This window comes from Primulina tabacum, chromosome 9 (assembly GCF_025594145.1).
Source record: "Primulina tabacum isolate GXHZ01 chromosome 9, ASM2559414v2, whole genome shotgun sequence".
Classification (NCBI taxonomy): Eukaryota; Viridiplantae; Streptophyta; class Magnoliopsida; order Lamiales; family Gesneriaceae; genus Primulina; species Primulina tabacum.
This window is the reverse complement of record NC_134558.1, coordinates 38,631,700-38,902,063: the sequence shown is the minus strand read 5'-3', so window position 1 is coordinate 38,902,063 and position 270,364 is coordinate 38,631,700. Positions and strand designations below refer to the sequence as shown.

The window sequence follows — 270,364 nt, the reverse complement described above, 5'->3', positions numbered from 1 at the left end:
CATGTGGGTTGATGTTATGAAGAAGGTTCGACGGTTAATTTTACATTTTACAAAATGATCAAACATTATTGGATATAGAAGAAAGATTATTTATAAATATTTCGTGAGTATTTTTATATCTATTTTTCTTATAAAAAAATCCAACTAATATTTTTCAAAGCCTTAGTTTATTATTAAAATTTAACAATATATGATTGAATACATACAGTTTATTAATTTTGACTATTTTTCGTTTTTGTAAAGATCAGAAACTATAATAATTACTTATTCGATGATCTTGCAATTGCGAAGATGTATTTTTATAAAGGATGGATATAAAAAATTATAGATTTATGTAATTGAAATGACATATCTTTGAAGGTAAATTTAAAATTATATGAATAAATCTTTACAAAAATTAGTCTTATTGCTCAATATTTCTCCTTGTGAGTTATGATTGATAATAAGAAAGGTCAAATTATATTGTTTTATTTGCTTGTAGATGAAGTGAACAATATTTTTCAAAAATATTAAATTGAATATGATTTGTTTTATTTTGTAAACCTATAATCTTTTGAATGAGTTATATGCAAAGTTTCTCAGAAAAAAAATTAATATATACAAATTTAATACTTCACAATAATATAATATGAATATAAAAAAAATATGTTATCGTAATTTGAATTTTGTATTTAAATAAATTGCATAAATTGTTATATGATTAAGAGTTGACACTTTTTGATAAATATATAAAAATATTAATTAAATATTTTGTCAGTGTCTAGAAGATAGAGTAACCAAAATTCATTGATTTTATTTGCTTGTAGATTAAGTTAAAAATATTACAAAAAAATAAATATAATTTGTAGAATACCGAATACAAAATTCTTTGGTTTTATTTGCTTGATGAAACAAACTTTTTTTTTCTACAAAACACTTAATTTGTGTGGGGATTTGTAGAGGCATCAAATAGAGAAGAATATACATTTCTTCTCATAAGATTTGCTAATGAAAATGGCAAGAATATTGATTTTTCACAGAGAAGAAAAAACTGATGACAAAAAAAATCGTGAAAGTTGAAAATATAAAAGAAGAAAACTTTGACGCAATAATTTAATTTAAGGTTTAGAATATTATTCTATATTATATTTTTATTTTCATAAATCAATAACACGTTGTAAAATAAGTGGTCAACGTTATTATATACTTTATTCTTCTATAAATTTATTTTAATAACTATTGTGATATCAATTTTATATTATGTTTTCTCCAATGTCTAATTTATACAAAATTATAATATTTATTACTACTATGTTTTCAACAATTATTAATTTATTTAGATTGCGCTTGGATAAATTGATTTCAAATTTAGGATTAGAATTATAATTTTTGTTAACAATGAAATAATATATCAAATATTGAATATACATATTATTATATATAAAGTAGAAAATTTCAAATAACATTATTATTGGGTGGACTTGAAAAATATCATAATTAACATGAAATACTACTATATAAACATGAAATGAGTGGATTTGAAGTTTATGATGTTACTTTCTCTAAATGACAAAAATACATTTGAATGTATTGAAATCCATGGATTTGAAATCCTTCCATTCAAGAATAACCTTAGATTTATAACACATAAAATTTTTAAACAATATCTTTTGCACTCATTTTATAATAAATGTAGTACAAAGTATATTACATTGAATTTCCTACGGATAATGCTAACGATACAACCAATATATCGTACTGCGATATTTACAACAAGTTATATAGTGAGATTTTATATTAATTTATCATGAGATGTTGATAAATGAAATTATGTATTGATTTTTTTGAATTATAAGAATTATTGTACAAATTTGGTTGCACATGTAGCATTACTCATTTTCTATCGAACTAATATAGCATAATCATTAATATATATTTTTTGAAATTAATCTCTTTTGATCCCATTTCTTTAACACAATTATTGATAATAGAAATGTCTTTTCACGTGCGTCGCACGTGTCTTTACCTAGTACATATAAAAGTGTGTATAATTGACATTGTTTTCCGATTGTGCAGTGACAAAAAATACCCTTCATGCAAACTGAACAAAATAAACTTATTATTATTGTAATATAAAGATAAAATAATAGGACATAAATGCCTCATCATTACTAATAATTAATTGACTTTTGCAAACTTGAACAAATAAAACTTATTATTATTATAATATAAAGATAAAACTAATAGGGACGTAAATGCCTCATCATTACTAATAATAATTGACTTTAGAACCTAATTGTACTGTATCTATATACCTACAAATCTATATCTATCTACATCTATATACCTATAATCTATATACCTATAAAAGTATAAATGATGAGCAAAGTTTTTACATTGTGATTTTACTACATTGCTAAAAATTATACATTGTTTGTATTAATTGCATGGGCATTGGTGGAAAATCTATATAAAATTTAGGGATAAATTTGGGATATTGAATTTGTAATGTATTGATTATTTATTTAATTGATGCATTTTATTTTTTGAACTCATTAAACACATGAGGATCATAGTGTTTATTTTTTAATAGAAAATTGTAAAATAAGAAATTTTGAAAATAATATTACATAAAAATTGAATAGATATTTGATACTAAAAAATACTTAAAAAATAATATTTTCTTCGTACATATCTCTTACAAAAAATATTAAAAGAATAGATTTTTTAATAAAAAAATATATTTTTCATTAAAATATTAAAAGAAGATTATTTAACTATTATATTTATAAAAGCGTAAAAAAAATACAAAGTTTTTATTGTAAATTTTATATTATTTCTATGAATTGTGTGTTGGTAGATTAATTGCATGAAAATTTTCTACACAATCATTAAATACATGAGTATCATATAGTGTTTATATTTTTTAATAGAAAATTGTAACATAAGAAACTTTGAAAATAATGTTACATAAAATTTGAATAGAATTTGATAATAAAAATATATTAGGAGACAAACACTTTTCTTGCTACATAATTATCAGAAAAAATATTAAAATAATATATTTTTGAACTTTTAATAACAATCTTTAAAATATCAAAATAATATATTTTAACTATTCTATATTTATATAAAAGTGGAAAAGACTAAATAACAAAGTTTATTCATTGTAAATTTTCTACTATCCCCTTGAAATTAGGGTGTTTTAGATTAATTGTAATGAAAATTTTCTACACAATTTATGATAAATCTATTTCAGTACAAATGAATATATGGTTTGATAATAAAAATTCATCTATATACCTACAAAAGTGTAGGATAATTAGCCATGTTTTTCAATTGTCAAAAGATAAAAATGACCTCTTATCAATACAAATCCAAAGATTCAATAAAGATATATTTTGTAAATTTCTATTGTTGTAAGTGTAAAAATTGAAATATCAAAATTTTTATTTATTCTACTAATATATAATTAGTTTAGTAAGCCTAATTATTCCACATATATATATTAAATAATTAATAGTCTAACAAATTATAATGAATTATCACTACAATATACATTGATTGTAATAATTTATATCACTTTAAGATAAAAACGTAATTCCTATATTAATTTTCGTCAAAATAATCCATCTTTACACTAACTTTAAATATTTATCATTTTAATTTCTTTCTACATGTTATTTTATGATTTTAATGCAAGTTTTGTAATTATTTTAGTGTAGTTTCTAATTAAGTAATAAATTATAGCATCACAATAAGATATAAAAAAAAATAATTATATATGCAATAGTACAAAGGTAAAAAAGTTATGTGGGAAGGTTAAATAATATTTTAAATTGAATATTATATGTTATATTTTATTAGCGGTATTATTATTTCATTTTCCTAATATTTGATGAGTAATCACAAATATTTTAATTGATAATTATTTTTCTTAGTGTGCTTCACGTATACTCTTAGCATAAAAGTTAATATTTTTCATGATGACTCAAATAAGAAATTTGACCCACGAAATTGATCTATGACACCGTCTCACAAGAGGTTTTTGTGGTTGATGTAATGAGAATCACCAGTTGGTGCAAATAATATATACAAATTAGATTTTAAATGAGAGGAAGAAAATGATCTATCATTATTTTCTATATTTTATGTTAAAATTCTAAATTTCTTTCTTTGTGATGCCTTTAAATTTTATAGAGGAATAGATAATTTTATCTATTTACAATTGTAAAACAATTAAGTTATGACAATTATATCACTTAAATTAATATGATATAATAAATTTTAAAATATGAAAAAAAAGTTAGACCATTATAAATATGACATCATAATCATTCATCTGACATCTCTAAAATATTTCTTATTATCATGAGTCGCAATTTGACCATCCCAATTAGTAAGTAATAAGAATTGATTATCCATTGTTATTACTATCTCATTATTATTTATTATCTCATGCCTCACCATTTTGTGATGTTAATTTTTACTGTTTTAATTTAACAAAAAAAGAGGAAAAAGTTGAAGAAGTTAGGCACGATATAAATTCTAATTATTGATAATCTTCTAATAATAATCAATTGAATTGGAAAATATATTATACTTAGGTAATTATAATTTATTCTAATTCAAATTATTAACTTTTTAATGTCCATATATATATAATTCATTAGTAGGTACATGATTTTACTTTTCAAACGATAATAAGAAACATATTAAAATATAAATATATAGTGAAAACGAATTCAAATTTTCTGTTAACAGCTTCGAACCTTAGCAAATGTAATTCTAAAAAAATGAGAGGATAATGAATATGATGATACATGATACTGAAGATTAATTTAGAGTTGTGATATTTTTTTCCTCTTTTCTGAGATAGAATATTGATATTTCAATTATTAATTTAAGTAAATGAATCTCCATTTAATAAACATTGTTGGAAATGAAGTTTTCTTAGTTCACTGCTTTAAGCAAATATATATAGGGTAGGTATAGAAGGGGTTAGTGATGACAACTTTCCCTACGGGTTTGGGACCCTGCGAAAAAAAACCCAAAACGGGGATGAGATCCCCGATTTTTTGGTTGAGGTTCGGGATCAGGTATTTTTTAAAATATCCGAAGTAGTTCGGGACGGATATGAGCTTACTATCCCATCTCTGAACTCGCACTGCCCTGCCCTATTGTCATTTTTAGAAGGGGGTGAATGGAGTATTTATTTATTTTATTTTTAATTCTTGTGTTTAAATATATTAATTTTTTTTTCTCAAAATACAATTTGTGTCCATAGATTTTCTGTAGCTAATGTAATGTTTTATTATTTTTTTATATAATTTATTGATTAACAAAATGTAGGTTTGCGAAAGATTTCGAATTTACGATATTGGTTATAGTTTAGAATATAACTTAAAATGAAAAATTGTTGTCACATGTTCTTAATTCCAAAATTATAACTTAATATTTTAACTCCTGCTGTCCTATGCCGGCAGAGAACATGCTTTGCCTTTGCCGACTTATTATCTACTCTCTTTTCCATGTGGAGTGCCAGTTTGGTAATGAAGTCGTTGACATCGAAATTTTATATTATTTATTTGATTGCGATATTTATTATTTGTTAGTATGTAATATTGTTAATATTTTGTTTCAATATCAAGTATTAGTGTTAAAAAAATTGACAGGTTGGACTGCAAATCACTTCAAGATGGAGCTGGTTGAAGTTTTCTCGACCAGTCGAATTTGCGGTCAGTCCTGTCTAGTCCCGTTTGATGGCGGGCCGCAATGGAATGAGCCACCCCGTTTGATAGCTCTGGCTGACGAGATACTATAATCCTTAGCGTCACATTGAAAAAAATTTAAAAAATTATCTAAAAACAAAAATAATTTATTAAAATTGAAATTTGACAAAAACAAAGTATATACAAATTAGAAAACGACAAACATATTTAAAAAAATAAAATAAAATTGACTTGACCTCAACAAATATAATTGTTTTTTTCACAACCATGTCTCATTCTTCGTATTATTATTGGATTGGATAGTGAAACATATGAATCCGCTGCCGGCCCACCTCATGGTTGACTAGACCAAGTCCAACTTTGTTGACAGTAAAGACGGCAATTACAATATTATCTTCATCAACAAAAATTATTTTCGCTCATCTATAAACAAATAAAACCCATGATTTTTTGTATTGCAATATTCTCAATTAATATTTTGCGGAAAAAAATATGTTCAATTCATCTACAAGAAAATAAAAATCAAAGAATTTTGGAGTTTCAATCTTCTTGGCAATTTGATCCTTGCTACGTAGATTGATAATCTTGACATCATCATAATAATTGATTTACAAAAATTTCCTCACCAAATTAAAGTCATAATGAGATCCTACCTATGTGGGCACTACCTCACTTCATTTCAACGGGTAAGATCTTGCCACACATACAATTTCAAAAAAAAAAGTGGGTCCTATATATGCATGGGCAAATCTTGGCCATCCATCCTATCATGGGGCAATGGCTAGGATGAAATAAACCAAATTGAATATAAACTTCTTGCATATAAAAAATCATTCAAAAGATTATAATCTACAAATAAAATAAATCACATTTTAAACAAATATTTTTGTGAAAAACATTTGTTAACTTCATCTACAAATAAATAAAAACCAAATAACTTTGACTTTGTCTATGGAGAAGTAGTGAGTATTGCTAATGAATAAATTTTATAAAATTTATTTATCATAATTTTAAAAATTTACATTCAAAGATATATCTTTTAATGTTACAAAAACTATAACTGATTTGTCAATATATATCTCTTATAAAAATAATCATTCGTTTAATTGCAAGAATCTCTGATAAAATAATTGTTATAGTTTCTAGCCTTTAAAAGAGGAAAATATAGTTAACATTAATACAAATATATTATTCAATCTATATCGTTAAATTTCATAATAACCAAGGCTTTGAACAATATTAGTTGACTTTCTTTTTGACAAAGAAATATAGATAAAATACATATCAATGAAATATTTATTAGGGTTATCTATATTTATATCTGATAATTATTGTATCATTTTGTAAATGTAATTAAATATCGAACCTTGCTCATGACACCAATCTTGTTAAAACAAAAACAAAATTAGTTTAATTATTTGGCTTCATTAGTTTAATTCTTCATTTTAAAATAATTAATCTTAATGAACGTAAAATAAAATATATTTAACATCATACCGTTATATAAACTAAGTTTTTGTGAAAAAAATATTTTCACTTTATTTACAAAAAATAAAACAAAAGAATTTTGTTATTTTAATCTTCTACAAATTAACTTTTTTGTGAAAAAATCTACAAATTAAGTTTTGGTGAAAATTTTTTTTTCACTTCATCTATAAGCAAATAAAACCAATATATTTTGGTATTTCAATCTTTTCAAATTAATATTTTTTGTGAAAAAGTTTGTTCAATTTCATCTACAAGAAAATAAAAATCAAAGAATTTTAACTTGATCATTATCTAACAAAAATGTAGTTTGACAATTTTGTCCTTATCATAATAACTGATTTGACAAAAACATCCTCACTAAATTTTTACTGTGTGTACAAACTAAGGACAAAGTTGACAATACACAATAGAAAAACTTTGACCTTGATTCACACTTTTATAATATGTATAGATAGATAGATTTATCTCTATTTTATCGCACTTATTATGCATCTCTTAATCATTTCATCAATGACATATTTGTATTGTTTTATTCCGACCGTGATTCAAAAATTCTCGTAGGGAAAAAATATAAAGAAATGGAGCTTGGTCAACTCGAATCCAAAACTTGCACTTTTAACAATTTTTTATAGGCTACTTATCGATGGCATTGTTCCAGTACAAGCATTCTACAATCAGTGAAAGCAAGCCAGAAGCCTAAAAAATTTCACACAAAAAAAAAAATCTCAGAAAGCATCCAACTTTTCAAGGAAATAAAGACGCGTCTCTAGCATATAACTCCATACAAGATATCTAAAATTTTGCTATATCTCACGAACACAAAGTAACACGGGTAGCAGCATTTGCTTCAGTCAAACAATGAAAGATCGAGAATCTGAAGTAGCTGCAGAATTGGAAATATAAATAAACAAGAAACTCACCAATCGGGCTCACTGAGACGCCAAATTTTCAGATGTACAGAATCACGTGTATGACTTAAATTCAAAGGTTTTTCTTATTGTGCAGCTTGAAGAGATGAAGATATCCAGTCTGAAGACGCCAAATTTTCAGATGTACAGAATCACGTGTATGACTTAAATTCAAAGGTTTTTCTTATTGTGCAGCTTGTAATTGCCGTCTTTACTGTCAACAAAGTTGGACTTGGTCTAGTCAACCATGAGGTGGGCCGGCAGCGGATTCATATGTTTCACTATCCAATCCAATAATAATACGAAGAATGAGACATGGTTGTGAAAAAACAATTATATTTGTTGAGGTCAAGTCAATTTTATTTATTTTTTTAAATATGTTTGTCGTTTTCTAATTTGTATATACTTTGTTTTTGTCAAATTTCAATTTTAATAAATTATTTTTGTTTTTAGATAATTTTTTAAATTTTTTTTCAATGTGACGCTAAGGATTATAGTATCTCGTCAGCCAGAGCTATCAAACGGGGTGGCTCATTCCATTGCGGCCCGCCATCAAACGGGACTAGACAGGACTGACCGCAAATTCGACTGGTCGAGAAAACTTCAACCAGCTCCATCTTGAAGTGATTTGCAGTCCAACCTGTCAATTTTTTTAACACTAATACTTGATATTTGAAACAAATATTAACAATATTACATACTAACAAATAATAAATATCGCAATCAAATAAATAATATAAAATTTCGATGTCAACGACTTCATTACCAAACTGGCACTCCACATGGAAAAGAGAGTAGATAATAAGTCGGCAAAGGCAAAGCATGTTCTCTGCCGGCATAGGACAGCAGGAGTTAAAATATTAAGTTATAATTTTGAAAGAATTAAGAACATGTGACAACAATTTTTCATTTTAAGTTATATTCTAAACTATAACCAATATCGTAAATTCGAAATCTTTCGCAAACCTACATTTTGTTAATCAATAAATTATATAAAAAAATAATAAACATTACATTAGCTACAGAAAATCTATGGACACAAATTGTATTTTGAGAAAAAAATTAATATATTTAAACACAAGAATTAAAAATAAAATAAATAAATACTCCATTCACCCCTTCTAAAAATGACAATAGGGCAGGGCAGTGCGAGTTCAGAGATGGGATAGTAAGCTCATATCCGTCCCGAATTACTTCGGATATTTTAAAAAATACCTGATCCCGAACCTCAACCAAAAAATCGGGGATCTCATCCCCGTTTTGGGTTTTTTTCGCAGGGTCCCAAACCCGTAGGGAAAGTTGTCATCACTAACCCCTTCTATACCTACCCTATATATATTTGCTTAAAGCAGTGAACTAAGAAAACTTCATTTCCAACAATTTTATTAAATGGAGATTCATTTACTTAAATTAATAATTGAAATATCAATATTCTATCTCAGAAAAGAGAAAAAAATATCACAACTCTAAATTAATCTTCAGTATCATGTATCATCATATTCATTATCCTCTCATTTTTTAGAATTACATTTGCTAAGGTTCGAAGCTGTTAACAGAAAATTTGAATTCGTTTTCACTATATATTTATATTTTAATATGTTTCTTATTATCGTTTGAAAAGTAAAATCATGTACACTACTAATGAATTATATATATATTGGACATTAAAAAGTTAATAAATTTGAATTAGAATAAATTATAATTACCTAAGTATAATAATATTTTCCAATTCAATTGATTATTATTAGAAGATTATCAATAAATTAGATTTATATCGTGCCTAACTTCTTCAACTTTTTCCTCTTTTTTTGTTAAATTAAAACAGTAAAAATTAACATCACAAAATGGTGAGGCATGAGATAATAAATAATAATGAGATAGTAATAACAATGGATAATCAATTCTTATTAATTACTAATTGGGATGGTCAAATTGCGACTCATGATAATAAGAAATATTTTAGAGATGTCAGATGAATGATTATAATGTCATATTTATAATGGTCTAACTTTTTTTTCATATTTTAAAATTTATTATATCATATTAATTTAAGTGATATAATTGTCATAACTTAATTGTTTTACAATTGTAAATAGATAAAATTATATATTCCTCTATACAAATTTAAAGGCATCACAAAGAAAGAAATTTAGAATTTTAACATAAAATATAGAAAATTAATGATAGATTATTTTCTTCCTCTCATTTAAAATCTAATTTGTATATATTATTTGCACAACTGGTGATTCTCATTACATCAACCACAAAAACTCTTGTGAGACGGTGTCATAGATCAATTTCGTGGGTCAAATTTCTTATTTGAGTCATCCATGAAAAATTATTAATTTTTATGCTAAGAGTATAAGTGAAGCACACTAAGAAAAAATAATTATCAATTTAAAATATTTGTGATTAACTCATCAAAATATTATGAAATGAAATAATAATACCGATAATAAAATATAACATATAATATTCAATTTAAATATTATTTAACCTCCCACGTAACTTTTTTACCTTTTGTACTATTGCATATATAATTATTTTTTTCTTATATCTTCTTGTGATGCTATAATTTATTACTTAATTAGAAACTACACTAAAATATAATTACAAATTGCATTAAAATCATAAAATAACATGTAGAAAGAAAATTAAAATGATAAATATTTAAAGTTAGTGTAAAGATGGATTATTTGAGAAAATTAATATAGGAATTACATTTTATTCTTAAAGTGATATAAATTATTACAATCAATGTATATTGTAGTGATAATTCATTATCATTTGTTAGACTATTAATTATTTAATTATATATTATGTGGAATAATTAGGCTACTAACTAATTATATATTAAGTAGAATAAATGAAAAATTTTGATATTTCATTTTTACACTTACAACAATTAGAAATTTACAAATATATCTTTATTGAATCTTTGGATTTGTATTGATAAGGAGGTCATTTTTATCTTTTGACAATTGAAAAACATGGCTAATTATCTACACTTTTGTAGGTATATAGATAATTTTTATTATCAAACATATATTCATTTTTAATGAATAGATTTATCATAAATTGTGTAGAAAATTTTCATACAATTAATCTAACAACACACAATTTAAGGGGATAGTAGAAAATTTACAATGAAAAACTTTGTTATTAGTTTTACACTTTTATAAATATAATAGTTAAATATATATTATTTTGATATTTTTAAAGATTTTTTAAAATTAAAAATATATTATTTTAATATTTTTTCTGATAATTATGTAGCAAGAAAATGTTATTTCTCTAATATATTTTTATTATCAAATATCTATTCAATTTTTATGTAACATTATTTTCAAAGTTTCTTATGTTACAATTTTCTATTAAAAAATAAAAACACTATTATGATCCTCATGTATTTAATGATTGTGTAGAAAATTTTCATGCAATTAATCTAACAACACACAATTCATAGAAATAATAGAAAATTTACAATAAAAAACTTTGTTATTTTTTTTACGCTTTTATAAATATAATAGTTAAATATATATTCTTTTAATATTTCTAATGAAAAATATATTTTTTTATTAAAAAATCTATTCTTTTAATATTTTTTGTAAGAGATATGTACGAAGAAAATATTATTTTTTTAATGTATTTTTTATTATCAAATATATATTCAATTTTTATGTAATATTATTTTCAAAATTTCTTATTTTACAATTTTCTATTAAAAAATAAAACACTATGATCCTCATGTGTTTAATGAGTTCAAAAAAATAAATGCATCAATTAAATAAATAATTAATACATTACAAATTCAATATCCCAAATTTATCCCTAAATTTTATATAGATTTTCCATCAATGCCCATGCAATTAATACAAACAATGTATAATTTTTTAGCAATGTAGTAAAATCACAATGTAAAAACTTTGCTCATTATTTATACTTTTATAGGTATATAGATTATAGGTATATAGATGTAGATAGATATAGATTTTGTAGGTATATAGATACATTACAATTAGGCTCTAAAGTCAATTAATTATTAGTAATGATGAGGCATTTACGTACTATTATTTTTATCTTTATATTATAATAATAATAAGTTTTATTTTGTTCAAGTTTGCAAAAGTCAATTAATTATTAGTAATAATGAGGCATTTATGTCCTATTATTTTTATCTTTATATTACAATAATAATAAGTTTTATTTTGTTCAAGTTTGCATGAAGGGTATTTTTGTCAATGCACAACCGGAAAACAATGTCAATTATACACACTTTTATATGTACTAGGTAAAGACACGTGCGACGCACGTGAAAATACATTTCTATTATCAATAATTGTTGTTAAAGAAATGAGATCAAAAGAGATTAATTTACAAAAAATTATATATTAATGATTATGCTATATTAGTCGATAGAAAATGAGTAATGCTACATGTGCAACCAAATTTGTACAATAATTATTATAATTCAAAAAATCAATATATAAATTTCATTTATCAAAATCTCATGATAAATTAAATATAAAATCTCATTAGATAATAACAAAATCTCACTATATAATTGTTGTAAATATCGCAGTACGATATATTGGTTGTATCTTTAGCATTATCCGTAGGAAATTCAATGTAATATAATTTGTACTACATGTATTATAAAATGAGTGCAAAAGATATTTGTTTAAAAATTTTATGTGTTATAAATCTAAGGTTATTCTTGAATGGAAGGATTTCAAATCCATGGATTTCAATACATTCAAATAGTATTTTTGTCATTTAGAGAAGTAACATCATAAACTTCAAATCCACTCATTTCATGTTTATATAGTAGTATTTCATGTTAATTATGATATTTTTCAAGTCCACCCAATAATAATGTTATTTGAAATTTATTCTACTTTATATAAATAATAATATGTAAATAAGTAATGTGTATATTCAATATTTGATATATTATTTCATTGTTAACAATAAAATTATAATTCTAATCCATAAATTTGAAATCAATTTATCCAAGCGCAATCTAAATAAATTAATAATTGTTGAAAAACATAGTAGTAATAAATATTATAATTTTGTATAAATTAGACATTGGAGAAAACATAATATAAAATTGATATCACAATAGTTATTAAAATTAAATTTGAGTGAAGAATAAAGTATAATACATAACGTTGACCACTTATTTTACAACGTGTTATTGATTTATGAAAAATAAAAATATAATATAGATAATATATTCTAAACCTTAAATTAAATTATTGCGTCAAATGTTTTCTTCTTTTATATTTTCAACTTTCACGATTTTTTTTGTCATCAGTTTTTTCTTCTCTGTGAAAAATCAATATTCTTGCCATTTTCATTAGCAAATCTTATGAGAAGAAATGTATATTCTTCTCTATTTGATGCCTCTACAAATTCCCACACAAATTAAGTGTTTTGTAGAAAAAAAAAGTTTGTTTCATCAAGCAAATAAAACAAAGAATTTTGTTATTTCGTTATTCTACAAATTATATTTATTTTTATTAAATATTTTAACTTAATCTACAAGCAAATAAAATCAATGAATTTTGGTTACTCTATCTTCTAGACAACTGACAAAATATGATTTAATTAATATTTTATTATATTTATCAAAAAGTGTTCACTCTTAATGATATAACATATTTATGCAATATGTTATTTAAATACAAAAATTCAAAATTACGATAACATATATTTTTTTATATTTCATACTATATTATTGGAAGTATTAAATTTGTATATATTAATTTTTTTTTCTGAGAAACTTCTTGCATATATAACTCATTCAAAAGATTATAGGTTTACAAAATAAAACAAATCATATTCAATTTAATATTTTGTGAAAAATATATGTTCACTTCATCTACAAGCAAATAAAAACAAATAAATTGACCTTTCTTATTATCAATCATAACTCACAAGGAGAAATATTGAGCAATAATGACTAATTTTTGTAAAGATTTATTCATAATAATTTTAAAAATTTACCTTCAAAGATATGTCATTTCAGATTACATAAATCTATAATTGGTTTATATCCATCCTTTATAAAAATACATCTTCGTCAATTGCAAGATCATCGAATAAGTAATTATTATAGTTTCTGATCTTTACAAAAACGAAAAATAGTCAAAATTAATAAAACTGTATGTATTCAATCATATATTGTTAAATTTTAATAATAAACTAAGGCTTTGAAAAATATTAGTTGGATTTTTTTATAAAGAAAAATAGATAGAATAAATACTCACGAAATATTTATAAGATAATCTTTCTTCTATATCCAATAATGTTTTGTATCATTTTTGTAAAATGTAATTAACCGTCGAACCTTCTTCATAACACCAACCCACATGATTTAATTATTTGGCTTCATTATTTTAATTCGTCGTTTTAAATTTATTATTCTCGATTAATGCAAAATAGAGGATATTTAATATCATGTCCTTACACAAATTATGTTTTTTTTGGAAAAAAATTCACTATATTTACAATCAAATAAAACAAAAAAATTTTGGTATTTCAATATTGTACAAACTAATTTTTTTGGGAAAAAATTATTTTCGCTTCATCTATAAACAAATAAAACCCATGATTTTTTGCATTTCAATATTCTCAAATTAATATTTTGCGGAAAAAAATATGTTCAATTCATCTACAAGAAAATAAAAATCAAAGAATTTTGGAGTTTCAATCTTCTTGGCAATTTGATCCTTGCTACGTAGATTGATAATCTTGACATCATCATAATAATTGATTTACAAAAATTTCCTCACCAAATTAAAGTCATAATGAGATCCTACCTATGTGGGCACTACCCTCACTTCATTTCAACGGGTAAGATCTTGCCACACATACAATTTCAAAAAAAAAAGTGGGTCCTATATATGCATGGGCAAATCTTGGCCATCCATCCTATCATGGGGGCAATGGCTAGGATGAAATAAACCAAATTGAAGATAAACTTCTTGCATATAAAAAATCATTCAAAAGATTATAAATCTACAAAATAAAATAAATCACATTCAAACAAATATTTTTGTGAAAAACATTTGTTAACTTCATCTACAAATAAATAAAAACCAAATAACTTTGACTTTGTCTATGGAGAAGTAGTGAGTATTGCTAATGAATAAATTTTATAAAAATTTATTTATCATAATTTTAAAAATTTACATTCAAAGATATATCTTTTAATGTTACAAAAACTATAACTGATTTGTCAATATATATCTCTTATAAAAATAATCATTCGTTAATTGCAAGAATCTCTCATAAAATAATTGTTATAGTTTCTAGCTTTTAAAAAGAGGAAAACATAGTTAAAATTAATACAAATATATTATTCAATCTTATATCGTTAAAATTTCATAATAAACCAAGGCTTTGAACAATATTAGCTGACTTTCTTTTTGACAAAGAAATATAGATAAAATAAATATCAATGAAATATTTATTAGGATTATCTATATTTTTATCTGATAATTATTGTATCATTTTGTAAATGTAATTAAATATCGAACCTTGCTCATGACACCAACCTTGTTAAAACAAAAACAAAATTAGTTTAATTATTTGGCTTCATTAGTTTAATTCTTCATTTTAAAATAATTAATCTTAATGAACGTAAAACAAAATATATTTAACATCATATCGTTATATAAACTAAGTTTTTGTGAAAAAAATATTTTCACTTTATTTACAAGAAAATAAAACAAAAGAATTTTGTTATTTTAATCTTTTACAAATTAACTTTTTTGTGAAAAAATCTACAAATTAAGTTTTTTGTGAAAATTTTTTTTCACTTCATCTATAAGCAAATAAAACCAATATATTTTGGTATTTCAATCTTTTCAAATTAATATTTTTTGTGAAAAAAGTTTGTTCAATTCATCTACAAGAAAATAAAAATCAAAGAATTTTAAAGTTTCGGCTTTTTTGGCAACTTGATCATTATCTAACAAAAATGTAGTTTGACAATTTTGTCCTTATCATAATAACTGATTTGACAAAAACATCCTCACTAAATTTTTACTGTGTGTACAAACTAAGGACAAAGTTGACAATACACAATAGAAAAACTTTGACCTTGATTCACACTTTTATAATATGTATAGATAAAAGTATCCTTAAATTCTCAATTTTTTATTAACAGAATCGATTATACTCATGATACATGCATAGAGACATTAATAATAGATTAGATTTTTTATGAGACGGTCTCACGAATCTTTATCTGTGAGACGGATCAATCCTACCGATATTCACAATAAAAAGTAATATTTTTTCATTGATAACTCAAATAAGAGATCCGTCACACAAAATACAACCTGCGAAACCGTCTAACATAACTTTTTGCCTTAATAATATATTCAAAGAAGGTTAATTGAAATTGAAATTGGATACACTAGTTAATCATTTAATTGAATGTAGTAAAATTGTAGTGTCATTAATGGGAAATGACTCAATTCATAAATTTTTCCTTCCATGCAAGTAATTAGATTTCATAATATATTAATTTTAGAATTAAAGAAACAATTAACAATATATTCATGATTTTTTTTAAGGATTCATAATAGTATCAACGATTTTGTTGTCACTAAATTAATAAAATAATAATTTTTTTTGAAGAAATGTGATTTTATTTATCCGTGGAAATAGATTTCTAACATTTTCACGAGTACGGACTTCGTACTGAATTCGGAGAATTGACCCGCGAAACACTGCATTGTTCGGGACTACCACTGGAATAAAACAATAATAAATACCCGATATTGCCCAAATTCAATCTGTCCCCTCTGATCCATCAACTTTCCAACATTCTTCTTCATCTCCCATCCATTGCGATCTCCGCAACTTTTTCCAGCTTGATTGATTTCCATTTTGTCGACATACATGTCTTCTATTTGAAGTTATTAATAGAAGTAAATAGTGTGAATGTTCTGTACCTGTGTTTACATGGATGTTGTGTCCTTTTCAGCACGGGCACGTGAATTGTTGAGAAAGAATGTGGAGTTTTGTTTTATTCGTCTTATGGTGTTGTTTCTCGAATGTTCTTGTGATGCACCGGAACAATTTTAGCTTGCATTGTGGCTATGTAATTGCTGGCTTTCTTTATTCTTTTTAACGATGTTATCGAGATTGTGATGCATTTATGTTTCACTGGCTTGATCGTCTTCAATGTTTGAGAAAGCACTGAGTTTCTTCTTCTTGCCAGAATATGCTTCTACTCCTTTTTGTGGATACTTCTTTTATCTTGAATTTATGGTTTCTTGAGATGGTTTATGCTTTATTGGTGCATCAAATTTGATTTTGTATCTGGGGTTGGTGGGATGAAGATTTTTCGGTTTATCTTGGTCAAAATTGATATGAATATGTTAAATGTTCCGAAATCATACCCTCTTGTCGGTTATTGTAGTGGAAGAATCTTTGGGTTTTGAGCATAAAGATTCCACCACTGACCTGTAATTGATAGTTGTGACATTAGAGTGAATGTTATTATTGTTGCAGCCCATTCTTATTGGTCTTCTGGTCTGCGTTTACAGGCGGTACATGTCTTTCTTTGTTTTTGAGAATAAAGGTGATACATTTCTACCATATCTCAAGTATGGGTTTTAAGGGAAAGGAAATCTGCATTTGGGGATGTCAATTTATTACTGAAGTATAATGGTCACATGAGAAAGCCTTCACTTGTACCGTGAAGGCGAGTTTCAGGGTTTCCTTTTTTTAACTCTCAGTTTGTGGTGAATTTTGTGTTGAAAGCAGAGTTGTTTGAAAAATGGCTCGGGGCAGGATAAGGGCAAAGATCCGTAGGAGCAGTCTATACACTTTTGCTTGCTACCACTCACATCCTTCCGAGGCAGAAGGACCACATGACATTGAAGGACCTGGTTACTCTCGAATGGTTTATTGTAACCAGCCTCATATGCACGTGGACAAACCTCTTAGATACTGCTCAAATTATATTTCTACCACCAAGTATAACGTCCTTACTTTTCTCCCGAAGGCCATATTCGAACAGTTCAGACGTGTTGCCAACTTGTACTTCCTCTTGGCAGCAGTTTTGTCAATTACTCCTATATCACCTTTCTCTGCCGTGAGTATGATCGCACCGTTGGGCTTTGTGGTTGGATTGAGTATGGCTAAAGAAGCTCTTGAAGACTGGCGAAGGTTCATACAGGACATGAAGGTCAATTTGCGTAGAGCCAGTGTCCATAAAAAAGACGGCACATTTGGTCAAAAACCATGGATGAAAATTCAGGTCGGAAATGTAGTGAAAGTGGAAAAGGATCAGTTCTTCCCTGCGGATTTACTTCTCTTATCTTCCAGTTATGAAGATGGTATTTGCTATGTCGAAACTATGAACTTAGACGGGGAGACAAATTTGAAGGTAAAACGATCCTTGGAGGCGACTTTATCTCTTGATGATGATTCAACCTTTAAAGATTTCAGTGCGACCATAAAATGTGAGGATCCCAATCCAAATCTTTACGCTTTTGTTGGTAATTTTGAGTATAATCGCGATGTGTATCCTCTTGATCCGAGCCAGATTCTCCTGAGAGATTCGAAGCTTAGGAACACGGCCTATGTTTATGGGGTTGTGATATTCACCGGACATGATAGCAAAGTTATGCAAAATGCTACTAAATCACCTTCCAAAAGGAGCAGGGTTGAAAAACAAATGGACAAAATAATTTATATCCTTTTCACCCTCCTGGTGTTCATCTCATTCATAAGCTCTTTGGGTTTTATCGTGAAAACTGAATATGATTTGCCAACGTGGTGGTATTTACAGGTCCCTGATGATAGTGGTTATTTTGATCCGCATAAGCCATTGGTGTCGGGGTTTTATCATCTGGTCACTGCTCTTATTTTATATGGATACTTAATACCAATTTCCCTCTATGTGTCAATTGAGGTTGTAAAAGTACTTCAAGCATTGTTCATAAACAAGGATCTTCATATGTATGATGAAGAGACTGGAACTCCTGCTCAAGCACGGACATCAAACTTAAATGAGGAGTTAGGACAGGTTGATACTATCCTCTCCGATAAAACAGGCACCTTGACATGCAATCAAATGAACTTTCTAAAATGCTCCATCGCGGGTATTGCATATGGCACATGTTCCAGCGACGTAGAGCTTGCTGCTGCAAAACAGATGGCCCTGGATGAAGATCGGCAGAGTAAAGCTGGTACACCTCCGTCATGGGGGAAAAGTCGGCAAGGATCTGGGGAATCAGAAATTGAGCTGGAGACCGTCATTACGTCAAAAGATAAAGATAACCATAATAAACCTGCATTTAAGGGGTTTAACTTCGAGGATAGCCGCCTCATGAATGGGAATTGGTTCAAAGAACCTAGTGCAGATGCCATACTATTATTTTTCAGGATACTATCACTTGTCACACTGCAATTCCAGAACAGGATGAAGAGACCGGTGTCTTCACCTATGAAGCAGAATCGCCAGACGAAGGCTCATTTCTTGTTGCTGCCAGAGAATTTGGTTTTGAGTTTTGTAGAAGAACACAGTCAAGCATATTTGTCAGCGAGAGATATCCTTCCTTTCACGAGCCTGTTGAAAGGTGAGACCATGAATAAATACTTGCCATTTCTGCTGTTAATTTTTATTTTTTTTTACCTCGGAGCTAAAATCTTACACATGTTTTCTTTCTTATTCAGGGAATTCAAAGTTCTTAATTTGTTGGATTTCACTAGCAAAAGGAAAAGAATGTCTGTCATCGTTCGTGATGAGAATGGTCAAATCCTTCTTCTGTGCAAAGGAGCTGACAGGTATGTTCAATTTAAGATGCCAACTCCAACTCCTTCCATCCAACAAAAAAAGTAAAAAGGTTCTTTAGCAAAAGGAAAGAAAATAAACTGGCCTCCAGCTATTGTGATCAAGTTTAATCTTTAAATTAATATTTCTGCCAAGACCCCAAATAGTCTAGTGGGGCACTTCGGCTTTCATTAAGAGAAGAGGTCTTACGTTCAAAACTCCCAAATTGTAATAATAAAAAAAGAATAATTTTATAACCAAATAATATTTTTTTAGATTCTCTCTTGTTAATTTTTCCCCGTTACGAATGCTATCTACGCCAATGTGCTCTTGAATTTAATTCATGGTTTACTTTGCAGCATCATATTTGATAGGTTATCCAGGTATGGGAGAACATATGAGGTACCCACCTCAAAACATTTGACCGATTATGGGGAGGTTGGATTACGTACTCTAGCTCTTGCTTATAAGAAACTTGATGAGGCCGAGTATTCTGCCTGGAATGAAGATTTTATGAAAGCAAAGACCTCAATTGGTGGTGATAGGGACTTAATCCTCGAGCGCCTTTCTGACATGATAGAAAGGGATTTGATACTCGTTGGTGCAACTGCTGTGGAGGACAAATTACAGAAAGGGGTTGTGTGACGTGTCTTTTGTTGCTCTGAAGCTATTAATGTTTTCTCTTGTATTCTCCCATTTTAAGCATTTAAAATTATGTGTTTGGTAGGTGCCGCAATGCATAGACAAATTGGCTCAGGCTGGTCTAAAGATCTGGGTTCTGACAGGTGATAAAATGGAAACTGCAATTAACATAGGGTCCGTTTCTTACCATAAGAATGTGGCTTTTAACGATTGCAGATGTAGTAGCTTGATAATCAAAGCATCTGAACTGCTAAATTGAAATATTGTCATCATGATGCAGATTTGCTTGTAGTTTGCTTCGACAAGGCATGAAGCAAATATGTATAACAACTAATGTAGGTGCGTCGGCCCAAAATTCTAAACAGGTATTTTTTATTAGAGAAATGTCCGTTGTTTTTTTGTGAAAAAAAAGTAACTTATTGTTTTCTTTGTTTCTATTGTTCGGCAGACTGTGAAGGAGAACATATTGATGCAAATTAGTGATGGGTCTGAAATGATCAAGTTAGAAAAGGATCCCCATGCAGCATTTGCTTTGATAATTGATGGGAAAACTTTAACATATGCTCTCGAGGATGACATGAAGCATAAATTTTTAAATTTAGCTGTTAGTTGTGCTTCAGTTATATGCTGTCGTGTGTCTCCAAAGCAGAAAGCTCTGGTAAAATATTTTTATTTTCTACTTGAAGAGTTCCATACTCTCTTCTTATGCTATCTGTTTCTTGAGGCTTTTAACCAATTTGTTATTTTGCTGCTAATCTAGAATTACCATTCCCTGCATCCCATGCTCGTGTTATTTGGCAATTAGGTAACAAGATTAGTAAAACAAGGGACGGGAAAAAACCACATTAGCAATTGGTGATGGTGCAAATGATGTTGGTATGATTCAAGAAGCGGATATTGGTGTTGGCATCAGTGGATGTGAAGGAATGCAGGTTTGTAACACATCTGTCCCGTTTCTATTGCTACTTAAATCAAGGAAGTCATCAATTGCTCAGAAAATTACCGTGTTTCTCTTTTGGCTAGAAGTCCTTGCTTGCTGTCATTGTTGCGGGCATTACAGAAGAATTAACTCAATCCAATTATTTATAAACTATAGTGTTATTGGTTGATCACAGAGCTAAACATGTTTCATTTTGTATCATAGAGTTCATAGTTATCTGGTATCAGATATTTATGGTAAGGTAACTCATTGTCATAACAATTAGAAGATTGAAGGTTCCATGAATCTGTTTTGTGGGAACATAAAGTTTCCAGGCGTATGTTCTCAAATAAATAACCATGAAAAATGTAGCTTACTGAGTTCAAGCCACATCGAATATGGAAAATATCTATTTCTTTCGTGTTATCCCAAACAGTTGGACATAATATTAGCAGTTTTGCAGGCTGTCATGGCGAGTGACTTTGCAATTGCTCAGTTTCGGTTTTTGGAGAGGCTTCTTGTCGTACATGGACACTGGTGTTACAAAAGAATTGCTCAGATGGTAATTACTTCACCACGAAATGATATCCCTTCATGCTATCATTTCTAATTCTAATTTAGAACACAATTCTTTGGTTATAGATTTGCTATTTCTTTTACAAGAACATAGCTTTCGGCTTGACAATATTCTACTTTGAGGCATTTGCTGGATTTTCTGGGCAGTCAGTGTATGTTGACTGGTACATGCTTCTTTTCAATGTTGTTCTAACTTCCTTGCCTGTCATTTCGCTTGGAGTGTTTGAACAGGATGTAGATTCAGAAGTGTGCTTGCAGGTTAGTCTTTCCACCACACTTTTCTAACCGTTTCATATGATGTTGGGTTGTAACATTTGTTGGTATTGTTCTGTGTGGCTGTTTATATAAGCCAAAGCTTTTGCTACAATGATGTACATCCTTATGGCCTAACACATGGTACTGAATCAAACTGCTACTCATAATGCAGTTTCCAGCTTTATATCAGCAAGGGCCGAAAAATTTATTTTTCGACTGGTACAGAATATTTGGGTGGATGGCAAATGGTCTATACACATCTCTCATCATTTTTTTCCTGAACATCATCATCTTCCATGACCAAGCTTTTCGGCCTGGAGGCCAGACAGCAGATATGATTGCCGTAGGTACAGTCATGTTTACATGCGTCATTTGGGCTGTTAACTGTCAAATCGCTCTGACAATGAGCCATTTCACTTGGATACAACACTTTCTTGTTTGGGGCAGCATTGCTTCTTGGTACCTTTTCCTTTTAATATACGGTGAACTACAGCTATCGCTCAACGTAAATGCCTTTAGAATCCTCTTTGAAGTCTTGGCTCCCGCCCCTATATATTGGTGTGCCACCCTCTTGGTAACAGTGGCTTGTAATCTTCCATACCTTGCTCACATTTCATTCCAAAGATCATTCAATCCATTGGATCATCACGTGATCCAAGAGATCAAGTACTACAAGAGAGACATCAAGGATCGACATATGTGGAGGAGAGAACGGTCCAAAGCACGACAGACGACCAAGATTGGATTCACTGCAAGAGTTGATGCAAAAATAAGGCAGTTGAGAGGGAGATTGAATAATAAGTATTCATCTCAAAGTAAAAATGTTGTAATGTCCCAACAGACTTGACCATTTAACATGGTTTTCTAATTCTTGATAGGGCGGTTTGTATGTGGCTCCTTTTTTGGCATTTTATTGATTCATTTTTTTTTATTATCAAATTGCGGGGAATGTGTTCGGGGAGAATCGAGGTGGTTGTATTGTATGTACAATATTCAATTTAAATTAATTTGTTCTTTTTTTAAAAATTCTAGTTTAAATATATCCTATATTGTTTCATTTATGTAGATCGCAAGTTTAAAAATAAGACACATAATATATGAATTATTAAGTTTATTAATCATTTTTATCACCCTTACTCGACAAAATTGGAACTCTACATCTAGTTATTTACTTATTTATTTAGCTTTATTATAACTTCTTTGGGTTGAAATTAATTTATATGTATTTTTAAAACCATTAAATTTAAATGAAAATTCAAAATTGCATGATTTGTGATTAGTTTATTCGATTTTTTCAAAAAATTATTGAATAAGTAGTATTTTTTTTTTACAATAATAAGTAAATTTTTACCATAAAAAATAGCATTTTCATATGTTCCCATCATTTCACAGACCCATGACGTCATTATTTTGTAATTCAATACACACACACACTAGTATTAATAAAGACACGAGACAATGTTAAATTATTGCAACCTAAAGGCGAGTTTACTTCCGCGTTGGACGATTAGATCAAAGCGCGATGACAGAGGAAGATACCGATGAATCGTATTTGATTGCGTCATATAAAATATCGCAATACCAGGCCAGTTCCTCTCTCCGGGAACCTGGAAATTTTCAGAATTTAATTTAATTTTTCGAATAGGGTAAATTCTTGTAATTAGGGTTTATTTCGATTTTTGAATTGCAATGGAACCGCGTGTGGGGAATAAATTTCGGCTGGGCCGGAAAATTGGGAGTGGCTCGTTTGGAGAGATCTATTTAGGTATGTCTAGATGTTATTTTTCGTCGTTTGAATTATATGGATTTTTTGCTTTTATTAATTTAATATAATTTATTTTAATCTGTTATGCTTTTCAGGAACTAACATTCAGACCAATGAAGAGGTTGCGATTAAGCTTGTGAGTGATTGGAAGCTTGCTTTATTAGATTATTTTTAATCATTGATATTATTCTTTGAATGGTTATTGTGCTTCGGTTCTTGTCATAAGTATGACATTTGTTTACATGTAATTTGGTGTGTTGGTTTCTCCGAAGTAATTGATCACCGAAGGAAGAATTATGGCTTTCTTTACATACAACGAAGAAATAAAGATATAAAAATCCATTAACCACAAGAGTTCATGTCAAGGAAAAATCGGCCAGTTGTTGAGTGATAGCTATGTTAGAGTTTTTTAAAGTAATGTTTGCTTTATAACTGACAAAACTTATTGTCGGATGAAAATGTTTCCTTACCGTAAAGAGTTAAAAGGCACTATTCCGAGTATTCTGGCTTTATGAAAGGGGATCGAGTCTTGTCTTTTGGTCCTGATGTTCTGTGATACAAGTCCAGATGCTTTGTGACATCGAGCGAAACGAGATATAAGTGCTCATGGATTTATCTTTTTTGGGTATCTTGTCAAACCTAGAGAAAATGCATTTTCAGCTGCATTTTGCAAATTTTGTTTTCTTTGGGCTTTAGTAAAACGTTATCGTTTGCTTTACCATAAAATAAAATCAAGTTTGCTGTCATTTATTTCAGGAAAATGTCAAGACTAAACATCCCCAGTTAATGTATGAGTCAAAGTTGTACAAATTACTTCAAGGAGGAAGTAATGATCCTTTTTATGTTTTAGTTGTTGGAAACTTTTTATTTTTGCATCTTAATATTTTTTATGCACTTGCTGTTGGATTTTAAATTTTGTAGCTGGAATTCCAAATGTCAGATGGTTCGGAGTAGAGGGAGACTATAATGTTCTTGTTATGGATTTATTGGGACCTAGTCTTGAAGACTTGTTTAACTTCTGTAGTAGGAAGCTTTCACTTAAGACAGTGTTGATGCTGGCGGATAAAATGGTATGACATTTTGTTTACTTGCTTTATATTAAGGTTCTTGATGATTTGTGAGTATTGCTTCATTTTCAGATTACTCGTGTTGAGTTTATTCACTCTAAGTCTTTCCTGCATCGGGATATCAAGCCCGACAACTTTTTAATGGGTTTGGGAAAGCGTGCAAATCAGGTGATCCATCACTAAGTTAAATTTTCTTATTTTTGCCGGCTTTTATTGGCTTTCCATGATCTTCCAAAATCCATCACTCCATCAATCACATGCAGGTTTACGCAATTGATTTTGGGCTTGCCAAGAAATATAGGGATTCATCAACACAGCAGCACATTCCGTATAGGTGAGATATTGTATATATGGAAACTCTGTGCTGTCTCTTTTGAAAGATTATTTGTGTAGAATTATTCTTCTTTATATATTTGGTAAGTGCTTATGGTTTCCATTTTGCTTAATCATATGGCATATACATGATGCAGGGAAAATAAAAATTTGACTGGAACAGCCAGATACGCGAGCATGAATACGCATCTTGGCATTGGTATGCACCACTAGTCAAGTTTTTGGTCCCTTTTTGCTGGAAACCTTTTATATTTGAGGGTTTGTGGATGAGCATTAAGTTTATACTTGATTTGTTCTACCGCATTTGCCAATACATAGAACAAAGTCGCAGGGATGATCTGGAATCACTTGGATATGTTTTCATGTACTTCTTAAGGGGAAGGTATACCTCGATCTGAAATGTCCAATTTCTCTTACTTTGAAACTCATCAACATGTTTGTTTGTCTGGGCAATATGCAGTCTTCCTTGGCAGGGGCTGAAGGCCGGAACCAAGAAACAGAAGTACGAGAGAATTTGCGAAAAGAAAGTTTCAACCTCCATTGAGGTAATTGACAATTTGACATTTCTTATCCTCTCTCCTGGTAATCCTCCATGACTTTAAAACACTCTTTTCAGACTTTATGCCGCAGTTATCCTGCTGAGTTTGCGTCTTACTTCCATTATTGCCGTTCTCTTAGATTCGATGATAAACCAGATTATACCTATTTAAAGAGAATTTTCCGTGACCTTTTTATCCGCGAAGGTTTGATTGTGTATCCTTGCACTCCAATATTACCTGCTATTGGAATTCAAGTGTTACCTATTTAGCTTCTTCATCCATCGATGCTTGCTTCTTCCTCCAGGTTTTCAATTTGATTATGTTTATGACTGGACAATTTTGAACTTTCAACAATCCCAGCTCACCAATTCTCCCTTTGGGGCCCTTGTAAGCAACATCGTAGTTTATTATAGTTTTAGATTATCCTCTGTTGCCTCAAATACAAGCTATTTGATTTTTTTTTTGGATAGGACCCCACTGCAGGAACAAGTTCGGGGGTGCGCCACACTAATATTGATAGGCCATCAGGTGATTCTTGTGCATTTTTTTTGTTTTGCCTTGTGATAATTAGCTACTTGGTGTGGAACTAGTAATTTGTTCTGGAGAGAGTTTAGCCTTTTTTCTGTGCCATTGATAATCTAGCTATCTTTTTTACGTGAATATTTGTAATGGTACCGCTAATTTTTGCAGGTGGTGAAGAAGGGAAGACCCTTGGTTGGTCTGCAAATACTACTCGTGGCAGAAACTTTTTGGATTCTGGAAGCTTATCTAGACAGAAAGACCCAGTAACTAGTGACTCAGCCATGGGTAAAGAAGTAAGAACTCTTCTAAGCACCTCCCCCTCACCACTTTCCTCTCTCCCCCTCGTTTGTGAATGAGTTGAGCTTGTGACATATCAAAAACTCAAACTTGACTCAAAAAAAACCTGAATGCAAAGTACCGAACCTCGAAGTCGAGTTTGAGTTTGGGTTCACATGCTCAGCTGACAACTTTCCAGTATGATAATTTGTTTTTCCATGAATATGTTCACTATCTTGAGCCTGAGCTGGCTTCCCCTAAGGTGTATTGGGATTAAAGATTTGAAATGAAAGGATTTGAATTTATTATATAAATCAATCATACTCGTTTGGATGCTTTTTGATTCAATGGATTTGAAATTCCTTCCCTCCCGTTGTAAATTTGTTTATTTATCAATGAAGTGGATCTCAAATTCCCCCAAAATGGAGTAATTTGAAATCCATGCGTCAGATTGCTCCCCCAAATCCAAATTACTCGATCCAAACTCAACTGGACTTCGGAGATTTTTTTCCTGTCCTTTTACTCTCACTTTGCGACGTGACTCTAATATATATATATATATATATATATATATATAATACCATGGCAACTGGCAACTGTGTGATGATGTCCTTGATCGATGAACTTAAATGTTTAAGTATCAGAAGAGTTGATCAGTTATAGGGTGTTGGGAATTTGACTTGAGGTTCCCTTCATTGTTGGTTTGTGCAAGTTTGTGTGTTACGAGTTTTCTATTCTTGTAATGTTTCATTTTTCCTTCTCTTTTTGTAGTCATCTAGCACAAACATTTTCCGACAAAATTCATCTTCAAGACGACTTGCTGTCCCAACCGGTCACAAGCCTGAGATTTCTGGCCAAGATCCTGACCGTTCACGCTCACTCCACAAAAATTCAAGCTTCACACGATTGGATCACAAGCGCTTTTCTTCTTCAAAAGACCCGCCCAACATACAGAGTTATGAATCTGCATTGAAAGGAATGGAGAGCCTGAACTTTGGCAATAACGAAAGGGTGCATTATTAGCTAACTTTTTTTCCTCTTGTTCCCTTTGTAAATATTGAGATGCTACATCTATCAGCACTTCGGGTGCATCTGTTTTTCTTTCCAACGAAGAAAACAAGCACAAAGAAATGTAATTCAAAACACGAAGCCGAGTATTTGAACCTCTCAAAAGTTTGACATCACAAAGTTGCAGCACCTGATTGATGTGAAATCTACATTCGGATCTTGTTTATAGTAGCTGCTTTAAAATTTCTTGGCGCAATAGCGCTTCAGTTCATTTGCTATTTCCTATTTTCAACTGTTGGTGGTGTATTCGGTTTTAGTTTATGCATTTTCTTCTTGTTTTTGTTCAACGCTTGGACAGTTTTATCCACCAATGATTTAACTCCCCACTGTCAAGTATTATCGTTAATTGACCCCCCCCGCTTCCCGGCAACCAAAACATCAATTGAGTTATCGATCAAAACATGATCAAGTATTACCCAAAACATGATTTTTTTAATCTTAAAAAATAGATTTAATATACATTATTAAAATATGTTTTTTGATAAAAAAAAAATATAAATTTATGTAGAATGACACGTCTTAGGCACATCCATCTCACGACCACTGACTGGTATTAATCATTGGTATGAGAAAATTCTCTCTGTCATATTAATTTTTTTTATAATTAATATATTTGTAAATATTATAAATACTTTCTCTAATATTCAAAATATTTATTTTATAATATTTATTCATATTAATTTTCCTTGATTAGAGAAAATTTAATCTTAAAAGATAGATTTAATATATATTATTGAAATATTTTATAATAAAAAATATACAAATTTATAGAGAATGACACATACTAGACACAAGGATCGCACAACTGCTAGTAATAATTATTGGTTTTAGTATATATCACGCGGCTATTGATGAGACAAAATTGAAGCAGAACGTTTTTCAAAGAAAAGACGTTAAAAATTATCAAAAGCGTTGTTTCGCAAACCATTGTAAAAAAATGCTTCCATCGCAGGATTGGCTTCTGCGAACAATCAAAATCCCATCACTTGCGATTTCCGAGTCGAAGTTAACGTTGATACACACTCTCGCAACTTTACTTCAATATTGCTATGTTTTGATCTTTCTGATTCAGATCTTAAACTCCGCGGTCATTCTTCACACTTGAAATATATTTGCGGCATTTCGTGATTGACTGGATTATATGAAATATATTTGCGGCATTTCGTGATTGACTGGATTATATGAAATTCATTCAGCTGCATTTCGCTTCTTGCCATTGATTGCTATATCAAAATAGATTCTATATTTCTGAAAAATCTAGCTTTAATGTGTAAGTGGATGTTCCCAGATTAAGAATTTGTTTTGAGTATCGGTTAACTGGATACAGTTTCATTATCTTGCAGTCACTGGTTGCTTGAACCCCGTGAAAAATAAGTGATGAAGCATTATACAGATATTCTTGTTAACTTTGTTTAATGGTTTTCTGTGTTTTGATCATTGAGTTTGGATTGCGTGCCAGTCTGTGTGATAGTGTGTTCCTGTGTTGAATTAAAAAACTTTGATGTGGCGGGGGGCAGACGTTGTGTTTTTGGGGTGCTAAAATTTGTAATATTAGAACAAATATTTTTTATTAGAGAGAAGTGAAGGTGCTCTGCTACGACCTTCCTAAAACGCGTCATTATGTCTCCATGCGGAGTGCTTCTGGAAAAGCTCTAGCTTCAGTTTGAGCCAATTAAAGTGTAACTATGGTGTGTTCAATATTTATGGCTTTGTGGATTTGTTGTGTTTTGATGAGTTATCTGTGCTCGTTCAACTCCTAGTCTGTTTCCTATCGCTGACGTGCACTTTAAAATATGATGTCTTTCTTTGAGAATTTTTTTATGTTTTTTGTACTCATGTTAGAATTTCTCTCTCATTTTTCTACTTTATTCCGTTCTCTTAAATTGATGATAGATAGTTTCTTGAGAATGGCTGATAACAACACACCGACTGAAAGCCACAATTTTTCTAGCAATAATACCTCATCTTCTGAAAAAGGGAATGAGCATGAAAATGTAGTATCCAATGATTCTTTAGCGTGGAAAGCCCAGAAGTCTCTTTCTCTTGCAAAGAGGCATAAATTTTGGGAAACCCAACCTGTTGGGCAGTTCAAGGATCTTGGAAACACGAGCATCTCTGAAGGTCCAATTGAGCAGCCAACACTCCTTTCAGAAGTCAAACAAGAGCCATATAATCTTCCGACTCCTTATGAGTGGATTACGTGTGATATGGACTCTGAAGAGATGTGCCCTGAGGTGTATAATCTCTTAGCCAGTAACTATGTTGAGGATGACGAGAACATGTTTAGATTTAATTACTCAAAGGAGTTTCTTCAATGGGCATTGCTCGGCGGCGCCCTCCTGGTTATTACAGGAGTTGGCACATTGGAGTAAGGGTAAAGAGTTCAAAAAAATTGGTTCCATTCATTACTGGGATCCCTGCCAAAATCCGTGTTCGCAATGATGTAGTAATGGTGGCTGAGGTTAATTTTGTGTGTGCCACAAGAAGCTTATATCAAAAAGATTGGCTCCAGTTTTGATTAAGGAGGTCACAAGGAGGATTCATTTGGAGAATATTTGGCAAGCTGTTTATACTGCTGGTTTTGTCCTTCCTACACCCATAACGACTTGTCAATATTGGCATAGATCTTTGAATCCAAAGAAGCTTATCGGTGTTGGATTTTCTAGGCTTGTTGCAAGGATGACAAGAGCCGAACGATAAAGCTTTACAAATTACTAGATCAGACCGTGACCCTTGGATTCAGAAAGATGGAACCCCATGATGTTCCTACAGTTACTCGCTTGCTTAGAAACTACCTGAAACAATTCACAGTTGCACCTGATTTTGATGAGTTAGATGTAGAACATTGGCTTCTTCCCAGGGAGAATGTTGTGAACAGTTACTTGGTCTCAAGTCCTGATAATCAAGAAATCACCGATTTCTGTAGTTTTTACACCTTACCCTCTTCGATACTCGGTAACCAAAGCCATTCTAGTCTCAAGGCTGTGTTAGTTGTCCCACGTCGGGAAGATAAAATTCCTGAGAGTTGCATATATGGACTTGGACAATCTTTCCCTCTTGAGCTAGTTTTTGGGGTTGAGTTAGGTCCAAGTTCCAATCGTAACATGTTATCAGAGTCAGGTACCGTTATGTGTTAGATTGCTCATAGCTGGGACACCCGTTCTGCCCATAATTGGGTCATTTGTAACCATAATTGGATCATTTGTAAACTTCACGCTCCAGATGTTCATTCCTGGGCGTAAGGGGGTGTGTTAGTTATCCCACATCGATGAGATAAAATCCCTGAGAGTTGCATATATGTACTTGGACAATCCTCCCCCTCTTGAGCTAGCTTTTGTGGTTGAGTTAGGTTCAAGTTCCAATCTTAACAGGATGCTTAGGAATATAATTTCCTGTTCCGAATTTCATTGGTATTTTGTTTGGTTCATGCATTCTAGTTTAGATTAAAGTTCGTTGTCACCTATGAATTTTATATGGTATTTATGCCGTTGTTGAAATTTATTGATTTGAAATTTAGGTAGTAAATTGGTAGTATTGAATGGTCGAATTCATACTTGAAGCTCTTTTTTGCAAGGTTATAAAAAGCGTGAAGCGCTCCGAAGCGCGGATGTCGAGCTCCAAGCTTTTTAAGCTTAAGCGAGATTAGCACAGGCTTAAGCGTGAAAAAACGTTTTTTATTTTAGTGCAATTATAATTATTTCAAACCAATAAATATATAAAATAATGCATAAATATGATAAATTTAAGTCTGATGCATTAATTCTCATTTTTATAAAAGCATAAAAATCTTAAAATTGCAATCTTTATTTGTTTTTACTACTAGACCACGTTAAAATTTTTTAAATATTTGTCAAATAATTAACAGACATACTTAATCATAATTAAAATTAAAAAATAAACATCTAAATTATAAACTTAATTTATTATTTTAAAATAAAAAAAAAACATACCTTCAAAATAAAAAAAATCTAAAAATAAATAGATGTGATTAATAAGCACACTTAATTAAACATCTTAAATATGCTTAATTCGGTCAAACTACAATTAAACCGTTTTTTTCCGTTTTTATGCGATGCGGAGCGTTTTTGTCGAGATTCAAGCTTAAGCGCTTAAGCGAGCTTTTTAGAACAGTGCTGTTTTGGGATGCGTTGGGTCCTCGAGTGAAACTTGACAAGACCTGGGCCCAGATTTTGTTAATCGCCTATTGAAGAATTCACTCCTCATTCGTCTCTATACTAAAGTACGGGTCCCCATTAATTTACTTGGTTGCTATGTTATGCTCTGCTATATGGCGTCGAATGTACCTTAAGATTTTATGATACACGAGGGAACAGCTTGGGTATCACAAGAAGCATTATTTTTGGTTTCTCCTTTGTGAATATGTTTTATTTATTATTTTTTAGAAAATAGCTGATCGATAAAACAAATTATCATCTGTCATAATTTTGAATTGAATTTCTAAAAATAAAAAAACATTGGAAATGAAGTAATTGAATATACTTTTAAAAAAAATCTTCTTCGAGATAATTTTATAGTATCGTGTACATGTTTGAAAAAAAAAAACCTTAAAAATAAATCTACTCGGCATAATCAATTAGTCGAGAGACAATACGGATCCCCCGTTTTATGGGAACGAAAGCCCTAGAATGTATAGTATTTTGATGCAAAGTTGAGGACTTGAGTTCGGGTCTTAATTCTAATTTTAAAAATATTATTAAAAAATAGAATGAGGCTTGCATGAGTGGGGCTTGTTTGAGGTATTAAAATATTAAATTTCACAGAAGTATTAAAACGAAGAAATAGGGGACTGCTTGTTGTCTGATATCGAGTTATCCAAAAAAAACTTGCTAGTGGAGGAAGACCTGCCAGGGACAGGAGACATACAGCTAGAAAGAGAGGCAAAAAGGATCCTTCGTCTGCTTGTTGTCTGATATTGTGTTAACCATTGAAATTGGAGAGAAAATTGTTGTCCCCTTATAGACTAAGACATACAAAATTTAATTATAATTGGTGAATTCTGTCATATGGAGTTTGCAAAATTGTTAGCCAACTTCTGGTGTCGTATTCGTTAATGTACTTCTGTGCTCTGCATTTTTAAGAACTAATCCAATTTATAATGTCGTGGTTGCGCCGTTGCCACTTTTAGAGATGTGATCTGTCTGTCTGCCAAAATTTGTTCCACTGTCCTGTCTTGAATGTGAACTTTGTAAACTTGGTTTTCATGAATCATCATAAGTAAATATGCCTCCCATATTTGATCCTAGGTCTCTTAGCCGTTCCAGTTCAGGCAAACCGAATCTAATGCTGGGCGGTCCCTCCTCCTCAATTCACAGCACTTTAAAGCTAATTCTGCGAATGACAAAGCCTCCTCCATAGGCCAGTCTTTCACTGTTGGATCTAGTATTTTGTCAAATTGCCTAGTCTCAATTGCGTTTTCGACTTGATGAGTCAAACCCATTGGTGGCTTGGCAGTGATGATTTGCATCAATAATATACCGAGTGAGTATATGTCTGATTTTGTACCTAACATCCCAGTTTGTTGGTACTCCGGATCGATATAACAAAATGTGCCTGCTGCTGATGTCATGCGATACTGTGTTATTGTATCAGAGGTAGGCGGTGGGACCAACCTGGCTAGGCCTACATCACTAATCTTGCTCACATAATGATTGTCCAAGAGAATGTTGGCATGTTTGAGATCACGGTGCACAAGTGGCTCAGGTCTTGTCTGATGAAGAAAGTTCAAAGCAATTGCAATCTCTCAGCAATTCTGAAACGGGCTCTCCACGACAAGGGTGGAGTACCATTTTTACGGTAAAGCCTGTCTTCTAAACTGCCATTGTCCATGTATTCATATACGAGGCAACCATTCTCTGGACAGGCACCCAACAGGATAACCATATGTGGATGCCTAATTCTGCTCAGAACCTCAACCTGCAATAATTGTACACGTGAGAGAAATTTGAAGATTATGCTGATTTTTGACATTTTAATCTTAGAAATGCCATTTTTACGTACATCTTTTGTTGTTGTGAAAGCATGAATTGGACTTTGATCTGATCATGGGTATTACTCCAGAATGGTTTATTGAACATTTTCCGATGGTTTATTGAACATTTTCCGATGGCTTTGAATCCTACTCTACCCGCCGAGGGAAAGGGACATTTGTTGTGTCTTAATTGAAAAGGGTTGAGTTTTATTATGTGGTTTAGTATATTTCTGGGAAAGATTATTTACCAACCTCTCTTTGGAACTGCTGTTGCCCTTCTTAAAAATCTGGCCTCAGAATCTTTATTGCAACAGGTGTGTGATCCAGAAAAGCCTTGTAAACCGGCCCGTACCCACCTTCACCGATTTTATCAGAATCAGAGAAATAATTTGTCGCAGCTTCAATCTCATTGATCGAGTACTGCCTATATTTTATAATATTGCATGCTAATGCATCCATTGCCTTCTGTTTCTCATCAGCCTCGTGCTTGAACTTCATTTCAGCATGCCTTCGTCTCTCTGACTCCAACTCTGCTACGCGTTGAGCCTTAGTTGCTACTAAAACTGCAGCCTTATACTTTTGCTTCTCCCTTTCAACTATGGCGAATGCAGATTCTTGTGCATGCTTTGCGTCTTCTGATTTACGCGTCTCTTCCGTCTTCCATCGGTCTATCTCTCTTACCTGAAATTAAATATCTGTTTATTCAGCTTTGTCTACAAAATGTCCTTTTTTACAGCCATGTTGGAATTGTAAATTGATTGCCTTCTCATTAGCAGTTGCAGCTTCTATACAGGCTGCGTTGTACTTTTCTCTCACGTATTTTAGCTCTAATTTCAATCTCCTCAGTTCGTCCTCCACTTCCTGCGATAGCACTGTGTTAGGAAATGATGTAACCAACATTACCATGTCTAATATTAACCGATTTCATCACCATTTGTGGCAGAAATAGAAACGAAATGTCCAATACGGTTAAACCATGCAGTCTTGCGAGTTGAGAAACTCTACAACTTACAGCTGCTTGTGAGGAACTAGAGCTCTTAGAAGAATGTGATTCCCTGGAATTGTCCAAGAACTCAACGGAAACATCAGAATTGAAGCTGTGCGCTTCAGATTGATCACTTGAGCCAGATGTGAAATTGATCGAGTTATCATAGGTTTGAGTCCTAAGACCATTTTCAGGTCCAGAAATCTTGCCACCAGCTAACTGGTTGATCCCGAACTCGGTGCCATTACTTCCCATTGAAGCAAGAGGCGACACGTTGTTGCTTCCAAAGGGCGTGTAATTATAACTACTGTATGCTGAATTCACCAGAGGAAGATCGCTTTCGTAGTGGCTTTCCCATTGAACCATTTGCTGTAACTCGCTGCTGCTCAATGAGCTTTGAGGGGACGGAGTCTTGCTGGTTAAAAACGGCCTATTCCATGGTGCTGTTTGCTGATATTCCATGAAGTTGTTTGGTGAATTCAGAGGGTATATATTCTTTATAATATCCACTGGTCTTTGCCTATTTAATACATCTAAAGATGATTCTGCTTCTGTTCTGCAATTTCACGCAAACTACTTTTCATGAGCCAAGTTGAGCTACAGTAATGTCATTTTTTAACCGTAAAAAATAACATGATATATCATGATCTGTGAAAATAAAATATAAATATAAATTTGCATCCATGTCTCTTAAAATTTGCACTTTACGCCGTTGATTTTTCAGTTTTCACTACACCTAAAAGCTTGAGGTCTCAGGTGGTGAGCCGCCATTAATTTGTAACTATCGACCTTAATGTCCCCTTGTGTGTAGCTAGATGTTGAGCAGCTAGCAGAGACTCGGGTTTACGTGGCCAAATTCAACTGGGTTCCAATGAGACATTGAGAGAGAGATGCGGGTAAAACCGAGGGTTCAGACGTGGACAGGAAGAATGAAATGCTCATGCACCAGCACTGATGCCAACTTAATATATAACTATGCCAAAAAACTTGACGTACATGTAAGTTGGTCACTAATAGATTTTTACGCTTTCAACGTGCTCAATTATTGTAGAATAGTGTGCATGCCATGTTTGCAAAATCCATGATAAATGCAATTCACGGGAATGTTTTTATTTACCCAAGAAATTCAGGAAATAATGGAGTGCCTGGTTCAATAGCAGACTTGATTTCCAGAGCTTTTCCACCCTTTGGTACTGCGTAAACTGAGCAAGAATCAGGTGCGTACTTCGCTACACAACTTGGAACATCTGCATTTCTAAATGCCCTGCTATTACACAACACCAAAGGCTATGATAAACAGCAAAAAATATATAAGACTAAAAAAAGATAGAAAAGGCTTACATAGAAGACAATCATGCGAGCGTTTCAATATATGGGAGATGAAACTTCCCCTTAACGTTTAAGATAGCTAAAAACATCAGAGAATACCATTACCCCTAGTTGCTGCCACATGTTTATCTATTTCTTTTCCCAAAATGGATGACTATATTCGTAGTGGAAGAGGGAACTCTGCATTTTCTAGGCAGTAAATAGTCCAAGTTCAATACCATTAATTGTAAGACAAGTTAAAAAAGCCATATTGGCTATTGCTATGTCGAGGTCGATCCAATGATTTAGACAACAGGTAATTTATTATATCATGAGGTATAAAAGTATTGTTTTAAGAAACTGTGATGCAAATTGAGTATGTGGATATCATTTATGCACGCATACCTTGAAATCGCGTTTCGTGTTGAGGCACCAAGAATAATGGTGGTGATGGAGTTAGCATCTACGTACTCGCATAGCGTTTTTGCTATGTCATGGCCGTGGAGAATCACTTCTTTTACACGAATCTGAAATCCATAAATGTACAATCAAAAGCCAAAAAACATAGATATCAGTATAGTATTTCATGACCTCGATAGTATAAGCTACCAATTAATTCTCATACCAAAATCCAACTAAATCCGAGTAAGAAATTATTAGACTGCTAGAAAGCCCCCCCGAAACGTGTTTAAATTATGTGTTGATTACCGCTTTTCGAGCACAAAAGCCGCGGTAAGGAAGGAACAATTGCTGCATTTCAGGTTGAGTTGGTCCACGCCCTTCTTTAGGGGTCAATTCCACTGCACAACACATTTAATATGTATTAAGGATTAAAAATTATGCTGAAGATGATAAAGAACCCAGTCGGGTGAAATCCAAATCCAAATCCAAATTCCATATTATGCAATTCTCTCCTATTAAGAATCCAAAATCAAAACTCTTGAATGCCATAAGAGGACTAGCTAGATGGTCGAGGGGAGGTTGCCCCATGATAGGCAAAAGGTTGATTTTTTTAATGAATAGATCTTATAAAAAGAATTAAATCCATACCATCCTCGAAACATATAATATAATTTGATCCACTCTTACTGGTGCCACCCCATATATTATAATTCATTAGAATATGCTAAGAGAAGAAGAACACCCACGTGGGAATAAATATGGTTGAGTACCTAGAACATGTAGGAGGATGATTCGGTTATCTTTCAAATTTAAATTATCGACGGCCCATTTCACAGCATGTTGGCTGTTCTTGTTTCTGTCGATGGCCACGGCTGTGGATATATTCCCTTCATATGCAATATTAATGTTATCATTCGTTGTTGGCTCATGGTCTGCCATGTTGTAGGGCTGCATGGGGGAGGAATGGTGGCGCTGTGCAGCTACTGGTGCCACCAGAGAGGCTGCCGTTGCTGCGTGGCGCTACCAAGCTGCTCAGCCATGAAGCAGGCGATGTTGTGTAGGGAAAAAATTGATGGAAATGTGAAGAATTGAATCGACACCAAGATTATATACTATTTTGTTTTGTAAGCGTAAATTTGGTCTATACACCAAGATTATATACTACACGATTTCACTAAAACCGTCGCTAATTTCCAAAATTTAAAAAAATTTTAAGAAATATTCTTTCCTAAACAATACTAAAATAACTTTATTTCCCAAACAATATTTCATACTATTGAATCAAAAAATTTATTATTGTTTGAGAATCTTAATTGTTTTGGGATTTAGAAGTTGCGGTAACTTTTTTTAACCGTTGCTATTTGCGACGGTTTAACCAAAAACCGTCGTTAATTCCCAAAATTTAATAAAAATTAAGAAATGTTCTTTCCTAAACAATAATAAAATAACGTTATTTCCCAAACAATATTTCATACTATTGAATCAGAGAATTTATTATTGTTTGGGAATCCTAATTATTTTGGGATTTAGAAGTTGCAGTAACTTTTTTTAACATTGTTGTAATTAAACAAATTAAGATTTTCATGTTCCTCTTAAAATATGAAAACAATTATTTATAGCTAGAAAAGAATTTACAATTTTTTTAACATTTTTTAAACATTTCATTGTTAAGTTACGGTAAATTTAAACAATTACATTATTTATACTAATGACAATAATTTAAATATATTTATTTATAGTAATTAAATTTAGATAATAATAGTATTAATTGTGTACTAATTTTTGCATCTATGTTTAAACAAATTTTTAATTCAACATAGAATATAAATATATTATGATATTAATTATTTAACTAATCGTTTATATTGAGATTAATATTTGGAGTATTAGTATAATAAAAATATTTGTAGTTATTCATATTACAAACATTATCAGAAATAATATACAAAAAACAATTCAATATAGAAAGAAAAAACAGGGATTCGAATTAGACTCGGCGCAATTCTCCCAAATTTTGATACTCAACACAATTTTCAAAAATCAAATTTCGAATTACTGAGACTCGGCGCAATTCCCTCAAATTCTGTTATGCAACAGAAAACTATCAAATCAAATTAAGAATTCCGTTAAGCACACGATCGACGCAATTTATAATGAAAGAGAATCACTGAATTTTTATAACAAAAAAAAAAGACACGGACCGAAGAAAAAAAAAACTGCTCAAGAAGAATGCCGAAACCGAAAAGTTGAGCTAAAGGATGGGATGAATTCGCTAAATATTCGGTGCAATTTATAGGCATGAAATTGTGTCACGCATTCAAATGAATATGTGACGCGTACCGAATAGAATGGGAGAAAATCCGTGTCGTAGCGACGGTTTTTTGTTAAACCGTCGCCAATAGCGACGGTTTTTAGGTTTTAAAAACCGTCGCCGATTCCTTTTTTTTAAAAAAAAATTAAAATCAGATTCTTAAAATCCGTGTCATTCTGTCCCGGATTCTAACCGAGACAATGAATCCGGAATTTCAAACTCCGGATAGTCATATTTTCATAATCTTTTAAAATCTGTTATATTTTAATAAATAAGTTTTAAAAATATATTATTTTTATAAAAAACCCCGATTACTCCTGCTACTACCAAACTTGGACACGTGCTCTTCTTGAAGTTTGCCTCATGAAAATTGTTTTTTTTCCCTGCACAAAAGCATTGATTGGAGTTAGATAATTGAATCAACACGTGTCCTATGAAGGAGCAAAGCTTTTCCTCACACTTCTCTTTCTCTATTCCATCAAAGCAAGAAAGGAAATGTGGGAAAATCTACGGAGGGGGGATGATCACCGAGCCTGGTGAAATCCCTTTCACCCCTTTTTTTTGGTGTCTCAATTTAGTCCTTGGTAAGAACCCTCCTTTCTGTCTTTATCTTTCAATATTCGATTTAAATCTCAGTTCTTTGATGCGATTTTGTATTTCCTTTTGCAATGTGGATGTGGCCGTTTTAAACAAATTTTTCGAGGAATGAATCTCGACTGTTCTAGATAGACTCGTTGGAGAAAGAGTTTGTTTGTTGGATAAGAATGAAATTAGCCCTGATTTTCAAGAGGCTGATAAGGGTTCACTCAGATCCATGAAACCCATGTTCCATGTGGCAACAAGTTTGAGTCTTTGAGGGTTTCCTTGTGTATTGGGGGGGTTTGGTTTTGCTTTCTTGAAGGTTCTTTCCTATGGGTTTCTTTTCTTGTACTTTTGTTGAGGGTTTGATCTGTGGTCTTTTTCTCCTTTTCATAACCATTTGAGGGTTGGTGGCGGAGGTGAGATATGGTAATCTTTGGGAATTTAAGGTGTTGAAACTGTTTTCAGCTTTAGGTAGTATATTTTACGACCAGATCTGATTTCCCGAAGCCCGTTATCGCAAATTTGCTTGTTTTCATTCTGGTACTGAATTATAATACGAGATAAAAAGCTGAACACGTGTCCCTGCATCTGCGTGACTAAATTTTCCTAACCTTTCGTTTTTATTGCTGTTGAGAAGACAGATGATGGAAGATATGGCTCCTTCAGTTGCGGTGACACTTAGCTTAGGTGATCATGTTTGCGAAAGTTCAGGGATTTCAAACCAAATGGAAATCAAAAGACTAGAACTAGTGACCGAAACAGCAAGTTTGCTATCAGATCCAGCTATGTATGATGCCACTAGTTCTAGGTGGGTTTCCAGTTACAGTTGTGTTAAACCTGAAACTGATGAGACTTCCTCGCCGTTGCTTGGGCGAAATGGAGCAAAACCTGATATGCCAAAGATGACACCTTTGACTGAAAATGGTTGTTTAATCCACGACGTTCAGGAAAGTGAAGAAGATGAGATTCTCTCAATCGAGGAAGACCCTCGTGTTATCAGTGCGGTTGGGTTGCTGCCTATTGATTGTACTGCCGACATAAGCTTGCCTCTAATCGTTTCAGAGACTAGCTTGCCTATTGCCCTCGAGATAGAGGGCATTGACAATGGTCAAATACTTGCAAAGGTTATTACTTTGGAGGAAAGAAGCATTCGACGGAAAATATCGGGTGAATTTCTTAAACTGAATCCCAAGCCAAATGAAGAATGTTCAGATGGACCTACCATAAAGGCATCCATTGTAGCTCTTCCTTTATCCAGTGAGAATGATCCTGGGAAAGGTGGTGTTAAGAGTGTCTTTGAAGTGGACTGCATTCCGCTTTGGGGTTTTGTGTCTATCCGGGGAAATAGACCGGAGATGGAAGATGCTGTTGTTGCTGTACCTCATTTTATGAAAATTCCTATCAAGATGTTTATTGGTGACCAGATGATAGATGGGATTAGTCAGAGTTTGAGTTACCTGACGTCACATTTTTTTGGGGTGTACGATGGTCATGGTGGATCTCAGGTATGCATTCAATTTTTCATTAAGCACTTATTTGAGTTAGTTTTCGATTGTTGGAGCATGTTTTGGTGTTTTGTAATCAATTGGGTGATTGGATGCTATCTAACCCAATTTATAAGCTGTTTGTGTTTGTATGTGCTGCATGTAAAGCTAGATTTGCGCAATGACTTTGACATTTGTATGGTCATTAATATCCTCTATTTCACTTACCATTGATGGATTTGAGCTTCAAGGATTTGGATCCAGCTATTGAAATCCATCATTTATGTTTGACCACAGGGAAGTTGGAAACACCTTTCTCAATACATTTTCAGACTATTTTGGGACATTTGATTACATTGAGAGGTTCATTTGGGAAAATTTTCAAATAATCTCAATTGCGTTTCCTCGTCGCTTATCACTTGTCTGATCAGATCCATCCACCCAAATGCAACCTAAGGATTTTGGCTTTTTGAAATTGTTTGTTTGGGTAAAGTTTGACTGGGTTTGTAACTATTATACTCGCTGCCAACCACATTACATTCATCTTGTAGGTTGCGAACTATTGCCGTGATAGGATCCATTTGGCTTTACAAGAGGAGTTAAACAATGTTAAAGATGATTTGGTAAGTGGGAGTGTTAGAGACACTAGGGAGGTGCAGTGGAACAAGGTTTTTACAAGCTGCTTTCTAAAGGTTGATGATGAGGTTGGAGGAAGGACTAGCAAAGACTGTCACAGTGGGGATGTTGATGCAACTAATTGCACCTCTGAACCTGTTGCCCCAGAAACTGTGGGGTCAACCGCTGTTGTAGCAGTGGTTTGCTCATCCCACATTATAATTTCCAACAGTGGAGATTCGAGGGCTGTCCTTTATCGTGGTAAAGAAGCAGTCGCATTATCTGTTGATCATAAAGTGAGCAAATTTTGTCTTGATTAGCTTTCCTTCTTCAAAGATTACAATAAAGGTTGGTTTTACTGAACTAATATTTATTACATTTATTTTCCAATTTTATGTTAGCCAAATAGAGAAGATGAATATGCTAGAATTGAAGCATCTGGAGGCAAGGTGATACAGTGGAACGGACACCGAGTGTTCGGTGTTCTTGCAATGTCAAGATCCATTGGTATGCCTTTTATGTGTGACGATTGTATCATCTTGTAATGATAAACATGTCTATTTACGAATGAAATCATTATGACTATGAGTTTTCTTGATACGAGTTCATCATTACTTTTACATACGCAATAGACTGAAAATTCAACTCAAATCTTTTTTGAGGGATAGAACTAGTAGTTTTTGTTAAATGGCCGAAACGTTTTAGTGTCCTTTCGTCCCGAGTCTCCTAATATGGCTCCACTGCAGCGTGTGTCAAGTTTTTTTACTTCATCTTTGCAGGTGACAGATACTTGAAGCCATGGATTATACCCGATCCAGAAGTTTTGTTTATGCCTCGTGCTAGAGACGATGAGTGCCTTATTTTAGCCAGCGACGGGTTGTGGGATGTTTTGACAAACGAGGAAGTATGTGAAGTGGCTAGAAGACGGATCCTAATTTGGCACAAAAAGAATGGAACTCAACCATTAGTTCAGCGGGGGGAGGGAGTCGATCCTGCAGCACAATCTGCCGCAGAATATCTCTCAAATTTGGCCCTTCAGAAAGGTAGCAAGGATGATATTTCTGTAATTGTGGTGGATTTGAAATCCCGAAGGAAATTCAAGAGCAAATCTTGATCTGACTCGCCTTCGACTCGGATATAGCATAACTCTATAAATACAGCTTAAAGTATCTCATTATTACATAACTTGTCCATTCATTTTTCACTTGGGCTTTAAATGTTGATGAGATTAGTGAACAGCGTGTAACGTAGAAAAACAAATTGACTATTAATAATAATTCTCACTGTTAACTTAAGACTGATATTTGTTATGAAGTTTTATATAAAATTCATTTATTATTTTCATAAATTAGGTAGATTCAATGATAAAACCATACAGGGTTAAACATGCTTGACATAGCATTCCTGGTATGCGATCGTGCTTTTGGATGTCACTTAGGTTGCATGTAATATCAATTAAATTATAAAAATTTTAAAAAATTGATTTTCTAAAGAACAATTCGAATAATTTTGTTATTTATTTGGGTTTAATTATATTAAACAATTTATAAGAACTTATATAACTTATATAACTTATTCTCAAAATTGTTTTTCAAATTAAAATTCAAGCAGTTGATTTTATGTTATATAATAAATTGTAACGAATATAATATATAGAACAAAATAAATTGAAACAATTTTTTTAAAAAAATTATATATTCAAACACAATGTATAAAACATAATAACTTAAAAATCAACTAAATTAAAGATTTTATCAATGTATAAATCATAGTCTACAAAAATGAAACATACTTAAAACAAATAATTATTAATTTAAAATCACTGTGACTAACTCATAAAACAATATTAAAACAAATGAAATAGTAAAATATAACTCATAATATTTAATTTAACATCCAAAAGAAATTTTTTTACTTTTTATTTTTACAATTCCATATCATGGATAATAAATTCTATATATCGATCTTTCGTAGACTAACATTGATGACTATTAATTTCTTGTTAAATAAGTTGTAAAATAATAAATAAATCAACATATGTAAAGAAATACACATTCAAATAAGATTATATAGTAAATATCAAATAAACTCATATAATAATTAATAAATATAAATTTTAAACTATTGGTATGATTTTCACCATTAAAATTTGAAATATAATAAAAAAATAAACTTTCATATATATTTTTGTGATATTATAATTTATTACTTAATTAGAAATTACACTAAAAATATTACAAAATTACAATAAAATCATTGGGAAAAAATGTAGATAGAAAATTAAAAGGATAAAACATTTAAACGCAATACAAAGATGAGTTATTTGATAAAATTAATATAGGAGTAACATTCTATTTTTGAAGTGTGTATAGACGGTTAATTTTGTCATTGCACAATTGAAAAACAGCCCTTTATTCATACTTTTATAGATATATAGATAAAAAAATTGGAAAAAAAAGGTAAAGAGAAAATTAAAATGATAAAATATTTAAATGTAATATAATGAGTTATTTAATAAAATTAATATAGGAGTTATATAATATTGTTGAAGTGAACTGAGATGTAGGTACCATCCATGGGCAAAAAATGAAGCATATTGAAGGCAATACGGCAGTTCCTGTCCCGACTCGATGGTGTATGCCAAATCAACGATAAACATCTCCCAGCATACCATAAAAGGGATTTTATGGCAAAAAATACTTGAGGCAAGGCAAAAAGATCAAGAAAAACAGAAAACTTAATGAGAGAAGCGTTGCTGTCCAACAAAATCAGAAGATGACTTAGCCACTATGACAATAAAACGACACTACAACCAAGAATTGAGTCTCCTCCCGTCAAGTACTAATTCGCAATTTGGCACAAAAATTAACAGATGAACAGGAAAGGATCCAACAAACCAAGTAGGCTGAGAGAGTTCTTCACGAGGGTCGAGCTCTCTTGTTGCTGCAAGCGGGGCATTTGTACTGCTTTATGTGCTCGGCTCTAGCAGGGGTAATCTTGACACACTTTCCATGGAACCACCTCTCACATAGGTCGCAGCATATCCAGAATTCATCAGATGCGTAGTTCTCTCCACAAGCACCGCACAGGGCATCCCCGTGCTCATCTTCTTCCTCTTCAAACCCTTCTTCTTCATCTTTTGCCTGAGATATGGGAATTTTCTCTGGAGCTTCAGTTGTTAGCTGCACAAAAATGGGGTTATATTACAACCAAGAAGGAGATTCTTAATTATACTCATGTCAGCTTTGGAAAACATAGCATAGACTGATCTACATAGAAACGATCAAATCTCGTAAAAGTGGCTCTTGATAATATTATAGATTGCAGTTAAATGAAGGAAATATACAGGCAAGTAGTACGATAGTGAATAAAATCTTTTGGTTACAGGTAAAAAAATTCCACTCCCAATGTCTTACTGGTTTAGGTTTTGACTTGGATTTGTTGCTGCTATGATTTGAGACCGCTGATTTCTCTTTCTGTTGCTTCTTTGCAGCACCAGACACCACTTCAAATATGGTCGGAAGTTCATTGATCATGTTAAAAAGTCGCTTCCTGAACCAAGAAGCAGCAATAAGATTATCACATGATTAACTTCACAACTCAAATAAGCAATAAAGCATCCCAAAGATGTAACATGGAATACGATAAATTAATTGAGACTGCGGAGTTGTTTTCTTCAATAAATTGGTCAAATAGCAACCAAGAAACAGTAATCTAACACCATAATTTGTTAATCCACATACAGCCTCAGTTCCCAAGGACTGAATCTACGTTGATTTTTTTATTGCATTATTTTTTAACCATAAAGGATATGCATAAATTCATCCATGCGCATGCTCAAATCAATCAGCTTCTCCAGTGATAAAAGTCGTAGACAAACAAAAACCTTAATCGCACACGACCTTCAAGACAAGTGTAAACAAATAGAAATATAGGAGACGTCGGCTAGGGAAGTATTTGTTACACAATGTTGTATTGATTAGCTAGGTCATCTTACTTAGCTGTCAACTTAGTAAGAGATAGTTGATTAGATACCAACTTTACTCTTTAGTTAAAGTGAGCGGTTATACAAATATACATATACTTGTACAGAAACATTTTGTTACAGTATTTCAATGGAATGAATTTTCCCCTCTCTCTCGAAGCACAGCATCTTTGATTCGTTAATGAATCTTTGTTTATTTGATTGGTGTACAGTTTAACAGTATTTGTTTAGCTGAAAATTTGGCATCATTATTATTGATTTGCTGCCTTAAAAAAATATTCGACAGTTATTTTATAACTATATGATAACGATGACTGCATAAATGAGACCTCGTAAAAGACAAAAATGGGATTGAGGATCCACCTGTCAGCTTTATCGAACCCAAATCTTGCTCCAAAATAGAAGGCAACAGAAAGCAACCAAGAGTCACTGTGGACGGCAACAAGAGATAACCAATCTTTGTCCTGCATTCCATCTCTAGCAAAGTTGATGCCCAGAGCAGGCTCTGGGAGTTCAGGAGGTACTTCTTCAGCAGGTAAATTGACCTCCCACTGTTCACTAGGAAATCCATACAAGCACAAATTCTCCTTCTCTGTAAATAAAAATAATAACTGATTACAAACTGAATTAGAAATATTGCGGAAAAGAAAACCCAACGAACAATTACAAATCATCGTTATATGATTCAAAAATCTAGGAACCAAACCAGAAGAAGATGATGTTAAGAAAATGAAAAACCTAACAATCAGCAGAATACGAAAATAACCTAACAAGAAACCGTAGACTTGAAAGTGCTCAAAATGGATAATGAGGATTGCAGAACCTAAAATATGTATTAACACTTGATGCATGTGCAGCCAAATTATAAATCATCATCGTTTAAAAAATCAAGTTTAATTTAGTTATTAAATTTCACATCCCAAATCCTATCCTATTTCATAATATTCGAAGCCCAATTTGCTCTACTCGGAGCTGTCTATATATTTTTCTTTTAACATTCCAAATATTTATGATTCACTGCAAACACGGCGAACTTTTCAGTTGAATGCAAAAGATAACAAGGATCAATAAAGACTGAAATACACGTTGATTAGCCAGAATTCATCACTTACTTTTGCTCAACAAAAAACAAGAAACAAGAGCATTTTTAAAGAGATAACTAGATAATACGTGAAACAAAAGTACACAAACTCAATAAAATAAATAAATAAAACAAATAATATAAAAACTGAAAAGGAAACCCATTTGGTGTTAAAACCGCTGACCAGGATCACACTGCTGGTAGAATTCTTCAACATCTGAAACACAAAAACGACACAAAACAACCAAACTTTAAAAAAAAAATTATTCAAGCGGCATATACCTAGAAAAAAAAATGCACATAAAAATACAGTTCAAAAGACCACCTGCGGTAAGGGCTTTAATAAGGCCACCTCGACGGCCCTTAAAGTCTCGAAAAACTTCTTCGACAGTACGCGGATTGTATCCTGCGTCCATTTTTCCTTTTCTGTCTTCTTTGTTCAGCTGAAATTCTATAAAATTGGATTAAGAAAAACTATAACATGAAAAAATTCACCAGCGGAAACAACATAGGGAAGGAAAATCGTGAGTTTGCAGCGAAGATGATAAAATAAATAATAGGAAGAGAATGGACAAGGACGAATTAAGTTTGAGAGCTGGGCGGATCTGGATGTGACGAAGGGGTTCAATTCAATTCTATTTGGAGTATTGGGCCCGGTCCATTTTATGTTTGGGCTTTGTGGAGAGAATTCATACCAAAGTACAACTTATGTGAGGCAACTTGATATTTCAAATCGTATTATAATTTGCACAAACAAATTCAGTTTATATGAATTATTACAAATTAAACATACCAAAAATTATAGTAAACAAAATGTAATTAATAAAAAATATTGGATTCATCTATTTAAAAAAAACAATCAACAATAAAATGTTTAATCTTTTATCGTGTTTGAGATTTTTTTTTCCGAAAAACAAAAATGAATATTATATTTTGTCAGTGATTTATTATATTTTGTTTATATATAATGTTTGGTGCATTTAATTTGCAATGCTTCGTGCAAACAAAACTCGTTTGAGCAAAGTATAACATGGTTTAGAATATTAAGTGTAACAGATTATTTCGTCACAGTGACTATGTTGCATACAAAATTTAGTTCATATATAAAAATTAATAAATATTTTTATTTTCAAATTTTTAGTAGTGTAATTAACTAGTGGTAAATTGTTGGCATAATTTTTGGGTTTGACTAACAAAAACATTGTAAAATCAAATTTTAGAGAGTTTATAATTAGGGATTCGTAATATTTTTAAATAATAAATATTATTTTAATAATTTATTTACTACATATCGCGTGTCAAAAATAATTAGTTTAAGATATTTTTATCAAAGGGTGACGAAATAAGATAAAGGGAAACTTCACATGTTGACTCTCCTTTATTAGCTACCGTCTGAAAAGATGTTTTAGGTAGCATATTCAACAACATTTATTGAAAGAATAAACCTATTGATTTGCTAATTTTATATTTTTGCAGTTGATTTTACATGTGATGATTTGTTGCTTTTTTCTTCTTTTTTGTTTTTAATCTTTTACGAGGGTATTGATGCAATTAGTCTTAATTTTTTTCTAATTTTTTGAACAATCTAACGTCATCTTTAATGTACATTAACGGATTCTAACAATCTATTTATGCTACTAAAAAATTCATTAAATACAAAGTAAAATGAAAAAAAAAAAATTATAAAATTAATTTTTTAAATATTTTCCTTAACCTTTGGGAAAACACATGTAAATCTTATATATGGGAGTACGTACAACTAAAGTTGTAAATCTAAATTGGACACGAATAGGTTTCGGATCACAATTATTTTTCAAAGTCAAATGGAATCTAAATCCACTTTGATATTATTATCAAAAGTAAATATATTATGAAATCATCTTGCATATTTATATTCATAACACATATCAAATGGTTATATATTTACAATAAAAAACAATAATTTCAACATAAAAAATAATATATCTTTTTAAAAATTTATTTCACAATATTCACATGAAAAGGATATGATAAAAGTTTTTTTTTATTACCAATTTTCATGTTTTCATGATCAAGTTGCATACACAGTTACACCCATCCTGTATTTCCACATTATGTTTTAAAAAATACCGTATATCAGATACGATAATAAATAATAATGGTGTCCCGTTTTTCTGAATCAGTAACATTGTATGTATTGTATTCACTAACCAATAGTCCAATAGGGATGCATCAAACCCAACAACAGAAATAATCCCGAAAAAGGAGTACAACCCAAGAAAAGTTATATGAAAGACGAAAAGTTCGAAAACACTAAAAAAAAAAAAAAAAAAAACTATTACCACCACGGTGATACATCTAACTTCGACTTCAATTTTAAATCAACAATTTCAACAGCAGGATGAAAAAGTGCAGGGCAGACTAGGCTCCTCAGCCAGAGCCGTCTCGAATATTCACTTTCCACGATATCCACCATATTCTGTTCAACACAAACACCATCTTCCCTTGAAAACCAAGATCTATCGAACTCAGATTTCAGACACACAAGCAGCACGAGTAACTCCAGCGTTGGAGTAAGGAGGTGAGACAAAAAATGATGTCCGGTAGCACTTAAATTACAAACCAAATCTAAACTGTTTTACCACCATAATTCCATTCCTCCGAGGACTAATCCTTGTTGGAACATATTGAAGAGACGTTTAAGAATGGAAAATGCATTGGCTTGCACAATTTTCCAGAAGAACCAAATCTCATATTGGCAAACGATGTCTACACATCCACGAAATTTTTGTCAGCCGCTTGGCTCTTGCAAAAAATGTTTACAAGCAGTCTGTAATCAGAAATTGTTAATCCACCCCCTTTTATCGTCATAAGTCAGCAAACGCTGACGTGGGCTAAAATTCCCTTCCTCTGTATTGAAAATCCTGGGGTGGCAACACCAATGTGGGCTAAAATTCCCTTCCTCTATAAGGAAAATCCTGTTTTGGGTTTTGGGGTGGGGTGAAGATGAATCAAACGAACATGCAAGAAAGTAAGTCACCTTGACAGAGGAGGTTCAAAACTCAAAAGTGAATGACTAAATAAATGAGTCAATAAGAACAATACGAACAGTTCCACATAAATGGTTTTCCAATCTCAGTTTCATTAACTGTTTTAATCTGAATGGCACAAGAAACAATCAACTTTTGTTTTCTTCCTCCACTATAAAGAGCCAATAATACCAAGTACAACAAAAACCATTAAAACACACCAATAAGCTCCAATCGCTGCTTTTGATCATTAGAACAGTAATGATCAAAAGTAGAAGCACATACTGAAACATAGAATAACAGAACAGGAAACGAGAGAAACAATTATCTTACTGTCGGATATAATGGCCTGTACATTACGGGTCGGGGCTGTCCAATTATCATCTGCTGTCCATACTGCACACGAAGAATTTACTTTAACTTGCATGTAGATGGAAAAAAGTGAATATCCAAGAGCAGAGCCATCCGGAATGGGGAAAAAAACCTGGGGTACACTTGGATGGTAATAGGGTTGTGGCATAGGTGCAGCCTGTGGATTAAAAATTACAGGTTGTGGCAGTGCAAAAGAAGGTCCAATCTGCAAAAGAAAATAATTAGCCACCCAAAAAGAAAAAGAAGAATAAGAAGCAAGTGTAGTTGCATCCTTGGTATTTCTTCTTTCTTATATTTTAATAGTACATCAATAACTGGTTCTTAGTGGATGAACACTTGCAATATACTAAAAAGGGCTGACGTCTTGTTAGATAAATAAATGCAGTATTCCAAATGCTACTAGCATCAATTAAGTGGGTCGTCTATGATTAAGCTTTCAGATGACTTAGTCATATAAGAGAAGCCCAGAGCTTGGTATAACTGGAACTAAAACCTATAAGCAACAGTTATATTCATACCCCAACACCTACAGGCATCCCAGGCATGTGTGGAACTGCAGTCATGTTAGCTGGATAGTAGAAGGAACTATCAACAACTGGAGAAGGTGATCTTAGAGTTGTTAGAGATGGAATGAAACTCTTTGCATTTGGATTTAATTTAAATTCCTGTAAAACAATTGAAGAGCAAGACAATTAGCAGAAGGATATATTAGGTGCAGCAGAAAAATGATATGATATGGTAATTATTAAGCATACTTGTCCTTCTTTGCATGTCATCCATTATTGGAGCCGTTTTAATTTATAACAAGGATAAGTGGCTAAATTAGAACTGCCATATAAAAAAAAAACTTTATCAAGCCACCATTCCCACCTTAGCGTGTGGATTCAATGTTGACTTCTCTGAAGAGAATGAACAGACAGATGAACTTGGTGACAATCCTCGGCCAACAGAAGTTGAAGTGGCACCTCCGCCACGATCAGAAGTGGATGATGCGGAACTACTAGGCCTGGCAAGATAAGTTGTGGCCCCTTGTGTTTTGGAAGGTAGAGTACCTTCCAGCGGCACACTAAAAGAGCTGGCCTTTTCCTGAACCTTAGTTGCTGCATGTGATGGATCATATGCAGTAGCATTTGGTGACAATCCAACCTTGTCAGAGTTTTCTATCTTTGTTCTCAAAAGCAAATGTGAATCTGTGAACGTGATACGGTTGATGTCAAATAAATGCAACAATAAACAAAATAGATAAGTTCTACAAAGTATGAACTGACAAATTACTCAAGTAAAAGAGCTGACGAGGCCCAATGAAATGAGAAAAATAGCAATCTATGAATGTACTTCGAAAAATTCCACAAAACCATCAGCTCATAAAATAATCCCAGAGGACTCTATCGAGATCTCGACATTTTGCAACAAAACTAATAAGATAGCAAAAGATTATGGAGTTGTTTCAAAGCTCTCAGCAATAAAATTAAAAAAGTAAAGACAACAGCCAAACATTCATTCTGCAAAGAATTCACCAAAGGTCAAACAAAGTTGAGCAGCCCCACCCCTTCTAACCCCTTCCCTCACCAGCAAAAAGTAATTAAAAAAAGAAGAAGCAAGTCATCCTGCATCATTATGGTACAGTGTCAAATGCTATCAGCAAAGAAAATGCTCACTTACCCTCGACTTTTGATACTTGACTTTGGTCGACTACCTGCAGGAAAAAAAGATTGTCATGCAGTAAAATTTTTAAGACAAGCCAACTTAACAGCAGTCAGAATGCACTCACCTTTAGCTTTTCTTTACTTTCCCCACCCCATCCAATATCCTGGTTATCATTAAGTCTACACGAAAAAATTCCAATTAGATTCTCACATAATTTTTAAAAATGAGAGCTAATATTTGACTTCAAAGACAAATAGCATCATCCCAGAATTCTTTTAGTTATTGACAGAGTAGTGTTTGTGATACTCTTTCCATCAGCATCGTAGTAACTGAAAGAAAGAGAAAACACTAGATATCAGACAATTTTAACCAACCTGCCGGCGTCAGTGATGGAGGAATCTTTGGGAAGCTGTTCAGAATGATCATCAGAATTTGAATGATAAGCATCCCTACTGCTAGATCTCAGAGAAGATTGGTCTTCTCCCTACACCAGGAAAAACAGAATGTAACAGAAATAAATAGATTTATCAACAAGGCCCAGAAATAAAACAAACAAGGTTAACAGACACTGGCATAGAGGAGAATACAAAAGATTGAGATAACGCCATTAAATTTTATTCAAGTCAAAATTTTAAACTGGATTTCCCTTCATTTTTCAGTGATGAATTGGTAACCAAAACTATGCTCCATCAACCATTTGAAGGCATAGGTACCGAAAGAAGAAAAAGGAAACTGAAACTAATATAATCAGTAAACCAGCTGAAGCAGGAAAACAATCCAGAACTTTTATTAAATAAAGTAAAATACTAGAATGAAGATAAAGAAATATTATAGGAGAGACAAGAAATATCATTGATGATGATCTTGACAACACTTGAGGTCCACAACTGGTTCTCCCAGTACTCACATTCATGAGAGGGATTTCAGCGGCAGAATCAGAGACATGCCCAAAGGTTTCATCAATTTTCGAATCCGATAATATGTCCTCAATCTCATCATATCCGCAGTCGACAACTCCCCTATAGACTGATGAGAATCTGGTTTCTTCATCAATTTCAATATTTCCATCAGGTTGAACACCCCTTTCCTACAAAAATAACATTATGGTATTGAATTATATAGCAGCAGACAAAGTGTGAAACAGTCCAAAGACAAAAACCAGCCTATTTTTAGTCTAACCTCTGCCACATGAAGATCAAGTGTTTCCTCGCCCTCGATTTCTCTAGCTATTCGTATAGCTTCTCTTTCCCGTTCTCTCATTTGAGGACCTTTCTCAAGCTTTGTTGTGTAAATTTCCTCATTGAAGGTGCTCTTTACTCCAAACAGACTTTCATTTGCTTCAAACTGATCCCAGCCCCTGATACTCAGATAATAATACTCAGTCAAAACAACGATAAGCAATAAGTTATATGATGACTCCCATTGAAGCTTTGGCCTGACATAACTATCGATTCTTCTACAAATTAAATGACAATCATAAACTTATAATAGGTTTATTGATTCAATTAATATATGGTCACATCTTAAACAATCACTAACGCATTCATATCAAACAATATTTACAGTCAGAGAGATATATTTCAAGTACTTTAATAACGAACAATACATGTAAAGAAAGAACCATTATGTTCTTCCTTCAACATAGATAAAATGAGATTCCCAACCTATTCCAATGGTCATCAAATGTGTTTTCAAGTTCAGGAAAACTGGGATCGCTATCATCCGGGACCCATGGCTGCAATTCTTTTCCCATGTCAACATTCCGGGATTGTGATATGGAGGAATCTGTCAAAATTTCTCGCTTCTTTTCATGTTGCATCTCTTTAGTTAAACCATCCCTGGTAACAGGAACACCCTGTTTCAGTTCAATAACAAAGTTAGTCTATCAGCTAAACTTTCAAACTACAAAATGGTCATTTAAGCATAAACTGTTAGCTTCGTAATCTCAAGCATCATCATAGGGAATATTGCTACAAAAACACCTCCTGGAAAATTGAAACTATAAAGTCTTTTCAATTAATTGCATGTGCACATGTCAACAGCTATTCTAATCTGGCATCACAAAATATTTTACAAGTGTATATGAGAAACATGGCATAGCAAAACCTTTGCTGTTAGTTGCACAAAATCCTTAGCATGTATGATCAAAGTCCTAGAAGGGGGCCTGCTTGGAGAATCTGAAATATTTTTCTGCCCAGAAGAACCATCATTGATTAAGTGAGCCATTTTGAGAACAATTCCTGCACAACAAACATGGCCACTCTTCAAAGAAACACTAAATTCTATTTGCAAAAGCATGGTCTTGAGTAAAGCGTTAGCACCCAAAGATAATATAGTTGTAAACTTCGTGAATTTACTTTTTTATATACCTAGATCCTCGGCATTTGTTGCATGAAATATTCCCGAAAATACAGATCCATCCTGCACCTGGACTTCCACTCGATGTCCAATGAGGCATGTCGTTAAATATACTAGTCGATCACGTGACGGCATTTCAAGCCCACCTCCTTTACCTGACATTACTAGCATTAGGAAAAAGTAATATTGCATTCCCAAAAACCGACAATCCATAGACGCTTACCGAAATCTATCCTGCCATAATTTGTTGTTCCAGTATTGAATTTACTATCGAACCTTGTGGCAGTGCCCTTGTCAGTTCTACGACGGCTGTATCCATTAGAGGAAGACCCGGTCTGCATAACTTGTTGCATATTCATCTTTCACAGATAAACTCAAGTATATCCAGAAAATAAGCCCAGGTTCAGATAACAAACTGCAAAAGGCGACAAATAAATAAAACGTTTTTTTGCACAAGGTATCAATACAGCTTAATCACAAAGATAGTGCAACAAATTAAAGGGATAATGTAATCCAAAGATCTGTAGAACTCTATGTTACAATTTATCAAATTAACTCTTAGCAACCACACCTGAACCCATGGATAGTTGTAGACAAATTGCAAATATTTGAAAATTCCTTCCTATACATGTGACTTCTGGAGTTTTTATTACACTGTATAAATCAAATCATACTAATTTGGAAACATCGAATTCCTATGAATTTTAGGAAGCTTCAACCTTCAATAGGACGACCAAAAAAGCGGGAAAACCCCCATGAGAAGAAGCCACCAGCATGCATAATAAAAAAAAATTCATCGCTGATAAGTACAATAAACACCCACATCATATCAATTTACTCCTGCAATTGTTATAACCCTTAGTAGAACTCACCCTCAAAAGCTAGCTATTGATTGGAAGGTGCCCAAGAGGTTATAAATCGACAAGGCAATATTTTTAAAAGTGATGTGGACGAACCATAACACGTTACAATTCATCCCCTTTCAGAACCGACGTTCACGGCAGTGGTGACTTCGCGGACCCCACATGCATGCGGGTAGCAGCACTCCCCGGTGACTCCACGGACCCCACAGGTATGCGAGTAATATCACTCCCCTACCCACCAGAATGAGGGTCATCCCCAGGAAACGAAAGCTCTGATATCAATGTTACAATGTAGAATTCACCCTCATAAGCTAGCTATCAGGGGAGGGTGACCAAGAGGTTATGATCCCACGAGACACAGGTTACAGAAATTCAATGGTTCAACATCACAACCACCAAATCTATTTTTTTAGAAAAAAACCAGAATAATACAGTCTCCCAGCACCTGTAGTTTCAAGCAACGAGTAATCAAAGCAAAGCAAACAAACAATGACATACACAACACAAACAACTCAATTTCACGATAGATTTCCATTTTACAAGGGAGTAAAATTGCGACAAAACCCTACAATTTTTCTTCATTCACAGACGTCACCGGTTTCGCTTAAAACAACGTAAATATAAATGAATTAAAACTATCCTTAACTAAAACCTCGAAAAACCCTCTCCCGTCAATCGAAAACCCTATGATCCAACACAAAAATCAAGCGCACAACACCTCATAGAGGTTGAAACATCTGCTTACGACGAGTGTGGAGAGAGGAAACCGCCCGATCTGCAGCAAATAAAGAAATAGAAATCGGAATTGAGCGTGATGAATCGGAATCTGCAATAATTTTGAGGAGATTTGTAAGGCTCGGTTCCCCCGACGTAAACGATGCAAGACACGGAGTGATGTATTTAGGAATTGGGTTTGAAATCTTTGTTTTAAATTACGTACTCTTTTTTCTCTTCTTTTCTTTTTAAAAAAAAAAAAAAAAACTTTTTCAGTAACAATCTACTGCTGTTGTAACTTGTAAACTACGAATCATAATGGGAAGATGGAGAATTTGTAAAACTAATAAACTTCATTTTAAAAAATATTTATTCACATCGATCTGTAACAATATATTTTAATACAATTAAAAAATAAATTTTAAGGTTACAAAATTTTAAAATGATAAATTTTATTTAAAATTTCAAATTAAATCAAAACAAATAATAATTTCAAAATATATATTAATTTCATGTAATTTTTACCATGCCAAAAAATTTATATTTTACAAACAACACATGCTCTATATGCTAGTTAATATAAAGGTATACATCAAGAGTAGGTCTTTTGTGAGACGGTCTCACGAATCTTTATATGTGAGACATGTCAACCCTACCGATATTCACAATAAAAAGTAATACTTTTTACATAAAAATTAATATTTTTTTAATTAATTACCCAAATAAGAGATCCGTCTCACAAAATACGATCCGTATTACCGTCTCATACAAGTTTTGTCTTACACCAATTAATTGGTTGGCTCGTCTTACGAATAAAGATTCATGAGATCGTCTCATATGAGACCTACTCTAGAGTAGGTCTCTTGTGAGATGGTCTCACGAATCTTTATCTGTGAGACGGGTCAATCCTACCGATATTCAGAATAAAAAGTAATACTTTTAGCATAAAATGTAATATTTTTCATGGATGACCCAAATAAGAGATTCGTCTCACAAAATACAACTCGTGAGACCGTATCACATAAGTTTTTGTTCATACTCTATTGGTTTGTAGAGATGCTGATATTTTATAAATTCTTTATGAATTGGAAGCGTGTGTCGCGATGCGAAAGATGACGCATTAGTTGATTATATATTTTTGTTGTATCCGATGATTGACTAAAGTTCTACAAATTATTCGATATATCCATATATATCTGTCATATATCATACATCATTCACGAATTCATCTTACGAGCCAAATGGTCTCTAGAGTTGTAATGCCTGAAGTAAATATCACAAGTTGTTGATTTAGTAATATGATATTACTAAATAATTAACGATTTAAAAAAATGAAATATGATATATGTTGGTCATATGAAGTCCAAATGATATGAAATTTGGATATAACGTAGAAAACTCAAAGATATAGAAGTTTCATGTTTTGAGTTTTGAAAATTTTGAGTGTTTGACTGGTCCAAAAGGATATACCAGTATTAAAATGTTAAATATTATATATTATATTATATTAGTTTATTTTATTAATATAATATAATATAATATTAAAAAAAATTAAAATTGGATAAATTTGAGCTTTCTGCAAGCAGGAAAACGACTTCTTTCATTTGTCTAGCATCAGAGACAATCCAATGTTCGTGAGTTTCAACGTTTGGGCAGAAGACATTTTTCACTGTGAGAAAATCAAGAGAAGACGAGGAAATAACATTTTGAGTTTCTTTTCGATCGTGCGACTTATCGGTTTATTCAATCGACGAACCGACTTCATTTTTGGGATCGTTGACACAAGGTCTTCGATTTGAGGTATAAATTTTGTAGTTTTGGTGATGTTTGAAATTCGTCGATTTCTGGAATAAATCCGATATATTGTTAAATCATACTGAAATTGAATATTGTTGAATAGTGTATGATTTTAACGAAGTAAAGAAGATTATAGTGGTGTTATTTTGAATTATTCCTAATTTGTTTTAATTAGGGATTTATAATCGTTGGACTGAGATTGGAAAGTTGTTTGTCAGTTGTTATTAATTCTGATTATATATTCGGAGTCTACGAAATATAGGCTACACGTTGATATAAAGTTTTCGTAAATTGACGGATGTTGTAAAATAGCCTATTATTTGATGTTAATTAATTATGGTGTATTTGATTGTAGTATTGTGAATTAAAAACACCAGAATATTAAATTGTTGAACAATACGAATTTATAATCGAGTTTTATATTTTGTTGAATTAATTGTTGTTGGGCTATTTGATGTTATATATTGAGGCTGTTATAACTGTGTTGATACGGTGACAATGATCTGATATTGTCGTTGAATTATTTAGATACATCACAAGCCTCGGGATAAAAGAAATAGCCAGATTTTATATATACTCGATTATCAGGTACATGTTGACGTACGAGCATATGTTGTTATTGTTTAGTATTGATGAATACTATTGCGTTGAACGATGATAAATCACCGGATTTAGGTGATTTGATATTATATTTATTGTTGTTTATTATTGTTGATATTGTTGACTATCGTTGTTGGGAGACGTTTCGTTGATGTTGTCACGTTGATGTTGTTCGTTCAACGATATTGTTGACTATCGTTGTTGGGAGACGTTTCGTTGATGTTGTCACGTTGATGTTGTTCGTTCAACGATATTGCTGTCGCCGGAGTTGGGGTGCGACTTATCGTTGATGTTATTCGTTCGACGATATTGCTGTCGCCGGTGTTGGGGTGCTACGTATCGTCGATGTTGTTGTTCGTTCGACGATATTGCTGTCGCCGGAGTTGGGGTGCGACGTATCATCGATGTTATTGTTGCATTGTGATGTTGTTGAGGTTGTTGATGGCTTGATTGTCCAGAGACAGTAAAGGGGGTATTTATGTTATCATTCCAGTTATATTTTATATTGTTGATAATATAACTGTTATGTATTTTAATGATGATTGTTGTGTATACTCACCATTTGAGGGCTGTTTCTGTTGGGCAGGTTACAGGACTATGCGTGAAACAGGATAGTGCTGAAGGACTAGGTGTGTCTAGTCAAACAGTCATGTAGTTAATAGTAAATAGAGACAATATGGTTCATTGTCTTATTTGAGTTGTATGCGTGTATTTATTAAACTGTTTCTGCTACACTGACGTAGATAGTGTGGTGATGGCATTATTTTGTCGTATATGCATTATATTATTACGTCGTCGAAAAGAAAATTTTTATGCATATTACGTCACATGTTGTATGATTACGTGGCGAGGTTTGGGGCGCCACAAGAGTGATAGTGTGAGGATTAAGAAAACATACTTATTTGGACAACATAATCCACTTATACATATTTGTTCACAAAATTTTTATGAAATTATCCCACAGGTCAACTTTGTGAGACAGATATCCGAATATTATTTTTATGTCAAAATTAATTTGTCAAGGCAAAAAAATCATTTTTTGGTTATGTTTTGAATAAATAATATGTAATTTATGCTGATCTGAATTTAAATTATTATTTTTTATGCTAAAAATATATTGTGTAATATATACTCATTTGAGTTAAAAATTATTTTTTATGTCAAAACTATAAATTTCATCGTATACATTGATTGTATCGACTCGTCTTACGAATATAGATATATATATAAGACTTGTTATAAATTTATCTACTCATCGTGTACTCACGTTATACAAATAATGTATATAAAATATATGTAGAATCTGTGGGTACGTTAAATACAAAAAAAAATTGTATTATCAATAAATATCTAAATCATATTTATATTATATTAAAAATTAAATGGTTATTGGTTAGATGTTAGAACTGTTTACTCCTGACTCAAGAGGTGGCGGGAAACTATGAAAACTAAACTCCATTGCAGTGTGGGTGGTGTTAGTTTTCACGTATGTTTGTGGCTTTCAGCTCAAAGGACTGGGCCCAGGCCGTGTTAACTATCACTCGATTCGCCTCATTAAGGCCCAAGATAAACTTTGGGCTAATTTTGATCCAATAAATTTTTGTAAATATATCACGTACTAATCATGCAAAGTCAGTCCAAATAACAATTACCGCCCATGCCAGTTGTCACATAGAAAAAGCACTGGCCTTCATATTTTGTCAATATTTTAAATTAAATAGTTTTCATTCATGGAACCTCGAATAAGTTGAAGAATGATAAACCTATCATTCTCTAATTTATATATATATATATATATATATATATAATCCTACAAGCCCAACAAAAAAATGGAAGAGAAATAGGAATAAATCTAGCAAAAATGTCAAGAACATTGTGTACTAAATAAAACAAGCCTTAATTCTCGAGATTGTCATTTGGTCAAAAACCAAATGGTAGTGCCAATTATTAAAAGCAATTCCCCCTAGGCATGGTTCCTAATTTATGGGACTCCATACAAAAATTAATTTTATAAATGCTCGTCTGCCACACTTTATTATGTTTTCTTGTCCATTGGCATTACTATCCACTATTAACTATTCGATACGATAGTTCACGCGTTCTATGAATCTATAACATAATTTATATCGTGTGAGATGAGAGAGGTACCAAAAGGCTTTTTATTTTCTATTCTAAATCCTCTTTTTAAAAAAATAAATATTTTTTAGTCATTATATATTCAAAATCGAGTTAAAAAAAATTTTCAAACAAGTGAAAAATATTACCTGTTAAAAAATTATATGCATAGTTATTTTAAATTGCCAAATCCAAACAAAACATATAGTTGCGGAATTGCTGGCTGGCCATGTGGTTTCAACAATAAAACAAAATATTTAAATGGAACTAATTATTTCACCACCATTGTAGCATATGCTAATGTGATACGAGTTCATGGTGAAGTTATTTTCTATTATATATATAATGACTATGAGTTATTCTGATATTGAATTATATTTGGGATTTTCTCCCATAAACGACTGCTTCTAGGGCATATTCCTTTACGAACTTTCTCATACGCTGTTATTCATAGAATATCTCATCGTTGGAAGTTGATTTTTTTTCGTCTCCCTCAACATTTGAACACGTGATATCAAGACTTTAAGCACCTAATTATAAGAGTGTTGGTATCGATTTAGATACAGAGGTTCTGGATTTGACAGTTGATGGAAGCAAAAGAAATTACTTTACATGAGTGATATTCTATGAGTGATGGCGCATAAGAAAACCCGCCAGGGAAAACGTCCCAGAGAGAGCCAAAAATCGAGATAACACATGATCGTTTAAAAAGATGCTTTTTTTTTTTAACGATCATGATCAATTCGGCAATTCCTATCTTGGGATTTATGGGGTCTTCTCTCGTAAACGAACTCCCTATGAAATTCTCTCTTATGACTTTCTCATACGCTGTCACTCATAGAATATTTCACCATTGAGAAATGGTTTCTTTTGTTTCCCAAACACTCGAATTCATGATTTCTAGACTTAAAATACCTAGATTCATAGAATGCATGTATAGAAAGATTTTAGAGGGAGCCCAAAATCGAAATAATCCATTATAGTTACAACATACATAAAAGTAATCAAATCTTGATAATATTAAAATATTGCAGAGATTTTGCTTCGAAACTATAAAAATTATATTATAAATCATAATTTAAGTCAATAGCTCGAAATTTTTTTCCTACAGAATTGTGTATTTTTCTTTTAACAGTTGAATCTTCAATTCGAAACTTACACAAAATTTCAGGGTAGAATAACTATTTATAATTGATCAATGATCACTTCAAACATGTCACTTAAACGGTGAGAACCTAATTAATCTACTATTTTTATACTTTAATGTCAAGTCTCGAAAATTTCAAAGTTGTACAACTAAGTACTTATTACTGCTACATCAATGCCAATAATAAATAGGATCCTTCAAAATCTAGCTTTTTATTGTTGTTTTTAACGGATATCATTTACAAGAGAATTCGATGTAAATTATAATATGAAATATGTACAAAAATTTGGATACCAAGTTTTACATTTTTTGAAAGTACTCGAAAATTAAATGTTTTTTTTTTGGAAAAAAAAGTATCTACAATGTCTAGTTTGTTTGCATTTTGATTGATATAATTATATCTAATAGCAGCAAAATATGTGCTCACATTATAATGAAATATATTCTATTTTTAATTTACAAAAAGAATATTTAAAAATATATATATTTTTTAAATAAGTCTGAATTTACTCGTTAACCAACATGCTCCTGGTGCGGGAGGAAAAGTCAAATCTAAAACACAATTGATAGTATGCAACAAGAATTAATCAATTCGAGTTATTATTTTGTTATATATTAATTTGTGTCAGAATACAGTATACATACAGTTGGCCATTAAATAATTTATTCCTCCCACATCACACTGGTTTTTTTCTTTCTTTATTTTTTTTATAAAAAAAATAGAGATCATATTTTTGCTGGTGAATTGAATTCAATTCCATTCAATTAAAATGGAATGAATTGTCACGTGAATATAATATGATAGAATGAACCTAAAACATGCATCATTCATGTGGCATTGAATTTGTAGATAAAGCATGCATTATTAGAAGAAACCACCTTTTTTTTTTACCTCTCATTCCTTAATGGCAACAACATGCTTTGCCTTGTGTTGGCTTAGAGACCATATTGGGTGGCTCAAACACACCCTATAACCTAAACCAATACAATTCCCCAATCTTCCTTCCTCCACAACTTTTTTTTTAAAAAAGTTTGGAGGTAATACTACAAAATCTCAATTAATTTTAAATAAATATATGTATATATATGTATGGAATATGTAACGAGATTCATATCGCTGCCAACTCTTTTTCCGTATTGATATCTCATGGATGGGCCCGCTACTCCTGGTCCATCTTTAGCCCAAATGGAAGATGGGCCCATGTATTCTCCTGTAATTACCATGTTTGAGTGTTTAGTTGATTCATTCAATATATTATTTTTCAGCAACACCCTTAACTGCTCCCCTTTATATCACCAGTCTCTGACTTGAGCGTCGGAGGGGTTATGCCGGGACACCCTCCTGGCCCCCTTCTAACGGTCTTTTTCGTGATTTCATGCTCAGGACAAATTCGAAACATGCGTTTGAACTAGTTACACTTGCTGGAATCGGACCCTAAATTTCCCGTATATTAAAAAAAAAAAAAACCAAGTATGTGAGACCGTATAAATTGAATTTCGGTTGATACCAAATTGTTAAGAAAAATAAATGGACATTAATCAAATATTAAATAATTGGCGATTTGACTTTATATATTGTAGATAATATGTCCATAAATAATAACTTTAGGAAGGATTATTGTCAATTGGTGGAGTAATTTAAGCCAAAGGCAGCTCTCTCTGGCCTGCCTGCCTGCCTCGACACCCTGTTCTGCCACCTCTTCCTCTGCTTCGGAAACCCCACAAATCTTAACAGCTTCTCTTCGATCCACCATTTTTTTTTATCTTTCCCTACATCGAAAAACCACTTGTTGTTGTTGTGTGTCTTGTGAGTTGTGCGTGAGAGAGGAGAGGAGAGGAGAGGAGAGGGGAGGAGAGGGGAGCAGAGGCGAGAATCCGCGAGAAAGATTGTTCTTGTTTCTCACTCTTTCCACCCTGTGATCTGTAGTTCGTGAAGAGGAAATATAATAATTTATTACTCTTTATTGTGAAGGAAGGGCCATGTTATTGATTTGATTGAAATTTGAAGCCACCTCTCTCTGAATCAGCGAGAAACACTGTCGAGAATACCACATGTACTTCCACCGTCAACGTCACCTCGGTGAATGTTGATTCCATCGTTGTTCATATGAAATATCATTTCATAAACGAACAGTTTCGTGTTTACCTTTCTTTGGCCCTCAGTTTCTGCGATTTTCTCGGCAATGGAGATGCGTGGATCACTCCCTTTTAATATTATATCTCCTCAGAATGTCATCCCTCTTTCTCTGTTGATATGGACTTAAAACTTTTTTCGTTTATTGCACGTGGCTTGTATATTTCTTCTCACAACTTTCAATAGAATTCGATTTTACGCGTGACACTTTCGGTGTAATCATTTCGCATCTTCCAGATTTTCAGTGACATATTGATTGTAGATTGAGGTCTGTGGAACGAACATGTTGACTTGTATAGCTTGCTCGAAGCAGTTAAATACTGGATCTCTACGCGAGCTCCCGGAGGATGCAGAAACCGCTGCTACTCCCTCCACTAAACAGGCCATCAAAGTCCTTACAGCCCAAGTAAACACCATTTTCTCTTCTGAATTCATCATTCGTTCATTGCAATTACGAAGTAATAGTTGCCCAAAAGGGGCATATTCATTAATTTAAGATATTGGAGTTTCGTTATCTTCAATTCTTGTGTTCTAGATCAAGGACATGGCCGTGAAGGCGTCAGGTGTGTACAAGAGCTGCAAGCCATGTTCCGGCTCTTTTAAGAACGATCAGAGCAAGAGCCGAGCCTATGTAGACTCGGAGGCTGGCTCCATGTCCGAGAGATATTACGGTTCTTACAGAAGAGCTTGCAGCTCAAACTCCACGCCTAGGTCCTGGGGAAAAGAAATGGAAGCAAAATTGAAGGCCCTTTCAAGCGGCTCGTGCACCCCTGCTTCTGTGAGTGGGAGAACCGAGACAGTAGTGTTCATGGAGGAAGATGAACCGAAAGAGTGGGTTGCACAGGTGGAGCCGGGGGTGTTAATTACATTTGTTTCACTGCCTCAGGGTGGAAATGATCTCAAAAGGATTCGATTCAGGTACAGTTACTGTTACAAGCCGTACATGCCTCTAACAAAAAAAAATTAAATTCGACGAATAATTTTTCTAAAAATTTAAGTTTTTTATTTACAAGATTCACTCTGTCGTCTCTCTTGCCTAATTAAATCTGAAGTTTTCGGTTCATATCTTCATAATTTTTTGGTCCTTCCTTGAGTTTGATGGGTTTTTAAATAAAATTTAACATATTTGATTTGACCAACCAATGTGCTTTAGAGACCAATAATGTACTACCAAACATTGCCAGAGGTAAATACCCATTTGAGCTGAAAGTTTTAAATTGTCTGCGAGGTGACATTCATGATGCTCTTATTTTTTTTTGTTTATTTTGGGGGTTTGTGCTTTGAATCATACAATGGCGTGGTCGTATTGAATGGGGCATGTGGAATCCAATTATTTAAACCTCCAAATCAAGTGGTGACAAAGGGTGGTCTTCACTGGCTCATAAAATTTGCTTCATCTTAGTCACTCACTCTCCACACGAAACAAAAATCTTTAAAGAGCTAGCTACTCTATTGCACTATCGTAGATTTTAAATATATACATATTTGATTTGTCAACCGTGAATTTTGGGGATCCTAGATGACCCCATTCTTGTCCTTTTAACAATTTGTGTATGTATTTACCGAGTTTAGCTGCAACAAGTTTTCATGAAGGAATATTGATCATTTTTCACAGCTTGGGTGAAGTGACATAAACTCTTTCACTTTGAGAGGTGTGAGCTCGAACCTACATAAGAGCCAAAACAAGTCCCCCACCTCACCCCACCCCAAGTCGTAATCAGACTTTTTTTTAATAAAAAAATACCTTAAGATTTAGGAAAGAAAATTAGAGTTTTCAGTTGAAGTGGTTAGAAATTGATTGGGTATATTTCATCCTACCCATGTGGTCATTGTCCCATGATAAGATGGATGACCAAAATTTGCCCATGCATATATATGACTTACTTTTTTTTTTGAAATTGTATGTGTGGTAAGATTTTACCCGTTGAAATGAAGTGAAGGTAGTGCTCACATAGGTAGAGGATCTCATTAACCAATTGATTGTCAGAAAAATTGATAGCATATAAATAAAACATTGAAAATGTTAGAACACTGTAGATAGGAAAGAAGATGGTAATATGTCGGTAGTCAATGGGCTCAATACCTTTTAAATTTATCATGAGATGAAAGGAGAACGGGTGGTCACTGAAGTTGTGATGGACCTTGTTCCTACATTTCTTTGGGGTACATCTGTTGCTGAATTACATGCAATTTATTGAATTACCAAGTGACACATCATGTTAAAAATTCAAGCGTCCATATTGATAGTATCAGTGAACGGTTGTTGCATTGCCTGAATGAAATATGAGTAGAATCTAACAAAAAAGTATCCTATTAGGTTGGAGAATCTGTTGAAGTTATGTATCAATCCAAAATTACTTGTGAAAACGTGCGAGTTTGGAATACACTCTTTTACTTGGCATGTTAAAATTTTAGACCAAGCACATATTTGACACGAAATTGGCATCCAGTAGTTGTGTGATTTAGGACCTATTATCCTGAAAGGAACAACATATGAGCTCCCTTTTTTGAAATCCCATGTACAATTTTGCTCAAATACTTCATCATATTACTTCTTCTTTATTGTTTTTATAGTCGAGAGGTTTTTAATAAATGGCAAGCTCAACAATGGTGGGCGGAGAACTACGACAAAGTTATGGAATTATATAATGTCCGGATGTTCAATCGTCAAGGGATACCCGTGCCAACTCTACCACAATCTGAAGACGAGGTGAGTGAGTGTGACTGTGGTCGTATAGGAAATTTTTGTTCTTGTAGAATGCAGTGTGGAAATAGTCTCTTTCTATGGGCTTCGACAAAATAATTGAACTAAGATTCTTATTTTTCTAATCAGAACTCGAAAATTGAATCTGCTGAGAATAGCCCAGTTACACCTCCATTGAGCAAAGAGCGACTACCCCGCAACTTGCATCGCCCGACGGGGGTGGGCTACTCGTCATCAGACTCACTTGAATGCCATCTGATGCATTGTGAACAAGGCCATGATTCCAACATGCTTAATTCGACACCTAAACTCTCGAGCATCAGTGCTGTAAAAACCGAGACATCGTCAGTAGATGCTTCCGCAAGGTCAAGTTATAATTCGAGGGAGGTGGACCACTCTGGAGAGCTTTCATTGAGCAATGCCAGTGATTTAGAGACCGAGTGGGTCGAGCAGGACGAGCCTGGAGTATATATTACCATCCGGGCTTCGCCAGATGGTACTCGCGAGCTTAAAAGAGTGCGGTTTTGGTGAGCCGTTCTACCTTTGTACACGTTCTTGCTTTTATCTTGTGTTCTAGACAGATTATTAAGATCTTACAAATTCAATGCAGCCGAGAAAGGTTTGGAGAAATGCAAGCAAGGTTGTGGTGGGAAGAGAACAGAGCGAGGATTCAACAGCAGTACCTGTGAATGAGCTAGCGAGGTTATCAGTAATAGCCAATAATTTTCTTGAATGTAGTTTTCTTCAACCCCTGTCAGTTCATGTAGCTTGTCTCTGCTTGGAAAATATGTAGTTTTCTTCACCGTTTCTTTGTATTTTCCTCTTTTCTCTATACATTTTTGTGATGTTTTCTTGATCTGGCTGTGGTAAGAGGGGGCAGTAGGGGAATCAGAGATGTTTGATCCGATGAGAATGTGGATTTGTAGCTAGATGCTGTTTCTGGCAAATTTGCATCTTTTTTTTCCCTCTCCTTACATTATCCATCTAATACACCAAATTGTAGTACATTTTTAGACAACCCTTTCGTATTGTATTTGCCAACATGGACTGCCACGAACTTATATTGATGCAATCCGGGTGAAATGGGTGAGCCGGGTCGGATGCTCCACCGGATCAAATCAATAATTTATAGTGTTGTTTAGGAAAATGAGCAAAGTAGATGACTTCGATCGTGACCTGCACACAATGAAAGGAACTCGTGAATGGACGCCGGAGGTGTGTCCGGCGTGGCCACTCCGATGCTTAAGTCAGCAGGTTGAAGATGAGAGAAAATGGCGATATATGTGCGAATATATGTGAGTGCCAATGCTCAGGATTTTTCCCTCCTCTTTAAATGAGAAACATACATGCTATTTATAGGAGGAAATATCATGATTACTTCGACTTGCGTGTACACCTACAACTCATAGCCTTTGATGTTGACTTCCTGTCAAGCCACCCTACCTCTGATAGCTTCTCTGACACGCCAAACCCCTGTAGTTCTGACAGATAAGACTGCCCATACCGATACACTCGAGTGTGGTGCGCTTCTCGAGGTAGCCCGAGTAGAAAGTTCCCGGGAGCTTGCATGAGAGCCCGAGCATCTGGTTGCCCGGGGTGAGTAGAGCCCAGGTATCTCCCTGTCCGGCTGCTGAAGAAGATGACCTCGATTATAGTGCATAGACACTGTTCGGGTCTTGTCATAGGCACTGATTATTATGCTAATGATGCATGGTGACTCATACTGGTCGGATAACCTGAACGCGGGCGAAAGTTCCCCGGTCGGGCTGGAGTACCCTGGTCGGGCTGGAGAACCCTGGTCACCCTGGTCGGGCGGGAGAACCCTGGTCACCCTGGTCGGGCGGGAGAACCCTGGTCGGGCTGGAGAACCCTGGTCAAATTTTACCCATGCTCTACTCTTCCCAGCAATTTGGAATTTGACTCGTGTAATTTCTCTTTCCGCCCGAGTCCAAGAATGACCCGAGCTCTTTCCAGGGTATCATATATTACGTAAGCTTCGATTGTGGGATTTCAGAGATAAACGTTTACAGGAAATTGTTCAATTCAATATCATTTGCTATATCCAGGCACCTACACATGCTTCCCCCAAATTGTAGACAGTCAATGTAGGCACACAAGTCTGATCCATGTATTATTAATTTAATTAATAAAAATAGAATAAAATAAATTTATTTTGACTAATGTGTCACAAAAACCAAAACCGCAAAATCAATCGAATTTAAATTTTTTTGTGGTTCTACATGCACGTTATCAGAAATTTAAGGCCGTGTTTCGATCGAAAAAATACCAATTTTTTTCTATCATCTATCTAAATCCAATTTAAAATTGATGGGATTGATGGATTTGACTTCAAAAAATCAGGGATTCATAAATTTTATTAATGTATATATCACAATTTGGATTTGAGACGGTGTTTGAGGTGATGATTTCATATTGAGATGTATTTATCAATAATTTACCAAATGAACCCGCTTGATTTCTCTCTTGAAACAAAAAACTTAGTAATATTTTGAAACAGTAACTTGAGAAATCAGCAAGCGACTGGGGCTTCCTGTTTCGTTCTGATGTTAGCACTGTTTTATGAATGTTTTGCTCTCCCTTTTATATATTTCTTGATTGATTAAGGAGCAGCATTATTTCGCGTCGTGTTTGCTTTGTGATTCCTGCCAATTGTTTGAGGTGATTTTAAACTCAGCCTCGGGATTAACAAAAGTTGTCTCCTTTATATGTTGTTCTTTACTCTTTTGTACACTCTGTTCTCTACAAATGGCGAGGCAATCGGGAAATAGAAGATAAGATGCCTTGTGATTCTCCGGAGTGGCTTATCCCGTTCTGTCACTATCTTCTTAGTCAGTCATAAGGTCGAGATGGTTGAGCTTATGCCTACACCTGAATTAGCATCTCTTAAATAACTATGTTCAGTTGATCATTTTGTGATCTCGTATATTTTTCTTTTGAATAACCTTGGATCTTGGTCTTTCAGATTTGGACTCATCCATCGTGCTTTTTACAGTGACCATTCCTTTATACATGCATAAAGAGATTGATGGTGCTGATGTGCCTGAGAATTAAAGGTAAGGAACCTGGTTGCAGTTGTATTGTGCGCACTTTAAGATGCATACACACAGCAGTTGTGGCTGATTCAACCTAGGGATTGGCAAAAGCTGCCACTTTCCTGTGAATGTTTCTTGATTCTTATGTCCCCAGGCTGAAGTATTCTTTCTCTGTCTTTTCTTCGTGTTTGTGTGTGTACTACAGTCCCGCTTGGATGATTCGAGTGTAGAAGTTGGTTTGGTTGCATTAATTCATATCCATTTAGAAATTCTACTCTAATTTAAAAAAAAAAAATCAATTTTTTCCCCAAAACATGAAATTCCTTTTGTTTTCAAGGGAAAAAGAGTACTTGGAAAATACCAACGTTATAAAGTATATTCTAAAACTAATTATTATTTCTTTATCCAAATAGTCCCTTAGTCAAAGAAATACAGCTTAATGCATTTTGAAGGGCAAAACCCACTTTGCTAGGGAAAAGAAACTACGCATCAACTTTTTTCCTTCTATAAATTTAAATCCGACCCGATCTTGCTTGTTACAGTAGATTTGGTCCACCAGAGTAATACATTGAGTATTAAAGTTTTAATGTAATGTCAATTTTGATGTGCTTTAACCCTTTTGCTCACTTTGCCTTTTTTCAACAGTAAAAAAATTCGGAAGATGAAAAGCATGTAAATCAGCATAGTGGTGTACCATGTTAACTCAAAATCTTAATCAATTCATCAGTCCAAATCTTCTGCGACTGTAACATTCATATAGATTATATCAAATTTAATGAGTTGTAACTTGTTTTAACTTCTCGTCAATAAATATACGTGATAAATCTTTATCAGTGATATACATATTGTTATTGAAAACATTACATAAGATTTTTCTCAATAGTTTTGTCGTGATTTTTCCACGTCGAATGAACATTGGAGGTTCACGTCTTCATCATTCGTTCATATCGGTTTCTCATTTGAGGGATATCTGTACCTACCCCCATATATACGTACACACGTTGATATATATATGGCCATATGAATGAATGTATTGGATGTAGTTGGGCAAATTGGCCTTTTAGAGACCCTCATGGTTTCAATCATTTTGAAAGGAATGTATACCTATCTATACTTCTCAATTTTGATCTTCTCTCGATTAGCTATCGTATAAGGGATGCAATCCATCTAGCCGATGAACATACTCAATTCTCTCATCTTTCCTATAGAAAAAAAGTTATATGAATGAGTTTTTATTTTTCTAAATAACAGTAGTTTATATTTACTCAACAAAAACATATATTAGGATTGTAAATTCTTTTCTCGGAAAATTGTAGATTTAATATGTATGTTTGTCGTTTCTTTATGATTTCGATCCTTTATATTAACAAATTTTCGTCGTAGTCCGTTATTAATATTAGTTTTTTAAATTTTTTCTTTTTTTTTTTACGTGATTCTGACATGTGTAGTATCACATCAGCACTTTCGATAAAAATGACTAAAATTGCCGAAAATCCGAAGATGATGACTAAAACTGAAATATAATAACACAGATGATTAAAATCGGAAAAAACAAACATGCAAGACTAAAAAACACAATTTCCCCTATTTTTTTTTAAAAAAAATAAAAATAAAAATAAAAGTATGGCCTTACATTCATCATATCGATCGCATTATTTTCTTAGTGTAAACGGTCCTTCATTAAAGTGAAGTCAATAAGTTAGTTAATAATATCAGATCACAAAACATGAACCGAATCAAATCTTCGCTAAATTCTTTCCATTGAATACATTCACACACAAAATAGACCCCACGAGTACTGCAATCACACTCCACTTAGCTTAACACAATCCAGACCTCTAATTATAAATTACTATTCATTTTAAATTTTTTTCTTTATATATATATATATATATATAGCTAACATATATTTTGAGATAGTGAATATTCAATTTATTTTATTGTTTTTATTATTGGAAATAAAATTTTGTTGTGCATCAAATATGGACAAAAGACATAAAATAATAATCAGTTTTTATTATTTCTTTAGTAAGCCAGGATTTTTTTTTAATCAGATAAAGTTAAAAAAGGAGATAAATTTTAATATTTTTGTATTATCTAGTAAGCTTGAATGTTGATCAAATTCTTTATTGAATAAATATATATCATACACTGCCAACCATTCGAGAAAAAGGTTTAGACCCACGAGTGCAAACCACACCTTCATCTCGGTTTGCTTAGATAAAATAAAAAATGAAAGGAATTGTTATTTGCACTTCGTTGCTTACATTTCACTCTCTGTCTGAAACTTATAACAATTCTTTAAAAAAAATAAAAAAGTAGTTTTTCCGTGATTCAAGTTAAATTTATATTTTTCCGAGTCGAGTTAATCTATTCCTTTCTTAGAATTAAAAGTAATAATTTTGAGATCAACATGAATAATTTTTCATGGGTCAATTTTTAACCTGGTCCTTACACACAGACACACAGTAGCCATGGACGAAAAAGCCGAGAATAAACCCATTTTTTCAGTGAATATTAGAATGTGGTTAATTAGCAGATAGGATTATCTAAATAAATATATAGATTATGATCTTTACACTGTTATAGAGCTCGTCTTTTTTGTTTTTTTGAGTTATGTAATAGTGAAAGATTGGATGATAATTGAATTGGGTAATCTCGTAACAAATTGGACTAAAATGCTATAATTGTTGCACGTATATATGCAGCACACTGCCCACACCTAATAAATGAGAGAGCATTGATTTGGACGTATACAATTTGGACACGATCAAGTCTAAGTCTATTTACTTTCCAAAAAATTTATGTGCCGACAGAGGCATTCCACAATTTTTGACGTGCTAATACACAGTACGTTTTCCTTCGTTCGGACATTTAAAATTTCAAGATCAATGGTAATTTCACTTGAACGAAGGTGTTAGATTAATATTTTTATGTATATAAATCCAACGTCACAGTTATCAAAACGTGTAGCTGGTGGTAATTATATACGCAATTATATATAGATAATCATAAAATTATATGTATGTATAATGTATATATAATTTACTTATAAACAGTAGCATCATCGATAGTCCTTTAAAAAGGGGTGGTGTTGGGAAGTAGTGGAGCTGGAGTGGTGTTCTTGGTTCGTCATTACAATTGTCTCAATCTTTGTTTCTTTGCTCCCTTTCCGTTCAATTTTCCTTCTTCTTTACTTCTTTTCCTGCAACTTTTGACTCTTGAAAACCAGACAATAAAGCAACGATACTCTTGCTGTCACCATATATATCATCATGTATGTTTCGAACTGTTCTTCTAATTACCCTTCGTTTTCCTCTACACTTCTTGATTCCATTTACCGCTCCTTTGATATTGGAGAAGAGGGAATGGGGATTTACAGGGAACCCATCAACAAGAGCACCGCTGCTGATGTGTTTCCTAGTGATCAGGAAGAAATGGCAAACTTTCAGCGGGTTTGCATGATCGAGAAATTGATGGAGAAGAGGGTTGGTGATAAAGGTGTTTCGCGGAGGAAGTTGTCGGAGGCCAGAAAGTGGAGGAAAGATGGGGATAGTTTCAGTTTCAGCAGCTCTTCCGATTCGAGCTCCGGCGGAGGCGAAGCTGATGAAATATCTTTTCCCGGAGCTACTTCACGGCGGCCGAAACCGATTAGAACCGGAAGTTCTGGTCATCATCAGAAGGAGAAAAGTCGGGAAAATCGCCAGGATTTTGAAATGAACCGTCGTGAGAGACGAGGTTTAGCTGATCAATCAGAGCCGAATCCGAAGCATGAAAGCGGGTTCCTGAAGACCAAATCAAAAGCACTGAAAATATATGCCGATTTGAAGAAGGTGAAACAGCCGATTTCTCCCGGCCGCAAACTCGCCACGTTCTTAAACTCACTATTCACCACCGCCGCCGGAAGTTCAAAAAAACACAAAGCCAACGCAAATCCTCACCACTCTCTGGCGTCAAAATCCGCCAACACATCCACTTGTTCGTCCGCTTCGTCCTTTTCCAGATCATGTCTCGGAAAACCACCGTCGTCTACTGGAAAATTTTCCAGCGTCGCCAAAAGGTCGGTTAATTTTTTCCCCGGAAGCGTAATTGATGACGAAGATTGTCAACCGTGTGGGCGGAAAGCATTACCTCGAGAAAACAAACCAATCAATGCAGCTCTATATTCCGAGCTCGTAAAGAACAACTTTAATGGCTTCAACAGTATCAAATCCTCCATCGATGAAGAGCTTAAGGTGTATGTGATGGAGTACAATCGCAGAGTGGAGGATGCGGCAATGGATTTCCTGAGAAAAACCCATTTCACGAACCGAGTTTTCGATCAAGAATCTGAGGAAGAAGATGAAGATGACGACATGGAAAGCTGTGCAAGTTCTGATCTGTTTGAATTGGATAATCTTTCCACCATTGGAGTGGAGAGGTATAGGAAAGAATTGCCAGTGTATGAAACCACCAGTGCTGACGCCAAACGAGTCGTTATAAATTAGGGTTGTTCTGTAATTTTTTTGAAATAAAAAAATTGTGGGTTTTGAAATGATCTCTTAGCATTTTTATTAATATTTTTTTACAAAGAAGATTACATATTGCTTATTAATTATCTTTAAAAATTTTAAAAATGTTAGTTGATGAGTGAAAACGAAGATTGTGATGAAGCCAACTCGACGAGGTTCAAAAGGGAAGCAATAACATATTCCAATATTTTAAAGACCGTGTTACAGATAAAGATTCCTGAGACCGTCTCACAAGAAACATATCCAATTAAAAAATAAGCAGGGGAGATGTTTGAACATTTTTTTATTGTTATTGAACTCATAAATTTTCATCGTGTAATATTTATTTTGTGAAGTACTATTTGAATTTTCTAAACAACTGTTTCTTTAATAGAGTAAGACCAACTCCAATCCTAAGACTACAATACTGTCAATCCTATTGTAGCGTTAAAATAATTGGTCCAACGCAACTCTCCAATTTGTGCTGAAATAGAGTTGCGCTATTTTCAACTCCACATGTGACGCAGCTGTGCGCCACATGCATTTTAAATTTTTTTATTTTTTAAAGTTTTTTAGATTATTTTAATTGCTTAATTTTTCAATTAAATAATAAAATTTATAAATTATTATTTTAATAAATATTAAATTAAGTTTATTTAAAATTTTGAAATATTAATTATGAAAATTTTAATATTTTGATTTAAAAATAATTAAGTATAAAACTATAAATTTTAAAAACAACCAAATTAAATTATTAGTGCGTTAAAAATGGTACAAATTACAAACAACGGACAACAAACATTACGAAACAACAAATAACAACGACAACAACTAAGAAACAACAAAATTACGAAACATTAAAAAAATTACGTAAAAAATAGATTTTTAGTAATAAGGTAAACCAAACCCCGATCCTCCAATATCTCCAAAATAAGATCCAAAGTTATCATTATCTTGACGTTCAGCTTCAAGTCTTTTTTGCAAAATTTTTTGTTGTTGAATTCTAGTGTACTCACGCAGAGACTTGAAGCTGAACGTCAAGTGTACTCACGGTGATCAGTGAGTGGTCTCGATTGTATGTATTGGAAATGGAAAAATTGTTCCACTGCTTGGGCTGGACAATATACAGGTCGTAGTGGGTCACCAACAATTATTTCAGAAGCAGTGACCGATTATAAAAGAGAGAGCCTAATTTCTAAGGTTCAGTTCCAATGCAATAGATTGACGCATGCAAACCTATTTGGCACTGAACAAAGCTTCTGTTCATTATTAATTAATACTTGAAACTTAATCATTGGATAAGAAAGTGGACGCATGCACATTAAGTATGAATATAGAAAGTTTAATCGTGATATGCTAGACACGAGACTGGCGAGAGTAGCCATCCTTTTGAAATTAAAGGGAAAATAATTTTTTTTATCTACTTATTTTAGTATTTGGTCTACTCCGTATTCAAATTTTGGTTAATATAAAATAATAAAATGTTGACGCGACACCACAAATTTTTAGTGTTGTGTCCGAAATTGTTGACGTGATCAGCGTTATGTTAGTAATCAGATCAAAATAGTCGAATATTAAAAATTGGTTAACCAACATTTGAATATTTCTGTTAAAATCCAAAATATAATAACTTAGTAGATAAAAAAAATTAATCCTCGTCACAACTCATACGGATAAAAACAATAGAAAAAGTGACAACATTTTACTCGAAAATACTCCATTTCAATTTTTTTGGAGTGGTAATTAATATTAAAAACATTGTACTTTGTGAAAAAGCAGTAGTCATTATGAAAATTATGGCAGTCCTCTTTTTGTCATTTTGTTTTAATGCTTGACGCATGGTAATTTATAGATTAGTTAATAAACTCATTCCCTATGTCAAGTGTACTTAATTGCAATAATTAGAGTCCTGCAATTTTCAAATTAAATACTTAAATTGAGACCACCCCTCTGAATTTCAAGTATTTTTTGATTTTATATATATTATAACTATTTTATCATCTATAACATTACAATTAGACAAGATATATAGGAATTGCAATGCCAAAGGTGTTAGGAGGAGATTATATCTTTTATAAAATTCTCTCTCAAAATTAGAAAAGAAAAAAACGAATTTTTAAGTTAAAACACATTGTCTATTGAATTTTTTGTAGTTTACTGTCCATTTATTTATTTATTTGTGACTTGACGTCCAACCTCGATTGTGTGAAACCACAGCTAGCACGTCTATCAAAGATTTGAATCAACAATTCTTCGTCAGCCACTAATCAACTACAAAAACTATCTTGAGATATAAATTAATTTTGTGCGAGATATCTTCAAGACGATCTAATTTATGAAATTTATTATTTTTTATATCAAAAATATTATTTTTTATTGTATATGTGGACCGGATCGATCAATATAGATCCGTGAGACAATCTCACAAAGAGTTGTTACATGAATGTTTATTGTGGGCAAATCTTGTTAAAAACCAACCATGCAGGATTGAGTGGCAAATCTCTATACAAATCCATTTATGTGGCTAAATTGCTTGGTAGGGCCCGATTTCAAAGAATCAGTTGTCCATGCTTGGGGTGCAAAAGGGGTTCAATCCCATATATATTAATCCATTAATCAAACTATTGTTTTTGGTTGCCTTTTTCTGCTAGGCCACCACTACAGTGTGCTGGATAGACTTAACTGTAATCACTTCTTTTCGTTAAAATGGCATGGTGGGTGGGAGTCGTTCCATTTTAAAACTCGATGATATCTTTTTATCGGCAAAACCTTAGCTTGATTGGGGTCTACTTTAGGAGTAGATATTAAAAATAAACTATCTTGGAATTATATGATGGTGTGTATTCAAGTAGAGTTTAGATCGAGTACCACTTCAGTTACATTAGTTCTCTAACCTCTATTTAAGGCTTGATTGGTGTTGAGTTTTTGCTGCTGTTGATCAAATTTCTACATCGAAATATAATGTATAACACACCCTTTCGGCCTTTATGTATAAATGCGTGTATTTATTGATGGATTTGAAATCTAGATGAATTTGATTTATACGAGTTTTAAATAATTCCCTAACTATTTTAACTCTTTGTTTCCAAGATTATCAGGGCGCCTTCTCTAAATCCAAACCCAAATTGTTTCAAAGGTAGCCCAACAAATTTGGTCCGAGTTGCTCAACGGATGGCACAACGGATTAGATCATAATTTTGGGAAAGTCGAAAGTTTTTTGGCAAATGATTGAATTCACTTCACTACGCAGGGTTTATACAATGAAAAACTTCATACATGGAATATGTTATTTGATCATACACTATCCTGTCCTCATCAATCATCGCCAATTCCTATAACGTCCTCCACACTCCACAGTACATACAACACAAGTAAAACAGAAGAAATCTTACATATACACATGCTACAACTGCAACTGTCTCCAAAATCAACCAAACAGAAAATTAATCCAACCGTGATATCCCCATGGTACCACATATTACACCTGCATTAAGAGAAGTGATTTAACGATTAAAAAACTTGAGCTCCAACACACGGCAACAGATACCAAACTCAATAGGATTGTTGCTCTCACCACAGCCACGGACTAAGAGAGCATGCTGCAGCAGCAAATGCATGATCGGCGTGGAGAAGATCATAAGATCTTGGGTAAGTGCTAAATGATTCACACCAGTCGTGGTAAATTCCAAATAGACCTCTCTCATAAATAATTGGCAGTTTATAAATCTGCAAATAAAGCCATTGATAAGAACAAGCTAGATAGCACGAGACTGGAAAAATGAATAGATCCCAATAATGCTACCATGGGGTAGCGGGTAGCCTATGCTACCAATAATGCTATCCATTTTCTCAGAATCCACTTCAAGGTCAGGGGGCAGACCCAGTTTTCCTGCATCAATTTCTAGGTTCTCATGTTGTAGCAAGCCTAAAAAATAAACAAGGTTCAGCAACTCAAAAAAGGCAGCTGTCAGATAAGATATGATGGGGGAAAACGAAGCATGTGAGCCCTGGTTTCTTTCACAGAAACCAGCAGAGAACGGGAGAAAAAAAGTGCCGATAGTTTATGATCGTCTTGGCATGGGCTGCATGGGTGATAAGAGCTTCACTAATTGACATGAGGTTGCTGAGAAACTAGATAGTTCTAGCCGCTAAAACTTTTAAAGCAATATTGACATAGACCAAACTATACTGCTCGAGTAGTTCTCAAAGCAAATGCCGTATAAGCAAAGCTCGCGAGCCTGGGGGTTTTATAGATGGTGCAAAGGTAAAAGCCATGAAACCTTGTGGCAATCTAAGAGTTGTTAGTAATGCCACAGTGTAACACCTAGTGAGTGTGTGGAAGGCTCTTTTTCAACCAATAAGGTCAAATATCATACTCTCCAACCGATGTCCTTTCTCCTTTCCCATCAGGCCAGCCCAGGGGAAGATGCAATAATGAAAACAGATATGACACTTGTCTGTAAACGCCAATTTGTACATAACTCACAAGTCTCGAACCCTAGAAGCTTAAGCCTTTTGGTCAGCGGACTAAAACAAATTGTGTTGTCCATGAGAGTTCAAGGCACCTATATTGAAGTAATCTCCATCAACAGAGCACAACAAAATGGAATAAACCCATCTTATTACGAGCAAGTAAAATTTTATGCAAATAAGGAGAAAGATATTGCGTGTTTGAGCATAAACGCGGTAAAATGGAAAAAAACTATAAAAATAAACTTGGATACAGAATATTCACACATGAAGATCAATATATTTGGTCTTTGAACTGAATTCACTCCATGAGATATGCACCTCCTGTGCAACAGTAATTATGGTTACAGAGGCCACATAGAAAGCAGGAAGCACAAAAATGAAGAAATGAATCAAAATTTATATTGTTGAACCTTCTGTATTTTAAACTGTTTGTTCAAATCAGATCCAGTGTGTGCACGTTTCAGAATTTGCGCAGTGTTTGAAATTATTCTTCCTTCAATTTTTTCATCATCAAGCAAGTCCTTTACTGTCATAACTTGATAATCTGTGGCAGGAACTAATGTCCCATCTCCAACAACCTAAATAACAGATATTGAGATTATAAATCAATCTTTTTTTTTCCCAACGAAACAGTTCTCCATCAAAATTCTGACTTGAGAGAACAACAAAAGGGAGATAGCACGGAAAATAAGTGGATCAAGTGGCATTTCTAAAATGTGGACTTCTAACCCAAAAAAATGCATTAATGACACTCCCAAGTACCAATCAACTCAAACAGCAACAAAGCCTTGCTATACACACATAACACTAATCAAGAATTGGACTGAACTTGGCAGGTATATTCACCGGGAACACACGCATTAAGTGCAAATCAAGACATCATTGACAAAGAGCTCAAAAAACTCCCAAAATAGGAATTCCCTTACTGTACAATCATCCTTGCAGGACTAATTTCACCGCCAAGATGTAACACAATGTTGATACTCGAATAGGTTAGTTAAAGATCAATTACAACAGTCTTTTCACGCATTGATATATCCCAACAAGGTGGTAAAGGACAGGAACTTCAGTCTTTGGAGGCGGCGATATAGTGGTTCCATTTATCTCGGTGAAGTTATCTTTAACTTTAGCTTCCTCATCGACCACTGTCTCCATTGAAAATAACTCACATGCCGCTTCTGCCAGCAAATTGAGGAAGAAAACACAAAATCTCCTCAATCAAACTCGATTTGAATCTTCAAAACTATATGACGCAGAATCATACAGCTCATGCATGATATAATTCACGAACTGTGCAGAAAACATCATAATACTAGAAGGAATAACAGTAACTGAACTCACCACTCTATCCACAGAATTCAGATAACTACACCGACAATCATCGAAGAATAATATGCAAGGGAATAATCCAGTGCCTGGCGTCAGGAAAGTGAACCGAAATCCAAAGGGGGGATTACGGTTTCCAATTTTGGTTTGAGCAACCTGAGCCGAAGCCAAGAGGCGTGAATTAACTCGATTTGACCGTACATTAACTCGTTAGTGTGGTATCTTAACAAAAACAAGAAAAAAAGTTACTAAATATAGAAATCGAAAAATGAAAGGAAACTTATATAGTTGAGACAAAAAGAGTATGTCGTATTTGAATTAATAGATTTGAAGTTAATGATTTTAAAATCATAATAAGCAATCCACTTATTTTTTTGGATACATCAACTTGACATCGAATTTCGAATTCACAACTATTTATTTTTGTGTTATTACGACCCATTTCAAATCCATTTATATATGAAGTTATAATTTCATATTTTTTCTTGAAATATTCTCTAGAATCCAAATCTCTCGTTCACACGACCTCATAAATATCGTCTTTTCGGAGAATTAACTGTTGAATAATGATTTCACATCTTGAGAGAAATGTCATGGATTTTGGAACAATTAGCCTAATCATACAACAATCAATAATTCAAAAATCAGATTATTATGTAAATGCATTCAAGGACTTCCTATGTTTCGCCATCTTTCCTTTTTATTCCTTTTTATTTTTAAAGTAATCAAATAATATAAATCCTATTTTTACGTTATCATTATAGCATTTTGTTCTATATTATTACAATATTTGTCCTATATTCTCTAACACTTTGAGTTAATATTTCTCACATATCGCATGCATAAAAATCGAATGTGTGAAGCATTTTTTATAATAAAATATTCGACAAAATATTAATTAATCCAGAATATAATAAAACATCGATCCTAAAAGAAATTTTGCATTAGTCAAAGAATAATTATTTTCAAACTAATTTACACTAATTTTTAGAATGCTAAAAATGGTTTAGACTTGAATTTCGAGCATTTAAAATAAAGAGTACGATTTCACGAATTACTTTGTATTGGTCAATCAAAATACAATGTGACGTCATAGAAATCACTTCCCTAGTATAAATACAACATTTCAGTGGCCTTCGTTTTACAAACCACTATATCCACCGTGAGTTCTTTCAGAGTTCTCGCTCAAATCTATTGCGTTATTCTGGAGTTTATCGATCAGCGCATACCGAAAATCGTAGTTGTCTGTTCAAATCCGAATATATTCAGTGCTTTGTCATTTCTTTTTCGTCGTATAATTTTTTTCTTATTTTTTTTTGGTTGCGGCCATTAATTAATAACATGTGACTAAGAGTTCAATGTTACATTTAATTTTTTGCATGTAGAACTAATCAACCGACTAGTGGAAATGGAGATGGCAAATGAAGCTGGGAACATCCCATCGAGTTCCTGCCATGGCTGGATGGTGCGAGAGATTCATGTGTTGCTTGTGGATCATGATACGGAGTCCTTAATGAACACAACAAAAATGCTAGAAATTTGTTCATACAGAGGTAAATAAAAAATTAATTAATTTAACTCGATTTATATAAATTTATAAATCAGAGATGTTGTGTACTAAAAATTTTAAAGTATACATGTTTTTTCATTAGATTTGCGCAAAACAAATGTTCGAGTTTTATATTTATTATTATATAAGTTTGTTTATTTTTCATATAGGTTATTGGAAAAACAAATTTAATTACAAACTTTCTATTATATCTCTATTTAATTCGTATTGTGTGAAAAAATGAAACATTTATCAGAGGTTTCATTAAAAAATTATTTCGAATAATTATATACCATTTTATTCTAGAAAATTATGTTACCTATTTGTCATCATCTATTTCAAGTATAATATATATAGAGAGAGATTGCACCATCATCCATTCCAAAAAATTAAAATTTTAAAAAAAAATCTTATCATTTGAGAATTTTTATAAAAAACATGACATTTTTTAAATTTGTCATAGACTTGTTATCTGTGTTAAAGATGTATTTGTACCATTTCATCTGCTCATGTTACCAGACCGGATAGGACTAAATCGGTTCTCAATTATGGAATGATGGAATCAGTCCGATCTTGTATGGTAGCCGATTAGATTATTTCATATTTATCGGATTGAGAGTGTAACCCGTTTTGAAACCGGAACCGAATTTAACTGGATTGGATGAATTATTCAACCAGACCGAATTAAAATATTTTTAGGTTCGATGGGTTTCTGGATCGAACCGGATTAAATCTCCCCGGATGTGGGTCGATGAGCATCCCTCATTATACTTAGCTTTTTTTTTTTTTTTTTTTTTTGCTTTCAGTAACAGTAGCGGGATTGGCATCTGGTGCTATATCGACGCTGTCGAGTGGGAAGGCCAAGTTTGATATTGTGATGGCGGATGTGAACTCACCCGACCTCCGAGCATTTGAGCTTCTGTATCATGCTGTTAACATTGATTTACCTGTCATATGTGAGTTCTTATTATAAATTCAATATTATATCTCCATTTTTAAAAATAGGGATCCATATTATATCATTTCTCTGATTTTACTTTGCCATTGTTTCCAATTTTAAATTATTTTTACGTGTTAATTCACACCATTCAGTATTCTGGTGTCTTTTCTCCATTTTTTTTTTTTGGAAACAATTTTTGATCGCTTTAATTTTCTTCAAGTAGAAATTTAATAAATGACAAGAATTAATGTTAGTAAAACAAATAATATATTATTCCTTTTTAATGTTGTCATTTAAAGCAGATAGATAGGACATGAATGTTGTATTGGCGTAAAAATTCTACTATTTTAGTGCTAAAATGTTTGTAAATGACACTAAAATAGCATTATGGGTTTTGATGTCCTTACAAGCTATTTACCCCAATCTTTTCCATTATTCTTGCTATTCTTTTGAAACATATATCAATGTACGTATAACAAAGTCTCAATAAAAAAATTGAAATTTATGTAATTGCTCCTTAGTTTAATGTTATTTAAATGCGTATCTATAGAAAAAAAGATTAAATATTCAAAGTTAAGACTTTTGTCATATATACCATTTTTGAACGTTATCTTACGTTCATGCATGATGAAGTCATGTCGGCTGATGATGATACATACCTGGCTATGAGGGCACTCGAGAATGGGGCATTCCTGTTCATCAAGAAACCTGCGACGATGGATATCATACATTGTCTGTGGCAACATGTTTACAGAGAAAAAGAGCGAAACGAGGAAAACGTAGAGAGATTTCAAGAAATAACGGCGAGTAAGTATAGCAGAAGATCCGGGATGGATGATCAGAACCCGAATTATAACCTCGGAGGCAAAGGGCGAGACAAAGAAAAATTTAAGGGCGATGAAGATCAAAGGGACCATAGGGATAATTATAATTTAGTTATAGATGATAATAGCAGCAAGGGGGTCAAGAGGAAAGTTTGCACGGACTGGACGGAAGAGCTTCATGCGAAGTTTGTGGATGCAGTGACACATCTTGGTGAAGGGAGTGAGTTCTTTTCTTTTTCTATCATCATTGTTCGTACATCGTTGTCGTTGATGTTGATGTTGATGTTGATGTTATTTAAAAAGTTTATGTTATTGGGTTACGAAATATATTTGAAATTATAAACTATCGTAAAATCATATTTTTAAAAGAGTTTTTTCAAATAACATGCATGGATAATTTTATAATTTAAAATGCACTTTGTAACTCTTGTAACATTTTTCATTTAAAAAATCATAGTAAGATTTGAGGTTTTCATGTATTTTTAAATGGAGAGCTATTCTTGAATTTTGAGTAACTTGATGTTGCATCTGAATGGATGACTTTGAAATCTAAGAATTTCAGTTATAATTTTATTATTAACAATTAAATAATAGATATAATCTTAAATTCATATCTTACATATACACACACAAAATATAATATATTTCAAATGTTGGTTATATTCGAAATTCATCTAAATTAAGACGCAGCATTATATAAACATATCAGCGGTGAATTTAGAGTTTATGATTCTAATTATCCGAAATTCCATAAATACATTTGAAATCAATCAATCCAAAAACTACCTTAACTTAATACTAAACTAATTTTGTTTTAATTTCTTCATGTGTATATACTTGAAAAATAAGTTTTATATAATTCTGTGTAGGATGTTTCCCAAAGGAGATTCTTGAGCTTATGGATATACCCGGTCTGACAAGAATGCAAGTGGCAAGTCATCTCCAGGTGTGTTCTTTATACTTGCTTATACGATCACATGATAATTGTTTGTTTTTGGTAGTTGTAGGGACTCGATCGTGTTGTGCTTTATATTCAATGAGTAAGTTTTTTGTGAGATGATCTCACGAATCTTTATTTATAAGACGGGTCAACCCTATCGATATTCACAATAAAAAGTAATACCCTTAGCATAAAAAATTAATATTTTTTCATAGATTACTCAAATAAAATATATGTATCACAAAATACGACATGTGAGACCGTTTCATTACAAGTTGTTGTCATACTCTATTGTAATTAGATCAAATCGATGTTTGTTATATATATTATATTAAAAGTATACATAATATGTGATTCTTTTGTGTGATAATTTACCGATTATATAAAATATATTTGTACTTTATTTTGTTGAATAGATGTAGTATGATAATTTGAAAATTATTTTGTTTTAGGGTATGTGAGTAGTATTATCATTTAAAAATATCACACACTAGATATTCGGGGTAATTAATTCTGTATATAATATAGTAAGTATAGATGCCTATATTACTTTGATGCATGTAATACTAATACGCACATAATTTGCACGCAATACATCTATACGCGCACGAACTGCACATGCAAATTGGTTTGATATTAGTATTTGTCAATACTTATTAGATAAAAAGATATTTGTAATAGAGGTATCTTTTATCTGAAATATATATCAGATCAAGTCGTGTCACAGAAGACCAATAATAGGTTGATATCTTCTTCTAAATTTTTGATTTTGAATAGAAATGTCGAAACAATAATTGGCAAACTCCAGAGGAACGAAGATCGGCTCATACGTTTCGCGACATGATTAGTTCACAGTACAAGCCAAGGAAATTCGGGTCAATGCCTCAATTAGATCGAGCTCACGCATATCCTCAATCGGCTCAAATATCCAGAATGCAACCTGGAAACGAGATCCAAAATAGTTTTGGAAACGTAGGATATGTACCATCAACCATGACTAACGATTTCTTCCTTTTTCAAGATCCGGCCTGCCCGATACGCAACTTCTCCATTACTGTGCCACAAGGATCCAGGGCACCTAAGCAAACCTCTATCCCGGTCCCAAGCCCGTGTCTGCGTGATCAAGCTTATCCTGGGCAGGTAAATTATATGTCATTTACAAGAATTTTGAAAATTATATATTAAAAAGGAGAAAATTAATTTTCAACTAGTTGTGTACAGAATTCAGCAGTGGCGAGCGTGGATAGCAGCAGCATGGGCCAGTGGAGTGCTTCAGAGACTTCAAACGTGGAGAGCGATGTCCCCGAGACCAAAGCCAATATAAAGAGTGAATGAATGAACTTAGTGCCGACCCAAACATTTTATTTGCGAGGAAAAAAACAATTGATTCGATATTTTTATTTGAAATTCTGGGAGCTGCTAGCTCGAGTTGTCTTTGATTTTGATCTTTATTACTTTGTTGAGTGCAAATACTTTGAAGTGTTGGATGATTTTATGCAGCTAGAATTCTACATGATTACTGCCTATGTTGGACTTTGCTTCTCAGTTCTTTCCATGTTTTTTCAATGATGGTGGAACTCGAATGCACTAGGTAAATCTTCAGTTAATACGGTAATTTGCAAATTATGTCAGTCGAGTAAATTGGAATGACAAGCTCTATGCGACAGGTTCGCTTAAAAAGATATTGGTTGAAAAATCGAACACATGACTATTAAACAAATATTTCACCTGCTTCACCAACTCACGTATATCATGTATTCTCAATGGCAGTGCCATGATCTTTATCCTTGCACTTTGAAACAGAGATGCCATGTTTGGACTTTCTAGTTGAAAATCAAATTTTGATGTATATTGCCTAAGGTGTGAGCTTCTTAATTTGATATTTTCGGAATAATAAACAAGACAGCCAGTGGCAAACTAGTGAGTAAAATTAAAACGGTACGCTTAAAGACATTTCCCTTCATATACGAAGACGGGCTATTCTTTACAAATGCGTTTTTAATTCATCAATCACTATACACAGGAAACTAGCTAATTTTTCTAGTCGTTGAATGATGTGCTACCAACCCAAAAATAAAAGAATTAGCCTAAGGTTCATCTTCTCACGTTAGCAAGGTACGTGCAGCAGGCACTGCGCTTGGTTTCATGAAACCTCCATCATACATCCGCTGGATTTCTTCCCGATACACTGTCAATGACTTGTCAGGTATTGTTGGGGTTAGCTCCAACACATCCCCCATTTTCAGCTTCGACATGGTATCACTAACAGGCACACGGTTTAGCCGTGGCCTCAGCTCTTCATTCATCGGGAATCCATATGGCGTCCATCTAGAATTACCTCGACCAGCTCGTTCCAATATATCTCCCACTGATGAGTTTGCTGGGAATTCTTGGACAGACATCTGCAGATTCAACACATCAATGCAAACATTTATATCAGCATTACAAGCTCGGAAAATGGTAAAGAGGGGAATAAATATCGAGTTAAAAATATATAAGTTGGGATATCTCTTCAGAAATCCAGAATGGCATGCAAGCACGACATAATTCAGGCAACTAAAGCGGTCACGAACAAACCTTATCATTTTCAATCAATATGACAAAGATGGGTCCTTCGGAGCCGTAACAAGGTTTGCAAGAAAATGTGCAATTCTCGGAGAGGGAAAGGAATGCGCGAGGTGGCTTCATGGAGTCAATAAATCCCGCAGACGTCATATCTTTGCTCATGGCCTCACACTGCAAAGTAACAACCCATCGCGCCCACTCAACCATCTGAACGATGTAAGAAGAGTGCTTTGAATCACCTTCTTTGTATCTCCAGTGAGCAGCGATTCCACATTCAGCTTGCAGATGCATCTCTTTGGTTCGAATCTGAACTTCTAGGGGAACCATATCGTCACCCATCACCACTGTGTGAAGAGATTGGTACCTAAAAATTATAGAGCTCAAGTCAAGCTTAAATTATGATCGCTGCAGAAATATATACCATTGCATCGTATCGAATCTAGCATACCCATTCAACTTTGGAGAAACAATATAGTCCTTGAATCTACCAGGAACTTCGTGCCATAGATGGTGGACAACTCCAAGGGCTCTATAGCAATCTTCTTCAGTTTCAACAATCAATCTAAACCCATGAATGTCATGGATCTCATTTATGTTGAGCTTCTTCCTACAAAAGATAAAATCGAAAGAGACTCATGAAATAAATAGGACATATATTAAACCATATGAAATTTAGTCTACACAAGTAAACTGCTAAAGTGAACAAGGTCATCATTGAATCATCCGCAAGTTTTATCATTCTATACAAATGACCCAGTGAAACATACACTGGTTTAAGCTAAGGGAGAGGATTCACATACTTTAACATTTTGGAATATGTGCTGTACAAACTCTTATGCCTGCCTGATACCCAAAGATAGGGAACAGCTCCAGCTGTCAGAGCTTGCTCTAATTTCTCCACGGAATAAGTAACCATTGCCTCATCAAAGGCCTTCACAAGCTCGGATGACAATTCTTGGTACTTATCAGGATTGAGGTGCTCGAAGCAAAGATCTTCCAGCTGCTCTTTCCAAGTCGAGATCCCTAATCTATTGGCCAGGGGAACAAATATTTTCAATGTTTCCTTTGCAAATCTTTGTTGTTTGAGCAAAGGTAATGCATCCAAAGTAATCATGTTATGCAATCGATCAGCCAATTTTATAAGAACAGCTCTTGCATCTGCCATCCCAAGAAACATGGTATGCAATCGATCTGCCTCAGCGGTTTTACATGCCGTGTTGTTCTCCCGTGCAAGTTTGCTCAAGTGGCTGAGCTTAGACACCTGGAAGAACAATAATAATTGAATAAAATTCATAAGGCAATTTCTTCAGTCAAAATCTAGAAGGGGAAATGCAGGAGAAAGCAGTGATGTAGCAAAACTAAAGCTCAAAAAATTTAACGGGGAGGAAATTCTGCTTTCATTAATACATATACACAAAAAATTGAATAAACAGAAAAAAATTAAAAATCAAGGGGGCGACCATCCCTAGCTCCCTCTGACTTCACCATTGCTCAAGTTAACTCTTGTGCTATGTAAATAATACATCGCTCGACCATGAAAAAATTTTACAAGCTTACAATAAAGTAGTATTCAAAGTACGAAAAAAATCTCATGTTAGCGCTGCAGCATTATCCATAGAATCACATGCTGGTAATAAAAAACTTATTATTGCCGAAAAGGAAGGGAACGCAACATCTTACACTTCGACGAATAAACAAAGAATTAACCAGGAACAACTGAATAAATTAAAGAATAACTAGAAAAAAGGGACAAAACAAAACCAAAAAAAAAAGGATTTAACTAACATGTCAACATAAATTGATCCTTCGCCAAATAGCACATTAACAAAATCAGATTCCTCATACGCTTAAAAACAGTGTAACAAATAAGAATTATAGCGTATGTAGTCTCTATGACTCACCCCATCGACCAAATCTGCAACCTCAGTTCCACAAGTCCTGGAAATATGGTCATAAGTAACACAAGAATCGTCAACCGTATCATGCAAAAGTCCAGCGGTAACAACTGTGGGTGTAGCTCCGATTCTTGCCAACAGGACCGCCGTCTCCAAGCAATGCTGCAAATAAGGATGCCCACTAACACGCATCTAAAAACATCACCACAATAAAAAAGAATTTAGTTCAATGTCATCACAAATCTTATGAAGTGAGAAAGAAAAAGAATCCGTTCGAGGAATTTCAGATACCTGGCCTCTATGAGCCTTTTCAGCTTCGCAAAACGCCTTAACAACGTTTTCATCACGAAAGATAAATTGCTTCGATTGGGCTTCAAAAAGCAGGTCTTTAGCATATGGGGGTAAATCCAACTCCGTGAAATTGTTATCATCCATGGTGAAAGTTAGCTCCTCCGTTGAGATATTCGACGAAGATGGGTCGATGTCTTTCATATTTAAAGTCAAAGGCGAGGAACCATATTCCACACACGAACCCAGAGCATGCCTCATGAACCCATTAAACAGTCCCCCATTCAGCGACTTCAAATCGGCGCTAACTCTTAAAGACGGGCTTCGGGAACCGGATAAGATTGAACTATGGGGAACCTGGAGTACAGATATCGGGCTCTGACGGCCTTGATCTCTCTTCACGGACGAGCTTAAAGAATATCGGGAAGAGGAACCCAACTCCTCAGTTATGTCGTGCCACAGAGATCCCAATTCCTCGGCTCCACTCGAATACGCCGGCTTCACAGACGGCGATGAAAACAAGCACGAGAGCCCGCCAATCATATGTTTCTGCGAAGGCGAAGCTGATGCCGACGACGTTGACCTTCCATTGATGTCTACATCATACGAGGCGTGGGAGTTTATTTGGCACACACTGCTCGATGGACTGGCGTAAAGTGCTATTGTCGGAATCGGCATAATCTTCTGATCCCTGATTTGAGCACTTCAAAAAAGTGAAATCTCAAACACCTGAAGTCGTGCTCGATCTTGTAGTATACCACGACAATCTGGAATGTAAATGCAAACAAGAGCAAAATCTTATGGTGGATTGTAGCAATAAGAAGAGCGAATCAAGAGGAATAAACACAAAAAGATTTGGGTGTTCGTCAAGAAAGTGAATGGGGAAGCGTGATTGCCATGGTGAAATTTAACAATTTGAAGAAAGATGGTCAGAGGGATTTAGGTAGTGTCTTCTTCTTCTTCTTCCACGCTACAAATTTCTCCGGCGTATTATTTTATAACTTTCTTGCAATCCTTCTAGACATGTATTTAAGGACAACGAACCTGGGCAGGATTAAATTAGTACAATTTTATCCGGAGTAAATCAAAATAATTATTGTTTTTGTCTTTTAGATCATTTGACTCAAATATACTTAAATTTGAGACAAGATTTCATATTTCTAATAATAGAATCACAATAATTATTTATTATTCCCTCTTCAAGTTTGGATAAGATTTGTTTCGAATGAGAGATCATATTTTAGTTTTGATTCTATCATCTATACTATATTTATATATTTTTTGGTATCGTCGTCTATTTTAATCATTATATATATATATATATATTAATAAAATATTAAAACTTTATTCTAAATCACATGTAGTTCAATAGATAAAGTCTTTGTTTTAATATCTACTTGGAAAAGCGTATTGGTATATAATATTAGGGCAAAAATTTGTGTGAGTCGGTCTTACGGATCGTATTTTGTGAGACAGATTTCTTATTTGGATCATCCATTAAAAAGTATTGCTTTTTATACTAAGAATATTACTTTTTATTGTGAATATCAGTAGGGTTGACCTGACTCACAGATAAATATTCGTGAGGTCGTCTCATAAGAGATCTACTCATAATAAATAATATAATAGTGGTGTTTGGTGTTTACGATTACTATCAGACTATATTTCGTTATAATTTTTAAAAAAATTAAAGTTGATGCCGATTATTAGTAATAAACGCATTTATTGACATTTTCCGTTTGTCTAACTACCAAGGTTGTCGTATACTGCAGTCGTAGATGACCCAATGAAATTTTGTCGTATGTCGTTGTATACTATTTATATAAGCGTTTCTTTGAATTGTGTGGCAAAATCAAAACAATCTTCCATAAAACTTATAATTAATGATAATTATATTACTCAATTTTTTTTTACATTTTTTCATATTTTTACCGAACAAAAATAACTATTAAATTTTTTAATAATATATATTATAAAATTTTAATTTTATGATTTTAAAAAAAAGGAATACGTCTTGAGATGGAGGGAGTTGACTGCAAGGTGGTCAACAACGACGGTGTACACTTGTTTCTTCTATATGAACCACACCGTATGTTTTCCTTCTATAGGAAAATGGAGTTGTACGAAAGTTCTACTTTTTTACGTAAATAATAATGATAAAAACTCGCGTGAGACGATCTCATGGGTCGTATTTTGTGATACGGATTTTTTATTTGGGTCATGCATAAAAAAATATTACTTTTTATGCTAAGAGTATACTTTTTATTGTGAATATTGGTAGGGTTGATCCATCTCACATATAAAGATTCGTGAGACCGTCTTACAAGAGACATACTCAATAATAATTAATGACGAAAACTTGTTGCATTGTTTTCTTTATTTATGTGTCTATATATTGGGAAGCAGAGGGAGTCACGTTGTTTAGGCTTTTTTTATTATATTTAAATGTCAAATAATTAACACTTGAAAATTTTTGAAAAATTGACAAATTTTTATCAATAACAATAATATTATTGCTGGTGTGATGTCATTATTATTTATTACTAAATATATGTCATTTATGAAGATATTTGTGTCCTTTGTTTAGACTTTAGAGTGTAATGCGTGCAAGTCATCGTATCGTTCAAAGTGTACCCCATCACCGTTGGATCAAATCATTTATTGGTTCAGATCACTTCAATCTCAGTCCCTGGCTGCCGTCCAACGTAGATTCTTCCTAAAAAAATCGGGCCCTAGGAAGTTTCCTGTTTTCAACTTTTCACATAAAATTATAATTCATAATATGTATCTTTTTTCTTTTCATATATTTAGGTATGTACTGTTTTCATATAAATTTTTTACAAATTATTTACAAAATACATTTAACAAAACAAAATCTTATTTTAATGAATTAAATGAACAAACAAGTAAATTGAAAACAAATCGAATAGGGATAGATTAGTGAATTTTTTTTAAAAAAATATTAAATATAAAAATTAGATTATATATTTAAGACGATTGAAATACATATAAGAGCACTTAGCGAATATAGATGAAATTAACATTGGTGATATCCCATAGAAACCAGGGTCATGGATCTTGGAGGAACTTGGTTCATGAATCCGATCATGGATAATTTTATAACTCGGAGCACGGAAAATTTTCACTAGTATCATATAAGGGCCAAGACAGATGGATGCCCGGTGCATCGTTTCCCTGGGCTCTCAGACAGATTTTCGGATGATATCTCCCTGTCCGGTGGCTCAATAAAAGCAACGGACTTGAGTGCATAGGTATGAGACACCTCGACTCAGTAATCATCGTTGTCAAATCAAGGGACATAATGGATGGTAAGGAGCAGTTAGTGTCACAAAACAGGATATGAACAATCATTTTGCCATAATTAGTAAGCAAGTACTGAAAACAAAATAATCATTAACTTTCTATAGATACCAAGTTTGTTTAACATTAAAGCATGAGTTCATTTTCATACGCCCTGCATCATTTATTACCAGATTATCTCTAAAAACTCTTCACTGACTTGAGCGTCCGAGTGGTCACGCCGGATAATCTTCCGGAGCTCATTAACGTTCTTTCTCCCTTGAAAGTGGAGGTTTAGGTGCTCAGGCAATCATCTCCAGCTTATCAACTCGATCCGGTGCAGTCGTCCACCAAGTTTTTACCCGATTCACCCGGTCTTCATCAAACATGTTTTGTCATGTATATCACAACCCATATAACATCCCTTTAAAGTTAAAATACATATAAGAGCACTTAGCGAATATAGTTTAAATTTGAAAAATACTTAGTTTACATTATATTATATTCTTTTCGGACTTAGCACCGAGCGTCCCTAAAATATGTCGTTAATAAAATGTAGCATCAATTGTTTTGGGTATTGAGTGGTCACTCATCCTCCCGATTTTTTCAAACTTGATTTTTTTGGGCGGTTTCACTTCAATAGACTGCATAAATTAATTTGCTTAGGCGATCCACATCTAATCTCTTTTTATTTAATAGAATTCACTTAAAATAATGTGTATAAGATGTAAAGAATGAAGATATCATGGATTTTGAATTTGATCTTTTTAAAGATAAAATGTAGAAGAAATATAGATATTAACAAAAATAATTAGACATTTAGACTTAAACGAAAAACCACCAAATGTTAGGACCCTGCCTACCACCTACTGTTTTCAAAACATCTTATAAGATCATTGTTTTATAAAATATTATAACTAATGTTAATGATATAATTTCAATCGTTTAAATTATATAACAATATAATTATCATACATCGATCGATTCCCTAACATCTATACTATATTATTAAGTTTGAGACATTTAGAATAACTAACTTTTGGTGTCATATTAATAATTATATATATTACTAAAATGTTAAAACTCTAATGTAAGTCACATGTAGCTTAGCGGATTGAGTATTTGTTTATTGAGCATCAAGTTGTAGATTCAATTCTTACTTTGATTTTTTTCCCTTTCTTTTTTCTATTTATTTTTTAATTCATATATCAAAATTATAATGTAACATCTCGTTATTTCTTATAATTACATTTTAATCATCATTTAAATATAAACCAAATAAATTATAAAAAATATTGTACAAACATACCACGCATGTGTCGATACACTAATATATAATTATTGCACCATGCCGTAAAAAAAAAAGAAGGAAAAGTGTACATGAACATGTGAGGCCAAGCTGGGACCGTTGGTCGTTAAAAATGTAGTATTATTATTATTATCGGATACGTGCATGTAGGAAGTGGGCAAGCACGTGTTCGCATGTGGAGATCAAACAGGATAGCGTCGGCTCTAACTTTTGAAACGAGCATTCTACCGATTAAGCACAAGCTAACACTACGATCTACCTTCGCTTCGCGTCTATACGTTTATCCATGGAAAATTGTTTTTTTATTTTTATATATTATTGAATTCAACTTTAATATGTTTTTTTTTTCAAATGTTATGTCAATGTCGGCACAAATATCGAGCCGACATGTGACTTCCATGGAGAAAAATGAGTCGAATTAAAAATAAAAAAAATCGAAAAACACATACAATACCCAAATTACAATTTTCCTATATTTGTGTGTATATGAGATACCAATGGAATTAAATTTTAATGAGTTAGTGATACTATTGAACTGATACTCATGAGATAAATTATTTTCACAGGTGATCAAAAGCTTTAACAAAATTTGGGAAAAATTTGTGTGAGACGTCTCACGAGTCGTATTTTGTGAAAGAGATATTTTATTTGGATCATCCATGAAAAATATTACTTTGTATGCTAAGAATATTACTTTTTATGTTAAGAGTATCGGTATGGTTGACCCGTGAGACCGTATCACAATAGACCTACTCACAAAATTTTGACCTATATTTAGGTGTCCTGTAAAAAAAAAAAACCAAAATTTTGTACATCTATACTTACGTTGGATCTCGGTTTTCGCGTGTCCAAAACGCAACGGAAGTTTTAAAAATTTTAGATCTTGACATTCAAGATATTTTGGACACTCGTATGGTTTAATAAATAAAACATTTATAGGATGTTAGAATTTATACATTTGATGAAAATTCACAAGGCACCAACTACTCCGGTGTTAGCGGACGTAGCTCTTGTTGTAAATCCCTACGAACGTTCTTCGATCCCTGAATCAGGTCCACGACTGAAATATTTATTCCTCTTCTAACTTGCACTAAAAAAATTAGTAGAAGTTTTTTGTACAGATAAAACACAATTTTTGGTTCAAAACCTTTTGAGAGCATAAAAAATGGAAGAGCCGAAAATCAATGAATTTTTTTTCAATCTTTCGGATACTTCTTTTCGTAAAACAAGAATCCAAATCTTTTATTATATTTTCTAATATTTTATTTTCCTAATTAATTACATAATTAAGTTAATAAAAGATTCCAAAATATATTGCATCCCAAATCATGGCAAATCTCGATCAATGCATACATTTTTTAGAATTTCACGCATCAAAATTATTTTTGCTTTATGTGCAAGTTTTAAAATTATGGTATCATGAATATTTCTATATTACATAAATCAATATCATATTTTATAAAACTTAATGGGCTATATTTTAACTCAATTAAAAAATAATTATTAAAGCTCATTTGAACTTTAATAAATTACATGATGGGTTTATACTCTTACAAGCCCATGATCAATGCTCTCATTATATTAATATCATCATAATCCCGATCGACGATCCAACATCATCGATGTGACAATTTCAACCTAATTGTTACTATGATGCACACTTTAATTTCGAGATCACCAATGTTTAAATAAAGCAGATGCACTCCTTTTGACTGTATTAGCAGTAATGCTCTAAAAAATTTCTATAAGCTTTCATAAATTTTATTTATAAGCTTATCGATTGATCATATCAAACGTATTTCTTATAAATTCAACTCATTGAATTTATTATCTCAACGGGAACAAGTAAACCAGTGCTTATGTGACCCTCAATGGTTCAGGGATACAGCTAGCCGTGGGTTCACAACTCTTTGTGATTCAGGACATAATCCTTTATTCGGGCTTACCCTAATTTGCCCCATTCCATGCACCAACATTTGATCATGAGAATGTCAGAAACTATTTTCTGATTAAACACATTGAATCATGGTAAGAGCGTCTAGTAGCATCGCCCCATGACTCCCTAGGTATCACTGATAGTGCCTGCAAGAACCAGTCGATTATGATTAACGTACAGTACGGCCCCTTCATCTCATATATCCCGATCGAATCTGCAACCATTGGTTCATCGAGGGTTGCATATTAATTCGATAACCATGTGATACATATAAATAGTGGCATCGCTTGTACCTTTGGAGAACTCCTTCTCCAATGTACATCTCATACTCTGGCCAGAGATTCCACGCACTATTATTTCATCAGATCACACAGGATATCCACACCCACAGGTGAGCGGTGAATCCCCGACTACAATGCACTGACTCCTATATGTGTCACAACTGTACCTAACCTCGCCACCCGATGACTCTCTTGGAGTCGGTAAACGAGTCAAAGCACAGCCCTAGCATATAGAGCCTCAGTGTTGTCCCGGGTTGTAAGGACTAATGGTGTACAATCATAACCACGGACTTATCTTCTCGATGAATGGTAACCACTTGGAAAGTCCGAGGGAGGGTTGTTCGGTATAATCATCATATGACTACCCATCTGCATGTTTGGACATCTCTATGCCTTTATCAAGAAATGCGGTACACAACATTACAGATGCTAGTCTCGAGCTCAAGCGATCTTTATCCATGTTTTAGGCGGCTGAATCGACTAGGAACGAATTTAGATTATACAGTGTTTACAAATGAGTTTCAACATCGAATTACGATTCATTTGTATTAAAGTATAATCAAAGACTTTATCTATGCTGATTGCATGAGTATACAGATAAAGTAAAACAAGACCATAAAAAGTTAAATTATATTAAAATAAAGATTGTTTATTACACTTGAGTCAATAAATTCCCTAGCCAACCGTTGGCTTGCAGGGCATCTACTCTAACAACTTAAGCTTAGGATAATCTATTAAACATTTTGAAATTTTAAAATAAATATTAATTAATTTTGTTATTTTATATTATAATTATGATGAATTTTATAAAATAAGATACATTTTGTTGTTAAAAGCTAAAACACAACAATTATTGCCATTAAAGGAAGTTTCGTAAGACGCTTGAACAATTGCCTAACAAGTAGTTAAATAATCATATGTCCTATCAATCAAAATTTTAGGTTATTCCTTAGACTCATGGAAAGAATTAGGCGGACAAAAATAAAATATTTCTATACCTCCCTAAGTATCATATAAAAAAAAATTATTTTCTTTAACTTTATTTTCAAAGGGTTTATATATTTTTGTATTTTTTTTAACAAAAATATATAAAATTGTCTTAGCTCTAAATTATCATCTACGGGGCCGAGTCTTTACGCAAAATGGCTTCTAGTTAACTTCTAGAAATTAATATTCCATTCAAATATTAAAAATGATTTTCATAATTTCTATTTGTTTGACCAATGTGTTTTACATGAGACTTCCTAGCTAATTGTGGTTTTCCATGCCAAATTTTACAAGAGAACTAACAAATTCTAAATTTGTGGGTTAGCATTAAGGCAAAAACTTGTGTGAGACGGTCTCACGAATCGTATTTTGTGAGACGGATCTCTTATTTGAGTCATCCATGAAAAAATATTACTTTTTATGCTAAGAGTATTACTTTTTATTGTGAATATCGGTAGGATTGACCCGTCTCATAGAAAAAGATTCGTGAGATCGTCTCACAAGAGACCTATTATAACATTAATTAGATATGATCGACAAGGTTTGAATTTTCCAAGAAAGTTGTGAAATTAGATTGAGGCTTGTTGTCTGTAGAATATTTATTATACAGCGGTAAATTTAAGTTGATCCCCACGTACAAAAAAAAAAAAAAGAGATTTGAATCTTCTATTGGCTAAAAACACAGAACCGGTGATGTGCATTTTTAAACCCGATCATCTTATTTTATCTGTCAACTTTTTTCAAATTTATTTAATATTATGTGAGGTACACGAAATGATCAGCTCATAAATTTATGTAAAAACTGCACAACACCGGTGCTGCGTTTGTGATTCAAATTAAAAAAAAAAAAAAAAGGTTAGACTTGGGCCGAAGCTGTTATCATAACAAAGACCCAGGCCAGCATTCCAACACAAAAACATGGGTCATACTGCTCCTGGGCCTTGACCGGGCTGTACTCAGCCCACTTGACATGTCTAGATCCATAGCATTAAAAAAAGCTACCTTCTTCGATAACAAACGTTAAAATCTTTACATTTAATTATTACATAAAAAGTTATTATTATACATTAAAATATACTTGACAGTATCAAAACAAAGCAGATCAAAAGGATGGACTGAAGAATGAACTCTAGATGCATCATTGGCAAAACAAGTTGCTCCCATTCTCTCCTCTTCCCTCAGGAGATTCTGACTGTGAGAATGTGTGAAATTCTGCTCCGTTTCTCTCCAGTTTTCTTGAATTGTTCCTGTAGTAGAGCACATTTATTTATACTCAATTTCGATAGCGGTGTGGTGTTGAGAAGCAGATGCTGAGGAAATGTCTTTAGTTTGCCGCAATGAGCCAGTTTCAAACACTTGAGACTAGGCATAACCTTAACATTTTCATCAAAGCTTCCTCCGTTCAAAAAGTCCCATTCTTCCCAATTTTCCATGTTAGAAATCTTCAGTTTCTTTAGCTTCGGAAATGAGGTTCCCTCAAGCTTGGCTTCACCATTCAGTGTGCTGTTAGCATCGACACAAAGTCCCAGAAATTCAGCTCCTACAAACTTAAGGTTATTCATGCCCTCGATGTAGAGTATTACCAGTGATGGAAGTTTCCCCAAAGGAGGTAAATTTGTGCAGTTTTGGCAGTCTTGCAAGGAAAGTTCTCTCATATTGGATAAGTTCATAATCCAAGTAGGAAATTTAGTGCCTCCATATGAACTTATCTGCAAAACCTGAAGATTTTTGTGCCCTCGAAGAGCTTCTATTACCTCATCTTTTCTGCTACAAGATTGAGTTATAGGGCTAAAATCCAAGTGCAAACCAGAAAGGTGTTCCTTCTTTTGCATCTCAGCTTTCTTGGCTTCTTCTCCATCAGATGCATAGCCTAGCCCTTCGACTTTGAGGTGCCCTCGAAGATTGTTGAGGCTGTTCAAGTCTGCTATTCTGCATGCTACCTCTTCACCTTTGTTCTCTCGACTGATAATTACAAATTTACTTAATGTTTGGAGAGAGTGTAGGTCACTGATTCCTTTAGGCAATGCCTTGAGGCTATTGGTGTGATCGATTTTAAGATGCCTCAGGTTTACTAATTTCCGGATTCTTTGAGGTAGTTTCTTGAGATGGTCACAGGAGCTAAGATTTAATGTTTGCAAATTATACAATTCACCAAGGGTTTCGGGCAGTTCCGATAATGGATTGTGGGATAAGTTGAGGTACTTCAAGGCCATCATCTTGCCTACATCTTTAGGTAGGTCTCCGAGCATATTTCGGCTCAAATCCAACGCCCTGAGTCTTGACAAACGTCGAAACAAATCAGGCTCAAGACTGTCAAGTTTAATTAAGATAGGCGGAGAATCAAAGAAACACTGAACCCAAAAGGAGTGCAGTTTTTCTATATTTGGGACAGAGGTCGGAAAATGAGCATCTTCTGAACGCATCAACGTCAGATGACGAACACTTACCTGAGACGACTCCATTTTTCGTACTAAATCACTGTTGACTTCAATCAAAGAGCATTCGTTCTTGGTAAGATATTGTGCAAAATCATGCACCATATCATGAATCTTGAACTTCAAAATCGTTTTACCATCCTTATCTTTCTCTAACTCTTGGAAAAATGACCTCATCGCCAAATTTTGCAAGTATTTTTGACCTGTTGTCTCCATTTCCTCATGCTCATTTGATTCAATATATCCTTGTGCCATCCAAAGCTTAATTAGATTATCGGCATCGATCTTGTGATCTTTTGGAAAGAAAGCACAAAACGAGAAGCATCGTTTCAAAGGTGAAGGCAAGTCATAATAGCTCAACATAAGAGGTTGAAGAAGCTCTTCCTCTGCTTCCTCCAATGTCCAAAACTCACTGGACAAAACTTCTTGCCAATCTTTCAGTGATGTTTTAAATCTCATTAAACTACCAATAGTCTTAAGAACTAGAGGCAAGCCTTTACATTTACGAGCTAATTCCCTACCAACATCTTCCAATTCTTCACGTTGCTCCTTGCGTTTTTCGAAAAATGCAATTTCACTAAATAGACACCACGAGTCCTCCTCCGACAACTCTCCCAACAGAAGCTCGTAGCTGCTTCTCATTGTTTTCGCAACCTTTTCGTGTCTAGTCGTGACTAAAATCGTACTACAAGCTGCACCTGTCCGGAGAGAATTAAAAATTTGCTCCCATTTTCGATACTCCCCGGTCCACACATCATCCAACACAAGCAAATACCTCTTCCCTGTTATGTTATTCCTAAGTTGGCGAAGCACGGTTTCAAGTTCAAATGCATAGGGTGCCTTCCCTTCAATATCTTCCACGATGGCTTTCGCAACCCGCACCTCATCAAACGGCTCGGAAACACACACCCACATTCTTATATCAAAATGATCAAACACAGCACTAGAATTGTAAACTAGTTGAGCAAGTGCTGTCTTTCCCATCCCTCCTAAGCCCAAAATTGAAATCACGTTTAAAGCATTTTTTTGATTTTTAACGGACAACATTTTCCTAACAAGAGTATCCTTATTCACATCTCTACCTAGAATATCTGATACATCAATGTAAGACGTAATTTTAAGCCTCTCGAGGCCGCCGCTACCCTCGAGAGTATTCAACTTATATCTATATTTATCGGCAGCTATAAGGTCAAGTCTCTGGTTGATTTCCTTAATCTTAAGAGCTATATCTCTACGTAAGGCAACTCTTCTCACACCAAAACAAGGCAAAGTGACGAAAGAACACACCTTTTGATAAATAGGAGACGAAGATTCTTCAGTTTCCCGATCATTCTTTGACTTGTTGATTGCGGTTATCCATTCAAACAGAACATCCTCGGCATCACAGGACACATCTCTGAGGTTAGCAAGCCAAACTTTAACCGCTTCCTCTTTCACTTGTCGTTTTTCTGCATCAAGCTGCACTGCTTGAAGGGATTTGAATGTTCGGGTTAGGTTCATGACATCTTTTTCAACCCGGGATACTAATCTTATCTCTTCGCGAGCCATTTCTTCCACGATTGCTCCTACTTGGGTAAGGATCTCAGTGATGATGAGATCGGCCATTGTTGAAAATGGAGAAACTGAAACTGGTTCAAGATTATGCAAATACTCGTAGAAAGAAGTTTGGGAAATGGGAAACAAAAGTTAGATCATTGGCTGGATAATATCAAATGGAGGAAGACTCCCAATTACGCGTAACAACAAGAAGGTAGACTTGGGACAGGAGACTTACATTATTTTGATCACCCTGGTCCACAATACTTTTAAAACATTTTTAATATCCAACATATCTATTATATATCTAAATATGTGACTCGTGAATTTTCATTTATGTCTTTATTAATTACTTGTTTTACATTAATTTCTTAATTTAAATGTGTCTTTTTTAAATTAAATGTGTCTTTTTTTATCTCCTTATTAATTACTTGTTTTACATTAATTTAAATGTGTCTTTTTTTAATTAAATGTGTCTTTTTTTTATCTCCTTATTAATTACTTGTTTTACCTTAATTTAAATGTGTCTTTTTCTATCTCCTTATTAATTACTTGTTTTACATTAATTAATTTCTTTTTTTAAAATGTGTCTTTTTTACCTCTTTATTCATATTTTAAATATGTGTGATGATTAGTATTTAATTTTTTTATGTCTACACACATTATAATATATTATTTTTTTTCCAATGATATCTTTTCATTATGTAAATTAGTATTTGGTTTTTTTGTGTCTACCCACATTATAATATGTTATTTTTAATCCAATGATTTAGATTTTTTATTTATCTTTTCGTTATGTAAATTAAATTAATTAAAGTTTAGAAATAATCCATTATCGAATCGTGAATTTTCTTTGGTGTATTATTAATTTTTTTTTGCATGTCCTCGTTAATTTGTCTTTGTGACGTGGACTATAACTCATGTGTTTAAAAAAATATTTTTTGCAAAGGTTTATATTAAAAAATACTTTAATAAAATATGATCAAAAAATTTATTGTGATATAATTTTTTTACAAAAATATTTTTTAATTTTTAAATCTATTTACTTGTGACCGTTTGCTAGAATTTATGTGTTTAAATTAAAGTTTTTTGCAACCGAAATTTTTTTGCGGTTTATATTTATAAATTATTTAAATAAAATACGGTAAAAGATCGTTGTGATTTGAGCCGTCGATTTGGGTTGGGTCTATCGATTTGGCCTGTATCGCCAAACATTTTAAGTGAGTTGGGTTGAAATTTTGTCAACTCATTTAAAGGTGAGCCTAAATAAGCTCGCACGAGTTTATGTTAAATATCTATATATCTAATATTATCTATTTTCGATCATGAATTCTTGATATAAAATGGAAAAATTGTTTTGATTTTAAAATTGTGATGTTACTGTCTTGTCCAAAAATTGTGGGTTGTTGAGACATTTTGGCAGTCACTCAAAATTGAGTGCCAAAGTTGACATTTGAGTTGTATTTTTGGATTCCTTAAAATATGTTCGTCAACATATTATTTTTAAGTTAGTTTTATCAGTATCGTTAGGGGTAAATTTGTTTATTAAGATATATAAATATTATCATCTCTTTAAATTAATATTCACTTTCATGTTTGACATGTTATGAGTCTTGGTAAAATGAGGAACAATAAATTCAAGCAAACGAATACACAAAAATCTGGGGCGAAACCAGAATTATATGGTAGCGGGAACTAATATATAAATTTTTTGTGAATTTCTCGATGTTAAGATGCATAACAAATCTTATATCATAATATATAAAATTTCAACCTTATAAATGAAATAAATCAAACATATATGAAATATACAAAATTTCATCACATATACAATCAAATAATTTATTATAATTGTATTTTATTATACAATAATTCTTGTCAAACTCAGTGATTGTGGATCTAACATCTATTAAATCAGCAAACTAAAGAGCGTGTCAATTAAACTAATTGAGTAACTATATATTCTTGAATTTCCTAATTAATTTTTTATCTTGATAATTTGTTTCATTTAATATTTTAAATTATAAGACAACGTTACTATAACTAAAAACATATTTTTTAAAATATTCATAAGGACTCAACCACTAACTCATATGGAAAAACATTTATCTACATACTATATTTAAAATATTCTAATTAATTCAGCGCATGTGCCGAAAATTTTATAATTAATTAAGAAAAATTCATTTACAATAATCATATTTAATCATTTTGGACTAACATAATTTATTTCATAAGATATTCATCGTAATTATTTATTTGTATGTTAATATTTAAATCTGAATTATGGTGTATATAGTTTTTCTAAAAGTTCTTAAATAATGATTTAATACATTTATTCGACACTTCAATAGTAACATTTTAAAATATATTAATTTTATTGTATGTGTGCAACACTTCTAATCATGATTATAAAATTTCAATAAAAATTCTAAAAATGAATTAGGTAGAAGATAAAAAATTACACAATTAATCAAAAGACAAAAATTAAAAACTAATATAAACTACTAATATCGACTTCTAAAGATTGAAGTCGGTGAGAGTGGAGGCCACTATGCACTAAAAAAATAAAAAGATAATGCTTGAATGAGTCATACTGCAAAGTTAGTGAAGTAAAAACGAAGGACGAAATGTGTTAATAAAAATATTATAACGGGCTAAGTTGAATGAGGCCCATATATATAAGTATCTCACTTGGTCTCACCTTATGTTTTGTCACTGTACAAAGCGAAATTTAATGCACTGTAGTGTTCTACATTTTCTTAATTTTTCTCTTGATTTCAAATTTAATTTCATCATCTATTGATCTTTAAAGATATATTAGAATTTTTTCTAAACATCTAATCTTAAATGTGATCTATTAAACAAATAATTATTATACTTTGTATACAATAATAAATAGATTAATATATTTTAAGATAGAAAAAGTAATGTATTGAGAAGAATAAAAAAAGAATGTTAGAATTAATACTATAATTATCTAATGTCAATATTAAATTTAACATCCGACATTCGAAAATGTGTTTATTGAGGTAAAGACTATGATGATAAAATAAAAATAATAATTTATTTATCATTGTAACGTAATCATAATGTGATCGTTATTCGAAATCAAAAATTGATGTACTTTGACTTTTTAATTAAATTGTATAAACAATTATTTCGTTATTTTAGTGGATAAACATGTTAAATTTATTAAAATTAAATAGTAGAATTTAATGATGAATATGAATGAATTAATTCAACTTTCAATTTGGGTTTCAGGATTTTGTCAACATGCTATATATTTTTTTATGATTTTTCTTTTATTTTAAAATATAAATTTTCAAATAGATGAAAAATGATTTTTTTCTCTATTACTTATGTAGAATATCAAGTATATCTTATACTCAAATGTCTTATAAATTCATATGATTTAGTAAAAGGTTATTTGCATAAACTTATTTGTTGGGTACAATAATTGATCATGTTGGGTAGAGTAATTGAAATATTGCGCTTGAGTTGTTGTACTATTTAAATGATTTGATTTGCACCGTTACCATAATCTATAGGTTTTGATAAAACAGTAAACACTCGAGCCTACAATTGATATGAGAGCGAAGATCGCGACTTTGATTTTCATTGATTGCAATTGGTGCAATTATTAGGAGATAGATTGTTGGGTACGATAATTGTCCACGATGGATAGGCGCTTGAGCTGTTGTACGATTTAAAGATTTGACTTGCATCGATAGTATCAGTTATAACTTTTGGTAAAGCGACAAACGCTCGATCCTACATTATTCGATTGTAAAGCTAGAAGAAACATGTTGCATCAACTTTTCGTTTTGAATTGGTCCCTTACATGTTACTCGATTTTTAAATTTAGAAGCATTCTATAGTTTTCAAATATTATTATAGATTGAATTATAATTGATCCATTTCAAATTGGATAAATATAGAATAAAAGTCATGTAAAATATTAACAAAAACATTTAAATGAAATATTGGATTTGTCGATAATCAAAATAAGAAATAAACAAATTTTGATTCTTGAGTGAGAAATAAAATATTTAAAGAAAATTATAATTGATACAATGAAATAGTGCACCTACATGCATTTATCACTGTATTTTGCAACAAAAAATAAAAAAAAGTTTCCACATATTATTTTTATATCATATTTAAAATAATAATGAATCCTAATTTTTATTATTTTGAGTTGGCCTTTGTTATGAAAAATAATTGTGAATAAATTGAATTTGAAAATTCTTATATCTATGTATATCACATATTAATATATCAACCTAAGTCCATATAATAAAAAACTACAAAATGAACTTATTCATCTTGAATGTACACAAATTATATAGTAAATATATATGACAATTAAGTCAATGAAGTAGAATATATGTTCACATATAACAAGATATATAGAAAAGAAAAACAATAATTAAAAAAAATTTTCTAGATATAAATATTTTTTTAATAACTTTTTACAGTGAGTTGGAGAAGATAAAAGAGAAATTTTTTTTAACTCTTTTGGGTTACACAAAAAGTAGAAATGAAAGAAGTGTTTGTCATGCAATGAATTCATTTTCCACATTAAATGTATACTATAAAGTTATATTTAATATTCAAACTTTATAAATACAATGAATTTTTCTCAAGATAAGGGTACAGAAATGATCTCGTGAAGATATTTAAACAATTAGAAAAATTAAATATATTATTTTTCTGGAGGTAATACCAATATGACATTAGTAATTTAATTGTGCTAATTATAATTATGAGTTAAAATGAAATATTAAAATAAGTATAATAAGAGTTAGTAAAAAGATGATTTATTGTCAAAAATATTATTACTATAAATTACAAATAAATGACAACATTTAATCAATATTTTTTTAAATCAGTCTATCAGTACTTTTTATGTGATGATAGATTGTTATAATAATGTGTAGTTTATATGTTATCAAGTATAATTGTCTAATAAATTAAAGGTAACTAGGAAAGTAAAAGCATCCGGTAGAAATTGTTGTCAATTTACATGAAAGAAAATAATAATCAAATAACATTGTAAATAAAAATTGCAGATCATTGATTGTCAAAAAAGATTGTAATAATTGAATATTGTAATAAAATATATGTATTATTGAGAGAATATGGCAAATAATAGAAGAAAACAATATGATAAAAAATATATGAGAAAAATTTTAGTAGTCCAAATCTTTTTTTAAATTAAAAATATATGTTTTTTTCCTAAATAGTTACATATGCTAATTAACACGAATTGTCAAAATTTACAATACTATTATCATTATCTTTTGTTGAGTAAACTAATTTTATTTCAAATTTTAATTACTTTAACATATGTTTCCCACGTGCAACGCACGTACATTATTTCTAGTATATATAATAAAGGATATTTTATTGAATCATTTTCGTGGATTTCAATTTTTTCGTAATATAGAATTATTTATTCGAATATTTTTCGAATCTAAATCTTTTTATTTAAACACAACATAAATTAATTTCAGAGTGGAGCGTCATATTTGGGCACCCGAAATATCAAATTTCAAGTTTTCTATTAATTTGCCATTGATTTATTGATTAGATTTAGGATAATAATATCTTTATAATTAAATTGATAATTTTAGTATTTTATCATCGCACGTTTCCAGATTTTTTTCCCTTACTTTCTTCCCTCTGTATAATCTCATTCAACTTTCTCACAAATTTGAGCAGTACCACTTTTGTGGTAAATGTCGCGGAGACGGAAGCGACTGGAGCCCGCTCCAAGAAACAACAGTGCTCCTCTTCACTGGGTTTCCGAGTGCCTTGGGTTGTAACGTTATTTTTTTAAAAAAAAAATAATTGGGTTTTTATTGAAAAAAAATATTATTTGATAAAATAATATTGTTTAGTTTACAGAACAAATGTTATGGTTTCCTTTTTTTTTGATAAAACAAAAGTTATTCAAATGTTTATTTTGATAAAACAAAAGTTATGGTTTCCTTTTTTATATTTTAAAATAAAATCATTTATTCAAATGTTTGAAAAACTGAACTTATTTAAATGTTTTTTTAAGCTATAAATTTTATATCCAAACTTACCATTTATTCACGGAAAAAGAGCAAACAAAAAAAAAAAGAACTTTTTTCCCGTCTCTTTGCCATCTTCTTCTGCTACATCTTTTTCCTTCTTCAAGAATTACACGTTTCAATTTTCATTTGTTCATGGCCATGAACATATGATTTTTAACATTCATCTTCGGCTCAAATGAATACCATGTGAGAGAGGTAACAAAGCAGCACAAGGTGTGTTGTGATTTGAGCTTTAATCTACGTTGTTGCAAATTATTAAATGGTGTGAGAGTTTATTAATGGTCATCAGTGCGTTATCACGGGCCTATAGAACAAACTCGAGTTTTCGAAAATGCTACCGAACGCTGGATTATGGATAATTATATTATCAATCCTTATCATTTTTTTAAAAAAGTAATTATCAAAAGATCTTGTCCAATACAAAACAAAATTAATTGTTAAAAACCCAATTCGAGATTTCGGATGCAAAGCGCGACCATCTAGGGGTTAGGTATGGTGATCAAGATAAAATTAGGGAATATGGTGCTGATCATTCAAGCCGTGTGCAGAACAGTTTCAATCAAAATTTAGGCCAACCCCCTACAGCCCAGACACTTGATTAAATGTATTTGTTTATTTAGTTAATGCCCATCACATCTCTACCCTCGAATTATTCAACAGAAAAACACTATGAAATACAAGATTGGATTTGTGATATGAATATCTTATTCAAACCGAACGACAAAAATAATTTTTTATATCGAAAATATTATTTTTATGAACTGGAACAATAGACCTGATAAATCTAACTACAGTATACAACAAGACTGCCAAAATAGACCTGATAAATCTAACCATAACATAGTTTGCCGTAAAATACTCACCAATCGAATTATCGATGAAAAATTGAGTCGAATTTGATTTCAAAAAACACTCGCTATGAAGAGTAGCAAGTGTGAATATTCATGAAGCACATCAAATACAAGAATTAACATATAAACAAACCAAGAAAAATCTAAATAAAACTGTGGAAATCCACATACGCACACATGCTTACAGTGGAGAAGAGTCCTGGAAGAGGCAGTAGCTGTTTGGAACAGTTAGAACAGATATTTGTTGCTCCGGTGATCATAACATGTTCCTCTCAAAGATAGCAAAAAACCCATTCCTCCCATGGCCAGAACTTCGTCTGAGAACCAATCCTTCAAAGAATTGTATCCTACATTCTAAGCAGCAAAAACACCATTCCTCCTCTCATTGAGATCTTCTTCTCAAATGTTGGGACACCGGGTACCCCTCGAAGAAATCCAAAACCTCATTCTCAAGGTCCTCCACTGAGTACTTGACGTAATTCTCAGGGTGTCTCCCACTCTCGATATGGCTTCTGAATCGTCCAAGAAACGACCTATAAGCTGGGATAAGCAGGTCCGATATGGAAATCCTAAGCTCCTCTCGTAGCTGAGTATCAGGTATCAACCATGTGGCCTGAGTTCGATGCACCTCCTCAAATATAACATTGAAAGACTTAAACCTCTCTCTCAAAGAACTCTTTGACACACCAGATGAAAAACTTCCGCTCACATGCAAACCCTCATCTCTCAAGCAGTGCAATACCCTCACCCAGGTTGCCCGCTGGTAATTAGTGGCAGAAAAGCGAAATTTACCAGTTAACCTTCTCAGATAATCATCCCCAATCATCTCCCTCAACTCAGGAGACCCTTTAGTCTTTTGAACAATATAGTGAACATTGTTCATCATAAACAAATGAGTCAATGAAACATCCTTGTAATACTTAGACTTGCCATCCAAATTAAACTGCAAAATCACCATTATCCAAATCAAATGAAGAGCCAAAGTCGAAACCCGGCCCTCAAACTCGGAAAAATCCATGTCCGGCACATTGAGGTCGCTTGAATATCTCGACCCAGTCGAGGGCTTAGACACAATCAATTCAATCAAAGTATGCTTATAATCCGATATCAGACTGATGTAGTTCATCACGTATCTAGTCAAGGGATGAATGGTACCCCCAGGAATAGGGACTTCTGAGGGCTCACGAAGCACAGCATTCTCAAATTCCGAAAGAATCCCTCTTGCAGCCTCCGCCAACCTAGATAAAATCTCAGCAGCCTGAACCCTTATCGATTCACTAGATTTTGACTCGAAAACAATCTGAATGTCAGGCAGTAAATCGGACAAAGCGTCGTGAAGGTCAAGTATCTTAAACAATTTCTCAGGGGATCGCTTACTAATACTAATTGCGTCAGCGAAATTAAACAACTGAATAACCGGACCTTTGACAGTTTCTGTAAAACAAGTATCATCGGTGTCATCTTCCAAACCTTCGAAGATTTGTTCGCATAGCTTCTTCTCACTAGCAAAAAGCACGCGAACACAGATTCTTGTGGCGCGTATCCACCTTCTTATCTTCCGCTCCACAGTTTCCCACTCCAGCCTCTGTATGTCTCCAATGCCTAATTTCTCAATCCCCAGCCTTCTGAAGCTCGCGTCCACCACCGACTTCCGTACACTGGCGTACACCTGAATGCACTCCCTCAAGAAACCAGCAGCAATCATACGCTCCGCGATGCAGCGGAGATCGTATGCTGCGTCGCTTGGGATGAGATCCACTCCTCTAATACTGCTATCGGACTTGTAACAGCTGCTTGCGCTGCTGATGCAGCTATCCGAGTGCTCCAATTGCTTCACGAAACTGTTCTCCATCTCTTCCTTGAATTCGAATTCATGCGAGTGAGAGCTGAACTCGAGGCTATCACTGCGAGATGAGATCGAGGAGTGAGTCCACAAATGAGTCGAATCTGCGAGTGAATCGGCGTCGATAGGCGAAGTGTGCGACAGAAGGATGTTGCGAAACTCATCTTCAAGTCGAGCCATGGCTATCTGCAGAGCGGATGACGCGGCGGAGGAGGTGGCGGAGATATCCATGGAGTCCGTAGATCTTTGAAGGTCGTCAACTGCGTTGAGGTAACGGTCAATCTCGCAGCGATCAGCTTCGAAGATCATCTTGTCGCGGGAGTCAACCGCGGCGCTGGAATCCCAACTGAAAATAATTTCTTCCGGGGACTCGGAGGTGGTTGTTTCTGGGGATTCCATGAGTATTAAACAGATTTTTTGGAAGGAGAATCAAAGGGAGATTGAATGAATGATGGTGGAAGAAATTGAGAAGAGACGTCAGACGAGGCTTCTTTTATGAATTTTGCCTCATTGAAGAAGACCAGACAAGCGTTCTTTTTTTATTAATTGGTTAATTCAAAAAAAATAAACAATACCCAAAATATATCGTCGTCGTCATTATTTAATGCTAAATTTTAGCTGTCGTAGAAAGTAATCAAATTTTCTTTCCTAAAAATTCTCATTTTTTATTTTTATTCAAAAAAATTAATAAAATAAAAACTCGAGTATAAAATTGGATAGTGAAAAAAGGTATTCTACTGTAATCATAGTTTACATTAAATTAATTATACATAAAAAAATATATACACTTGTTTCAATTAAAGAGATGGCGTAAAAGTTTCTTGTTCGTGTGACGATCCTCATGGATTTTTATATTCTTTCACGGGTCATTTCGTATTGAAAATATGTCGACGATGAGTTTTTTCGTGAGATAAAAGGTATAATTTTTTTTTATTTTTTATTTTTTGAAAAGGTGTGAACTTGAAAGTCTAAAAAGAATTTGTTTATAGCGTAAACATGTATATATTTTAGAATAATGAAACAAAGTTTTTCATATATGCTCGTGGCCTTCGGAATTATTACTAGCAAAAATGTTCGAATATGCCCCAACTCTAAGCAAGAGTCCGTCAAATACATTATTGGACTTTGGTCAAAATTGCTACAAGCTCACCGATTATGATCCAGTATTGGACCAATAGCAAGAAAACTTCTCCCAATCAACGTCCATAATGAGACTCCAATTTCAGCAATCTTAGTTTTCTGCTTTTCATTTTATCAGCTTACTTTCGATTTTCTTTGGATTTTCAGCTTTTGTTCCCTATTAAAGTTATAAAAAAATGTTTAATTTCCGACCAAACACACGATTTGATTGTGGGGTGTATTTCTAAGAACCTTTTCCTAGAAACAAAATTATATGTCGTGAATTCGTACGAAAACACATCATCATGCAATTAGTAATCTGTATCATTTTCTAGAACAGTTGATGTCAGAGGATGAATAAAATTCTTTGGAAGATTAGCTCATATTTCTTTCGTCAAATGTTTTATAAAAAAAGAAAAATTGATTTATTATCTTTACAAATTACAAGAACCAGATCGAGAAAGCAAAGATGGAATTTAATGAAGTCAACTAACTTAACGAGGATTTCATTCCGAAAATTAAATCCAAGTCCACCAAATGACATTCATAAATGAGACTAATAACTGGGCAGTAAAGATGCTTGATTTGTTTATTGACTATATAATAACTGTCTTAAAACTAATAAAATCTACAAAATAAGATTTGTCATGAGAATAATGCTTTATTTAATGTTGTTTGGTCGGGGATGCTCCTGAATTTGGTACATCTGGACGGATCCGAGCCCATTTAAGAATGACCCCTAGTCCATCAAAGGGTCAGAAGTCCAAGCCCCACAGTCCCTAGCCTAAAATTTCGAGCCCACCCAGGGGTCGGAAATTCCGGATTTAACATAGCCGAGGGATGCGAAGATATGTTCTTCAATGTATATCGAAAAAAAGTGTTCGTAATTTCACTTGCCACCGATCATTCATGTGTATTTAAAATTCGAGTTGTATTGCTGAATACAAAAAATCTATTTGCCATAACATCATTCGGGAAAGTTTGAGGATTGCTGTCATGAAATGTAAAAACACAACATGGTTTCAGAATTGCGAGAAACTATAAATAGTGCTTCTTGAATGTCCCTTCTCCCCCACTCCAAACATACTAAAAAGGATTCGCCTACCGTATCTAATCTTTTCTTAGTTCCGAATCCTTCTCTATCAACCACCTATATGGGATTTCGACCTGCATATGAAAGTGAAGGAATGGCTATAATGATTCGAGCTTCATACATACACTATACACGCGCAGAAGAAATAAGGATCAGGCAGCATCAAAAGCAAAACTAATACGACCCGACTGATCACCAACATCGACATCCCTTTTATCCGAACCATGAGTGTCGTAGTGTTCAAATGCTGGAGACTGATGCGAAACCATGGATTGATCACCAAATCCATCACTCAATGATGGCAAAACGTCCAAAGTTTTCATGCCTTGATGCCAAATTCCCTTGTCAGGTACGTCCACTTCCTCTATCCTCCTAACCACTTCTCTAATATCCATACGCTTCTCCGGGTTGTTTTCCGTGCAAGCTACAGCTATGTGCACAAGCTGCTGCATAACACTTATAACATTCACGGTATTTGCTATATCAGGATCGAATAAGTCGACCTCTCTGCCCTCAGAAACAGCTGACTTTACCCATTGGACTAAATCTATCCCACCTTTGCCATTGCTGAGATACTGAGAAGGGAACTTTCCCGTAAGAATTTCAAGAATGATGACTCCTAGACTATACACATCACATTTTGGTGATACTTCATAGTGTAATATCGCCTCTGGAGACTTGTAAGCCGTCAGTTCTTGGGCAGCTTGGGCACTGCCGATAAAGGAACAGAACCCATATTCTGTTAGTAAAGGCTCATAGTCTGTTGTTAAAATGACGTTGTTTGATTTGAGGTCACCGTGGGGTAATTCGAGTGTGGAGAGTTCTGTATGAATGTACTCCAGTCCTCTGGCAATCCCTTTAACTATCTTTAACCGAACAGGCCAATTCAGCTTAGCATGAGAGATCCCACGATCACCTAAGATGTTGGAAAAACAATTAGAGAAATTTTTTCTTATAGTAAGAGTTACTACATATGCACACAAAACACACTATGTTTCTTGATTCATACCATGTAGTAAGAAAAGTAAACTGCCATTTGGTTGATACTCATAGACCAGCAGCTTTTCGTCTTTTCGGTAATGATAAGCCAATGGTGTCAACACATTCTTGTGTTGTAATCTTCCAAGATCTCTCATTGCTGCATCAAATTGACCTCTCCCCATTTTATTGACCTCTTTTATCCTTTTCACCACTACCGTTAACCCATTGGTCATTGTGGCCTTATATGAAGAACCTAAAGCTCCACTTCCAAGCACTTCAGCTGCTGCCTTCATCAAATCACCCAATCCAAACTCACCCTTCTCATCATTTAGCATAACAAGATCTCCAGAACCTCTGCGGCTGGACCCAGCCCGATGGCCCGACCCAAACCCCTTCCGACTCGAGTTGTAATCCTTCTTCCCAACACTTGATTTTTTCTTGTAATTGAGATCACCAAGATTCCCCTTTTCCAATACATCAATATCCTCCTCTTGCCTTCGTTTGAGCACACATATCCCGGCCACCATTAGCAAGAGTAAGAGGATCGAAGCCACTAGAACCCAAAGTGCTGTCTTCTTAGTGGTGGCATTTACAGAAATGTCATTTTCTACGGGCCCTTTTGACGAATCCATGAATGGGTTACATGTTCTGCCTATATTGTCTCCACAAAGCGAGGGATTCCCCTTGAATGAGGTGGCATCGAATCTTGACAGGCTCGAAGGGATTTCACCTACTAAATTATTATTCGAAAGGTCAAGTGAGGTCAGACCTGTCTGTTCAAATGGAGGAATTGTACCGGAAAACTGATTGCTTTCAAGATGCAATTCCGTCAAATGGGATAACATACCCAACGAATATGGGATTGGGCCCGTAAACTGGTTCCCGGAAAGCCAAACTTTTTTCAGGCCCGTCATTGCTGTGAAGTAATCTGATGGAATTTCGCCCGAGAACTTGTTACCTGAGAGATACAGCCCTTTCAAAGCTCCCATCTTACGGAAATCGGGGATCTGGCCAGAAAAAGAATTCGACGTAAAACTAATGCTTCTCAGGCCTGAAAGCGATACCAATGCATCAACATCTATCTTCCCAGAGAGACCCATATGCCCGAGACGAAGCCCGGAAACGACACCGTTTTCACATACAACGCCGGCCCAAATTTCGCAAGGCTCTGTTCCGGGCTTCCAGGAATCGAGAAGCGCGGTAAATGTGAAAGATCGTTTCAACTTTAACAGAGCTTCATAATCCGAATCTGAACTTATTAAAGGTAATATTGTCAGAAAAATACAGAAGAAAATGAATCCGCCATGAATATTAACAATGGCCATACAGGAACTTTAAAATTCGAAGTCTTCAAGAATCCATTTTCACGATTTCTAACGTTTTCACAGCTTCTTCTTCTTCTTTTTTCTATTTTTTTTTCCCGTAGGAAAATAGTTTGATTTGTTAGTGGACAACCGTTAATGTCGTCGTGAATAAGGTTTACCTTTTTTAGGTAGTCATATGCAAGTATAACTGTCTCCTTGCCCGATAATTTATTTTTTGTTTGATAATTATATGGGGGGTCCTAAAATTATAAATAAAAATAGAAATATCCAAATTTTGTTATCAAGTTTGGTATACCAGTAACAAGTACTATCATTTTAAATGACGATTACTGATAATTTTGCACAAATAATGGATATGATATATATAAATTCATGTATTTTAATTCTATTTCTACCATCTAAACTAATTCAGGAAAAAAAGAAGAAGACTAAAGAGTACTATTCGGCCCTTCATCAACTCTCCAATATCTGCCGCAATGATTCTCGTGTATCCAAAATCCTCACGCTTGCACCGTCAACAGAGAATCCGGTGTAACATGAATTTTTATCACGTAAAGTTTTTAGCCCTCCGTGTAATGCTCAATTCATAAAGGTTGCTTGATTAGGACTCCTAATCAAAACAAATTATTTACTTAAGATCATATTCACCATTATATATCATGTGATATTATGCCAAATAGCTTCTTAGAAAAATGTAATATTATTTATTCCTTCCATCCCAAATATATATGATATTTTTCTTCTTTCACTTGTCTCAAATATATAGTCCAGTTTCTGAATTTATCAGTATTCATTCTTGTTTTTTTTACTAATGTATCCTACTAAACAATTCTTATAAATATGCTTAACTATTTCTTGAATAGATGCATTAAATAAAGATAAAATATGAAATTCTTTTGTCAGATTTTTTTCAATGATATTCTTAAGCAATGTAAAAAAAAAAAGTCCATAAATTTGGGTGTCACTGATTTATTAATTTATTTTCTAAAAAAAAATTTATAAAACATCAGGATATTGATATATATTTTAAAATAAATTACAATTAAATACTTTAAACTTATTACTAATCGTTCACAATTTTTTTTTGATTATTTTAAATATGTTTCATGAGTATTAATGCTTTAAAAACTATTTTACTCGTATTTTGAAGAGGAGGTAATTCGTGAGATGATCTCATAAGTCTAAATCTGTGATACAGGTCGACTTGATCTATATTTATAATGAAAGATAATACTACTCGTTTAAAAAGTAAATTTTTTTAAAAAATATTGAAGACAAGCAGACACAACACTTAATTACAGTGCTGATTAAAATGTTGTTCATCAAATAGAATTTCGGCTTCACATAAGTTGCATCAATTGTTAGTTGGTTATTCTTGTTATAAGAGTATTGGATGCACTTTGATCCCTAAATTTGTTAAGGAATTTATATCTTATTTATTCAATAGTATTTCTTACGTGTAAATTGACAATATTTTTTAATAAATTTTTTGCCTCGAAACAATGTACAAGTATGCACACTTGTGCATCATTAATTATATTTTATTTTATTCATCAAAATAAATGTGTATTAAATTAAATTAAATTATTCTACTGTATATTATGTTAATGTATTATAATACTGCACGCAAAACTTATATCTCAATTATTTATTTAATTAGTACTTTTATGTGGCTGAATTTTTTTTCCTATACAAATTTTCAAAGCACTTGAAAAACATGCGCCTAACCCAACAATTTGATACGCTCCACTTGTAATAATAATATAAAACTCGTGTTTCTGTCATCCATTTACTGCTACTATTTTTCCCTCGTTGGGTGGCTCCTACCACTTATCTCTCTCTGGCCCCCAAAGGCAATTATCACGTGCTAATTCCCCCATTCTTTACGATCCTTGCTCACTTTTATTTACAGTTTTCGAAAACAAAATCTCAACTTTCGATGGTATGTAGATTCGTCACGCCTTACCCTTTTGGCTTATTAGTTTGAGATTTATGTATTTCCGTTTAGATTCAAGAAAAGGAAAGTATGTACAAGAATCTCAATCACACAAAATTTGTGGCTGATATTTGAAGATCTGTGCTGAACAAATCGAGGGTTGTTTTCGATAGGTAGAGATATGTCGGGATTACAGCAGTTCTCAGACGGCCGGAGGCCCGGGAAGGTGCCGGAAAGTTCGAGTTTTATGCGTACTTGCAATCTTTTGAGTCGGTATATTAAGAAGAAAGGAAGTCTCAGAGATTTCAACCTTGAGATTGATGGGAAAATTGAAAGCCTCGAATCTATAAGTCAGGTTTCTATGTTTTAATTTCCTCGTGCAATTAGTTCACTTTATATCTCTAACTAATTTCTGTTTTAGCCTTTAAACTGTTGAGTCTGATTACCATATATATTGAGATTTGTGAGGAAATTACTCAAATTAGTAACCTGTAATATTTGTGGGATTTCCTCACAATCTTCATAGATCCGCATCCGGCAGGATATGTAAGACTCTAGGCTTGTATTAACTTTGCAAACTTTCTACTTACCGAGTCATGATTCTGAAAACTTTACCTGTTTTCGCTCATTTTTTTAGATTGAAAATTCATTATCATACTTATTAATTGACAGTGAGAGCCGGATCCGCTCATGCTGCATCAGCTTCTTCAACTGTTAATTTACTTACCCAGATGGATAAACCAGCGCGACCTTCCATGGATTCGTTCCCTCGTCCCGCCAGGCCTGAATCCTCCGTCAATTTCCTCGAAGATACATCAAAGAAAGACATCAAAAGGTTCATTTTTCCTCCTTGAAGAATCAAGGATCACCACCCTTAACACCGAGAATCCTCTAAACTAGCTTTTTTATAATCTGTGGTCATCAATAATCAACAAAGCGATATTTTTTTTCATGATTATTTTCAGCAAAGATGCAACAAAGATTGAATCCAAGACTGCCCAGCTGACCATATTTTACGCTGGTCGGGTCCTAGTATTTGATGGTTGTCCAGCAGACATGGCTAAAGATCTTGTAAAATTTGCCAGCAAAGACAGCCCCCCCATCTCCGATGGCTTTGTGTATAACATCTTGCATCAAAACCCAAGCCCCAGCGCAGTAGCGGCTACAGAACCTAGCTCACGAGATGGACTTACACCTGTACTCAGTTTTCAAACCGCTGGCCGTATATCTTCGAATGTTGTTGGCCACCAAAAAGCTGGTGGCATCTCGTCGAACACCTCTAAGGACATATCGAACAACGGGAGTGGCGACGTGGTGTTGAGCTCTGGGACCGAAGCTAGCATTTCACCGCAGCCTGAAGTTAATGGATCTGGTAATTAAATCACAGGAACAACTAATATACTTTTTTTGGAAAAAGAAAGTGAGATTATGAAGTTTGATTCAAAGAAATAAGTCTAAAACAGAGTGTGTTATTGCGTTTACAGATTTGCCTATTGCTAGGAGGTCTTCAGTTCATCGGTTCCTTGAGAAGAGGAAAGAAAGGTATAGCTTCGCTCCCTTTGATATGTTTTAACTTTGTTGAGATGCTTTATTGATTAAACAGATATAAACACAGAGCATGTCAATCAACATCTCAAAGAGATCAATTACTTTAAACGAGGTTTTGAGCTCTAAAACAGGTTCACAAGTCACAAGTCTATCCAGATCGATACCGAACCGGTTGTTAGGGGTTTCGATCTGGCTCTAGAATGAGGGGCTTAGACCGAAAAATAAATCAAGATAGCACGGTGGTCTGGTAGAAACAAATCAAATATTTTTAGCATGAAGAACCAATGATGTTAGTGAATTATGGAAAAAAATTTAATTTTATTCATCTACACATTGGGCGAACAGAGCTGCTGCAAGAAGGCCATACCAAATTCAAGAACATGCACCCTCTTCTTCTTCCTCCAAAGGAGATGAACACCTGGACCTCAAATTATAGTCTTTGCTGGCGTTCAAGAATGGATCTTTATTTATATATTGTTACCTGTAATGAAAATGAATCATCATCTGATCAGAACAACCAATTAGGGTTTTACCATTGCTTGTTTTATTATATATTTTAATTGATATTTTGTTTAGGTTCGAAAGTTCTTTTTTTTTTGTTTTTTATAGATCGGTGCTGTTAAAAAGATTGATGAAATTATTACTCTTAACATAAGCTGAACGGTTTCAATTTTAAGGATAAATTAGGCTGTTCATTTCTCTCTTCCAAGGGAATTTAGTATACTTTATCAATCCGTGCGATCGAAGACAGAGCCAGCAAATGGAGGTTGGACTGCAAAAAAAATCTAAAAAATTTTAGGAGGGGCAAGAGTAAGTATCGAGGAAGAAAGCGGAAAAATATAATTATTTTTGAGCATCTAGTCAATAAAATTTAAAAACTCTTGGCTCTGTCACTATGTATGATATACGATTATATAATTAGTTATTAAAATTATTAAGTATGAACGTTTTAATAATTGCTTAAAACTATTGTTATAATGTAATGCATATATTTAAATTTTAAATATTATTATAATATATATATATATATATATATATATATATCATTTGAGATAATGATGAATAACTATCTTCTTTCTTCAAATTGATTTATTTATAATTACATTTATAAATTGATCAAGTGAAACTGTTATTAATATAAAAAATAAAAAAACAAAATTAAAAAATTCTATATTATTTTGTCTGCCAAAATTTTAAATTCCATTACTTCAAATTATGAAAATTTCAATATTTCATAACGATATCAGACTGAAAATCAAAATTTTTAGATATATCAAAATTTTCGGCACGATAAATTTGGAAAATTTTCTCATCACCAAGGCCATTATCTTCATGATTTTATGGGCCAGGTCCTAACCCTTGCCCTATTGAGATCGAAACCCTTTTCTTCCCGCGAGTAAAATCTACCAATGCTAAATATCCAAAACTCCACCTATATTTCCCCCTTTTTAAGTGTTACCTCTAATTTTCTGCTTTTCATTCTTTCTTTTCTTTTTTCTCTTTCCTTTTTTTTTTTTGGTTTTTCTTTCTTGTTCGAGGCATTTTCCCCTTTCCCTCCCTCAAACCCTACCCATTTTCGAGCCCTTCAGAAAAATTATACAATCGATTCCCTTTATTTGAGACCTAACAAAGATGCAGAATCAAAGGTTGAAGCAGCAACAGCAACAGGCTTTGATGCAGCAAGCTCTCCTCCAACAGCAGTCTCTGTATCACCCTGGTCTCTTAGCTGCCCCGCAGGTTTTTTTTAAGAGTCGGATTTGTTGTATTTTCTTAGTTGGTGTGAATCTACGACTGTTCAGCTTTTGCGATCGCGATAATTATTCGTTCTCTCTCTCTCTTGTACGCTTTTGCGATTTATCTGATACCATTCATCGTTCAGTCCTTTATGCAAATTTTAACGAGTAGGTACCGTGTGACTATGTCCCGTATTCCTGTTTACTTTCTGTGTGTTTGAGGCTTCCTTTTTCTCCTCTTGTTGTGGTGTTGCAATCGAGTTCTTGTTGGACTGCTTGTAGTCTGTAGATAATGTTTTATCTAGAGGGCTCACAAACTGTCCTGTCCTTTTATCTCACAACGAGTCATTTGATCACGGAAGGTTTTGGTTTTCATCTAAATGAATTCTTTGTCGTTCCTTTTTTACTTGTGTATCTATAGTTTTTCCCCTTTGGGTTGGATGGTGTATTTCGGCAGCCTCATTAAGATTTTGACCTTTATATTTATTAGTTTTTTCCCATTTAATCATTTTTGCAGATTGAACCAATCCCAAGTGGAAATTTACCTCCTGGGTTTGATCCAAGTTCTTGCCGCAGTGTGTGAGTGTTGCTAAGATATATTTTTCAGTTTTTGTTTGCTGCGGAATGCCATGTTGATGCAAAAAAAAATTTAGTCCCAAGTATTTTGGTATTTTACGAGTCTTTGAAGTAATGTAAGATTTTAGTGCCTTAAAATTTTTTTTATGACAGCCCATCTTAATTTTTGAACTTTCCTCCCTGTTAACCTGTAACTTTGGATCATTGTAATTTTTTATTCATTTGATTACTTTGTTAATGCCTGGAAGAAGTTCTCATAAATCCATCTGTTTTTCTTTTTTTTCTTTTTTTTTTTAATTTTGTTTTCTTTTCTTTTTTTACTTCTAGGTTTTTCATTTTCTGAGAAAATGCAGGTATGTTGGAAATATACACACACAGGTCACTGAGCCCCTTATTCAAGAAGTTTTTGCTAGTACTGGTCCTGTGGAAGGTTGTAAGCTTATTAGAAAAGATAAGGTACTATTGTTCTCACGTATTCTCTTTCCTGCTGATATCATCACACATATTTTTGCTCTTAAGATGATGATGTTCGTCTTCTTCTTCTTTTTTACTTGGTTCAGTCATCCTATGGATTTATTCATTACTTTGATCGTAGATCTGCTGCACTTGCGATAATTAACCTCAACGGAAGGCATCTGTGAGTCAGAATCATTAAATATGTGACTTTAATCTCCTTGTTATTTAGAATAAAGTCATTTGCTTTGTTTCAGTTTTGGGCAGCCTATCAAAGTTAACTGGGCTTATGCTAGTGGCCAGAGGGAGGACACATCAGGTGGGTCTACCGATTAATGCACTATGCTTGTGATGTTTAACTAGTTTAGTGTAACATAAATTTCTAGTAGTTTTTGTCTCATATCAGTTATATCTTTTATTTAGGCCATTACAACGTTTTTGTTGGTGATCTTAGCCCAGAGGTTACTGATGCCATGTTGTTCGCATGCTTTTCCATTTACCCAAGTTGCTCGTAAGAATCCTCTCTTGATCATGCTCTATGTATGCACACATAAGTGATTTAAATTTTTTTGGTTTCCCTACAAAAATGTAGTACCTCCACAATTTCTTTTCTTTTTTTCCTTTTTTTTAATATGCATAGAAATAGTCATTTAGGTTTTGCCACATATTGGACATGTGATTTTGTTTTAGGTGATTTTGATTACAATGTTGGCCTTAGTGATGCAAGGGTTATGTGGGATCAAAAAACAGGGCATTCCAGGGGATTTGGATTTGTGTCTTTCCGCAACCAGCTCGTATGTTTTCATAGCTTACATCTGAATTGTTTTTTTAACCAGAATACCTTTAGATTAATTCAATCCTTTTATTTTCATTCAGGAGGCCCAAAGTGCAATTAATGATTTAACTGGTGAGAACAGTTTGAATTAGTTTCTCGTAACAACTTGTTTATTAGCATAGTTTTAGTTGCTTTCATTGTTGAAAAGTTTTTTATTTAAGTGATTTATTTGCTGCTCTTCTATGTTACATCTCAGGAAAATGGCTTGGCAGTAGGCAGATACGTTGCAACTGGGCTACTAAAGGTGCTGCTACCAGTGATGACAAGCAGACTTCTGATGAAAAAAGTGTCGTGGAGTTGACAAATGGCTCCTCAGGTTAGTGGGTTGGGGTTGATTTGATGAAAAATGGTGATTATTGTCATCTAAATGAAGATCTTATCATTCATAGCATGCCTAGACTTTTGCTATGAGTGGTCATCGTGATTTTTCTTTTTGGTTTCATATAAATTTAATGCCATAATTTGCTTTTACAGAAGATGTCAAAGAGGTTGCTAGTGGTGAGGCTCCTGAGAATAATCCTCAATACACAACTGTTTACGTTGGTAATCTGGCTCCAGAGGTAGGAAGCTCTTCAACACATCACATCCTCCCCCTACCATTCATACATTTAACTTTGAAACAATAAAACACAACTAGGTTTCTGTGGGTATTTTTCTATGTTTTCCTCACTAGTGTCAGTTGGTTTTATTTTCTGGAAAATTTGGACCAAGTGGAAAATAGAAATAGTAAGCAGTGTTTTCGCTTAAAATATTCATTAAAATAATTGCAATACCTGTGGTGCACTAGAAATCTTAAAATTTACTTGTATCTCAAAGTGAACCTTTTCTATTCTTTAAAGTGCTTTAGCAACCATAATTCTTTTGTAGTTTATGCTTAATGTTCTTTTGTTGTTTATACTCGCTGAAATGCAAACATACTTTGCATTTATTCTGCCAGGTGACCCAGGTTGACCTTCATCGCCATTTCCATGCACTTGGTGCTGGATCAATTGAGGAAGTTCGAGTTCAGCGTGATAAGGGATTTGGTTTCGTGAGGTATAGCACCCATGCGGAGGCCGCAATGGCTATTTCAATTGGAAATACTCAGTCATTTATCTGTGGGAAGCAAATTAAGGTATGTTGTTTCACATTTTTGTACCCGAGAAGCTTATTTAATTCGAACACAAAGACTTGTATAGCTAATAAAATTCTATATCTCATTACTGATACAGTACGGTTAAGGCTCTCATGGTGTAGTGAATTGCATTAATGATCCAATACAAGATGAATTTTTTTCCCTTTAGTTTTTTTCCCGAATCTTTTTATTTTCAAAGTTTAGAGACTGATCTTCCTTTACATGAAGGTGTGTGTTCTCTATTGCTCCCTGCTTTAAAGATTTAACCAAACTAGTTGAGCATTTCCAAAGGAATTACACGTGTAAACGGACGCAGAACTTTGTTTATCAGTTTTATCACTCTTAAACGTGTAAGATGGTTTCTTGTCTACATTTCTATTTTTCTAGCTTGACCCCTGATATTTTAAAGTTTTGTTGAGTGCTTCTGCAGTGCTCGTGGGGTAACAAACCAACTCCAACTGGAACAAGCTCAAACCCGCTCCCACCACCTGCCCCTGTACTCCTACCTGGCCTTTCTGCGGCGGATCTTCTAGCTTACGAACGACAACTTGCTATGAGCAAGATGGGCAGCGTTCACACCCTCATGCACCCTCAAGGCCAACATCCTCTGAAACAAGCATCGATGGGTATGGGTGCTGGTGCGAGCCAAGCCATTTATGATGGGGGTTTTGGGAATGTTGCTGCTGCACAGCAGCTCATGTACTACCAGTAATTCATCAAGATCTGATATTTGGAATATGCCCTCTGTGTGCCCCGCATGGTAGAGTTTTTAACTTTTTAGGATGTTTTATTATATTTTTGTTTTAGGTTGGATTCCCAAGGGCTGACATATGGTGTGTGCTTGTTTTATGTATTTGTACACTTTGATGTATGCTTCTCTTCTTTCGTGTGGGAATCATTAGTGTCTTCTTTGAGGAATATTATGGCTTGTCCTTTTTTTAATACTTCGCGAATTAACTTAATTGCATTATACATTTATACAATTATACTATTATCTGTTTTGACTCTTCAGATTTCCTGTGTAACAGTATCGGAATGACCAGTGTCTTATATGAGGCGTATCTTTTATTTTTGTGGCATATGATACAAAATAAGTATTATTTATTTGCTTCTTTTGCTCTTCGCTTGTAATTTGTACAAAAAATGGTTCTCCTCACTAGTTGTGTTTTGTCTGCCACTGAGATTCCATTGATTCTTCCAGTGTTGTGTATAATTGTTCAAGAATGTAAGCAATGGCCACGCTTTTGCTCTTTTACTTCAAGGGTGGTCGAATTTGTATGAACGGGTCTGAAATTTGTTAACAGTTGCTCGTTGGTTATGGTACCACTTTGATTTGAATAACACAACCTTTATTAGATTATTGTTTATATTTAATAATCTTAAGTTTACTTAACCTATTTGCATTTTTCGTGATCGTTTCATCCTATAATTCCATGCAAATTGAATCAGCAAAACCCTATGAAAAGTATAAGGGAAAAAAACCCAAAAAACCTATGTGTAAAATTGATTGCCTATAAAACTGTGTTTGTTTAAAAAAATCATGCATAAAATTATTTATAAAAAAATAAAGTAAGGTTGTATTTTTAGAGATTAATTTGAAATTCATGGATTTTGATTATATTTTATTGTTAATAATAAAATAATAAATGAAATATTAAGTCTATATATTACTTATTTATGTGTTAATCACGCAAAATAGAATGTATTTCAAATGAGTTCAAATCTATCCTAATTAATATAAAAAGCTGTGAGCATTTGCAACCATACAGGCTCTGATGGCCTCTTTCTTGGTGGCATTTTTGTTCCCCGTGATCACATTCTCAAGTATGGTTGTTGTAAACAGAACTGGTACTTGACAAACCATAACTATTTGATTTCTTAGCCATTTCATTTGCAATGTCCTTAGATCATAACCATCTAAGGAAATAAAGCCTGAAAAATTGATCACGACTGGTTAGATTTAGTGGGGTTTTTAAGGAATCGAGTGGTTGAAACCATCTGCATTTAGGAGATAAAAAGACCGTGATTATACCCTGGTTTGGATTGTAGAACCTCTCTATGAGAGCTAAAATGGATGGTGGATCTGCCAGCTCCACTAGCACCAACTAATGCTAGAGTCTTTGATGCATGGATTACTAGGTTTAATGACTGCAAGAATTTGGATAGTTGGTCGAGAAGGGTAAGCCAAAGATACGTCTCTAAATTCGATATTCCCACAAATATTTGGTGGTTTAAATCCATGGGAACTATAAGGATCAACTTCTGGGATCCGATCAATTACTTCAAACACTTAGGTAGTTGCTACAGTTCCTTGTAAAAATTGAGCAAAATACGCCGGTGCCCGTGCCACATGTGACGTCAATCCTAGTAAGTTGAATTTTCTTATAAGACCATAATATAAATTCAAATGTCATGATTTTTTTTCCCTTATGTATTCGATGTAAAAAACACATGCACTTGATTGAGAAAATGTTCATATCTTGAGCGTTGTGGGGGAAGAATAGCTGAAATATTTACCTGCTCCCAGCATTTACACCAAAGAAACAGGCAATGGCAGCACCACCAGAGAGTTGCTCTTTTCAACCAAAATGGAGCCGTACAAGAATGCCAAAGCCCATGTCGCATAAGTAACAAGATAGATAATCCCAATCCCTGCACCTTTTGCGAAACCAATTTTTGTTCCCAGTGGCACCGATCTCTCTAGAAAATTGGCAAATTCTTCTGCCAAAGCATCCTCTGCTACAACAGAAAGCACAGTTCTGATAGAACTAATGGCTTGTTCTGCAATACTTCCAGCTTTCTTGTGAGACACCTTTATTAAAGAAAGGATATCGGTCAATAACTCAGTTGATGAATCCAATACAAGATGTTCGTATACTGCCTTATAGGTTATGCCACATGCAATTGTTATTGGGATCACAGCAAATACTGCCAGGGAGACTTTCCATGATTACATGAAACCACCCATATGGACTCATATGAAGGTAAATATATGATGAACAAAATGTGCCATCTGATTTACAAATTTACTTATACGTTAGACATGTTTCAACTTGAGAATATGGACACACTGAGAAGGGAATATAGCATAACATGTGTTGATCTTCTCCGCCGTCATTTCTTGTATTTGTGCCACATCATTTTTTGTATTTGTGCCACCACAACAAAGGCTGCAAATTTAAGTCATAAACAGACATATCGGAAATCCGTCAAACATTCCAACCATCCTTAATCCTGGATTCTTTAGATTGACTTTAAAATTTATTAAAATTCGCAAGTGCATACCTTCTGCACATCCATCTCTCATCACCTGATGCCTGTCGTTTTCTTGTCATCTGGCAAGTTCATTGACAATATTTCCAAAAAGATAAGAATAACATGGAAGAGATCCTCTGTTAATGAATGCTCCCAAGCATCCCAAAACAATAAGAACAAGGTCCAGCTTTGTTGAATATCTGAACAAGCTAAATAGGCCAACTTATTTTGGCGCCATAGGATCATCTTCTTCGTCATTCTCTTCCCCGATTGCTGACTTCTGATTGAAATCATCACAGTGCCCTTCATGGCCCTGGCTATAATGAGGCAACCTGTTATGAAATAATCATACCATGAGGAATGCTTGACATTTCCTGGAAATTTGATTGTTGATCATCATCGTATGCATGTGATACATAAAACCATATTGGATCTTGATTTTGTGTGGTGGTGCTATAATCAGTCATGCTTAGCTTATCTTTATCAGCCAAAGGGCAACTACTTTTATCACTCACTTCATTGACATTTGACAAAATTGTGCTTTCACAGGGACTGGTATGCTTGTCAAAAGAGTGATTAGTTTCAAGAAATGGGCTTTTGTGATCTGTACCAACATAACTATGAGGCTCAAACCTCCCTGATGGCAATGGATCATAGCTCGAGAGAGAATTATAATAGTAGTGATTGGTGAATCTTTGAAGCCACCATAGGTACGTGAAAGATAATAGTCATTGGCAGATCTCCTGAATATCCTGCTCACTGGATGGAGCGGCTGAAGCATTGGCTGTCCATGGACTAAGTGCTCCCCTGAGATTTTGATCTTCCTGCCATCCGGTTGGCTTGAACTGCCATGAAAGCTCGCCTTGCCACAACCTACCATAATCAGATGCAAAGGGGCTGGTGGGAGTGGGATTTCTCGGCCTATGAGGGGTCAGATCCTGAGAAAAATGGTTGGAGGTATGGCTAGAAAATGACGTAGCCAGATACTGGGACCTATCAGGAGTAGTGTTGTGTCGCCTCTCAGGTGCATACATTGGCGAATTTATAATCTAAGATGCGTGATCTTCCATCAATATAAACTAACATTGATTGACCAAGCAATTAAAAGGCTTGTCGTAGGGAGGAATTCTTTGAGCTTTTTGCAATCAATTATTGATTTTGAAGCAGATGCACAATGCTTGGTGATGGACTGGTTGGTTTCAAAGAAAGATATATAGTATTAGAGTCAGCAATCGGTGGATGCATATACAGAAGACTGTTGCTATAGTTTTGGCAATCCCGCTCGCAGACAAGCATACAAAGCATTTGAAAAGGTTGAAGAGACGGGAACTAATTTACTTGTCAAGAAAAGATCTAATTCGTAGTTTACTCGTTGCGTCATGCACTAGTCATCTGGCATGGTGTCTTTTTCTCTATTTGAATTTTCTTGGACATATTAACCTCACGTAACGTAGAAGGAAGATGCTGCATATTTTTATTGTTTTTTAAGTTTTTTAAACGAAACGGCACCTGCCATTCAAATGCCCTCTAATGCTGCCGGCCCACCTTTTTCTTTAGGTTAAAAATCGAAGAACTACCATGATTCCCTGGGTAAGGCAATCACATGTCGAAAAAGGCTTCCTTGTTGAATGAAAAAATAAATAAATCAAGAACATCATATTTAGAAGTAAAAATTGTTAAATCTCAACCTTAGGTTATCCGTAAGTACATAAGCAAGCTATTCCAATTTTGTACTGACATAGAACAACAAAATAGTTCGCTCGGAAACGAAACATTGCGACAGCAGTTAGAAAGAACACAGACACATGCCTCGAGAAAATCAATCCGGTATGATTAAAAAACCCAACTCCAATCCAATGATTCAGTAACATGTGTGGCCATGATTTGTTTCTTGTCGTGTATGGATAATCCATGAGGAGTTAGATTTCCAAATGTTAAACCAGCAAAGCTACAGCACGTTTCTAGGCAGATATAGTGGAGGAGACATCTTGGCCAGGCATAATCTTTTGTTTTCTTCCATTCCTCCTGTTATCTGCGACTCTTCCTGCCATTCTCTCCCCTGACTCAACCTGCATTCACATATAAATGTTCCAACTTTCTCAAATTTGCTGCACAGCTTCATCATTGAAAGGCATGCAGTGAAACTAATTAGCAGAACGATAGGAAAAGATACATTAACTTGTGAACATTACCTCTTCACTAAATCCTTCGTATTTAGCAGCTTTAGCTTTTGAATTGCCCGATATCGTAGAGAAGTTTCTTTTACAATGGGTCTCGCTGTAAGAAGGGTTGCGCGATGGCGAACATGTAGGAGGGGCAGCAGAACAAGAAGACGATGATGAAGAAAAACCAAAGGAATTGATGTCGCTGTCAAAAATATTGTAGAAGAGTTCTTGCAGTTGTTCTAAACTTTCATTCCCATTTTCCTGCCAACCACAGATTAAAGAACTGCATTGGAACATGTTTCCACGACTCAGTCACTGGCCAATCAAAAAAATTTGTTCTTAACGCATAGGCGGGTCCTGATTTAAATTAGGGAGTGTTTGATGCACTTCTCAGGAATGTGTATCAAAAACCCATATCAGAAATGTGGACATCCAAGATGCAAATAATGGGGATATATAAGTTCCACAAGCACGTGAAAACATAAATTACAAATCATTAACTCAGTCATACGACTCGCAGATCAAAAGGTGCTCCCCTCATCTTCTTCCATGTAACGAAAAGGTCTTTTTGAGGAAAAACATGAAAAATTACAGCATAAGCTACAGGATCAGGCACTCACATTGGATTGGCTCATCATTGATACCATTTCATTCAAGAAATCACCCATACCCTGCGGGCATCACACAAGCAAAAACATTCCATAATCAATAAATGGACACCAAGGGTAATTTTCTGTATAGATCCAGCACCAACTTTATGTCGAAGATAGCACACTTCAAAAATCATAATTTTGGACATACCAAACACGCATGTCAATCTCATATATGGGCATGTTGAATATATATGGACGGCACTAAATTTTTCGCTATTTATGGGACCAGAGGAAAACTAACATATAATAAGCTAAAATTATTTGCAGTTCCCTTATCTGATCCATGATCACTCACACAAAACATGAGATCAGAAGGGCTCATACACAACGCGTGGTCATATAACATAATTTATAGACTTACGTTTTCGTCATCATCGCCTTCGCTGTCATAGACTCCCAAGTCATACAAATACCTTTTATCGCCGTTTGAGAGCACTGTACAAATTCGAACAATGCAGACCATAAGTCTAAATAACAAATACTTGTCTATCACACGATATCTGCAAAAACGAAATATTTTTAATTTTATTCGTAAAATCGTTTGACATACAAAAAAATTTGACCCTTCCCAGCAGGGGATTAAAAAGAATACAAATTGGCTCCCTCTTGATTTCTTGAACTAACATACAACAGACAAATATTTATAATGAACTAGTTTGCAGTCACCAGAATAGGCTTGCTGAATGGCCTGAAATTTCTTCTTCGCATCTTCCAAATGCTTGGCACTGCCCGAGGCGAAGCAGCGATCCGGGTGCCATTTCTACAACATTAAACCAAATAGACCCCGAGTAGCTTTCAGATTTCAGAAGAGAAACAAGAATCCAAAACATGATTGCCGCAAAGCACATAAGTTTTCATTTTCAAAATAACATACAAAAGCTAAGAAACATATATTCTCGTCCAAAATCCAATCGCAATCGATGTTTTCAACAAATTCCGAGATCATCCTTCTCAAGGACCCCTTCCCGTGACTGAGTACGTATTGATTCACGTAAGAGTGCACGTTCAAGCAAGTTTCAATAATACCATTGTCACGGTTATAACCATATCGGAAATATATATATAAAAAATGTTTTTCTCAGTATTTCAACCCAAAAAACAAAACAAAAAAGAAAGAAGAAAATGTTGCTTCAAAGCTAACCAGTGCAAGCTTCTTGTACGCATTCCTAAGCTCTGGTGTCGTACAATCCTTCTTCAACCCCAAAACCGCGTAAAAATCGCTGCTTTTCTCCACCCAGTCAGCCATTCCTCAAAATTCTCCCAACAAACAATAGCTACGGGAATTTTCCTTCTCCCAACGAACCCTTCTCAAATAAGAAGCAGCCGCAAACACAGAAGTTGCGTGTTTTGTTGCTCGCTTTCAATAGGATGCACATGTTACATTATATGCTCAATATATAGGATGCCTAAGCATCACAAGGGGCAAGTGGTCATAAAAATCACATCTTTGCGGGAGTATGACACGGAAACTGGTCCATTTGGAAAGAGAGAGAGAAAGTAGAAACGAAGCCTCCAGAAGCGGTGGGCTTGATATTTCCAAGTGCAATCCTCTTCCACACTTCCTCCTACGTTTCATTCTATACATAAATTAATATGTTATATTTTTACTATTACTCAAATTAAACATTATATATCTCACACTTTTTGTTTTTAAGTATTTGTGGAAAATTGAGATACAATGAAAATTGTTTCTTTAAATAAATTTTATTTTATTTAAAAACTGTTCACACTATAAAAATATTCATGCTTTTAAATACACACGTATATACATACATTCATAATTAAAAAATAAAAATATTCATTAAACTTATATTCAAATTAAACTTATACTATTAAAAGAACTATACAATAATGGATATCGAATTTTAAATTTGTTAATACCATCAATTAAAATATCACAACAAATTCAAACATCTATTCTATTTTATTAAACTTAAAAGAACATGATAGAAACCGTCAACTACACCAAAATATGTATATTTATTTTTGGCCCTATATTATGGACAAGTTCACCAAAATTGTTTTCTATCAAAATTACGGTGTAATTTATCGCTATTTCTTATAATTATATTTTGAATTTGATTTAAATATAAATCAAATGAATTATAAAAAATATTGTTTATAACTGGATGGATATCACACGTACATTTTGTCATGCCCATGACAAAGTAAAACAAGTGGCAATTTTTATTAATTAAAGAAAAAGAGAACAAGTGGGCGAGTTGCAAATATATAACAATGAATGCGTCCCAAGAACGAAATAAATATGCACGCAATTTGCAGACTGGCTGACTAAAGAAGATGGTGGTAGAACCTGCTATTGGGTTCTTCTCCTCGGATTATTATATAGCCAAATAGTTGTCAAAATAATATTAATTCATGTCACCCAGTCATTGCGTCCAAATATTTTTAGAAACAAATGGAAGGATGAGGATACCAGACCGGTACACTACTAAAATGTGTGTCGATCGATTTTTAAATTTCTAATAAGAATATTTATGATATAAATTGATCTAATTTATATTTAGAGTGAAAAATAATACTATTATTTTTATTTTAAAAAGAAAAATATTTTTCATGAGTCGAGTAAGATATCCATTAACGAGATACCTGATATTATCAGGTTTTTAAAAGAGTGATTTTTAACACACTACCATAACTATACCCCTGAATTCATTAAAGTATAATTAAATAATATTATCCGTATTTTTTGGTCATAAAGTTTGGAAATTTTTGCTGTGCGTTTGAAACATGGCGAAATGTTGCTGAAAAAATTATTTCAAATTTATATCGTGCATCTAAAATGCTCCTACTACTATTTCCTGTCACAAGAAAGATGCTATGTAACGAAACAATTGAGCACTTATTTCACCAAATTTTCAAGAACTTAAAATGGACCACGAGTCAAGTTTTGTAACGAAACAATGGTGCACTTATTTCACCAAATTTTCAAGAACTTAAAATGGACTAAGAGCCAAGTTTTGTGATACATTTCAGCCGTAAAAAGAAGACAAATTCTTTTTCCAAGCACAAAGCCTCAAAGACAGAGAGCGTCTACTTATGTACCACTACTCGTAAACCGAAGAGAAACCTTTATTATTTCATCATCCATGGCTTAAACAGCTCACATGAATTATAGGATAAATTTTTTTGTGCGATTGGTATCATTGTGTTTGATTTTTATATATATATATATATATATTTACCATTCTCTTGAAGAGTTATATTTATAAATATCAATGTTGAGTTAGAAATATTAAATCACATATATAATGTTTAATGAAGCGCAAAACATTTTCAAATCCATAATTTTCAGGTTTTAACATGATGTAATTTAATATAATAATTTACAATATTTAGGATTTTTTTTTTTGCCAGATTCGAGAAATGAAGACGTGGAAAACTAATCCAAAACATACCTTATGTTTCAACAAAACAATTAAGTGATATTCCAAAAATTTCAAAGTAAATAAGGATGTATATTTCAACATTAAATCGCTATTATGTTTTTTTATTTGTTATCAAAAATCCGTATCACATTTAAATCATGCTCAAGCCTGCGAATTAGTTAACGGGTAGTTGAAAAGATATCCAAGAACATAACACATCATTATAATCAACCAGGCACTCGAACCTATCTTTCCTCTAATATAACGCACGAATCAAACTCACGCAGACCAGAATGGTTATAGATGCGTGCAACAACACTGATGACATTCACAGTTTTGCGGAAGAATACGGCAGTATACTAAATCGCAATGCCATTTGGATTGCAGGCAAAAAGAGGGAAAAAATGCTCTTACCTATCACTTGAATACAACCGCAACGGCAACTCTAGCAACAATTTTATGCGACCCTCATCATAGATAAAGCTGGATGAGTTCATCACTAACCACAGACGGGGTTAGAACACCTAAATCCGTAAAAAGTAGGGTAAGATACTGTGGTGGGGTATAATCTCTGGCCGATGTTTCAACCTCAACCTTTGATGGGATTGGTACCCCAAAATCAATGGGACGTAGGGCAGGCACCATGTCTTTTTGGTCAAGTGGATACATGCGAGCAAACTGCAAGTAACACGAAACCATAGTGTGTTCAAACAAAATGCTAACTGAAACATCAATGCATATGCGGACTAATGAACCAAATTCAATATGCAGAAATGCCTGTTTGAGTCTCCCTTTTCTTGATATGACTCAAAATATGGTCACATCATTCATTATATGTGAAAACGAATTGTTGCAGTTTACCTTGTAACTTTCGGCAGCGACATATACTGGTTTATTCATGCTCTTAGCAACCAATGCAATTTGGTAGGTACCCATCATATTTATTATACCTCCACTTTCAACAACTCCGTCAGCACCAACAAACACCATGTCTACTTCATCCATGCTATATGCCACAGCAGAGTCGATTAAGAGCTTGACAGGCACATTAAGCTTGCTGAGCTCATTGGATAATCGTAATCCAGTTCGATCTGGTCTCCCTTCTGCATTTCACGGTTGACTTATATGCTTAGTCAAGCCACCAGTTTGTACAAGTTAAACTGTTGAGCTAATATGGTTTAATCTATTTCACCATTCACATATCCAGATACACGTTTAAATTGCCACGTAGTCTTTTTTAGTTACTTCTCTCGAACGTCGATCAACTTCCCACTAAGTATAAGCAGATACAAGTCCAACAAAGCACTGGACCACATAGATTTTGGGCATAAAGAAAAATAGGATTAATGCTCAAACCTTAGATTTATACTGCAAGGTCATCAAATTCAATCTTATAAAAAGCAAAAAAGTACAAATAGCAAGAAGCTGAAGCAAGAATAAACACCTGTGCAAAAAACTCGAAAGAGCTTCTTGTTCTGAGCAGCTGTTCTCAAAACTTCAAGCACTACTCGAGAGAAGCCATGCACCAGAATGGTACAGCCATCGAAAATAAAATCTTGGCTAAGCATTGCAATGATCTTCCGTGCCTGAGATTTTTTTAACAGCTTTCCACATCAATACATTTAGACATTGATGCAGCGACACATGCAATTTGATATGTGAAGAATGATGATCATTAGAGAATTTAAATCATCTTGCCAACAGATACCTTGAATGATATCTCCCCAAACTTCTCAGCGCGTTCAATCAGTCTAGACTTTGCTGAACCAAAGTCCTCGTACTCTAAGGCTGAAGTTCTTGTCACATATCGCATGAACAGATCACATCCAGCTGTTAAAGAGATGGAAGTTGTGTCCCATGACTGCAAAAAACACGGGGAATAACAACGATAATTATCATTCAACTTTAATTGTGAGACTTGAAGAAACAAATCTCAAAATGGTGAATAAAATACCAGCCCAATGATCAGCGAACATCAATAAGATGAGAACAAAGTTTGTCCGAGATTAAAAAAAATGATTCATTTTTTTAGAAAAATGTGTGGAAAGCAGTCGAGGTCGAGTGGTCTCGTACATACTTGCTTTATTTTGTATCTTATTTCTGGTTAAATTCTCCCCAATCTCACAATAAGATGCAAACTATGAAATTATGAATCGTGCGGGTGACTCGTCTGAACAATCGTACCTAGGTTCTCGGATACTTTGTTTTCACAGCAAACAAGTAAAAACCATAAAAGGGCTTAATTTCTGCGCGGCGAACATCAAAGATAAACCATAAACAAATAAAAAAAACTACGTATTTTAACTACGTACTTTAAGCGAATCAGACGCTCTTTTGAGTTCGATCTCAAGTTCCATCATAGTGGTAGCTTGACTCGATCGTATAACCGATGACAAAGCCCTAATCGCCGCCACGGCCTCAGCCAAATCCGGCTGTTTCCGCCAGTTATTAAACTCGTCCACCACGCTGAGCTTCTTATCTTCCTCCCCTCCGGACGTATAATTATCAGAAAAGTCATCATCGGGGTGGTGGCCAACGGCGGATTGCGCTTGAGCCAGCCAATCACTAGTGACAACCCCATGGTGCGCCGCACGTGTTTGGTAGTAAAGGGAGAGTTGAGGGTTAGGATTACCGGCGGCCATGACGGTGGAATCGGAGGAAAGGGGCCTGCTGTCAGGGTTAGTGACGGTGTCGTTCTGGTGCCGTTTGTCGAGAATGAAGGAAGCTGACCTGTGCCACATCTGTTTATTCTTGAATTTCTCCTGTTCTGAGGGTGTAAAGCAACCGAATATGAATCAGAATTTCTGCGATTTCGCGGCCTGCGGAAGAATTTGGGAATTATCGGGTGATTTTGTCGAGTTTTCTTAATTTATTCGTTAATTTGAATTAGGGGTACAATCGACCAGCCAAAAAAAATTCCATTAACCTAGCTCGAATCAACTCAAATAATAATTTTCCAGTTTGAACTCGACTCGATAATATATCAAGTTATTCGAACTCAAAAACCTAGTTTTCACACTAGATTGGATTAAGATGAGATAATAGTAAAAAAAAATCACATGAACAACATGTGTCACATCATATAAAAACTGCAGTCGAAAATGGTTGCTTTTGAAGTATTCGTTGATCCTCGTTCACAATGACCCATTTTAAGACAATTGCCAATTCATCCCGAATTCCCTGTTTTTTGAACATCGACAAAGAGTCGATTAAAAAATGACCAATTATTAAGCGAAATGAAGTTCACATTTTGCGGCGTACGAGACCAAAAACAACCACAAGTCCCATAATAAGACAATGATCCTCGTCGGGCTCCACCACCATTGTCAGAACATCTTCTCCCAGAACAACTCCACCTTTAGTTATCTTTCTTTTAACATGTACTAAAATTTATAAGCTGATAATTATTGTTTAATGAAAATACCCAAAAAAATTAATTCATTACCTCAGCAACTAGATTACCAAAATCGTCGACTATCCTGCAAGATGACTTGCAAATTTGAGCTTCCATAACATATTCACCGGGCCAATTTTTATCCATCCCAACCATCACCTTTAACAACAAACCCCTCCGAGAAATCCCAGAACTTTTCTAATGCTAAGGACTTTTGTCGCGTGAAATTCGGGTTTTTTCTTGTTCTTACCTGTGTTACCTGATCTGTAACACTCCCACGACCCAAGAACAGAGAGGTTCCATAAAAGTTAACATGCATTGAATGGTTTAAGAATGACATTATAAACCAATTAAGTGATCTCGCGGAAGGAAATGATACATCTTCTTTTACGTTCGAAACTATTGTGAATAAAACTTTGCCCTTAGCATCCATGATATCGACTTGTTTGCTACATGTTTTATGGTAATTATCGACTCGATAAACGATGCGGCCATCTGAATCGAACACAGTGCAACCATTGCTCCCTGGTATGAGAGATTTCATCAACAGGGTGAATACTTCTTGTTTGGAAGAAACGGGAGTAGAAGAGGAAAGCGTTTGAGGATACACTTTTGCCATGTCAAAAAGCTTGGTTGTGCCCAAAATTATTTTTTGCAAGGAGCTCTATTGTACAATTGCGTTGTGCCGCATGACTTATGCAAGGGGCCAATAGATTCTAGCTTTTGTATCGTGAGTTAGTCAATGGTGTATTGAGATACTTTCTCGCAATCTACCAAGTGCTATGTGAATGTCACACACACCCATGGGTAGGTAGATAATTAGGATGATTTGGTTATTTTTGCCTATACATATAAGTTTTTTACAATGTAAGAATCCACGATCCGTCATTATACGTTGAGTAATAGAACAGAGTCTCGAGAATATTATTAGATTATTGTGATATCTTCCACATAAGCATACGATGTCAACTGACCCCAATAGTTTTGGCTTCCATCGCTAATCTACCTCTATATACAGTTCAAAAGCCATTTCTGGGTGGTTAAATAGTCAATCATAGAAGATTTGTTCAATTTCTTCTTTTCGGAACCCAATATCTCTATCTTTTGTTGTGCATTTGGTAAACTCTGGACTAACACAATAATCTGCAAATAACACTGATCAGATAAAACCATGTTGTACAAACCTCGTACGATCCAAAAAAATATTGAAAAAAAATAGTCGAACAATCACTTACTTCGTAAACTTAGTTGTCCAATATTTTTAATTGTTTTATCTTGAACTTTAGGTCGACATTTCTTCATAAGCTTGAAGTGACAAGATTCTTTTCATATCTGAAATATAATACTCGTATCCCAATAAAACCAATTTTATTTTCTTTGTGTTTTATCCTCTTTAACCAGAAGTCCTAAATCCAAACAATTAAGACCACAATCCAAAATACAGATCGAATTTAACTTTGCGTACCCGGATCCAATGACGTTTTTATAAAATACAAAGTATACACTTCACTTAATAAACGCAAGACACAAAATTGAAGGCATGTTAGGAAAAATTAGTTAGATAAATGTTAGAGTGGGGTTATACACAGTTGTTAGTACCAATGGCAGAGCCAGATTTATATTTTTACACGCGCTATTATTTTCTAAGTGTTGGTTTCTGTATATTTTTAAAACGGAGTCGCTTTTGGCAAATTAGACTAAATTTAATGTATAAAAAATTAAACAAAAAATTGGGTCACCCGAGAGGTATACATGGCTCCACCCTTGGCTAGCAGCTATATTTATCCACGGAAAATTGCCTCTTACTATTGTATGTTATTTTCATCTCATTTGTTTATAAGCACTTCACTCATGTTTTCAACCTTCGATTTGAATCCATAGTTTATGATGAAAAACTGACATTCCAATTTCTCCTATTTCGAATCAAAAGTTTCTATTTCTTTTAAACATTCATATGTTGTTGATGTGATGTCTATAATTATATTTAATAGATGGATATCACCTCAACGATAGTTACATAGTTAAAATCAAATCTATATAAAGTAATAATCGATAAATTAATGACCTCTTTAAAGTAATATTTTTTTAACAATCTTGATTTGGACCAATGTACTAAATTAATAATTTCTATAAAAATTAACCATCATCAAGCAACGACTTCATTATTTTAAGAAGATGATACTTAACATAGATCGTATGCATTTTTAATATGATAAATTTTCATTTTACAAAACGAAATAATTTCATTTTTCGTAATGAAAGAAATTTTTAAAAAACACAACTTTATGTTCTTAAGCTCTCCACGAAAATTATTCGTTAATACTTATGAAAACCCTAAATTGACCCCGAAGGCAGAGGCCAAAAAGGAATTCGACACGTGGATAATTGTGATTGGTTGATACTTTTGACTTTCTATTTTAATAGCAATACAAATCAATTTACAGTCCCTCCTCCCTCTCTCTCTCCACCCCCCCACCCCACCCCCCCTATTCACTGTTTATAATTTGAGCACATTTTTTTTTCTTAATTAATGTTTGGAGAAAATTATGATTTTACTTCTCTCGCGTGTGATCGATGTATTTGGAATCATTATAGGGGAGAAATGATGAAAGAATTGCCCAGTCATACGGTGCCTTTCTTGAATTAGAATCCGCCGGAATTACGAGTTGGGAGTGATTTGCCGACCGATCGATTGGCTTTAGATCTGTTAATTTTGTTGTGCGTTTCATGTACGAGGGTTGAGACTTGAATTTCTTTTATTTATATTTTTTTTCTGTTTTCTTGGGGTAATAGATTTTTGAATAATTTTTGCCTTTTTCGATTCTTAGATGTCTTGAAATTTGAATTTGAGTAGTGTGTTAGTCTTGGAAATCCGAATTAGATTGGCTTTAGAATATCCGAATTGATAATCGGCACATTTAAGGTTTCTGTTGGTGGAGTTTGTTAAAGTTGTTCATTACGGACGCGCCGCGGGGGTGATTTCAATTCTTTTGATTTTTTTGGTGTTAGATTTACTGTCGTGGGAATTGGTGATATTACGGTAATGTTGTATGGGAAAAATAAGAATTAGTGCAGTTCCCGCAGTCATTTTTGTTAGGGGTTGATTGAAGGAAATTATGTATTCTGTGTATCCGAGTATCTAGAGCTTTTTTTCAGGTTTGCTTAAATATCCTGACGGCTTTCCAGAAAGTTTCAAAATCATCCATTTGGCATTTGATTATCTTGGTTACGGAGTCTTTTTGAAATTGTATAGTTGGCATGGTTCTGTTATTGACACTTGGGGGAAGGGTGTACAAGTGGATGTTGTAGTCAGCAAATGATAATATCAAAATGAGAGAGAAAATTAGAAGTCTATGGATGCTCCCAATAAGAATTTCTATGATCTGATTGGGTTGTTAAAGTCCTGGATCCCTTGGCGATCCGAGCCAGCTCATGTGTCAAGGGATTTTTGGATGCCCGATCAGAGTTGCAGAGTATGCTACGAATGTGATACCCAGTTCACCTTACTCAACCGTAGGCACCATTGTCGCATCTGTGGCCGAATTTTTTGCGGAAAGTGCACTTCAAATTGGGTTCCTACGCCACCCAGTGAACCTGAGATTCCACAGGAAGAGTGGGATAAGATTAGGGTCTGCAATTACTGTTTCAGACAATGGCAGCAAGTTTTATCGGCACCTGTTGATGATGGAATCCAGGTCTCCAAAGTGGACCTCATCAGCACCTCACCATCTGCCACCAGTTTTATCAGCACCAAATCCTGTGGAACCTGTGACAGTAGTAGTGTTACCTTTGTTTCATTACCTCAGTCTTGTGCAATTAGTCCACCTCAATCAGAAACAATGGAGACTACAATAGAAAGACAAAGTGTTACAGCAACAACAAGCAATGATTATGCCATGGAGATAGGAGAACAAAACCTATCTCAAAACCAATTTGGATTATGCTCCAACAGGTTCTTCTTTCTGCATTTCATTTTTTACTGCTTGAACTAATCAGTTAGCTTTTTCTTTCATCAGAAAGCTTAGGTTTCTTAGATAGTTAACAGTCCTCTGCTTATTCAGTGAGCGGCTTTAGGATTCTTCCAAAGTGTGCATGATATCAGCTTCAATATGGACCGAGGCATTGCACGTGAAGTTTTATTCCAATCAAGGGTCTTTTGCTTGTTTCATGGATATTTCCCGCTGTGTTAGCTATTTTCTGTGGCATGTGATTGCTATTGGCATTCCTATGGGTTCTTAATTCGTAATTCACGTACCAATGAGTGTAAAATTCGACACTTAGCCATCACATGATAGCTAATTCAAATATACCCCATGGTGTAACTTTCTATTTTATTCCGGTGGAAGTTGATTATTTTATATGGATTTGTGCTGTGAATGTGACTCTTGATAAAATGGCCGAGTTGGTTCTTATAGCTTTTCTACTTATAATGTAATAAGGTGTTAAGTTTGTTTTCTTCATTGTATATCAAGCAGTTCAAATAGATCTTAAAGGTATCCATGTATGAATCGTTTTGGAAGAGCTCTATTTTACGCATATCCATAATAATGCAATCAGTGTCTATTTGCCAACTGAATCAGTTTCTATTTGCCGACTAGGACACAGGTGTCATCAGCATCGTGGGAGCTTTTACTCCTGAGAAGTTACAATTTATGTGCTGTCTGTTGGTATGATTACTAATTGTTCCTCGAATTGTCTGTACAGGAGTGATGGTGATGATGATGATGAATACGGAGTATATCACTTGGGTCCAAGGACTAGTTCATTTTCTCAGATTAATGGCTATTATGGTCATGTTCAATTTGAAGATATGGGCGATGGCTATGAATCCCATAAAGTCCATCCTGAAAGCATTGCTCTTGATATAGAAAGTCGGATCAGTTCTCCACTACATGATATTTTTTATTCCCAGGCCTCTGATGATGTTCAGCAGATCGTGGAAAAAGGTGTCGACGATGACATAGGTGACGATGATGAGGCACCTTCTTTATATTCTGCTGAAGATGTTGATACCAAACCTGTTGATTTTGAAAATAATGGAGTTCTGTGGCTCCCTCCTGAACCAGAAGATGAAGAAGATGAAAGGGAGGCAGTTTTGTTTGAGGATGACGATGATGGGGATGCCACTGGAGAATGGGGGTACTTGCGCAGTTCAAGCAGCTTTGGGAGTGGCGAATATCGAAGCAGGGACAAATCAAATGAGGAGCACAAGAAAGTCATTAAGAACGTTGTTGATGGCCATTTCCGTGCTTTAATAGTGCAACTCTTGCAGGTAGAGAATCTTCATACAGCAGAGGAAACTGATGGAGAAAGTTGGGTAGAAATAATCACTGTCTTGTCATGGGAGGCTGCTACATTGTTAAAGCCAGATATGAGCAAGGGTGAGCAGATGGATCCAGGGGGCTATGTGAAAGTCAAATGTTTGGCCTCTGGGCGTCGGAGTGAGAGGTGATAGCTCGAGTTTTTGCTCTGTTGTTTGTTGTACTTATTTTATGGGGCCTAATAATGTTTTTTGTGAATGTGTTGCTTCATATATAAATGTTTTGGTATGAGTTATTGGTCTTCTGAGGACAGATTTATAATCCCACAAAAAAATGAAACGGAGTTGAATTTGACATTAATTTGGGAAATAGTAATGACACAGGTGATTATATGAACGACTAACTCTTCATTAGTATTTTCTCATTTTCAATGAATTTTATTAAATCGATGTTGTTTCTTTATAACATTTAGTCATTAGAAATATTTTGGTGTCATTCTAGATAATATATGAAAACTGCTTTTGGGTTGGAACACAGTTCTCTGTCATATGTCTGCTACTTAAGTTGCCTGAGCTCTTTAGAAATTTGTAGATAGGGGAACTGGAAGTCTGAGGTGGTGTATTAGTCCTGGGCTCGGTTGTCTAGAGGAAATGTCTAAACTATGATTTTGTGAGAAATATTAACCTGGTTTATTCAGCTGTTCTCAATCTGTTTCATATGTTTTGTAGGCTGGGAAGGGAGGGGATCTACTGGGAGGGTATTGATTTCCGTTTTTATTTATTCTCTTTGTATTTGTGTTTTCAATTGAATCTTCTTCATTGGCTTTATTCCTAATTTTCATATAATTGAGTGAAATGTTGATTGATTTGATTGTTTAATATCAATATGTAGCATATTTTCCATAGAATTAATAAGAGGCTGTTACTGATGAATAATTATAAATGATAACCGACGATTCAGGGATTGTCTTCATGATTTTCGAGAACTCACTGCCATCAAACACATATGTGAATGATTTTAACTCTGTTTCATTCCTCAGTTTTAATGCAGATTCTACTTCTTTTCGATGTATTGTTCTCGTGCAGCCTTACAAACTTCATTTTTATTACTCCTTCATAGCATGGTGGTCAAAGGAGTTGTTTGCAAGAAAAATGTAGCTCATCGACGGATGACTTCAAACATTGAGAAACCTCGGGTTCTAATGCTTGGTGGAGCTCTCGAATACCAGCGTGTTTCTAATGCTCTTTCAAGCTTTGATACTTTGTTACAGCAGGTGGAGTTGATCATCATTTTTCAACGATTTTAAGCGGAGTCTGAATCTTCAGTTTATTATTCTTATTATTTTTGTTAAACACCATCTGCGCCTAAATGGGTGTTTTGGCGTACATGAGAGCTGAACTAGGCCAAGACTTCTGACAATGAAAAAAGAAAAAAATTGCAAATTTCAAATATTTGGTTGAGGAATTAGATTGAAAAAGATGTCGAGATTTCTCTCCATAAAGGCCCAATTAACTAATGTATGAGTCACGATATCTCCTTCCCGAAAAATTTAGAAAATATTAACAGTTGTGAATTATAGATCTTCTAGTATTGAGATACAAAGTCTATAACTATCATTTTACACGCTTAATTTGAATAATCATAGAACCTCAAAGAGCATGTTTATTCCAGATTGGAAAGACAAAACCAACACATGTTTTGAGCCCCATTCCCGAACGTTTGCCAAATATGTTTGTACCCTAAGAAGTTCTTAAACGTCAAAAGGTTCCTGATCCTTCCATATTTGAGTCCCTTGCTGTAGTGTATTGGTGAGAAAAGGTTCCTAATCCTCCATTTAAGTATAAAAAGAGACGTGGAGACTCCCTTATATTTTACCTCATTTTTCTGTTATGGGCAACTCATGGAAAATTCAAACAAAATATTAATTAGATAGGTGGGATCATGGTTTCTTTATTTTAGGATTCTGAAGTATCTTTCCATTTAGAATCTTCCAAATCTATAGGATTCATAGGGATGTGATTTTTGATTCAATTGTAAGCTCTATTTTTATTGTGCAGAATTAATATGAATAAAATCACCTGAATATCTTCTTCTGACCAAGTGGTCGAAGAGATCCGAGGTTCGGTCATTAATTCGAGCCTCACTTCTAACTACGCCATAGGTCACTAAGGGTGGAAACACAAAATAAAGAAAAATGTCTTGACCTGAGGGAGGAAACACAAAATAAAGAAACATGTCTTGATCCAATTACATATTACCCCATATACAAGTCGGGACTTTTAACGAGGAAAAAATTTATTCACAAACTGTTACTAGCGAGATTTGTGGTTCTGTATGAAGTAAGCCTCCATTTCCAGGCCCATTAACAGCCCCATAACATGATTCATAACTCTGGTCAACATTTTCCTTTTCATAAGATCCAAAAGATGAAAAAGGCCATAAGTTCTTGAATGTGAGACAACTTGTCCCAATTAAGACTAACTTCCATCAATTTAGAAGTGAAGTGCAATGTGATTTTTTCAATAGACTCCAACTACTGACGCTGAGAAATCTCGAATTTCCCTTGCTATTTCGCCATGCATGAAGATATTAGACATGGTCTCCATATTGTGCTGTTTTCTTCTATATGAAATTAATGCATTTTTATTTTGTTCTTGCTTATTTATTTACATTCATTTCCAGGAAATGGATCATCTTAAGATGGCAGTTGCAAAAATAGATGCACACCATCCTGACATTCTTTTGGTGGAGAAATCTGTTTCGCGACATGCACAGGAGTATCTGCTTGCAAAAGATATATCACTTGTTCTGAATATCAAAAAACCACTCTTGGAGCGCATAGCCCGCTGCACGGGTGGTCAAATAGCTCCTTCAATTGATAATCTATCTTCTCAAAAATTGGGATATTGTGATATGTTCCATGTTGAAAGGTTGTTAGAAGAGCATGGAACGGCTGGACAGGGTGGAAAGAAGCTGGTGAAGACGCTGATGTATTTTGAAGGTTGTCCAAAGCCGTTTGGTTGCACGGTATGTCTACTGCCAGGACAATACTAATGATACTGATGTTGATAAGATAATGAAAGTTCTATCTATCATCATTCTTTTGAACACCAAATTGATATCAAAGCGAGTGCAATTTAATATTTCAGTTTCTTAGACAATTTTAATATCTCGTGGAGCATATTCTCTGAACTTTTACATTTAAGATTATTGAAGTCTACCAACAAATCACCTAGTTCTCCATTTTTTAAAACTTAGCTTCTTTTTATGGAAAAATGTAAATTTTTTTCTACCTAAGGGTATACCAACTCTTTTCAGAAACCTTACTGTTCTGATGACGATTAGATGTTTATTACATCAGATATTACTTCGAGGTGCCAATGGGGACGAGTTAAAGAAAGTAAAGCATGTTATACAATATGGGATCTTTGCTGCTTATCATTTAGCTCTGGAGACATCTTTTCTTGCTGATGAAGGTGCTCTGCCAGAACTACCATCAAACTCCCCAATTACAGTTGCAATTCCAGAAAAGCCATCTAAAATTGGGAGGTCCATCTCAAATATTACTGGGTATACCATCCCTGCCAACGAACAAACTCCCGGAATTCACTCATTCAATGAACAGCAGAGATCAAATAGTCTGCCTACTTCTGATCTGGTGAATGCTGCAATCATGTCCTTTCACAAAAATGAATGTACAGATACATCTACACTTCCAGCTCCTATGAGTTTTCAGTATCCCAAATCTCTTGTCTCATTTTCTGTTAATAACTATCATCATTGTCCTTCTAATGAACCATCTGCTTCCCACTCATCAGAGGAAAGAGACCTTGTAGATTTTGTCATGGCTTCGGAGGTAAAAACTTTTGAAGCAGATGGACTGGCTGCTACCGAAGATTTTCTTAGTGTAAATGATTACTGTGATTCAACTATCAGAAGTATGAATAAGAATTTCTGCAACCTGGATGCAAACACAAATGGTTCAAATCCATCATCTTTTCTCGCTGATAAAAAAGTTACCCCGGAACAAAATGGTTTGAAGGAAGATTTTTGGCCTTCCCCCTCGAACCATCAAAGCATCTTGGTTTCCTTATCATCGCGATGTGTGTGGAAAGGAACCGTCTGTGAGAGATCTCATTTATTTCGGATAAAATATTATGGAAGCTTTGACAAGCCATTGGGCCGTTTTCTGCGGGATCATTTGTTTGATCAGGTACTCTATCCTCTATTCCTCTACCTGGTGGGCCTTGGAAGGATGATCATCAATAAGATATGTACTTGTGTCTTTTTGCTAGAGTTGTCTTAGATTTGTATGGTACTTAGAGAATCTAATATGTTTGATAGGATTATAGATGCCGCTCATGTGAGATGCCGGCAGAATCTCATGTTCAATGTTATACTCATCTACAAGGTACTCTTACAATCTCAGTTAAGAAACTGCCAGAAATTCTTCTTCGAGGTGAAAAGGAAGGAAAGATTTGGATGTGGCATCGTTGCCTAAAGTGCCCACGAACTAATGGTTTCCCTCCTGCAACTCGAAGGATTGTGATGTCTGATGCTGCATGGGGACTGTCCTTTGGAAAGTTTTTGGAATTAAGCTTTTCAAATCACGCAGCAGCAAGCAGAGTGGCAAGCTGCGGCCATTCTTTACATAGAGACTGTCTTAGGTTTTATGGGTATGGTGTCTGCATTCTCGCTCACTTACTCTTCTCTCAATTATTATGATCATGAGTTATGAATGTAAGTTATCAGCGTTTTGGTTGTCGAGTAAACATGAAAACCTGGCCTCGGGGAATATTGAAGTCGGGTACAGTGGTCAATGAACAAGGTCTGTTCAACTGGGCCATTTTGTTACCTATTTTGGATGCTTTTTTTTTCATAAATCTCAAAGAGTGCTTGATGAATGGCTAGCATGCAATGGAAACACAATTAAACAGCATGCTGCATTTTTTGCTTTATAAAGCTACAAGAGTGCTGTATTGTCGGGCAGCACTCTGTGTGTGTGTGAAAGTTTCATGATTCTGCATTACATGCAGGTTTGGGAAAATGGTTGCTTGCTTTCGGTATGCATCCATTGATGTTCATTCAGTCTACCTGCCTCCCTCAAAGCTTGATTTTAATTATGGAAGTCAGGAGTGGATTGAAAAAGAATTGAATGAGGTGAACAACATTCATTTTTATCTTATTTTCAGTTTTATTTAACTTGTTTCTATTGCCCCGACATTTTATCTTTCTTATCTGACAGGTGGCTTGCCGCGCAGAGCTTTTGTTCTCTGAAGTGCTTAATTCTCTTCGTCTTCTGGAGGAAAGAAAATCTGGCCCTAGTCAGCCCAATAATGGCATTAAAATTCCTGAATCAAGACGCCAAATAACAGATCTAGAAGGGATGTTGCAGAAAGAGAAGGAAGAATTTGAGGTCTGATATTAATTTCAAAGTTCACTTATTTTTCTGTAATGAAGATAATCGATTGTATGCTGACAACATATTTGTTCATAATTGATGTGAATATCACTGCAACTGCAAAAATCTGTTGCAGTGGGTTATGTTGATTAATCCTACCCCTTGCTGTGCACATGGTTTTGGTAAAAGAGAGATTATGTACAGTATTTTGGGGGCCAGTTGACTACCTAATTGCAGAGTTGATAGCTATACATGTGGTCGAATAATAGTTGTCAAAAGCATGGAGCATTAAAGCGCTCAAGTGTCTTGGGCTTTGATCTCAAAGCGCAAACCGAAGTGCACGCTTTACGGGAGGTAAAGAAACGCAATAAAAAAATATTCTAAAAAATAAAAATAATTTAACTTTATTTAAAAAAATATCAAACATGAGATATCAAATATTGAAATCATCATAATCTTCATCTTTTAAATATCAAACATTGAAATGCGAGGATAAAAGTTGAGGTGACACAAGGGCAGAAGCGATGGAGGGAAGACAATGCGATGTTGGGGTTTTCTTTCCTCTTTTTATGGTAAATAGAAGATAAATTGCAATTTAAAAGGCAATTTAACCCGTCAGATTTTTTTTTTTCTCCGCACAGAAGCGCAAAAAAGCGCGTCTCATGGAAGTTGTGCGCATTGAAGCACACTGAAGCGCAGGCATTGCGCTTCGCGCTTAAATCGAGCTCTTATGTGCTTTTGACAACTATGGGTCGTGTTGTTGCATTTTGGAGGCCTATTCATTCTAAGAGATTATACGTGTAGTTCTGATTTGTAAAACTACAATCTAGTCCAGCATTATAAGCGCTATTGCTTTATAAACAAATATTTAACAGGAAAAACGTGTCTCATTGGTATAGATGCTATCATAGCTCAAAAGTATTATTGTGAATCATCTCTGACGATCCTTTTCTCTAAAATTTGTCATTATTCAGTTAAATTTTTTTTATTACCTTCGTGATAATTGTCATTTCTTATTGAGATTTTTATCCTATGTTGCATACCATACACCTCTTGGATTGAAATGTAACATTTTTGGTCAGTGTGTGTCATTGATATCTAGATTTCAATTCTTCCCAAGGACGAAATTCAAAATTTCAAAGTCTAGTGTTGAATCAATCTTCGGCATTGGCGTTTTTGCTAGATTTTAATGGAATAACATTATATTAGTATGAAGCAAAGCTAGTTTTTTGGAAGCCTGTAATGGCCAATTGTGAAATTATATAGAAAATAGACACCATGTTACTGGTGGAAAAATATAAGAATATTTTTAGAAAGTATATTTCTAGTTCTTCTAAACTTAATGTGGGCACGAATACATGTTCCTAATTTTGCAGGAATCCTTCCGAAAAGTAGTGAAGACGGATGCAAAAAAAGGGCTGCCTGCGATAGATATTCTTGAGCTGTATCGACTCAGACGACAAATAGTTTTCCAATCTTATATGTGGGACCGCCGTCTGATATATGCAGATAGTTTTGGTGACAATAACCAAACAGGTGATGTGGAGGTCTCATGTTCAGAACACATTCAGAAATCTTATAGTGTTGGTGAGAATCTTCATGATATCAATGTCCCTGTTAAAACTGGTGAAACATTGTGTCCTGCTCAATCTATTCCTGTTGATGCAAAATCTGACCAAAATCCTGATGAAGAGGTCAGCATTAGGCATAGAGATTCTTCTGAGGTTGTTCATCAACCAACCGATGTGTCTCTTAACCCTGAACATGGAAATCAAGATCCAACTACACTTTTTGTTGGGGTGAATACCACTACTGAATCTGATCCTCTGGAGTTAAACATTAGCGTCCATAGATCCCTCTCTGACAGGCAAGCTCTTATTTGTTTATCAGATACTCTTGAGGCAGCTTGGACTGGTGAAAACCAGCCTGGTACTGGGATCCCTAAGAACAATAACTTTTACGAATCATTAGAAGTAGATACATCATCTACGTTAGGCGTATCTGAAAATTTGGATGTAGAAGATTCGGCGGAGGATTTGAGAATGTCAAAGATATCTCGGTCGCCTTCTGTTTTGTCAACTAGAGGTTCTGATAATATAAAAGACACTGTAAGCTGGTTATCTATGCCGTTTATAAGTTTCTATCGATCTTTAAACAAAAATTTTGTTGGAACTACCCAGAAACTGGATACGCTTGGCGAATATGATCCAGTTTACATTTCATCATTTCGGGAGTCTGAACTCCAAGGCGGGCCCAAGTTGCTTCTGCCTCTGGGGATTAATGACACTGTCATTTCAGTATATGATGATGAACCCACTAGTATTGTAGCTTATGCACTTGTTTCTCCTGATTATGTTACCCAAATTTCTGATGAGCCGGAGAGATCTAAGGACATTGCTGACTCAATGTTTTCTACGTTATCCCTCGATCCTGGGCATTTTCAGTCGTTTCATTCTTTGGACGAAATGGTGCTGGACTCTTATAAAAGTCTTGGACCTGGAGATGAGAGCATCTTATCCTTGTCAAGTACTCGTAGCTCCATGCCTGTGGATCCACTGTCTTATACAAAAGCTTTGCATGCCAGAGTGTCTTTTTCGGATGATGGACCCAAGGTGAAATATGCAGTTACATGTTACTATGCGAAGCGTTTTGAAGCTCTTAGGAGTATATGTTGTCCATCCGAAATGGATTTTATTAGATCCCTTAGCCGATGTAAGAAGTGGGGAGCTCAAGGTGGCAAGAGCAATGCATTTTTCGCGAAAACCTTGGATGATCGGTTTATCGTAAAGCAAGTTACAAAGACCGAGCTGGAATCTTTCATTAAGTTTGCTCCTGGATATTTCAGTTATCTTTCAGAATCAATACGCTCAGGAAGCCCAACATGCCTAGCGAAGATCCTTGGAATTTATCAGGTACACTAGGAACCAAATAAAATAAGTTGAAAGTAATTTATTTTTCTACCTAGGTCGCTAGGACTCGAGTCCTTTAGATGCTCATCTTAGTAGCAGGGCTTGTTTTTGTTGCTCTTGATTAGATACCCCATCATAGCATATATTTGCACTTTTATTTGCATAAAAATAAGTTGACTCGTGGTTTTTCTGAAATACCTCATATATCTGTCTGGTGTTTTTATAAGGTCACGTCTAAGCATCTGAAAGGAGGGAAAGATTCCAAAATGGATGTGCTGGTCATGGAGAATCTCCTGTTTGGTAGAAATCTTACACGGCTCTATGATCTTAAAGGATCTTCTAGGTCTCGGTATAATCCTGATTCTTCTGGAAGTAACAAGGTTTTGCTGGATCAGAACTTGATTGAAGCTATGCCTACTTCCCCAATTTTTGTTGGAAACAAGGCCAAGAGATTATTGGAAAGAGCAGTCTGGAATGACACCGGTTTTCTTGCTGTAAGTTTGTCTTTTCTTATTGTAGTTTATTACATTCCAAGCATAAGCTGGAGATGTACAAGAACTGTTTGTCTTATAGTTGATTCTTGATTCTTTTAGTACTTCATTTTCTTTTGCTCCTGCATGCGTAATTGTTATTTTCATTCTTGATTTTGTAAAGCATGAGAACATACACTCAACCAGATATGGATAATAGATTTGTTAACATGCGGAACGAAAAAAATATTTTAATGCAGTCGGTAGATGTGATGGATTACTCGCTACTGGTAGGGGTCGATGAAGAGAAGCATGAGCTTGTTCTTGGGATTATAGATTTCATGAGACAGTATACATGGGACAAGCACCTGGAGACATGGGTGAAGGCATCGGGCTTCCTTGGTGGACCAAAAAATGCTTCACCAACTGTAATTTCCCCGAAAGAATACAAGAGGAGGTTCAGAAAAGCCATGACCACGTATTTTCTGATGGTTCCAGATCAATGGTAGCCCGCCACAATCATTCCCAGCAAGTCACAGACAGATCTGTGCGATGAGAATAAAGCACAGAGTGGGACATCTACTGAGTAAGGGCCATTTCCTTGTACATCTTAACCCCAAATGTGAGAGTTTAGTCCTGAATCGGTTTCTCCATTTTCATATATTCTTTTGTGAATCCCCATCAACCCCCCCCCCCCCCCCCCCCCCCCCCAACAAAAAAAAAAAAAAAGAGGATATTTTGTATACATTTTTTGTGTGGTTCTCTCTTCCCCTTGATTTTTTATGCTTGGGAAATGGAAGTTAAGTTGTATATGAAATTATCATTTGTGGCCAGGTTTGCTATTTTTGTAAGATTCGGTTCCTTTGAATAGAACCATTTGCACTTTTATGTATTTTCATAATTTGATTATTATTATCAGTTTGATGGTGGGAGGCAGGGGCTATTCTTTCTGTATTCAAACACATTTGATTCTTATTATATCGGCCGTTTGATCACGGAGGCATTTGGATAATCTCCCTGGTGAATCAAAGAAGTAGGCTTTAAATCATTCTTGAAAATAATATTTATTTCGGTTTAATATCGATTGTACAGATAACAATAACTCATTTGAAATAAAATATAATAACGATGTTAACTGGTATCTTACCTAAGTGGAACGTTATTTTTTCTTTATTTCTAAAGAAATAATGTACCTTTGTCATTGACTCAACAATAACTACATGACATTTGCTTCAAGATTGTAATATCTAAAACATACAAAAATATATAGCTCAGTTCTTATATTTACTTATATATATCTATTTATTTTTTAATCAATAAATAAGTTATGGAAAACTTATATAACATTTCTTAAATCATTGATCGGTCTCGAACTCTTTTTCTAATCGATCTCGAACCTCCAAACTCGTTTGATATTGGAGAAATGGCGAAAATAACGAAAAGGAAAATAAAAACAATGTCTTGGAATTTGAATTATAAAGCTGAGCTTGATTTCTTCATCTTCGTTTTTATCTCATGTTTCCTTTTATTTCTGAAGTGGAGGCCTTCTTAAAGGCAAGAAATCATCGATGGCTGTTCTTATGTTCATTTTCTGCACTTTTTGTTTGTTTTGAAGCTGTTGAACAATTACCTTAGGCTGAAGAAGTTATACAGATTCCGTTGACTTTTCATATGCGATGATCGAAGCTGTTAAATAAATTGTTGTGTTCGCATGTCCAAGCTAGGAATTACAAAATGTGACCTCACAAAAAATTTGTTACAATATATTTGATGTTCTGACAAAAGTCATGAACTCTAATCTATAATCCTAGCCAGGGTATAGAGTGTAACAAAATAAAATGAAAGAATTATCCAGCAGGCACTCTTGATCAGTTTACTGCTGCATTTTTCGGTCTTCCTATATATGGAGGCTTACTTGTTCTGTGTTGGATTCGATCTGCTAGGAGGTATGTCTCGGAAGCTCGACTTAACCTTCTTGTATGGATTCTTCTGTTTTACATTCAAATCTCTGAGAGCTTGTGAAGATGGATCCAAACCTGCGGAAGAGGGTTTTTGTGTTTTCGGCAATGGGATTCGAGTTGCTTGCGCTTTATGCTGATGGAAATGCAGAACAAGCACTGATGCCAGAATATAAGTGGCCAACATGAACAGTCTGAGGTAGGGCTTCATGGTAATGTTGTGAAAAATGACACTTGAATTTTTCGGTATTGGTTTTTAATGTGATCAGGCTTCCGTGACGATATATTATATATATATATATATATATAAAATACTTTTGTATTTGTTTTCACAAAGTTGTTGGAATCCTATGCAAGTGAGATCATGCATGTGCTGCTTCTTTGACTATCGTGTGTTACGATTCTTGACTTACGGGTTGGTTGATTTTAAAATTTCTAGTGCGATCACGTGGTTTGACACGTGATTATATCTTAATCTTATGAGAACGAGGTAAGATATATATATATATATCTGTATATATTATATGTATAGGTGTTAAGGTGTACGATTTGATCTCTTTCTTCTTCTTTATTTTGCATTTAAGGGATTCCCGACCATCAGAATGGCAGAAGTTGATATTTTTATATTACAACATTACGCTGCATGTTTATGTTTTATAAACTTGAAAGCATAGTTTTCTTTTTGTCTCAATCTGTTGGAAGTACGTATAAAAAAGTAGTGACAAACAGTGGATCTTTGCATCTGGTTTGTGTTTTTCGATAATGACTTGTTTCTGGTTCAGTCAAGATTTTCCTATGCTGAATTCATTCATTTAAATTTTTTGTACAATAAATTAAAATAATAATAACAACAGTTTCATCTATTCTAAATTTTTCAAATTTTGATTTTTAAGACATAGCTAGATTTCTTGCCGTAAAGCTCTGCCACAATGCACAGAACACAGGAGCTTGGAAAGGGACTCTGGCCAATTACTACTTTTACTCCACAGCCCCTTTGATTTTTAGACGAATACTTTTTGTAAGAATGAAAGTAAAGTTTTGCATGTAAACACCAAGAATTTATTTGGAATAGCATGTGGTTGGTAACATAGCTTTATGCATTTGATTCTTGGATTGATTTGAAAAGTCATAATTCTCTAATTAATTAATTGTGCTTAAGATCAGTTGTGAATCTTTACTATATTTAATTGATGTCACGGAGTCCAAAGTTTAAATTTGACCTGTAAATCTTTTTCATTTGTCTTGTGCTAGAACTAATTTTTGAATGAGTAGATCTCTTGTGAGACGATTTCACTAATTTTTATACGTGAGACGGGTCAACCCTACCGATATCCACAATAAAAAATTAATACTCTTAGCATAAAAAGTAATATTTTTTCATGGATTATACATATAAGAGATCCGTCTAACAAAATACGACTCGTGAAAACATGTCACACAATTTTTGCCTTTTTGAATTGGTATGAATATTCATTTAACTAAGAATTGTGTGCATGTAAATTGCAATGCAAACCATTCCATGAAAACCCAGATTTAAGTCATGCAGAAAATCATCCCATAAATCACGCATACCTATAAATAAAAACACAATATTCGTCAATTTCATATCATATACATAACAAACACGATTTTGCCCATTCAACAACTTTTATTTCATTAAGAAAATTTTCCAATCAAACAATACAGTATCACGAGTTTTAAAAAATTAAACATGCAATGTTTCTTTATCGTATGCACGAGTTTATTCAAAAAAAAATCCGACTTTACAAAAAACCTTGGAGAAAATAAACACAAAAATTAATGTGAGACTTATCTCTGATCGATCAAACTCATGAAAAATTATTATATTTATGTAAAAAAAATATTACTTTTCACAACAAAAAATAGACCACATTAAGTAGTCTCATGTATATAAATATGTCAAATTATCTTACAATATACATGCTCAAACATTAAAGGTTAGAGTAGGTCTCTTGTGAGACGATCTCACGAATCTTTATTTGTGAGATGAGTTAACTTTACCGATATTTACAATAAAAAGTTATACTCTTAGCACAAAAAAAATAATATTTTTTCATGGATGAACCAAATAAGATATTCGTCTCACAAGATACAATCTGTGAGACCGTTTTGTTATAATTAGTTTGCAAAGCATTATAGTTCGATTCCATCTTTACCCCTTTGTCGAATCCCACTCATCCACAGTACAAGGGTTGAAAAAGTATTTTAACTTCTCGCAAAAACAATAAACTACGTGACGGGATAAATAAATTGTCAGACATCTCCGGGAAAGAGGAAATTTATGCTTCAACAAATCCAACACCAACTTCAGAATTCCCACCGTTGATAGTGTAGAATATCACATCGTGTAGATCAGATATCTCTACGAATTCAGGTTCTGTTACATTTTATGTAGATGTATGTTTTTCTCTGCTGTTGATATAATTTTTCTTTTGGGTAATAAATTCTTAGTCCTACTAGGTTTTGATCTGGGTTTTATCAAATTGGGATAATTTGATGATTTGACAATCGCCTTGTTCGGTTTGTGTGCGTGTGCGCTTTGATTGATATATTGCCCTGTTCTTGCTGTATCGTCTACAGCTTTATATTATTGATCCCATAGAATTAATGGACGAAAAGTTTGAGGCCATCTTTCCATGGCAGAAATTTTCTGTGTTGTCATTGTGGGAATTGCTCTGCTTTGAGGTAATTTGTGGGTGGGTTAGAGATACAATACTGAAAATTGTTGTGTTGAAAAATTAAGAAGATTGTGGCTCTGCTGGCACTAAATCACCAACTGCTGTCTATTAATTTCATTTGTTATTGTAACTATTCCTATTAGGTTGAAAACACATGTTGATTTCTTTGTCATAATCTGTAGTCTTGTTATCAAGAGACCTTTAATTAGCGGTGGGAACATTAATACTTATGGGTAAGGAGATATTATCAGATTGTGTAAAATTATTTCCGCGAGCATTTCTGAGAGCTATTTTTCGAAAACTGCATAAACTGAATGAGTTAACGAATAGTGAAAAACTTCAGTAGATGAGACTGAAATTTTTTTCTGAGATAATGTTGTAGACGAATTACTGCTTTGACCCTTAACATCACATTCTTCAATGTTGGTCTTGTTTCTATTGTTTTAATATTGGTGACACTGAAACTTATGTTTAATGTTTTCTTTGCGTGATTCCGGTGGTAAATTTGTGATATTTTTATGGCACTTGGTGGAAAACCTTAAACATCTAATACCTTTCTGCCTAAAATGTAAAGGCAACTTTTCTCATTGCACAAGGAAATTCATATTATAACAGTGAATACAGTTGAAAATTTCTGAAACCTGTGATGATTGGTTGTGCAGGCTGGGATGGCTGAAAAAGCATGCGTAAAGCGCCTTCAGAAGGAATACAGAGCACTTTGTAAAGTAAGTACCATTTTTGCCTGGAAACGCTTTCATGCGTTCTCATTGTGAATCATATACCTTCATTATTTTATTCTGGATGCATAAAAAAGTACTTGCTGAAGGACACAATGAGTTATGCTGCTTGGATGTCAGATAATTCATCACTTGAAATTTGACGAGTATAGCACTGTAGGAATGAGCAAGTATAATGGAAAATGTTTTGCAGAAGTATGCCATAATATTGTTAAGATAACTTTGGCCATGGCCAGAGATATTATGTGAAGTAAGATAAGTTGGATGATACTTCATTTAAGGCCCTTTTAAAATGCCAAAAATTTTAAGAATTTTTAATTTTAGGTATTGATGCCACTTTAAATCTGTAAATTTTAGACAATGGAGAATTATGTACCATCAAGCATGTAGAATGAGGACAAGAAGGCCCTGATTTCCATTTATATTTGAAGAAACCATCATCAATGGTTAAAAAGATAATTTGATCACCAGACTTTCTTATCGAGTCTTGTTGTGGTGACGAATCAGCCATTTTTTGAGGACCGAGGATGTTTGTTACAACCAATAAAAATGGTTTTGTTTATCACTTACTCTAGCACAACTTGTTTTTATAAAATGAATTTTCTTGTTATTAAGTTATGTATATCTTCATCTCTGCTTTGCTGATTATTTTGTTATGCATTCCTAGGAACCTGTTTCCAATGTCGTGGCACGCCCTCTTCCCAATGACATCCTTGAGTGGCGTAAGTTGCTTGGATTTTGTTGTATGCCTCTGTATGAATGCACCTTGCATCTTTTCCTCAGCTCAATCATATTCTTTCAATTCTGTTAGATGTCCCCCACATCGGTTGGATAAATTTCTGAGAGTTGCATATTTGGATTTGAACGATCCTCTTAATTTAGCTAACTTTTGGAGTTGAGTTAGATCTAAGTCTCAATTTTAACACGGTGTCAAAGTTCAGACCTACCATTATGTGTTGGACGGTCCGACCACCCGTTCTGCCCATACTCGGGCCACTTGTAAACATCATGCTCCAGATTTCATTCTAGAGCGTGAAAGATGTTAGTTAAGATGTCCCATATCGGTTGGATAGAGTTCCTGAGAGTTGCATATATAGACTTGGACAATCATCCCCTTTGAGACAGCTTTGGGTCAAGTTTCAATCTTAACATGGTATCAGAGGCAAAGTTCCACCATTATGTGTTGCACTGTCCATAGTTTTTGGGGTTGAGTTTGGTTCAAGTTTCAATCTTAACAAATTCAGCTTCTTGTGATCACTCGCTAAACTTACAAATCATAGTAAGGATTTTTTATGCAGGTTGAGACGTGCCTTGTGATATTCTTTGTTTTTTTTATTGTTATTTTTTGTATTCCTTTCTAGGTACAGTGTTCCACTTTGCCCATGGTCGACTATGATGTGGGTTGAATGGGTGTTCCTTGTCTATTATTTGACACATTCTCCTGTATAAGAATATTTTACACATTCTCCTGAATAAAATCCTACATTCTTTACATTTTGATGTGTTTTATATACAAGGTATCTCTGAGTAACTTTAAGAAGTATATGTGATAAATTGAGTACCTTACTCTGCGACATATTTAGGGATGAAAGGATAGAAGAAATAAGCTTTAAAAACTCAGCACATGTCCTACAGTTTCTGATTAACTTGAAAATTCATCTTTGTTGAGATATGAATTTTAGTGAGCATCATTTTCTGTAATGCTGTCCTCATCTGCTGACATATCTTTTGTTGGCTATTTTTGTGGTCAGATTATTTGTTGGAGGGGAGTGATGGAACGCCATTTGCAGGTTTTGGTTCTCATGGTTTCGTTGTGTGTATATAGCTTAAATAGAGACTTTACATTAGTATTTGGACTATTATTTGCATGCCCATTTATGCTAAAGTGCTTATATATGGAGCACTCATGATGCTATTTCCTTTTCATTTTTATATTTTCGATCGATGTAGGTGGTTATTATTATGGAAAGATAAAGTTTCCACCAGAATATCCGTTTAAACCTCCAGGAATCAGGTGACTTTTGATGGTCAAACATACCACAATGCTCTAAGTGTGATGGTGCCATGATCTGCTTAAATTTTATAGTGTTTTTTTTTAATGTATATTGTTGTTTATGTCTTATGTAGTATGACTACTCCGAATGGACGCTTTATGACTCAAAAGAAGATATGCCTGTCTATGAGCGATTGTAAGTTAATTATGGTAAATCATGTCAATGCTTTCTACATCTTGTTTCACTTACGCTGTCATTTTCCAGTCCATCCAGAGAGTTGGAACCCTATGTGGTCTGTCTCAAGGTATTTCTGCAAGGAAGATGGTTGTATATATTTCCTGCATCAGTCTTAAGTTTCTTGTGCTGATTTTTCTTATTCCCATGCAGCATATTGACAGGGCTTCTTTCTTTCATGGTGAGTTAGCTTTCTAATTGTTGAGAGTGACAAGATATTATAGTTCTAAGTTTAAGCTGAAATTAGACGTGACTTACCTGAACGGCTCAACGTCCTGGTTTATATGTTCTCAGATGGACACTAGTCCCACTACTGGCAGTGTCACAACTACTGCAGAAGAGAAACAAAGGCTTGCGAAGTCTTCTTTGGCATTCAACTGTAAAAAGTGAGTTTTACAAACTTGACGCTCATCTTCTGCTCAACAAGATGATTGAAAAATATATTTGATTTTCTTTTTATCTCAACGAGTCTAAAGTTTGCCTCGACATACGTTTTTAAGAACTAACAAAAAGTTATGTATTATCTTTGAAAGATTTGCAGCTACTTAACATTGTTTATTTATGTTTTAGCATTGCATTTATGAGGTGGGTTTTTCACTATTTCTTTTTCTTTTTTCCCAATCTTTCTTTTGTTGAAACAGCCCAACATTCAGGAAACTTTTTCCAGAACATGTGGAAAAATACGAACGGCAGCTAGCAGCACAGCAATCGGCAGAACAGTCAGCACCTGCATCCATTCAAGAAGAAAATTTTGAACCCTCGCTGAAGAAACGTGGGACCGGAGAAGAGCAGAAAAATATAGAAGTCCCGAAAGAAGTGAATAACCTGAGGCAAAGATCTTTCCCTTCCTGGTGGTTGTTGTTGCTAGTTTTCATTTTTGGCGGTGTCATGGCTCTGCCTCTGCTACAACTTTAGTAACATACAGACCCTTCAAGGGAAGAATTGTAAGTGCTTAATTGTGAGCCAGTAAACATCTGAATCGTGACCGATCCATTGTCTTATGGGCCTAAACTCTCGGAGATTTTGTATAGATGTATTAATGAAGGGACTGTTAAGATTTTTGGTCCAAATATGCTGGTGTGGTGTGTTCACCATTTTTTTTTCGGTTGTGCTCTACTACATATTTTATGTTTTAACTTTTGATGTTTTATTATATTTTTTAGTGTGGATTCAGTCCCGGTGCGTTGGCTTTTAAGAATAATTAAGGTTGGATCTTCAAAATTTAGCTCGTGAGTTGTATTCAATGCGGCATATGATGGCTTAAAGTGGACATCAGGTTCAGAAAACATACGACGAGTTGGTATAATTATCTCTCTTTTATAATGTAGTCAAATTTAGTTTTTGGATCATTGATATATATGTCAATTTCTATAAAAATGGAAGGAGATTTAATGACATCGGAATAGAGTTCGAAAAGAAAAAGTAGATGCGAAATCAGTCATTTTGAATCATCGATAGAGCCCTTAATCAGGGCATCAATTAACTTTATTTTAATCATATTGCATGAAACCCTCGGATTTTGAGTCTCGCACTCGCTCTTGTTTTGTGCTCTCCTGTGAATACTTGAGAAAGACAGACAAAGCTCATTTTAAGCCCACCGCATTGTGCGACGTAGAAAACTAAATCCCCCACTTCCTATTTAAAATATGCTTACTTAATAATGATTGCAGCCGTCTTTCAATTCTATCAACCTATGATAAATCAAATTTGAATCTATGCTTCCCACTATGAATTTGTATATTCCAAGGTTCACAAAATGATTTCATTTTCCGTAAAAATGACGATTTGAAATTGGGTGTGGTTACATTTTGAGGCATTAGCCTTAGGGGAGTTTGTATCTGTTCCTAATTAATTGACAATCATAGACAAACTGTCTTAATATGGATGATGGACTTGTTAAATGGATAGAAACCCATAAAACCAAGGTTCCTTCTCCACTTTCTTTCTCCCTCCCTCAAACCCTTTCGCTTATCAACCATGAAAGAGAATGAAGAAATAGAGAGTGAGCGGAAGGCTCAAGTCGTAGTATTGTAAAACTGAATAAAGAATACAAAGAGAATATGTTTATATACCTAGGGTAAACACAAAAAGAATAAATGACTAATCTACCCTTGAGAGCTAACTATAATATATTATATTCTAACATCCCCCCTCAAACTCACGATGCTACAGCTAAAAGCATGGAGAGTTTGTCAGACAAAAAACGGAAGCGCGAAGCGGAATGTGCCTTGGTAAACATATCAGCTATCTGCAGAGAAGAAGGAACGAAAGGTAACGTGATGGTGCCAAGCTGGAGATGATGACGAGTGACGTGACAATCGATCTCAATGTGCTTTGTCCTCTCATGAAAAACTGAATTGCGTACAATCTGAATTGCACTCTAATTATCACAATATAACGGAGTAGGGTGACAAAGAAGAATACCGAAATCCGCAAGCAACCAATGTAACCAAACAATCTTGCAAGTAGTTGAAGCCATAGCACAATACTCGGCTTCGGTAGAAGATCTAGAGATAACAGCTTGTTTCTTACTTTTCCAAGAGATAAGAGAATCTCCAAGAAAAATACAGAAGCCAGTGGACTTACGATCCGTGAGATCGCCAGCCCAATCAGCATCAGAGTATGCACGCAGCTTTAAGGAGGAAGTAGAGGGAAACAAAAGACTCTGAAACTGAGTTCCCCGAAGATACCTGAGAATGCGAAGAACAGCAGCCCAATGAACTGTAGTTGGTGCAGTGACAAACTGACTTGCTACATGAACAGCATGCGCAATATCTGGACGAGTCACAGTGAGATAAACCAAGCTGCCAACAATAGTACGGTATAAGGTAGGATCTGGCAAAGGAGGTCCATCTGACAGAGAGTACCGAGCATTGGTCTCAAGAGGAGTATCAACTATTCTGTTATCAGTTAGACGTGCACGCTCAAACAGATCTGCTATGTACTTTGACTGAGATAAAAGATAACCTTTTGGAGAATAGGCAACCTCAATTCCTAGAAAGTAACGTAGCAAACCTAAATCCTTCATAGCAAAGCAGCGAGCTAACTCAGATTTCAAAGCCTCAATACCATCAATATCATCACCGGTGATTATCATGTCATCAACATATAAAGACAGAAGTATACGACCTGCAGGAGTACACTTGACAAATAATGCGGAATCATGATGACTAGGAATAAACCCAAGCGAAGTAATCACTATAGAAAATTTCTCAAACCAAGCACGAGGAGCTTGTTTGAGACCATAAAGAGCCTTACGAAGTCTACAAACTTCACCAGGTTGGTGAGCAACACCAGGAGGAGGAGCCATAAAAACTTCTTCATGAAGATCACCATTCAAGAAAGCATTCTTGACATCCATCTGAGAGATTTTCCATCGACGAACAGAAGCAACATCAATTAGAGTACGAACTGTCGTCATTTTAGCAACGGGGGCAAATGTTTCCTCATAATCCATGCCATGCTTCTGAGAGTAACCTTTAGCAACAAGACGAGCTTTGTAGCGTTCAATAGATCCATCAGATTTGGTCTTGATCTTGTAGACCCAACGAGAGCCAATGGTGTGCTTTCCGGGTGGCAACATAACCAAATCCCATGTATGAGTATGATGAAGAGCAGTCAGTTCCTCAGCCATAGCATTCTGCCAAAGTGGATTACCAACAGCTTCGCTATAGGATAAAGGCTCAGAGAGACGATGAACAGAGGCAACAAATGAAGCGAAAGAGCTAGAATAACACGAATAAGCAAAATCAGGTAGTCGAGTAGACTTACGAACCCGAGTGGACTGACGGAGTGGAGGATTATCCGCGATGCCAGGAGATGATTGGGTTGTTGTAGGGGGATTTGGAGGAGCAGGAGTCTCTAGTGTGGTCGTGGGCAAAGTCTCGCCGGTCGTGTGTCATATTATGCGAACTAACAGGTATAGAAAAGAATGGAACATGTTCAAGAAACACAACATCACGAGAGACATAAAGTTTTTGACTAATTGGATCAAAGCAACGATACCCTTTTTGACCAATACCATAACCCAGGAAAACACACAGAGCAGAGCGCGGAGACAACTTATTGCACTCGATCTGCGGTCGGAGAACAAAACAGGCACAACCAAAAACACGCAATGAAGAATAATCAGGAGCATGACCATACATTTTTCCAAAGGGTGACAAACCTGTGTTGTGTGAAGTTGGGATTCTATTGATCACGTGAACTGCAGTAAGAATTGCTTCACCCCAAAATGCACTAGGAACATTAGAAAACAGTAAGAAAGAGCGAGCTGTTTCAACAATATGTCTATGTTTTCTTTCGGCAACACCATTTTGTTCAGGGGTTTCTCTACACGAGGTTTGACGTATGGTACCATCAGAAGCAAGCAAACGCGAAAAATCATTAGAAGTGTATTCACCCCCCAAATCACAACGAAAACACTTGATGACAGCTGAATGTTGATTTTTCACAAGAGCTTTAAAATCATTGAAAATAGCAAGATAATCAGATCTATGTTTCATCAGATAAATCCAACAATAACGAGTGCAATCATCAATAAAAGAAACATAATATCTCGACCCCCCTTTCGTGGGAACAGGAGATGGTCCCCACACATCTGAATGAACAAGATCAAAAGGAGTAGGAGAAAAAGATAGACTTTTATAAAAAGGTAATGCCGAAAATTTTGCCAGTTTACAACCACTACAATCAGAAATATCATGACTTTTCAAAGTTCCTAGTGCTCCTGTAGACGCTAAAAAATTCAAACGAGACGCAGAAACGTGTCCTAGACGATTATGCCATAAATAAAAAACAGAAGACGACTGACTCAAACGAAAAGAAGAGAGATCCACACTAGATGCTGCAACATCTGGTACTCTGAGATAATCCAAAACATAAAGTCCCCCCTGTCTACGGCCTGTCCCAATCAGCCTCTGGGATCGCGGGTCCTGCACATAACAATTTGAAGAAGAGAAGTAGACTAAGTATCCAGACTCACATAATTGACTGACCGAAACAAGATTAAGTGTAAGATTGGGAATATAGTATACATCGGGAAGAGATAAACAACACGTAACAAGAGAACCAACGCCTACTAATGGCATAGGTGTACCATCAGCAGTCACAATTTCAATGGAAGAATTGTGAGACAAAGAAGCAAAAGATGACAAATCAGGAGACATATGATGAGATGCTCCTGAATCCAAGACCCAGATGGACGAAGATATACCTGAAGTGCCAGAGGATGACAAACCTATATGTGAAGAAGCTGACATAGCATGAGGCTGTGAAGCGAGGAACTGTTGAAACTGCTCAAACAAATACGGATCCAAAGACGGTGCAGCAACTGCATTGTTAGACTGAGGTGGTCGATATGTCCACTGGTTTGATGGATTACCAGGTTTCCATGGAGTGTTCTGAGATGGCTGCTGCTGCTGCTGTGGTTTCCATGGAGTGTTCTGAGATGGCTGATGTTGCTGCTATGGTTTCCACGGAGTGTTGTGTGGTCGTTGTTGTTGCTGTTGCGGCTGCACTTTTCCTTTACTCAACAATAGTGGGCATTGAGCTTTCCAGTGCCCCTTCTCTTTACAAAAAGCACACTCATCTTGAGAAACCTTCGTATTTGACCTGTTTTGGTGATTAGCTTGAGGTCGTTGAGGAGCTGCAAAGACAGATGGTGTAATCGGGATTGTCCCTTTGTCAACGTGAGACTTAAGACGAATCTCTTCAGCTAACAATTCACTTACAACCGAGTCAACAGAAGGAAGAGGGTTACGATGAAGAATCGTCCCACGCAGACCCTCAAAATCATTCCGAAGTGCCATCAAAAACTGTACCAAGCGCTGTTCTTCTCTCCGAGCAATATAAGGTGAGAATGCTCGCAATTCTGCAGATTCTGTTAATGCCAATTGATCCCAGAGTGACGACATGGCAGAATAAAATTCTTGGATGCTCATATCTTTCTGCTGAAGGGCACGAATATCTGTCTCCAATTGATATTGTTTGGCAAAATTAGACTGTGTATACAAGCGTGCCAGATGATCCCAAACCTCCTTAGCAGTCTCGTATTTTGCCAATTGAGTACCTATTGAGTGCGCAACAGAATTATTAATCCACGTAATAATCTTCGAATTATCTGCCTCCCAAACATCCAATGACACAGCATAATCAGGGTTCGTCTGGTTTGTAGGCTTGTCTCGTACACCTGTGACATAGCCCCACATCGATTTCCCCCGCAAGATCACCGCGGAGTTCGATCCGCGAAAGTTGTGGATGAGATTAACAGTTCTTCTCTACGATTGACAGATCCATGAGATGGAGGCTCTGATACCATGAAGAAATAGAGAGTGAGCGGAAGGCTCAAGTCGTAGTATTGTAAAACTGAATAAAGAATACAAAGAGAATATGTTTATATACCTAGGGTAAACACAAAAAGAATAAATGACTAATCTACCCTTGAGAGCTAACTATAATATATTATATTCTAACAGAGAACCTATGAAAAATGTGTATACGGCATAAAAAAAGGAAAAGAAAAATAAGAATCACATCAATTTCTAATATTATACAACTCGTAAATCTCGATCCGCTAGTATTTTACTAAATTAAAGTCTTAAAGTTGAGTTTCGTGTACCAAACCCAATTATTATATCGAAGCCTTTTGGTTTCATGTGAAAAACAAAATCTTGTAAAGTGAATGAGACTTTTAGTCATAACTAAAAGTAAAATGCTACTTGCTCCAGCATAATTATATTATTTCACATGCTCATGTCTCCAAAATAATGTAATCCTTTTTCCCCTGAACGACTTTAATTGAGTTGCTATTTTCTTGATTTTGTGTCTGCAAAATCTGAAGCACAAAAGGGCGTTCTTGTTGCTTCAGTTCCACAGACGGTAAGCATATTAATGACAAGAAACGGGAAAATTAATTACAACTGTATGATTACGCTCATTTACAGCACAATCTTTGAGCTCACTCTTGTAAATCTGTTGCCTGCATTATTTTTTTACATTACCATCATTCTCCAATACTAAATTCTTTTGTTGCTTCTGAGGCACTATTTTTCAGTTCTTGAAGTTAGTTGATAAGATTTTAGCTGGTTTCCATTTCAGTTCATGGAAGAAGCAAAAAAGAACGCAAGCCAGGAAAGATTAAATATAACAAATCTTGGAGCATCACCAGAACAGCAATTGGACGGGGAGACGAAGAACATGAAATCTCAGAAAAATTCGATCTTCTTTTGGTTCAAGTTTGACAGGAAGAATAAATCCACAATGTAAACTATAAGCGGTACCGCCATTTCTAAACTGGAGCGTGGCCGGGTTCATGTTTCTGGTCCAATCCAAGGAAGTGTGGCAACATCACTGGTAGCAGAATACACAGGATTCATTCATATGGACCGGTTTACTTGGTGACTTAGCAATAAACCAGAAAATTGTTGTTTCTTAGTGGTCTTTTTATGGGTTTATATGTGATATTTGAATGGTGAAAAAATGTAATTGTTGATGAAAAGAGAATGTGCAATCCAATTGCTCATCTTTCCTACTAAATTAGTTCCAGTTGATTTCATATATATATTTCCATATCAGATAAATTTGTGATGATAATTTCATTATAAAACCACAACAGAAGAATTGGTAGAAAGCGTGACAAAAATTACAGAAAAAAATGCACAAGCTTTACCATTGAAAGATTAATGAAGAAATATACTATTATGTATTGCAACCACTAACAAATCCAACCAACAGTTGTTTTTTATATGATCCAACTCTCTCTGTAAGATATGGAAACTTTTCCATCTTTTCAGAGAAGCAAAACTATACATCTATCAATATACAGTATATCCACTGCCAGTGCTTCTGTTTAGATAGAATTCAAGAATCATGGATCCAACCTTTCATCTCCATCAAGAATTAAAAAACATCGAACAAATAAATGCATAAAGTGGAATTTTAATCATCCCAATCTGTATATTCACGAAGTTTCCAAAACGATCCATAATGTATAAAGAATGAAGCAATTAACTTTGTCCTCGGACTCCTTGCTCCAGGTCAAAATTCCTAGGACTAGATGGATTGGTTCTTCTATTACCACTCAAGAGCCTTTTAAGTGATCTGAGTCTTGTCGGCATTGGTGACTTTTGTTCTTCCTCTTCATTAATCTGCATTGGAATATCGATCACCAATATCCCATCTAGCCGATTATTCCTAGATAACGACTTTGAGGATGAGCTAGATGGCTCATCAATAGCACAACTTTGATGATCTTCCGCCACACAATTTGGACCAAAAGTGCTAACTTGAGTTTCATCACCCCAGAATAAGACATTGGTTGGAAAATTTGGAGTTTCTGTTGAAAAATCTGGATTCTCCACTGCTGGAATTTGTTGTGTAGTTTCTAATGTTGAATCAGCAGCAGAATTCTCAGAGGATTGGCCCTGATTTGCAACAGGGTTTCTACAGAGGGGGCAAGTAGAATGTGATTGAAACCACATGTCAATGCATTCTACATGAAATCCATGATTGCATTTCGGTAGAAGTCTGGATTTTTCACCTTCGGCGACCTCACAGAGACACACTGAACACTCTAGCCCATCTTTGAACTCTTTGGGATCAAATAAAGTGATGGGTATGGTTTTAAGGAGTGAAGGATCGAGGCCACGGCGCAAGGCGGCAACAGCTGCTGCTTCATGATAGCCAGCGGAGAAGTCTAATCGTCGGCGGCGCCGGGTGGTGGTTGTGGGATTAACTTGGCGACGGTACCAGAACCATTTGGCGTAGAGGTGGAGGCAGAAGACAAACACTATAACGAAAAAGAGGAGGATAACGGTCACCACCATAATCTTTCCCGTGAGCTCGATCACACTTGAGTCACCAAAATTCCCAGCCCCTGAGTCTGTCATTTTCTTCAGATCCCAGGAACCACAAGACAAAGTTGAGATTTTTTCAGCTTTCGAAGAGATTTTGATGGCAAAAATGATTCAGAATGTCGACGAGATTTCTTGAAATTCAGCAGAAAATTTTGTTTTAGCTCTATAGCATTGAAATCTCCTCAAACATATCGTATACAGGGAGATCCCAAACAAGATTTTACGCTAGCTTCAATTACTGATCCTCGAAATTCGAAGCACTAAATTGAGATTTCGAGCAAAGCCCAAGAAAGATAGATATATATCGTCTATTACAGAAGATTCAGATGAAACTCACAAGAAATATGGCGGAAGCAAAAGGGAAGATGAAGATGAAGTTGGACGCTTTAGAAAAATGAGAATCCTCAGCATTTATATATAAAAACAAGCTTCAAGAAAATTCTACTCTCGTCATCATACCAGAGAGGGAAAAAAATATGATTCATTCGGGTCCAACAAACCACTGAGTTGGAAATAAAGATGAAAAGAACAATGTCTCAAGAAATAGCAGTCAGCGTAGACTTAGGATCAGTGTTAAATGAATCTCACACGGCGGCGTTTTGAACGGGCCAGCGACTCATCAACTTGGATGCTTCCACATGTATTGCCCCCTTCATCTCAACTTCTTGTTTAATTTTTTTAAATGTTTGATGAAACACACGTCACTTACAATTTATTCAAATTTTTAAGATCATTGTAAATGAATCTCGAATTCAATATAACTATATCAAATTTAAGATTTTGATGTCAAATCGATTATCATACATCGACCAATTTATTCAATTACCAATGTATTTTTTTATGTCATTAATTTGATTTTATATAAATATGTGAATTATAGCTAGCTAGAAATAAACAATTCCAACAGGTTCATATTTTTAAAACAATTTTGATGTAATTGATATGACTTATGTTTGATTACAATAGTTAAGAGGGAGAAGGCAACTATCTCGACTTTTCGTTTGGCTTTAGTTTGACCATGGAAGGAATTATAATTTGTGGAGTGTTCAAATTTGTCTTCTTGATTTGAATTCGAATTTTTTTGTAATAATTTTTGGGTATAATATATATATATATATATATATATATATATATATATATATATTATATTTATAAATGAAAAAAAAATTTACTTGTAATAATAATTATTTGGTGAAACAGAGACAAAATACCCGACTCTCTTGTTTATTGCCTTGGTCGTCTTCACTAGAGTAAATCCCTTTTTCTCCAACAAGCATGTTAATCATTTTGCCTTTTTTAGTTCTTTTATTTACTATATTATTCTTTATATATATTATATATGTAATAGATATTTTGGCAGTGGAGATATTTTGGCAGTGGATTTTAATACCACGATGAAAGGAAAATTCAGACAGATTTTGAACGAATTTTAATTAGCATTTTATGAGTGATTGGTTAAAACTGCCATCGTCATTTGTCTGGCAATTATTGAGATCTTTTGTCTTGCAATTTTGAAGCCCTTTTTCTTTTTTTAATACAGACAAAATAAATAAATAAATTATTAAAAAAATTAAAGAGATCCGTTTCCCCAGATTGAGGGAGGGTCGAATGTTATCTGAAACACTTCCAAGTTCCAACAAAATTATGAAATCGAAATAATTGTTTTTTTTTTGTTTACGTACAAATCATAAGCCTCTGGTCTCGAAATTAGGGCATCCGCATCTGTCGGAATTAATCCATGTTAATAACTCTCCATCTCATAAAAAATGATGGGGTCCACGAACCACATATTCATTACATTAACACTTTCCCATTATTAACACACACCCACATTCATTTAATTTCAACTTTCATTATTTATGGATCCCACTGTCCACTTACTCATTTTTTTTTATTTTTAATATTTTAATATCTTTCTAATATTTTTAAAATTTTACAACAAATATTACTAAAAATAAATAGTATTATTATTTTAAAAATAATTTAATTCCAATATTCATTAAAATATTATTAAGAAATGAAAAAAAAGTTGGACTCTTTTATTTAAAATATTATTCAACATAATCTCTTTAAAAAAAACACAAAATACAAAGAAAACGAATTACGATAATTGAAAAGAGAATTACATCAATCGAAAATTACATATTCCATTTCTCTCTAATTTGGTCACACAGATGTTCATGAACTATAAGCTGCTCCGGCGTCATTTGTGAAGTGTCTTTCGAAAGGATTTCGTATTCCTTAAGCAAATATTTGCTCTTTTTAGCTTCAGATTTGTTCAAAGCCGCTTTTACTTTCATCTCCTCTATTGCAAGTTCTTTTTGTTTCCATTCAGATTCGTTCTTCTTTATGTCTGTATACTGAGTAAAACTTTCGAACAAACTGTCGTATCTGGTTGTCAAATCCTCCATCGATGATTTTGCTTTGTTTTTACCTTTTCTTTTTGCGGCTTTTTGATCAATTGGACGAATATCTTCTTCATTTATATCTAAATCAATACTCGTATCTTTGTTCGATGAGGTGTTGCTAGCCCCCGACTCTGAGATTCTCGCTTTCTTTGTACCAACCAAGTGATCATCGGACTGTGGAGTGAACAGTGGACGTGTTTTCATGATTCTCCACACATGCTCCAGATTAAATGCAACTCCATTATTTTCATCACGATATTTTTCATATGCAAACCGCAATATGTCTTCATCACCATGGCCGCTTCGATAAGTATTGTAAACACTATTATAATTTGCGTTGAAGCGATTTACTTTTTTTTGGACAGTATTGTGCCAATGAGATCGAATCACGTTTAAAGCTCTCCGAGATGAACCAGCGGGACGATTGTCATTGTAGTAGTCCGCAACACGTCTCCAGAAATCATTTCCCTTCTGATCATTGCCGATGACTGGGTCATCACTCATTGTGACATACGATCACGCTAGTAGCTCGTCTTCCTCCTTTTTCCATATTATTCGCTTCTTCGTACCCTCAACATCTACATCAGCATTTTGCACATTTTCGAGATCAACTCGTGTTTCACGGTCGGACAACTGAGTCTCTGGGACAAACGTAGGAGTTGGCGGCTCGTTTTCGATTGGCATATTGGTGGATTGTGGATTATATAAACTATAAAAATAAGGCGGCATGAAATCTGGGTTGCTTATACTTTGCCAATATTCAGGTGTAGGCGGTGGATACGGAGCTCGGGAGGTGTAATTTGGATGATTCGAAGGATTTTCATAACCTTGGAAATTTGAAACAAACGGCCAATTTGGAAATTGTGGTGAATATTGTGTAGAAGAAACAAATCGAGGTCGATTTTGTGAGTTCTGACTATTGTCACCCATTTGGCTTAAAAATATGAAAAGATAAATGTTGTGGGATGAATTTGTGAAATTGATTAGTGTATATAGTGAGTAATTTCGAATATAGCCGTTGGTGCATAATTTTGCCGTTTGAAAATAGCCGTTGGTGATAATTAGCGACGGTCAAAAACCGTCGCACATAGCGACGGGTGTTAAAAAACCGTCGCAAATAGCGACCTTTTTTTAAAAAAAACAGACGCTTTTCACTGTGAAAACCGTCGCAAAGTTGCGATGGTTTACGAAAAACCGTCGCAAATTTCGAAATAACGCCGTTCATTCTGATGAATTTCTTGGCTGCCATGTCAGCCAAAATTATTAATTCTTGCGCCCACATTGGTGGGCGAAAATTAATGGGTGTTATTAACATCCATTAACCAACCAATGTGGGTGCCCTTAAGACGACGATCCCTATTACTCTCCAGTCAAGAATGAAGGATTATTTCATATATACAATAATGTATCATGCACGCGTTGGTTTTCCGTGAATAATTATTTATGTGTTTGATTTTGAGTTGGTCAATCTGATCTGTGTTCAAAAAAAAAATATATTTTGATATAAAAAATAATATTTTATATAATTCCAAAATATCTAAATCATAAATATGAAAGTTTATTACAATATACAATTTAATTGATATAATAATACAAATGATATTTTTTAGTATGATATATATTGTTTTTAATTTCTTGAAAATCAAATCAATATCAATCATATATTTATGTTAAATATTAAATTTTAGTCGTTGACATACAAAACTATTGTATTAGACTTTTAAAAATAAAATTAATACTTTATGTAATTCAAAAATAAATTCGAAAATAAATATGCAATGCCCCACAGGATCTGGACTATTGATTTTAAAGAAATTGATGGACCCCACATATGCGTGATTAAAATCAGGTCTTTGATCTTCTCATGGGACAGTGCCCCACAAAGTAGGGTGAAATCTTCCCTGAGACAGCAGCAACTGTTTATAGTAGCAGACGATGTTATCACTGTAAAACACTACCAAGTAAAATTATTTTTGAAATTAATTTTTTTTTTCAAAAATTAATTAAAAAAAGCCCGAGTTTCATCATGAGCTAACATCTAATGAGTATTCCTTAACGGCCCATGATATTGGCACTATACAGTCCAATGAAATATTGGGCCGACCCAGAAAATAAATATGGCTTGGACGGGTAATGGGTCACTGTCCAACCACAAATCCATTGATGGAAATTAGCTGTCCTTCCTCTTTCCACTGCACAGACACACTACTCTTCTTCTCATACAATTTCTGTGATTTTTCCTCAAATTGTAGTACAAGGGTTGGGTGATGATGGAACGAGAGCACTCAGATAAAGAGGAGGATCACGAAAACCTAATTTCTCAGAATGCCAGGTCCAACGACGCCGTTCATTCCCCTAACCACCGCCGTTCCTCGTTCCAGATCGACGATTTCAAGGATCAAATCTCGAGCACCTCCCGCAAATGCCATAAGAGGTATCTTTTTGCCGTTTTCTTGTCCATCATGATTTTGCTGCTCTATTTTACAACAGACCTGAAGAACCTTTTCCAAACCCGCATACCGATGGCTAAGGATCTCAGCGACAATCCTTCGGTTAATCGCATGCGCGAGTCCGAATTGCGCGCTCTGTCTTTGCTTCAGCAGCAGGAAACTGAGCTCTTCAAAACGTGGAATCGGACCGCGTTGATGACGAAATTATATTTTGATGATGTGAAGAATAGTGGTGTTGTGAATCGGACTTCTGTCGACGATAATGATAAAGACATTGTGACTTCTTCGATGCTTGAAGATTTGAAATCTCGTGTTTTTAGCCAGATTTTATTGAACAAACAAATTCAAGGGATTCTTTTGTCATCCCATGAAAACGGGGATTTCGTGGATTTAACTGAGAACTACACAGATGCAAGTTTTGGGGGTTGGAGTAGGTGCGGGAAGGTGGATCAGAGGTTATCTGAGAGGAAGACCATTGAGTGGAAGCCAAAATCAAACAAGTATCTTTTTGCAATTTGTGCTTCTGGTCAAATGTCAAATCATTTGATTTGTTTGGAGAAGCATATGTTCTTTGCAGCTTTGCTTAATCGTGTTTTGGTGATCCCTAGTGCAAAGGTTGATTACGAGTTCCACCGGGTACTGGATATTGAGCATATTAACAAATGTGTGGGAAGGAAAGTTGTGGTAACGTTTGAGGAATTGTTGGAGAGTAAGAAGAATTCTGTGCATATCGACAAGTTCTTATGCTATTTCTCATTGCCACAGCCTTGTTTCGTGGATGGTGATCATGTGAAGAAGTTGAAGGGGTTGGGTCTCACATTTGGCAAGATTGAAGCTGTTTGGAAGGAGGATGTGAAGAATCCAAAGGAAAGAACGGTTCAGGATGTCTTAGGTAAGTTTACCTCAGATGATGATGTTATTGCAATTGGAGACATGTTCTTTGCAGATGTTGAGAGGGACCAGGTAATGCAGTCTGGTGGTCCTATTGCCCACAAATGTAAGACGCTGCTTGAGCCACATCGGCTAATTCTGCTCACTGCTCAACGTTTTATTCAGACATTCCTAGGGAAGGACTTCATAGCTCTTCATTTTCGGCGACACGGTTTCTTGAAATTTTGGTTTGTTCTCATTCATTAAGGTCTTGTTTCCACATTTTGCAGTGGCTTTATTAACCTCTTGGTGAACTTTGTTGATGTTTTTCCAGCAACGCCAAGAAACCAAGCTGCTTTTACCCTGTTCCTCAAGCTGCAGATTGCATAAATCGAGTGGTTGAACGGGCTGGCAGTCCTGTGATATTTCTTTCTACAGATGCTGCAGGAAGTGAAACTGGTTTACTGCAGTCTCTCATTGCCTCGAACGGGAAGATTGTGCCACTTGTTCATAGACCCGCTCGTAATTTTGCGGAAAAGTGGGATGCTTTGCTATACAGGCATGGACTTGAGGAAGATCCTCAGGTGAGCTTGCAATTTCCTTGTTTATTTAATCGCTTCAATTGCACGTCATTTATATCGGGATGAATTATGATATTGTATTTGTTGATATATTGTGTTTTTTTATGTTGAAGGCAATCTAACTTTTAGCACAAAATAAGACTCGATCAATTTAGCTCTTGATTAACAGCCATAAATGAATCAGAAATTTTCCTTTAATTGTTGGAATCAGTAAACACTTTGAAAATTGTTGAAGTTAGAGCAAGTGACTCAATTTAAAATTGAATTTTCATCATGAAGGTGGAAGCAATGTTAGACAAGACTATTTGTGCTCTGTCTACCGTGTTTATTGGATCCTCTGGGTCTACATTTACGGAAGATATCTTGCGGCTTCGTAAGGACTGGGGATCAGCATCTTTATGTGATGAATATCTGTGCCAGGGTGAACATCCGAATTTTATTGCAGAAGATGAGTGAACGGGTCATTTGTATATTCATGTACAATCAAAAGGAAAACATTCTGTCATCTAGATGGCAACGATAGAAACAGGAGTTGCTCTATTAGATTATTTTGTCCAATTCTTTTATTATCACCCACCGTAGACTATGTTGGCATGAATAACCGACCGGAAGACATGGCAGTGGAAACTAGCTGTGTTGGAGTTTGTTTGAACAGGCAAAACACATCGATCTGGGCTGATTTTTTTTCCATCTGCATTCAGATGGATGATTCATAGGCTTCAGCACAAGTGATTTTGTTTATTCAATTTGATTGTCTTGGCTAGCTCAGTTTGGAGCATTGTGTTGGTTGGACATGTAACATTTCATTGTTGTGAATCTCCTCCCAGGAGTGGTCTGATGTACAAAGGGGCAACTTTGAGCTATTATCCTTAGTGTTGTTGAATAATGAGAATATATGTTTGACAGCTTATCCATAACATTTGACTGCTAATATACGATTTTTGCACTCTCCAAGCGGTTGCGTTCTCTGGCTCTGGACATGCCCGGAAAATGCATTTTCACGGTCTTGTTCTTTAAATTTCTAATTAGAATAATGCCAAATCTTTCTCTGGTCACAAATTTGTTGTATGGCATTAAAACATCAGATACAAGCAACGATCAGGGTCAGGCCACTAAAAATTTGAAAAACATAGTTTTTTAATACGTACAGAAACCACGATTTCTTTTCTATGGCCACACACTGATTTTCTCCTTCTCATACTTGACATACAAAGCAGAAACCGCAGCCACGAAATACAACTGAATGAAAATAATAGCTGGTGAATGATAGCTTATGACTCCCTGTCCAGTCGCCAACTCCACTGATAACAGAGCACATAATCCAAGAATGGCAAGCCGACCGTGGATACGCTCCGCAAAAGAGCTGAACCCGAATTCCACACTCAACCCTTCTGACAAAGCTTCTTTCAGTGGTACCGGAGGCAGGAAAATGCTCGTCCCAGCTCCTGACCCGGACCCACTTTTCTTCCCTTTTTTGCTTTTCCTAAGCTCGGCTTTCTTGCCCGTGCCACTGCGGTTACGAAGGCGGATCTGGTATAGGCGGTTTTCGAAGCTGTCGTCCTTGCCTGGCTCGGGTTTGGTTTCGTCTGGGGAAGGATCTTCTTCGGTTGTGGCGCGGAGGATAGAGAGATTTCGAGGTTGTGGGTTCTGGCGGGCCGAGGATGGGAATGCTGAGCATGGTTTGGGGAATTGGAGAGACGGTTGTAGAGTCGCCATTTTTCTGTTGTGGCCACTAACTGATGATTGGGTAATCGGGCTGTAGACAGACAACATTAAAATCTGTGGTGCTCTTTTAAAAAATAAATTAAATTATATTCCTTTGTTTATTGTTGTGAAATTCTCATTTACAAAAAATATAAATTTTTTAAGGCTTCTTTTGTAATATATTTTTCGGATTCTTTTCGAAATTTATTACATAAAAACTATCAAAATATTTTAATTCAAAAAAAAAAACTATCAAAATATTGGGGGAAGGATCTATAAAATTAGAATCAGAGTGGAGTTTTGGATAATTTGCATGAATAATCTTACTAAAGAAAGAGGCTCTTTAATTAATTGTTTTTCATTTAATTGGTAATATTTGAAATAAAATTACGATCATATCGTAATTTAATTCCTAACAAAACTAAAATTACGCAAATTAGACTTATATGGTCTCTTCTTCTTTTAGCCATTAGATGTTTTTTTATTTCCCAAAATAACCCTCACTGTGTTTTTTGGTTTTTTTTTATTTACGAAAATGTCACTTGTTTTTTTTAAAATAATAAAGTTGGTATATCTACTGCGTTTTGGTATCTATCTGTTTACAAAAACGCTATTTCTTAATTTTACCATTTTTTTTGTGTTCGTTTAAAAATGAATCGTACGAGCACGGACGGAGTGTACGTACAAGCAACGCATGCACCGGAAGACTACACTCCCTGCTCTTTCTTTTTTACTATTTTTAAAATAAAAAAACAGATTTTACAAGCATTATTTCATCGTGCACATAAAAAAGAACTCTACCATAACATGCGGCCATCCATTTCTCTCTCTCTCTTTTTCCCTTTTTGCCCTTTGATCATGTCCAGACAGGATCACTGCCTATAGAAACACGAACTTCATGTTCTCTTATTTTCAGTTACATGATATGACATGTTATATTTCCATAACTTGAATTGAGGAAGAAAAAAAACACATACGGATTTATTATGCAGCACAAATTCAAGTGTGTTACTCCAATGTAACTTATCTACACCGCTTATAATAATTATTATTTTAATATTCTTGAAACAATTGATCATGATCAAGAAAGAGCAAGAATTTAGTAATAAACAAATAATCACGCGCTGGTGCGCATCTATTTGTTTTTCTTTTTGCATCGAACTCGAAAACCATTTTAAATTATCATTTTAGAATTTTTTTTGAAAAATAAAATAAAATATCCTCATAAGTTTATAAATAAAAGTTGATTTTACTAAATTAAAGGTATGCTTTTAAAAATTAATTTTTTATCGATAAAATTTACATGTTTTTTTGTCACAAAAACTCTTAGAGAAATAGTGGGAAACTGTCTAATCTATAAATCAAATTATAACTTATAATAGTTATTGGGTGGTTTGAACAGTAATAATCCCAACTACGAGTCTATAACATTAATAAAACCGTATTAAATTAGTGGACAGCGAAATGCTATTGGTCCATAAATGTCAAGCGGGGGAAGGCTTTCCTTCGACCGTTCCCAGATTTATTATTATTGTTTTCATTAATTACTTTACAAAATATGATATTTAAAAATTTAAATGATACGGTCTAATTTTTTGATTATTTGGACTTTTTTTCCTCGGAAATTGTAAAATAATAAGTATGGTACTTGGGTTGTGTTGTAGGCTTTCTAGTAAGCCCAACTTCTCAACAATAATAAAGTATCCTACGTTAATTGGCCCCGGCCCGTGCGGGAATATAGGGCCTCCGAGAAATCTAACTTTTGTTTGACCCAATCGTGTTACTAAATGACGTCACGAGCTCATAAATATTTTAGTCGTCTATATTATATATATATATATACACCTATTGATTCTTAAATTTATTATATAATAGTACTTTTTTTAAATAAAGAGATATATAATGACAAAAACTTGTGCGAGACGGTCTCACGGGTCTTATTTTGTAAGACAGATCCTTTATTTGGGTCATACATGAAAAAATATTATTTTTTATGGTAAGAATACTACTTTTTATTGTAAATATCGATAGAGTTGACTCATCTCACGGATAAAGATTCGTGAGATCATCTCACAAGAGACCTACTTTATGTATATTTATTGGATGTGCCTCGGTTGCATCTTATATTTGGTTTGCATTGTATGACGAATTCAATGAGGTAAGAAATACATAGATCTTACCGCTTTCACACGGTTTCACACTCGTCACAAAAATTAGTCAATGGCTAAGAAAGTCCCATGTAATTCAGTTTTTTGTTTTGGTGTTCCATCTGACTAACGCCTCCCATTTGAACATGTCAAACCAAATTTCGATATTTTTCCCTTTGGTCTTCTTCGACGAAATTACATCCCAAGAAACTTCATGTCAAATTGATTTTTTTTTTTTTTAAAAAAAATCTCATGCATAGTGTTGTTTAACTCAAATTTTTACCCCCCAAAATCTATAGAATTTGTACACTGCAATAAACAGCAAACCCCATGGGATCTCATGAATCCAAGTTAGACCAATTGGATGGATCGTATTCACAGGCCACAAATAATAATATTCTAATGTTAACCAATCCTCCTGTACAAGTGCCGATGCAGCAATCTTGATTATATGGTGATAGACAAAGTAACATGGATGGACAATCAATGAGAAAGCAGAAACAAGAATAAAAGCTAGCGATACCAAGATCACATGTCTGGTCTGTGCTTTATTATTGGAAATGTCCTTGCATAAAGCAAAAAAGGTTAAAGGTTTAAAAGTTTCCTCCAAAGTAGCTCACAGGATCCTTTAAAACAAAAAAAAAACAAATCTTACCCTATGGCCAAAACTAATCATAAGGCTATCAGACTTTAGCACTAAACTAAGCACTCACCACAACTACACAAACAATCTAGCAAACATAGTAGCAAAACATGGAAGATACCAACAAACATCCACGACAAGACAAGGATTCCAACAGAGGAAATGGAAGATGTACAACCAAGCCTCTGCCTTTTAGCTTTGTATCAATCCATCATAAAAAGGAGTCGTGCATAACATAACCAAACCAGTCATCTATTCATGCGATGACAAATAAAATGCACATTTAAAACGTAGATGTCAGTTAACATTATTGACAAAAAGGCCCAAAAGTAGCATTTTTATCTATTAACTTTATTGATCTTAACTTGATTGATTGTGCATATCATTTTGGGATAGTAGGAACTATATATATACATATATTCAAACATAGGCCGAGATGAACCTCAGAAGGCTAATCACGCCAATTTGCAGATTCACGTAAAAAGAAAATCAACCCTACAGAAGGGTATTCGTAAATTCCATCTCCAATAGTAAAATGCATCGTTGAAACTTCGAAATGAAGCATTAAATAGAACTCGTCTCTTTTTTTTTAAAACTATAATTCAACATTATCAATTATCATTGAAGACAAGATTGATTCATAATCGTGAGAATGCCCAACATACACCACTCCGCAACCCACTATGCAGAACATGGCCTAACAAGTTACAGAATTCATTTCAAGCAACCCCATCAAAGTTAACAAGTAATAAGAAACAAAATTAGATATAGCTAATCAAGAAGATGAAAATTGTGGCGGTGGAGGAGGTAATAATTGATGAGACTGATGCACCTGATTGCTTCCACTTCCGTTGCTCCCCGGAGAGGCATACTGCATAATGAAAGGATGCCTCAAAAGCTGACCAGCAGTCCATCTCCTAGCGGGATCCGTCTGAAGACAACAAGCAATAAAGTCCTTAAACTCTTTACTAGCGGTGGCGGGTGCCTCTGGTGGCTGTGACATACAAATCGCAATCATAAGGCTAGCCCAATCACCTTGCCTCCCAACAGCAAATGGGAATCTTCCCAAGTAAAATTCAAGAATGCTGACACCTAAGCTCCATATATCCCCTGCATAACCATCGTATTTGCCATGATTAAGATCAGTATTGATTCTTTCCGGGCTCATGTAAGCTATGGTCCCAACAGCTGAATTGCAGGGATCCATGGTTTGAGCTAAAACTCGAGACACGCCAAAGTCAGCGATCTTGACATCTCTGCGGGAGTTCATCAGTAAATTGGAGGGCTTGATGTCTCGATGAACGATTTTACGCCTGTGGAGATAGTACAAACCGGAGAGAATCTGGCGAGTGAGATCGGATAGAGTGGGTTCATGGGGGATGTGTGCACCTTCCAGAGAACCCTTGTCAAGGTACTCGAGGAGGACTTGAATTTCGCCATTTTGATCATACATGCAATGACATTTGACGACGTTGGTATTGTTGACGTCGCGTAGGATCTCGATTTCACGGAGCATCTGACGCCGTACCGAATCTTCGTGGTTGCCGTATATCACTTTCAGGGCGTACAATTTGCCGGTGGGTCGATGGAATACTTTGTAGACAGTTCCTCCCGCACCGCTGCCGATGCGGCTGATTCGGTCCAGATCACCGTAGTTGAAGCCACCACTGGAGCCAGAGGAAGGGGCGGAGCTGGGTGGCAGAGGGAGAGGCACGGCCAGGGAAAAGTCTCGTTGGGGCAAAGGGAGGGTAAGGTCAGGGAGGATTCGGCGGTTGGAACGATTGGCGGAAGGCGGCGGTTGAAGGGGTCTCATTATACTTGGTTATTAACCCAAAAACAGCTCTCGAATCCAAGAAAAAAATAGGGTTTGTATTGTTTACCACGATAAAGCACCTTTTTGAATGATTGCAACTAAAATATTAATAATCGAATCATCCGAAGACTTTGAAAAGGATTGCTTGCAGAGGAAAATCAACGAACTCCATGGAAAACGAAGGGAGAAGAGGGGAGGAAGAAGGCTTGATTTCTTATTTGTCAAAATAATATTTTAAAGATAAAAAATGTTTTATATTTTTATTGAAAAAGTTTTAATTTTTTAAAATAAAATCGGGTTCCAAAATCAAATAATGTGAAACATAATATAGATATGAGTATTAAATTTTAAAAAAATTTCATAAAAATATAGTCTCATATCTATGCAATCTTAGAATTTCTCTTGTTTTGACTTGCGATAACTTCATTTATGTTTTCTTCCATCTCTGTAAAAGACACCGATAATCACTCTTAGTCTTCTTCGACTCCAGACGTCACATATAAAATATTCTCACAAGAGTTTTTGATTTTATAATTACAGTTTTATATTCGTTGAATTCTTATTTAAAATTATAATTGTAAGTTCATTTTATTGGTTATTTTTTTCCACATAAAACAACCTTTTACTTAAATCTTTCAAATTTATTTTTAAGAAGATAAGATACGTAATTGTGTTTGAAAGTATATTTTAAATATTTCATTATCTTTTAAATGTATTTTGTATATAAAAATAATTTAAATAAATTAATGATTTTTAATTTATTTTTTAAAAAATAAAAAATATAAGTTTGAAGACACGTGGTGTGCTATATCTACTGCCAATTGTCTTGGGACACATCACTTTTTTTTTTAAATGTATACCAAAATAAATAATCGTTATGCTGGCTTGCGATTAAGTGGCCTTGATCTACTAGAATTACTTGATTGTTCAAAATTCCACGCAACCGGTCGATGAGTCTTTTTCTTGTTAATTTTGTTTTCATCACTATTGTTATTTATTTATTTATATGTTAAATATATTACACAATATATTTATTATATATTATCTATACTATATACTCAATTAATATTTATAGTATAGGTAAATCACGAGGACCGAGGAGTAGGCATATGTGATCGGTCGACTCAATCCATATTTACGGTGAAAAATAATATTTTTAATGAGACGAGTCGGGAATAGATCTGTGTCATAAAATTGACTGATAAGATTGTTTTATAAGAATTTTAGTGAATCGTGATATCATTGATGTAAAGTTTTTTCCCTAAAAAAAATAATATTAACCACTCTTAAGATGAGATGGTTAATAAAGATTATAAATTTATCGAAAACAATTCACCATTTCTTTTTAATATACTATTTATAATATAAGATTAGATATTCGAGGAAAATGTGGCAATGGGAACAAGCGATTGCTTTTGGATTACATATTTCAACCCTCGTTTCTTTTACTTTGTCATCGGCTAGGACTGCAAAGTCAAAACTGGATTTTACCACTCTCATATCAATAATCTATAATTAATTAAGTAATTCCGTTTCGTGTATTCCTCCAATTGTTGACAACGACAATCCAAGCAACAATATCGACGCCCGAATCGGTCGAGTAAATGACTAGAATCGATTCATTCGATGTTGATTGCTCCCAGTGAAAATCCAACAGCACACGAGCTCGATTTTTATCCATGTGGGTTCGTGCATTGCCCACACGAAAATATTAGATTAAAAATCCAGATAATAAATCAGTGCGTGTAAGATCTTATTTAAGTATTTTCCATATTGGCTAGACGTTTAAAAACAATTAAAATAAGTTCTTGCAACAATATATAATCCCACTTCGGACATCAAACAACTAGCTAAAAAGCACAATAACTTCGTATATAGTGAGACTAAACGAGCCTCAGGCCTTGTAGCCCAATGACACCCCATCTTCCAAAGAATGAGGCTAGTATAGAACAGGGACTCGTAAACACTCACCCCATTGTATAAAAAAAAATGAAAAAGAGGGGAAAAACAAAAGAAGCCAATGCTCAATTGGATTGAGAGGTGTTGTGGTTCAAACCAAAGTGCCAAACAATTCACCAATGACCACAAACAAAAGATATATATTCATTGCAGTGCTCCCAAAGTCACTGTCAAGCCAGACAATAAACCATGCCTACGTAAATACAAGTACCAAAGACGTCCACAACTGGTTTCATGGCCACCAAAAGAACTTTCCCTGTCCCCGATGGATAAGGCTTACAGCTTCTAAGGGAAGGGTGGTGCCTTTGGCTACAGTTGTTTGAAAGCTTATCCTTCTGCTCAAGCCTAATTTTGTCTTGTGGCTTTCGGAAGCTAGCAAAAAAGGATCGCCTTCTATTTGTCTCAGGCTAGCAATGTTGTTTCTGTACTACAGAACTAAAGTTGCTGGATCATATTTTCTTTTCCTGCCAGTTTAGTAGGCGTCTATGGGACTCTGTTCGTGCATGGCTTCGGATGAGCTACCATATGACAACCATTAAAAGTGCTCTCAAGTGGTTTAAGAAGACCTACAGGGATACATCTCACATTGTCAAGGCTCGCTTGCCTCTTAGCTTTTCCGGTGACGGTCTTAGGCCTTTTGGAATGGGTGGAACTTATTACTGCTTCGAATTTAGATTCTCTATTTCATAAAATTAAAGTTCATATATTGAACAATTTATATCCTTATGATACATCTCATTTTTCTGTGTATCAGTGAGATAGTGAATTTGTATATAATTATTTATTAGTAAATTAAAATTTTACCGATAAAAAAAAAAGTTGGGGTCGACAAAGGGAAAGACTAGTACATAAGAAATAGCTTCCACCAAAACTAAAGCTTACAGATGACAGAGCCAACAAATATTACCACATTTTACCAAGTTTTGTAGGTACATGAATACAATTACGCCATATAGGCTAAATCTGACATGCAAGCGTACAGTTTGCGGCGATGTTATACCACTCATCCTTTCAGGTACCAAGATATGGGCCAGAAGTTAAAATCGGAGGGCCGTAAGAGTATCTCCATTCCCCACAAGCCATGCATCTATCTGCTTCAATGCTGTTATCTAGGGTGCAAAATTTGCACGGCCAGACTTTTAACTTCTTGTAATCTCCAAAATCTTTGTTCTTTGGGGTTCCACAAGCTTCACATGTAAGAGCTAGTGTCTGAATCAATAAACTGTATTAGTAGAATCCAAATATCAAACATCCTGAGACCATGGGGTGGATGAAAGGATGGAACATAATTTAAATAAACTCGTGTATGTACAAGCGGCGGGAGGTGTAAAGAATGGCTTGTCTCTGTAGCTACTGACTACGAGCTTGGAGATATTTGTCGATCGAGTATGGAGGCCAAAAACTTTGTGACTAACCACCACCAAAGTCCAAACAAAAGAGAAGCAGGATGCAGTGAACATTACCTGATTTAATAAGGTGCAGGTTGTGCATTGCCACATCACATCATCTTTTCTACCTGGGAAGGATATGGGTTCAACAAATGAAGTTTGAGTAGATCTATCACCCTGTGTAACACGAACTTCCGAGCTTTTCGAGGACCCCTCACTCTCAACTGATTTGGATCCACACCACATATCATCATGTAATCTTCTTTCTGCAGCCATTGCTGCTGCTTGGATTGGACTTAGTACAGCTTTAATGCTGCTATCACCACCGAGGCGTTTAGGCCCACGAGACAATAAACCTTCACGCTGTACTCTGGTTTCTGCAGCAGCCCGAGCTTTATCACGGAGCAAAGATAAAGGAGGCTGAAGAGAATACCCACCCAATCTTTCTTCTCCCCGGAAGATCAAATCCTTGCCCACTGCCAGTAACGCCTTTGGCCATAAGTTCTTCACATTCCTAAAAAACAAGAAAATCTCATCAAATGAATAATAAATATCTAGCAGAACGAAGAAGGGAATATCAGTTCATATCAGATGAATGCCTACGCCAATTGATCAACCACACGAAGAAACATTTAACATACACAATCTAGAGTACAAGAGAGACATCCATCTGCCGAGCTTCTATAACCCAAGATATGAACTTGAAACCAAAAAGACATTAGAAAAGTGATATAGTCAAGAGGCCAAGTCGTAAAAGTTTTACCACACAAAGAAAAAGGAGTGGTGTATCGAAATCACAACCTTTCGAATTTCATCCAAAAGATTGTAGAAATCAGTATTATGAAGGCCATATTCGTTGTGACAGAGCTCAAGAAGCATGGTGTCGACAATCTGCGCATAGGGGAAAAAATCCCACTCATTGTTCGGCCTGCGCAGTCTCAACTTAATCTCCGCACCTCCTCCAATATTCAACCCCAAAAGAGATGGATTCGCTGGCCTGCAAATTATGTCTCTCGATAAGCACATAGATAGGCAAGAGTAACAAAAGAGTGAAATCATAAAGGGAATATACGGAAAGTCACATTCTACCAAAACTCAGAAAGAACCCTGACTTTCCACTTTCTTTTCCGCATGATGGGTTGCACTTGCTTCGCTACCTTTTCAAGAATTTCCCTGGCTTCATCTTCCCGAACTACCTTAAGAGGCTTGATGTCCCAAACTTTGTTAAGATCATTGAGGTCCATGTCGATTGCCCAAATCCCAACCAAACTGGTGAGGGATAGGTTCCAATAAGTTAATTGTAATCAAATAGAGCCATATAATTTGTAGTCATTCAACATCTAACCAAATCATAATTAAAAAATCTGATTTAAAAACTACATAAATATGTCAATCGATTGTCATCGCCAAGATGAACTTAATCCTGGTATCAGTTTATTCTGGAAATTAGTAATAGAGTGGATAAACGGACAAGGGTACGACGAGATCTTCCCTGATCTTAAAACAGCTGCAAGAAATAAATAACCTCAAGAACTCTCTTGTGATTTTAGCCAAAAACACAACAATCAAATTACACGACGCGAAGAACTTCATATACAAGAGGATAACATAGCACGAGATATCAGGAAGTGAGATATTTAGTAATATGAAAGTACCCGGAAATTGGAAACACGAAATCGCAAATAACAATCACTCCAAATGCATAAATTTTCTGTCCAGTTTATGAAATTCAGCACTTGAAAAAAGAATGAGATTTTTTGTGGCAAATTCTGTTTAACTTTTGCTGCAAGACACCACCATTTCAAAGATAGGCTGCCGTCTTTAATTAGCCCACCATTTACTTTGTGGATTTTATTTACGAACTAATTATTTATTCATTATCCTTTTACACAAAATTCATATCCATAGAACAAAATAATAAAATTGTAATTAAAATATTTTATTCTACCAAATTTCCAAACTAAAAGATTCATTTTTGTCGATCTAATGATTAATCTCTAAAGTATTTCTAGAGAATATGCGTGAAAATTTTGATTAAAAATAGTTCATTCTAAAGGTATTATCAACGTATCAATTTAGAAGAGAAAAGTATTAATAAATTGAAGGCTTTGAAGCCGTTAGACAGATACGTCGAATTGAACTGAATTTCCCACCGAAATTCTACTGCTCGTCTCTCTACTCTACTCCACCCGCAAGCCCCATAAGTCTTCCTCTTCCTCTCTCGCACACCTGCTATTCCATCATCGAGACCAGCGAGTTCTAAACTTAAACAATGGCGGAAATACCATATTTTTTTTTGCCCCCATTTTTCGTTTTCTTGATGTTCAACACTCTCATTTTCCTCCCCAGATTATACTCTCAACAAAGTAATGATCTTCCGTTACTTATTTCCTTCTTTCTTATTCAGGGCTTCAATTATTTTCAGTTTCTTGATCACTTTCATTGATGATTCCTTTTTATTTTTTCATGAGGTCCTGGAATCAACTGTATTGATATAATCGATTTATGCTGTGTTTGCAGGTCCAGCTTATATGGAGTTCGTGTCAAATGCCACAGAGTTTCCTTCAGAGGATTATTATGATTACATCATTGTCGGAGGTGGCACTGCAGGCTGTCCATTGGCTGCTACCCTATCTGAACATTACCGGGTTCTTGTTCTTGAGAGAGGGGGCGTTCCCCATGGGCAGCCGAATTTAATGACTCAAAACGGATTTCTCCAAACCCTAATGGAAGTTGATGCCTATGATTCCCCTGCTCAAGCCTTTACATCCGAAGACGGAGTCCCCAATGCCCGAGGTCGGGTTCTTGGGGGTAGTAGTGCGATAAATGCTGGTTTCTATAGCAGAGCGGATCAAAATTTTTACCAAAGATCAGGGATTAATTGGAATCTCAGGGTGGTTAATAAGTCATATGACTGGGTTGAGAAGACTATCGTTTTCAGGCCTGAGCTCAAGAGCTGGCAATCTGCGGTTAGAGATGGGATGTTGGAAGCTGGAATTGACCCTTACAATGATTTCCGTTTGGATCATGTTTTGGGAACCAAAATAGGGGGTTCAACATTTGATAGCTTCGGTACAAGACATAGTTCAGCGGATCTCTTGAACCATGCAAACCCATCAAACATTAAGGTGGTGGTGCACGCCAGTGTGGAGAGGGTTCTGCTGGCATCTTCATCCTCGTATTCTAATGCGAAGCAATCAGCTATTGGGGTAGTTTTTCGTGATCAAATGGGCCGGTACCACCATGCCATGGTGGTAAATGGTGGTGAGGTTTTGCTGTGTGCAGGGGCACTAGGCAGTCCTCAACTCCTGCTGCTGAGTGGAGTCGGGCCAAGGCCTTATCTCGCTTCATGGGGAATTCCAATTGCACACCACTCGCCATATGTTGGTCAGTTTTTGTACGATAATCCCAGAAATGGTATCTCTATTGTGCCACCAAACCCACTTGATCATTCTCTTATTCAAGTTGTGGGTGTTACAAGTCTAGGGGCTTATCTAGAGGCAGCCTCAAATATAATCCCTTTTGCATCCCCTGCCCAACCGGTCTTCATAAGAAATCCTGGCACTTCTGTTTATCTCACTGTTGCCACTCTGATGGAAAAAATCATCGGGCCACTGTCTGCTGGTTCCCTAACATTGTCATCCACAGATGTGAGAGTGAATCCTACCGTCCGCTTCAATTACTTCAATGATCCTGGTGACCTTGAGAGGTGTGTGAATGGCACACGAAAAATTGGGGACATTTTGAGAAGCCGAGCTTTGGATGATTTTAAGTTCCACGAATGGTTTGGAACTAGAGAGTTTAGATACGTTGGGCCTGAATTGCCTGTTGATCAGTCAAACGAAGGAGAGATGAGAGAGTTCTGCAGGCGTACGGTGAGCACCATATGGCACTACCATGGTGGATGCCTAGTGGGAAAGGTGGTTGATAAAAATCTCAAAGTGATAGGAATTGATGGTGTCAGAGTTGTTGATGGTTCAATCTTTAAAGTGTCACCTGGTACAAATCCTCAGGCTACTCTTCTGATGATGGGAAGGTAAATATCCACTCTTCTCTGTGCTTTGAATGAAGCATAACTTTTCTTCATTATTATTTTTATTTTTTTGGGTCTTTCTCGTTGCAGGCATGTTGGTCTGAAGTTACTTAGGGAGCGGATGAGATAAAGAAGAGGCTCTTCAACTAGGTTGTCTTGTTGCTTGTGTATGTAGGATTTTTGCTGACGATGTGTTCATGTTGTATTGTGTTCTATTCTTCGATTCATAGACAGATTATGATGCACACAACAAAGAAATATTGCATCTGAAAGAAGTTTCTTGTTTAATAATGAAATGTATTTAGTGTTTTTCACACTAGTTATGGATCTTCAGCATTTGTATATTCTTCCAGTTAGTGACTAGCGTTTAACTCATTATGCCAAACCCCCGCCATGAATATGGCTTTCTTATATATATATAAAAAATTAAATTCAGTAGGATAGGAAGGAATTCATTAAATTATTATTTCAAGCATTCCACGACTCTTGGAGATCATCCTAGTGGTCTAGTTAGCTAAGTTAATGTATCCCAACACCTAAAACAAATTGGTAAGTGGAGTGGCTGCCAGTATGTGTAAGTTACAGGCCTTCAAGCAACTATCTTTAAACACTATGACCAAAGTAATAATGAATTCCCTCTATTAATGGACTGAGGAATGAGGATTTAGATGAGTTATCGCAAATAAATCTCTATACTGAGAGCTATTAAACTGAAAATTCCATTTCCGGAGAACTTTCAACATCAAATCATGCTGCTGCGGGGGTTGAGGAGAAGTGATCGATAACAACATTCTTCATTATGCCAATTATATCTTTGCAATTCATGCCTTCAAATTTTCCCAGTTTCATCTGGAACAAAGAATTGATTAAATTCTCTAGGCCGTCAGCTGTGTACCTTACATGGTTTCCCATATCAAACTCCGGCAAATTTTTTTTGCAAATAGCACTTATAAGATGGAACAATAGCCTTTTCAATAAGCTGGCATGGCATGTCTTCAATCTTAACCCTTTATCCGAAAGTACCCATTTGGATTGCTTTTTATACATGTCATCAAAGGCATCACAGAGCATACCAATTCTTCTCTTGACCAGATCACGATCAATGGCCCTGCCCCCATCGAACAACACTGGGTCCTCTTCGCCTAAAACCACCAATAGTTTCTCCCAACATTCTTTCAAATACAAAGCAACATAATAATCCATTGATTTTTTTTTTCCCACAACCAAGAATGGCCCATTACTTCTCCAAGCTTGGTCCCACTGGTATTGTTGCACAACTACCGACAACTATTTTTTGGCCCAAGTCTCTAAATTGAGCTCTAGTGCCCCCATTATGTTGCTGATTTCACTGAAAAGCAGGCCCTCTTCTAATCTTTTGTTGTTCCATTCTTGGTGCATCTCCAAAATACGCCTAAGAATTAAGCTACTATCATAATCGAGAAGCTGGTTGCAGTATTCCAGTCACGGAGCGAACTGTTCTCGAGACACTACCATCTGGTGGTGGACTGATTGCGTCAAAAATTCCCGGAAAATTTCATATGTCCCTTCAACAACTTTCTTGATAAGATCCCTCATAACTCATATGATTTCAAATCTCAACGCAAGATTTCCCACCGAACAGTTGGTTGAAGCTTAACCGCTTTTTGTCTAATGTGCCAAATATTTTCAGCAGCATCAAGAGCTTGATTGCATCCTTGTAGCATTTAGTAACACTGCTTCCCAAATTGAAAATATCATTGGGTCACATTGTGATGTAATAATTGCAAAGCAGTTAGTCCGTACCTCGGATCCAGCTTTCCTGTACACCTAATTGCAAAGCTTGTATTCCATCTGTAACAAATATCTCACAAAAAACTCCATGTGTTCATCCCACATATCAATGTAGCCCTCCACAATTTGCACAGTGTCAAATTCAGATAATTGTATTGCAACATAATCGGTACTGAGGGCTTGTAAAGTAGCTTGAACAATAGCACTCCGGACCCCAGCCAATATTGATACGCATCTGTGAAGCCTATTTTTAGCTGCCCGTACTTCAGTAAGACTGCTAACATTAACTGCAAAGTGCGATACACTCGGGTAATCCTCATATTCCTGGGCTGGAAATAGAGAATTATAGTCCACTAAGAGATGCATTTATGCACCCTCCAACTTGTCAAGGGCAGAAGCCAAAACCCCACCATTTTGGCATGCACAAACGCCTCTCCCCTGCAGTTCCATGAACATTTTCATGACTTTTAAGATATTATCAAGGTGCCAATCATCATCAGCGCCTTGAATGTTTTTCTATGAATAATTTCATGACTTTTGTGGCATCATCAAAGCAGGCCTATGTTCTTGGATTTTTCTATCCTGCTCTTCAGAATTTCTCGAGCAGAAATTAAGCTATACATTCCGTGAAAATCTTCCATCTTGGATTAAGGTTATTATGGTTTTAGAACAAAAATGTAGACCGGATATAAAATTAGTTTCCTTTTCTTCATCGTTGCATCTTTTCTTTACCCAACGGCAACAAGCGAAGTGAAAATAAGTCTACCAGATTCCAACCAAACTTTATCGCCAGGGTAAGAATCTACACCTGCCCACAGTTAAAAAGAGCCTTTCCTTATATTAATGCAACATAAGTAAATTTGTTTATCAAGTCGAACATAAGTTCTTTCCTGCATTTTACTCATCTCAGACTCATCCACAACATTCAACTCAAATTTTAACATCCATATTTGCTAGCACTGGCAACGAGAAAATCAAACTTCCGATGTTACGCCATCCAGCTTCAAGTATATAATAATTCATTATTCACATTAGGCAGTACCCAAATACAATGGGTACCTATTGATATCACCTGGAGTGAACAAATTTATTGGCTCAATTATGAGTGCCACAACAAAAAATATATGTTATTATCAGGGTGATGAGCTTAAAGGATTGGATTGTGCGCTTCAATATCTACATGCCTAATACCAGGAACTATTTCCTGGATTTCTTTTTCCAGTCGATCTACTTCACTCCCAAGAGCTGTGACAACCTCCTCACCTGCCACAACGTACAATTAACACGGTTGTTAGACTACACTGAGAAGTTGTAATTGCTTATTGTGTCGCATACCATAGTTTGACATGATCTTGAGCAATGCAGAATCATCTCCTTGCTTGGCAGCCTCTCGAAACTGATCAGATCACCGCCACATGAATCAGCATGGGATAAATGTTGAATCATTATTAGTAGAACTACACAGCAAAATGCTAAAAAGAATCAACAGGAATAAAGCAAGATATTAGTGGTATGAGAAGTAGTTATGCAAGTTTATGCTATTGTTTCTCTCGTGTTCCACAGCTGCACAGTTCTGGTATGAAATGAAAATTAACAACACTCGTTATTTCATAATCAAGATCACCACCCTCATGAGAAGAACTTTAAAGAAATACACAGATCAGTCCACGAGAAATATTTTAGAAGGCAGATCTCTGAAGTGCAGAAAGTTTAGGACTGAGAGATCACCTGTTTAGCCCACTCTTCACGCCCAGTTCTTTTTAGATAGTTTTGCACCAGCACTACTCCATTGAAGTCTGTGACACAATTAAACTATATCATTCGGAAACTGTGGAAAACTGAGATGGGACTATCAACAGCCAAAAGTAAGCTGCACCATGTGTACCAAGATGATTTTTTAAAATAAAAAACAATTTATTACCTATTTCGGCCTTGAATCTGAAAAATCCAGGTCCGATCACCTCGCTTTTGCAATCATAAACAGAATCGACAACCTACGGCAAAAACACCATACGTTCAGTCTGCATATCATTTGTTACAAGCAAGAAAATTAGGAGTTCGTATTTCCAAGTACCGGGTCATTTTGGAGAAAGTGAAGAACTCGCTCCATATCATGGTTATCAATCGCTCTACCAATCAAAGCATGACGATTCCTCTGAATCAGAAATATTGCGACCTGCATTGTATACGTCATAAATTAAGGCTCAATATCACAAATTCACAACAGCTGTTCCCCATTCTTCAATCTTGCAAAGACGAATAAGGAAGAAAAATTTTAATTGGCCTTCAAATTGTTACACGTAAGTTGCAAAATTCTCATTCCCACTATTTTCCATAGTCATTGAGCAAGTTCTTCTCCGACACACGAATCCCAATAGGTAGTTAACATGGCACTGAGATTTACTCTATTAAAATCTTTAATGATTGATGATTGATTATTTTCTAAAAAACTATTCTGCAATCTAAAAACCATCCTATAAGCTTTAATGATTGATTATTTTCTAACCATTTATACGTTAATCCAAATAAAAAATTAAAAACAATTAATGACCAATTGTATACAACTATATGCTAGTGCTTCTTTTAATTCCTTGACATTCTTAAGAACAGTAATCTTCAAAAATGCAGATCAGGAGTTGGTGCCACAAAGTTAATAAATACATACCATGCCCAAAAGGTTGCCCACTATAATTGAACCTATGGGATCATAAATTGCATTTCCAGTGGCATTGACAGCCACCAGTGATGCAGCAGCAATGACCAGTCCAGTAACGGCGGCACCATCCTGCATAATTGAAATCGATGTAAAGATCACCAACATAACTTGAGAATATTGTTTTCTTGCTTATGGTCTCCAACAAAATGACAGTTATAGCAGTCAAGCCTTCAGCGAAATTTCTAAATACAAGCAAATACCATCTCTTATAGAAACATCTGATTTTCTCCTACAATGCTGTACAACAAAAATATAATTCACAATAGCTGGAAGAAAACAATTCTTCTGCCTTTAGTATGTTCCACTGTCACATTATAAATATCTATGCCCTCAAATATCAACAAATATGACATGAAATGTAGCATCAGATGAATGCATAGCAATACCAACTTCAACTGAGATGTTTCCAATCATTATGAATCTTTACTCTATGCTACTTCACTCTTAATAAACTCGAGAATGTGAACTACCAAAATTAGCAAGCTATAACCTCTGTCATGACAGCAACAGACGTTGGATCATGACCTCGCCAGATGTAATCTCTCACTTTCATTCCTTCTGCAGCAGCACCTTTTCTAACAGCATGGATGGCCACAACAAGAGAAGCACCTGAAACAAAAGCAATATTCAATCTAATAACTATAAGTATAAACGAGTAATGAAAAACTTATTTGTAATAAGTCCAGCAGGCCAAACATGTAAAATGAGAATCCCACCTTCTATGATGAATGACCCACCAATCACTAAAGCAGCATACTCTATATGTTCAGGAGGCTGAAAAGAAAATGCTAATTTTACATCAGATATCCTTGGAAAAATAATGTCATTTAGTAAAATGATTTTTTTTTAACAATTGCCGTGATACATTACCAGAGAAGTCCACAAGTTTTGAATGCCATGAATAATTGTAGCTCCAGAGCCAAGACAGAATATACCGACAGCAGATATCAAAGACCAAACAAATCTTTCTTTGGAATAGCCATATCTGAGATAATTTAAGGCATAAGATTCAACATCTTTAGACCAACATATTTTCCTCCCAATTATACAATATCTGGATTTACTAATGTTGGTGCTTCATCACAATGAAAAGAGTTACTATGTTACACGGTGTATATATATATATATAAAGCCCTTTGTCCTTCATAGAGCTGGATAGCAAAAATATGGAATTTGTCACCATCACAATAAGCTTAGGTGTGAGAATATATATATATATATATATATAAAGCCCTTTGTCCTTCATAGAGCTGGATAGCAAAAATATGGAATTTGTCACCATCACAATAAGCTTAGGTGTGAGACGGAGATCTTAGCAGATTCAAATGAAATTGAAGCAATCTATTTTTTTCCTTCAATCTTTTCACGATGCTAATTCTATATGATCCTAAGGAATACTTACGGATGCAAAGCATCGGGGGCACGTCGTGAACTACTCAAACCATAAGCGAGAAGAGCCTGTAAAATAAGCATGAATTATATCCTTTGTTTCTGCAATAATGCAAACACTAAATAAATGATATAAAATAAAATAAAAATTACAAAAAAGAAAACAGTGACCTGATTTGCAAAATCTGCAGCAGAATGCACGACTTCAGCCAACATAACATGACTTGAAGTGGATAACCAGACACCAAATTTGAGAGAAAACACAAGAAAGTTGCACCATAATGCTGTTGTCACTGCTCGCTGGCTAAAAAAACAAATCGGGTGGGCATGGAAACCAGACCAAAAGATTTGCAATATAAAAAATTCAATCCAGAAAACTTTTTACAGGAGAACATTTGCAAACAAGTGAGCAAGTGGGTTTCCGAAAGGAAATTGAAAAATTCAATCATCGACAATCAGGAAAAAAAGGTGGGTATTGATGATTTCAAAAATTTAACCTGTCATATCTCAAAAAATGCAAATACTCCTGGGAAAAACAAAATAATGAATTATCCATAAGTTTTAAACGAGATGCATTTACAACTAAATGATAGGTTAAAAAGTATGAAAGAAGAAATAGTAAATAATGGCATTTTAGACCTATTTATTAATGGGAAACAGCATGTCGAGAAATAAACGAGAATACTGGAAAAGTCACTTCATTCAACAAAAAATCATCACGTATTACAGTAAAATAAGACATCATACTAGGAATGCCTTTTCCTTCAACAATTTCCATTCACTTAAACATTGGAAAAGGAACGTGAAGCAACTATTCCACAACAACTTAGCATGTAAAATGACTAACAGGATAAATATTGTCTAAAGTCATTATTTTTTCAAGTTTCAGAAACGAAGCAAGAACTTAATAAACCGCACAAAAAATGAGAGGGACACCCGCCAGAAATTACCTGTGACCATCCACCTCGATAGGCTCGATTTTTTTAGCTCTAGTGAGAAAGCCTGTAACAAAACCGGAAAATTACAGTACCAGCTTTAAACTCGTATGATAATTACCATTACAATAGCAATGATAAAGACTAATCAAGATTTAAGTCCATTAGAAAAAAGGGGGAACTCGCTTACTTCGTGTGACATGACGCTGGTGGTAACTACAACAAGGTAAAATCAAGTCAGCTGAATGCAGGATAGACGATAAATTCGACCTAAAAAATATCCCAAATGGCGCAAATCTCTGCCTTTGTGCAGGAAAAGTGGTAACAAAATTGTTTTGAAGATGGACTGATTTGTTCTCCGGCAAAACCGGATTCTCCTCGGTGGTAATAATTTGGGAGACGGAGCAGCTCAACAAGCTGTGCTGGTGACGAAATTGGCCAAGACGAAGGCGAGACAGAATACGAGAGCGTCGCATTTATCGATAAATCACAATACGCTCAACAAGCAAATTATGATCCAATGATCTGGGCAACCTTTCTCCTCAATTAACCCTTTCGAAAAATTGTTTAGGGTTCCGCCATTTGCAAATTTTCTAGGAATTGGAATACCTCTTCTTCCTCAAAAGAATATTAAAAGTAAAATTACATATATATTAAATTACATATAATCAATAACTTTTTGTATCAGTCTTTTATATTTTTATTATTCCAAAAACTATATTTGCTCAAAATATAGTATTTCGTCCAAATTCGTCCTCGTTCATTTCATAATCATTTATTAGATCATACTATAAATTTGAAAGAAAATAATTTTTGGTTTTAAATTTGAAATTTAGATTGAATAAAATATAATATAATTAAATTTTTACATTAAAAATAAAATTCTAAAATGATTCTATATTATATCTATACCATATTATTAAGTGTGAGGACATGATAATAACTACCTAGAGATGACACAAATTTTTTCTTTCAATTTTACTCTTATATGATACTAATATTACACTTTTGTTTTGTTTTTTCCAATTTCAACACACAATCTTTCAATTTTACCCTTATATGATATTAATATTACACTTTTGTTTTTGTTTTTTTTTTTTCAATTTCAACGTACACTTTTATTTTTATTTTTTTTATTTCAACAATTCAAATATCAATTTAGTCCCTCCATAATTTGCCAAATTTCACTTTAGTCCATCGATAATGATAAAAAAAATTGTACACACACGCATCGCGTGTGCAGAGTAACTAGTATATATATAAGTATATTAACATATATTAAATATGAATATTTAACCTTGAATAATTAGATACATAAAATCGTTCTAACTTATTAAATAATATACATTGAATATGATTAAGAAAATAAATTATTTTTATCTACAGTTAAATTAATATTATATAATTTTATAATAAAAGTTTATGTTTAAATTAAAATTTAAAAATATATTTTCTTAAGAGAATAAAAAAAAGGAGAGGTCTTGGCCCATTATTCAGATTTTAGCCTGGTTGGTTATCGAGGTCCATCTAAGGCCCATCATCAGTTTCCAGCTCAACCCTAAATCAATATGTTAACTTTTACTACCCCCAACAAATTTACTACTCTGCCACAGTTGTCTCCTCTATATATGCGACCGCGGATTCAAAATTTTGTATGTTGATTCGTTTAATTTGGTCCAACAACGTATGGCAAGATTTGTCTCTCAATCTCTGTTTAGATCTGCCTCTCCGATCCAAAAAAACGTGCGACCGCCGCGCAGAAGTTCGTACGGAATCGAGCAGATTGTTGACAAGCTCGCCAACACCCTAACTGATGAGGAGTATTTGTCCATCACAACCCTTTATGGCTGGCCTTCCTCTTCTTTCTACATTAACAATGGTAAATCTGATAGCTTTCGATTTCCCATATCAAGTTTTGTTTTGAATTTTCTGCGCTATCTTGTACTCGTTGCATTTTGCTACAGGGTATGATATTTTTCCGTTCACGTTTAAATCAAAGATTCCTCCTTTGTATGTGAACAAACACCCATTAGTTTTTTTTTGTCGTTACCTGGCCTGTCCAGGAAAAAAATGTTGTTAGAATATTTTTAGTTTTAGAAAAATGAAATTTGACTTTTCTCTTCGATTGAGGGAAGAGGACGGACTGAGGCTAAACATACTTGTAAGGATTGAAATGACAGATTTGGAAGTAGCTTTGACGAATGGGTTTATGATTTGTTTTCCATTAGGAATTGTAAACTATTGTGTCTGCAATATTCACGAATGATGATAAAAACCATTTACAGTTATCCCCGTCTGATCAGTTATGATGAATATTTGTAATCTGACGTGAAATGCTGCAGCAACTCGTACTTCTCTGGGAAAGAGCTATTTTTCGCGACCAAACGAGCAATTTTACTTCTCGAATTGTATTTGTTTGTTTTGATTGTGTAATTAGTCCTGAAATGGCCAATGATGACACTTGGAAGCACAACTGAAGAAACACATCAATTGTTGAACTGTTAGTGTTTTGAACTAGGACGGTCTGAGGCTGTGAATCATATCCACTGATATGGATGATTTAAGTTGATGAATTGTGATTATGTTCTTTTATGGCAACATTATTTTTCTTTTTTCTTGGAAATTTTGACGGTCTGTGGGGATGATGAGAACAATTCACAGTTATCCCTGTCTGATGCATTACTGTTGAAAGTTTGTTATCTGACCAAACCATTTGAAATTTTGTTCGTTTTCAGAAGATTTTTTTTCCCTTCTGTATTTGAGTTTATTTTATTTTGGGCGTGTGGCAACACTATATTCTACTATGAAATATGAATACATTTATCATATGTTTAACTGCAGATGCACCTTCTCATTCGTCTGAGGATGAGACAACAGCAACAGACTCATCCACAGTGGAAGAGGAAGAGGGAAAGCAGATCATGTCAAAAGTATCAACGCAAGCAAATCTAATTAAAAAAAAATTGTTTCGAATGGATAATAGTGAGCGATGCCCACATATTAAGAAGCAAATAACAATAATGGATGAACGGTCGCTTACAATTGTTGCAGACAAGAGGTGTTGTCATGATGGGAAGCGTGATGATAATCCAAGGAAAATGCGGACCATGATGGAGCGAAGATGTTTTCCGTTAGCTGAGAGTGGTGGACGAAGAGGAACGAATATCTGTGATAATCAGGTCCTACACTGACTGGTAGATTGCCACCATCTTCTTCTTCAGGTGTCGAAGGAGTTGAAGTTATTGGAGAAGCCATTTTTCTCCACCCCACGCATTTTTTCAGGTTTTCTAGTCATATATAATATAACTAAACGGTCTGTGCACGTGTTTGTTTGCCTACCAGTCAGCTTCATATATTTGACAAGAATGAATATATCTGAATTTCTTTGAGGTTAAACTTGATCAAAATCATCTGTCCAGAAAAAACCCGTTGGATAAACTCTACCAAGGAGCATGCATGAGTTGACTGGTGGACAAAATTAACAAAATTTAGTCGAACAAAGAAATCTGTTGGAAAAGTCGATGTAACTGCGGTTCCGACACAAATTGTTGCTTAAGAACCACCACTAAACAAATGCTTGTATGATAGAGATGCGATACTATCACAACTCTTGATGGGTTCGAGTGAACCGTTACATCCGGACTAATCATAGACTTTGGCATGAAATTTTATGGCGCCCCAACTTACCGACAAAGTGAAACAAGAGAAGCGGGGTAGGATAAAGATTATTTTCTACAATATTACTGATTCTGAAGGTTTTGCTAACATATTTCATTAGTTTGCTCAGGGGAGGTAGAATCGTGGGCTGAGGGACAAAGAGTCGATTACGGAGGGTTATTCGAACTGAAATGGTCGAGAACAACTTCAAAAACTTTTGACCCGATGTTTTTGCTAAATTCCACAAAATATTTTGATAAAAACTTGTGTGAGATGGTCTCATGGGTCGTATTTTGTTAGACGAATATCTTATTTGGGTCATCCATGAAAAAATATTACTTTTTATGCTAAGAATATTATTTTTTATTGTGAATATCGATAGAGTTGCTCGTTTCACAGATAAAAATTCATGAGATCGTCTCACAAGAGACCTACTAAAATATTTTTTAGATGAAAATAAATTAGTGAAATATTTTATTACCATCCTTTTCGAAATGGTCGAGAACGACTTTAAAAATTTAATATAACTCACTCGACATGTATGTCAATTTTACAAATTATCCACCGGAGTTATGTGCACAATTGTTAGAAAACTAAAACTTCAAGAGATAAACATGTAATTTAAATTTAAGGGGGTGTATTCAATGTAGGAAATTTATTAAATTTTAATGACTTTTTTAGATTCTAAAAGTCCAGAGGTATTCAATCAAGACTTTTGCATACTCTATAGATATCTGGTGGTATTCAAAATAGATTTTCATGGAGTTTTAAAAAGTCAAGTGGTATTCAACATTGACTTTTAAAAACTCTATAAAAGTCTAGAGATATTCAAATTTTCAATAGAATTTTAATAACTTCGTGAAATTCGTTAATATACAAGCATTAAAGCCTAAGGTACAACTATAAATTGTTAAAAATTGTATTTGGTTCAACCCAAAGATTTGGATGGAGCTTTAAAACTTCTAACCCATACACAAGCTATTTATTTCTATCTGACTCTCTATTTCGTTTCACATCACCTCTCTTCTTAATTATCTTCGCTCCTCTTATCTATCTCTATCACTCTCTTAAATTTTCGAAATGTATCTCTATATTTTCATCTTTCCTTATCAATTTTTCATTGTTTGGCTGATTTTTCATTTAATAATTTTTTATTTTAATATCATAAGAAATTTTGAATTCTAGATTTGATTTTATGATTTTTAATTTATGATTTATACAAATTATTGTAATATTCAATAATAATAAAAGATGATAAAAAAATGCCGTTTAATTCTTAATAATTGAATAGCCTCGCAACAACCATGAATTTTTAAATTTTTTTAGCAGTTTCAATTAATGTGTAAGCTATGATATTTTTATACAAAATTATATCCACATAATGATAAATAATATTTTTTTCACATGTATATTATCAATTCAAAAACAATGTTACACAATAATCAATTGATGTTTTTTAAAAATTTACAAACATGCATATAAACTCACATATATACATGTATAAGGATTAAATGATTTAACTCTTAAATAAGTAAATTTACTTATTAATATAAATATTGAAAAAATATTTCAAAGTGAACATGATATATATCAACTAATTATTATTTCATAATATGTTAAGTATAAAATTTATAAAAACAATTCACAAAAGTCTATAAAAATCTTGTAAAAAAGTCTACATGAATCCAAGTAAATATGTTTATAAATATGTGAGATTCTGTATAAATCAATAAAAATCTATCAAATACATAAAAGTTTATAATTTTTAAATTAAAAATTATCGAAAGTCTGAATTGAATGTACCCACTTGATGAAAATAAAAGTAATATTGATATCGAGGAGCTATACATGATTTTTATAAATTAACTAGTATTTTTTTTTTGTAATTATTGTAAATATCAGGATTATATAAAATTAATCCTAAAATTGTTTAAAGTCATAAAAAAATAAAAATATTACTTATAACATGTTAATATAAATTTATAATATTTGTCGATTCGGTGGTTACGACTATGGAAACAAGAAGCAACCAGAGCTTGGCTGTGGCGAAGGGGATCGGTGGCGCGTGTTCTGCTGCTTCTGACAATACGCTTTGTTTGGATTCCTCTCCCCAAGTGTAATAATAATGCACTAAAAGTACTGTTTATCAACGCAATCAATTCCATCCTTCAGTTCTTGTGGAATGGCTGCGTGATGGAGTCTTGAATGTTCCGACTTTCATTTTTGTAAGTGTTCTTTTGTGCTTTACCTCTGTTGTTGCATAATTGTATTGTTTCTTTTTCTTTCTTTTGCTTTCATCAAATTTCTTTTTGGTTTTCTCTGTTTCTGGGAGCTCCGAGGATGGAGGTATTTGAGATGTTCATATGGGGAAAGGAAACGTGGAAAGCGTAAGTTACGTATTTTCTGGTTTCTGTCCGGGACTAATTGGTTTTGAAGCTTCTATCTGCTTTTTTTTCAGAAATATATTCAGGATGGAAAAAGCACCGAGCTTTATAAATTTTTCTTTATGGTGGTGACTCCTACTCCTAGTGACATCTTGAATTGTCCTTGTGTGTAAAGCTCGCCTTTGAATCTGATCAGAAGCGTATTAACAGCGTTTGGGAAATATCCATGACCACTAGAAAATACAAGAGGCCCACCTCCCTACACCACTGCACTAAAGATTGTTGATCTGATGACAAATTTAAAGATTATTTGTATGATTTTAAAGATTATTTGTATGGTTGAAATCATTGACAATAATATATGCCTTTCTATGGTTCTATTATCTTATTCGATTTTTACCAAAAGGGGTTTTGGTTCTCCAGGGATTAAGACCGTGTTGTTTTTCCCAGTGGATCTTGTTTGGTCTTTCCATATAATTAGTTACATGGCTTTTGGTATATGTCGAAAAGAAATAACAGAGTTATCGTGATGCTAAATCTGCTAATTTTGTAGGAGAAGGGACACAGAGCGCAGCTGTGCAACCATTTCATTTATGGATTTCTTCAAACTGAAAAAGTTTAGGAATGCCCAAAAACCAGATGACAAAAATGTTGATCATAATCAGCCAGCGAGAGAGCCAGAGGAGCCCAGGAATGGGGATTGTGACGTATTGGGTAAGTTAGTTCATGTTGATTCTACAAATGCTGAAATAGAAGATGACGATGATGATTTCATCACAAATGAGGTGAAGAAGAGGCTGAAAGAGTTGAAAAGAAACAGCTTCATGGTGTTGATACCTGAAGAAAGTTCTCTAGTAGATGAGGAAGACGGGGAGGAAAAAGGGGGTACGGGTGCTTGTGAGTGGAGGGATGTAGAAGCAGAAGGGAGACAGTTTTGGTCTGGTTTTGATGTTGTGTATGACATATATTGTGAGCGCATGCTGTTGTTCAACCGCTCAAGTGCCCAGCAACTGCTAGAAGTTGGTATTTTTCTTCATCATTATAAATTACAAGGATCTTTATTTGTTTTTCTTTTTATTTGCTTGTAATTAGAATCTTTACCTTTGCCTTTTATTATCATCCCCAATCTTATGGCATTCACGTAAAAAAGGTACTTTCTATATGTTACAGGATCAATTAGCAAGCTATATTATCACTTTATTAAATGTAAAGGGTAAACAGAATATATGCTGAATGTTAGCTAGCGCCGAATGCGGTTCATTGATAAAACAACCAAAAACAGAGATTGTAATTCCAAATTGTACCACAGATAGTGTCGAAATATAAATATTTACGAGCAAGTTCTTTTGCCTTAAAAATTATCTGCGTTTTTGGTCACCGCACCATTCAATTTTGTTACTTATTTCCAACTTTCCAGTTGTGCTTGGATTATATTCATACTTTTGTATTAATGTAGTTGACGCCATCATGACGTTAACCATGCAAGCCCATAAATAATTATTTACTTCCTTATATTTGGTTGTTATCTAAAATCATCTATTATTGGAGATTATTATTATTTATTTCAAAATTTCTAATAGTTTTCGTTCTTAAAATTTGTTTGTGACCGCCTTGAAATGCTTAGCTCTGACGGCTCATTTAAACTTAGTGTACTATGTTGTTGTAAGTATCAACCGGATTAGATCATGAAATGGATGTCAAATTGCATGAAATAGGTTTTCAGGACTTGGTGAGGCAGCTATTTTTGTGTGTTTCTAAACCTATATGCACGATAAAGCTTAAAATGCCTCAGGATCTCAAGTGCTTTCAACTCACCCCCAAGGTCTTCTTCTAGAAAGCTTTCTTCTCCCCTTGGGTGACTTTCTTTGAGGAAATTTGAGGGATTGAAAGAGGAAAACGAGCACTTGCAGCAGCCAGTTAATGACCTTTTACAAGAGCTTGAAACTGCATATGTGGCTCAAATGTTCTTGGCTTGGGAGATTCTACACTGCCAATACACTCAGTTGAGTCAGAAAATATCTAGCCAACCTGAAATATCAACCTCTTACAACCATAGTGCTCAGCAGTTCCACCAGTTCCAGGTTCTGTTGAAAAGGTTCATTGAAAATGAACCTTTTGAGGTGGGTTTGAGACCCGAGATCTACTTTCGAGCAAGAAAATCTTTGCCCAAACTTCTCCAGGTCCCAAAGATCCAAGGTATGAATGGTGGAAATGACAAAAAATGCCATGGCCACATATAGTTTATTCCTAAAGCGAGCTTTGCATGGCTTATTACTTGACCACGACTTAAATTTTTTTCCCTTTTTTCCTGTTTGTTTTCCTTTCTTTAAGAACAATTATTTTAAAATGCTCCCTTTTTATCATCCTTGTTTTATTGATGTCTTAATTCAATGTTATTCAACTTCTCGAAATTTTGTGATGCAATTCTTCATTGACCAATTATTTGAGTTATTCTTATCGAGCGTTGATTGTTTTTTTGCTTCTTGTTTTTCTAATTAAATCTCTATTAGCTTTAGGTTTTGACGGGCAAAACACTGGAGAAGAGGCATCAGATATTATAGTTCACACCTCAGATTTCATTAGGATAATTGAAAGCTCAATCTTAAGCTTTCACTAATTTGTTAAGATGGACAAGAAAAAATCCAGCAGCTCGTTTAACTTATTTAGAACTCAAAACAAAATGGCTACACCTGTTGAACAGATTCAATCTTCTCTTGAGAAGGTGAAACCTTCTCTTGACTCAATTTCTCTTTTACTTTATGATGCTGATCATTTCAGGTTGTTTCCTAAGGTTTTTTTCTCCATTGGGGGAGAAAACATAAAATTGGTCGGTTAAGGTTTCATGATACGGAGGTTTCTTGGTATTATAAAATATCATCACATGATAAAACTTAATTCATAAAATTGCATAAAGCAATGAAACTGAAAGAGCTGCAGAAGCGGGGTAAGGGCTATAAAAAGAAATCAAGAGAGGACATGGACATGGTGCTTGGGGTAGTAGATGTGAAAGTACTGTCAAGGGTCCTCTGAATATCGAAGATTAGCAAAGAACAACTATTTTGATGTGAAGAGAAGATGAAGAAGTTAGTTATAGCTGATGGAAAGCTGCTGAGAGATCCCGCCCCCCTCATTTTTCCTTGTTCGTTTTGGCGAAATTGGTAATAATTGGACTTGAAGGAAAAGTTGCTCTGGCCAAGAATATCAGTTATCATTCTACATACGTCCACTACTTTAGAAGCTGTTAAGTGGCTTAAAATCCTCACGTTTATTACTCAAATTTTGGCAGGAAAATATGAAAAAAATACAAAACGTCAGAGAACGTAACACACACACAACCTCTCGTGCACACAAATAAATACCTCCGAACTAGAATGTTGTATCAGTCAGAGGGGTTAACATAACTTAAGGCACTGTATACGGTCTGGATGATGGTGAGTGCAAAAAGAAATATTGCAGCAACAACAGAAAGAATGGCCCATGGATTAGTGAAATAGGTATGCATGAGATTAGCTCTCCATTTGTGCCATGGTCTCTGGCAATAACGGCTAACCTTCTTATGCACCATGTCTAAGCTGCTCTTGGGATCAAGTGTTACGTCTTTGGACAGAGAGTTGAACAAGTTAGCCACTGCTTTGTCACTGCCGAGTGCATTCTGTATGACACCGCATGAATGCAACAAGCTCACATCTCTGGCATTGTCAATTATGTTATCCATGAAGAAAATGTAGGAAGTAATCTCATTTCCCGCACCCACATGGAACCTCTCGAATGCTATTAGGTTCAGGTATAGTGACTCGAGTGCGTCGTCAACCACAATAAGTGGAAGCTTGAGAACCCCTTTGCGAAATGATATGTCCTTGAGGCTTCTTGTCTTACTTTCCTTTATATGAATTCCAGCTTCGATGAGCTCTGTGGCTGACCGTATGATTTCGTCTCCACCCTGGTTGCTGTCATGGTGGGGTTGATCAGTGTGTATTTGGTCTTTATCTCCGTGATGGTGGTCATCCTGGAGTAGGCTCTTTCTATACACGTCTAATATGTGCAAGCACTTGTCGAACCCCGTGTTCTTCACGGAGGCTTGAGAAAAGAAATTGAGAATAGCTTTTGTCAAATCCTTGCCTTTCTGGAATATAGATAAAATTAGGTAAAAAAGGACCGCCAAATTTACTGGCTATATATATATATATATATATAATTTAATGGAAAGCGGGAAATGCATTTAACTGATATGTAAAATAAATTTCGACCTTCGAGGGATTAACATTTTGAACGGAAACTTGCTTTTCATCATTTTGAACGTCAACTAGCTTTTTAAGAACCATCATGGGTATTTGATTCTCAAGCATCAGCATGTCGCGTTTTAGATAGGGAACAATGTTGAGCCTGCCATGGCTGCTAAAGATGGGATCATTAGCAGCATAATTGTGGTCTGTTGTCTCATCATCACCACCATCAGTAGTAGTTGTCTGTGGCTGGGGCTGGGGCTGGGGCTGGGGCTGGGAGGTAGTACGCAATATTTCCAAGATGAAGCAGCCATCCATGATCATGAGCTTTATGAAAGCTTCAGTATCTTTGTGCCACTTGGGGTCTGTTAACTGATCATAGGCGTCCTTGAGATCCTGCACCACTGGAGTTAATTCGTCGATAAAGCTTTGGAGGGGTTTCTTGGATCTTTTTAGAAAGTGAAGGAGAGCGCGGTGCTTGTGCTCCTCCATCGGCCTCAAGTTTTCCTTCCCCATGATGGTATGGTCCAATGGATACCATCTGTGGCTGGTAAGCTTTCTTGTTGAGATCGGTAACGCAAGTTGACACTCGATAGATGGATCGCTTACTCCATTGCGCCGATTGAGTAGAAGTATTCGACATGTTATTCAGTTCACTGTTTATTTTGGTGACCCATGGCTCATCTTCACTGTTAATTTTGATAACCCATGGCTCATCTCCCATTTGAATTGATTTTTAATGAGCAACCAACCTGTCTCTTGATAGATAGACAAGTAGATAATAGATGTGTGCTCATATATATACACACAGACGCGCGCGCGCACACATATATATGTATATATTACTTCATATTAACTAGCATAATTTATGTATCCAGCTGCTTATTCGTGCCTTACCCAAGATGGAAGCAACACATCGGATGATATATTCTCTATAATAATGCAAGCCATGAGCTGGAGTTATTCCTTCATTGTTTCCAAGTTAATTCCTTCCTTGAGACTTAGGCATGTAAAAAATTATACTGAGCAACCTAAAGTAACACTTCAGAATTATAATTATTATTTTTTGTAAAAATAATTTAGATAAAAACTATTAGAATAATTTTATATTTTACACAATACCTCATGCTTTAAATTTTGCATTGTATTTTTTTTTTCTTTGAAGAAAATTATATATCGTATTTTTGAAATTTCGAATTTTTCAACTAGAATACTCATTTAAACTGTTGTGCTAAATGATTGGGCTAGGTAAATTTATAATTTCTATAAATTGATATCAGGCAATAGCTTTTTCGCAAATATATGATATTAACTTAATTATATTTATAAAATTATTAAATGCCATAGTTTCCTTAAATTAATTAATTTGAATCTAGTAATCACAATGTTTATAGGTATGCTAAAATGTCAAGTTGATTTTTTAAAAAAATAATTGAAAATAATTATTAAGTTGATTTTTTTAAAAAATAATTGAAAATAATTATTAAGTTGATTTTAAATGTCTTGTATATTTGGATATATATATATATATAGACAAAAACTTGTGTGAGACGTATGATCGTATATTGTGAGACAAATATCTTATTTGGATCATCCATGAAAAAGTAGTACTTTTTATTGTGAATATCGGCAGGGTTGACCCATCTCATAGATAAATATTCGTGAGATTGTCTCACAAGATTCATACTCGTGTATTCACAAGATTCCTACTCATGTTGTGTATATATATATATATGTCATTTTCTTTTACATATAAAAATTAAATATTCAATAATATATTTCTCTTCTTTCATCTATATATTAATTCCATTTGTTCAAAATTAAATTGTATTATATTATAACGTTAATAATTATTAATTTATTTATTAATTATAATCTTTTTAATGAATATATATAATTTATATAAGCTACACATCTACTCTTATATAAGAGTTTATATATATATATAAAATACACGTTAAATTTTGTTGCTAAACTAACAGAAGATTGTAGGATGGGTTCAAGTTAATGTACGTGTAAATCATTTCCAAATTAAAACCAGCTCCAATAGCAAAATCTAGATAAATTTTTATGAAATAGGTCTCTTGTGGGACAGTCTCACGAATCTTTATCTGTGAGACGGGTCAACCTACCGATATTTACAATAAAAAATAATACTCTTACATAAAAAGTAATATTTTATTTTGGATGACCCAAATAAAAGATCCGTCTTACAAATTACGACCCGTGAGATCGTCTCACACACGTTTTTGTCATAATTTTAATAGAGATCGACTTAATTCCTAAAAGTAAATAACATATTAATTAAAGGGAGATCGGATTAGCAGAGGATAAATATATTTAACTGAAAATTATATAAATAATAAACATATTTTGATGCATTGTTAATCAGGCAAAGCATTCACAGTACGATCGACCGACCGATATATATTAATTAATATGGTTCACTCCCTAACGTAAGCAAGCGGGATCAAAGGCAATTTTCTGGGGAACCAGAATTTTGATTGTACTTCTAGAACAGGAGAATCAAAGCTGCACGAGTCAATAAAAGCAGTTCGTTGCTTGGAATTTTGAACTAGTTGGATTTGATCATAAGGATTTCAATTGTATTCACGTGGGCGTAAAAAGATTATATATTTTAATAGTCGTTTAATGAATCAATATTTAATTTTAATCTATTTTTGTTCCAGAAAAATATAAAATTAAATATTCATCAGTGAACGTGTATATATATAAGGATTTCAAGGATGTTCCTTCAACTTCTTCTTGTAGATGATCATGTATATCTCCTCAAATGAAGGGATTCCGATTTGAAAGTTGAAAAAGTACCGTAGAATGTAGTTACCAGCTACAAACACAAATTTTATATATGTAGATCAAGTGTGATAAGCAAGATTACGGAGAGGATGGCGGCCACAGGTTGCTTCGGCATGAGGGGCCGGAGCGTACACCCACAAGAACACCGCCAAACCATAAAGCTCGTTATGTGCGACGGCGAAATGCGTATTTACGACCGACCCATCAAAGCCGGAGAGCTGATGGACGAGTTCCCCAAGCACATGGTGTGCCGCTCCGACTGCTTCTACATAGGCCAGAAAATCCCGACTCTTCCCCAACACCATCGCCTCAAGCCCGGCCATAACTATTTCCTCCTTCCTGCTATTTTTTTCCAGTCCACCTTCACATTCGCGTCATTCCTTCGCTGCAGCTCCAACTTCGGCGCCGCCGCTTTTCATATAGAAAAGACTCTGGCAGGGAGTCTCAGAATTAAACTATCCGAAGAATACGGTCAACGGCAAGAACTGGAGGCGGCAGGGATGGCTAAAACGTTAATCATTACGACCCCGCAGTTGCGCAAAGACTATGAGCAGCTGGTCGTCCTTGTGCGACGAAACCAATGGAAACCGAAGCTCGACACCATTGCTGAGAAGAAGAGCAACCGTATTTCCAGGAGTAAACGGAAGACGAGGAAGAAGAAATCATCAGTTTTAGTGTAACTAATTGGTTTTTACCAAGTTCATTACGATCAATCGCCCTGTTTCTTCATATAATTCATGGTGGAAATCCTTGAAACAAATCAAATTTTATATTATGGTCCATATTTAATATCTTCCTTTTCTTAATTTTTTTTTTATTTGTGTGCAGAATATGATAACTGTACTTCGAAATGTGATTTAATTTGTCGAAACTCGGTGGAGAATATATGGTAATTGTACTGATTAATCAAGTATTTTGCAGCTCTTCAATCTAGCTACGTCCATATTTTTGCTCGTATTTTTGAACTCTGCTTTAGTTTTTATTATATAATTTTCCCAGGATCAATCCTTAATTATATTGAATATATTTATTGTTTGGCTGCAAAATCTGAATGGAGAAGATAGCCAAATTAAAGGTCATATTATTCGGTAGCTCGAATCCGACAAAACAATGGTCAATTGTAGTCAGCTCGTGGATGTAGAACGACGTAGTTCCAGTCAACATAACAACAAAAAAATCGTATGTAATATTTTTTTTATGAGAGAATGCTTACGTATAAAATCAAATTATTAACTTGTATATATATTTTTGTTATCTTTTAACCTAAGTGTTTTTTATTTTTGCTGTTTTTCAGCGGAAGACACAGTAAACTTGAGTAAAAAAAATACCAACAATGAAAAAAATATAAAAGTTACATTACTAAAAATAAAAATAGACAAAACTTAACGATGAAAATAGATAAAACTTTAATCAGTAGCTTTTTTTTTACATCTCCACGGACATACTCCAGTTAAGGAAGTCCAATGTACAAACATTTTTTATCGATCAATTGAATGACCATTCAAGCTGACTTTGTATCATCAAATTCAAACCAACACTTACACCACCTCAAGAACATCAAGTTTGGAAACCCCCCAAGTCTACTTAAACAACAGTCCTTGAACTCATGTTTCATGAGATAGAGTCAAGTGAGGCGGTCCTCCTAAGCAAGAACTCGATTTTATATGTATCAAAAATGTAAATCGGGTCGCACGATATCCACTATTGGTGCTCTACATATTGGACATTTTCCGCCACCTTGCTGCAATTCTTGGGCACACTTCAAACATGTGCACATGTGCCCACATCTGAACACCACGAAAAAAGATTTACAGCTAGTTAATTCTGGAACATCTGAATGATGTATGCAAGAAAATAAACGAAGCTGATTTAATAGAAATTTCACTTTTACTATGAGTTACCTGTATAGAAGAGAATCGACTTGCCTTTTGTAGCATATGTAACATCTCCCTCTACTACCTGGATTCCGTTGTCCATTCTTATCACCTGCATTGTCACATAAAGGTGATCTGTTCAATATCATGCATTTGTGTCATTAAAGAAAGAGACTATTCATGTGCTGTAGTAAATTAACAACTAAAACTTTTATCGGAGTTCATAATATATGGTAGGTAACCCACTAATTAAATACTAGATTTTTTCCAGTAGATACAGATCTCATATATGAAGCAATGGTAAAAAAAGACCAATCACCTGGATGACTGGAGGTTATGGCTACCTCTTGCTTTATGGAACTTTGTAACTTCATCTGCATGCTCATGCAACATTTAATTGATCTTCGCAGTTCAGATATCTCTTGATGTAGTTGATCCATGTGCCCTTTTAGATCATACAAGAGGTCCATTTCCTGTTTTTCCACGATCATTTTCTTCAATCACATAAGTTAAGTAAATCCCTGACAAGTATAATACAAGAATATAAAAAGTCCGACTCACGTTTGCAGAATGGAGAGTACTAGATGGATTATGATCTTGTGAGTAAGGAGTTGATGAAAGAGATTGGTACGTAGAGGAAGATGCAACTGGATATGAATAATGACTCACGTCGTGACGTCCATGTTGGGGCCATGAAGGTGGGGGGGTGGATGTGGTATCCAAGTAATCATTATATTGTTGTTGGATTGAGCTTTCAGTTTCATCATACTCATCATAATAAATACCGAATTCATCCCTTTCTTCATCTTGCACGACCTTTACCTCGTCCTCTGCTTCTACTTCCTCGGATATTACAAGTTCCGAGTCCTTGTCTCGAGTTTTCTCCAAGGGAAATTGTTCTTCTTCATGGGTCTGATTACTTATCAACGTTAGCTGCCCTTGAGAGCGAGATAGCATAACCTTATCTATCTGCTCCCTCAGACTACTAGAAAGAAAACTAGAGACGGTTCCTCTGCACATTTTGTTTGGAGAAAAGAATATATAAAATCAGACAGAAAGCCTATTGGAAAATTTAATCATATACACAAGCTAGCATGGGATAATTAAACTCTAACTTTGCAGGTTTTACATTTGAATATACAGTTGGAAAATTTCTCTGTTTGGATTGTCCAATTCATCGTTCATACTCGACAACTTAATTGTTCTCCTCTAGGTGTTGGACACTGATAAAGATTTGATGAGCCGTATGTATGAGAAAATAAATGGATCTGTGTGACTATATTACAGTGTGACATTTAGAAAAATGGCACCTTTGAAGTAGTGAACGAATCTCTTCATTTTTCGAGAATGGATCAAGCATCTCTTGATATCTTGCTTTTCTGAAATCTTCCCAATCACCACGAGGGCGTGATACCTCACAAATCCAGTCTGTGCTTTTCCCTTCTTCCCATCCAACCTCTGGATGAGAAACTTCACTTCCTGCTAAATGTGGGCTACCACATTCTTCTCCTTGCGAGTAAGCAGAATCTTCTAACGACTCATTATAATTGGCATCTGTAACCTGCAGGTTTGTGACCTCTTCAGGTTTCATGGCAAGAAAGCCATGGTTACTTTCCTTACAACTCTCTGAGAGAGGTAGATGTTCAGTACCAAACAACTGTGGTGAGTTTTCCTGTACATTTTCTCTAGCTTCGTGGGAACCATGGTCAAAAGAATATTCTTTCGAAGTTATAGAGCTTTGTTGGTCCATGCTGTTATCTGTCCCGAGTCTCGACATACTCCTTGAGAGAACAACTTCCTCTTTTATATTTTCTATCTCTTCTTGGTTGGATGTGGGTACGTTTTCTGTTACTGAAGTAGCATCGTCTACTTCTCTGCATGAGCGGACACTTGAATTGAATCTCTCCCTGAAATATATCAAGTAATTCAGTATAATTTTAGGTTATATAAGTTGGCAACAAGTATCATAAACTGCAATTGATTTCAACGAAGTCTAGTAACTTACACCTACAAGTATATTCTCAAACAGGCATTATGCTTTAAAACGGGAGACAATAGTTTCCTGAAGTGAAATTGGTGAAGGAGCAGACCTTATAAGGAAAATGGCGGGTTGTGCTAATCTTTTTGGATCAGCTGGTTCTCCATTTGATTGACGGCATTCTCTGGCTTCCAGGCCACGGCGTAGAAATCTAACCCTAAGCAAAGCCTATTATCATTTTGAACAGAATCCGTCGTTAAACAAAGATTGAACTTGAGAATTGAATCACATATTATTCTAAACTTAATTAGCACCTGAATGCGGCCTCCATGAGAGTATTTGGAAACTGCTTTACATGCTTCAAGTGCTCGGAGCTCGTTGTTCCTATCACGCTCCATCTGCAAGAATAAATCTTGAAATGCCTGACGGCCCCGGATCATACGCGGTGAATTGATGACTGGAGAAAAACACCTCTGCTCCGATTGATCCGAGGAGGTTCTAACATAAGACAATGAATCGCAGGTAATTCGATCATCAGTCAATTTCCTGATGATGTCGGCAACCCTCAGCCTCTCGTTCTCCGTGGCATCGGAATCTCTGCCTCGAGAAGAAGGTGGACCGCTGACAGCGGTTCTATCGGATTCCCAATCACCAATGGAATCTTCCTCATTTGAGACAGAGGGCGCAGGCGCAGGAACAACAATACTGTTGGGATTTCTCCTGCTACTGCACTTAGCATCGACCTCGAAGCATCGCCATTTCTGAACCAGGGAAGAGACACCCACCAAACATGGAATCTCCACCGATGACGTCGGAGAAATATCGGATGATTTCCCAGTACTATCCTCACTAGAAAAAACCATTTCTCGAGCTCTTGCCCATTTATCTCCCCGGCGTGCGCCATGGTCATTGTTCTCGTTATAGTTGCGTTCATCGTCATTGCTATTGCTGTTGCTGTTGTGGTTGGTTTTGGTGTCTGAACTGGCTTGCCTTTGAGGATGGTGAACCCATAAATCTGTGTAGTCAGAACTATTGTGGCCGATGCGTGTGGCGACGAAAGGGTGATTGGGGATGCATCTACCAAATGGAGAGGAGCATGAGATCATATCCAATTGAGAAGACGCTGTTATCATCATATAATGATGATGATGATATCGCAGATTCCAATATTTTGCTGGCTGCACCTCTGATTGATGATGTAATAAATGTTTGACCAATGATCCAGTAATCAAGGATAAAATCACTCCAATTAATTCATTAATCGCTGCAAACTGGCGTTGCTTTTCTGAATAAAACACTAGATTCATTCAACATTGCATTCCCCAACGACCATGAAAAATTGTGACAAAATTTGGAAAGAAAATAAATTTCCATAATGGGTAATAATCAGAAGATTGTTCATTTGCAGACAATTGAGGAAAAGAAATACCAATGGTTAAGAAAACGAATGAAACGGATGGAAAGAAAACGAATGGTTGTTTGGTTGTGTTGCATTATAGTTTACATTACTAGAATAGGAGGAGAAGAGGGGGAGAAGAATGAGGAGAGTCCATGTAATATAATGTGTACACCGTTGAATTAATACGCGTATGTATATTTTAAAATTGTACACGTTAATATATACTAATTCTGCAGCTTACGATATTCAAATTTTTTATTTGATCCCATTTGTCTTACCAATGCATAATTTTTTGAGTAAGTTTCTTGTGAGGCGGTCTCATGAATTTTTATCGGTGAGACGGGTCAACACTCCCGATATTCACAATAAAAAATAATATTCTTAGCATAAAAAGTCATATTTTTTCATGGATGACCCAAATAAGATATCCATATCACAAAATACGACCCGTGAGACCGTCCCAAACAAATTTTTGCCTAATTTTTTTATATATAACAATCTATATTTTCTTGATAACATAAAAAAACTATAAAATTAAATTAGCATATGTGGGTATGCGTTTTAAACACTTGCAAATATTTTATAATTTATGATTCGGAATTTTAATCTTGAGCCCATTTCTGATCAATTTCAGGGGATTGAAGTAGATGTATGTAGAGAGTTTATTCGAGTTATACGCATGCTTTTCTCATATTGATGCATTCCATTGATTATTGGTGCTTAATGCTGTGGAAACAACTTGGCAAGAGATTTAGAACAATTTGGTAGATTCTGTGAGTCCCTTCTGCTGATAATAAAATATTAGAACTTATCTTTTTGTATTTCATCTCCATAAGTACTGTATAATAAAATATTAGAACTTATCTTTTTAATATTAATACATTGTACTATTTATTAAAAATTTATAGTTTATTCAAAATTTTTAAATATATATTTATTATTTACATCTTTATGGAATATTTCAAAAAAAAATTAAGTTAATTATGACACCAAAAAAATATGGAATATTTCAAAAAAAAATTAAGTTAATTATGACACCAAAAAAAAAAAAAAAGGATTTTTTAGATGTACATGTATATTCGAAGGACTTTTACAATGTATTAAAAGTTGGGACTCAAACTTCAACAGAATATTCTCTACCTTTGGTGGGCTTCAACAATATCTTTAATGGGCTTCAAAGTATATTATCTTTTCTTAATGGGCTTCAACAATCTCTTTTAGTGGGCTCTGTGGCTAAACGCTACGATACAATATATAGCTAGGGTTACAAATTCAACCATATTCCGTGGAGCTAATTTTCTCGGCCGTCGTCTTCTTTGCAGCCTAATTTCTCCTCCGACCAGGTTATTACGATTTCTCTTCTTAGTGATCATTGGATTCTGTTGTACGTTCTTGATTTATTTGTTTGTTTTTTTCGTTTTAATAGTATTTCTCGGATGATTATTGCTGCCTACGCTTTAAATCTTGACTTGTACTCTACGTGTTTATGTACTTTTTGTATTGTGTTATCATTTTTCGGCGTTTTATGATTTTAGTTAAGTTTTTTTTCTGAATGCTGGATCTGTGATTTTTGCGTAACTCAAATTTCTGATTAATGAAACATGTTCAAAGGAAAAAAATCATTATTGCTGTCGAATTCTACGCGTGGCTAATCTTTTTAGTTATTTGAGCAACAAGTATTGGATGTCACTAATTATTGTGTTCCACTGTTGCAATTATCACTGTTCACCACTTACTTTTAGGATGTATTTGACAGTGTTTTGGCTTTTGAAGAATGGAATCACAAATCAAGCATGCGATAGTGGTGAAGGTGATTGGAAGGACCGGGTCCCGTGGGCAAGTGACCCAAGTGAGAGTTAAGTTTATTGATGACCAGAACCGATTTATCATGAGAAACGTGAAGGGACCTGTTAGAGAGGGTGATGTTCTTACTCTCCTCGAGTCCGAAAGAGAGGCACGCAGGTTGCGGTGAGGAGGAGATATCTATATGTTCTAGTTTTATATGATCATTTCGATGTAAGCTTGTTGGTATTTTCCAGACATCAGCAGCTGGGCACTGCCTGCTTCTTTTTTGCTTAACATTGATGCTTAACCCTTGCTGTCTTTGATTGAATTTGGATGAAATCTGTTTTGACCACGCATAAATCAAATGTTTGGGTTTTTTCTCATACCTACCTATACATTGTCCACTTATCTTTTTCATATTTATGTATGGTGTTGTCTAAAAGCTTCCCGACCTGAAATAATTATTTCATTACCAACACGACGAACAAACCATCAAAAAATAACAATTAAAATGGGAAACTTCTTACCTTAGTTAGATGATACATAGCCGTTGCGTCATGTCCTGCTCCACTCATCGGATACAGGAACATCATCTGGATTCTCGCCACTCATACGATTCAAAGCAGCTGGTTCTAGCTTGCAACTCAAACCAGGGTCGCAGATCACTCCATTGGCATCATGCTGAAATGATCGAAACTTTTAAGTGTGCCATAGTTTACCTCTTGTCACAAGTATCAAGACAATTGAGGACCCAAATCTCACATCTTCCGTTCAATAACAACATAGGAGTGAATGCCTATCGCATATTCGGTGCATTCTGTTCAACACTTCATAGATAATAGATTCTCGTCCTAGGTCATCCATAGCACGAATATCCACAGTAAAGGTTACCTGTTAAAAAGTAACATAAAATAAAATCTCATTTTCCTAAAATTCTTCAGAGATGAGTTTTCAGGACCTATTGTGCTTGCCTGCCCAGGAATTACATTAATTGCACTTGGCCATGTTGAAATTTCTCCAACAGTACAAACAAGGGATCCTGCAAGAGTTTTTACTGTAGATGCTGTGCACTTACCATCGTAGGACAAGTAAGCCTCAGGTTGTTTACAAAGACTTTCCAGGAACACAATCAGTTCAGCAGCTGCAGCCAGAGGATCCTGCCGCATGGTCATAGAGACAGTTCCCGCATGCCCTTGTGAACCTTTAGAAGTTACATATAAAATCATGAACAATAAGCTTCACTAAGAACCAGAGGAAACTGTGGAAGTTCAAAAGGTAATCGAATGCGACAAAAGCCCTTGCTTTTAAACATACCAATTGTGCATTATACAGGCTAAAATGAATTTGAGTATATTTCTTGGTTATCAGTTTACAATAACTCGCAACTGAAATTAGTGAAGGGAATGCATGTGCATTAAAAGAATCGTGTAATGCATATACATTGCTCGATTGTCTGTGGGATATGACGCCATCAACAAAATGATATCGACACAGGACAAGCTAATTAATACATAATACGGAAGCTTTTGGAAACACTAATGCAAAACTGCTCTTTACAGCCGCGGAATCAGAAAATGATGAATTCTTGGTTATCCAGATTTCATGTACAAAGTCAATCAGTCCAAACACAGCATATCGCTGTTTCCCGTCGCCATGTCCAATGCTTCAATTTGATATATGAACTACACGGTGTCGGAGATTTCATGCTGAAATTATTATATTATATTAATTTATTTTCCTAAACTTATAAGTTGAGTCATGACATAAATTAATATGTATATGTTATTAATTTATATAGTCCATGCAGATTACAAAGTATAGAATATATTAAATAGATGGAAGATGAATTAATGCAGAAATCACTATAATTAATTAATTAGTGATCGAAGGCAAACAAAAAAAAAAATGAATAAACATTGCCCACAACACAAACTTCATCATTATTGTTTTAATAATTAAATTAGATTAGATGAGACATGACGGCCTCCATTACTTTCATGTTTCTTTTTAATCAAGAAATTTCAAAGAAGGTCGAACATGGATCAAGTCTCTTTCAATATCAACAAATAAACCAAAGCTCGTTAATTTTATATATGAGTGCTATTTGCTTTGGCATACTCGTGATGTTCCTAGATCAATAATTGGATTGAATTCACCTGACTTGGATGGTCATTTGGAGACAATTCAATATTGTAATTGCTTGGTAGTTTCGGCATTAATTGACCAAGACATTTGGAAAGAAACTCCCAACCACAGTCCTCACTCACTCCTTCAAGCGTTGTTAAATAAGTCAGTGACGGAAACCAAACTCGATCTGCCATTCATCGTTCTTCTCTTCGCTCCATCCTTCCGGCCAGCCGGTACGTATTGAGCTACTACTTGTGTTTGATGATCGATCATTAATATATATCTATGTATGTGTGTGCATAGGTGTGTCACTGATTCGACGTGGCAAAGGAATTAAAGAGATGGGAGGTTACCAATCCAAACCAGAGAACCATGAGAAGTTGAGGATGCTCGAACGAAGAGCAACTCAACTTCTTTCATCGTCTCGTAGAATTTTTTTTTATTCTCAATTTTGTCTATATTTATAAATGAAAGAGCCACTTCTCATGCATTGATCATTTTTTTTCCCTCGACAATAATATTTGGTTGTTCATGATCTGCTTTTCTAAAGATTAATCTTAGGAAGATATTAACTGTAGCTAGATACAAATGGATCCAAGGTTTAACGAGAAAAAAAAAAGTAATATGGTTAAAATAAAGTGGGTGGGTGAGAAGTGGGTGTAGTGGTCCGTCTGGGCCAGAAATTAAGACAAAAATTTGTGTTAGAGGATCTCACGGATCGTATTTTGTGATACAGATATCTTATTTGGGTCATCCATGAAAAAATATTATTTTTTATGCTAAGAATATTACTTTTTATTGTATAGTCCCTCGTTATTTCTTATAATTATATTTTGATCTTCATTTAAATATAAATCAAATGAATTATAAAAAATATCATGATGGTGCACTTGTATATATTAGTTGGTAAAACAAAGCATCCACTATCTATTTAAAATGTGTGTATTGAATATTTGAATATTGAATATTTGAATGTTGAAAATTAGGTGTTGAATATTGAAAATTAGTGTGTGATGATGTATGTAATGATGAATTTATTTTTTTGATTATTTGTAAAGAAATTCTGTAAATAGGCTCACAATTTGTGAAGAAATTCACAAGTGAGTAGAGAGAAAAATATTATAAAGTGTGTAGTTTGGTAAATTTTGAGAGTTTGAGATTTTTATTTTTTACCATAAATTTTTACTTTTTCACAACACGTTATCAGCACGAAGCTCTAAAAGTCCTCCATACTTTTCCAAGCTCCAAACAGAAGAAAAATGTAATAAAAGTAATAATATTTATTTTACTGTTATTTATTTATTGTGTATATATTTAATATATAATATAATGTTATTCAGAAATAATAAAAATAAAATGTGTTTATTGAATATTTGAATATTGAATATTTGAATGTTGAAAATTAAGTGTTGAATATTGAAAACTAGTGTGTGATGATGTATGTAATGATGAATTTATTTTTTGGATTATTTGTAAAGAAATTCTATAAATAGGCTCACATTTGTGAAGAAATTCACAAGTGAGTAGAGAGAAAAATATTATAAAGTGTGTAGTTTGGTAAATTTTGAGAGTTTGAGATTTTTACTTTTTACCATAAATTTTTACTTTTTCACAACAGTTTCAATGCTTTTACCATTATTGGGCAGTTTAATTAGTACCATTCACGCCAACAGCACCTCGAAATATAAATACTTTATTATTTTTTTAAAAAAAAGCTCGACCAAGGGCTATTTCATCTCTGTCGCAGCGTTTGGTTTAGGTGATTAGGTGAGTTTATTTTTTTTTAACCCACCTAATCACACGTTTGGTACGTTTTTTATTTAACCAAGTCAATCTCTCCTATGAATGATTATGTTATATTAGGTGTGATAAAATAATCACTCCTCACCCCCTAGGATTATTTATCACAAACTTAATCCATCCTATTTTTCCAATTTTACCCTTCTTCTAAATCCAAACTCACAACCACTTCCCTCCACCGACCGCCGGACGACCACCGCCGCCGCCGTCGCTGCCGACCGGCCGCAGCCTCCTCCTGTCGGCCGATAGCCGGACCGCTGTCGTTGTCGCCGCCGTCCCGTCGCCGCCGCCACAAAACTGAAAGGGCAATTTTGTCAATTCATCAAAAGATTATTATTTATCACATTCTTAACGATCATACCAAACATAATATTATTTTATTATTATCTACTTCAATCATTTTTTTATCATTTCTCTCTTAATCATTTTATTATTTTATCCTCCAAATCAAACATAACATGTGTGTTTAACGGTCGAGATGGTTTTTGCAAAGAAGCAAGATATCTGAGTGGGTGTGTTCCTCTGCACAAAGCTGCATTGAAGGGTGACTGGGAGGCTGCTAAAAGCTTGTTGGCCAACGATATGACATTGGGTAACTCTCGCATATCAGAAGGGGGGGAAACTGCATTCCATATAGCTGCTTTGGAAGGGCATGACACTTTTGTTGCTAATTTACTGGAAACGATGGGCGACAAATCTTCGCTTGTACTGGAAATACAGAATCAAAAGGGAAATACGGCACTCAGTTTTGCTGCCGTCGCTGGGCATGTCCATATAGCTGTTTTGATGGTACAGAGGAACCAAAATTTGCCCACGATCCGTGGTGATGGTGGTGTCACTCCACTCTATATGGCGGCTTTTCTAGGCCACCACGACATGGTCGATTATCTTTTCCCATTATCCGGTTTTGAGATGTGGAATGCGAACGATCAAATTGAGCTTCTCACAACATCCATCGCCTCGAAGTTGTATGGTGAGTTATTACCTCGGTTTCATTTTATGCTCATAATAGTAATAAAAAAAACATTTTAGGACAATATGTATATCTACTAAACAGTTCATGGATGCAGATCTGGCTATGAGAATCTTACAACAAAATAACACGCTAGCTGGAGTCGAAGACGGCAATGGCGAGACACCTTTACAAGTTCTTGCACGGGATCCATCACATTTTCATGGCCCTAGAGACACCAAGCAGCAAGGACTCAGTTGGGAAACCTTTGCCCGCTCAAGTTAGTGATTTTGCAAATATATTTCATTATGCTTGTAATTACCAATACGTTGCTAAATGATATTTTTTGTTGTCTATATCCGAATATGTGTACACTAGCTTCAATGCTGCCTCATAACATGACGTTGCCGAAGCAAGAACTGTCGCGAGCGGATGCTGATCATGAATCCTGTGATGCATATACATTGCTCGATTATCTGTGGTATCTTACCGCATCACGCCATCAACAAAATGATATCGAAACAGGACGAGCTAATAATATGGAAGCTTTTGGAAACGCTAATGCGAAACTGCTCTTTACAGCCGCAGAATCATCAAATGATGAATTCTTGGTCGAGCTAATTCGTCGTTATCCAGATTTCCTGTACAAAGTTAATGAGTCCAAACACAGCATATTTCATATCGCTGTTAAGCATCGACATGTCCAATGCTTCAATTTAATATATGAGGTACACGGTGTCAGAGATTTGATACTGACATATATAGACACCGAAGGCAATAACATAATGCACTTGGCCGGCAGGTTAGCCCCTCAAAATCAGCTGAATCTCATACCAGGGGCAGCCCTTCAGATGCAACGAGAAGTATTGTGGTTAAAGGAACTTGAAAAGTTGGTCAGACCATCATACGGAAACATGAAAAACGATCAAGGCCAAACACCATACGATGTGTTCATATCAGAGCACCAAGGCTTGATGAAAGAAGGCGAAAAGATGATGAAGCAGACGGCCAAATCATGCATGCTAGTTGCGATGCTAATTGCCACGGTGGTTTTCACAACTGCATTTACAGTCCCTGGTGGGTTCGACAACTCCGGTTCCCCAAGTCTACAGAACAAGAGTCTCTTTTTTGTTTTTCCCATCTCCGAGGCAGTGGCGACCCTAGCCTCTTTAACATCAATGCTGATGTTTCTGTCCATACTGACATCCCGTTATGCAGAAGACGATTTCTTGGAGTCATTGCCTTTTTGGATGGTGATTGGGGTGGCAACCCTTTTCGTGTCCATAGCCGCGATGGTGGTTTCCTTCTGCACCTGTCTTATTTTCTATCAACATGGGGATTAGCGTCAGTAACTGTTCTTCTGTTTTTCTTTGCTACCGTGCCGGTCATTTTTATAGCCTTAAAGTATCCTCTTATGGTTACCATACTACGTAGTACCTATAGTTGCAAGAGGTTATTTCTTTCAAAAAATAGGTTGTTGTCCTAGCTAGCTATAATTTATATAATATAATTAAATAAAAAATTGACTGCATCTTCTGTAGTACGTGTCCCGAAAGCTAGAGTACCGGACATGTCTTGTGCAGTCTTAAGTTTGAAATCGTCAAGACTTTCTACTGATGTCTATGCTGTGTGCTTGAGTCGTCCGTCTGTCCACATTTCCTGTCATACGCTGCATGCCTATTGAAAGTTAATTAATCTGTTTAACGTAAGAGTACCTAAAATATTTAGATTATGTGTATCGAATTTTAGACATTATGTGCAGATGTTGTAACAACAATATACAGTAAAATAAATTAGTTAATCACACAAATAAAGTTTTAAGATTAAAACAACACAGAATTAATTATGTATAAATATAAAATTTGTGTAGTGACTCACGACAAAATATTCACTAGAAAATTGTTAATGATTTACAAAATTAATACTAGAAACTACGAAAAACATTCTTCTTTAACAGATCAAGGAAGTAAAGTGCATCCAAATAAACAATTACAAAATCACAGATGCTTCAATTGTATCGCCAAAATCCCAGAGCCACAAGTAACTCTTCGACAAACACTTTACACGAGTGTTGTCTTCGAGTATCTCCAACACCTTATAAGAAAATAACAAAACAACATAAGTTAATCACACGAATTCGAAATCCCCCCTTCTCAGTTTTTCTGTACAACTCGACAATCAACAACGAAAGTAACACACAACTCTCTTCCGAGCTGCTCTGTTGTTTTCTCTTTTATTTTCGCCAAGATTTGATATTCCTTGTATAGAGACTAGAGTCCTACACATTAAACATGAATGGGTTGGTCTGTTATTTGGATAGATTAAGAAATTGTCAATCTAATTCAACTAAACCTACATATTTTATATAGCACTAATTCTAACTCATTTTAACATCTTTAATTTTGAAAATGATAAAATTACAACAAAAAGTTTTTGTCTGTGATGACTTAAATATTATATATAACATAAATAAATTATTAAGTTCTCGAATCTCTTCAATTGATGCGTATGTATTGTACGTACGTATTTGATTTCGAGACCATATAAACTCTATATACATATTAAGTAAAAGGAAGGAATCATCAATAATAAACCAATTGGTTTTATGAAATGGATTTAAGATTTAGTTAAAATATTTAAACAACTAATTAAACTCAATTATATTTTGTTAAATTAATATCTCACAAATCCATTATAACAGACCCAACCAAACTAATAAAGAAAGAAAACAAGAAACTTAACTGATTTATATTTTCCATTGACGGATCTGGCATAGGATCAAAGATGGTAAAGTGGATGACTTCATCAATCATCATAACAAAGAGAACCCACTCGAAAGATAGATCCATTCCCTGAGCTTTGAGCTCCTATGGCAAATCACGATTGGATACTCCGTTTTTACTAGTGCGTTAACTAGTAGTCTGATTTCGGATTCGATGTTCACATATGTCTTCTCTTATTAATTATAACCCTTTGTAAAATGTAAAATATATTGAATAGAGTATTACTCAAGTTTAAAACTTTATCGAAGACTCCATGATTTAGAAAATCCCGATACCGAGTTCATGCTTATGATATGTGGATCGTCAAAAAAAAAAAGAATTCATGACCAACAAATTTTTTCGCTGTTTTTACTATTTATTAATTTGTTAGAAACTACCCAAATAAATGAAAATAGCACACGTCTCGACGGGTGGGCAATGTTTTATCTATATACTAGCTACTTTGCACACGCAGTGCGTGTGTACAGTTTTTTTTATAATTATTTATGGATTAAAGTGAAATTTGACAAATTATCGAGGGACTAAAGTGCTATTTGATTCGTTGTAATTTAAAAAAAAAAACAAAAACAAAAATGTTTTTTGAAATTAAAAAAAAAATAAAAACAAAAATGTAATTTTGATATAAAATGAAGACAAAATTGAGAAAACAAAAAACAGACCAATTTTTTGTCCCTGTCGAGAAGATTCTTAATAATAGTAATAGATAATAGATAATAGATTAACTAGTTTCCAATATCTTTTATCTCAACTTTCTCGTTTTCCCCTCCAAGTAAAATAAGAATGATTAAACATTAACCACAATACATCTACAATATAATTTCATGGATCATTCACTGTTAATATATATATATATATATATATATATATATATATTAATTATATCGTATTCGTTCTTTTAAATAAGAGACAATTGGGACCCATTCTTGAGGCCTTTCCATAGCCGCCGGAAGAAAAAAGAAGATATATAATTTCATGCATTTCATGGTGCACGCTTTTAATTAAGCAAGAAATTTCACGGAAGGCCCATTTTGGAACATCCACCTAATTTAAGTCTTCTTTCATCTATATATATATATATATATATATATGTAACCAATGCTGGCCAAGAAGATTGCCCAAACGACATACAAAAAAAATATTTAAACAAATTGCTATATTATTAATCTAATGGGGATTTGGTACTCGTGATCATGTCGTTCCTACCCACTTTCTCAATAATTGGATTGAATTCGTCTTGAATTATTTATAGTTACTATATGTGTGTATGTATATGAAATTAGTTGGTAGTTTCTGCATTGACCAAAACCCAATTAGGAAGAAGCTCCCAAAATCGCACTGATCACCACACTAGCTCCTTCAAGTGTTAAATAACAAGCCTGCAGTGAAGGAAAGCAAACTCGACGCCATCATTTTTCCTCTTCGCTACGTACGTAACTAATCCTTTTCCCTTTATTAATTAACATCTTTTCATTCTTCACATAACAATTTCAAATACACGTACACTCACATATAAATTCACTCCGCCGGTCTGCGAAAAAAGTGTTATCCGGCTACGGCTATGTTTATATGTAGTACGTTGAGATTATAGATATTTTACGTGATCCCATGTTATTTGATCGACAACAGATTAATTTGTATTTTATGATCATTATTAACGTGCATGCATGCCCTATATATATATATATATGTGTGTGTGTGTGTGTGTATGTAGGTGTGTTACTGATTAGAGAAATGGGTGGTTACCAATCGAAAGAAGAAGCGAACCATGAGAAGCTGAGGCTCGAACGAAGAGCAATTCGTCTACTTCTTTCATCATCTCGTAAGTACAAAGTATTGGTAATTCGGTTAATACAGTTATATATACAGTTATATATATATATATACGTAAATACTAGGAAGAGAACCGCGCATGAATTTTTCTATGATTTTAAAATCATAGCTCTTAATTAATTTTATATACAAATGGATCCAAGGTTTAATTACTGCTAGCTCCAGAACAAAAATTCTTATAATTAAAATAAAGCATGGCTGGATGAGAGCTAGGTGGGTTCAGTGGTACGGGAGGACCATAAATATCCTTATGATTGTGTTTAGATTGAAAGATTCGAGTGTATTTGATTTCAAATATATATCTCAAATTTATTTAGTTCAAAATTTGATTGAACGATTTGAAATCACTTATGTTAGAAAAAATTATGATTTTGGTTTTGTAAGTTTGTATGTTTTGGAATTTATTCATATTACTTATCAAAATTTGTTTTCCATCTAATAACTTAGATTTTCTTTTGTTTTAGTATTTATATTTTTGTCCAAATATATTCAATTCAAAATAATATTGTTTATGTGATATTAATGATATCCTACGTCACTCATATCACGATAATAAAACATATATTATATATTGTTGGTGTGCAATATTTGACACTGCCGGGTAGAGTAATCGAAATATTGTATTTGAGTTGCGGTTTAAAATATTTGAGTTGTAACGTTACCACCAGCTGTCACTTTTGGTAAAGCGATAAACGCTCAATTCTAAAATTGATATCAAAATAAAGGTCACGAATTTGATTTCATTGATTACAAGAAGTGCAATAAGGAGATTGCTAATGTGTAAAAAATGTCTTTAATGGACAGAATAATCAAAACGTGACACTTGAACTGCTAGTTTAAAAATTTGAGTTGCACTGTTACCACTAGTTATAATTTTTAGTAAAACGCCAAGCGCTCGATTATACACATATATTAAAATCAACACAATCAAAAATATGAAAAGCTTTTTTCCTCATATTTTAAATATTGAGTGTCGTTCTTGTTTATTTTTTCCTTTATTTTCGCTTTGTTGATTTTAATGTATATAACATGGACTTTATTTGTATCATATGAGCTATGAATAAGATAATTTATGTCAAATAAACAATATTCGTTGAATTTAGTTATTTCCAGTTAAAAAAGATCATAAACAAAAAATTATTCAACTTTATCAACTTGCAATAGTAAAGTCCTAATTTAATAATATGTAGCCTACCATGCATGTATGATCCCCTTGCATGTATATTATAAGTCTCACAATTAATTTTATAACTTGTGGCGTACTGATCGACAAAACATATGACGTATATTATGTCTATTTATATGACTTTTGTTGATTATATTATCATTATTGATTGATTTATAAATCAACTTGAGTCCCCCGAAAATTATTTTAAAAGTTCATTTTTTAACATTTATTTTCCATTCACAATTTCGAACGCAATAGTTAGAAATAATTTTTAAAAAGAGAATAATTTGAACTGAAGCAACACAAACTTTAAAACAATTTTTTTAGCTTTCGGTTTTCTGGGTATTTTATTTACTTTAACATAGGGTATATAAGCAATTTTGGCTAGTAAATTTTGAATATATTTTTGAATTTTTATATAGTTTTTAAAAGTCAAGATCGAATATCACAACTATTAAAAATTCTTAAAAAATTTTATTTTGAATTCCACTAAATTTTCTTAAAATTCATAAAAATCGAGATTGAATATAGATTTAATAAACATACATGACTAGTTGCTCGAAATAAAATTTTCTTTTAAAGAAACAGAGAGAGAATTGAAGCAGAAAGCTTTCAATCCCATTTTTTTTACCTCAGCTTCGGCCATTTTAAATATTTCTAAGCTCAACCAAGTTTATTTCATTTGTGGGAAAGCATTCTATGTTTAAAAATAAATATATACAAGCTTATAGTCTGCAGTGTGTATGTTTTATAAAAAGGAAGTAGTTTTCATAAATATTTTAAATCAAAGTTACAAATTTTTTTAACATAAAACTCCTGTTAAACTGTCTCGCGAGTTAAACTTATTAAATTGGATTGAACTCGACGTGTTAGCCTGCCCCGCCATAGAATTGAGGCGGACTGGGTTGGGAAAATCTCAACCCGTTTGGAGGCCGATCAAAGAGTAGTTCTTTTGTAAGACGGTCTCACGAATCTTTATCTGCGAGACGAGTCAACCCTATCGATATTCACAATAAAAAGTAATACCCTTAGCATAAAAAGTTATACTTTTTCATTGATGACCCAAATAAGAGATCTGTCTCACAAAATACGACCCATGAGACCGTCTCACACAAGTTGTTGCTCCGATCAAATGCTGGTCAAATGGGTTGTGCCTGCGGGGACAGTAAGTTAGGGTGGGGTGGAACGATCCTCTAGAATATGATTTTTTTATTTTTATTTTTTACAAAATTGTATTTTTAAGTTTGTTAGACATATATTTTTAAGTCTTATCTAACTTATTTTAAATAATTTTTAATGATAATTAATTTTATAGTATTTTAAAAATTTTCATGTTTTATTTAACTAATTAATTTTATTAATTTATGATAGCAATACTTTTAAATTTTAGTGAAGTCTTTGATTAAAATTTATTTTTATTTTTTAACATTTCAAATGTTTTTAGATTTTCTTAACTAAAAAATTAGCATTTTTTCCAATTAAGATTGGTTCAGTTGGGTCGCTCATTTGGAGCCACACCCGTCTGATGGCGGGTTGCAAGCTAGCTCGCCCACCTAACTTGTTTTCCGTAAAGAAAGTTTAAATTTGATAAATACTATACATAGATAGATATTAACGGTCGAGTTGGTTAATGCGCACGCAGAAGGAAGATATCTGAGTGCTTGTGTCCCACTGCACAAAGCTGCGCTGAAGGGTGACTGGGAAGCTGCTGAAAGCTTGTTGGCCAACGATATGACATTGGGTAAATCTCGCATAACAGAAGGGGGGGAAACTGCATTACATGTTGCTGCTTTGGAAGGACACCACACTTTTGTTGCTAATTTACTGGAAAAGATGGGCGACCAATCTTCCTTTGTACTGGAAATAAAGAATCAAAAGGGACACACTGCACTCAGTTTTGCTGCCGTCGCTGGGCATGTCCATATCGCTATTTTGATGGTACAGAAGAACAAAAAATTGCCCATGATCCGTGGTGATGGTTGTGTCACCCCACTCTATATGGCGGCATTTTCAGGCCACCACGACATGGGCGATTATCTCTTCCCATTATCCGGCTTTGAGATGTGGAATGAGAACGATCAAATCGAGCTTCTCACGACATCCATCGCCTCTGGGTTGTATGGTGAGTGATTAACTCGGGTTCCTTTTAGATTCTCAAAATAAAATAAAATAGTATGTGTAACTGCTAAACAATTCATGGATGCAGATCTGGCTATGAGAATCTTACAACAAAATAACACGCTAGCTGGGGTCGAAGACGGCAATGGCGAGACACCTTTACTAGTGCTTGCACGGGATCCATCACACTTTCGTGGCCCTAGAGACACCATGCAACAAGGACTCAGTTGGAGAACCATTGCCCGCGCAAGTTAGTGATTTTGCAAATACATTTCATTATGTTTGTAATTACCTATACGATGCTAAATGATATTTTTTGTTGTTTAAGCTCCAGTGCTATCTCCTCATAACATGAAGTGGCCGAAGCAAGAACTGTCCCCAGCTGATGTGGATGACGAATCGTGTGATGCATATACATTGCTCGATTATCTGTGGAATATTACCGCATCACGCCACCAACAAAATGATATCGAAACCGGACAAGCTAATAATACGGAAGCTTTTGGAAACGCTAATGCAAAACTGCTCTTTACAGCCGCAGAATCAGCAAATGATGAATTCTTGGTCGAGCTGATTGGTCGTTATCCGGATTTCATTTACAAAGTCAACGAGTCCAAACACAGCATATTTCATATAGCTGTTTTGCATCGCCATGTCCAATGCTTCAATTTGATATATGAACTACACGGTGTCAGAGATTTGATACTGACATATATAGACACTGAAGGCAATAATATATTGCACTTGGCCGGCAGGTTAGCCCCTCAAAATCAGCTCAATCTCATACCAGGGGCAGCTCTTCAGATGCAACGAGAAGTATTGTGGTTTAAGGAAGTCGAAAAGTTAGTCAAACACTCGTACAGAAACATGGAAAACAATCAAGGCCAAACACCACACGATGTATTCATCTCAGAGCACCAAGGCTTGATGAAAGAAGGTGAAAAAATGATGAAGCAGATGGCCAAATCATGCATGCTCGTTGCGATGCTAATTGCCACGGTTGTTTTCACAACTGCCTTTACAGTGCCCGGTGGTTACAACAATGCCGGTTCTCCAAGTCTACAGCACAAGAGGCTTTTTTATGTTTTTCCTATCTCTGAGGCAGTGGCAACCCTATCCTCTTTGACATCAATGCTGATGTTTCTGTCCATACTGACGTCCCGCTACGGAGAAAATGATTTCCTGGAGTCGTTGCCTTTTTGGATAGTGATTGGGGTGGCATCCCTTTTCGTGTCCATAGCCGCGATGATGGTTGCGTTCTGCACCTGTCTTATTTTCTATCAACACGGATTAGCACCAGTAACTGTTCTTCTGTTTTTCTTTGCTACTGTGCCGGTCACGTTTATAGCCTTAAAGTATCCTCTTCTAGTTACCATACTACGTAGTACCTATAGTTGCAAGTGGTTATTTCTTTCAAAAAGGCGGTTGTCATAGCTAGCTACCTATAATTTGCATAATACGAATAAATTGACTGCACCTCCTGTGCCACGAAAGCAAGAGTACCTAGTTAGGATTGTATTATCATTTTGAGTACGGTCAGTGTAATTAAATCTATAAATTTTTATTTATCGATAGAAAAAACTGTCTGCTTCCTATTATCACGAGCAACAACATTAAGTTGCCTTTCTAAGATGTTATTGACGAATTAAGATCCTTACACTTGCCACAAAGTTGCCTTACCTTCAAAATTAATATTTAGTGATCCACCTTTAACTGGTAAAAATTACCCAGCCGGCCATTTCATCTGTCTCCCTCCAAGCACATGTAAGTGGAGATGGTACACGGATTGACCTGAATTTAAAGAGAACACGATGTTATCATTTTTGGATAGCTCAGGTCGTAAATATTAATACATCACAACTTCAATCCATTTATTAATTTATTACATATAAGTGGTAAGGTGACCTTGGAATAAACAGTGATACTTTAATTTTCTTGCCGGGATGATCCCTTTGTTTGAAAAGGTTAGACAGGGCTGAGTGATCATTTTAAGGGTGCTATTTATCATCTGCATTACAGAAACGGGTGCAATATTATTGTGCTAATGCCTTTGGGCTTTTCAGGCTCGGTAGTATACTATCATATTCCATGAGTTGAAATATTTCCCTTACAATAACAAAAAAGAAAGACATTTCAACGCAATCCCAATGTGCCAAATCATTTGAAAACATGTTCGTAACATTAACAAGAGGGAGGAGGATGACATTTTCAGGCTAAAATTGGGACAGTTTGAACATTTATTAAATGATGGAACAAAATGTGACAACAAAATGGAAGTTAAAGGATGAATGATGAGGTTTGTAATAATACAATGATGAGAATCAAACACGAGACCAAATATGGGGGCCAGGATTAAATTTTTTCCTCTTCTGACAATGCTTTGAGCTTAGGGAATTGGACACTCATTCTCACTTATTTCTTGTGCCCACACAGCTACACAGTCAAGAGCAAATAATCGAGAAAATAGAGTGAAACTTACAAGCAGATGGGCCACTGTTGATAACAACACGAAAACCATCTATGATGCCTTCTTTCTCAGCCACTATTTTCGCAGCATAAAGAAGGTGACCCAAAATCTCTCCATGTCTTTGATCTGCCTATCAAACACTAACAACTCTTGTTAAAATTTATCACCGATCTGAATCTAAAAATCTTAGTATGATTTCTCTTCCGTGTTCATACTGACATTTAAATGGTGAAAAAAGTAACATCACTTGATTATCAATAATAACATCTATTCATAATGGGGCCAATGCTGGTTGCAAGCAGATAGCACACAACAAAGGTACGATATCAAAGAATAATCATCATAAAGAGTTGCCACAGCAAATTGTATCCTTTACGCATATATTGAATATTGTTCTAAAATCAAATTTCATACATTTTTCACCACCTTTCTGCTGCTATGTCTTGGCGTAAGCATAAATAATTTTAAAGTATGAACTGTGAACCACATATAACATCCATTAAGCATATGAAGCAACCAATAGTGACATGGTAAAACAAAGGAAGACACACCTTCCCAAGATGCGTTAAACCATCTCGTAACTTTGGTACGACAAGAACATGAACAGGAGCCTGTGGGCTAATATCTCGAAAAGCAAGTACCTTTTCATCCTCATATACAATGGTCGAAGGGATATCCTTTGCAATAATCTTGTCGAATCTTGAAAGACATGAACGGTAAAGCATCAAGACACACTCCAGACAGTAAATACAAATATTATAAAATGACGAAAAAAAAACAAGTGAAACTCAATATCCTAAAAAATGAGTTTGAGGGAATTCTAGAATTTCTAGGGGGTGTAATAGAACGCGAAAAACACAAAAAGTGATAGTATTAAAAAGGACGAAAAGAAAATTGAACAGGATGCACCCCAACAGATTTTTCACAAGAACCTATTATTAATCAATACAGCATTTCAAAATCCGTACAAGTTTAGGTCAATGCATAATGTTTCATCTTTCCTCGTTGTCGATTCCAAGTCCCAACTCTTGAAGAACAGTAGCACGAGAATAGTCTTGATATTAAAGGAGGAAGAAGGAAATGGAAATACATGAATTTGAAACTACGAGGAACCAAAACTGGGACAAAATCAATCTCAACCACATAAAATTGCCTGAACTTATGCATGGATATTTTCATCCAAAAATAGGAAAAACTTCACATGAAATGAATCGATGCACTATTATCATCAGCCAGAATAAATGTTGATACATTGTTGGTGCTTCACTATCAGCATTGAGAGCAGCAGCCCTAGCAGAGGCCTCTTCATCACTTGCACGTATAGATGAGAAGGCACTGAAAGATACATGATAAAGGCATGGTTAACAAAAACCTGTTAAGTTCGTTAATATTTAAAAAGAAACTAATCACGGGTAGCTGCAAGAGAACTCGTTCTTTCTCTGTGTAAATGACTTAAAACGGAAAAAGCCTTTTTTAGGCGAAAGTTTTGGGTCAGCAAAGAAACTTAAAAAGAGTTTTTTTAATGAAATTAGTAACTTTTTCTTAGAACTGAGCAATTGCTACATAAAACATTACCACATCACGAGCTTACTAGCTCAAAAATCTTTCAAAAGAAATGAAGAACATGTTTCAATTGTAGGCAAAAAACATAGGCAGGGAAAAGACAACGAACTTCAACAAAGAAAAAACAATGCACGAAAAGAATTTTTCGAACGGAGCATGAAACAAATGAAAGAAGAAACAAAGGAGAATGAATCAATTCATTAAATTCCAGAAGCAGCCGATACAATCTTATATTAGTGTTGATATGTCAATGTCCTACTATATTGCCTATAATCAAGTCTAATTACGTACAAATAAGGAAACAAATATCTAGAAATCAATTTACGATATCTGACAAAGTTTACTGCATATTCTTGTTTTCCTTTTAACACTCCCCTCAAGTTGGAGTGTTGACACCCAACTTGCTAAGCAAGACTTCAAACTGCGTAGAACTTAATGGCTCAGTAAACAAATCTGCTTGTTGAACTGTAGTTCGAATATGAGCTGTACGAACTATCCCCTCTTGAATTTTTTCGCTTACCAATTGATAGTCTATTTTTATATGCTTAGTTCGCTCATGAAAAACTGGATTTGAGGCTATATGCATTGCCGCCTGATTATCACAAAACAAAGTTACTGATTGTGTATGGTTTATTTTCAAATCTCAAAATATTTTTCAACCATGTAATCTCACAACATGTAGTGGCCATAGAGCCATATTCAGCTTCTGGCTTCTGCACTTGAACGAGATATTGTTGTTTGTTTCTTAGACTTCCAAGAACAAGTGCTTGACCAAGTAAAATACAATAACCTGTAATTGACCTCCTTGTCTCCATGCAATGAGCCCAATCAGCGTCACAAAATGCTTGCAACTGAAGTGAACCTTTGGATGGCAGTAAGATCCCTTGCCCAGGCGTTTGTTTGATATATCTTAGCACTTTATGGGATGCATCGAAATGTGGCTGTCTAGGTTTGTCCATAAACTGGCTTAGTACATGTACTGCATAAGTCAGGCCTGGCTTGGTTACAGCTAGGTAGATTAATCTTCCTACTAATCTTCTGTATGCAGCCGCATCATCCAAAAGCCTTCCATCGGCTTGTGCAAGTGACATGTTCTTCTCTACAGGAAACCGAGAAGGTTTGACACCTAAGAACCCAGTATCTTCCAAAATTTTCCAAGGCATATTTTCGCTGTGACAAGTTGATTCCATGTCGTGATCTTGAAACCTCTATGCCAAGAAATTATTTAAGTTGCCCCAAATCCTTGAGTTTGAATTGCTTGGGCAATAAAATTTTAGTGTTCTCCAATTTGATTATAATCTATGGCCACCAACCGAGCCTCATACCGCTCTTCCGTCCCATCAGCCTTTAATTTTATTTCATGCCCATTTACAAGCAATTGGTCTTTTATTAGATGGCAACAGGACCAAACTCCACGTGTCATTTTCTTGAAAAGCAGTTATCTCATGTTGCATAGCTTCATGCTATTTGGAGTTTTGAATAGCCTGAGAAAAGCTAGTGGGTTCTTTGAGGAGTGTGAGTGTAGTAGTATATGTTTAATGAACAAGAGAAATGTTATCACAAGATAAAAATTAGAAAGAGGATGAGCAATACCCGAAGTTTGGGCCAGATTTGAGGATGATGCTTATTCGGTCCTTGAAGGGAGAGTCATCTCAAGGTGCAAATCCTATAAATATTGAGGAGGTTTGATGAAATTGCCACATCGAACTGGTTGGAAGGGTTGAATCGATGACCAGGATGGTGGAGTAATAGTTTGCTAGGAGATGGTGACAATTTTGTAACACCGTGCATATGCGACGAAGAAGGAACATACAAGTCATTAAGGCCCATACAAAATTTCATGGTTTTTTGAGTATCTAAAAATGTATTCAATTCTTTGATCGATCCACGAGTGTAGATTGGAATGGTGCAGAGTGCATCACGTTCATCCTAAAAAACTTTTAATTTTGTGAAACAGGATCCTACTTACATGTTGCCTTGCACACAATTATGAATCTCATTCTCAACAGTGAACAATTGTACCACATTCACATGCAAGAATCGCTCTTGCAATTCGAGCCACATCTGTCTTGCATCTTTGGAATTGATGACGCGGCTAGCTATATCTTTAGACATCGATCTGAGCAGCCAAGTCTTGGCCAGATTATTGCAGTGGTTCCATTCTAGATTCTTTTCACCAGGCTCTTTGATCGAAGCATCTATGAAAGCCAATTTGTTATTGACTGACAAGGTCATAGTCATGGATGGACTCCATGTGCTATAGTTATCTTCGACTAAAGGTTGCGAACAAGGATAGCACCAGGCTGATCTGAATGGCCGAGGTAAAGCTGATGTTTGGGGTTATTTCATTTTGCATTATGAGTCGTTCTTTTTTGTTTTTCATCTCACATGGTGGTAGGCTTTAGATATTTTAATTTATGCCCAGGTTAACGCTCTGATACCATGAAACAAATGAAAGATGGAGAATGAATCAATTCATCATTATTCCAGAAGCCGCCGATACAATCTTATATTAGTGGTGATATGTCAATGTCCTACTATGTTGTATATAATCAAGTCTAATTATTTACAAATAAGGAAACTAATAACTAGAAATCAATTTACAATATTTGACAAAGTTTACTGCATATTCTAAGTGTAATTTCCTTTAACAGAGCACAAGCACCTCAAGCCAACATTGTTAGGGATTTCGAAAATTTTGGAGTAAAAAAATCTGAAATAGGGAGAAGTCGTACCTGCGGAACTGAAGAGGGAGGCGAGAGAGTGGGAAAGATGGATTCTTGGCAGTAACTTTGGATGCATTGATCAAACCAAAACCAACCGCTCGGCCAGCTAGCAAAGGGCCACTGCTAAAACGACACGAGGGAGGCTCAATTCATACGAATTCCAGACAACTGAACAAAATGCGAGAATAAAAGACAGAAGAATATAAATCACCGTAAAAAAGAGAGGGAATTCATGGATAATCAGAATAAATTCCGAAGAGCGCTTGCAAAGTGAGATCTTGGCAAATCCAGTTCCAGGGACGAAATTTACGAGGTTTGGCCGTAAATAAATATATGAGTGTCAATATATATATATATATTGGATCATCCAAAGCCAGGGGCGGAACAACGGCAGAAGCCCAATCTGGCCCATGTCCTTACTGGGGGTCGGTCTAGTAGCTCAATATCCAGCCCTATTTAGTTTTTAACCCATTGTCTCTTCATTGATTTCTCTTGGTTCCTTTTCTCTGTGTTCAGTTCGAGCCCGTTTGGCTAAAAAAACTCATGGGGTTAGAAATTGAAATTTATGTCTTCTCGACTTTTATTTATAATTTTTTAAAAAATTAAAACAAAAACATTTTTTAACATTTATCTAAACATCATAATCATTCTTTTTTTTAATTTATAAAAACACTTTAAAAATATGAAATTATTTAAATATTTTCTAAGCTACATCTTCTTTATTAAAAGTTCGCGTCATCAAAAATACGGATAAAAAGCATTATGTGATTCACATAATCACTATTCTAATTGCCCAAAAAGTTGGCTCTCTACCAAGCCATAGAAACTCTTGGTCTTAATGCACTTATTTATGAGTAGGTCTTTTGTGAGACGATCTCACGAATCTTTATCTGTGAGACGGGTCAACCTTACCGATATTCACAATAAAAAGTAATACTTTTAACATAAAAAGTAATATTTTTTCATGAATGACCCAAATAAGAGATCCGTCTCACAAAATACGACGCATGAGACCATCTCACACAAGTTTTTGCCCTTATTTAAACAAGAAAACGTTACATGTTTATTTATTAAATTTATGAATCATGAAATTCAATAAATCTCCTAATGTGTAATTAACACTAGCTACTCTGCACACGCGGTGCGTGTGTGTACGGTTTTTTTTATAATTATCGAGAGATTAAATTGAAATTTGACAAATTATTGAGGGACTAAAGTGCTATTTGAATTGTTGAAATTTTAAAAAATAAAAATAAAAACTTTTTTAAAAGTTCAAAAAAAAAATTGTAATATTGGTATGACACAAGGGCAAAGTGAAATTTTACAAAATATTGAGAGACTAAAGTGCTACCTGAATTGTTGGAATTTAAAAAAATAAAAATAAAAGTTTTTTTAAAAAATTTCAAAAAACAAAAAAAAAATAAAATTGTAACATTAGTATAAGACAAAGACAAAATGAGGAAAAAAATTTGTTGTCCATTTTATCTCTATTAGGCCCAACTTTAATATATGGAATAGATATTTGGTGCAACTATCTATTAGTTTTCGGGAATTTGTTTTGTGTTGTTATCTTAAGCGTCACATGCTTCGGCACCTCCGCACGTGCAGCCGTCCCCGCTATGGCACTCGCATTTGCGCTTTAATCGCGGCGGTGCTCCTTCTCCTCTCCGTCTCCCTACTTCACAGCCGCCTCGCCTTTTTCAACTCACACTCCCCTAATCACCCACATCAGCTCCCTTTCGATTCCACTCTTTCGTATGACCCCCTCCTCGACGGTCTTGATAATGACTCCCTCAGCTCATTCAATCCCAATGATGACCGCATCGACGAGTTGGACGATGCCGTTTCTGAGAACACTGACGATATCCTCACCGAAGAAGAGGACGACGGCTCCCTCCAGAATCAAACTCCCGCCGTTTCTTCCCCTTACTACTTTTTTGATCCTGTCAGTGGCGTTGTGCGGAGAGTTTACAATAAACGCTCGATTGGGGAGTGGGAAGATTATGTTCCCTTCAATTTGAAACTCGCATCAGATCTAGGATTTGAGAGTGAGAAATCCGCGCCCGCGTTTGGGTCGGATGATGTTTTGGTGGACGATAAATTGCGTAAGAAATTGAGTGAAGTGAGGAAAGTTGAAGATGCCTTGTTGTTGAAAGGGTCGGTGTTGAGGGAAGGGTGGGGTGAATGGTTTGATAAGAAATGACACTTTTTACGGAGGGATCGAATGTTCAAATCCAATATTGAGGTATTGAATCCCTTGAATAATCCAATTTTGCGAGATCCCGATGGAGCCGGGTTAACAGGATTGACTAAAGGCGATAAAGTTTTGCAAAAGGGTGTTTTCTATGAGTTCAAGAGAACCCCATTCTTGATCAAGAAACCATTGGCCATTTATGGATCTGAAAATGAAAATCTCGAACGAAAGGGTGAAAATATTGATATTCAGGCGAAGAGGACGGAGAGGAAGACTTTAAATAATGATTATATTAGTAGAAGAACGAGTGCCGAGGGTTTGGGTAAAGAGCTACATGCATGATTATATCTGTTGTATCTATATATCAATAAACTCTTGATTGACTGGTGGAAAATAAGTTGAAGTGAAGGTTTTCTCCAATTTGAGATGGCATGGTTATTTTGTTTTTCTTTAACATTTGTGTCTTGGTTTGGATTTGTTCCTAGATTTGTTTCAGTAAGGCATTATCATGACTTTGCCCGGTGATAAAAACTTCTCGTTCATGTTAACTTCTTTCTCTTCCCCTTTTTAGTTGTAATGTGTCTGTGTGTTGTGAAACTAGATATTAACCCATTAATATTTCAAGGGTACACAGTTAAACTGTGCTTGCTCTTATAGTATAAGTTCACTTCTAGCTTTCTTCTCAATGCTTCTTTTTTTATTATTATTTTTTAAATAATCTGCAGTACAGATAAAATGAGTTAGGCTGCTATTCTGGATGTGGTGCGAAAAACTTCCAAATCACTTAATTCTTAGGAAAGAGGGAGGTCTCATTGGGGATTCATCTTCTGATTATCTTCGGTGCATTGATCCCTTAGGTAAGGGTGGTTTAACTATCAATCTTGTCTGGAACAACTCTCTGTGCCTTGTTTACCAAATTCCGCTTTTCTAGTGGAACTTGAATTTATTTCCATGTTTAGCTCTACAAAACTATTAAAGTGGTGATATTGATACTGTAAATTATTGAAACTTTAAGAAATCAGTGTTTCTTGAGTAGCCAAAATTTTTAAAATTAAGCTGTCAAGGATAGTGAATTGCTTGATGACTAAAATTCCACAAAAACTCCAACAGTTGCACTTGCGGTACTTATTTTCTATCCAGAAGGGTCAACCATGTATCTGATGTTGTGAGCATTAACCTTATTGAACGAGGAAAATTGGGTTGAAATATGATGGTGGTGTTGTGATCGTGTTTGACCTAAAAGTGCGAGTGGCTGTGATATTGTTTCAAGAGGGCCTATGAGAACTGCATTTGGACCCTTAGGTACGGATTGTTTGCTCACTGTTTTTGTTTAGATGTGCCCATGGTTATTTTGGTCTTTTGTTTGCTAAATTACTTTTAACAGTGAAAAATATTACTGACCTCGTCTTCTTTCCTCTGTACGAGACCACAAATTTTGCTCATGGCTATCCTAGATTTGCTGTTTCTGTGGGTGTCTTGTTCAAAGGAAAGTCCGCCGCCGCTACAGTGCTATCTGATGCTCACAGTCAATAGTTCTTTTTCCAAAGTACATAGATTTTAGCAAAAAGACAGATGTCATGGATTGTAAAACAATTAACTACTGAGATTATTACTTAAAGTAAACATCACCGATGTTCGCCTGATCCATAGACACATTTGTGTGTACCATGACTTACAACAGGAAATTGGCATCATCTCATTTTTTGTAGTTAAGATATTATTACTTAAAGGAAACATTACAGATATCTTTTGCATTAAAAATATGATGAATTAATGAGTTTTAGTGAAAACCTATCCTGATTGTATTGAATGGCAAAGAAAAATGGAAGAAACGAGAAAGGATACGGGAGCATGAACGAAAGCACCAGTTAAATGGTTGAATTCACAGCTGCTTTGGATATCCTTGCACTTTTTTTATTTTCTTACATTCCTTTCACAAGATATTTTTGTTACAGTAATTTCTCATCTATTTGATGCATTATTGAGCAGATAGTTGAAGAGGCTGGGGGGACAGTTTCTTGCATGGATGGGTGCAGTTTTTCGGTTTTTGATAGATCTGTCTTGGTGTCCAATGGAATCCTCCATGCTAAGATTGCATCGTTATTCTATGTGATTTTGTTCACCCTTATGAATGAATGAGCAAAAGGATATAATAATATGTGTTTTTGACATTCGGACTTGAAAAGAATACAGCTTCTTGAGAGAATTGGTCCAGCAACAGAGAAATCGAAGATCAAAGGCATTGATTTTTCACTCTGGTATGAGCCTGAAAATTATTGCACGCAACCCTGAGAGCTACGGACTTTCTTCGTGTCTCGACAAGAGTGATACTTCAGGTCAACATCACTATAATTTCTTTTGGTTTGTTGCTATATGATTTTTATTTTGCTAGTAGAAACATCAGCCGTTGACAACTTTACCTACTTACTCAGATGTACTACTACAGTTGACTGATGCGGAGATGAACTCTCTTTGTTAACATTATGAACGCTTGCATTTTGAGGTTATATAATGAATGTTCCTACTGTCATGTCTATCTTTTATATCGACATAGTTATAAATCTAAATATTAGGTCTGAGCAATCACTTTGGGCACTATCTATAATCTATGCGTAGTTGCTATCAAATTCCAACATTTGATAGGTCTGGTTACTGCATTTTTAGCTCTTCTGTTCCAATAAATAAACACCTACAGTAAAACCGGGTGACTTTAAAAGCCCTCTTCCAACACAGACAGAAGGGGATCAAATTCGTTGGATTATAAGAGGCATCAAACTAATAACTTCAATTTTCCATAGTTTTGGTTCCCTTTTACGTTTTGAGGATGAAACAGGTGGATTAGGATTCAAGGAGAAAATATCGTTTATTTTTTATACGGTAACTTCATGCATGAAAGTATGAAACGTGTTATTTAAAAGTACTGATGTTCCTGAATTCATGCCTTTGGCTGGATGCTAACTCCTTTTATTAATAGCCCTCTCTTCCATTGTCCACCTTCGTATTCATATAGAGAAAATTCCATTTCTCCCACCTTCTCGGCAGAGGCTTTAACTTCTCCTGCTGGGATTTGTATCCATCGGCCTCTTGGCTTTTCCATAAGATTTTCTGTGTGTTCTTGTCTGCTTCCATCTGGTAAAGTGAGTCTAAGATTCACAGGAACTTCCCATCCATAAACAGGTTCATTTAGCTTCACTATGAAAATAACTTCATATGTAGTTCCCGGTGAAAGGCTAGCAATCTGAAATCTTCCATGTACCTCTAGCCAGCAGACGTCAAGCAGTTCGGCAGCCGCAATAGTCACATTACTGTACAAATACAAGTTGCATTAGACGTAAGATTTTATATTGCAAACCCATCCTCATGTAGTAACGACTTAAAGTAAAACCTTTACAAATCGTTCAAGTGGACATGGACGCATGGTGTTCTAAATAATACTAGAATGATTTTGCCTTGTGGAAATCCTAGTCGAATGTCTGTTATGCACTTCTGAACAGGGCTGATTACCCATATTGCTTCTATTCTGAGATGGCAATGTCTGACTATATTTATTATATATAGACGGCCTTTTTTCTTTTGCAGAAGTATCATTCATCATTCTTTCCTGAAGAAAACAACTTTCATGAGGTTGTTTGCTTGTCAACCTACTACTGTTGTGATTACCTGGACTCTTGGACCATGGGCCAGTTCCAGAAGCGATTATCTTCTGCCCACGTTATTGAGAGATCTCGTGCAAACAACATGAAGCAATTGTTATTAGTCTCCTTGTCTGCCCAGTATTTCTGCAAACAACCGAAATACTGTGTAAGAACTAGAAAAAGGCTACTCACTGTTCTTACGGCTAAAAATTTATATTTTCCATTGCTGACATTCACGGTTACTTAATGTTGAGTAAATGATGGATGCTGTTTTATTTTCCCAGAAACATGGTGCAGCACTTCTGCCCGTCAGCCTTGCTCATAATCTTGATATGATGTTATGACAGTTATAATAAAATTGTATCATATTTTGGTATTCTTTCTTTTGAAATTTTTTTGTGCTGGTTTAATGGGAATATATGCAGCACTCATTTTGTATACCAATGTTCATCATAGCTGATCACATATTAGACAGTGACAGAAATGGTTTACTCGCCTTCCTGTTTTGATTCAAGAATATGCCTGCATAAAGCTGATCATGCAGCTGCTGCATGTTTGTTGATGATTTTTCAATTGGTGAGCCGGCATCTTTTAATATACCTTCCCAGTTATGAGGCAGTGGAACTTGTGTTGTAGCAGAGCGAGTAGCTTTACCATCTGCGTTATATGTAATGGGTGGGTTTGTTGTTTCTTTGTTTGGGTGTGAAGCCTCATCTTTTTCTTGTGATGACCCTGCCCCCATAATGCTAAAGATTAGGAAGTCACCACCTTAAATATTTTGGTTGTTTTTTCCAGTATCAGAAATCCAGTTTTATAGTATTTGGTTTATACCGTGTACATAGATGTGGTGGTGTTGCGGGAAAGGAGAACATTTGCTTTTGAAATTGATGGAAAATTGGTGCGAATCGCACTAATAAAGCTCGCAAGCATCATTTTCCACTCATCTCCAACCTGTTTGACAAAATTGTCTGCGGATGAAAATCAAATATCTATGATTCTGATTTTGGAATCTGATGCATGAATAGACATATGGGGGTTTTCTTGGGCCTCAATAAGCTGACTTCTAGATATGATTTTCGCTTTTAACACGGTAGACGTTAGTTTACAATTAGGTGGTCACTTCGGTATATACTGCTATAATTCCACTAGAGGGCTTTCACGTTTTTCATTCAATACACTGTAATTTCAATCCTTTCCTCTCTCGCAACTTCTTACCTTTTAAAAAAGGTTGACAGGAGTAAAAGAGAGGATGCTGGCATATTGATATCCCTTTCGTGTATGTATGACATTTGCGCTTGCTTTATTGAAGTAGGTTTCTACAAGCTTTAGCATATGCCAAGCGGCTCATTCGATAATATCTTTATCTTTTTAGCCCCCCTTTTTCTCTTTGCTGGATTCTATTCCCCTATCCAGCTAGCCACCACCTTCCGCGGGCAACTTAGAAATCAACACCAAACGTGTCAGAAGATTTTGTTTGAACTGTTTGGCCTTACATGTGTTGCCATTTCAATTCCTTTGACTTTTTTTAGGTAAAAAGAAAATAGGTACATGTTGAAAATTCGGCCTAACTTTATGAATTATGAATATCAATAAACTTTGATTTAGCATATTATTTATGAATGTGTTATACAAAAATTAAAACAAGAAATATAGGTATATATAGTCGAAATCACAACTCAAATATACAAGGTTAAAGTATCAAATAAATAAAATTAGATATGTAACTATAATTTTTGGGTACAAGATGTTACATTTTTTTAGTCGATATAAGTACATATAGTTGAAATTATGATATCAATATACGGATTTCAGGTATCAAATGACTCAAATTGAGATTGTATTGATATTTTTTGTATACGAAATTAGAATAATAATTTTTGGATAATGGTAAAAATAATATTTTGTAGTTACTAAAATTACAAATGTGGATATGAAACGTTCAAACTAAAATAGAGACTTACCATTTAATAGTATTAATAGACTCAAATTGGATATATGAACTATAATTTTTAGGTCTCTAATTTCGGGGAGCTGAAATGGAAAAACATGTGGATCGACCAAGAAGTTGAAACTATGTTTTTTCAGACACAGAAACTGAATCTTAAGTTTTTTTTTTCTAGTCAGAGACTAAATCTATTTAACCATAGTGCACATGTACTTGCATTCTATGATTAAGACAACATATTTCAGGGATTTATTTTGTTTCCATGTCTTTTAGAATTCAAGTCAAACATTAGACGGAAGATATAAGAGCATATAAATGTTCAATGTTATATTTAATTGGTGCCAAAGGTACCTCAGTCAGTCTCAAAATTCTACGAGTGAGAAACGCAAGTAATGATCTGTGCACGTTGTTCCTAATTAGGCTGACGAATGAGATAACGAGGCAGAAGTAAATTTTTACATGAAAAATACTGTTCATATACATAACCAAATAATACAATGCAGATTACAAATGCACAACTCTCGACAAACTCTCTCAGGTGTCACATTAATCATGAGCTCTTAACAGTAACACCATATCTCCATCGGCCGCATTAATACATTCGAAGTGATTTATTATACAAAGACATCAAAATTAATAAAGATTCAAACATTAAGTATACGAATAAATGTATAGTTTGTGTTGCTGATCATATCTCTTTGACATAAGCATTGTGAATTCTGAGGCCACCCTTCCACTTTTCACTCCATACTTCATACAAGCCAAAGTAAAGCTTTTTATCATCAGGAGAAGATTTATCTGCACGCATCAATTTCCCAGAAATCTTGAACCTCTGGGTCTCGTCGGGGTTGACTTGAAATTTTGTCCATGCAAATTTACCATCTTTCCCTCTCTTAACCATAAGGTAGAGAGGAGAGGCACCCCAGCCAAAGGCATCAGGCGCTAAGGATACTTCGAACCCCACTTCATAATCCCTATTCGGATTTGTTTGGTCCACACAACCCGTAACCTCCAGCCAACTCACTTGATATAACTCTGCAGCCATGTCCCTGTAGTTACAATGCTAAGTGTCATTCCTCGGTTATATTTAAAAAAAGTATATTTGTTAAGTAGTCACTAACGTACCCGGTTCCTATATTCCAGTATCGGTCATCTTTACCCCAAACAATATTAAGATCTTGGGGTCGAATGATCATCTTCCCGGCACTAGGGATTCTGCATGCACATTAAGTCATTCATTAAAATTGATGATATCTCAGCCGTATTACTATTTGAACAACTATGATGATGCAAGCAATATGTAGCCGAAATCTATGTACTTGATGATTAAATTAGTTCCAAGAAAACACATACCTCTTTGTATGTTAATCGAGAATTTCCTATGTGGTGTGGGTTATTGGAAGTCATTTCAAAATTGATAGGATGTATGTACGCACAAGCTAGAAAATTAATTAATGAATATGAAGAAGATGTCTATTCTTCCATCGCACCACCATATATATAATGACAGGGAAAATGAAGAGAAGTTGGAAGGAATATGGTTTCTAGCGCTTGAATGGGAAAAGGGAATGACGAAAGAACGAAGCAAGTGAGTTTGGAATATGAAAAAGTAAGGCTGCATTAATTCCAATCACATTAAGCCACCGTTTGGTGCTTGACAAACAAATGGCATCTCACTTCTGAATTCCTAATTCATTGTATCAAAGAGATTCCAGTCCCCACCACACAAATAATATTCCATCTCACGCTCACACGCTTTCTCTCTTCCTCTTCTGCTTGCTTGATATTTGAGATTCTCCAAAAGACACATGAAAAAACTACTCATTTGTCACTTAATACCCCAGAAAAGAAGTAGAAGATTGAACCATGAGGATTTTATTCTTTTTTATATATCTGTTACATAGTCTACCAAAGTCTATCAAATTCCACCAACTGAAGTGTGCTAGTCAACTAAATACTTAGTCAATGACATGATAATTAGCTATTGAGCTGTAGACCAAAAATAGTTACCAGTTTGTATATATATAGGGCATACTGTACACAACTTCTCTCAATTTTTCGGATGAATAATACGCTCATTAACATGGTATCAGAGCGGTTTTGTTTCGATCGTGATATGTTTGCAGCAGATCGGCAACTTCAATCTTCGGTGCTTCAGAATAATTTTGAAGATGCTCTTGAGTGATTCAGAGTAATTCCGAAGAATTTTTTCACGCTCTGTATTTTTGCGTAATCATGGCGAATACGACATCAACTTTCGGCTTCAACGATCCATTATATTTGCACCCATCCGATGCTCCTGATACGTCTCTTGTTGTTGATCTTTTGATCGGATCTGAGAATTATAGTATTTGGAGCCGAGCAATGAAGATTGCACTCCAAGCTAAAAATAAGCTAGGATTCATCAATGGAACCTGTAGAAAACCAGCGGCAAATTCTCCAACCTTATATCAGTGGGAGCGATGCAATGCGGTTGTGTTGTCTTGGATTTTTTCTTCGGTCTCTAAAGAAATTTTCTGCGGACTTGTTTATGCGAATGATGCATCAAGCGTTTGGGCGGATCTTAAGGAGCGTTTTGACAAAATTTGTGGATCCAGAATTTATGCTATTCATCGTGACATTGTTCGTTTATCACAAGGAACAACAACCATTTCCGTATATTTCTCGAAGCTCAAACAGCTATGGGATGAGCTAGCCTCATTGATAACTTCACCGTCTTGTGATTGCCCTAACTCCAGAGCTTATGCTGAACATGAGCAGCAACAGCGGTTAATTCAGTTTCTTATGGGGCTTAATGACAATTATAGCTCAATTCGAAGTCAGATCCTCTTGATGAATCCACTCCCTTCTGTGAGTCAAGCCTACTCACTTATCTGTCAAGAAGAAGCACATCGAAATGTGCTGGTCTTTCAACAGATCTCAGATGCTCCCACCACTGCATTCTATTCTTCATCTTCAAAACAATCAGAGATAGTAAAATGTGACCACTGCTCTATCCCAGGACATACAAAGGATTATTGTTTTCGTTTAATTGGCTACCCTCCAGGTCATAAGCTTCACAAAAAATTTCCTCAAAACAAAGGTTGTAAGCTCACCTCAAAGAATACTAGAGCCTTTGCGCATAACTTGGTCAGTGAAGCATCTAAACCTACTGCTGAATCACAGTCCCCTACATCTGCTGGAGTGCAGTTTACTTCCACTCAATATGCACAAATTCTGAGACTCCTTGAGAATTCAACCATCAATTCTCCCCCATCAGCAAATTTAGCAGGTATGGCTACTAGTTTACTGTCCATTTCAGATAGTAATGAGTGGATATTGGACAGTGGTGCAAATGCTCATATTTCAGGAACTTCTACTGGTCTTCAAAATCTACAACCATGCATTTCTGCCGCAGGATCAGTGAACCTCCCATAATGGTAATTCTATTCCTATCATTTCTACTGGCTCCATTCAACTATCTTCATCTTGTGCCTTAACCAAAGTGCTTCATGTCCCTACCTTCAAATTCAACCTACTGTCCAAAGACAACCAATGTTGTGTTATATTCTATCCTTCATTTTGTTTGTTTCAGGAACTCTTGACTGGGAAGATAATGGGGATTGATAAACTCAAAGATGGCCTTTATTATCTTACAAGTCCTTCACCTCCCAAAAGCACCACAGACTCCACACCATATATCAATACTTCACCATGTAATTCCATTACTCCTAATTCACGAAGTTTTGCATCTTGTAATGTTTCTTCTCCATTGAATAATACAATTGATCTTTGGCACAAAAGGTTTGGCCATATGTCTTTTACTCGATTACAATATTTGCCATTTATTTCACAACATAAACCCACACAACATTGTCATATCTGCCCCATTGCAAAACAAACTCGTGTTGCTTTTCCCTCGGTTCCGAGACATACATCCCCTCACTGTTTTCACCTTGTCCACATGGACATATGGGGTCCATATCGGGAACCAACTCATGAGGGTGCTAGGTATTTTTTAACTCTCGTAGACGACTTTTCGAGATGTACATGGGTTTTCTTGATGCACTTCAAGTCTGATACTCTTCGAATTTTAAAACAGTTTTTTGCATTTGTTTCAACTCACTTTCACACCCAAATTCAGAATGTCAGGACTGATAATGGTTCTGAATTCTTTAACACTGAGTGCAATGATTTCTTCACTTCTCTTGGCATCATCCATCAGAGTTCATGCTCATACACACCCCAACAAAATGGGCTTGTTGAACGTAAACACCGACATATACTCAACGTGGCTCGAGCCCTTACATTTCAAGGTTCTATTCCTAACATATATTGGGGTGAATGTGTATTGCACTGCTGTGTACTTGATAAATCGCACTCCCACTCCACTACTGGCAAACAAAACCCCATATGAAGTTATTTTCAAGAAAGCTCCAACATTTGATCATATTAAAGTCCTTGGTTGCTTGTGTTATGCCACCAATCTTCGTCCCAGTCATAAGTTTGATGTTCGAGCCGTCCCCTATGTGTTTCTTGGTTTTCCACCTCATCAAAAAGGTTACAAACTCCTCAATCCCTCCACCAACCAATTTATCGTGTCAAGGGATGTGATTTTTCATGAGGACATTTTCCCATTTGCAGCCTCAACCCAATCATCTGCCACCTCTTCTCCTTGGCCTTCCATGAATTCTGATATTCATGATGATGATGTATCAAATCCGACATCGACCATTCCACCTATTAACCCCACATCTCATATTTCACCTCCTATTCCTCCTAAACGCTCTTCCCGACAGTCCAAACCACCTATTTGGACAAAGGACTTCATTTGTTCTACTTTAACTACTTCATCCCCTGCTACTATACCATATGACTTATCCAAATACCTTAGTTACAATCATATTTCTCCATCACACCAGTCCTTTCTTGCCTCCATTTCCCAATTGACAGAACCAACTTCTTATAAAGAAGCTTCCGCTGATCCACGCTAGGCATAAGGCTATGGAAGTTGAGATTGAAGCCCTTGAAGCTAACAAGACATGGGACATTGTACCACTCCCTCCGGGTAAAAAAACTGTTGGTTGTCGTTGGATTTACAAAATTAAATACAATGCCAATGGTAGCATAAACAAATTCAAAGCTCGGCTTGTTGCCAAGGGCTATACTCAACAACTTGGAATAGATTATCATGATACTTTTTCTCTGGTTGCCAAAATCGTTTCTGTCCGCTGCCTCCTTGCCATTGCTGCTGCAAAACATTGGCCCTTATTCCAAATGGATGTAACCAACGCTTTTTTACAAGGAGATCTTACCGAAGACATCTACATGTCTATTCCTCAAGGTTTTGAGCAACCTAACAGAAAGAATCATGCTTGCAAACTCTTGAAATCTTTATACGGTTTGAAACAAGCCTCACGCCAATGGAATTCCAAATTCTGTTCTGTGATGATTCAGCATGGTTTCGTCCAATCGGTTCATGATCATTCACTGTTTATTAAGCGTCAAGATGCACTTATTACCATTTTATTGGTTTACTGTCGATGACATCGTCATCTCAGGGAATGATTCTGCTTCTATAGATACCTTGAAGACTTATCTTCATTCTCAATTTGCGATTAAAGATTTGGGCCCTCTCAAGTATTTCTTGGGTCTTGAAGTGGCTCGGTCGAAACATGGGATCTGTTTAAACCAGCGCAAATATGCACTTGAGCTGATTTCTGAGGTTGGCATGGCTAGTTGTAAGCCTCACTCTACTCCCATGGAACACCACCTCAAGTTAACCACACCCGAATTCGATAAAAGCTTGGGTTTAACATGCACCTCTACTGTCACTGACTCAATTCTTTCTGATCCCACCGTGTATCAACGACTTATCGGACGTCTCATTTACCTTACAATTACTCGTCCAGACATTTGTTTTGCAGTCCACCACCTTAGTCAATTCATGCAGTCACCTAAGCTCTCTCATTTGCGTGCGGCTGAACGGATTGTTAGCTACCTCAAAGGTTCACCAGGCATGGGTATCTTCTTATCATCTTCGTGTGATTTTCGCCTCTATGCATATTGTGATTCAGATTGGGCCTCCTGCCCCATGAGTCGTAAATCGATTTCTGGTTATCTTGTCACACTTGGCAATTCACCAATATCATGGAAATCCAAGAAACAGAACACGATATCTCGGTCTTCGGCGGAAGCTGAATATCGATCCATGGCTTCTACAACTTGTGAGGTTGTGTGGCTGCGTGGACTTCTAACTGATATGGGGTTACATTTCGAGACTCCTACTGTACTTCATTGTGACAATCAAGCTGCTATTCACATCGCCGCCAACCCATTATATCATGAACGCACTAAACATATCGATATTGATTGCCATTTCATCCGCGAGAAGATTAGGGATCACACTATTTCAACTTCACACATTACTTCCTCAATCTCAACCTGCGGATATATTGACAAAAGCACTTGGCTCTGAACAGCATCATGTCTTATTGTCCAAGCTCGGCATGTTGAATTTACTCCGAGCTTGAGGGGGGATGTTACATAGTCTACCAAAGTCTATCAAAGTCCACCAACTGAAGTGTGCTAGTCAACTAAATACTTAGTCAATGACATGATAATTAGCTATTGAGCTGTAGACCAAAAATAGTTACCAGTTTGTATATATATAGGGCATACTGTACACAACTTCTCTCAATTTTTCGGATGAATAATACGCTCATTAACAATATCATCCAAGCTCGAGACACAAATGCATAATACTATTCAAAATGGCATGCCATTCAATTCCAGGAATGCTATGTATGTAAGTTGATCTATACAATGATGTATTCAATTGGTAAACATTTTGCTTTTCTCCACTTTCCAATAACACCCCTTCCATTTTTGTACACTAAGACTTTTCCCTGAATAATCAATCAGTTTGATGATATATAATAAAACTACCAGCAGTTTTCTCTCAACATCCGTATGGTTTCTCCCTTCTTCCTGTGAGGTGACGCTTTCCATGGTGTTTTCCCCCTTTATCCAAAAACCATGAATTTCTTGAGTTATAGGTCTTCTTCGCTGTTCTCCACCATGTTCATTCTGCTTCCTTTGGCCACCACGCGGAGAGATTCAAAGAACACCGGAGCTAATCTGCTTTTCTTCATTTTATTTTATCGTGTTTGGCGATCAGGAATTGATTGGAATTTGACAGGATTTCATGAGATTTGGATTTTAAAATCCTATTTTTATTGTTTTACAAAATTATTCAAAAAAAAATTCGGATTTATTTAAAATTTTACGTGATTTAAATAGTTTAGGTAAAGATATGTGCAGAGTGTTTATAAAAAAATTTAAAAATAAACATAATTAATTGTTTTTATAATTTACAAAAGTAGTTGCTTCGAAAGGAGATAGGGCCCTTCAGTGGGCCTGGACTGGATTTGATCAGCATATGGACCTGGGCCCTTCAGTGGGCCTTGATCAATTCAAAACAGAGCCCAAATAACTGCCGATAGAGATCGTATAATTCCAACCAATAAGCCCCTATCCTCCCGCCAATCATGTCCATTCACTTGAGACTCTCGCCTATTTTGCCCTCACCGTTTTCCATCACTCGGCTTCCTTCCTATCGCACATGTGCGTTGCCCACTACCAGAAGGAAAGCTCTCTCGCTGTTTACATTCACCTCCATTTTCACCGGACTGTGCTTCTCGGATCCTAATCACGCCTCCTCCAATCCCACCATTTCAGATTTTGTGGAGCTTCCCGACTCTGGCGGTGTCAAGGCTCTGGACCTTCGGGTTGGCGAAGGTGGGGATACTCCAGTTGATGGCGACAAGGTCTCATCTGCCTTAATATTCTTTTCACTGTTTATTTACTTTGTGACTGGATGCTTGTAGAGTTCATGATTAGATTGTGTCATCCTCTTTCTCTAATTTGGACCTTAAAGGTAGCAATTCATTATTATGGAAGATTGGCGGCAAAGCAGGGATGGCGCTTCGACTCGACCTATGATCATAAGGATGAAAATGGAGAACCTGTTCCTTTTGTATTCGTCCTTGGTTCCGGAAAAGTAAGCAATGCTCTTCGATTTTCTAACTTGGAATGACTTCTCATCCTTTACAAAGATAAAAAGGAAGTCTTTAAACTAATAGTCAGTAAATATGTGTAATGTGAAATTTGTCAAGTAACAGATTCTGTTTTCCACATTTGAACTAAGTAGGTTATTTCTGGAGTGGAATCAGCTGTAAGATCAATGAGAGTTGGTGGCATTCGCAGAATCGTTATTCCACCATCTCGAGGATATCAAAACATGTCTCAAGAACCGATTCCACCGAATGTATGTGATCTCTGGAGTTATCCCTTTTTCTTATGCTTGGTTTTGCCTGAAGTTTCTCATATGGTACAGTTATGTGGTTTGCTTGACGCCATTGTCAGAAGCTAGATGTATCGTGTCTAATCTTCCGTAGGAGATTGCCAATCTCTATTTTGGGCACAAAATATTCTTGGAACCAGAAAAAAACATAAAGAAATAAACTGAAATATAACTAGCAAAGATAATTTGATAAAGGGTCCGTCGATTTAAATAAATACCAAAATGTTGCAGCAGATGTCTGTTAAGACAACCTTAGGCCAAAACAATTCAGAATTCAAATTATTATATTTGATCTAAGATATCCTTTATTTTGGAATAAATGAATTGCTGATTGGTTCCCTGGTGTGCAGTTTTTTGACAGACAGAGGTTATTTACCACGATCTTCAATCCAACACGCCTGGCCAATGGAGAAGGCTCAACTTTAGGAACACTCATATTTGATATTGAGCTGGTCAGCCTCAGACGTTGACTCATTTGTGGTGTATTGGTTATGTAAACCATTCAAACACCATAGTTTACTCCATTAGATACAAGCCTGCAGTTGCTGTATCCCGCGTTTGTAAATTTTATTTTGCTACTTCGTATAATTTGGGTTACACATCTGTCTGCTACCTCGTAAATATTCAGCAGATCGCTTGCCAACTAGCAGCTTGTATGCGCATGGATGATTTTGAACATTTGCACCATCATTATCAGACATTACCTGCGAGCACAAAAAGACTTGCTTCATTCGGAAGTATTGAACTAAAATGAGCAGAATCATGCGATTGTCTACTAACCAATACACAAAATAACACGAAGTTCAGATTATGATGTCCATCGAGTTATAAACATCAGTGCAGCTAATAATGAACTTTTGCCATAAGCATCTGCATCATCATTCAATCTTGTTCATGCATAACTCCACCTCAATTCTACAGCTATCCTCGCAACTGTTGACCAAATACAAGTGTCATTCCCTCCGAAACTTCATTTTTGCTTTGCCACCATCCTAATTTCCTCCGGCCCATCACAACTCAAATCACTCTACCGTTGCCGATTCCTACAATAAAACCCAGTTTCATTCTTTTTCCCTGCCCCAGCAATATAATTTCCTTATTTCTCTCTCTTTTCACCGCCCTTTGTCCTCGATCATCCTCTTCCCTCCCCGCCCACCATTCAAGCACCCCCATCTACCCTCCCACTTCCTTTCCCACTCACAAATGGCATCGAATGTATTAAAATTTTATTTTATTTTTAAATTTAAAAGGTATAATTAAAAAGCTAAAAATCTGAAATTGGGTTCTTGCTGTCAGAAAAATTGTTTGGGACCTTTGGTATGTAGTGCTGGCCGGAGCGAGGAGTGGTGTTTAGACATTCATCATCCCATTTTGGATTTTAATAATTTTGTTTGAGTTATAGTCCAAATTTACTTTTAAAATTTTAATGAAATATATATTTCACAAGTAGTAAAGCTATGGAATTAGTTCAGATTAAAAATCTGATAATCATATTTTAAATTTGTATTGAAAAAATTAAAATATGGTTAAAGAAAATTAAGGGACATCTCATCTTGGATCTGCTAATGTTTGACCACCATACCTCTTGCATGTGAATTACATATATATTAAAGAAAATTAGTTAATGACCAATAAATATAATCATGATCACCAGTTCTATACAATCAATAGGTGAGCGGTCGAGTGTTTCCACATCATAAAAAGAAAGATGACTGATTATCTATAGAACAAATCTTGATTCGATAGCTCAAGATCAAGATTCATTTTTTCGAGTAAATTAAGGTCAAGTTTTTAGTATTATTTACTATTTAGAGGTGTTGGGTTGGGTTTTGTGGTAAGAAGCAGCCAAAGCAAGTATGGAATTTGCGAGTTTGTTGATGGCATCCACCAGACCATTAATGCATTGCCTGTTCGTTTCAACCTTTGACTCCTCAATTTGCAGCCTTCTTTCGTGCAAACTCACAACTTTTTTGTGTATTATCTCTTCTCTCTCCTCACAGGCCTGAATTGCTTCTGCTATCATTGTAGCGCTCTTTGATATTGCGGTGCCCACTTCTTGTAATGTGACATCATCGCCGCCGCTTCCTTCCCCTCCTCCGGTGGCTCTTGTCTTCCTTCTCTTTGCCGGTGAGTCCGAATACTCGCTTCTGTCGGGATCTAAGCTGGCACAGATTTACACAACTCAATAATGGAGAGCACGATGAATGATTAAGTACAATATTAGTAGTGTAATTGATAAGACATTGTAACGAGGGAACCGGACAGTACTTCAAGGACTTAATAAGGACTAATCAGCTAGCTGCAGTCTTTTTCTTGGTAAAATGTAGAAGAAAACTTACTGGACTTCATATGGACAGAAACTTAAATCTGAATCTCACATAAATTTACTCGGGAAATCGATTTTGTAACAGGGATTGAGCATTATAATGAAGTACTTGTTGGGAACTCTAAGTACAAATCAATTCACAGAAGAATCACATTTTATTAGAACAAACCAGTTGGCTTATATAAGCCTTACAATGACACAAAAGTAGGAAACAAACAGCCCACATTTTACTTGATCTAAAAACGTGGTAATTGGCTAATGAAATGGTCAGACTCTACCTACATGTCCTAAATAATAGGAGTTATTAACTGAAACAATTTTGACACCTTCAACATTAACTCTAATGACCCTAACAATTCCTTCTTCCCTATACTGATTGCAGTAATGCTTTCAGTTTATTCGTGGTACCACACATACACCCATTAACTCATGCAGCTTCAAGAACATATCCAGCTTAAGTGGTTTTGTCATGATGTCTGCAATTTGTTCTTGTGTGACACAGTGCTTCAGCTCAATAACTCCATCTCTAGTCAAGTCACGCAAGAAATGAAACCTTACATCAATGTGTTTGCTGCGTCCATGCATGACTGGATTCTTGGATAGCTTAATGGTAGAACTGTTATCACATAACACAGTAGTACACTTGCCTTGAGAATGACCAAGCTTCTCCAATACTCTCCTCATCCATACCCCTTGACAAGCACAAGATACAGCTGCCACAAACTCTGCTTCAGTAGTGGACAACGTAACTACTGGTTGTTTTCTTGAGGACCAGGATACAACTCCTTGACTGAGTAGAAACACATAACCAGATGTGCTTTTCCGGTCATCTACATCTCCTGCATAATCACTATCTGTATATGCCATCAATTCTCTACTGCCTTCCTTTCGATAAAGGACTCCCAAGTCCATAGTACCTTTCAAGTACCTTAATACCCTTTTTGCAGCTTGCAGATGCAACTCAGTTGGATTTGCCATGAATCTGCTAATGAGACATACCACATACATCAAGTCTGGCCTTGTTGCAGTTAGATACATAAGACTTCCGACCAATTGTTTATACATGGTAGCATTCACCTTGGCTCCTTTTTCATTCTTCATTAGTCTATCTCCAAGAACAATTGGATTCTTCACACTGTTACAATTCTCCATTTTAAACCTCTCCAAGACTTCTTTTGCATACTTTCTTTGACATATATAAATGCCTTCAGGATTTTGTAAAACTTCCACACCGAGAAAATATTTCATCTTTCCCAAATCAGTCATATCAAATTCAAGTTTCATAGAATTCTTGAACTTAACAAACATGCTCTCATCATTACCAGTAAAAATCAGATCATCAACATATAAGCTTGCAATCAAAATTTTACCTTCATTTCCTGGTTTTATGAATAAGGTGTGTTCACAGCTGCACCTCTCAAATCCTTCTTTTACAAAGTATGCTTCAATCCGGCTATACCATGCACGAGGGGCTTGTTTAGGGCCATACAATGCCTTTTTCAATTTGTACACCTTATGCTCTTCACCTTTCTTCTCATAACCCTGTGGTTGCTCAACAAACACTGCTTCATTTAGCTCTCCATGTAAGAAAGCGCTTTTGACGTCAATCTGATACACGTTCCAACCATTTTGAGCTGCTAAAGCAATTACCATTCGAATCGTATCCCACCGAGCCACAGGCGCAAACACCTCAGTGTAATCTATGCCATACTGCTGCGCATAGCCCTTTGCCACCAATCTAGCCTTACACTTATCAATCTCACCGTTTTCATTTAATTTGGTTTTGAAAATCCATTTTACTCCAATGTTTTTCATTCCTTTAGGCAAATCTGTTAACTCCCAAGTCCCATTTCTTTCAATTGCTTCTATCTCCAAGTCCATGGCAGCTCTCCACTTGGAACTTTGAACAGCTTCTTCAAATGTAGTTGGATCTGCAGCTGAGATAAACATCACCAAATTGTTTTGCTCAGTTTCTTCTGGAGAAAATTCGCTTCCACTCACATAATCTTCCATCCAGAATGGTGCTCTTCTGTTTCTCCTTTCTGGTGAGATATCTTCAGATGTTAGAGAATTCTCTCCAGGTGACTCATCTGAAGATAAGCTAGCCTCTCCTCCTTCTTCAGATTCTTCTTCACTTTGATCATATTCACTTTCTTCTTTATTACTATCTCCCCACTCAATGATATCAAGTCTTGCTTCTTCTTCACTTCTTCCCCAATTCCAACACTCATTTTCTTCAAAAAATATATCTCTGCTTACAACTATCTTCTTGGACGCTGGATCATAAAGTCTATATGCTTTAGACTCTTCACTCATCCCCAACATCACACACTGAAAACTCTTATCATCCAGCTTCTTTCTTTTACTGTCTGGCACGTGAACATGGCCAATGCATCCAAAAACCCGAAAATAATCAACATTGGGTTTGACACCACTCCAAGCCTCTTCAGGAGTCATATCTTTCACTGCCAATGTAGTACTTCTGTTGAGCACATGTGCTGTCCAATTTACTGCTTCTGGCCAGAAATTTTTCGGAACTTGCTTCTCTGATAACATGCTTCTAACCATGTTCATGATTGTCCTATTCTTGCGCTCAGCTACTCCATTTTGTTGGGGAGTATAAGCTACAGTGAGTTGCCTGCTAATACCATTAGCATTGCAAAATGCATTGAACTCATGAGATGTGAACTCTCCACCTCTATCTGTGCTGTAGACAACAAATGGAAGCTCATGTCTCTTTTTCAACAAGGGTTTTGTAATTCTTGAAGATAGTAAAAGCTTCAAATTTTTCAGTAAGAAAATATATCCACACCTTACGACTGTAATCATCAATGAAGCTTATGAAATACCTCTTCTCACTGTTGGAGACAGGTTTGATGGGTCCGCATATGTCAGCATGTATCAACTGTAGTCTTTGTGATGCTCTCCATGAACTCCTCTTTGGAATTGCATCCCTGTGTTGCTTTCCCACCATGCAGTCAGTGCATATTTTGGATGGTGCCTTCAACTGTGGTAACCCTCTCACCATTTGCTTATTTAGTAATGTTCTCAGACCCTTGAAACTTAGATGCCCATATGTGCAATGCCAAAGATGAGTGTTGTCTTCGAGAGTTGTTTGGAAACAAATGGGAGCTCTCGATTGAATTCTTGCAAGCAATATGAACATCCTTTTTGCATAATAAGCCCGTTCTTGGGATGATAGATTTTACATACTCCATGTTGTATCAAAATAGCTATACCTCTTTCTTGTAATTGTCCAATACTTAATAAGTTATTTTTCAACTCAGGTATATAGAACACATCAGTGATTACTTGAATAACTCCAGCAATTTGCATTCTTATGTTACCCTTCCCCAACACAGCCATCTTGGAATTATTCCCGAGTGTTACATATTGTCGAAAATCCTCATCAAGATCTGAGAACCACGGCTTATTTGCACACATATGATTGCTACACCCTGAGTCAAGAAACCAGATATCTTCTCTCCTTGATTTATTAAGATCCACATATGACATCAACAACATTTCTTCTTTCTCCTCAAGCTCAGCATAATTTGCTTCCTTCTCCCATTTAGGACACTCATATTGAAAGTGCCCTAATTGATGACACTTATAACACTCAACTATAGCCTTGTTGAATGCTTGTCTACCTCTTCCTCTGCCTCTTCCTTGAGAAGCTCCACGAGCTCGATCGCCTCCTCTGCCACCAACTCTATTATCATATGCAACCTTTAATGCCTGCTCATCTCCTCCATGCCCATTCATCCTCTGTTCATGTACCAGCAAGCTACTCTGCAACTCATCAATAGTTAAGATGTCTAAGTTATTAGACTCTTCAATTGAACACACAACATAGTCGAACCTTGATGTCATTGATCTTAGGATCTTTTCAATGATCACCACTTGCTCCATGTTTTCACCATGAATCTTCATCATGTTTGCTATGATGAGTGTTCGAGCGAAGTACGCATCAACACTTTCACCCTCTTTCATCTGTAGAACCTCAAACTCCTTCCGAAGAGCTTGGAGCTGTGCTCTTTTGACTCTTGTAGAACCCTGGTACTTCTGCTTCATAGAGTCCCAAATGTGCTTGGCAGTATCTCTATTGAGGATCGTCTCCATAATGGTTCGATCAATGGCTTGGAATAGATAATTCTTGACCTTCAAGTCTTTCAGCTTCTGGTCTGTGATTGATTTTTGTTGTGCTTCAGTAAGCTCCACTTCTTCTGCTGCAACAGGAATTCCAGTCTCTACCAAACTCCAATATTCCTTTGAGCGAAGAAAATTTTCCATAAGCATGGACCAATGATAGTAATGGCCATCAAACTTAGGAATTGCAGGTTGAACGAAGTTATTTTCAGCTGCCATGCTACTTGGATTCTCACTCTTTCTCTTATCAAGAAACTGCGGTTTCTTTATAATCAGGCCCCGTGATAGGGCTCTGATACCATATTGTTGGGAACTCTAAGTACAAATCAATTCACAGAAGAATCACATTTTATTAGAACAAACCAGTTGGCTTATATAAGCCTTACAATGACACAAAAGTAGGAAACAAACAGCCCACATTTTACTTGATCTAAAAACGTGGTAATTGGCTAATGAAATGGTCAGACTCTACCTACATGTCCTAAATAACAGGAGTTATTAACTGAAACAATTTTGACACCTTCAACATTAACTCTAATGACCCTAACAGTACTAAACAAAACGATCAAGAATTGATTTGGACAGGGTAGAGAGGGATACGCATCATGTCTGTGAGAGTGTGTAGGAGAGAATAGATAGCAAGAACGTATATTATTACCCACTGAAGGAAACGGCTGAGAAAAGGGAAACGTTGGAGGCTCCGCTGATCTTTGTACCGGTGGAGGGATCGGTGGAACCAGCTGAATAATGGGGTGTTCCATTGAAGGGGGAAGTGTTGAGGCTGCCTGACGAAAAACATGAGAAGTAGATTTTTCCACAGCTGTGAGCAGCATAAGGGCATTTGAACCGCCTGCACCACAACCACTCATGGCCGCCGCCGCCGCCCTTGGACCTTTCCTCTCTACCACCTCCACCAATGCCTCGTATGTCTGCGGCAACATATTGGGAGGCAGGTTGTTTTCTTTCCTCTCGTTCTTGTCCATCCCCCAATAAGAATTTTCTTCATCTTCTCCCCCTGATTTCTCCGCTAATCTCCTTTCGTACTCTCGAACCCTTTTGAAATCTCTCATCAAATTATCCCACTTGTCATTGCACTGGTTTTGGCTCCTCAAACATCCGTTTTTCCAACAATAATCCTCCACCCATTTCCACCTCGGCTCAGCCGGTTTGCCCCTCTCGCCACCGTCCCCCAACCTCTTCATCCTCCTCTCATCATCCATCTTCTTCGCCTCAATTAGAACCATTGTTTCTTGAAGCGTCCAGTTCCCTTTTCTATGGTCCCTGATCATCACATTATTAGTGTCACCTATCGACAGATCCATGCATGCAACAACTCGCAGCCGAGGCAGAGAGCTTGTTTGATTTAATTTTGTGGTGTGACAAGAGAAAAGTTACACCACCCGTGAGATGGACGAAAAAGACATAAGAGGAGTGTACTTTTCAACTTTTAGTTTCCCTATTTCAAGCTGGAAGATTAAATAGAGTTAATCGTGTAACAGAAGAGTGGTAATGATATGATTTACTAGCATTATTAAACACAACAAGGATTAACTCTGGATTTCGAGTTTGACGCTCTTGCTCTTGGCTGATATATCAATCAATGAGCACCCCGTTTAAATGGTGGAGAATCTTTGAATTTTCAAAGTAGAAATAACTACTAATTCAAGCCACTAGATTTGAGACGGGTACAGTAGCATGTCATAATTAACCAAGAAAAAGGGCCATTAATTCGACAAACCCAAGAAAACTTTTCAGAGATTGAAATTATGAGTGGTGTGAGTTGGTTGGTTTACAGCAATGCATGCATGGGAGGAACTGAAATACTATGATTTTAACGAACTACACTCCTCTGTAGTTAACACGCTGCACCAATCATACCACCAAATCTTCGTACATGCATGAGCTTTCATTAATACAATGTTGTCAAAAAATATTATGAAAACTTCACGTTTCTCTCAGATTAAAGTGAATGGGAGAAGCTTTACAAAAGATCCATTACAAGTGGGAAACCAGGTAAGTTCATTGAGGCTAAAGTTCTTCCTGAACCATTTCATTATGTCGTTGAGAGTGATGATCGAGAAGATATATTAAATTTAAAATAAAAAATGAACCCTTAAACTAGGGTTGTCAATTTAGATGGGTCGGTGGGTTTGGGCCGGGTTAATGTATGATAATACTAAAAAGCTGCTCAACCCAAACCGGGCTAACCTGATCAAAACGATTTTATTTTTAAAATTATTTTAAATTAAACAAATAATAACAAAATCTCACTTATACATTATTTAAATTTAGAAGTCTCATTGTTGAAAATTAAAATTATATTTATTAAATTGAATAAACAATTTTAAAAATTACAAAATACTGATGGAGATTTATGACAATAAATTTTTTCCAGACATAAAATATATACGATATTTCTTAATTATATAACCGAACTTGGCAATATTATAGGTCCAATCCAATATAACCCGAATCCGAAAACCCCCAAACCAAATATGATCTTTTTGGGGTAGCTCCATATCATGTTGGCGGATAAGTCAAATTTTGACACCCCAGCCTGAAACACTTGGAAATTACAGTAAAATAGTAAAATTTTCAGAATACTTTAAAAAAAATACATAAATGATACAAAAGTAACTTCTCTCTTGGCACTCCATTTCTATTATTATAAGCATGGGAACCTCTCATACCTACCTCATTCGCCCGACTTGGTTTGTTTAAAATAAATTTCTTTTTACTTCAAATCTTATATTATATTATTTTTCTTGCAAATAACAAATAGAAATTACAAATTTTACTTCAAACAAAAATATCACATTTACGTTTTCAAATTTAAAAGCTCCGTTATTGAAAAACATCCGATAATTGATGGAAATTAATATTTTAAAAAATGTGCTCGTAAACATGATAGGTGCTTTGACTGATTCTGGCGCTTTGACTGATTCCCGGGCTTTGACCGAAAGGACAGATCATTCGGGCCACCCAATCCCATGACCCGTCGCTGTCCTCAAATTTTCTTGGACTCTAGCATGCATCTCCCCAACCCTACACCGCCACAACTTTATTTATACGATACGAGTGAATTGAGTGAGTTGGAGGGGGACAATATACCAGATCCGATAAGAATTTTTTTTGGATAGATGTGCAAGGAGTTATATCTTGTGGTAAAGGTATATCTCTGTATGATATGGTGCGACCGTAGCCTGTTATTTATAGGAGAGAAGATGGTAATGTCATCGTTTCAATGCCTACCTACCACTTATAGCCATGTCACATCCATTTCATGTTCTTTCCATCAGTTCTGTCATGTACGTTTATCGAGGTAAGATTTTAAATGTTCTCGCACTCGAATGCGACACTACTATCGAGGCTTTCCGGGTAGTGAATCATCAGCCGGGAATTTGCCCGAGAGCTCGGGCCTCTGGTTGTCCGGGTGGATGACTTCCCGGGTACTTATTTGCAACTCATGAACCCTTTCCGACATCTTACCATGATTCGGGCTTGCCATTTAAGGTCCTAAGTCCTCCATGACCCGGGCTCTTCCAGCGATATCAGCATTTACTATTATCACTTTTTTTTAATGTATATACAAATAAATTTAATAGGATATTTAGGAAAAGGAATGGGTGGTATTCCTTTGGACATGAAAGCCAACCATTATAATTTTCAAAGATAAACAGTTTTTCTGGAAGTCGGAAGTATTTCATCTAAAAAACACATTAAAATGTTTTTCAACTGTAATGAATGTTGATTTTAATTTGTTGAAAATGTATAATTGTTTTCACAAAGAAGTAATAAATCATTTTATTTTTTAATTAAAGAGTTTTATATAATATAAATATAAATTATATAAAAAGAATGAAATTATATTTTGCTAACCAGCTGCATTAAACAAACAGTTGGCAGCATTATCGGTCTTGAAGAGCTTCTGCGGTGTTGAATAAGGATGATAATTGGCGGCAGTGGCACCACTTCCCGGCGGAGGGGCTGGGACTCCGAAAACCTGGGTGTTGATGTTCGCTTCTCGCGTACCCTTGGCTCTCCCGATTAGAAAACAACCAAACCCGAACAATAATGAAAAGAGGATGAGTGGCAGAGATATCACCATCATCATATATCCCACATCGATCTCTTCGAGTGTAATTGATTAAACTGATCTCTCTGTGCATCCGGAGAAACGTGACCACTAAAACGAGGTGGGATTAGAATGTATTCGTATGGAAGAAGAGAAATTCGGGGGTTTTAATAATGATAACATGAGATTTCAATCTCCCAACGATAAGCTGTACGACGTTCATGACTTGAATTTGCTGCCACGGTAAACTAAGTGTTGGCAATATAACAATAACTGTGTTGGCATCCAAGCGGGTGCAGCTGAGTTGGCACTCGAATAGTGGATTAAGAATTATGACCAAAGAGTGTGTGTGTGTGTGTGTGTGTGTGTGTGTGTGTGTGTGTGGGTTATTGGATGGGAAAGCGAGTATTTTTTTATTAGTTAGGGAAATAAATTTGACGTGTATCAAGAAAAATGGAATTCACAAAAGATGGGCAGCGAGGCTTGATCACTAAGATTTCAGGCTTATTCAAGAAATTTAATTAATCGAACATTAAAATTTGTTCAAAAAATAGGATTCTTTTTATTTTCATTTTTATTTTTAGCTTAATTTCTCACAACCTTCAACAACTAAATCGCTCATCCATCGTAAGCAGTCTACTGGTTTGGAACTTAAATTTATATTTATTTATCTATGTATAAATATTAATTTTAATTCAATTCAACTCAACTGATAAATTTCTATCCCAATAACTTATAATTCAACTAGGGAAAAAAAAACAGCACATTCTTACATGACATAAAACCGACAGTAAAAAATAACGATCCTTTAGAAAAAGAAACTAAATATCAATTTTCAATATAATTTCAAGAATATATCTCCCGAAACACCGCTCACCTCTGAAAATGGGACCAAATTTGATTTCTTGCTATTTCAAGATGGGATTTAAAGATAATATCTGTGTTTTATTCAGAAATTAGATATTTTAGGGAAATTTAATGGTGTACGTTTAGCACACTATCCCAAGATTGGGAACTTTCATGCTACCGAGAATACAACATGAATACAACTGAAGGTTAGCATTTACCTTAGTATATGAAATCCACTAAAAAATCAATAGTTCTCACATATATCGATAAATGTTCATGTTTAGACGATGCACCATTCGTAGTGCTAATAGCATCTCATTTCCCCATATTTTGACACCAAAACTGTGCCGAAATAAAACTGATAATTGGTAATTACCTAAAAAAATTAAAACTTGCACTAAAAATTTGAACTAAGACACAAACACTCAGAACATTTCGGATTTATTGAAAAATAAACAGAGGAAAGTGGTCAACCAATTATCCGATAGTGTTATATTCAAGTCACACAAAGGTACTCCAGAGGGTGTTGACCATATATGGATCGAGAGTATGGGTATGAGTAATGCTCTAATTAAACTTGCTGTTTATTCACACATCACAAGTGCCACAATGGGATATTTTTGGCAAAAAATAAAAAAATATTAAAACAAGACAAGACGTAGAACAACAAAACGGTACCATTACATCAACTTTTAGTATCTGTTTTAGAACTTCAACATTTCAGCGCTGCAGATTTCTTCGCCCAGTACTGTCGAAACCTTTGTCTTGCATACTCAATATAGTCGAAATCTATTTTGTTAACATGTTCCTGATACAAGTTTAAAAAGATTATGAGAAGCTTGAGGGGTTTTATTAGTTTTAGACTGTTACAAAACCAGCAAAAAATGTTGGCACATTCTGATGTCTTCAGATCCTAAAATAGTGACACCAACTTAAACCGATTGGCTTCATCTTATTCTCATTAAAAGGAATTTTTCCGAGAGAAATAAAACATAAACACAATCAAATTTGAACGCAGATTAAGTATTAAAAGATGTTGATGCGCTGGGATATTGAAATCCCGGAATATCAAGGAGTTTATGTCGCAAATACCGAGATTATGCCCCATAAGCCCCAGAGAAGATGGCTTGCAAGAGTATATTTCTCCACTTGCTCTACTAACTGCTCAACCTCAAAGTCACTAGGTTGACGGCCTGCACAAAACTCTGGTGGTTCAAAGGAAATTCATAGTACATCTTACAGTTTGTTTATGAAACGATTCACGTCAAAAATAAAAATCATGCTGATTAACTTATCAGTCAATAGAGTACCTGAGCAACTCAGATATATACGCAAGAATGTTTGACGCTCTTTTAAACCTGGCTACACAGTGAAGATATTATTTTTCAAAAGGGATTATTTTGCATATCCCCTATCATATTGCTAGAGGAATAAAAGCGGAAAATTACCTGGATATTTACTGTAGTCCAAAATATGAGGGGTTTCTGTATGGTAGTCAGCAGCCATCTCACAGAAATGATTCGCGAGATCGAAGGCTATGGGGTTGTAACTTGCATATTCATAATCCTACAGTCCGTGATTGGTAACATAGATCAAAAGGCAATAGACATATTAAACAAGATCAATGCAATATGACAAAAACTAAGCTGGCTTTTATTTTGCCTTGATATTTTGCATTAGGAAGCAAGTACAATGTATCCTAAGTCCAAGGAAATTTGCAACATTAGAATCAAGATACTGTGTGGATCGAACAATTTCAGCTGATGGATTTGGAAGAGTATACAAGAGATCTAGTTTCTTAAATTCACGTTTAACAATAATGATTTTTGTGTTTTACAATCATAGATAAAGTTGATCAAGCATTGCGATACTCACAATTATGGTAATTAATTTGGTTTCTTCATCCATCATTATGTTACCATATTGCAAGTCATTGTGGCAGAATCCTACAAGCTGATGAGCAGTAGTTAAACACTTCTTCAACGCACATATTTCATCATTCATGACACTCAACTGGAAGGCCTCCGCTTCTTGTGGCGAAGACAATCGTTTGGCATCTTTAAGCCAGTTACTGAACCATAAAAGGGAGGAACTCTAATGTAAGAATCTTTAAATAAATAATTCAGCTACATCAATCTATTGAATCAACTGCTGAAGAGGAGATAAACATACAGCAATCTATCCCAGAGGACAATGCTCTTGGACCCGGTCATATCTAGATTATGAAACTCCTTCATTTTAGCAGCTATGAGAGCAGATATCTCAGGATCACGCAGATCAGATGCTGTAAGTGTCTACAATGAGACAACCAAGGGAAGATGACATTTCAGCATTTTTCTTAACAAAGCCCAACACCCGTGCCAAGACTAGAGTTTTGGCACAAACTGCTGTCAATAAATAAAAATGATAATAAGCTAATGCCAAATGAGCATGTTTCATGAGCTACCAGCATGAATACCCATGAAATAATCACCCACTACCTAGGCTCTGGTCTATGAACTGATAGCAGAGACAAGATGCTTGAGTTGCCATAATAGAACCTCTCATCGTGTACTTTTTTTATTCAGCTCTTGAGAGCCCACTATCCGGCCAAATAGATTTCTTGAAGACACCCTTCGCCCCATGTCCCAACCACAAAAGACTCCAAACATAATAAGCCGAACAACTAAAAGATGTTGATGCCATCTTTGATTCTAGACATGTTGGTTGGAGCTCCTGAAATAGCTTTAGGAGTCGATGACATTGTCATGGCTCCTAAAAGCCTGAGCTTTCGGAAGAATCGACATGAAGTCAAATGCTTGAAATCCCAGAAACGTGAAATGTCATATATTCTGTTAAATTGATTTTGGGTGGCTTTGTTGGCTAAGCCTAATTTGTAGGTGTATACTTTTGAGTATGAACATATGCACGGACGTGTTAACATACCGAACTTGCAAGAAACATAGACGTGTATGAAAAGCTACAATCAAATGCATAACAGAGGAACATACACTATTTACAAGCAAATACAACCGGAAACAGCGCTATATCAAACCTAATGAACCTCACCCGAGCGCGAATGAACTCTTCGACGCGTCCAGTGGAGAAGCGTCCAAGCAAGAGAGGGCCTTGTCCTTTCCTGGACATGAATTCAAACGTGCGTATCTCGTTCTCACGATCGAAAAATATGTCGACGCCTTCACCGTAAATCCTGACCAGAACTTTCCTGGATCTCGGATGCAATTCAAGTGTTGAATTGGTGAGCCATTTGATCTGGTACACCTCGTTAGTCATAGCACCCTTGAGCGGAATCACTTGCAGCGCGTTCACGTCGGCTATGTCGTCCCATTGCGCCGCCACCGATTTCAATATCATCATCGCCTCATCCGGAATCCGATTCTCTTTTCTTTCACAATTGGTTGATTTATCCGTGGATCCCATAGATTAGGAACAAGGGACTGAGCTGTTTTTCGATGGTATGGAATTCGAAAGTTAGAGATTCAGCGAGCTTGAATCCGGAGGGAAAGTGGAGGAGGGCGAGGCGAAGACTGTTGACGAAACGAATACACGAACACCTGTTTGCAATGCCGTTGCCAGGTGGCGGTGTTTTACTGGGAAACTGAATGCACGTGTATTTCACGTGATCAAGTAGATAGTTTAATACGTGAAAAATCCGAAACGAGAACGTATATCTCCGATTTTTTTTTAGTTACGGCAGGTATGAGAATATTATTTTCATTTTCCAACTCATTTTAAAATAATATTAATAATAAAATTATCTTTAATGATAATAGAAAATAATAAGTTTGGTTCGAAAATCTCCGAATCCGTACTCGTCTTGCCCTATTAATATTTTTGAAACGAAGATCATGAGAATTTGATCTCCGCAGTTTCGGGTTAGGGAATCCTCGAACCCAGAAAAGCGGGAATCAAGGCGAGTACAGGGCAATGACCCTACTCTCAACCAAACTATTTTAGGTATCCCAAAAATTCATATAAGACAATGTTATTGGTCAATTTTGTGATACAGATTTTTTACTCGAACCAACACATGAAAAAATATTATTTTTATGTCAAAATATACTTATTATGATAGTTATGGATCAAATCAATCCGTCCAAATGAAATAAATATGTGATACCGTCTCACTAAAGATTTACTTATTATTTATATTTTTTATAATAATGAAACACATAGTTGTTATTTATCGATGTGTACGTGGTCAATTTTTGGGTTAATATAATAGTTTGTAAATCATGCTAACCATGTAAATCGTTTGGATAAATCTACGGACAATACAGTTGTCTGTAAACTACATTAGTCAAATAAATCGTACTGAAAATATTCTGATAGGGAGACAAAACGACTTAAAAAATCCGAAATTGTCTATTTACAAAATTAATATATATTATTCACATCAAAAATGTAAAATAATGATTACATAGGTATAGCGAATAGTTTTATTTTTGTGAACACGTAGAGTTGAGTATATCTGGGCAAGCTACACGTACGATCAACCTAAGATTGATTAATTGATTATTTATGAAAATTTAATTATTTTATGTTTTTATATAAATAATCTGTACTATTTGGTTGCTTAATGTTGTATTTTTTATTTATAGACTAGATTTTATTTTTAAAATTTTCAAATTTTTTTGTAATTAATATTATTTATAAAATTTATTTTAAATATTTAAAAAATAATTTTATTTAAAATTTTGAATGAATGAGAATATTAAAATATTTGAATTGGATGTTGGGTCGATAAAAAAAGTTGTTTGAGGTTTTTTTTTTTTGCTGTGCATAGATGAACGATGATTTTTTTATCCGACAAAGTAAAGATCATGAAAAAAAAATATGATTAGGGTTTGGATGCCCTTGGCTACCTTTGAAAGTGTCCAAGATTTGTGCTCGAGGGGGCCAATTGATATAACCCGTCAATAAAGCGACATTTGGATAGAATTATAGAAGAAGTATTATTTAATTTTAAATAACTTTAAATTATTTTTAAAATTGTAGTGTGTAGGGATATTTAATCTAGGGATATGTAACGAATGTGTCTCTGAAAACCTTTTTTTAACGACGTTGATACCCCATAGATGGGTCTAGCCCAGATGGAAGACTTGGATGGGCCCACTACTCTTGGCTCATCCCTAGCCCAAGTGGAAAACAAGCCCACCAAGGGCCCAGGTATTCTCCTATAAATACCAGGTTTGATTGTTCAGTTAAGCTATTCATTATATTGTTTTCAGCAGCGCCCTTAGCTGCTCCCCCCATATATCCTCAGTCTCTGACTTGAGCGTCGGAGGGGCTACGCCAGGATACTCTCCTGGCCCCCTCCTAACGGTCTTATTTGTGATTTCAGGCCCAGGGTAATTTTGAAGCCTGTGTCTGGATTAGTGACGCTTGCGTGGATCGGACCCTAAATTTTCCGTGAGTATCACTTGGCGCCGTCTGTGGGAATATCTGAGTTGAGACGTAGAGATGGTAGGGAAGCGAGGGAGTGGAAGAGCCACCTCAGCATCATCGCGTCCTCGGAGTGGACCCGAACCATCTCGCGCTGAGGTGGGACAGGAACAACCGCATCTTGAGACGAGACATGAACAACCTCGTCAAGAGGCCAGAACTGAGCAGCCCATCCACGAGACGAGGGTCGAGCAAATCCGTCCCAATGAGAATGTGGGAAACTTGACCCTGGAACAGCTGGGCCAATTTATCACCCGAACAGTGGATGAGGCCATGAAGAGGAATCAAGAGTCTATGTTTGTAGAGGAACAGGCCGCCCATCAGGAGCGGGAGGAAAATATTGAGGTCCATCATAGCAGGGTTGAAGAGACGCAACCCCTCCAGAGTGGGGAGATTAGTGAGATGGGAGAGATGTGAAAAGAGATAAGGAGGTTGAGGGAGCAGGTGGGAAGCAGGGCGCCTGTACCTAAGAGAGGAAGCCCTTTTTCACTAGCCATCTTGGAGGAAGGGCTTCCTCCGAATTTCCGACAATTAAACGTTGGAGAGTATGACGGACATACAGACCCTGAGGAACACTTGGGGAGATTTGAGAATGCGGCTCTGTTACACCAATATTCGGATGGAGTCAGGTGCAGGGTGTTTCTGGGCACGTTGGTGAGGTCAGCCCAGCAATGGTTTAATACCCTGCAGCCCAACTCCATACAATCGTTCGAGGATTTCTCTGCAGCCTTCTTGCACCGATTTTCCAGCAGCAAGAGGCATCAAAAGAACAATTTGAGTCTGTTTGTGATGAAACAGCAAGAGGCTGAAACATTGCGGGAGTTTTTCCAGCGCTTCAACACTGCAGCGCTAGAAATACCAGCGGCTACCCCTGACATCATGATAAGTGCCTTTACACAAGGACTAAGGGGAGGAGAGTTTTTTAAGTCGTTGGTCAAGAAGCCTCCGTCGAGCTATGATGATTTGTTGGCTCGAGTTGAGAAATATGTAAACTTGGAGGATGCTCAACGATACAGGAGGATGGAAAACCGGCCCGAAGGAAGTAGGGTGGAGGGAGCCGAGAGAGGTGGAAAGAAGAGGGGTGCAGGGGAAAGAGATGAGGACTGAACCAAAGGTAGAAGACAATTCTCATCACATGTTCCTCTGAATATGAGTCGGGATAAGGTGATGGAGGTGAGGGAGTCGGGGGAGAGGGGGGACAAGTCGCAGAGGGTTGAGAGCAGTGCTCGACCTCCGCCACGGGGTAGAAAAGAAGGGTCCTCGTCCGGGAGTGAGCTGAGATCTCGCCCGTCTTCTAGGCGGGGTCGAGGCCCTCCATGGATACATCCGAGGATCGAAGAGCCGAGGAGAGAGGGTCGAGGTCAGGATGTCCCTCGAGAGCCCGCTGAACCGAGGAGGAGAACGAATGAGGATAATCACCCGACGAGAGGAATGATTCATATGATCTCGGGGGGTGCTACTGATGGGGATTCCGGGCGAGCACGGAAGGCGCATGGGAGGAGGTTGGAGAATTTTGAAATATCGAGGAGTGCGAACTTACCCCATGATCATGTCATCAGTTTTGGGCCAGAGGATCTCCGAGGCATTGTGGCTCCTCATAACGATGCCTTGGTGGTGACGACCACCGTTGCCAATTACGATGTGGCACGAATCTTTATTGATAATGGAAGCTCTATTAATATCCTGTTCAAGAGTACTCTGGATCAGATGAAGGTGGAAGGATTTGAGTTTGAGCCAATCTCCACTCCTCTATATGGGTTTGCAGGACATGCCATCCCGCCGCTGGGTCAAATTGTCCTTCCTTTATCTTTGGGGCATGAGCCTCGGCGGGTGACCAAGATGACGACATTTACTGTGGTGGACACCCCATCCGCTTACAATGGAATTCTGGGGCGACCAGCCCTAAAGGATTTCAGAGCTGTAGCGTCCACGTATCATCAGAAGTTGAAGTTTCCTGTTGGGAGGGAGGTTGGAGTCTTATGTGGGGACCAGAAAGTCGCTCGTCGGTGTTATGAGGGGATAGTGAAAGAAGAGGGGAAGAGGGCACGTGTGGAGGTCAATATGATTAGAAGGGGGCGAAGCGGGTTGCCCGTGGTAAGGAGAGAGGTTCATGAGGTGATGGATGAGAAGCCGGAGATCGTGACATTGGGGCCTGACAAGAAAACTCTAAGAATAGCCCCTGACCTTGACCCAGAGGTAAGGGAAAAACTTATTACTTGTTTACAAGCTAATCTCAACAGGTTCGCTTGGTCAGCCCAAGAGCTCACAGGGACGAGTCCAGATGTAGCAGAACATCGGTTAAACATCTTGCCGAATTCTCGTCCCGTGAAGCAGAAGAAAAGACACTTCGGGCCCGAGAAAGATATAGTTATAAAAAAGGAGGTGGGAGAGTTGCTCAGTGCTGGGCACATTCGAGAGGTACAATTTCCTACTTGGCTCTCGAATGTCGTTCTTGTTCCGAAAAGTTCGGGAAAATGGAGGATGTGTGTGGACTTTAGAGATCTCAACAAGGCATGTCCTAAAGATTGTTATCCCTTGCCGCGGATAGATCAGTTGGTGGACTCCACAGCCGGACACCAGTATTTGTGCATGCTGGACGCTTATCGGGGGTACCATCAAATCCCCTTGGCCGTGGAGGATCAAGATAAAGTAAGTTTCATCACCTCTGAAGGAACTTTCTGTTACGTGGTCATGCCCTTCGGACTAAAAAATGCCGGAGCCACGTATCAGCGGTTGATGGATAAAGTCTTTTCTAAGCAGGTGGGGAGGAATGTGGAAGTGTATGTGGATGACATCATGGTAAAGTCTAAGGATTCAGCCCTGCTCATACCTGACTTAGTGGAGACCTTTTCCACCCTCAGGTCCTATGGGCTGAAGTTGAACCCTCAGAAGTGTATATTTGGGGTGAAGAGTGGGAAGTTTCTGGGTTATATGGTGACGGAGAGGGGAATTGAGGCTAACCCTGAGAAAGTTCAAGCTATCCAAAATATGGTCTCTCCTCAGGGGCCCAAAGATGTTCAGCAGTTGGCAGGGAGGATTGCTGCGCTGGCACGTTTTATCTCGAGATCCGCCCATAGAAGTTTACCTCTTTTCCGGACCCTGCGAAAGGCGAAAAAATTTGAGTGGGGGCCGGATTGCGAGAAGGCTTTCACAGAACTGAAGGAGTACCTTGCCGAGCTTCCTGTTCTAGCCAAACCGACAGCGGGGGAGCCTTTGTGGGTATATTTATCTGCCACTGAAGGGGCCGTGATTTCGGTCCTTGTCAAGCTTGATGGATCAATTCAACAGCCGGTGTACTATGTTTCGCATGCACTCAAGGGGGTAGAGATCCGATACTCGGGGTTGGAAAAGTTGGCTTTGGCGTTGGTAATGACAGCCAGACGCTTGAGGCCTTACTTCTTATCTCATCCGATTGTGGTGCTCACTAACAGTCCATTAGGCAGAATTCTCACTCATTCTGATATGTCCGGCCGCCTGGTTAAGTGGACTACGGAGTTGGGAGAATATGACATCTAGTATGAGCCGAGAACAGCTATTAAAGCACAAGCGTTAGCCGATTTTCTGGCTGAGACTGTACATCAGGAGAATGAGGACCCTTGGAAGGTGTATGTGGATGGTTCCTCGTCGAAGGACGGAAGTGGGGTGGGAGTAGTACTGATTTCACCAGCTGGGGAAGAAGTGAAGTTGGCTGTAAGGTTGGACTTTCGAGCATCCAATAATGAGGCAGAGTATGAGGCTGTGTTGGCAGGACTTCGAGCAGCCATAAATGTGGGAGCTACCCGGGTACTTATTTTTTCTGACTCACAGTTGGTAGCGCAACAGATGAAGGGGATGTATGATGTGAAAGATGAGAAGCTTATTGAGTATGCTCGAGAAGTGAACAGAATCAGAGAGAAATTCACAGAGATTACATTTGAACAGATTCCCAGGAAAGAAAATGAAAAGGCAGACACTCTAGCCAAAATGGCTGGAACGATGGGAAGTTGGAAGAATAGAGATGTGGTATTTCAAATCGAACTCACACCTCACACGAGTTCACCTGCAGTTGAGCAAGAAGAAGAGGATTGGAGGACTGACATAATTGATTACCTGAAAGAGGGAAAGCTTCCTGATAACCCTCGCGAAGCTCGTAAATCGAAGATAAAATGTTCACGCTATGTAATGGTTGGGGACGTGTTGTTTAGAACGTCTTTTGCAGGGCCACTTCTTCGGTGCTTAAGTTACAAAGAGGCTGATTATGTGCTCCGAGAAGTTCACGAGGGGTGTTGTGGAAATCATTTAGGGGCTTATGCATTAGCAAGAAAAGTACTGCTCGCCGGTTATTCTTGGCCCTCAGTGCTGCATGATGCTCAAGAGTTGGTAATGTCTTGTCATAGTTGTCAACGTCATGCGCGGTTGAATCACCGGCCGGCCGCGATGATGAAGGCTGTCACGGCCGCCTGTCCCTTTGACCAGTGGGGAATGGATATCATGGAACCTTTTCCTATAGCTCCTGCTCAGAAAAAATTCCTACTGGTAGCAGTTGATTATTTTTCAAAGTGGGTGGAAGCAGAGCCTTTGGCCAGAATCACTGAGAACGACGTCCTGAAATTCTTGTGGAAGAGTATAGTATGCAGGTACGAGGTACCTAGGAGGCTGATATCCGATAATGGGAGACAGTTCCAAGGGGCCAAAATCGAAGCTTGGTGTAAAGAGATGAAGATCCAACAAGTCTTTACCTCTGTAGCTTACCCGCAGAGTAATGGCCAGGTGGAGGTGACTAATCGGACGCTGGTACAGGGTTTGAAAGTTCGACTGGGCAAGGCCAAAGGCAATTGGGTGGATGAGCTACCAAGTGTCTTATGGGCATACCGAACCACTCCGAGAGAGGGAACCAAAGAAACTCCTTTCAGTTTGGTCTACGGTAATGAACCAGTGCTCCCGGCTGAGATCGGGTTGGAATCGGCAAGGGTGATGTTTTATGACGAGGACAACGGGGCGAGACGCGCTACTGACCTTGATCTTTTGGAAGGAAAGAGGGAGGCTGCCAGCATTCAATTGGAAGCTTATAAGAACCGCATTGCACAGTCTTATAATCGGAGAGTCGTGCAAAAAAACTTTCAGGTGGGTGATTTGGTCCTGAGGAAGGTGCCAGAAGAGCAGAGGGGAAAATTGGACCCAAAGTGGGAAGGTCCCTTCAAGGTGGTCGAGAGGTTGAGCTCTGGAGCCTATTACTTAGAGAATGCGCAAGGCAAAGCTTTGAAGAGGCCTTGGAATGCTTATCATCTTAGGAAGTATTATTCTTGATTCTGTCATTGATGTATTTTATTTCCTGAATTTTCTTGTGTAATCCATCGGAATTCAATAAAATCAAGTTCTTCCTGTTATTTCATGAATGCTGTGTTATCGTAAGAGTGATAACATGATTTTATTTTCCTACTAAGGTATCGCCTAGTAGAGGAGCAGCGTGAAAAATTTTATTTTCCTACTAAGGCATCGCTTAGTAGAGGAGCAACGTGAAAAATTTTATTTTCATACTAAGGCATCGCCTAGTAGAGGAGCAGAGTGAGGAATAAAAAATTTCTATTTTCCTACTAAGGCATCGCCTAGTAGAGGAGCAGAGGGTGGAGGTGGTACATTTCTATTTTCCTGCTAAGGTGTCACCTAGCAGAGGAGTTAGAGGGTGATGTTGTTGATTTTTATTTTCCTGCTAAGGTATGACCTAGCAGAGGGAGTTAGAGGGTGATGGTATTGATTTCTATTTTCCTGCTAAGGTGTCACCTAGCAGAGGAGTTAGAGGGGGGAGGTGGTTGATTTTTATTTTCTTGCTAAGGTGTCACCTAGCAGAGGAGTTAGAGGGTGATGGTGTTGATTTCTATTTTCCTGCTAAGGCATCGCC

At 35.3% G+C, this 270,364-nt stretch overlaps 39 protein-coding genes, 4 long non-coding RNA genes, 3 other non-coding genes and 7 pseudogenes across 78 annotated transcripts in view; 27 read left to right on the top strand and 26 right to left on the bottom strand.

The window, feature by feature from the left end:
• The window catches only part of LOC142504494 (uncharacterized), a 7,787-nt gene extending 1,984 nt beyond the window's left edge, over positions 1-5,803 (top strand). The window contains exon 4 of the mRNA XM_075617348.1: positions 5,655-5,803. Within this exon, the coding sequence (XP_075473463.1) occupies positions 5,655-5,803 (149 nt within the window). The remainder of the gene's footprint in view (positions 1-5,654) is intronic.
• An 11,139-nt stretch (positions 5,804-16,942) lies between these two features.
• On the top strand, positions 16,943-23,292 carry LOC142556008 (putative phospholipid-transporting ATPase 4; annotated as a pseudogene).
• A 478-nt stretch (positions 23,293-23,770) lies between these two features.
• On the top strand, positions 23,771-28,032 carry LOC142556010 (casein kinase 1-like protein 2). The gene is made up of 14 exons (XM_075667213.1): positions 23,771-24,067; positions 24,163-24,203; positions 24,824-24,893; positions 24,989-25,137; positions 25,207-25,302; positions 25,398-25,468; positions 25,605-25,666; positions 25,786-25,849; positions 25,928-26,012; positions 26,084-26,210; positions 26,311-26,393; positions 26,477-26,534; positions 26,697-26,821; positions 27,576-28,032. The coding sequence occupies exons 1-14, from the start codon at positions 23,992-23,994 to the stop codon at positions 27,825-27,827; spliced, it is 1,359 nt and encodes a 452-aa protein (XP_075523328.1). The 5' UTR covers positions 23,771-23,991; the 3' UTR covers positions 27,828-28,032.
• A 744-nt stretch (positions 28,033-28,776) lies between these two features.
• On the top strand, positions 28,777-31,009 carry LOC142504493 (glycylpeptide N-tetradecanoyltransferase 1-like; annotated as a pseudogene).
• A 1,760-nt stretch (positions 31,010-32,769) lies between these two features.
• LOC142556012 (U-box domain-containing protein 35-like) lies at positions 32,770-37,525 on the bottom strand (annotated as a pseudogene).
• LOC142556013 (uncharacterized) lies at positions 35,189-37,636 on the top strand. 3 transcript variants are annotated; one of them, XR_012822500.1, is made up of 4 exons: positions 35,189-35,332; positions 35,662-35,844; positions 35,969-36,063; positions 37,503-37,636. It is a non-coding gene; the product is annotated as an uncharacterized LOC142556013 (long non-coding RNA). The 3 variants fall into 3 exon arrangements; XR_012822501.1 differs by having other exon boundaries at positions 35,193-35,332; positions 35,658-35,844; XR_012822502.1 differs by having other exon boundaries at positions 35,204-35,332; positions 35,571-35,844.
• A 1,828-nt stretch (positions 37,637-39,464) lies between these two features.
• Positions 39,465-42,745, top strand: LOC142556009 (protein phosphatase 2C 16-like). The gene is made up of 4 exons (XM_075667212.1): positions 39,465-40,954; positions 41,485-41,844; positions 41,950-42,055; positions 42,328-42,745. The coding sequence occupies exons 1-4, from the start codon at positions 40,091-40,093 to the stop codon at positions 42,660-42,662; spliced, it is 1,665 nt and encodes a 554-aa protein (XP_075523327.1). The 5' UTR covers positions 39,465-40,090; the 3' UTR covers positions 42,663-42,745.
• Positions 42,746-44,267: 1,522 nt separating this feature from the next.
• On the bottom strand, positions 44,268-47,226 carry LOC142556007 (PHD finger protein ALFIN-LIKE 5-like). Its single transcript, XM_075667211.1, has 5 exons — positions 46,940-47,226; positions 46,799-46,831; positions 45,897-46,125; positions 44,965-45,100; positions 44,268-44,730 (listed from the first exon to the last, which is right to left on the bottom strand). The coding sequence occupies exons 1-5, from the start codon at positions 47,028-47,030 to the stop codon at positions 44,467-44,469; spliced, it is 753 nt and encodes a 250-aa protein (XP_075523326.1). The 5' UTR covers positions 47,031-47,226; the 3' UTR covers positions 44,268-44,466.
• A 1,515-nt stretch (positions 47,227-48,741) lies between these two features.
• On the bottom strand, positions 48,742-55,792 carry LOC142556006 (polyadenylate-binding protein-interacting protein 4-like). 5 transcript variants are annotated; one of them, XM_075667208.1, is made up of 16 exons: positions 55,581-55,781; positions 54,956-55,307; positions 54,223-54,414; positions 54,011-54,154; positions 53,748-53,881; positions 53,306-53,496; positions 52,821-52,998; positions 52,549-52,728; positions 52,016-52,125; positions 51,766-51,820; positions 51,657-51,690; positions 50,865-51,184; positions 50,513-50,659; positions 50,107-50,199; positions 49,956-50,018; positions 48,742-49,571 (listed from the first exon to the last, which is right to left on the bottom strand). In XM_075667208.1, the coding sequence occupies exons 3-16, from the start codon at positions 54,356-54,358 to the stop codon at positions 49,542-49,544; spliced, it is 1,815 nt and encodes a 604-aa protein (XP_075523323.1). In that variant the 5' UTR covers positions 54,359-54,414; positions 54,956-55,307; positions 55,581-55,781; the 3' UTR covers positions 48,742-49,541. The 5 variants fall into 5 exon arrangements, with proteins under 5 accessions (XP_075523323.1, XP_075523321.1, XP_075523320.1 ...); XM_075667206.1 differs by having other exon boundaries at positions 55,608-55,781; XM_075667205.1 differs by lacking the exon at positions 54,956-55,307 and having other exon boundaries at positions 55,608-55,792.
• Positions 55,793-62,847: 7,055 nt separating this feature from the next.
• LOC142556005 (protein Brevis radix-like 2) lies at positions 62,848-69,363 on the top strand. 6 transcript variants are annotated; one of them, XM_075667204.1, is made up of 6 exons: positions 62,848-63,775; positions 63,905-64,287; positions 65,944-66,079; positions 66,203-66,600; positions 66,684-66,775; positions 69,087-69,363. In XM_075667204.1, exons 1-5 carry the CDS (start codon positions 63,653-63,655, stop codon positions 66,760-66,762), a joined length of 1,119 nt encoding a protein of 372 aa, XP_075523319.1. In that variant the 5' UTR covers positions 62,848-63,652; the 3' UTR covers positions 66,763-66,775; positions 69,087-69,363. The 6 variants fall into 6 exon arrangements, with proteins under 6 accessions (XP_075523319.1, XP_075523318.1, XP_075523317.1 ...); XM_075667203.1 differs by having other exon boundaries at positions 69,057-69,363; XM_075667202.1 differs by having other exon boundaries at positions 66,684-66,782.
• Positions 69,364-72,201: 2,838 nt separating this feature from the next.
• On the top strand, positions 72,202-73,651 carry LOC142556004 (protein BIG GRAIN 1-like A). The gene has a single exon (XM_075667197.1). The coding sequence runs from the start codon at positions 72,402-72,404 to the stop codon at positions 73,611-73,613; it is 1,212 nt and encodes a 403-aa protein (XP_075523312.1). The 5' UTR covers positions 72,202-72,401; the 3' UTR covers positions 73,614-73,651.
• Positions 73,652-76,923: 3,272 nt separating this feature from the next.
• LOC142556002 (uncharacterized) lies at positions 76,924-79,610 on the bottom strand. Of its 3 annotated transcripts, XR_012822498.1 has the most exons (5): positions 79,431-79,610; positions 78,500-79,267; positions 77,419-77,541; positions 77,191-77,342; positions 76,924-77,100 (listed from the first exon to the last, which is right to left on the bottom strand). It is a non-coding gene; the product is annotated as an uncharacterized LOC142556002 (long non-coding RNA). The 3 variants fall into 3 exon arrangements; XR_012822497.1 differs by lacking the exon at positions 76,924-77,100 and having other exon boundaries at positions 77,107-77,342; XR_012822499.1 differs by lacking the exons at positions 77,191-77,342; positions 77,419-77,541.
• A 1,213-nt stretch (positions 79,611-80,823) lies between these two features.
• LOC142504492 (two-component response regulator ORR26-like) lies at positions 80,824-83,735 on the top strand. Its single transcript, XM_075617347.1, has 5 exons — positions 80,824-80,968; positions 81,771-81,920; positions 82,538-82,948; positions 83,598-83,674; positions 83,730-83,735. Exons 1-5 carry the CDS (start codon positions 80,824-80,826, stop codon positions 83,733-83,735), a joined length of 789 nt encoding a protein of 262 aa, XP_075473462.1.
• Positions 83,736-85,578: 1,843 nt separating this feature from the next.
• On the bottom strand, positions 85,579-89,476 carry LOC142556001 (putative GTP diphosphokinase RSH2, chloroplastic). The gene is made up of 6 exons (XM_075667196.1): positions 88,420-89,476; positions 88,135-88,320; positions 87,034-87,494; positions 86,682-86,840; positions 86,246-86,597; positions 85,579-86,070 (listed from the first exon to the last, which is right to left on the bottom strand). The coding sequence occupies exons 1-6, from the start codon at positions 89,092-89,094 to the stop codon at positions 85,771-85,773; spliced, it is 2,133 nt and encodes a 710-aa protein (XP_075523311.1). The 5' UTR covers positions 89,095-89,476; the 3' UTR covers positions 85,579-85,770.
• A 7,598-nt stretch (positions 89,477-97,074) lies between these two features.
• Positions 97,075-100,434, bottom strand: LOC142556000 (putative disease resistance protein RGA3). Its single transcript, XM_075667195.1, has one exon. It carries the CDS (start codon positions 100,267-100,269, stop codon positions 97,408-97,410), a length of 2,862 nt encoding a protein of 953 aa, XP_075523310.1. The 5' UTR covers positions 100,270-100,434; the 3' UTR covers positions 97,075-97,407.
• Positions 100,435-107,142: 6,708 nt separating this feature from the next.
• LOC142555999 (exocyst complex component EXO70A1-like) lies at positions 107,143-109,521 on the bottom strand. The gene has a single exon (XM_075667194.1). It carries the CDS (start codon positions 109,377-109,379, stop codon positions 107,520-107,522), a length of 1,860 nt encoding a protein of 619 aa, XP_075523309.1. The 5' UTR covers positions 109,380-109,521; the 3' UTR covers positions 107,143-107,519.
• A 1,452-nt stretch (positions 109,522-110,973) lies between these two features.
• LOC142555998 (pollen receptor-like kinase 3) lies at positions 110,974-113,622 on the bottom strand. Its single transcript, XM_075667193.1, has 2 exons — positions 112,202-113,622; positions 110,974-112,108 (listed from the first exon to the last, which is right to left on the bottom strand). The coding sequence occupies exons 1-2, from the start codon at positions 113,496-113,498 to the stop codon at positions 111,345-111,347; spliced, it is 2,061 nt and encodes a 686-aa protein (XP_075523308.1). The 5' UTR covers positions 113,499-113,622; the 3' UTR covers positions 110,974-111,344.
• Positions 113,623-115,447: 1,825 nt separating this feature from the next.
• LOC142555997 (protein TIFY 10b-like) lies at positions 115,448-117,514 on the top strand. Its single transcript, XM_075667192.1, has 5 exons — positions 115,448-115,784; positions 116,107-116,269; positions 116,400-116,806; positions 116,919-116,976; positions 117,328-117,514. The coding sequence occupies exons 1-5, from the start codon at positions 115,616-115,618 to the stop codon at positions 117,416-117,418; spliced, it is 888 nt and encodes a 295-aa protein (XP_075523307.1). The 5' UTR covers positions 115,448-115,615; the 3' UTR covers positions 117,419-117,514.
• Positions 117,515-118,376: 862 nt separating this feature from the next.
• Positions 118,377-122,613, top strand: LOC142555994 (oligouridylate-binding protein 1C-like). Of its 4 annotated transcripts, none has more exons than XM_075667187.1 (12): positions 118,482-118,719; positions 119,233-119,294; positions 119,645-119,747; positions 119,852-119,928; positions 120,002-120,063; positions 120,168-120,255; positions 120,463-120,538; positions 120,621-120,651; positions 120,776-120,895; positions 121,054-121,139; positions 121,517-121,693; positions 122,124-122,613. In XM_075667187.1, exons 1-12 carry the CDS (start codon positions 118,615-118,617, stop codon positions 122,403-122,405), a joined length of 1,269 nt encoding a protein of 422 aa, XP_075523302.1. In that variant the 5' UTR covers positions 118,482-118,614; the 3' UTR covers positions 122,406-122,613. The 4 variants fall into 4 exon arrangements, with proteins under 4 accessions (XP_075523301.1, XP_075523302.1, XP_075523303.1 ...); XM_075667188.1 differs by having other exon boundaries at positions 118,532-118,719; positions 119,887-119,928; XM_075667189.1 differs by having other exon boundaries at positions 118,591-118,719; positions 119,619-119,747; positions 119,887-119,928.
• A 170-nt stretch (positions 122,614-122,783) lies between these two features.
• Positions 122,784-126,317, bottom strand: LOC142555996 (uncharacterized). Of its 3 annotated transcripts, XR_012822496.1 has the most exons (5): positions 125,464-126,317; positions 124,979-125,280; positions 124,730-124,863; positions 124,211-124,505; positions 122,784-122,980 (listed from the first exon to the last, which is right to left on the bottom strand). It is a non-coding gene; the product is annotated as an uncharacterized LOC142555996 (long non-coding RNA). The 3 variants fall into 3 exon arrangements; XR_012822495.1 differs by having other exon boundaries at positions 124,724-124,863; positions 124,979-126,312; XR_012822494.1 differs by having other exon boundaries at positions 124,979-126,311.
• Positions 126,318-126,605: 288 nt separating this feature from the next.
• LOC142555995 (uncharacterized) lies at positions 126,606-129,338 on the bottom strand. Its single transcript, XM_075667190.1, has 6 exons — positions 128,908-129,338; positions 128,433-128,526; positions 128,128-128,201; positions 127,734-127,784; positions 127,141-127,374; positions 126,606-127,017 (listed from the first exon to the last, which is right to left on the bottom strand). Exons 1-6 carry the CDS (start codon positions 129,010-129,012, stop codon positions 126,910-126,912), a joined length of 666 nt encoding a protein of 221 aa, XP_075523305.1. The 5' UTR covers positions 129,013-129,338; the 3' UTR covers positions 126,606-126,909.
• Positions 129,339-131,405: 2,067 nt separating this feature from the next.
• LOC142555992 (uncharacterized) lies at positions 131,406-134,060 on the bottom strand. Its single transcript, XM_075667185.1, has 5 exons — positions 133,468-134,060; positions 132,864-133,016; positions 132,600-132,741; positions 132,017-132,258; positions 131,406-131,833 (listed from the first exon to the last, which is right to left on the bottom strand). The coding sequence occupies exons 1-5, from the start codon at positions 133,894-133,896 to the stop codon at positions 131,627-131,629; spliced, it is 1,173 nt and encodes a 390-aa protein (XP_075523300.1). The 5' UTR covers positions 133,897-134,060; the 3' UTR covers positions 131,406-131,626.
• A 271-nt stretch (positions 134,061-134,331) lies between these two features.
• LOC142555993 (protein LURP-one-related 4-like) lies at positions 134,332-135,224 on the bottom strand (annotated as a pseudogene).
• Positions 135,225-137,020: 1,796 nt separating this feature from the next.
• On the top strand, positions 137,021-149,288 carry LOC142555991 (1-phosphatidylinositol-3-phosphate 5-kinase FAB1B-like). 2 transcript variants are annotated; one of them, XM_075667183.1, is made up of 11 exons: positions 137,021-138,501; positions 139,257-139,997; positions 140,930-141,083; positions 142,493-142,837; positions 143,172-144,023; positions 144,155-144,486; positions 144,847-144,970; positions 145,056-145,226; positions 146,588-148,123; positions 148,348-148,614; positions 148,851-149,288. In XM_075667183.1, exons 1-11 carry the CDS (start codon positions 137,903-137,905, stop codon positions 149,097-149,099), a joined length of 5,370 nt encoding a protein of 1,789 aa, XP_075523298.1. In that variant the 5' UTR covers positions 137,021-137,902; the 3' UTR covers positions 149,100-149,288. The 2 variants fall into 2 exon arrangements, with proteins under 2 accessions (XP_075523298.1, XP_075523297.1); XM_075667182.1 differs by having other exon boundaries at positions 139,254-139,997.
• Positions 149,289-152,793: 3,505 nt separating this feature from the next.
• On the top strand, positions 152,794-157,391 carry LOC142555989 (ubiquitin-conjugating enzyme E2 34-like). Of its 3 annotated transcripts, XM_075667181.1 has the most exons (10): positions 152,794-152,943; positions 153,910-153,972; positions 154,652-154,706; positions 155,736-155,774; positions 155,935-155,998; positions 156,112-156,173; positions 156,243-156,282; positions 156,366-156,393; positions 156,507-156,598; positions 156,854-157,391. In XM_075667181.1, the coding sequence occupies exons 2-10, from the start codon at positions 153,916-153,918 to the stop codon at positions 157,125-157,127; spliced, it is 711 nt and encodes a 236-aa protein (XP_075523296.1). In that variant the 5' UTR covers positions 152,794-152,943; positions 153,910-153,915; the 3' UTR covers positions 157,128-157,391. The 3 variants fall into 3 exon arrangements, with proteins under 3 accessions (XP_075523296.1, XP_075523294.1, XP_075523295.1); XM_075667179.1 differs by having other exon boundaries at positions 156,112-156,282; XM_075667180.1 differs by having other exon boundaries at positions 152,816-152,966; positions 156,112-156,282.
• Positions 157,392-163,861: 6,470 nt separating this feature from the next.
• Positions 163,862-165,590, bottom strand: LOC142555988 (RING-H2 finger protein ATL60-like). The gene has a single exon (XM_075667178.1). It carries the CDS (start codon positions 165,098-165,100, stop codon positions 164,219-164,221), a length of 882 nt encoding a protein of 293 aa, XP_075523293.1. The 5' UTR covers positions 165,101-165,590; the 3' UTR covers positions 163,862-164,218.
• Positions 165,591-167,205: 1,615 nt separating this feature from the next.
• Positions 167,206-167,979, bottom strand: LOC142504491 (glutathione S-transferase T3-like). The gene has a single exon (XM_075617346.1). The coding sequence runs from the start codon at positions 167,977-167,979 to the stop codon at positions 167,206-167,208; it is 774 nt and encodes a 257-aa protein (XP_075473461.1).
• A 1,649-nt stretch (positions 167,980-169,628) lies between these two features.
• LOC142555986 (O-fucosyltransferase 36-like) lies at positions 169,629-172,286 on the top strand. The gene is made up of 3 exons (XM_075667176.1): positions 169,629-171,043; positions 171,130-171,379; positions 171,656-172,286. Exons 1-3 carry the CDS (start codon positions 169,743-169,745, stop codon positions 171,830-171,832), a joined length of 1,728 nt encoding a protein of 575 aa, XP_075523291.1. The 5' UTR covers positions 169,629-169,742; the 3' UTR covers positions 171,833-172,286.
• Positions 172,287-172,462: 176 nt separating this feature from the next.
• Positions 172,463-173,153, bottom strand: LOC142555987 (uncharacterized). Its single transcript, XM_075667177.1, has one exon. It carries the CDS (start codon positions 173,147-173,149, stop codon positions 172,544-172,546), a length of 606 nt encoding a protein of 201 aa, XP_075523292.1. The 5' UTR covers positions 173,150-173,153; the 3' UTR covers positions 172,463-172,543.
• Positions 173,154-176,427: 3,274 nt separating this feature from the next.
• On the bottom strand, positions 176,428-177,911 carry LOC142555981 (mitogen-activated protein kinase kinase 4-like). Its single transcript, XM_075667169.1, has one exon. It carries the CDS (start codon positions 177,681-177,683, stop codon positions 176,646-176,648), a length of 1,038 nt encoding a protein of 345 aa, XP_075523284.1. The 5' UTR covers positions 177,684-177,911; the 3' UTR covers positions 176,428-176,645.
• A 2,570-nt stretch (positions 177,912-180,481) lies between these two features.
• LOC142555980 (DNA-dependent metalloprotease WSS1-like) lies at positions 180,482-182,872 on the bottom strand. Its single transcript, XM_075667168.1, is given in 6 exon segments — positions 180,482-180,851; positions 181,106-181,477; positions 181,479-181,544; positions 181,832-182,027; positions 182,120-182,299; positions 182,686-182,872. Coding segments are annotated over 5 exon segments (987 nt in total). The 5' UTR covers positions 182,275-182,299; positions 182,686-182,872; the 3' UTR covers positions 180,482-180,653.
• A 317-nt stretch (positions 182,873-183,189) lies between these two features.
• On the top strand, positions 183,190-185,410 carry LOC142556727 ((R)-mandelonitrile lyase-like). Its single transcript, XM_075668209.1, has 3 exons — positions 183,190-183,396; positions 183,551-185,066; positions 185,154-185,410. Exons 1-3 carry the CDS (start codon positions 183,303-183,305, stop codon positions 185,191-185,193), a joined length of 1,650 nt encoding a protein of 549 aa, XP_075524324.1. The 5' UTR covers positions 183,190-183,302; the 3' UTR covers positions 185,194-185,410.
• A 400-nt stretch (positions 185,411-185,810) lies between these two features.
• Positions 185,811-186,266, bottom strand: LOC142504490 (exocyst complex component EXO70A1-like). Its single transcript, XM_075617345.1, has one exon. It carries the CDS (start codon positions 186,264-186,266, stop codon positions 185,811-185,813), a length of 456 nt encoding a protein of 151 aa, XP_075473460.1.
• A 1,531-nt stretch (positions 186,267-187,797) lies between these two features.
• On the bottom strand, positions 187,798-192,512 carry LOC142555979 (metal tolerance protein C4-like). 3 transcript variants are annotated; one of them, XM_075667165.1, is made up of 13 exons: positions 192,064-192,511; positions 191,889-191,940; positions 191,110-191,242; positions 190,952-191,007; positions 190,420-190,534; positions 190,266-190,323; positions 190,040-190,158; positions 189,499-189,618; positions 188,908-189,009; positions 188,755-188,827; positions 188,562-188,629; positions 188,169-188,229; positions 187,798-188,096 (listed from the first exon to the last, which is right to left on the bottom strand). In XM_075667165.1, the coding sequence occupies exons 1-13, from the start codon at positions 192,347-192,349 to the stop codon at positions 187,981-187,983; spliced, it is 1,359 nt and encodes a 452-aa protein (XP_075523280.1). In that variant the 5' UTR covers positions 192,350-192,511; the 3' UTR covers positions 187,798-187,980. The 3 variants fall into 3 exon arrangements, 2 of the variants coding, with proteins under 2 accessions (XP_075523280.1, XP_075523282.1); XR_012822491.1 differs by having other exon boundaries at positions 187,907-188,096; positions 188,169-188,290; positions 192,064-192,512; XM_075667167.1 differs by lacking the exon at positions 192,064-192,511 and having other exon boundaries at positions 191,110-191,238; positions 191,889-191,907.
• A 1,615-nt stretch (positions 192,513-194,127) lies between these two features.
• LOC142504701 (small nucleolar RNA R38) lies at positions 194,128-194,207 on the top strand. Its single transcript, XR_012804323.1, has one exon. It is a non-coding gene; the product is annotated as a small nucleolar RNA R38 (small nucleolar RNA).
• A 113-nt stretch (positions 194,208-194,320) lies between these two features.
• Positions 194,321-194,404, top strand: LOC142504706 (small nucleolar RNA snoR20a). The gene has a single exon (XR_012804328.1). It is a non-coding gene; the product is annotated as a small nucleolar RNA snoR20a (small nucleolar RNA).
• Positions 194,405-194,506: 102 nt separating this feature from the next.
• LOC142504702 (small nucleolar RNA R38) lies at positions 194,507-194,583 on the top strand. Its single transcript, XR_012804324.1, has one exon. It is a non-coding gene; the product is annotated as a small nucleolar RNA R38 (small nucleolar RNA).
• Positions 194,584-197,523: 2,940 nt separating this feature from the next.
• Positions 197,524-200,561, top strand: LOC142555977 (uncharacterized). Of its 6 annotated transcripts, none has more exons than XR_012822489.1 (4): positions 197,524-197,917; positions 198,468-198,937; positions 199,630-200,110; positions 200,431-200,561. XR_012822489.1 is itself a non-coding variant. In XM_075667161.1 (3 exons), exons 1-3 carry the CDS (start codon positions 197,871-197,873, stop codon positions 199,746-199,748), a joined length of 636 nt encoding a protein of 211 aa, XP_075523276.1. In that variant the 5' UTR covers positions 197,524-197,870; the 3' UTR covers positions 199,749-200,386. The 6 variants fall into 6 exon arrangements, 4 of the variants coding, with proteins under 4 accessions (XP_075523276.1, XP_075523277.1, XP_075523279.1 ...); XR_012822490.1 differs by having other exon boundaries at positions 200,425-200,556; XM_075667161.1 differs by lacking the exon at positions 200,431-200,561 and having other exon boundaries at positions 199,630-200,386.
• A 729-nt stretch (positions 200,562-201,290) lies between these two features.
• LOC142555976 (UPF0481 protein At3g47200-like) lies at positions 201,291-202,921 on the bottom strand (annotated as a pseudogene).
• A 1,965-nt stretch (positions 202,922-204,886) lies between these two features.
• LOC142556726 (uncharacterized) lies at positions 204,887-205,749 on the top strand. The gene has a single exon (XM_075668208.1). It carries the CDS (start codon positions 205,044-205,046, stop codon positions 205,632-205,634), a length of 591 nt encoding a protein of 196 aa, XP_075524323.1. The 5' UTR covers positions 204,887-205,043; the 3' UTR covers positions 205,635-205,749.
• A 628-nt stretch (positions 205,750-206,377) lies between these two features.
• On the bottom strand, positions 206,378-210,331 carry LOC142556725 (uncharacterized). Its single transcript, XM_075668207.1, has 7 exons — positions 209,121-210,331; positions 208,919-209,034; positions 208,139-208,735; positions 207,390-207,840; positions 207,148-207,301; positions 206,856-206,940; positions 206,378-206,741 (listed from the first exon to the last, which is right to left on the bottom strand). Exons 1-7 carry the CDS (start codon positions 210,111-210,113, stop codon positions 206,624-206,626), a joined length of 2,514 nt encoding a protein of 837 aa, XP_075524322.1. The 5' UTR covers positions 210,114-210,331; the 3' UTR covers positions 206,378-206,623.
• A 1,128-nt stretch (positions 210,332-211,459) lies between these two features.
• Positions 211,460-212,375, top strand: LOC142555975 (small ribosomal subunit protein eS28x). Of its 2 annotated transcripts, none has more exons than XR_012822488.1 (2): positions 211,460-211,548; positions 211,962-212,375. XR_012822488.1 is itself a non-coding variant. In XM_075667160.1 (2 exons), the coding sequence occupies exon 2, from the start codon at positions 211,980-211,982 to the stop codon at positions 212,175-212,177; it is 198 nt and encodes a 65-aa protein (XP_075523275.1). In that variant the 5' UTR covers positions 211,471-211,548; position 211,979; the 3' UTR covers positions 212,178-212,375. The 2 variants fall into 2 exon arrangements, 1 of the variants encoding a protein (XP_075523275.1); XM_075667160.1 differs by having other exon boundaries at positions 211,471-211,548; positions 211,979-212,375.
• A 170-nt stretch (positions 212,376-212,545) lies between these two features.
• Positions 212,546-213,645, bottom strand: LOC142504489 (allantoate deiminase 1-like). Its single transcript, XM_075617344.1, has 3 exons — positions 213,618-213,645; positions 212,962-213,191; positions 212,546-212,671 (listed from the first exon to the last, which is right to left on the bottom strand). Exons 1-3 carry the CDS (start codon positions 213,643-213,645, stop codon positions 212,546-212,548), a joined length of 384 nt encoding a protein of 127 aa, XP_075473459.1.
• A 467-nt stretch (positions 213,646-214,112) lies between these two features.
• Positions 214,113-218,473, top strand: LOC142555974 (uncharacterized; annotated as a pseudogene).
• A 2,860-nt stretch (positions 218,474-221,333) lies between these two features.
• On the top strand, positions 221,334-226,257 carry LOC142555984 (uncharacterized). The gene is made up of 4 exons (XM_075667175.1): positions 221,334-221,471; positions 224,293-224,772; positions 224,857-225,018; positions 225,097-226,257. The coding sequence occupies exons 1-4, from the start codon at positions 221,384-221,386 to the stop codon at positions 226,200-226,202; spliced, it is 1,836 nt and encodes a 611-aa protein (XP_075523290.1). The 5' UTR covers positions 221,334-221,383; the 3' UTR covers positions 226,203-226,257.
• A 3,691-nt stretch (positions 226,258-229,948) lies between these two features.
• On the top strand, positions 229,949-231,255 carry LOC142555985 (uncharacterized). The gene is made up of 2 exons (XR_012822493.1): positions 229,949-230,076; positions 230,380-231,255. It is a non-coding gene; the product is annotated as an uncharacterized LOC142555985 (long non-coding RNA).
• Positions 231,256-233,044: 1,789 nt separating this feature from the next.
• On the top strand, positions 233,045-235,407 carry LOC142555972 (uncharacterized protein At4g19900-like; annotated as a pseudogene).
• Positions 235,408-236,562: 1,155 nt separating this feature from the next.
• LOC142555973 (lectin-like) lies at positions 236,563-238,153 on the bottom strand. The gene is made up of 3 exons (XM_075667158.1): positions 237,850-238,153; positions 237,379-237,497; positions 236,563-237,023 (listed from the first exon to the last, which is right to left on the bottom strand). Exons 1-3 carry the CDS (start codon positions 238,093-238,095, stop codon positions 236,654-236,656), a joined length of 735 nt encoding a protein of 244 aa, XP_075523273.1. The 5' UTR covers positions 238,096-238,153; the 3' UTR covers positions 236,563-236,653.
• Positions 238,154-239,732: 1,579 nt separating this feature from the next.
• LOC142555971 (protein PHLOEM PROTEIN 2-LIKE A9-like) lies at positions 239,733-240,589 on the bottom strand. Its single transcript, XM_075667156.1, has 2 exons — positions 240,424-240,589; positions 239,733-240,347 (listed from the first exon to the last, which is right to left on the bottom strand). Exons 1-2 carry the CDS (start codon positions 240,492-240,494, stop codon positions 239,987-239,989), a joined length of 432 nt encoding a protein of 143 aa, XP_075523271.1. The 5' UTR covers positions 240,495-240,589; the 3' UTR covers positions 239,733-239,986.
• Positions 240,590-241,533: 944 nt separating this feature from the next.
• Positions 241,534-244,271, top strand: LOC142504488 (uncharacterized). Its single transcript, XM_075617343.1, has 3 exons — positions 241,534-242,700; positions 242,873-243,081; positions 243,422-244,271. Exons 1-3 carry the CDS (start codon positions 241,534-241,536, stop codon positions 244,269-244,271), a joined length of 2,226 nt encoding a protein of 741 aa, XP_075473458.1.
• Positions 244,272-246,008: 1,737 nt separating this feature from the next.
• LOC142555983 (peptidyl-prolyl cis-trans isomerase FKBP17-1, chloroplastic) lies at positions 246,009-248,239 on the top strand. 3 transcript variants are annotated; one of them, XM_075667173.1, is made up of 6 exons: positions 246,026-246,118; positions 246,178-246,444; positions 246,585-247,106; positions 247,217-247,339; positions 247,490-247,606; positions 247,993-248,239. In XM_075667173.1, exons 3-6 carry the CDS (start codon positions 246,828-246,830, stop codon positions 248,110-248,112), a joined length of 639 nt encoding a protein of 212 aa, XP_075523288.1. In that variant the 5' UTR covers positions 246,026-246,118; positions 246,178-246,444; positions 246,585-246,827; the 3' UTR covers positions 248,113-248,239. The 3 variants fall into 3 exon arrangements, with proteins under 3 accessions (XP_075523287.1, XP_075523286.1, XP_075523288.1); XM_075667172.1 differs by having other exon boundaries at positions 246,009-246,442; positions 246,660-247,106; XM_075667171.1 differs by having other exon boundaries at positions 246,009-246,444.
• Positions 248,240-249,195: 956 nt separating this feature from the next.
• On the bottom strand, positions 249,196-255,826 carry LOC142555982 (uncharacterized). The gene is made up of 2 exons (XM_075667170.1): positions 254,776-255,826; positions 249,196-249,799 (listed from the first exon to the last, which is right to left on the bottom strand). Exons 1-2 carry the CDS (start codon positions 255,437-255,439, stop codon positions 249,447-249,449), a joined length of 1,017 nt encoding a protein of 338 aa, XP_075523285.1. The 5' UTR covers positions 255,440-255,826; the 3' UTR covers positions 249,196-249,446.
• Positions 255,827-259,415: 3,589 nt separating this feature from the next.
• LOC142555970 (putative choline kinase 2) lies at positions 259,416-262,624 on the bottom strand. 2 transcript variants are annotated; one of them, XR_012822487.1, is made up of 7 exons: positions 262,090-262,624; positions 261,214-261,335; positions 260,917-261,112; positions 260,490-260,607; positions 260,352-260,403; positions 260,134-260,234; positions 259,416-259,849 (listed from the first exon to the last, which is right to left on the bottom strand). XR_012822487.1 is itself a non-coding variant. In XM_075667155.1 (7 exons), the coding sequence occupies exons 1-7, from the start codon at positions 262,459-262,461 to the stop codon at positions 259,754-259,756; spliced, it is 1,053 nt and encodes a 350-aa protein (XP_075523270.1). In that variant the 5' UTR covers positions 262,462-262,623; the 3' UTR covers positions 259,416-259,753. The 2 variants fall into 2 exon arrangements, 1 of the variants encoding a protein (XP_075523270.1); XM_075667155.1 differs by having other exon boundaries at positions 260,352-260,399; positions 262,090-262,623.
• Positions 262,625-270,364: the final 7,740 nt, after the last annotated feature.

What these genes read in the sequence shown, in the direction of transcription:
- LOC142556010 (XM_075667213.1), top strand. Translation starts at nt 23,992, where the DNA reads ATGGAACCGCGTGTGGGGAATAAATTTCGGCTGGGCCGGAAAATTGGG. An exon ending in TGGGAAAGCGTGCAAATCAG is followed by an intron (nt 25,303 to 25,397) that starts GTGATCCATCAC and finishes AATCACATGCAG; the next exon opens with GTTTACGCAATTGATTTTGG. An exon ending in ATGTACTTCTTAAGGGGAAG is followed by an intron (nt 25,850 to 25,927) that starts GTATACCTCGAT and finishes GGCAATATGCAG; the next exon opens with TCTTCCTTGGCAGGGGCTGA.
- LOC142556009 (XM_075667212.1), top strand. Translation starts at nt 40,091, where the DNA reads ATGATGGAAGATATGGCTCCTTCAGTTGCGGTGACACTTAGCTTAGGT. An exon ending in ATGGTCATGGTGGATCTCAG is followed by an intron (nt 40,955 to 41,484) that starts GTATGCATTCAA and finishes TTCATCTTGTAG; the next exon opens with GTTGCGAACTATTGCCGTGA. An exon ending in CATTATCTGTTGATCATAAA is followed by an intron (nt 41,845 to 41,949) that starts GTGAGCAAATTT and finishes ATTTTATGTTAG; the next exon opens with CCAAATAGAGAAGATGAATA.
- LOC142556007 (XM_075667211.1), bottom strand. Translation starts at nt 47,030, where the DNA reads ATGGACGCAGGATACAATCCGCGTACTGTCGAAGAAGTTTTTCGAGAC. An exon ending in CTACCAGCAGTGTGATCCTG is followed by an intron (nt 46,126 to 46,798) that starts GTCAGCGGTTTT and finishes TTTTATTTACAG; the next exon opens with AGAAGGAGAATTTGTGCTTG. An exon ending in GGGTTCGATAAAGCTGACAG is followed by an intron (nt 45,101 to 45,896) that starts GTGGATCCTCAA and finishes TTCTTGGTTCAG; the next exon opens with GAAGCGACTTTTTAACATGA.
- LOC142556006 (XM_075667205.1), bottom strand. Translation starts at nt 54,358, where the DNA reads ATGAATATGCAACAAGTTATGCAGACCGGGTCTTCCTCTAATGGATAC. An exon ending in TTGATCTTCATGTGGCAGAG is followed by an intron (nt 52,729 to 52,820) that starts GTTAGACTAAAA and finishes TTATTTTTGTAG; the next exon opens with GAAAGGGGTGTTCAACCTGA. An exon ending in GGATGCCTGTAGGTGTTGGG is followed by an intron (nt 50,200 to 50,512) that starts GTATGAATATAA and finishes TTTCTTTTGCAG; the next exon opens with ATTGGACCTTCTTTTGCACT.
- LOC142556005 (XM_075667204.1), top strand. Translation starts at nt 63,653, where the DNA reads ATGTTGACTTGTATAGCTTGCTCGAAGCAGTTAAATACTGGATCTCTA. An exon ending in TCAAAGTCCTTACAGCCCAA is followed by an intron (nt 63,776 to 63,904) that starts GTAAACACCATT and finishes CTTGTGTTCTAG; the next exon opens with ATCAAGGACATGGCCGTGAA. An exon ending in CTTAAAAGAGTGCGGTTTTG is followed by an intron (nt 66,601 to 66,683) that starts GTGAGCCGTTCT and finishes AATTCAATGCAG; the next exon opens with CCGAGAAAGGTTTGGAGAAA.
- LOC142556004 (XM_075667197.1), top strand. Translation starts at nt 72,402, where the DNA reads ATGTATGTTTCGAACTGTTCTTCTAATTACCCTTCGTTTTCCTCTACA.
- LOC142504492 (XM_075617347.1), top strand. Translation starts at nt 80,824, where the DNA reads ATGGAGATGGCAAATGAAGCTGGGAACATCCCATCGAGTTCCTGCCAT. An exon ending in CATTGATTTACCTGTCATAT is followed by an intron (nt 81,921 to 82,537) that starts GTGAGTTCTTAT and finishes TGCATGATGAAG; the next exon opens with TCATGTCGGCTGATGATGAT. An exon ending in GACACATCTTGGTGAAGGGA is followed by an intron (nt 82,949 to 83,597) that starts GTGAGTTCTTTT and finishes AATTCTGTGTAG; the next exon opens with GATGTTTCCCAAAGGAGATT.
- LOC142556001 (XM_075667196.1), bottom strand. Translation starts at nt 89,094, where the DNA reads ATGCCGATTCCGACAATAGCACTTTACGCCAGTCCATCGAGCAGTGTG. An exon ending in GTTTCTCCAAAGTTGAATGG is followed by an intron (nt 86,598 to 86,681) that starts GTATGCTAGATT and finishes TATAATTTTTAG; the next exon opens with GTACCAATCTCTTCACACAG. An exon ending in TATTGATTGAAAATGATAAG is followed by an intron (nt 86,071 to 86,245) that starts GTTTGTTCGTGA and finishes TTGAATCTGCAG; the next exon opens with ATGTCTGTCCAAGAATTCCC.
- LOC142556000 (XM_075667195.1), bottom strand. Translation starts at nt 100,269, where the DNA reads ATGGCCGATCTCATCATCACTGAGATCCTTACCCAAGTAGGAGCAATC.
- LOC142555999 (XM_075667194.1), bottom strand. Translation starts at nt 109,379, where the DNA reads ATGGAATCCCCAGAAACAACCACCTCCGAGTCCCCGGAAGAAATTATT.
- LOC142555998 (XM_075667193.1), bottom strand. Translation starts at nt 113,498, where the DNA reads ATGGCCATTGTTAATATTCATGGCGGATTCATTTTCTTCTGTATTTTT. An exon ending in TTTACTTTTCTTACTACATG is followed by an intron (nt 112,109 to 112,201) that starts GTATGAATCAAG and finishes CCAACATCTTAG; the next exon opens with GTGATCGTGGGATCTCTCAT.
- LOC142555997 (XM_075667192.1), top strand. Translation starts at nt 115,616, where the DNA reads ATGTCGGGATTACAGCAGTTCTCAGACGGCCGGAGGCCCGGGAAGGTG. An exon ending in TGAAAGCCTCGAATCTATAA is followed by an intron (nt 115,785 to 116,106) that starts GTCAGGTTTCTA and finishes ATTAATTGACAG; the next exon opens with TGAGAGCCGGATCCGCTCAT. An exon ending in GCCTGAAGTTAATGGATCTG is followed by an intron (nt 116,807 to 116,918) that starts GTAATTAAATCA and finishes TTGCGTTTACAG; the next exon opens with ATTTGCCTATTGCTAGGAGG.
- LOC142555994 (XM_075667186.1), top strand. Translation starts at nt 118,392, where the DNA reads ATGCTAAATATCCAAAACTCCACCTATATTTCCCCCTTTTTAAGTGTT. An exon ending in CCAGAGGGAGGACACATCAG is followed by an intron (nt 120,064 to 120,167) that starts GTGGGTCTACCG and finishes TCTTTTATTTAG; the next exon opens with GCCATTACAACGTTTTTGTT. An exon ending in TCTGTGGGAAGCAAATTAAG is followed by an intron (nt 121,694 to 122,123) that starts GTATGTTGTTTC and finishes GTGCTTCTGCAG; the next exon opens with TGCTCGTGGGGTAACAAACC.
- LOC142555995 (XM_075667190.1), bottom strand. Translation starts at nt 129,012, where the DNA reads ATGGCTGACTGGGTGGAGAAAAGCAGCGATTTTTACGCGGTTTTGGGG. An exon ending in CGTACAAGAAGCTTGCACTG is followed by an intron (nt 128,527 to 128,907) that starts GTTAGCTTTGAA and finishes TTAATGTTGTAG; the next exon opens with AAATGGCACCCGGATCGCTG. An exon ending in CAATGATGAGCCAATCCAAT is followed by an intron (nt 127,375 to 127,733) that starts GTGAGTGCCTGA and finishes TGTGGTTGGCAG; the next exon opens with GAAAATGGGAATGAAAGTTT.
- LOC142555992 (XM_075667185.1), bottom strand. Translation starts at nt 133,896, where the DNA reads ATGTGGCACAGGTCAGCTTCCTTCATTCTCGACAAACGGCACCAGAAC. An exon ending in GAGCGTCTGATTCGCTTAAA is followed by an intron (nt 133,017 to 133,467) that starts GTACGTAGTTAA and finishes TGTTTTTTGCAG; the next exon opens with TCATGGGACACAACTTCCAT. An exon ending in TCGCTGCCGAAAGTTACAAG is followed by an intron (nt 131,834 to 132,016) that starts GTAAACTGCAAC and finishes TGTTACTTGCAG; the next exon opens with TTTGCTCGCATGTATCCACT.
- LOC142555991 (XM_075667182.1), top strand. Translation starts at nt 137,903, where the DNA reads ATGGATGCTCCCAATAAGAATTTCTATGATCTGATTGGGTTGTTAAAG. An exon ending in GGGATCATTTGTTTGATCAG is followed by an intron (nt 144,024 to 144,154) that starts GTACTCTATCCT and finishes TATGTTTGATAG; the next exon opens with GATTATAGATGCCGCTCATG. An exon ending in TTGAAAAAGAATTGAATGAG is followed by an intron (nt 144,971 to 145,055) that starts GTGAACAACATT and finishes CTTATCTGACAG; the next exon opens with GTGGCTTGCCGCGCAGAGCT.
- LOC142555989 (XM_075667179.1), top strand. Translation starts at nt 153,916, where the DNA reads ATGGCTGAAAAAGCATGCGTAAAGCGCCTTCAGAAGGAATACAGAGCA. An exon ending in AATACAGAGCACTTTGTAAA is followed by an intron (nt 153,973 to 154,651) that starts GTAAGTACCATT and finishes ATGCATTCCTAG; the next exon opens with GAACCTGTTTCCAATGTCGT. An exon ending in TTTAAACCTCCAGGAATCAG is followed by an intron (nt 155,999 to 156,111) that starts GTGACTTTTGAT and finishes TGTCTTATGTAG; the next exon opens with TATGACTACTCCGAATGGAC.
- LOC142555988 (XM_075667178.1), bottom strand. Translation starts at nt 165,100, where the DNA reads ATGACAGACTCAGGGGCTGGGAATTTTGGTGACTCAAGTGTGATCGAG.
- LOC142504491 (XM_075617346.1), bottom strand. Translation starts at nt 167,979, where the DNA reads ATGAGTGATGACCCAGTCATCGGCAATGATCAGAAGGGAAATGATTTC.
- LOC142555986 (XM_075667176.1), top strand. Translation starts at nt 169,743, where the DNA reads ATGATGGAACGAGAGCACTCAGATAAAGAGGAGGATCACGAAAACCTA. An exon ending in CACGGTTTCTTGAAATTTTG is followed by an intron (nt 171,044 to 171,129) that starts GTTTGTTCTCAT and finishes ATGTTTTTCCAG; the next exon opens with CAACGCCAAGAAACCAAGCT. An exon ending in GACTTGAGGAAGATCCTCAG is followed by an intron (nt 171,380 to 171,655) that starts GTGAGCTTGCAA and finishes TTCATCATGAAG; the next exon opens with GTGGAAGCAATGTTAGACAA.
- LOC142555987 (XM_075667177.1), bottom strand. Translation starts at nt 173,149, where the DNA reads ATGTTGTCTGTCTACAGCCCGATTACCCAATCATCAGTTAGTGGCCAC.
- LOC142555981 (XM_075667169.1), bottom strand. Translation starts at nt 177,683, where the DNA reads ATGAGACCCCTTCAACCGCCGCCTTCCGCCAATCGTTCCAACCGCCGA.
- LOC142556727 (XM_075668209.1), top strand. Translation starts at nt 183,303, where the DNA reads ATGGCGGAAATACCATATTTTTTTTTGCCCCCATTTTTCGTTTTCTTG. An exon ending in CAGATTATACTCTCAACAAA is followed by an intron (nt 183,397 to 183,550) that starts GTAATGATCTTC and finishes CTGTGTTTGCAG; the next exon opens with GTCCAGCTTATATGGAGTTC. An exon ending in ACTCTTCTGATGATGGGAAG is followed by an intron (nt 185,067 to 185,153) that starts GTAAATATCCAC and finishes TTCTCGTTGCAG; the next exon opens with GCATGTTGGTCTGAAGTTAC.
- LOC142504490 (XM_075617345.1), bottom strand. Translation starts at nt 186,266, where the DNA reads ATGGATTATTATGTTGCTTTGTATTTGAAAGAATGTTGGGAGAAACTA.
- LOC142555979 (XM_075667165.1), bottom strand. Translation starts at nt 192,349, where the DNA reads ATGCGACGCTCTCGTATTCTGTCTCGCCTTCGTCTTGGCCAATTTCGT. An exon ending in CCAGCGTCATGTCACACGAA is followed by an intron (nt 191,941 to 192,063) that starts GTAAGCGAGTTC and finishes GTTTTGTTACAG; the next exon opens with GCTTTCTCACTAGAGCTAAA. An exon ending in TGGGTCATTCATCATAGAAG is followed by an intron (nt 190,159 to 190,265) that starts GTGGGATTCTCA and finishes CTTTTGTTTCAG; the next exon opens with GTGCTTCTCTTGTTGTGGCC.
- LOC142555977 (XM_075667161.1), top strand. Translation starts at nt 197,871, where the DNA reads ATGGAGGTATTTGAGATGTTCATATGGGGAAAGGAAACGTGGAAAGC. An exon ending in GGAAAGGAAACGTGGAAAGC is followed by an intron (nt 197,918 to 198,467) that starts GTAAGTTACGTA and finishes CTAATTTTGTAG; the next exon opens with GAGAAGGGACACAGAGCGCA. An exon ending in CCAGCAACTGCTAGAAGTTG is followed by an intron (nt 198,938 to 199,629) that starts GTATTTTTCTTC and finishes TGCATGAAATAG; the next exon opens with GTTTTCAGGACTTGGTGAGG.
- LOC142556726 (XM_075668208.1), top strand. Translation starts at nt 205,044, where the DNA reads ATGGCGGCCACAGGTTGCTTCGGCATGAGGGGCCGGAGCGTACACCCA.
- LOC142556725 (XM_075668207.1), bottom strand. Translation starts at nt 210,113, where the DNA reads ATGAATCTAGTGTTTTATTCAGAAAAGCAACGCCAGTTTGCAGCGATT. An exon ending in ATTCGTTCACTACTTCAAAG is followed by an intron (nt 207,841 to 208,138) that starts GTGCCATTTTTC and finishes CAAAATGTGCAG; the next exon opens with AGGAACCGTCTCTAGTTTTC. An exon ending in GTCGATTCTCTTCTATACAG is followed by an intron (nt 206,742 to 206,855) that starts GTAACTCATAGT and finishes CGTGGTGTTCAG; the next exon opens with ATGTGGGCACATGTGCACAT.
- LOC142555975 (XM_075667160.1), top strand. Translation starts at nt 211,980, where the DNA reads ATGGAATCACAAATCAAGCATGCGATAGTGGTGAAGGTGATTGGAAGG.
- LOC142504489 (XM_075617344.1), bottom strand. Translation starts at nt 213,645, where the DNA reads ATGGCGACGGGAAACAGCGATATGCTGT. An exon ending in GGGAAACAGCGATATGCTGT is followed by an intron (nt 213,192 to 213,617) that starts GTTTGGACTGAT and finishes TAACTTCTAAAG; the next exon opens with GTTCACAAGGGCATGCGGGA. An exon ending in TTAATGTAATTCCTGGGCAG is followed by an intron (nt 212,672 to 212,961) that starts GCAAGCACAATA and finishes CGATCATTTCAG; the next exon opens with CATGATGCCAATGGAGTGAT.
- LOC142555984 (XM_075667175.1), top strand. Translation starts at nt 221,384, where the DNA reads ATGGGTGGTTACCAATCGAAAGAAGAAGCGAACCATGAGAAGCTGAGG. An exon ending in TCTACTTCTTTCATCATCTC is followed by an intron (nt 221,472 to 224,292) that starts GTAAGTACAAAG and finishes ATGCGCACGCAG; the next exon opens with AAGGAAGATATCTGAGTGCT. An exon ending in CATCGCCTCTGGGTTGTATG is followed by an intron (nt 224,773 to 224,856) that starts GTGAGTGATTAA and finishes TCATGGATGCAG; the next exon opens with ATCTGGCTATGAGAATCTTA.
- LOC142555973 (XM_075667158.1), bottom strand. Translation starts at nt 238,095, where the DNA reads ATGGGGGCAGGGTCATCACAAGAAAAAGATGAGGCTTCACACCCAAAC. An exon ending in TCTTGAATCAAAACAGGAAG is followed by an intron (nt 237,498 to 237,849) that starts GCGAGTAAACCA and finishes GGTTGTTTGCAG; the next exon opens with AAATACTGGGCAGACAAGGA. An exon ending in CCCATGGTCCAAGAGTCCAG is followed by an intron (nt 237,024 to 237,378) that starts GTAATCACAACA and finishes GTATTTGTACAG; the next exon opens with TAATGTGACTATTGCGGCTG.
- LOC142555971 (XM_075667156.1), bottom strand. Translation starts at nt 240,494, where the DNA reads ATGATCATTCGACCCCAAGATCTTAATATTGTTTGGGGTAAAGATGAC. An exon ending in TACTGGAATATAGGAACCGG is followed by an intron (nt 240,348 to 240,423) that starts GTACGTTAGTGA and finishes TTGTAACTACAG; the next exon opens with GGACATGGCTGCAGAGTTAT.
- LOC142504488 (XM_075617343.1), top strand. Translation starts at nt 241,534, where the DNA reads ATGGCGAATACGACATCAACTTTCGGCTTCAACGATCCATTATATTTG. An exon ending in GCATTTCTGCCGCAGGATCA is followed by an intron (nt 242,701 to 242,872) that starts GTGAACCTCCCA and finishes TGTTTGTTTCAG; the next exon opens with GAACTCTTGACTGGGAAGAT. An exon ending in ATTGATCTTTGGCACAAAAG is followed by an intron (nt 243,082 to 243,421) that starts GTTTGGCCATAT and finishes ACCCAAATTCAG; the next exon opens with AATGTCAGGACTGATAATGG.
- LOC142555983 (XM_075667172.1), top strand. Translation starts at nt 246,828, where the DNA reads ATGTCCATTCACTTGAGACTCTCGCCTATTTTGCCCTCACCGTTTTCC. An exon ending in CTCCAGTTGATGGCGACAAG is followed by an intron (nt 247,107 to 247,216) that starts GTCTCATCTGCC and finishes TGGACCTTAAAG; the next exon opens with GTAGCAATTCATTATTATGG. An exon ending in AAGAACCGATTCCACCGAAT is followed by an intron (nt 247,607 to 247,992) that starts GTATGTGATCTC and finishes CCTGGTGTGCAG; the next exon opens with TTTTTTGACAGACAGAGGTT.
- LOC142555982 (XM_075667170.1), bottom strand. Translation starts at nt 255,439, where the DNA reads ATGGATCTGTCGATAGGTGACACTAATAATGTGATGATCAGGGACCAT. An exon ending in TCAGCCGTTTCCTTCAGTGG is followed by an intron (nt 249,800 to 254,775) that starts GTAATAATATAC and finishes GTGCCAGCTTAG; the next exon opens with ATCCCGACAGAAGCGAGTAT.
- LOC142555970 (XM_075667155.1), bottom strand. Translation starts at nt 262,461, where the DNA reads ATGGGATCCACGGATAAATCAACCAATTGTGAAAGAAAAGAGAATCGG. An exon ending in GGACTACAGTAAATATCCAG is followed by an intron (nt 260,400 to 260,489) that starts GTAATTTTCCGC and finishes CTGTGTAGCCAG; the next exon opens with GTTTAAAAGAGCGTCAAACA. An exon ending in GCTTATGGGGCATAATCTCG is followed by an intron (nt 259,850 to 260,133) that starts GTATTTGCGACA and finishes AACTTGTATCAG; the next exon opens with GAACATGTTAACAAAATAGA.